The sequence below is a fragment of the Rhinatrema bivittatum genome, chromosome 4 (genome assembly GCF_901001135.1).
Source record: "Rhinatrema bivittatum chromosome 4, aRhiBiv1.1, whole genome shotgun sequence".
NCBI lineage: Eukaryota > Metazoa > Chordata > Amphibia > Gymnophiona > Rhinatrematidae > Rhinatrema > Rhinatrema bivittatum.
The window spans coordinates 333,870,081-334,158,438 of NC_042618.1; the positions used below are offsets into that span (position 1 = coordinate 333,870,081).

Genomic DNA, 288,358 nt, shown 5'->3' on the forward strand with positions numbered 1-288,358 from the left:
TATCTTGTGCATGTCTATGCAGGTAGCAGGAGAAAGCAGATGCTCATAGATTGAGCATCCGTTTTGCCAACCCCGCCTGACAGCCACCTCTCCTGTGCACCCGATGCCAAGGAGGAGCTATGGGTACATTTTTGCCTAGTGTCTCCTTTTTAGCGCGACCCCTCATTTAAATATTGAATTGCACACCCAGGAGAGGTGGCTGGGTGCGCGTTAGGAAAATAGGTGCTCAACACTGAGCGCATGTTTTCTGTGCATCTGTGCATCAGCCTCACACTTTGTTCGGTATATCTTTCCCCCGTCCCCCTTGTCCTATTTCCATATATATTTTACTTACCTCCTGTATATACACTTCATGCATATGACAAAGTGGACTCTGTCCTTGAAAGCTCATGCCTTAATAAATTGGTTAGTCCTTAAGGTGTCAGCCGCCTCTTGTAATTTTTGCTACACCAGTCACAATAGTAAACCATATTAATAAAAACATTTCAAAACAAATGAATAGCACAATATCTAATAATTAGGAATAAGAAAAAAAACAAAACTTTAAACATTTCCCCAAAATCAATTAAATATTTCAAAACAGCAGACAAACGACCACCCAATAATTAAAACCAATAAAGATATTATTCACCCCGCCCCCACCCCCCCATATCTGGAAACCTTGGATTTCCACTTGAGATTGTAGTGGATTAATGGGGGGAGGTCAGGGAGGGAACACACAAACTCATACACCCTTCTACTCTCTTCTTCTCATGCCCCTCTTCCACTTCTTCCCTCCCCCTCCCCTGATCTTCTTCCCTTCCATCACTGCCCATTCTACTCAATCCCCTTACCTTCCCTCTATCACTCACCCCCTCCCTCAGTCACTCACTGCCTCCCTCCTAGACTCCTTTCCCTCCCCCCTCTTATTCATTCACCCTCTTCCTTCCCTCCACTCATTTCCTTACTTTCCCACCCAATTAGTCACTCACCACCTCACACCCTTTCCTTTTCTTCCCATTTTCATTTCCTTACTCATACCTTTTCCTTTTCAATTACAAGCCATATGACTCATCCTTCCTCCTCGGGATGTCATCTACCTGCTGGCTGGGTGCAGGAAGCCTATCAGCAGGACACCATCACATTCACTGCCGAGTGGGGCCTCTCTTTGCTGGTGGGGGAGGGTGAGAACCTTACCAGCGCACCACTATATGCAGGGCCTCTTCTCGCTGGTAGGGAGTGGGAATTCTGGTAGCACGTCATTAAACAGCAGTTGTATGATGGGAACAGGTTGCCAAAAGGTGTAAGGCTGACACTCTGACCTGCCTGTCATTGTGTCTGATAGCACATCATCAAGGGCACCAACTTGGTCCTTTGACAATGACAGACACTCGGGCAGGCAGGCCAGAGCCTCAGTGGGCCACACACATAATATAGTATTTTCAAGAGAAAGACATGCCAGAAGAAAGGGATTGGCGACACAGATTTGGGTCACAGGCTCTAGTTTGCCCACCCCCTACTTGAGTACTCAGGAATAGGGGCTCTCCCTAGAAATTACTGCCTCTCATTGTACATCGAAAAGCAACAAGATCTTGGTCATGCCCCAAAATTAAGGGTCACCAGCTTCCCTCTCCTGAACAGACTCCCTACTGAGGCATTATCCCCCTATTGAAGCAATCACTGCATGTCAACTGAATCAGCTATCTCCTCAGCCTCTTGTCCAGCCAATTGCCTAGGATTATAACCGCCAGTAGAGTACTCTAGCATCCCAACTGATCAGTTCTATAAAAACTAATCAGTTGATGTTTCATTAGTGTCTCTAACATTTTAGGATACCCATGATATGACACTTCAAACGTCATGGTTTTAAATTAAGCCTGTATACAAGCATCCATTCATAGAATCCCTTTTGGAAAGAGCAGTAAGGTGGCATGGAGTACAAGAGAGAACATTGATTAAAGAAAAATTGGCCTCTGCATTGTCCCCTAATGAAGTTTCATTACGAAACATTGGTCAATGTTGGGTTTTGGGATAAAAAGTTTACATTTTAAAAGGTGGTGATTATCAACAGACCACCCATTGTGATCAAAGAACACACAGACTCTGGCTTGCCGACACCTTCTATACTTGAGTGTGTCTTTGTTAATACAGAGTATATTCGTTTTCATGTGGAGTGGGTTGGAATATTTGTATGCTCATTTTTTCTGTTCAAGGAACATCTTGCCATAATGATTTTCAGGACAACAAACATACAAGTGATTTGTATGCATGCCCTCTACTGTATGTACATAGAAACATAGAAATGACGGCAGAAGAAGACCAAACGGCCCATCCAGTCTGCCCAGCAAGCTTCACACATTTTTTCTCTCATACTTATCTGTTTCTCTTAGCTCTTGGTTCTATTTCCCTTCCACCCCCACCATTAATGTAGAGAGCAGTGATGGAGCTGCATCCAGTGAACTATCTAGCTTGATTAGTTAGGAGGTAGTAGGGGTAGTAACCGCCGCAATAAGCAAGCTACACCCATGCTTATTTGTTTTACCCAGACTTTGTTATACAGCCCTTATTGGTTGTTTTTTCTTCTCCCCTGCCGTTGAAGCAGGGAGCTATGCTGGATATACGTGAAGTATCAGTTTTTTTTTTTCTCCCCTGCCGTAGAAGCAGAGAGCTATGCTGGATATGCGTGAAGTATCAGTTTTTCTTCTCCCCTGCCGTTGAAGCAGAGAGTTATGCTGGATATGCGTGAAGTATCAGTCTTTCTCCCCTGCCGTAGAAGCAGAGAGCCATGCTGGATATGCATTGAAAGTGAAGTATCAGGCACATTTGGTTTGGGGTAGTAACCACCGTAACAAGCCAGCTACTCCCCACTTTGTGATTGCGAATCCTTTTTCTTCTCCGCTGCCGTTGAAGCTATGGTGGATATGCATGAAGCATCAGTTTTTCTTTTCCCCTGCTGTTGAAGCAGAGAGCTATGCTGGAAATGCGTGATGTATCAGTCTTTCTGATGTCATACATATGTCATACATGACTATAAAAGGAAAATTAGTTCTTACCTGTTAATTTTCGTTCCTGTAGTACCACAGATCAGTCCAGACCATGGGTTGAGCCTCCTGTCCAGATGGAGAAAGACCAAAACTGTAAGGGTATCCTATAACAGGACAGAGCCTACCCTGCAACACTTCAGTATTCGTCTGTCTCCAGCAGATGTGACAGCTCACTCTTCAGGTCCCTGTGTTCATTCCTTAGCCCTTACTTGTGGGTTCTCTCTTTTCTTATAGAGGATCAAGCAAGTATTGTTGTTCTTCACTGTTTAAAAAAAAAAAAGGACAGAAATTGGACTCTGTTTTCCTCTTAGGAGACAGTTCCTGTCGCCTCACTCTTGGGGGGGCCTAGCCCCTTGTTTGTATAATAGCCTAGGTCTCCTTTTCCCGGTGGTCCTCGGCTGTGGGGTGATACTGGTGGTCCAGTCACTCCCCCTAGACAGCCTTCTCTCCCGGGACGTCTTTCCCCCGGTGCTGCCAGAAAGGAGGCTTTCATTCCCCTGCTTGCCTGATTGAATAATTTAAAAAAAAAAAAAAAAGTTTTTTTTTTTGAATCGGACTCTTTCTGTTGCAGGCAGCTGGGATTGAGTGACAGGAGGGGCAGGGTTCTCTCTCCTGCCTCCACTCCCAAGCACTGCAGCTCAGCTGTGTTTCTTTTGTCATGCCGCGTTCGGCCGTCTGCCTGGCTTATGGAGAGCCTGTGATCAGGCTCTCCAGAGAAAATTTGGGCTCCGGTTATCTTCCGGGGGGTGAAGGCCCCTCCTCGGCAGCTCGTAAGTCTGGGACCCGGGGCAGATCCTCCAGAAGCATGGCCGTGCCGTTCCGGGTCGTCAAACCGCGGGAATGGTGGCTATTTTGGGTTTTTCTGCAGCTATTATTTCAGAGCTCCACAAGTCACAGGAGCCCGATTTGATTCTCTCCCCCCGATCTGAGCCCCGAGCACTCTCCGGAGGTTCAACCCAAAGGAGAAGTCTGGCCGACATTGCTGAGACCATTGCTCTGGCCTGCATGTGGAGTAAGTCGTAGAGGGCATCCGCCCCAGCATCCTCCAGTGTTTCTGCCTGCTCCGCCTCTGCAGACAGGAGGTCCTGAGTGCTGAGCAATTGTTGGACCCACCTAAGGCTTGCCCGCTGCATGAGACTGCTGCAGATTGTCGCCCGGACTCCTAAGGCCAAGACTTCGAAGATGCGCTTGAGATAACGTTCGAGTTTGCAGTCTTGGACATCTTTCAAAGCAGTGGCTCCCACCACTGGTATAGTGGTGTGCTTGGTGACAGCGGATACGGAAGAATCCACCTTGGGAATTTTAAGCATCTCTAGGCACTCCTCAGGGAGAGGATAGAGCTTGTCCATTGCTCTACCCATTCGTAGCCCTGCCTCGGGAGCTTCCCATTCCCGAAGGAGCAGCAGCTTGCGCATGGGATGGAACGGGAAAGTGCATGGAGGAGCCCTGAGTCCCGCGTCCACTTTAGCTGGCATCACGGCCATAACCGTATCCTCCAGTGGTACCGCAATCCCCAACTCCTGCAAAATGAATGGAATGAGCAGCTCCAACTCTTCCCTTTGAAACAAATTGAGCACTCGGGGGGGGGGGGGGGGGTCATCCCTCTCAAGTGGGGGACCTGGCATCAACAAATCCGAATCTTGGTCCGGGTCAGGCACCGTGGGTGGCTGAGGCAGATCCGGGGGGGGAGGGGGGAATGACCCCCAACACTACCCTAAACCCTGATGGAGTCTTGCCCATCCAGCACCACAGGAGACTGAGGGGTGGGCAATCTGAGGAGTTTTAGCAGGGGGAGGGACCTGGGGTGGGGGGGGGGGGGTTTCCTCCTCCTTTTGTAGGCTTGCCAGATCAGATTTGTGCAATAAGAGCACAAAGGCTGCTGAAAAACGTGGCCTGGACTTCCCGGAGGGTGGGGGAGGGAAGGAGGGTCAGGGATCTCCTCTGGAGGATATACAGGGCTTAAATCGGGGGGAGAAATATGAAAATCTGGCTCCTCTCCCTCCTGCAGCCCCGATTCCGAAGTTTCACAGATTCCCAAAATGGCCACCGCTCCCACGGTTTGCTGAGCAGGGAACAACCTGGCCATGAGGCGAGAAGTCCGCCCCCAGGTCGCTGGCTTAAATGCTGCCATGGAAGGGGCCCTGCCCACCCGGCAGGCACATGGAGCAAAGCCCATCGTGGGAGAGCCATGTGGCAGAGAACGCAGCATAATCAAAGGAGGAGCTGCCACGAAGCAGAGAAACAGCTGAGCTGTGCTGCCCCAGTGAGCAAGTGCAGGCGATCGAACCTGACTCAAACAGAGGTAAAAACAATACTGCCTTGTTTCAAATATTCAATGTGTTTACAAAAAATTTTTTTTTTAATATATTTAAAGGATTGCAGGGGAATGAACTTCCCTGTCAGCACACCCGGGGAATTAAATGTCCCAGGGACAAGTCAGCTAGTTAGGGGGAGTGACTGGACCACAGAAAATCACCCCAACACACACAGGTCACCGGGAAGGGAGCCTAGGCTGAGTAAATCAAGGGGCAAGCCCCCCTAGGCCCCCCAAAGAGCAAGGAGACAGAGCTGTCTCCTGAAAATAAAACAGATTTCTGAAAACGTTTCTTTTTTTTTTTTTTTTTTTTTAATTTGCAAAGAAAAATAATACTTGCTTGATCTTGCCAAAGAAGGAAAAGCCCCACAGGGCAATGGCAAACTAACAGGCCAATACAGTAAAAATTGCAGGAGAGCAGGTGCTCTCCCGGCGCACGCACAGGCCACTCTCCTGTGCGTGCGATTCAGTAAATAAATTCAGTAAATAAATTAGGCGCATCCCTAGTGCCTCTTTTCGGACAGGAGCGGCAGCTGTCAGCGGGTTTGACAGCCGCTGCTCAATTTTGCCGGCGTCTGTTCTCGAGCCCGCTGACAGCCACGGGTTCGGAAACTGGACGCTGGCAAAATTGAGCGTCCGGTTTTCAACCCGCGGGCCTATTTCAATTTTTTTTTTTTTTACTTTTTTAAACTTTCGGGACCTACGACTTAATATCGCCATGATAGTAAGTCGGAGGGTGCACAGAAAAGCAATTTTTACTGCTTTTCTGTGCACTTTCCCGGTGCCTGGAGAAATTAGCGCCTACCTTTGGATAGGCGCTAATTTCTGAAAGTAAAATGTGCAGCTTGGCTGCACATTTTACTTACTGAATCGCACGGGAATACCTAATAGGGCCATCAACATGCATTTGCATGTTGTGGGCGCTATTAGGTTTTTGGGGGGGGGAGGGTTTGGATGCGCGTTTTGGACGCGCTATTAGCCCTTACTGAATAAGGGGTAAAGCTAGCGCGTCGAAAACGCGCGTCCAAATGCCGGCTAACAGTGCGCTCCGTCAGAGCTCACTGTACTGTTATCGGACCATAAGAAGGAAAGGGAACCGCAGGGTGAGCTGCCTGCATCTGCTGGAGACAGACAAATACTGAAGGGATGCAGGGTAGGCTCTGTCCTGATATAGGATACCCTTTCAGTTTTGGTCTGTCTCCATCTGCTGGACAGGAGGCTCAATCCACGGTCTGGACTGATCCAGGTACATTCAGGGAAAGGATGCGCAGCCACAAAATTTTCAATTTTGGTTCATTTTTTTCATTTCAGGAAGGGGTGTGTATGTGTGTGTGTGTGTGGGGGGGGGGGGGAATCTTTTATTCAGTTCCTTTAATGTTGTTTAAGTTGTTTGTTTGCCAAACCAAAATCAAATAAAAAAAGCTAAAAAAAAACAAAACAAAACCCAAAACATTTTAAAAACAGCCTCCAGCTGTGCTGGCTAGGCCTTCCTAGGCCAGAAAATGTTACTACCTGGGTACCTCTCCTCACCTCTTTAAAAGTGCTTGGGTACTCCATCCCAGCCCCCACTTATCCCCTTCCCAAATCCTGGTTTCAAAAGGGCCGGAGTGATGTGCCATCACTCCCATCCAGGTGCCAGTGCTTTAAAAATGGCATCCTCTGCCTGGTTAATGGGATCAAAGTGATGTTTCTTCAGCACCTTCTTTCTAATGCAGTCAGTACCATCTTGATGTCTTTTTCCCACAGGTCCCCCAAAGCAGTTTAAGATGAAATAGCAGTATGGGGATATGCCTGGGAATGCAGGGTCTTACTATCTTTGAACCTGAATGTTTAGATTACTCCAGCTAAGTATTTTTTGATCTTAAAACTTTGTGTTATCTAGGCCTGACCAGTGGTATCACAGTTTAAAGCATCAAAGTTAAGTTTGCTCACTGACATTTTTGAACTGGCATATGGACAAGGGGTGGTTTTGCTTCATTGCAAAGTTTGCAAATTGAAGCTCAACATTTCATGCCACAAATTTATGAAATAGTGTTTAAGATTCTGAGTTGTACTTTACCCACTTATTTTGGTATTTGCATTGTGAGGATATTACACTCATTGTTTGGCCATAGAAACAGACAGCAATTTTAAAGTGGGCCGTGGTGGGGCATAGCTCCAGGGTTAGGTATCGGCACCAGAGCCATTAGCAGCTCAAATTTTTTTTTTTTTTTTTTTAAATGCCACAAATACAAAAATAACCTCAAATTTTGGGGTATTTCAGAGGTGGCTATTTTCTGCTCCATTCAAAACAAACAGAAAATGGCCTTATTTGTTGCTACTTTGCATTCATTAGAAACAAATGCACATCCCTACTGAACAATCTAGTCAAGGACAGAGTCGAAGAACTCTGAGCCATCTAAAAACTATATCTAGCAAATAGTTCCAATCTCCTTATCAAAAATCAGAACAGTGAGTATTCTTTTTTCCTGATCTGGCCAGTATCTTTTTTTTTCTTATCAATTCAGCTCTTTTAGAGATCAGGCCTGGTAACAACATACTGGCGATTCCTTGTTTTCTGATACCTAAATGCAATAAACCTCCTCAAATAAGTAGCATTAATTTGGCTCTCACATAAGAACCTCCCCCCCCCCCATAAAAAAAAAAAACCACACAGACCACAGTTAACCGGTTTCACGTTTATTAGTAACAATTAAAAAAATCTTTTAAAGACTATCTTTTTGTTTTATTACTATTACCAGAGTGAGGTAATGTTTATAAAACATTTACAGAATTCCATATGCAACCAATGAATAGTGGAAAAAGTGGGAAAATAAAATTGGACTGGTTAAGATAAAGAAATCAAGACGTAAACAGTGCTGTCAGAGATAGGGATGCAACAAAAAGATCAATAGTAGTGCACTGGAAGCAAAAACAAGATAAGAATGCCAATAGTTAGTTATGCAGTGACATATTTACTAGATTAAGGGCCATATGGACTACGCATTTGTTCCCAGAGACACGAATGGGAGAAATCCCTACACGTATCCAACCTTAAATCAGTGTTTCCCAACCCTCTCCTGGAGGCACACCTAGCAGGTCAGGTTTTCAGGATTGCCGCAATAAATATGCATGAGATTGATTTGCATACCCTGGGTCTCCAATGTATGCAAATCTCTCTCATGCATATTCATTATGGATATTCTGAAAACCTGACTGGTTAGGTGTGCCTCCAGGAGAGGGTTGGGAAACACTGCCTTAAATTATATTACTTTCTCAAAGTCAAAATGGCATTTCCTCAAGTCAAAGTTCATGTACAGTTTACAAGTAGTCAACTAGGAATACCCTTTTCCTTATTTCCTTAATTTTGTATTTTAATATCCACTCTGACAAAGTGATCATAAATAGCATCCATTAAATCTAACTAGTAAAAGCCATAGATGTAACCCAACATTTCTTTCTTGTCCATGTCTTGATTACTTAGCCTGACTTTGGCAGATCCATTTATTAAGAAATAAGGAGTAAAAAGCAATAATGTTACCAAATCACCCTCATACAAAAAGTAAACTCTGTAGATGCAATCTGTGACACTTCTGTTCAACCCAATGCTCCTTTTCATGTGAGCTACATTGGATAATGGTAAATTTTACTGTTATACTACCACCAATGCCTTACATTTCACAGGCAATAGGATGAACAGTTATTTATGGGAGGATTGAATTCTGAATGATTTCACTCAAATATCTCTTGCTATGTGTGTCACAATGTGCTTTAAAAACTAATCTGTATATTTTTTGCAAAGGAACAGATTAATGTACTTGCACATCACATGCCCTTTTCAAGCAAACTGCCACATCTATATATATTTTTTTTTTTAGTTTCCCTGAACACTTCTGTACAGATACAGCTGCTAGTTAACACCTGCATGAGTTGGCACCAGTGGTTGAGAGTTTATCCCAATGGTATTACCTGGATGCGTCAAGAGAAAAATACAAAAATGTATTCCTAGCAAAAAAAAAAACAACAAAACAAAACACGATAGATTTGTCCATGTTCAATAAAGACTACCCTATTACAAAAAAAAAAAAGCCCTTAGACCCAGAACATGGCAAATATTTATTTTTGGTGGAAGAAGCACAAATTCAGTCAATTTAGCAGTGTTGATTATGATCTGGTACTTAGAAAATGGAGTTTGACTACTGTAAGGATAGCCTCTGTGAGCAGGGACCTGGCTAAGTAAGAGTCTTAGCAGTCACATGCTTATAAGATGATTCCCAATTTTGAAACATCTGTATAATGTACTTTGTACAGACATATATATATATAAAAAAGTCTTTGCAGCACTCCCCCATTCAACTGCAATCCCTTACATAAGGGTCAGACTTACAACAGAACATTTAAGTTGATATCCTCTACTTTCTTTTGCCATTATAACTTCCCAGTTGCTTTAAGGGCCTCTGTGAAGAAAGCATGCAGGTGCATAATGGCAGTAGCATGCTAGTCTCCAGTCCAAGGACAAAAAGCATTCTGCCCAAGGCAGAAAATTAATACAAGGATCAGGCTACTATGATTCTTTTACCAACCCCATTATTCCATGCTTAAATATTTTGAGTATGTGCATACCAGCAATATTGCATGTGTGAACATTACTATCTTTAGATAACTGACATCTAAAGGTTAAAGTGCTGGCATTGACGTCAAATAAGTTGTACTCTGTGTTTTGGGGGTAAAATCCATCATCACACCAACAGTGGTGCATGCTTCAGTGTTTATTCAAGTCTGGGCCTGCTGTGTGAAATAGCAAGATCAAACCTGGGAGGAAACAGGATGTGCAGGTGAAGCTAACCAAAGAGGTTACATTAATAGCAGCTTTACATCTTAGATTTAGGAGTCAAGATTTCAATCAGGAATTAGAAGAGTTGCCATTTTATAGCCATTTTTCTTCTTGTATCCCCTTTTCCCCTCATTGTGTGTGTATAATCTGCCACCCCCAACAATGGTAGATCAGAAATCCTTGCCAGCCCAAATGTAGGGAATTCTCCACAGATTCACTCTGGGGTCAGGGGTCATCACTGTCCATTTCTCTCTTTCTGGGCCTAGCGCACACCCATACCTCCACAGCGTTCCAAGGCCTTGCCTAACTCGAAAGACAATGGACCAACATTAATCTGGTGTGGGATGGTCAGAGCCAAGAGAGCTAGCCATACTGGCCATAATTTTATTCCAAAAATTAATGTATATTTTAAAAGACTAAAAGATGGATTGAAATGAGTGCATTTATCAAAAGTGACACATCTAGTTTATACCGTCTAGCAATGGAACAAGCCTCTTACTTGTATCAGGGGTGGCCAACTCTGGTCCTCGAGAGCCATAAACAGGCCAGGTTTTCAGGATATCCACAATGAATATGCATAAGATAGATTTGCATACAATGGAGGTAGTGCATGCAAATCTCACATGCATATTTATTGCGGATATCCTGAAAACTAGACCTGTTTGTGGCTCTCGAGGACTGAAGTTGGCCACCCCTGACTTAAATGATCTGGATTTGTGCTTTTGCCATATTTCTTAGCTAAGCCCTCATGCTGGTGGTTTTTAATTCAAGGCTGCAGTGTCAAGTTTTGTGCTTCAAGAACAAAAATAGTTACACAGTGATCTCCTAAAAGAGGCTGTTTCCAGAACAGACTTTTTGTTAATACAGTGCAAGAAACATTTACATTGTGTCCTTTTCAAAAGTTCAATCTGATTTCAAACTGAGCCTATCACCTTAGAAAAACAAGTCGTCTCGGACAAGATAGTTTAGCAAGTTTGCTAGAATCTCGGTACAGGGTTATGCATTGCTGAATGCCAAAAAAATAAATAAATAGAATTGTTAAAGAATACCAGAGCAATGCTTTTCAGACTCTCTCTCTATACTGCCCGTTATCAGCAAAATCTAACAGCAGAGTCTAATTTCTTCAATGGGAAGCTTCTGCAACTAGATCTCATCACTGCTTACAGACCCAGCTCCGAAAGCAGCCACAGGATTTTACAGCAAGTTTTCTTTCACATGTACTTTTTTTTTTTAATGCATTAAGTGCACAGCCCTACAAACGAGATGTTTAAAAAGAAGCAACTTCCTATTTTTATCTTTAAACCAAAATTCATTTACCTTCCACACACTTTCCATCACTTGTGTCCACAAATGATCAAAAATACTTTAGTACATAAACGAGCACTTTATCCTTGAGCCTGCAGCAAAAGTTAAAATCTTGAGTGTATGGCTTCCATAGCAACAGATGGTGGATGTGTACTGTCTGTTTACACCATCACTGCAGCATCCAGTGAGAAGAGAGGCTGAATTCTGAGATTGAGTGCTTTTATACACAAGTATCTTCAACGTTGCAGCCATAATTGCAAACAAAACTCATAAAATTCTAACTGAGGAAAATCTGTTTAAAATGTTTTTCAGTGAATATTTGCTCCAGCGCAAAAGCCCTTTTTTTTCTGATACCATTAGAATACATTATACCAGTTAAGTCTCACAAGCACATTTATTGCAGTCCTTGAAAAAGCCTACAAAAGCCTTCAAGTTAGTGTTTTTGTTTTTGGAGAGGGATGAGGGAGCAGCATTTTTCCTTCCAATTGGTAAAGTAGTTTAGCAATGCTCCCCTGTTGGGACTTCTGGCCACTGATAAAAGAAATTGACCGTTGTGCTCAGGTTTCAAGCTTCAGTCTCTTGTAGCTCGCTGCTGGTTGGTTATAAACAGTAATGTTCCTGAATGTGTACTTCAGCACAGCGTCATTGAGTATACTATGCCTTTTCTCCCCTAAGAGCAATCCGGTCCAGCCTGGTTGTGTGGAGGTAGCCAGCATACTGTCACTCAAAAGTTTTTCATCAGTGACCTTGAGAGTCCTGCTCCCCAGGGGTCACTGGAATTCGGGCACCGTTGCAGAGATGTGGTACACGCGGGCATTCCAAAGGGAGACAACAGAGTCATGGTGTGGCAGAAGCATCATTCTCAGATGACAGTACTCCCCCGCCCTCCCGGACAGAAGAGAGGCGCCAAGATGGTGGCCATTTAAGGAAGGGAAGAGGGCGTAAGGTGTACAGAGTGGAAAAATGATGACCCCAGAAGGAAGGGGCTTGGGAGAACCTGAGGACCCCGTCTGGACCAGCCTTCGAGTCAGGGCTAGGTGTGGCAAGGGCGAGCCCATGCTCGGCTAGTTGTAAGGGCTCACTGTAAAAACAAAACAAAAAAAAACAAAACACACAACAAAAAGTGTTTATATATTCGTCATGGCTCAAGGGCTAAAAATGTTTTTAACCCCCTTCATGCCAAAAATCATTGTTTTATCATTTTGCTGGCAAAGGTAAAGGTCCTGATCACTGGGTAGCAGAATGTTTGCAAAGTGCTACTGTTTTCGAAAAGACTTACTGGAAAGCTACAGGCAGTAAAAATTATATATACTCTTCATAAAGTTTCACTAGAACAGGGAAAACCCTTACTCATGCCAGGGACAGAGAGATGCCAGCTTGTGGTGACATTCGGTCACCCATTTCCACTCTTCTTTGTTTAGACTTGCTAGTGGTTAAGTGTGGGGAAGCCAAAATTGGTAATTTTGTTGTACATAAAAAGAGTCAGCACAAAAAAAAACCAGGAACCTTTTCATGCAAGTTATAAAGCAATGGCATAAAAAAATACCACAAACACTTAGTAACACACGTGGGGTTATTTGGGGTCATACATGCTTAGCTTTTTATCTCTGATACATCTTTTTTCCTTTAATTTTGTAGATGGCATATTTAGAAAAAGAAAGTAAATAGCCCTTTTTATATGGCACTTAAGTTGTACACAAGCATGCTTTATAGAAATCTCTGGCTAGTGAGTTAAGGAACTGGCGGTTAGACTAAAGTTTAAAAACCCTATATACAATGTCAAGAGCATCAAAAGCTACAGTTCTGACTGAAGCAGCCTTGTTGGCGCCTTGCTTTGTGGCTGTTGGTGCTGCAATGGATTCAGCCAACACTAAGAGATCCTGTTATCTCATCCACTGCTTTTCTGAATCTGGTTATTTATGCTGCTCTTTCACTACCTGGAGACCATGGAGCTGGAATGCGATTGGCCTGAAGAGGTGGTGGCAGCGCTGAGCTGAGAGAATCCACTGTGGCTTGATTCCAAGCTGGACATGGATCCCCTGTGATAGGAGGGAGAGAAAGGAGGTTAAAGTGAAACTAGTTTGCTTTCCTAATCCATTACTTTTACATTGAATGAGTTTCCTGGAGGGGGCTGTCCACCAGGTATTGTTACTATTGGAGAGCTATTGATCCAAATAAAGTGAGATTCTACAATATTTTTTTTAAACATGAAAAGCCTACTGAATTGTAACCCCTTTACAAATACCATGTTTACTTAGACATATTATGCTGAATATTAATACATAAATAAGACCAACAAACAAGGTGCAGGATATACCATTTTACTGAACTATAAAATATAGAGCTAGGCCAAAAAGGTTAAACAAGATGCAGGGTAAATATATTTTTCCCAATTAACTAAATTATTTTAGACTAATTTAAATATTTCTACCCTATTTTATAATCAAAAAGCCTGCTCCTAAATTACTTCTGCTGTTAGATGCCAACATCTACTGTGTTGGCCAAAGAAATTCTAATGAGCAATACTGCCTTAGTGGCCAGTGTTCCAACCCATCTGATTGCATGAAATTAAAGTAAAGGTTATAATGTGCTTATAATTTATTTTCTTCCATTCAAACAAAATAAGAGATCATGAATGACAGCAAACAAAGGCATATAAGGAGAAATTAATTCTTTTCCTTGAGTCGAGCCAAACCAGTACATACACATGGGTTTGCGCCTCCCAACCAGAAGATGGAAACAAAAAGTAACAGGCTTGCTGATGTCACCCTAACTGTATTTATATATGCCTCCATATTCTCTCTCCTGCAGTGTCAGAACAGGGAAGGTTTGGATATTGAAGTTGCTTTGACATTCATTCTACTGACAGCCATGCAGAGGTAGTTTAATCCTTTTAATGATTGACATTCGTTGCTGTTCAATCTTTTGAATATTGTGATGTCCATTGTCATTCTCTCAATGAGGAAGCCATTTACCGGCGATACATCAAGGCATTTTTGTTGTGGATAGAAGAAATGGTTCATGTTAAATACAGCTATTTGTTCACATCTGCTGTGTCCTGTGCACAGATTCAACACAACTGATTATTGTGGATAGAAGAAATGGTGCTATACGCATGCATCTGCTGTACTCTGCATGGATTCAACATAATTCATTATAACTTGTCTGAAAGTGGACTGTGGCATTACATCATAGATCAGGAAAAAAGATTGTTAATTTTGTGACTGTTATATTTGACTATTTTTAAAAAATGATTTGTTATATTATTTTTTGTAATAAAACATTAGTAAAGTTGATTACATTATATTGTTCCTTCATTTTTTTGTACTTTTTCATATATGTATAATATTTAACAGGCTAAGAAACTTAATACATTAAACCTTTTCTTCATCCCCTATGCAAAAACCAGAGGGCTTCCAAGGGAGAAAGAGAAAACAAGAAACAGAACAGATATAGCTTACATTTCTTGATAAGGTTTATTACCTCAATATTCATTGTGTAACTAGCACACACAAGAAGTTATTCTGAAAATGATTCAGGGGACTAATACACTTGGCAGAACAGCAAGGGTCCTGAACTGGTCTGGCTGGACTCAAAGAGAGGAAGTGATCAGGTAAGAATTAATTTCTCCTTCCACTTCCTCTTCATCCAGACCAGTCCAGATGCATAGGATGTAACCAAGCTTATACCTGCACTGGGTGGGATGGCTGCCAAATCTGCTCTCAAGACTTTCAACAAAAAGTGATCCTCTTCCCTGATCAAAGGCTGAGATGATAATGCTTCAAAGAAATATGCAAGGAAGACCAAGCTGATGTTCTGCAAATCTCCAAAGGTGACACCAGGCTAAGTTCTGCCCATGAAGCTGCCTGCAGCCTTGGTAGCGTACACCCTCAATTTCCTGGGAAGAAGCAATCTCTTGGATATAGTATGTAAGCCTCCCCTCCACTTCCTCAATCCAATGAGCTATCTAAGCCTTCAAGTTGCTCCACTCTTTCTAGGACTACTAAACGGAACAAAGTGATGGTCCATGGTTCAGAAACTATTAGTGACATTTAAATACTGCAGAAGAACTCGTAACATCCAAATAAAGTTGCACATATTCTTCTCCACTCAAGTCCCTTTAAAAGGAAGGTAGATATACAATCCAGTTAAGATGAAAAGGGTGAAATCAAATTAGGAAGGAATGAAGGAACCATGCGAATCTTCACCACCTCATTTGAAACACAAGAAAGAGTTCCCTACACCAGAGCCTGCAGCTCTCAAATTCATCTGGCAGAACAGACTGCTACCAAAAAACATCTTATGAGTAAGCAGCTTAAGTGGCATCTTTCTCGGCAGCTCAAATGGATGACCAACAAGGCATGTCCATGCCAAATTCATAATCCAGGCACTAGTGACTCAGAGACTAAATATGCTTTACTACCTGAAGAAAACAGGACAATTGGATGAAATAAGGATCTATCCATCAACTGGTCTTTGTAACAGCCAAAAGCCACAACATGCACCTATAGGAAATTAGGGTCCAACCCTTATCCAATCCTCCTACAGGAATTCTAAAATAGTCAGCACCAAAGCTCCTCTCACCAAGATCTTCCTAACCGAGCACCAACCCTCAAACAATTTCCAGACTCTCACATATGCCAAGGATGTGGAAATTTTGTTCCACAAGAGGATATTTACAATCTTTGGAGAATATCCCTTCTCTAACAGATCAGTCCTCTAAGGGCCACGCTGAAAGACAAAACCAGAGACAGATCCTAATGAACCACCAGCCCCAGAACAATATGTCCCTATCTGAGTCAGCATCAATAGCTGATCCAGAACACGTTTGCCAATCAGAAGCTACTAATAATACTAGCCTCTGATGCCTGGGAATCTTCCTCAAGACTGCATACCAAAGATCACAGAGGGAACACTTAACACTGGACCAGCCAGTCTTGAATCAGGTTATTCAAACTGGATAATCCTCTTACCTTTCTTTGGCTGAAAAATCTTTGCACCTATTTGTGGCTGCTGACTGCCATCAAGTCCATCACTGATTTTCCCCATTTGAACATAACCTGGGAGAACGCCTCCTGAGACAGACTATTCTCTGGGGGTCTAGCCTGTTGCAACTATGGAAGTCCGCTTGTACATTCTCTACTTACTATATGAGTGGTGGAGAGCCCTTTTATGTGCTTCTCCACCCAGTCTAACAGCAGTTCTACCTCGTCCACCACATGCTGACACCTGGTTCCCCCTTGGGAAAAACACAGGCCACTGCAGTAGCATTGGCCAACAAAATCCTGACTGTCTGACCCTGAAGAATGGGAGCAAACTGAAGGTGTGTCTTCCTTAACATTCTGGTTTCCAACCAATTGATGAACCACTTAGTTTGTTTTGGATTCCAAGTGCCTTGAGCCACTAGGTCTTAATAGTGAATGCCCTAAACCCAGAAACTAGCATCCAAAGTCACCTTTATGCAAAATGGGAGACTTGAGATTTAAGATCCACTCCCACTTCCAGGTTCTTGTATACCAGCTATCAAAGCAAAAAACCCTCTCTGACTTATATTGTCATAGGAACCTCTTGAAATACTCCTGACACCACTTTGTGACTAAAACTCTACAAAGATTTCATGTGCACCCTTGCCCAAGGAACTAAAACCATGGTAGCTGCCTTGGAACCCAATACTTGAAGATAAATCGACACCGTAGATCTCTGAATCTTCCATAAATCCATGTACCTGGTTCTGCAACTTCTAGATCCTTAAGTCTGTCAACCAGATCCGGCCTTTCCCGGTGTCTAACCAAACCCCTACATATTCCAAGGATAGAGAGGATAGTAAGCTGCTCTTGTCGAAATTGAAAATCCAGCCCACATGATGCAGTAACTGCATCACTCTGGCTATTACTGAATCGCTTTCCTGGACTGACTTCGCTCAGATCAACCAATCATCCAGGCACAAATGCATCAAAATACCTTCTCTACACCACAACCATCACACTGGAAAAAGATCTTGAAGCCATGACCAACCCAAAAGGGAGAGTGATACTGAAAGTGCCTCCTGCCCCTGCAATCTCAGCAAAGCAAAGATTATTCTGAAGCCCTTCTTTTATTGGGAAATGTCAAGATATACCTCTGTCACATCTGACAGCATTAAAGATTCTCCTCATCGCACTGCTACTATAACAGACTTCAGAGTCTCCATCCAGAAGTGGAACACCTTCAGACCCTTGCTGACCATAGTCAGGTCCAGAATAGGGTGAAAGGTATCCTGAAGTAAACTGAGTATTGGCCCCGATTCCCTTGAGAACCACGGCCCCTCTATGCAGCAATCACAAAAGCGTTGTCTGTTCAAGAAAAGGATGCAATACCTTTGGTTAAAAAAAACAAAACAAAAACCACCATATAAAAAGACCCAAAAAGGATCTCTCCACAATGTCTGCAACTGAAAAATATGACTTGATGAACAGATAGCCTCAAAAACAGCTTTTAGAATAAGATCCTTCAGATGTCACCTTCAAAGGCTCAAAGGAAGGTCTGAATAAGGCTTTCAAATTGAGATTCAATGGTGAAACCAAACACTGACGTGGAGGATGCAAACACTATACCACTCTTAAAAACTGGATCCCAACCAGATGCGAGGTTTTAGAGGACCTATGTACCTTCCCCACAAAGCAAGACAATTCCACCACTTGTACCTTAAAGTTCAAACTAAGTCCTGCAAAAAGGCAAAAATCGTAGGAAAGAAATTGTGAAATGGGGAGAACAACTGTGGACTCCAGGACTCTAATATCTTCCAGACTCATACATAAGCCAAAGTCGTCACCGTCTTCCTGGCTTGTAACAATGTGAACATGATTAATTAATATTTGTTTTTGATTTATATTCTGCTTTTCAAGTACATCAAGTACCCCTTTAACTCTCAGCCATCTTTTCAAGAATTGAGCAGCAAGACAAAGGCAGTTTGCCTGATCCACACAAACTGGATGTTATAGTTAGTGAGGTTTGGGTGGACCCTTGGACACTGTGGCAGCTGACCACGCCCATGGGGGGAAGTCCCGTGAGGGGCCACAGGTCAGGCTCAGCTCTGGACGCACAAACACAGATAGTTCTTTATTTAGACAGTTTGAGAAGCCACCAGAGGTGGCAGTAGTGAGTAGAAGATGTAGCCCAGATGGGCTAGTATTCCCCAGGGCACTGGAAGTGGTTCCTCCGGTAGCAGTGCTGTAGTGGAGAGAACTGAGAAAGTGAGTACAATAGAACATTCACAGAGTCCCAAATATGGAGAAGCCCCGAGATGGGGAGAGCTGGCCCTCGAGGAGCGAGTATCAGATTCCTGGAGGTAAAGAGACTTGTTGGCAAAGTACTCACACAGCGGTTCCACGTAAGAGATGGCACTGGCGCTGGAACGGAGGCAGGCCCTCGAGGAGCAAGTACCTGGTTCCAGAGAGACAGCTCTGAGGAGTGGATGACAGTAGTACTCACTGATGATGTCTGTAGTGAATTCTTCCAAGTAGAAGAGGAGATAGATGCAGGCAACGGGTCAGGGAACATGGGCTCTCGAGGAGCGAGTACCGGTTACCTGATAGTGACCTGAAAGAAGCAGAGGCCCCAGAGGAGCGGGTACCCCGTTAGCAGAAAGAGTCCAATGGAAGTTGGAAGGCAGAGTAGCTGGGAACGGAGAGCGAATCCCATCCGTAAGAACACCCTTGCGAACTCAATGGCTAGCAATAAACAATAGGTTTAAATATCCGGTCAGCGTGACGTCATCACAGGGGGGACGCCCCTGAGGAACGCGCCAATGAGGAAATAAGAATGAGGTGCGCATGCCCTAAGGTACCTGAAGAACATGGCGGGAGGCAGCGCCCAAGCCGGTCTGGGGACGCCAGAGAGGACGGCAGGTGGACACTGCGGCAGCCAGGCGTCCATGAGGAGCAGGAGTCGCCGCCAAAAAGGAAAGGTAGGCGGAGTGAAGCCGTCAGGAAGTGACGGTCGCAACACTGGATCCTGCCTCAGAAGACCAGGAACATGAATGAGCTGCAAGGAACCCTCTACCTTGAGAATTACTATAACCACAAACAAAGACACCTGGGCCACCCTGGAGTCTCACTACCCACTCACTCACTACCCACTCACTCACCTCACTACCCTGCCTATCAGAGGAAAAAGGGGGAAAAACACAGAGTTCTCAAGTCCAAGGTTGAGACTGGGTGTTCAGGCCTTCCAAGCCCAACTCATCTGACTGAAAAATCTTGGTGCCTTGGCAATCAATCTCATCATCAAACCCAGAGGATTTCCCCATCTCGACCTGATAAGCAAGAATGTTTTTCTTGCCAGCTCTCATTCCACAGGATTCAGTCTGTGCCCACTCAAAAAAACCCAGTTGCACTCTCTACCCCAGCAACATGAGATGCTGACAGACCCCTCAAATGCCGCTCCACCCACTGGATCAACATCCCCATCTCCAAGGAAACCGCTGGGCTCTTGGTTCCTCTCTTCCTGCTTATATATGCTACTGCCATTGAATTGTCCAACCACATTCTTAGTGCCTTATCATTGACCACAGGCTGGAACAAAAAAAAAGGCCTTCCTGATTGCCCTCATCTCCAACTTGATTCCTTGACATATGGCTTCCCATCCACTCAGACTAGCATCTGTGGTCACTGTCACCCAATCCGGGATTTCCAACTCTTTCCCTTGGACAAAATGTCCTAACAAGGCTCACTCTGGTTTCTTCCCAAAGGGAGTAACATATAGAAATTCTGTGACAAAGAATTCGAGCGTGCAAGAAGAACCCTCTGCAGTGGCCTCATATAAGTTGCCCACCAAGGGATTAAGTCCAATGTGGAAGCTATGGCCCCTTGCACCTGAACTTAAATCTCATACCCCGGATGTCATTTATTTATTTAAAATGTTTTATATACCGCAGTCTACAAGGAGACTTGATCAAGGTGGTTACATGCATAAAACAGACAACATGAAGCATCGAACAAAAAAAAATTAAGTTCATAAGACAAAATCATTACATCATCAAAAAGTAAAAACAATTACATCATACATCACATATACGTAGCAGATGACCATAAACCAAATACTATACTATACTGTCAAAAGCTACATCCTCAACAAGTAAGGAACTAAAGCCTCAAACATTTTATTGCTGTAAGAAAACCTTGCCTATCTGTGTTTCAAATCAAGCACCAAGGCATTCCAGTTTCTGGAAAGGAACCTGCTTGCTCTTGGCAAAATTGGCCACCCAGCTGTTCTTCTGCAACAAGAGCATTAGCTGCTGAACAAAGACAACAAACTTCTTCCAATTTTGCCCAAATTAGCTAACTGTCCAGGTATGGATGAACCATGAATCCTTCCCGGTAAAGAGATGCCGCCACCATCACCATTACCTTGGAAAATGTGTGAGGAGTGTCACCAAGCAGTACCTAAAACTGAAAATGCCCCCACCCCTCCACAGCAAACCTGAGAAACTTGATAGTCTCTCTTTATGGAAATATGCAGATAAACTCCAAAGACACCAGGAATTCCCCCTTCCTGACTGCAGTAATTACTGACCAGAGTCTCTAAAACTCCCTTGATCAAGTCTCCTTGCAGAATCCGGTATATAAAACCTTTTAAATAAATAGATAAATATATGAAAATGGAATACCCACAAGAATGTTTTCACTTTCTTCAGATCCAGAATGGACCAAAACATGCCCTCCCCCTTCTTTGGTACCACTAAATAAATGTGACAATGAACCAGACCTCTTTCCTCCTCCAGAGCTGGTACTACTGCAGGCAACAAAAGGAGGTAATTTAGCAAAGGCCATATGACTCCTTTTTAAGCAGGAAACACCAGGAGAAAGCTATGAAGGCCTCCTACCACTAAGCAAGCAAAATCTAAAGTGGAGCCATCTTTAAAGCTATGAAGGCCTCCTACCACTAAGCAAGCAAAATCTAAAGTGGAGCCATCTTTAACAATGGAAAGGACCCACTAGTTCGATGTTATCTTGATCCACTCATCGTAAAACTAGGACAACCGACCCCCTATATGTTGGTAACCAAATAGTGGACTGGACAATGATCCTCACTGGGAGCTTTTAAGCACCCCTGAGCTTAAATCTGCAATCTTCTGAGTGTCCTAACAGGCTCCCCAAAAGGACTGAGATTTTAGTGGATGCTGCAAAGAGGAACTCTTCCCTGAATCATAATAATGGCTGGCTTCCTGGAACTTCTGCCTGCTGGGGAAGTTGTTGCAGATGGACTTCCCTACCATCTGCTGGAGACAGCGTGTACTGAGGGACTGCAGGTGGCACACTAAGTACTAAGAGACCAGTTAAGCTTTTGCTCTGTCTCCATATTCTGGTAGGGGAGAAAACCATCTATCTGAATTGGTCTGGGGGAGATGATAAAGCCTTGTTTAGTTTAGATTTTTATTTTTTTTTTTGGAGGAAGAGGATATACTGTACCACGGAAGAGGAGAGAAAAAATGGGGGAGGGAGGGAAGAGGGATAATTTTAGCAACTGTAGCAGGAAAAAACCCTGTTTCAATAATTGGAAGTCTACTAGCTGTGCTCAACTGAGGGAGTACAAGACTCATCTTAAGAGAGGTGCATCTAAATTTCTATCTTCTTCACCCGGCCTAACCAGGCTTCAACTCACATTATGGAATGCTTACCTACCATCTGCTAGAGATAGAGAATACTTGCCTACCATCTGCTGGAAATAAAAGAATATTGTCATGGAAGCTTATAGAGGGTGACATCAGCAAGCCTGTTAGTGTGAATCCATCTGCTAAATGGGAAGCATAAACCCACGCACCTGGACTGTCTGTAGAGGAATGACTTTGCAATATATTAAATTCATAAAAGATGAAAAAAATTAATTTACACTTCCTATATTACATTGGTAACGTGAACAACTGCTACGAGTATACTTAGGGAGGGTAATTTTCTAAGACAGGAAAGCCTGCAGGAATTTTTTTACCAACAGGTTTCTGACAAATTTTGAAAATGAAAAGTACATGCATACTTTCATTTTGAAAATTCTCAGAAGGTACGCACATAAACTCTCCCACAAAGTTCCCAGCATGGCTTAAGTTGTGCATGTGGATTTACGCACACACTTTAAAATAAAGTGTGTACAAACTCCATTCATATTCCACCCCATACCATTTTGCTAAATGGAGTTATGTGCATGCAAAGACTAGCAAATTTTCTAACAAAATAACAAATAGTGACCTTATATTTATAGCATCCAAACAAATATTAAAAAGATTAAAGGGGACAAACTCTTATAAAGCCGTCTGTATCAAAAGTGATACCATCAACTTTATATGAGTGCCCCTTTCATTTTTTTTTTTTATATTCTTTGTTCGGATACTATAAACATAGGATCACTATTTAAGGGATTATTTTAATTACTGTCCTTCATTTAGTTAGGTGGTTTCTTCTTTTTTTTTTTTTTTAAACTTAGGTATAGATTTTTAATTTAAGAAAATAAAAATACTTTGTCAAGAAAATAGAGGACAAGAAACAAAACATACTATCCAATGCAATGATATTCATAAATGTCCTTACACTAAATAAAGAAACCAAAGAAAGAAAGGGAAAGAAAATATTAGGAGATTAGGAAAAATTGCTTAAAGAATCACATTAACAAGAAGCACTAACGAAGCCTTTACATTAGTATAAATCAGAAGGAGGAATAGCCTAGTGGTTAGAGCAGTGGACTATGAACCAGAAGACCAGGGTTTGAGTCCAGCTGTCACTCCTTGTGACCTTGGGCAAGTCACTTTACCTGAATGTAAACCAGTGTGATCTCTCAATTGAGATCGAATGTCGGTATATAATTAAAATATAATAAAATGTGAATAGGAGAAGATATTAACACTCTCATAGCGTTCAAAAAAGATGTAAGCTGCTCAAAGCATTTACATGGGTAGTGTGACCTAGGAGGTCCATCCGGGCACTCAGGTCACGGTGTGCGCTCATGCGCCTTCGCTGCTTGAGCGCCCAAATTGGACGTGCGTTCATGCACCTTCGCCGGCAATTGGGCGCTCAAGGGTCAGGGGTGACATCACAAGCTGCAAGATGGCGCTGGGGAGGCAGGCAAGCCGGAGCTGCCCCGCATGCAGGAAAGGTAGGGGAGCCGCCGCCCCGCTCCTTCCCGCGCACACCCCCCCCCCCCCCCCGGCTCCGCACCGCTTGTACATCCCATTTGGGCGCTCAAGCCAGCGAAGGTGCCTTGAGCGCCCAAATTGGAAGTACAAACGTGCGTTCATGCATCTTTGCCGGCGGGGGCTGCTGGAAGCCGCCTCGCGGAGAGCGCCTGATCCGCCCCGGGCTGCTGAAGCGGGAGAAGGAATGCTGAAAGAGAAAGTGAAGGGACATTTGTGAGTCATTGCCCCTGTCAGCGCGGGCCCGTACGGGAGACCGGCACCCATGGATGCGGCCAGGGCAGGTGAGCGGGGGCTGGGGGAAAGTTTGCCCGTGAAATTTCAGGGGCAAACTTTACCGCCTACCCTCTAACGCAGGGATAAGGGTAGGCAGTAATTTAGCAGGTTAAAGACGCGGCTAAACTGCAGGTTAAAAAGGCAATAGTTGGGGGCACATGTTACTGTATGGGAGGGAATAGCTAATCGGAGCGTTTACATATCATATACATGCCCCGGGCGGAAAGGGTTACCCGTTGATTTAAAGAAGCGGTAAGGATGGGTTAAAAGGGATAGTGAATCGCGGGTTGGACTTACGCAGCCAAATTGCGGGTACAAAGCGGGTTAGAAACGGGGTAATCGCGGCCGCGCTTTACTGTATCGGCCTGTAGGTAAGTGAGCAGGCTTTCCTTTTAGGACACATAACCAGGTAAAAAGTCTGAAGAAACAAGGTACAGGGACCCTGTCTTTTCATCTAACCTCTTGCAGCCATCTTGCTTCAATTGTTACATTTTTTAACAAGCCATTTATGAGCATAAAACTGTTTTATGCACGTAAACAACTTTTAAGAATTCAGCCCTAAATGGAACGCAGGCTAAAGTCACCTCAAAGAGAAATACCGAAAAAAATAAATAAATAAGGATTGCGATTGTGTTTTCTCAGTGCTATTATACAACAGGACCTTCAAGATGAATTCTGAAACCAGTTTTTACCAAAATTACTTTGCATTTTGGGAGAATTTTATCCTCTGAAAATACCAAACATAAAAGAAAAACATCTAGAAAATAATCCTTAGCAAACTGAGCTCTACCCAAGATCTTGACTGAGTTATCAGCAGATTACTGCGTACCTTTTGAAAATGCATTTGCATATATTTATAATATGCTCCCAAAACACTATATGGCCAAATTTATGCATGTTATACAAACTTACAGTTTTAGGACAGTTGAAAATACATTCAATCACAGCCAACCTACATGCATAATTCTTTATTTTATGCATAAAGGTCTCAGGCAAGCTTTTAAAACTTTACCCCAATACATAGATGATGGATCTGTGTTCCAGTACAGCAAACAATATGAATGCAAACTGCCTATGGCAGTGTTCCTTTTTTCTGATGTCCATAAAGTTGTGGGGGTTTTTTTTTGTTTTGTTTTTTTAGTAAGTAGATTAAAATCCAGGTTCCACAAAGCACACAACTCAAGGGTGGTTAGCCTTGAGAAACAATTGCATCCGTGTAGAGTTGATATTATAAAATATCTAATGGTGTCCATAACAAATTAAAAACAAACTTGACCTACTTAGAACATGTAGTTATGCCTCTTGCCACAAGAGGTCTACCTTTTCCACCAAAAAAAGGGGCGAGGTGGTGGCCAAGTTAATCCACAGATGCATTTATTTTTCTAGGCCCCAAAGAAGCGGGAGGGAGTGAACGGGACGGTATTATAGCTCTGCTGCTACAGCATAAAATGAGGATACCCAGCAGCAGCTGTAGCTTCTCTTCCCTGGAAGCCTAACTGCCATTTGGGTTTAAATCCTATGACTCAGCTAGGCAGGCATTTTCCTTGGGCTGGATAACTGTTTTTATCTTACAGTGAGAATTCTCTTTTAACTAAGGACCTTCGTTTTCAGTTATTTTATTTAGCTTGGGAACTTCAATATTAGAATAAAAAAGAAATCAGTGGAAAGATAACTTTTCCACTGATTTTGCTCCTGTGTTACATCAGTAATTTTCCATGGTCTTTTTTTGTTGTAACATTGAAAATCCCAGGCAAGATAAAATAAAAACTGAAAACAAAGGTCCCTATATATAAAACATAGAAAATATAAAACTCAAACCACTAGAAAGGAAAAAAATGGCAAGAACAGGAACCCCTTTCTTACCTGAAATCCTCAGACCCAATTACTTCTGTATAGTACATCACTTTGCACTTGTGAGAAGAAACTTGCAGAGATGCCAAGACATCGTCCACCCGAGGCAGGCTGGTAGTAGCGCAGGCAGGCATACTATGAAATTTCCACTGCAGGATATAAAACCCAGGCCATCGCGTGACATGCGATCCCTGCAAGCAGCAGAGGCAAATCAGTATCTCCAACATTCCCACAGAGTTCTGTGAAATTATCTTGCAAACTTGGCAACTGAGTACATGAACATATAAAAATGTCATGAAATGAAGCCACCATGCACAGCGAAGCACTCAGAAGACAATACTACTTTTCTTGATATGGCAGTAAAGATGTCAAGCAGGTAACACGCATCTAAGTGTCTTCAATTCACTCTTTTGCGGGGTAAGAGGCACATGCAGGCTAGCTGTACAGGTTTCATATATTTTTCCAAGTACAGCAGCGGTTGAAACATTGCTAAATAATTACTGTTCTCATCTAAGCTTATTGGTTTAGAGTTGAGTGAATTTAATCCAGCAGTGCTATTTATTTTATCCATATTTGATTACTTATGTCAAGAGTATCCATCATAATAAGATACATTAATAGAAATTAAAGTATACATGAAACATATTGAGACTATCACAACCTTTGCTTTGACAGTAAACAACTTTAAAATAAGCACTGATCATAGACAATTACTTGGTAAGTGTTCAAGATTTGTTTTGCCTTCATATATATCAGGATCCAAATGTGTGCGTCTTTAATAATGGGACCATGGCACTCATTTTAATGTTCATGTCTCTTGTTATTTATAATAGAAGCCGCACAATTCTTTCATAACATACATGGTTACAGTATGTTTATAAAATTTGCCACAATTGCAAGCTTGCTGGACCCCGGAAGATACTCCGAAACACTGCAGCATCAGGCGTTTTGACAGCGAGCGGTAAAGAATACCAGAAAGGAACCTAGTGACAGGACGTCCATTTAATAGCCCTATATGGGAGATACAAGAACTTACCTGAAAGGAACCCTCTCTCTCGGCTGCGGCATTCAGCGGCATTAAGTTAAGTACTTCACTAACTTATAAGCTAAGTAAGTTTCTAGCTTTATAAGAGACAATGAACTGCAAAGCAACCGATGATTAAGCTCTTTGCATGTAGAAGCATTTAAGCTCTCAAGGGTTACCTGGAACATATCCAGGAACCTCATGCAGTATGATGGTTGCTGGATTAATACAGTAAATTTGTTCCATAAGTCCATCATCCAGTGAGAAATAAGTATATATTTGTTTATAATTGTTTTTTCTCACACTAAGAGGTTTATTCAAATAACATATTGAGAGGTTGCAGATTAATTTACTTCTATATATAAAGTAACACTTTCAGAAAAGGGCAACATTTGCCAGACCTCAAAACACTTAACTAGGTCATCCATTTGGTAGGTGACTGCACAAGTGTTTGTGTATGTTTCCCAGCCTATTCAGTAAATCCCAGTGAATCCAATTTATGATCCATAAATAGCATGACAAATTATGGCAAATGAGTTAGGCATGGTGAACTTCAAGAGATGATGGAAAACCATGAGGAGACAAGCAGACTATTTGTGATGGGGATACTAATAGTAAGGTGGACACTTGTACACTGGGAGAGAGATGTAGGCCACAAATGCACTTCACATAGCCTATCAATCTGAGTCAGACCTGAACCAATGAACTATGTAAAAGGGTAGTTACCCTTGTGCCAAACTACCACGCCATCCAATTAGCTAAAATGTTCTGTATGAACTATTTACTATGACAAATTACAGTTCAATTAAGTATACTTTGCAAAGACACAATGCTTTGATCCCAGCAACATTACCTGTACGCTCTCTCCTTCTTTGCAGGTTAACGGTGACTCTACCCTGCTGTAGTCTCGCCCTAGCTGCCATGCTTTGTCTATGAGCTGCACATTATTCCCACCAAGAGATGTGATGCTGTGAGCAGCTAGGGTATCTTTCTTAGGAGCCTGCGGAGCTCGCTTGGAGTGATAAATGTTAAAAACAATGTCACCTTTGCACACATCAAAATCCCATGTGATTACAGAGGAAGCTTCCAAAATCTGGATCAAAATCTGCAGGAGTAAAAAAAAAAAAAAAAAAAAGTTTTAAATTTAAAAGAAAGCATTGCATTATGCACAATGTTGTTAAAATAGCACCAGAAATGAAGTACTGGCTTAAACCAGTGAACCTATACTCGATTTCTGATTAAATGTTTTTACTGTAAAACAAAACCTGATGTAGAAGTCATGAGCTTTCCCCCAAGACTCCAATATCAACAATTCCATAAGCATTACCAGTTTACAAACATGGAACACTAAGCAACTAACAAATATTCACAATAAGCTATGCTTAACAAAAACAAAACAAAAAAAAATCCTATTAATTTTATTTACAAGAATAGGAAAGAAAAGGCTTGTCTTCTATCTCTCATTCTTGCACTAAAATTCACTCATGAGAAGGCATCAGTAATCAAGTCCCTGGAAGTCTGTGTGAACAAAATACCTCTTCAGCCTTCCACACCCTTACTATTTCTACATGTACTTAGAAAGTACTATTACATTACATAACATAGAAATAAAACCAAACGAGGTACAGATGACGACATTTTACTGAACTTCACATCTATAAAATGTATTGCTAGGCCAATTAAAAAAAAAAAATAAGGTTCACAAACAAGGTGCAGGTGAACTTATTTCCAGTTAGGTAAGTGTGCCAACAAACAACCACATTGCTAAAATTGACTGCCTGCCTCCTTCTCTAAGCCAGAAATTAAATATAACCCAGAAAAGGAATGTGACGTTTCTTTGGTGCTTAGTGGCCATACAGCTATATAATCCAGGGTTTCCCAATCAGTGCCTTCAGGCCCGATACGGAGTGCCATGGAAAAATCACCACTACCTGGGCTCTGCTCTCAGCACCTCACAGCAACAAGACTCCAACAGTGACTGTCATCATTTCATTTGTGACATGCTTTTCCACAAAGAGAGTTCAAAGCAAGTTACAAGATACAATGGTTCAGTCACAGGGAGGGTATCAATACAGTTCAGTCAGTTCAAACAGAGTCAAGTCCATTTAGATCACATACTTCAGGTAGCAGTGAAGTTTATTCACATTTAAACACAAAGTTTAGGAGGTCCATAATGCTACAAATGACTAGGTGGCTGCGTATAGAGCTTAGAGGTTCCGGAGTTGGGCATGACCAAGAACTGCCTCCACCAATCAGATTTTTACCAATTTTCTGAAAGTCAGGAGGGTCCAGGGTAAGCCAGATGTGAGTGGGGAGGGCTGGGGCACAGCCTGCAAAAGTTCACTTTCTGGGGTTCATGAGGCAGACAGACAGTTGTTGGTGATGGGATCTTGAGGCGGGCCAGATACAGTAACCAGAGTCAGTGTGGAGGGAATTAGCAGGTGAGGAAACTGCTGAGGTAGGTTGGAGTTAGGTATATGAGAGATTTATAGATCAGTCAGGATCTTGAATTTACTGCGGAATAGTGTTGGTAGCCAATGCAGATTTTTTAACACTGGGGTTTTATCTGGTCAAACATGTTTTTCCTCATTATCATGCGAGCAGTGGCATTCTGTAGGAGTTGCAAGCAGCAATCTAGGGTATTGAGGATTCCTGCATAGCTGAGAAAGAAAAATGGCCCAAATAGCTGTAGTGAAAGCAGAGTCATCAAGCAGTGGGCGGAGGTGCCAGAGTTAGAAAAAAAAAAAAAAAGGACTATTTTGGCCATGGTATGGATTTAGGATTTGATGGTAAGCCGAGAGTGTAGCTCTCCCAAGGATCATTTTTGGAAGCGGACTGGTGGGACCTTTTTTTTCCAAGCTACATCATCTGTCTTTTGGGGATAGGGCTTAACTTCTTTTGGTGATGCTAGTTAGCAATTTTCTCTTAAAGATCTGGTGAGGTGAGACAGCTTGAGCCCAATTTGAGCTTGCAGGAACTTTTTCCTGAGAACATAAGGTCATACATGCCTCCTCTTCCTAGCTATTGCATGAGCTCTGGAGTGTGGTAGGTAATGGGTAGCAGACATTACATGGACAGCTTGGCTCTGCTTTGTGCAGTACACATTATGCACACAGCACCTTCTCATCTCGCCCCAAAACTCCAGGGAGGACGGCTCAGAACCAATGTTAGGAAATATTTCTTCATGGAGAGGGTGGGGGATGCCTGGAATGCCCTTCTGGAGGAGGTGGTGAAGACAAAAACGGTGAAAGATTTCAAAGGGGCATGGGATAAACAGTGGATCCCTAAAGGACAGAGGATTGAAATGAGGAAGAGAGCGCATGGGGATAAATTTGCTGGGGCGGAGGTTATTACCCTTAACCATCAAGCCTTCATACTGTTCATGCAACTCATTACTGTTCTCCGTTTTAATGGCAGGGGGAAAAGAGGAAAAGGGGAATTAGTTTTGGACAGCAACCAACAAGGACATGAATTTTACAGTCTGGGGAAACAAATAAGCATGGGGGTAACTTGCTGATGCTGCTGTTACTACCCTTAACCAATAAGCCTTTTACTTGTGATGCAACTCCAACATTGCTCTCTGCTTCAATGGCAAGAGATAACAGGGTATTGGACTCAGACTTCAACCAACAAGGGCCCTGACTTTAACGGTTTGTGAAACTAAGTAAAGGGGTAACTTGTACGGCACGGCAGTTGCCACCCACTGATGATACCATTATGACAGAGACCTGTATGGTGTGGGTGGTGCTACCATACGTTTGTGGGCAGAGTGGCTGAACCATTTGGTCCTTTTCTGCTGTCATTTCTATGTTGCTTTGAATCCTTCAGCCTGTCTCTTATCCCTTGGCTGAGTGAGACAGGGAAAGTGTATATTGAGCACTGAACGTGATTCACTCAGTGTTGGGAGCAGCAGGGTGAAGGAGCGCTAGCCACATGTGCCAACCACATATGTGGCTGGCACAGAGGGAGGTAAGCCCATCTCTTCTCACCCTTTAAGCTTTAGGAGAGAGCCCGGTAGGGCGTTTGGAGCTTCTAACTTCTTCTTTAGGCCATGAGTCCCTTCCATGTTTGAACTGCCTGCTCGGTAGAGTCTGGTATGCCATACATTTTTATTAATGTAGGAGTGTTTTGGGCGTGAAAAGGTTGGGAAACCCTGATATAATCAATGAAAAGTGGCAGCCAAAACACTTTATAATCCCTGTTAGCCATCTGAATACCGCCTTTCTGCTTCTATAAACCCAGATTATGCCCAAACAGCAGGATTACATTTAAAACAGTTCTCTTACTGTCAAGTGATGCCATGAAGACCACCAGTAGCAGATTCTTAAGTCTGACTATCACAAACTTCCAAGGATGGCATGAAGACAGTTTTCACAGTCCTCAAGGGAGGGGAGATCTAGCCACTGCTCAAGAATGGCACCTATCAGCTAACCTCCAACAAATCATCGGTCCACAACTCTATTCACAAGCGTGCTCTTTCAACAGCAGGTCCACTACATTGGAATTCACTTCCCCAAGACTTACGCCAAGAACAATGCCATTCAACATTCAGAAAGAAATTGAAAACCTGGCTGTTCGCAGAAGCCTACCGCTGAAGGATCTCCTCAACCATCACTGACTCTCATTCTCCCACCCCTACCCCCCCTCTTTTCCCTCTCCCCTTCCCCCCCACCCAACCTCACCCTTTCCTTCTCCCACTGGACATACCATGCTAATAACTGCCTAGGATAAATCTATGTTTATGTATCTTATAGTTTTTGTTGTTTATATATTTATCTCTCTCTCTAATTGTTTCTTAGTTTAAATTCTGTACTGTCTTCCATTGCCCAGGTTTTACACTCCCTGTTTAATGTAACTTTACTTTCTACCTTGATGTTAATTCTCAGTTACATTGTAAACCGGTACGATAAGACCTAGTCTTGAGCATCGGTATAGTAAAAGAAATTAAATAAAATAAATAAATAAAATAAATAAAATAACCTCTGGGTCCCTCTAGAATCAAGCCCTGAGGGGAGCCACAGTTTGTGGTCCCTAGCTGAGGATTATTGCTAAATTACCTGGGCTAATAAGAGGCAGGAATAAATCCACTCTCCCCAGGTAGATCAAATGAAGATTCACAGCACAAAAGAAGCTGGTTCCAATGGCACTAGAAGCCCAAAGAGCAAGGCAGGTGCCATAAAAAAACCCAAACAAACTGTGTTCTCAAAAAATGCTATCCTGGTATTCATGGCATGCATGAGGTGCATAGATGTTTTGATCCTGGTATTCATGGCATGCACTGCTAGTGTAGATTCTGACAGTAGGTTTAAACCAATGAATGTTATTTCTAAGCAGTGCTTGGCAAAAATAAATGTTGGCAACTTCTAAATTTCTCTTTTCAGAGGAAAGAATGTTCTTGAACAAGATGTTATGGTATGAGACTCCAGGGCTTAGACTCAGGAGCATCCAAAAAACATTTCTTCAGGGAAAAGGTGATGGATGGATGCATTGAATGGACTCCCGTAGGAGATGGAGACAAAAATATTAAAAAAAAAAAAAAAGCCTGGGATAAGCAGAGGATGGTAATGAAATACTGAGGTAACATAAGAACTTGCCATGCTAGGTCAGACCAAGGGTCCATCAAGCCCTGCATCCTGTTTCCAACAGAGGCCAAACCAGGCCACAAGAACCTGGCAAGTACCCAAACACTAAGAAGATCCCATGCTACTGATGCAATTAATAGCAGTGGCTATTCCCTAAGTAAACTTGATTAATAGCAGTTAATGGACTTCTCCTCCAAGAACTTATCCAAACCTTTTTTGAACCCAGCTACACTAACTGCACTAACCACATCCTCTGGCAACAAATTCCAGAGCTTTACTGTGCGTTGAGTGAAAAAGAACTGTCTCCGATTAATCTTAAATGTGCCAAGTAACTTCATGGAATGCCCCCTAGTCCTATTATTCGAAAGTTAAACAACTGATTCACATCTACTTGTTCGAGACCTCTCATGATCTTAAAGACCTCTATCATATCCCCCCTCAGCCGTCTCTTCTCCAAGCTGAACAGACCTAACACCTCTTCAGCCTTTCCTCACAGGGGAGCTGTTCCATCCCCTTTATCATTTTGGTCGCCCTTCTCTGTACCTTCTCCATCGCAATTATATCTTTTTGAGATGTGGTGACCAGAATTGTACACAATAATCCAGGTGCAGTCTCACCATGGAGCGATATAGAGGCATTATGACATTTTCTGTTTTATTAACCATTCCCTTCCTAATAATTCCTAACATTGTTTGCTTTTTTGACTGCTGCAGCACAATGAGCCAAAGATTTTAAAGTATTATCCACTATGACGCCCAGATCTTTTTCCTGGGTGGTAGCTCCTAATATGGAACCTAACATCGTGTAACTACAGCAATGGTTATTTTTCCCTATATGCAACACTTAGCACTTGTCCACATTAAATTTCATCTGTCATTTGGATGCCCAATCTTCCAGTCTTGCAAGGTCCTCCTGTAATGTATCACAATCTGCTTGTGATTTAACTACTCTGAATAATTTTGTATCTGCAAATTTGATAACCTCACTCGTATTCCTTTCCAGATCATTTATATATATATATATATATATATATATATATATATATATATATATTGAAAAGCACTGGTCCAAGTACAGATCCGTGAGGCACTCCACTGTTTACCCTTTTCCACTGAGAAAATTGATCATTTAATCCTACTCTGTTTCCTGTCTTTTAACCAGTTTGTAATCTATGAAAGGACATTGCCTCCTATCCCATGACTTTTTAGTTTTCTTAGAAGCCTCTCAGGAGGGACTTTGTCAAACGCCTTCTGAAAATCCAAATATACTACGTCTACCGGTTCACCTTTATCCACATGTTTATTAACCCCTTCAAAAAAATGAAGCAGATTTGTTAGGCAAGACTTCCCTTGGGTAAATCCATGTTGACTGTGTTCCATTAAACCATGTCTTTCTATATGCTCTACGATTTTGATCTTGGGAATAGTTTCCACTATTTTTCCCGGCACTGAAGTCAAGCTCACTGGTCTATAGTTACCCAGATCGCCCCTGGAGCCTTTTTTAAATATTGGGGTTACATTGGCCACCCTCCAGTCTTCAGGTACAATGAATGATTTTAATGATAGGTTACAAGTTTTAACTAATAGATCAGAAATTTCATTTAGTTTCTTCAGTACCCTAGGATGCATACCATCTGGTCCAGGTGATTTGCTACTCTAATTTGTCAATCTGGCCTACTACATCTTCCAGGTTCACAGTTATTTTGTTCAGTTAGTCTAACTCATCACCCCTGAAAACCATCTCCAGAACTGGTATCTCCCCAACATCCTCATTAGTAAACACGGAAGCAAAGAATTAATTTAGTCTTTCTGCAATGGCCCTATCTTCCCTAAGAGCCCCTTTAGCCCCTCGGGGCTCTTAGGGAAGTGGTACAACAGCATTGGTTTCCAAGAAGGCTTGGGTGGTCTGCATAGATGGACCATGTTTAAAAAAATAAACTTCAGTGAGCATGTGGAAGCTGGATATTTTTTTCACAATGGCCTCACTATCCTTAGTAGCTGTGGACATTATCATGTAACTTGATAATAAGATAGAAGATCTGGGTGTTAGCTTAAGCAATCTTGTAAGAATCAAAACTGAAGATGTAAAGGTCTACCAGCAGAGACAGTCACTGTAATAAATTTTGGGCATGCTTGGGATAGATATGGAAGGCAGTAATAGGACAAGAGTTAAGAGGTCAGGTGAAAGACATGGAGGTGGTGGTGGAGTTAGTTACATAAAGGAATTTATCTCAACTGGACAGACTAGATAGGACTTTGTGGTCTTTTATCAACTGTCATTTACTATTCTCTTTTGTGGTTTCAACTATTCATTTGTAAAAAAAAAAAAAAAAAAAAAAAAAGGCAGACTTGTGTAAGTGCTATAATTTTAGTCTCTCTAAGCAAGAAAAACATCTATACCTCATGAGGAGATCCCTTAAAGATGCTTGCTGACTGGTAAATAGTCTCTGTCCATAGTTTGATGTCATCATTCTCCAGCTCCTCTGGTGTCCTGTAGAGAGACTTAGGAACCAGCCCACCCTCTGGGACATCACACTGAAACCAAAACAAACATGAGTCATAGTTCTTCACTTTTGGCCTTCTGGTAGGATGCTACTTTTACAGATTAAATGTAGCCACAATTTAACAAATTAAGTAGGTTTGTAAAATTTAAATACTAAGAGAAAGCACTTGGCTTAGGAATAAAATATATTCACACTGACTGTTAAGCTGTTTTCCTTCAAGAAGAAAGCACAATATGATACGAATAACTGACAGTTTCATATAAATCAATGCCAACTGATAAAAATTGCAATTTAGTTATTTCTTGATTCTATTCATCATTTATTTTGGATTCTATTTTCTTTTTCAGATTTTTTTTTATGGTTGAAGACTAATAAAAAAAGAAAAAACAGGAGCTTGGCACAATGGCTGTCCTCCCAGTTCTTAATCTTCTCCTGTTAATCTTAGCACATATTGGGATAACGTGGATACATATCCAATGATAAACAGTGCAACTGTACCTTTTTACCCATAAAGATGGAAGTTACTATGTAAGAGATGAATTTGTCAAATTAACATCTATTTTTACTGTCTGATTTCTATGTCTACAGGATTTTAAAAAATTGCTACTTTAAATTTACATTTTATGACCTTTTAAAGAGTAGAATGTTATCTAATGTGCAACATAAGATCAAACATGCAACAGATGAAGTCTCAAACTACAAGTAGCATTAACAGATGCAAATTCGTAGGGCTGGCAGAAACAAAACTTGCTTCATGTTCTAGAAGATGGATACTACTCTTTGCAAACACATTGTATCAAGCTCTTACCATGCACTCTCCGCTAAGAAAATCAGGAATAATTTCTTTATCGATATAATCCACTAGTCCTCCAGGTCCTTGATAGTCATTTCCTGCATAAATTAAGAATTTCTTCCTGGTGTTATCGTCGATGAAAGGACTAACCTGAAAGCAAAGGAAGGAAAAAAATTAAACCAATCATGCTGCTGTATTCTAAACTCTGCAATTTCAAAGCCAAATTTCCACTCCATTTTATAGAAAGTAGTTATAGGGATTTCGCACTAATTAAAGGTACAGAGGTACTTACTTTTAAGTGGAAATATGGCTAGGATTCTATTGACTGTTTAATCAAATCGTGGATTAGAAATTTAAAAAAATAAATAAAAACAAATGTATTCCCTTTTGCTCATGTGTGTATCTAGATTATCAAAGAAAGAGCTTCTCAATTGGGTGCTCAAGCAATTAAGCAGTAAATTAATTTTTGCTCGTCTTAACCTGAATTAAACCCAGTTTCAATTTTACTGTGAACACTTTTTTTTTGGTCTAATCTCGTATTCCTCAACCCATGGAACAAACTCACCCTTGACACAGCAAACGAACTATGTCCCCTCACTAGCCGAGACCTACACACCACACCACACCAAAAAAACAAAACAAAACCATGGTACACCTCAGAATTAAAGACAATGAAAAACAACCTAAGACAAAGAGAATCTGGCACAAGAACCCCTCCCCACAACTAGCCAACATGTACAAATCCAGCCTGCACACATACAGACTCGCCACACTTAAAACGAAACGAGACTTCTATGCATCCAAAATTCAACCCCAAAGCACTTTTCTCTTATGTTTCTGACCTCACTAAGTCCTCACCGCCCGCCATCTCCAACAACGAAGCCACCAGTAAATATGAAGAACTTGCCCTTTTCTTTCACAACAAAATAGCAAATATCCTCCTAAGATTCCCCGTCACCTCACTTCCCATGCCCATCACCCCTACTATTGCTAATGCTAATCTAAACTCCCTCGACCTTACCTCTTCTAAAGAAATTGAGTCTATCCTGAAAAAAATTAAACCAGCATCCCACCCCACTGACACCATCCCCACAAAAGCGCTCCTAACCATTCCCAACACCATCGCTAAACCCCTCGCCGACATCACCAACTGCTCCCTCTCCCTTGGCATAATTCCTGACATCCTTAAGCATGCGGTTGTCAAACCTCTTATCAAAAAACCCTCCATGGACCCAAATGACCCCGCAAATTACCATCCCATTTCCAACCTTCCATGTATCGCAAAAATCATGGAAAAGGTTGTCAATTCACAACTTATGGATTACCTAGACAACAACATACTCCACCCCGCTCAATTTGGTTTTCACAAACACCTAAACACAGAAACCCTCTTACTCACTCTGACGTACTCCTCATAGGCCTTGATCAAGGTCACAGCTACACCCTCGCCTTCCTCGACATCTCCTCAGCATTTGACACAATAAGCCACACCCTCCTATCTCGCCTCGCCAACATTGGCATTTCTGGTACAGCCCTCCTTTGGTTTACATCATATCTTCTAAGGTATGGACCATGGTAAATCATATCTACTTGCCCTCTTAGACATCTCAGCAGCCTTCGACACAGTCAACCACCAATTTCTGATGTCACGCCTAGCAGAGATAAGCATCTCTGACACACCCCTGCTATGGTTTACCTCCTACCTCAACCACAGAAAATACGTAGTAAAAATTGAAAACGAATCCTCACATATCCCCCTCACTCAAGGTGTCCCCCAAAGATCCTCATTATCCTCCACCCTCTTCAACCTTATCTCCTGCCTCTCTGCCACCTCCTGCAGTTCTTATATGCAGACGATGTCCAAATTCTCATCCCCCATACCAAATTCCCTCAACGAATCCCTGCTATTCTGGGACTCCTGCCTTGTGACCATCAATGCCCTACTATCCAACCTTCAGCTCGCACTAAACACCTCAAAAACAGAAATCTTCTTAATCTCTAATCAACGTGACCTTATCTCCCAAGCCACCTCTCTCAACTCCTCCCTTAGTACACCACCCTGCACTCCGTCAAGAGACCTAGGTGTCACCCTAGACCAACATCTAAATTTCAAACCCCACATCAACACTCTCCTAAAAGGGGGTTTCTTTAAACTCATTCTTAAAAAGCTTAAACCCCTCCTGCATGCTCAAGACTTTTGCCTAGTACTCCAGACCACTCTCCTATCTAAACTGGATTACTGTAACTCCCTTCTCCTGGGCCTTCCCGCATCCACCATAAAACCCCTACAAATCCTGCAGAACGCCATGACCAGAATTTTAACTAACATACGTAAAAGGGACCACATCACCCTTGTGCTAAAGGATCTGCACTGGCTGCCCATACACTTCCGCATTCAATACAAAACCCTCATCATTCTACACAACACGCTGTACAAACACAACCACACCTGGCTTGAGGAAATGCCACGTTTCCGCACTTCCAACCACCCATCCAGAACCTCCCTAGCAGGTACCCTTCATTGCCCTACACTCAAAACCGCACACCATACCACTACAAGGTTAAGGGCATTCTCCATCGCCGGCCCTACCCTCTGGAATTCACTACCCACCAATCTACATCTAGAGCCTTCCCTCCGCAATTTCAAAAAAAGGAATCAAAACATGGATGTTCAAACAGGCCTATCCCAATTCGAACCAAACCACCAAACCTAGCCTAACCCTCACCTTCCTCACACCCTCTGTCAGTCTTCCACCCCTCCTTACCTGCTATCCCTCCTCAGCCCCCTGCCTCCCTTCCCGCCTAGTATTCGAACACCGCGTCCACATAAGTCAGTATACAGTAAGATTGCTTTTACTTATCCATGGCTATTTTGCAACCATAAGATTGTATATATTGTAATTTTTGCATATACTCATTTCTGGTTTTTTGTAAATCACTTATAACAGCTTTGTTCCCCACTTATATAATTGTTCCTCTAATTTTCCATCTCCAGCTCCTTTTCCCTCTTTCTCTCCCTCTCTTTCTAGCCTTCTCCCTCTCCCACCTCCCTGTGCATTGTAATTTCTCCAACTTTATTGTTAATTGTAAACCGGCATGATGTTCCACACGAATGTCTGTGTATAAAACCTTATAAATAAATAAAATATCTTGCCAATAGACAATTCTCTGTCAAAACAGGCAATTCAGAATCCACTCGCCACTTCCTCACCCAAGGAGTTCCCCAAGGCTCATCCCTCTCCTCTACCCTATTCAATATATACCTCCTGCCACTTTGCCACCTCCTAACCAACCTTGGCCTCAAATTTTACATCTACACCAATGATGTACAAATCATACTGATCCATGATTCTATCTCAGAAACTAAAATTCTGGGAGAAATGTCTCATTTTCATAAACTCCCTACTCACAAACCTCCACCTTGCCCTAAACTCCTCCAAGACTGAACTGCTTCTTATATCCAACCAACAAAGCCCTAAGCCATCCCTCTCAAGTGACCCAGCCTTCAACTCTATCGCCTCTTAGCCCTACGTACAAGACCTAGGCATCCTGATAGACCAGTCTCTAAACATGAAAAAACACAACAAAGTCCTTAAGGAAGGCTTCTTTAAGCTCAATGTCATGAAAAAACTCAAACCACTTCTCCATACTCATGCCCTCCGCACAGTCATTCAGGCAACCCTCTCATCCAAATTGGACTACTGCAATTCCCTTTTTCTCGGCCTCCCCTATTCCACCATAAAACCGCTCCAAATGCTGCAGAATGCTGTAGCTAGAACCATCACATCTGCCCGTAAATCCGACCATATCACCCCCATCCTCAAAGACCTTCATTGGCTCCCTATCTCCTCACGCATACTCTTCAAAACCCTCACCATTAATTCATAAATCCATCTACCTTCACAACTAATTGGCTTGATGAGCCATTCCACTTCATACAATCCAGCCATCCCACTCGAACTAGCCGTAATGGCACGCTTCATATCCCTTCCCTCAAAAAGGCACACTGGTCATCCACAAGGGATCGAGCTCTGTCCATTGCAGGACCCACCCGCTGGAACACACTACCTGTGAACCTCCGCCTCGAGCCCTGCACCATCAAATTCAAGAAAAAATTAAAGATCTGGCTCTTCAAACAGGCATACCCAGATTAGGACTCTACTCCATAAATTCACCCCCGCAGTTTTTGCCTCTAAACTACTTACACTCATGCCATGTTATGATGTTACTATGTGTTATGTTACTTCTCTACTTATCTGCAGCCTTATATCCCCTCTCCTTCGTTAGCTTCTCCTCTAGTTTTCCTATTTATCCCAACCCCTTTCCCTGTTTAATGTAATTTCTACCTGCAGTTTTGGATGTAAACCGATATGATGTTCCTACTAATATCGGTATAGAAAAGCCTCTAAATAAATAAATTCCCCCTCAGCAATCTCTGCCCTACCCTTCTCCCCAGACAGTATGCTTTGGCGGTTCAGAAGGACCCTGGCCAGATCAAAGGTGGCCTCCTCCAAGGTGCATCTTTAGCACTGCTCATTAGCTGCCTTCCTCCCTGTATCTCAGTTTCCACTTCTATTGCATTTTCAGTACCGATGAACAGGGGATATGAATACAAATTCTGTCACAATGCTGTGACCTGTCTACTGTGAATATGGATAGTATATAGTGCATCCGTGTTCTGTGAAACATCAATGACAAACAATCTTCAGGCTGGTCCAGTGGCAAATGCTGTGTGCTGCCACATGGAGGATGCTGAATTTAATTCTTGTCAAGTCTTTCATTCCCTGGGCCAGCCAGGACCAGAGATTCTGTGGAGGCAGTGCTCAGAACCCTTGGGAGAACAGAAGTTTCAGTCATTATGCAGCAGTGACACCTAGTAGCTGGACTTAGTGCCCACAATTGCAGGACTGTAGTTGTAATATATGGGCTAGGAGTGGAGAGTGATATAAACTTGGGGGGGGGGGGGGGGGGGGGGGGGCAGACCTCTGGGCAGATGTGTATGAAGATTTATGGCACACCAAAGCCCAAAGAAAACTAGCTTTGACTAAGCTGGAAGCCCACAGGAGCAGCAAGAAACTGCTGGGTCAAAGAAATGTCATATTCCTAGACATAAGCCACAGGCAGAAAAAAAGAAAAAAGCCTGCCTTTGAACCAGATTTTTTTTTTTTTTTTTTATCCTAAATATATATATTTACTGCTTACCAATCTAAGATTAACACATTATCTCTACGCAGAGAATGTTCAGATCTTAATCCCCATAAAAGAGTCACTCTCAAAGACTCTCCTATACTGGGAAAATTGCCTTCAATCCATTAACCAATTACTCAACAATCTGAATCTAGTCCTTAATACATCTAAGACCGAACTACTCATTTCAACCGACCATTCCGACTCCTCGCTTCAGCATCCTCTTACAACCCAAATCTCTCATGCTAGAGACCTCTGAGTAATCCTTGACAATCGCTTAAATTTAAAGAAATCCATTAACACAACAAAGGACGGCTTCTACAAACTGCAAGTCCTAAAAAGGCTCAAACCCCTCCTGTTTTTCCATGACTTCAGGACAGTCCTCCAAGCCACACTCTTTGCCAAGATTGACTACTGCAACACACTCCTTCTGGGGCTTCCACTCTCCGCCACAAAACCATTACAGATGCTCCAGAATGCAGCAGCTAGAGTCTTGTCTAATACAAACCGCAGAGATCACATCTCCCCCATCTTAAAGAACCTACATTGGCTGCCAATAAACTATAGAATCTTACACAAATCCCTCACCATAATCCACAAAACGATCCACAAACAACCACCGTTGGACCTCCAGTTCCCCCTCAAACTTCATTCCTCATCCAGACCCATCAGAGAATCATACAAAGGATCTCTCCATGTGCCTCCTAACAAAACTTCACGCCACACCGCAACCAAAGAACGTGCATTCTCGATAGCAGGACCCACTATCTGGAACAATCTACCGCCGGACCTCAGACAGGAACCCTGCCTACAATCATTTCGTAAAAAACTTAAAACCTGGCTATTTAGCCAAGCTTTCCCTTAATTTTTTCACTTTGGAACTCTACATCTCAAGCCTACCTGACTTACATAGCGAAACCATTTAATCACAATTGGTTATCCTTCTGTCCTTCTCTTTCTTATATTCCCAAGTTTGATCTCCTTGTTATATGTAACTTTACCTCCTCTGATTATTTTACTGTTAAAGGGTTGATAAGAATGTTTACCCCTTGTTCCATGTAAACCGATTTGATATGACACCCGTCATGAAGGTCGGTATATAAAAGAATTAAATAAATAAATAAATGTTCTAGAGCAGTGTCTTGATCTAGTGTGCATCATGTATTTTTTCTGTGCTGTACCAAGATATATTACTTTGCAAGGGAATTTTCCCTTAAAGGTCAGAGTCCAGGAATATTTTAACACTCCCACTATATAACAGATTGAGACATTTCAGTGTTTACTTTGATCTTTGTAAATTGCGCCCCTTTTTTTAACCTGCTCAGATATGGTTAAAGTAAGCTCATGGTAAAAATTGATCTAGCTTAACTCTGTACACAATGGGGCCAATGCAATACAGTGCGCTCACAGAGCGCATTGTTTAACCCGCTGTCAGATGCGAGTTAAATAGGAGCTAATCCACTCCCTAATGCAACAGGGGGATTAGTGCCTATTTAACCCTCCTCCAACGCGGAGTGAATGAGATAGCGCTCATCACATGCAAATACTTGTGAATAAGGCTATTATTCATTCACGCCGCATTCAAAAGTTGTTATAAATGTAGACCGGAGTGAAGGCAACTCTGCTATACCTCGGTATATAAAAAAATGCTAAAAAAAATAAATAAAATATTGCTCAGATATTAATGCCTGCCTGGAGCAGGCATTAATAGCTGAGAGCATTTAAAAGTACAGAAAAGCAGAAAAAACTGCTTTTCTGTACTTCAGTAAAAAACAAAAAAACCTCAGCAGACCGCCGAGTTATTGAAGACAGACACCGATAAACTTGGCGTCAGTTTTCATAATCGGCCATCTGCCAGAAATAAAAACGGATGCTGAGTAATGAAAACAGATGCAGAGTTTATCAGCGTCAGTCTTCATAACCAGCAACCCCCTAATTTGCCTATTGCATGGTGCCCCCCTTGCGGGCGCCATGCGTGCATTAAGAAAGTGGACGCTGAAAAGCCAGCGCCTGCTTTCCTCGAAAGTTATTGCATCCAAAGGGAACCTTGTCAATTCTTTTGGCATGGGATAGGTTAGTGATTTTTTATTTTTTTTTAAGTTTCTCTCCTTTCAAATTCCCCTGTCTAATTAGTTCTCAGTTCTGGCCATGTGATCATCTCCCTTATCCTGCAGGCACAGGAAATATCCTCAATAAAACAGGGATTTTGTACTAGCTTTTCATCAAGTGCCAGTTTTAAACCTTTTCTGTATCTAGCATAGTACTAAAACTGAACTCTATGATGTTCTAGAATAAGCTGACAACATTCAAACATGCCAATTAAACTCTTACAAGTATAAGATTAAATACCTTACTAAAGTTTTTAAACTGGAAAAAAAAATATTGAACTGAAATTACAATAAGCTTTGCTAGACTTGCATTACCTATGAGAAACCAACTGGCAATAATGAGAGCTGAATGTTCTTGTAAACTACTTCCTTATGAATAATCCCCTTAGTTGAACCAGTTTCTAATTTTTACACAATTTTATTATTAAACTTGTACAAACTACACACAGTTATCAAGATACTCACAAGTGTCCAAAGGACTGGGAATACTCTGGGAGCTCTGAGGATAAGAAGGCGGCCCAGCGTCTCTGGGTAATTAGCCTCAACCACTTCAATGATCCTAAGCAAGGCTTTAACCCCAGGTCTCCATAAATGTCTCATGTTCAAACCTTCAAGGTCCACTAGGCAAGTCCAAGAGCTATGTGAATGATATAAAGACATGGATTTTATATTCCCATAGAAAGATACCATACCCTGAATTTTTAAATCCTAAAGTGATGTTCTGCTTACCATAACCAAGGGTTCTCCATAGACAGCAGGATGAATTAGCCAGGACACCTGGGTAATGTCATCCAATGGGGACATACAGACCCTTTCTTTCCTAGCTCACAGAGCGTGTGTTCTACTGAGCATGCACAGGAGCTACTGTGTGGGTGCAGCCTTGTGAGCCTCTTAATTGATTATAGAGCTTAATTTCAGCTCAGTAGTCAACTCTTCAGGAGGTGAGCAGGTATTAGGCATGACCAATTCATCCTGCTATCTATGGAGAACTTTTTATGGTAAGCAAACTTGCTTTCTCCATTGAAAAGCAAGGCTACCTTAGCCAGGATACATGGAGTCCCAAGCTGAGGGCTGCATGGTGGAGCACTAATTGAAAAAACAACAGGGATCCCACCGTGGAAAGTTGTCTACTGGGTGAACAGGCTTTGCTTGTCCAAAATTGTCACTTGACAAATTGCCCAGACTGCAATTCTTATGTTCTTAATGGGACATGAATATGTGAGCAAATGACCGAGTTGCAGCTTTGTAAGAAGGCTTCATGAGTTGCGACAATATTATATTGAGATCCTATGGCACTGGTGGCCTGGCTACCGTGGGCCTCGTATACCATAAGTCCTTCATGAACTTTGACCTTAAAGGGTATATGGATATTTGTTTGCTATTCACTTGAACCTGGAAAGCTGCTATGGCACCAAGATACACTTTGACCGATGATGTTCTGAGAGCCAAGAAAGAGGGAAAATAAGTACTGAAGTAACTCCCTTGGCTCACAAGGAACAAATCCAGGGAGTTTGCTCAACACCAAGATGAAAATCTTTTCCATTTAAAACTGGAAGCTTTTTTGGTTGAAGGCTTCCAGATGGAAACCACAATGCCCCCAATTTCCTTGTGTAATGACAGTGAAGTGATTGAGTGCTTAACATCCACGCTGTCAAGATGAGGGAGGAAAGGTTTGGATGATATAGATGACCCTCTTCTTGAGTTCAAGTCGGAGAGCTTGAACTCAAGCTCTCTTGAGTTCAAGAGAGCTAATTGACAAGTGGATGAGGTACAAGAACTATACTTGTCTGGGCCATGCTGGAGCAGTGAGAATCTTGCATGTCCAGTCCTTGAGCACTTTCTGCACTGCTTTTGCTTCTTCTGGAAGTCGTGGAGAAGTGTTTAGCGGATCTGTGTCCCATCTGAGTAAAAAAGCGTCTGGGGCGGACCTGAACTTGCTTTGAAGAATAGAGCAGAACCTTTCTACCTTCCTGTTGGTCTCAGATGCAACAAATAGATTGATGAGCAACCCCCAAAGATTAGAAATCTTTCCCTGAAGGAGATGTGAAAAGCTCTTGATGCATGACTGATTGCTCGGAACTCCAATTGAATGAACTGAAACTTTCTGTTGATTACCAGGTTCCTTTGATTCAGAAAGGGCTCTATCCCCTGGTGAATGCATCTATAGCCAGTGTTACTTGATGGGGAAGCAGCAGAAGGTGGCACCCAGACTTTAGCCACCACTGGAGTTATCCCTTCATTTCCTCCATGACCTCCAATTAGGATGACAAGGGCTGAAGTAGCTGATCTCACTGAGGGCCAGGTTCCACTAAAGAAGCTGTATGTTGAGGCAGATGAAGAGAACCACATGTACCGCTACCAGCATGTGGCTCAGATAACCAACATTTCCCTGGCTGGGACCTCACCCTTCTGTAGAAATTTCTGGATCGAGGTCTGAAGGCAACATGCTCACTCTGCTGAAAGGGATGCTCCCCTCTTCCAGAGAGTCTATCCCTGCCCCTATGAATTTGATTCTTTGGGTTGGGACTAGGTTCAATTTAGCAAAGTTCACAATGAATCCCAGTGACTGAAGGAGCTGAAGAGTCTTCTTGGGAAGACCCCATCACTAATCAATCATCCTGGTAGGGGAAAATACATTAAGATGAAGCTGTGCTGGTACCACTGCTATCTATTTGGTGAAGAACCTTGAGGCCACTGACAGCATGAAATTATATTGGAAATGAGAAGAATCCACAATGAAATAAAGCTATTGCCAATGGGAATGATGGATAGGTATGTGGGCAGACATCTTTCAGGTCCAGGGCACACATTTAATCTCCCGCTTGAATGAAGGACAGGATGGTATGCAATGAAGTTCACTTTGAATTTCTCCTTCAACAAGCTCTTGTTCAAAGTTTTTAAATCCAGGATAGGCCTCAAACTCTGATCCCCTCCCTCCCCGATTTCTTGGGGATAAGGAATTAACAAGAGTAGAATCCCTTGTCATTGTGACTGGGAGAACCGGTTCTATCGCTTGCTGACTGAGCAGTGACTTCATCTTAAGATGGAGCTGGGTTGAGTGAGACAGATCTGGATTGAAGGCTGAACAATGGGGTAAGTGCTGGATGGAGGGAGAAGCACAAATGGTAAACAGACTCTACAATCTTGAGGACCCAGCATTCCTTGATAATCTTCTGTGACTCTTCCAGGAAGAGACGAATCTTCCCCCCTTAGGAGAGGCTTGAGGCTCAAGGCTGGTCAAAAACTAGGCTCAGGCTTGTGTTGGGCTTGTTATGGAGTCTTTGGCTGACGTGTCTCACGTGGATGTCTACAAGCCGGAAGCTGTTGCTGTAGAAGCACAGGTAGTGCAACATACTGTTGAAATTGGCAGAAAGGGTATCTTTAAGTAGGAATTTTTTAAAAGTGAAGTAAGGACATCTCAAAGGACAGCTGATAAGCACCTATGTAAGACTGAAAGGTAACATGCTATTCCTTAATTTGGGTGATCATTTCTCTGAGCTGGTCTACAAAGAGATTTTCCCCAGAAAAGAGCATATCTGCCAACTTCTCATACATGTCCTCTCACAGACTGCTGGTTCTTAAACAGGTCAGTGTGCTCCAATGGCCACTGCAAACAATTTGGCTGTGGTTTCAAATGATTCATACATCAAGCAAAGATGACATTCATACTCGTATGCATCTCAAAGAGCCTGCAGACATTCCAACTGGTCTCCTTTCCTCAACTCTTACATTAAGCTTCAGCTTCTCAATGCAATCATGTAAGTATTGTAGCATGTAAAATTGGTGGGCTGCAATGCAGACATTGAGCATCAAGCTCTGAATACCTTTTTCCTGAAGTTGCCAACAGTCTAGAGTCTTTGCCCAGTGGGTTGTTTGAGAAAATTCTGGTCTTCTTTGCCCATGTCAGGGTGGATTTCACTACAACCAATTAGTGTAGTAGCTGGACTATCCCAAACCCCAGGCTCTGCTAAAGTTTATACATGTACAGCTTCCACGGTGGGGTGGGGAGGGGTGGGGGGGAAAAGAGGGTGTAGGATGCTGGTTTCTCCCACATTGTTTGTAAATCCCACAAAATCAAGTGTACCAGAATCACTATTGACTCAGCTGGAGTTTCCAGGAGAAAAAGAAACCCAAAGACTTTGGTGTGGGAGTTTTTGTCCTTATGAATGCTGACTCCCAGTGCCTTCCCCAATTTGTCCAAGAATCTGAATTCAATAGATCATCAGGTAGCAAAGAGTACTCTCCAGCAGATTAGGGAGTCAAAGGGAATCTCCATCAACCCTTCCTCAGATCCAAGAAGTATGGGCACACTTTATGCAGGAACCCAATGATACAGGCAATCAGGAAGGGAATCCATTGTCTGAGAGGCATATTCCTGGGGCTTGTCCTCAAATTAACAGGATTATACAGCAAGTGAATGGCAGGAACTAGTCTCCACCCCTGGGATCTCTGATGGGATCTCCATCAGTATGAAGATGAGAGGGGCTCCTCCTTGATGGAATAAATCCAATATTATGAACAGGAGAGACTGAAAAGGCCTTCCTTGTCCTCAACTGCCAGTGAGACAAAAAGTCCACTACTTTGTTTATAGGCTGTTGTGTTCTTTGACCAAGAGTCGAGAACTTCTTCCAAAACCAGTAAAGGTTCAACTTGCTGAGAAATTCCCTCTGGTCTCCAAAAGGAGGCCCCTTCCTGGAGCAACTGGACCAGTGGATACATAGAAATCAGTGGCACCATGAAACATATTGGGTCTGGCATAGCCAGGCAACATCCTTGCTCCAGAAGCCTCGATGGAAATACTGCTCTGGAGATGATGGGAGATTAAGTGAAGCCATTCCCCTTCAGGGTCTCCTGCTCTTCTTGAATGCACTGAGTGAATCAATAGGGCCAGGCATCAATGTGTCAATGTAGTTGTGTCAAGGGTCAGTGTGTCGACACAGTATATTATCAACACCATGCATTGATGGGGCCAGGGCTCAATGCACCAGTGGACCTGCATGCAACAGGATGGAGCCAGACCTCAGCCTTGAAGGTACCACCAGCCCCAACATATGGCAATTCTTATGTGCCCTCAAGCCCCATGGGGCCTGAAAAGAGTTTAAAGACTGCTGTGCCTAGCGCTTCTGTACCTTACTTGACCCCAACAGGGCGGCAGGCTCAAAGGCTTCTGCCTCAAAGGGGAGCCCTGCTTGAGTAGCACCAGCTCAAAGATGCTCCTTTCCATGAGGAGGACTGAGTCTGGTTCTTCACAAACCTGTCCATTTTTTAGGCTCTGGATTTCTGAGTCCTCAAAGACATCACAAATAGCCGCAGACACCAATAGCAAATGTCGCGGCTATTTGTGATGGACAATTTCTTGCCACACATGCAGTCTGAAGCAGCTGAATACAATCTTCCTAGAGCTGGACATGATCTAAACTTTCTTCAGTTTTCTTTTTCTTTAAAGACTGGTAGCATTGAAAAATGCTGCTGAGGGGCTGCCAAGGACATGAGGCAACTTCAACAAGTGAGCTGAGAAGTAAAAATAGAAAAACTAGACAAGTACACAACCAACAGAAGATCAGATGAAAAAAAGAATGAGAAGCTCACAAGGCAGTACCTTTATGGGAACTCCCTCACATGCTTAGTATAGCAAAAGCTCTATCAGCAAAGACAGAAAGGTCCTTTCGGGGCCATCTGATGACATCACACATGCGTCATGGATAATTTAACCTTGCCTCTCGACAAAGACATTTTATAATTGGAAACCTTTTTATTTACCACAGATTTCCCCTCTAAAGCTAGGTCTTAAAACTCCAGTTAGAATGAGACCTGGGTTGCTTTGGTATATACTCAGTAAGATAAATGACCACAAGACGAGCCATTTGAAAAATTAAAGAAACCTGTATATCTTATTCTGGTACAGATTAAGTGAAGGAAATGCCCCCCCCCCCCCCCCCCACCTCTCAGTAGAGGTGCCAGTAATATTGGGAATATTACCATGGTTTTCCTGAAAAATTTTCATGTTTTGGAGTTTTGTAATCAGCATTCATTAGCAGTACAGACAGATAAACCCCTCACAAAAGAGATGGGGTTTGAATCGGTGCAGGATTGTGATAGTTTTGCCTTTCCCTTAGAATTTTTAACAAGTTATAATGTTCCAATCTGCCTTGCTGTCAAGTTTTTCAGGATCGGTCTAACAGTACAAATACTGAGGATTTACCTAATTGGCCGACCAAACACTTTGGTATTTTCTTCACAGCGTCTCAGTCCTTCCTCATTTATGGATAGCACCTGTCAAACAGATTTCTGTTAGCAAAAAGTTTGGACTTTCCCACCAAAGAGTATTTCACTTGTAAATATTTTTATGCTCAACTTTCAGATGTAGCTTTCCTGTAGGATGGGCTGTGCTCAGATTTATGAAAGAGGGGCATGTGGAAGGGGGGAATTTTAGACAGCCCGCGTAGAGCTAAAATCTGCATGCACTTTTTACCTGCAGACTTGATCCTAGATTTTCAAGACAGATTTATGTACATATCCATTTTGAAAATTCAAGGGTGTGCATGGGACCTGGCTCAGCATACATGCAGTTACACTGCTCTTGAGAACAGGCATAACTTTGTGCATGTGGATTTATACGCATACTTCTGAAATAGACAGCGGCACGTAAATCCTTTCCTCACCCTCAGCTTACCTGCTTACTATGTAAGAAGTTGTGTTCTGTACATACTTTTACTTGCATAGCCCCATATTTATTTTCAAACAGCAATTTATGCATAGAAACAGGTTTTTTTTTCACATACAATTGGAAACATCAGGCCCTAAATATTTTTCTGCCCATCTTTAAGAGGAAGAGACCCCATCTGAAAATGGCAACCTGTATAGTCTCCAAAGCTCCTGTGCTACATCTATTAATTATGTTGGTCCAACAAAAGGTATCAGAACTCATTAAGATTTCAGTTTTCTCCAAAACCAATGCAGCTACTAGAATTCAGTTCTGTCTAGATAGGAACTCTTTCTTTCCATACTGCCTTACTCCTTATTCCTCTTTTTTTTTTTTATATATATGCCACTGGAACCATGCTGCCTGACTATAATCAGAATGGATCTTGCCATTAGTCACTGCTCTAATTTCTAGCGCATAAACACATGCCCATCCAGCATCACTTATAATGCTGATACACAATCAATTCTAGATAAACTGCATTGTATAAACTCTCTAGAGCTGTCCATCACGTCAGAAAATTCTGGACAGAACTGGGAGAAGCGCCTATATCTTCGTATTTGGAATGCTAGATTCTAACCTTTTAAGAAGTTGTAGAGCACACAAAATTTTGCATACAGATTAAAGTGAAAAAGAAGATCCCATCACATCTGCAAATACAGTGTTACTTTAGAATTAAAGTTATGGGTTCTGATTCAATTTATCACTTTCACTTCTCTTTTCTGACAAATTTGTTTTTTTCATTTCTTGAATACAGCAGAGTTGCTTACCTGTAACAGGTGTTCTTAGGACAGCAGGATGTTAGCCTCACAGATGGGTGACATCATCAGATGGAGAGTATCCAAAGCCAATAAAGGTAACTCAGTGAAGTAATTGAAAAATCAACAATCAGAACTTCACAACTCCATGTTAAACCACAACTTTTCTTGCAGTTACTCCCGGATGTTAAAAATCAGAGGAAAAAAAGACCTCATGACCTCATGTTTGTTCTAGATAGAACATTCAACATGTAAGAGGTGATTTATAATCATCTGTCTTTAAAAAATCTCCAACCTCCAAAACTTTTATTTAATCATATTTTTTTGTTTTATCATTTTTCATTTTCTTAAAACTTATGCATAGTATTGCAATTGTAACAAATTGAATGTTCAGAATTTATGATAGTATCCTTCGGATGCGATAATTTTAATTTATCTGAATCAAGCATTAAATAATGCTGTGGTCATGCCAGATGTGTACTGGGTTCATTCATTATTCTTTGAGCTGACATCAGCTGATGTTTTGCCGTGAGGCTGCTTCAAGGCAGTTACTTCTAAATCATGACGTCCAACATCCGATCCTTTCTCTGTTGAAAGACAGATTATAAATCACCTCTTACATGTTGAATGTTCTATCTAGAACAAACATGAGGTCCTGAGGTCTTTTTTCCTCTGATTTTTAACATCCGGGAGTAACTGCAAGAAAAGTTGTGGTTTAACATGTAATTGTGAAGTTCTGATTGTTTTGTTGATCATCAGATGGAGCCCAGCACAAAAAACTTGTCAAAGTTTCTAGAACTTTGACTGACACACTAAGCATGCCCTTACCTGACATCCAAGCAGGGTCCCTCTTCAGTCGCGCAACACAAAGTTTATGAGTGAAAAAATAAAACTCATGAGAACAACTCCGCAGAGTGGCAAACGGGTTTCCTGAGGACTAACATCCTGCTGTCCTAGGAGAGCACCTGTTACAGATAAGCAATTCTGCTTTCTCCTAGGACAAGCAGGATGGTAGCCCTCACAGATGGGTGAATACAAAGCTAAGGCTGCTCCTGGTAAGGCTTATAACCAACAGGCACCAAAACCAGGTGCCAAAGGGCAGAAAAATAACTGCAGTGCTGTTGGTAACACAGGGAGTCAGCATGAACCCAAACAATGGACCCTAGGCAGGGAGAGTTGGGTTTTTAAGCCTGGAAGAGGTTACGAAGGACAGATTGGCCGAAGTTACTGTCATGTCAAGTATCCTTGTCCATGCAGTAGTGAGCAGCAAAAGTGTGTAGGGAACTCCACGCTGTGGCTCTGCAGATTTCGGCAATGGGAACCGCTCGTAAGTGGGCTACCGATGCCGCCATGGCTCTCACCGAGTGAGCCTTTACACAGCCTCTAAGCTGAAGGTCTGCCTGCGCATAGCAGAAGGATGTGCAATCCGCCAGCCAGATGGACAGAGTTTGTTGGCCCACTTCAATGCCCATTCTGTTCTTGTCAAAGGAAATGAAGAGTTGCGTGGACTGCCTTTGGCCTGCAGTGCGTTCGAGATAGAAGGCCAAAGCCCTCTTACAGTCCAAACTGTGTAGAGCCTGCTCACCTTGGTGAGAATGAGGTCTTGGGGAAAAAGGTGAGTGGCATAATAGCTTGATTAAGATGAAAATCAGTCATCACCTTAGGCAGAAACTTAGGGTGAGAACGCAGGATCAGCCTATCATAAAAACTTCGTGTAGGGCGGATATGTCACCAACGCCTGAAGCTCACTAACTCTGTGAACCGATGTGACCTCCATGAGGAAGAGAACCTTCCAGGTTAAGTACCTCAGATCGCAGGAGTGCATAGGCTCGAACGGGTCCATGCATACCTCACTAGCACCACATTGAGGTCCCAGGGCACAACAGGAGTATGCATAAGGGGGCTTCACCTGAAGCAAGCCCAGCATAAATTGCTCTATTATGGGCTGCACAGAGATGGACATACCACCAATATCTTGATGGTAAGTGCTGATGGCACTCAGGTGGATCCTGACCAAGTTGGTCTTCAGGCCAGCCTCCGAGAAGTGCCACAGGTAGTCTAGCAACTGCGGCAAGGGGTAGGCAAATGGATCCATGCCATGACCTCCACACCGGATGGAGAACCTCCTCCACTTGAGCCTGTAAGACTTCCTGATGGAAGGCTTTCTTGAAGCTATCAGTACCTGAGACATGTCTTCAGAGAGATCAAAGGACTGCAGGACTAGCCTCTCAACATCCATGACATCAGATGGTGCAGCATGCCTCGATCCTGTATGATCAGATCTGGGGAGGTTCCCAGATGGATGGGCTTTCAGACAGGTCCTGCAGGATTTGAAATCAGACCTGCCTCAGCCAATAAGGGGCCACCAGTATTATGGTCCCCTTGTCATTCTGGAACTTCATGAGAGTCTTTATTGCCATCGGAAACAGAAGATATGCATATAAAAGACCCTTGCCCCAGAGCAGGCAAAGTTGTCCAAGGCTAGCTTCCCGTTGCTCCTGTACAGGGAGCAGAAGTGGCTGACTTTGCTGTTGCAAGGGAAGGCAAAGAAATCCACAGTTTGAGTTCCCCACGGGCAGAAGATTCAGTCTGCTACAGAGGTGGGTTCAGCGACCACTTGTGTGGTTGGAACGCCCGATTCTCCCCTGTGGACCGTTGGTTGAATGTCTGAGGCACGAAACCAGGCCATTCTGCAGGCACCAATGCCCACTGCAGCCACCCTTGCCGCTGTTTCAAAAGCATCATAAGTGGACTGCACCTCATATTTGCCTGCCTCCAGGCCTTGCTGCACTACTGCCGTGAAAGTGCCCTGCTGCTGCTGGGGTAGGCATTCCGACAATTCCTGGACCTGGTTCCTGTGATATTGGGTCAGATACAGTTGGCAGGACACAATACGGATGATGAGCATAGCACCCTGAAAGACCTTCCTGCCTAGGGCATCTAAAGTCCTGTGTTCCTGACCTGGTGGAGCAGAGGTGTGGGTGCAAGAGTGCTTGCCTTCTTGAGGGCAGACTCCACCACCACTGACTGGTGAGGGAGATGGCTCCTCTCAAAGCCCAAGGCTTGTTGCACCAGGTAAATGGCATCAGTCTTCTGATTGACTGGAAGAATGGACACAGGGTGCTCCCAGATCCTAAGGAGAAGTTCCTTGAAGATCTCCCTTTGGGGCATCAACAAACTAGAGGACCTCCTGTATTTTGTGCTGTGTCCTCTTTCGTGAGGAGCTAGAATGATATGGCCTTGGCCATAGCCTGGACGAAGCCCGCAAAGGAAAGATCCTCTGGGGGAGAGAGATGCCTCTCATCCGGTGGAGATGGCTCAGAAAAAAGGTCATCTGAGTGCTCCGAGGAAGATGCGGATGTGTCACCTTCCCAGGGAACATAAAGGGGGCTCCTCCTCACTCAGAATTCTCAGGGACCGGCATGAAGAGTCCCTGCCCAAGCCTCTGTTTTGGCATAGAGGGCACTGTGGGCATTGATGGCACAGAGATCCCTGATGGTCTGGGAAAGGGATTGGGGAAGCCCGGCTGCGGTACTAAGGGCCCCGAGGGCACCGTCGGCCACACAGAATCTTTCTCCTCAGAGGGCCTGATAATGGGAATTGCTCCAGAGGACGGCATAGGTGGCCACTGGGAAACCAATGGTTCCCCAGGTACTGGCTGCATCGGAAGTACACCCAGAAGGACGTCTAGATACTAGCAGGAGCGCCAAGAGAAACTGCGCAGGCTCGGGGACCAGCATGGGGACTGGTACCGACAGTGGCTCAATACCCCTCAGGGCTCGGAGCACCACCTGCTGAACCCTGTGGTCCAATTCCTCCTGAAAGTCTGCTGTGGTTAAGACGGATGGAGGAGGAGGCATCACCAGAGCCTCCTCTGAGCCCTGAGGAGGCTCGGTGCCCAGCACCGCAAACAGTGTGGAACATCTTGTACTCCTGGGTCTGATAGAGGTCGGTGCCTCTTCTCCATGGGGTCGCTTTGGTGGCGGCACAGCAGCTGCTGCTGTCGCACTGGTCCCGGAGCCGTGCACCAATGGTGACTGGTGATGATGCTTGCTAGACTTCCCTTGGTGTTCGCTCTGGTCTTTCGCCGGAGCCGAGGAAGGTGAAGATCCTGACGTCCTTGAATGTGACACCGGAGACAGATTATCACTGGCTCCTTGAGAGAGAGACCCGCATCTAATGGCTCCCCTCGGCCTCTAGATGTTTATGCCCCCGATGCCGAAGTAGATGGATCAGATTTTCCGGCAAAAAGCTATTCCATCTTATCCCGCCAGGCACGACGACCTTTGGGGGTCATCTGGTCACACAGATGGCACCCTTGGACATCATGCAATGCCCCCAGGCAGAAGATACAGATCTCATGCGGATCAGTAATAGACATGGTCTGCAGGCATGAAGGGCATCAGCGAAAACTGGATGCCACGAAAAATAGCCAGCAAGTGGTTGATGGCCCTCAGTCTCCGAGAGGCGACTTACCGGGAATCGACCACAAGAAGGGAAAATTTAAACACCTACCGCATGCTGGATGGCACCGATTGAAGAAAAGGGACCCAGTGCTGAGAACGTCAAAAACGAGCGATGAAATACTTTGAAAAGGATGAGTTAAGAGCAGAGCCCCACTACCGCGAGGCAACTACTTCAAAGAAAAAAAAAAGAGACTGAAGAGGGACCCCACGTGGATGCACGGCAAGGATAGTGGCATGCTGGGCATGCTCAGTGAGCCAGTCAAAGTTCTAGCAACTTTGACAAAAGTTTTCCATTCCGGGTAACATCAGATGGAGCCCATCTGTGAGGACTACCATCCTGCTTGTCCTAGGAGAAAAAAAAAAATCTCCCCTCAAAAAAAAAAAAACCAAAACCAAAAAAACCCCAACATTTCACAGCTTGAACAGAGGTTTTTCTCCAGATTAATGAATCATCCATTAAATGATATAACTTAAAATATCATCCTGTGCAGGGCTAAATTTTCCAGTAACTAATAATTTCTATAGTCCTACCCAACATATGCAGTGCTTTAGATATACACATAAGAATTAGTCCATCCTTGCGCAGATCTTACAATCTAGTAAAAACACATATGCAAATGGAAGGTCAAATTAAATGTTTGAACTGAGGAATTATAAGGATGGTTGGTACAAATCTCTGCATGAAACCTTTCTGCTCAATGGAGACAACTTTGGCTTATTTTAAGCTAAAGAAAATTACTTGCTTTTTGATTGCTGGTAGAATATATATCATCTGTATCTAAATCTTCAATCAACATGACAAGCAAAATCAAATGAAAACCTGTATCAAAATACAGATTAATTTAAAGCCGAAAGTATTTTGTACAACTTTGCTTCATAAAGTAGAGTCATATTCAAAATCAACTTTGAGCCCTTGATAGCCAAGTCAAATTGAATTTGCTAATCAAAACAGATCCATGATACTGGTGAAGCAGAGGAAAGATCTGACTCTCCAGAGCAAATCTGGGAATGAGTACAATACAGTCAAACTAGTGAAGCAAATGCTTAGAGAAATAGCTTTAGAGTATCCATGAACAAGTTATATTGGCTCAATTGTCCAAAAGCTAAAGGAAGGGTTTTGGTACTTACATGTCGAAGAAGAGATTCTTCTCCCAGGGCCCTCACTAACCCTTTTGTGTCCATCTGTCCCAATCTCAGCATATAGAGCGGGCGACCGTCTAAAAACAAAATTCAGAGTTATAACTTTCCTCTAAGTTAATAAAATATACAAACATTTTTTCAATTATGAACATAAAATATTCCACTGAGGTTCTGCATCTGTTAGGATTTAATTTTTCTCTGTTTGTGATAGAATAACACCATAAAGAGAACCTAAGGTAAAAATAAATTCCAAATATGAAGCAGGATACTTGGAATGCAAGCAGGATGAAGAATTTATTTAGAAACTTTTATATAACGGTATTAGTGGGGACATCATACCGGTTCACATATTAACAGAAGGCTTGGAAAATACATATCAACAGGGAAAATACATATCAACAGGGAATTATTAGAAGAGGACCCCAATGTGCTTAATTTTAAAGGAATTTTATGGCTTTTGTTTTTTCGCTACATTTTAGTGTTTTCTTCATTTAGTCTATTTCATAGTGAGGAACAATCCAAGTTCTACCTCCTGATATGCCAAAAGACCTCACTCAACCTGAAGCCTTACCTAAACGTTCAAACACATGCTACTGACCATCTCCTCTCAATCAATCACTACCACCCGACACTGGATTATAAACCCAAATTTAGAGTCTCCAATGAGCAGGATCAGAACTCATTCTGTAATGCAACAGTGGCTTAAACAAATCAGTGTGTGATCCAAGACAGATCTGCACCTAGGCTAAGAAGACTACATAAGGCAATTTCTTTAAGCCCCTGCACTATTGCCAATATTTCTCAAAACCCATGACTATTTTTAGATCCGGCAACCTAAGTTTTCTTGAAAAATATCACTTTAACACTCAAATTCTGCTTTCACATGTTAAAACAAAAGTCAACAGCAGAGATGATAATTTCTTAAAAATGATCAAATGCAGGGTTCCAAAAATGCATGCCTTGATTTCTCAGCTGTTGAGAGTTTTTTGGCCATGATTAGGGGCTGGGAGGAAGCAGCAGAGCAATGGGGGGAGAGGGAGAAGAGAGAGAAGGTGGGATAAGAAGAAATGCACACATTTGAAAGTGGATGTACATTTCATCCTTGGCGAGTAATAGATGAATTTTCAAATCCCTGATCATATTTTGATATTGGCAAAATCCTACCAATGTGTCAGAGCCTGATTTATCCAAATTTTTCCCTCTATTGTAGGTCTGTGGGAAAAAATCCTTGAAAAATCTGATTTTTATGCTTTTAAGAGCCGTTTTTTTAATGAATTACAATGCAATTTGATTATGTAACTCAATAACCACAGTGTGGTATTAAGTAAAGAACATTTCTATCAATTCTGCTTTTTACAAATTATGATGAATATGTGAATTAGTGTTAGGGATATGTTATTCATAGAATCTCATGAGACAAGTGGACTTTAAATTTTTTCACTTCGTGTTAGTAATATAGGCCTTTTATAAAAATTAGTGTTACCCAGGTACTGTTCATTGTGAAAGGTGTGGTTCCTATGATACATAGAATCATTAACACTAATGAGATAAAGAAATGCCCACTATAGTGTTTCTGTAGTATGTTTCAATTATCAAGATATGTAGAAATAAAAGTTTAGCGGTAAAGCTGCTGGCGACACCTCTCCATACCTTTTTTTCATAGACTAACTTATCACATTTCTATCTAGCTTTTGAGAGTTATACCACTGATTAGGTCAAAGCATCAGGACAAAGTACAAACCTCCCCATTAGGTTTTAACAGAACAGAGGCATAGCTGCTCCATATATTTCCTCTCTTTAAAGAAAATCCTTTTATGTTCAGGCAGCTCCATTGTCATGCTAATTTAAGCTCTGCTATCTTTAATTATGCAGCTCTCCCTGCAGAACAATGTGAGGGAAAAACCTCTGGCAAGGCTTGCTTTTAAGTCAATCTTATACAATTGAGTCTTCATTTTCAATTCACAGCTGAACCAAGACTAAGGCACCTCTGTTATACTACTGAAGCAGAATGCAATTAGTGAAAGGTTACACAATTAAAACTATTTCAGAACTATTTTGGAACACAGGCAGGAATATCCTTAATATGGATAAATGGTAGATTCAAAATTCTTCTCTGGCCATTAAACATGTTTGGGCATCGCTGTTCTGTGGGACAGTCTTTGGAAACAAGTACTGTACATTCCTGTAAGCACGGGATCATGTTACAAGAACTTTAAGCTGCACATATATTGGTTATGCTAAGAAAGTAATGATCAAGAGATGTTCTTTTGAAAAATAAAGTTTGCTTTTCTGCTTTAGTGCATAAACAACTGCAGGCCGATGCAATATCTGTGAGGGAAAAATGGGCGCTCAGTCAGTCAGTTTCCCTAACTTCACCGCCGTCAAGACTTTAAAAAAATGTTTTCTTCATGTTGCTTTCTGTGGTTCCTCCAACTTAATACCTCCACAATAATTAAGTCTGAGGAACCACAGAAAAGCAGTATTTTCTGCTATTCTGTTCAACCTTTAGGGTTCCTGAAGACAATGCCAGCTCCGGGGCTGGCATTAAATTGAGGGTTAAAATGTGCGCATTGGGCGCACGGTTATTTATTTTACATCAGGGGTACTAGCTAATAGCCTCATCGACATGGCATTTACACACGATCAGCGCTATTAGCTATGCCCACATATGGATGCGCATTTTGGTTGCGTCGATCCCCTTATTGCATCAGGGGTTATGTACACGTGTCCAAAATTTGAATCCAACCGCGGGTTAACCTGTGTGCTAGCTTGAGCGCACTGTATTGCATCGACTTGAGTATGAATAAAAACAGATTAATCCTCCACCTCGGGTGACATGACCTACAAAAGTGGTTTCCATCAGAAATCTTCAAAATCTCAGTGGTTTTCAAGTTCCTTCAGAAAAAATGTAATACTCTGCCACTGCAATTCATACCAGACACAGATTTGAAATTCTTCACAAAGGAAATAAATTCCAGTTTTATTTATTTGGGGGGGGGGGGGGGGGGGGGGGGGGGTGTTCCAATACAGTTCACATTGTAAACTCACAAATAATGTCAAACCTTGAATTATGCACTGGGATCTCAATTAAAACTTCATTATATGGCTCCAGAGAATAATTGTGAAAGAATATCATCCAGTTAACTTGTCCTTTAGTCTCAAAATAATGTAACTGGATCCGAGGATAATTCATACCTCTCCAGCAATTCAAAAACCGTACTCCTCCATTTAATAGCATCTGTCTTCTTAAATCCTAATCTATATTTAATTTTGCTTTTTTTGCTGGAGTATGTTAGCCTTTTGTACACTTCTGATCTTGTATTTATTTTATTATGTTCTTCACTGAGAATAAACTCTTTGGATTCAAGGAATACATGTCCTTTAATTCAAAATGATTTTTTTTTCTGAATAAAACCTATCAGGGTACAATGTGACAAGAAACAGACCCAATCTCAACATGAGGCAAGTCTACACCACCATATATAAAAAAATGCATAAACAAGTCTGCCATTCACATTTCACGTACAACAAAGGTACTGACCCAGTATGCATGTTCTTCTGTACCATACCTTAACAATACAAACAATTTCCATTTTCACCTCGTCTCAGTATGCTGAAACATGACTCTTCGAATGCCTTGTTCAGGTGCATCCAAAAGGTCAAGCCAGTAAACAGAGTAGAAACCAGCAATATAAAATAAACCCCAATCACTATTCTAGTCTCCCCCATAACTACTTCAATTCCAATATATTACAAACTGTTCAATATCTGACTCCTGGCCCAATGGGATAAACTATTCTCATAAAGAGTAGTATAGCGCTATATGAGTTCATGGAACCTTGTCTTAGATTTTTCAATGATTGAGGCTTCAGAATTAATCAGATCATCATATCATAAGAACATAAGAAAATGCCATACTGGGTCAGACCAAGGGTCCATCAAGCCCAGCATCCTGTTTCCAACAGAGGCCAAACCAGGCCATAAGAACCTGGCAAGTACCCAAAAACTAAGTCTATTCCATGTAACCATTGCTAATGGCAGTGGCTATTCTCTAAGTGAACTTAATAGCAGGTAATGGACTTCTCCTCCAAGAACTTATCCAATCCTTTTTTAAACACAGCTATACTAACTGCATGAACCATCCTTCTTTATTAAACAATTGCTTGCAGATAAATAGTTTAGCCCCCTGACACAGATCGTGTTTCGCCACAAGGGCTGCGTCGGGAGGGACAAAGCCCAAAAGCCCAGTGTCGGGGGACCAAAAGATTTATCTGCAAGCAATTGTTTAATAAAGAAGGATATGTTGATCTAATTAATTCTTAAGCCTCAATCATTGAAAAATCTAAAGACAAGGGTCCATGAACTCATATAGCGCTATACTACTCTTTATGGTTTAAACCTAATCGTATACCGCTCATCGTCTCCACTTCTCATTAGCTGTATACTATTCTCGTACCATTAAAAATTCTTTCGTACAACATGAAAATCATTAGCCAAACCCAGGGATTCCATGTACATCATATCATGTAAGGAATTTCTCCATTGCCAATAAGATGGTGATGTTTCATTTTGCCACACTAGTAAGATCAATTTCTTCCCTAAAAGGAAAGCTTTCCGTGCAAAAAGAATATCCCCCTTCTTCAAAAAATATTTGGAGAGATCCTTTTCAAATAAAATCAATCCAGGTGAAAATGGAATACTATAGCCCAGCAGGTTATACAAAAAGTGTAAAACCTTTCATAACTTCATGCTGTGATCACAACTCCAAAAAGCATGGGACAGTGACCCTTTAGGCTGTTTACATTTTACACACCATAGAAATGGTCAGTTTAGCATGAAAAGCCAGCGATTGGGAAATATAAGCCCCATGGAAGAACTTAAATTGCAATTCTCTCAGATACATATTGGAAAAAAAATAGCCTTTAAGCCAATAAAACCTGACAATCTCTTTTACTGAAATTAAAAGAAATTCCCATCATTGACTCACTGGTATTATCTTTGGCTACCTTCTGGAGATCTTTATAAAGAAGTGATATAGATAAAAGTCTCCTCTCAATATGAAAAAGATCTTCTATTTTCAGGACAGTTTCTTGTGTTAAGTTCCCTTTTGGTATGGAACAAATGTTTCAATTCTAAATATGGAAATAGAGCAGTACCCAGTAACCCAAATTTGATTTTGCAACTCCTGAAATGAAAGGCACGAGCCATCCACAGCCAAAACATTTTGCAGTGTAATAATGAACATAAGAACATGCCATACTGGGTCAGACCAAGGGTCCATCAAGCCCAGCATCCTGTTTCCAACAGTGGCCAATTCAGGCCATAAGAACCTGGCAAGTACCCAAAAACTAAGTCTATTCCATGTTACCATTGCTAATGGCAGTGGCTATTCTCTAAGTGAACTTAATAGCAGGTAATGGACTTCTCCTCCAAGAACTTATCCAATCCTTTTTTAAACACAGCTATACTAACTGCACTAACCACATCCTCTGGCAACAAATTCCAGAGTTTAATTGTGTGTTGAGTAAAAAAGAACTTTCTCCGATTAGTTTTAAATGTGCCCCATGCTAACTTCATGGAGTGCCTCCTAGTCTACTATCCGAAAGAGTAAATAACAGATTCGCATCTACCCGTTCTAGACCTCTCATGATTTTAAACACCTCTATCATATCCCCCCCGTCAGTCGTCTCTTCTCCAAGCTGAAAAGTCCTAACCTCTAGTCTTTCCTCATAGGGGAGTTGTTCCATTCCCCTTATTTTGGTAGCCCTTCTCTGTACCTTCTCCATCGCAATTATATCTTTTTTGAGATGCGGCGACCAGAATTGTACACAGTACTCAAGGTGCGGTCTCACCATGGAGCGATACAGAGGCATTATGACATTTTCCGTTTTATTCACCATTCCCTTTCTAATAATTTCCAACATTGTTTGCTTTTTTGACTGCCGCAGCACACTGTACCGATTTCAATGTGTTATCCACTATGACACCTAGATCTCTTTCTTGGGTTGTAGCACCTAATATGGAACCCAACATTGTGTAATTATAGCATGGGTTATTTTTCCCTATATGCATCACCTTGCACTTATCCACATTAAATTTCATCTGCCATTTGGATGCCCAATTTTCCAGTCTTACAAGGTCTTCCTGCAATTTATCACAATCTGCTTGTGATTTAACTACTCTGAACAATTTTGTGTCATCTGCAAATTTGATTATCTCACTCGTCGTATTTCTTTCCAGATCATTTATAAATATATTGAAAAGTAAGGGTCCCAATACAGATCCCTGAGGCACTCCACTATCCACTCCCTTCCACTGAGAAAACTGCCCATTTAATCCTACTCTGTTTCCTTTTAGCCAGTTTGCAATCCACGAAAGGACATCGCCACCTATCCCATGACTTTTTACTTTTCCTAGAAGCCTTTCATGAGGAACTTTGTCAAACGCCTTCTGAAAATCCAAATATACATATCTACCGGTTCACCTTTATCCACATGTTTATTAACTCCTTCAAAAAAGTGAAGCAGATTTGTGAGGCAAGACTTGCCCTGGGTAAAGCCATGCTGACTTTGTTCCATTAAACCATGTCTTTCTATATGTTCTGTGATTTTGATGTTTAGAACACTTTCCACTATTTTTTCCTGGCACTGAAGTCAGGCTAACCGGTCTGTAGTTTCCCGGATCGCCCCTGGAGTCCTTTTTAAATATTGGGGTTACATTTGCTATCCTCCAGTCTTCAGGTACAATGGATGATTTTAATGATAAGTTACAAATTTTTACTAATAGGTCTGAAATTTCATTTTTTAGTTCCTTCAGAACTCTGGGGTGTATACCATCCGGTCCAGGAGATTTACTACTCTTCAGTTTGTCAATCAGGCCTACCACATCTTCTAGGTTCACCGTGATTTGATTCAGTCCATCTGAATCATTACCCATGAAAACCTTCTCCATTATGGGTACCTCCCCAACATCCTCTTCAGTAAACACCGAAGCAAAGAAATCATTTAATCTTTCCACGATGGCCTTATCTTCTCTAAGTGCCCCTTTAACCCCTCGATCATCTAACGGTCCAGCTGACTCCCTCACAGGCTTTTTGGTTCAGATATATTTTAAAAAGTTTTTACTGTGAGTTTTTGCCTCTACAGCCAACTTCTTTTCAAATTCTCTCTTAGCCTGTCTTATCAATGTCTTACATTTAACTTGCCAATGTTTATGCTTTATATTATTTTCTTCTGTTGGATCCTTCTTCCAATTTTTGAATGAAGATCTTTTGGCTAAAATAGCTTCTTTCACCTCCCCTTTTAACCATGCCAGTCAGTAAAAAATTGTGACTGAGAACCAGGTAAAAAAGCCAGAGATGGAGCCTGGCATGGAAAACTGTCAAAGTTTCCAGAACTTTACTTGGCATACTGAGCATGCCCTATACCATGCGGGGTCCCTCTTCAGTCTTATAGAATTAGATTGGAAATAAAGGAGAAACCCAACTCTACAGGTTGGCAGGCGGGTTTCGTGAGGACTTTCATCCTGATGTCCTTGGAGAACACCCTTTACAGGTAAGCAACTCTGCTTTCTCCAAGGACAAGCAGGACTGTATTCCTCACACATTGGTGAATTCCTAGCTACAGACTGCTGCCCAACACAAAAGGGGACCAGATGACACCTAATCAGGTGCCAACGAGTATAACAGTGCTGTTGATAACAGAGGGGGAGACAGTCTGAACCAAAACAATGGGCCCTAAGCAAGGAGAGTTGGGTTTTACACCTCAAAGAGATTCCGAAGGACAGACTTGCCGAACCTACTGTCACATCAACCATCCCCTATCCAGACAATAGTGAGATGCGAATGTGTGGAGAGAACTCCACGTCACAACCTTCCAGATCTCCTTCACAGGAACTGCTTGCAAGTGGGCCACCAATATTGCCACGGTTCTGACAGAATGAGCCTTGACATGACCCTCGAGATGCAGTCCCGCCTGGGCATAACAAAGGAGATGCAATCTGCTAGCCAATTTGATAGTGTTTGGCAATGGCAACTCCCAACCTATTCTTATCAAAAGCAATAAAAAGTTGGGTGGACTGCAAGGGCTTCTGCTGCTCTAGATAGAAGGCTAATGCTCGCTTGCAGACCAAACTGTGCAGTGCTCGTTTGCCTTGGTGCGAATGGAGCCTAGGAAAGAAAGTTGTCAGAATGAAGCACTGGTTAAGATGGAAGTCCATCATTACCTTAGGGTGCGTGCACAAGACCAACCTGTCATGATAAAATTTAGTATAAGGTAGATAAGTCACTAAGGCCTGGAGCTTGCTGACCCTGCATGCTGAAGTGACTGCCACCAAAATTATGAACTTCCAGATCAGGTATTTCAGGTCATAGGTGCGCAGCAGCTCAAAAGGAGCCAGCCGTTTGAATCCATTTCACTCCAGTTGGAAGAATAATTTTTAGTCTTGCTGGAAATAGGAATGCGAACATCACTCTCAAAATTATATAGTTTTGAACCGACTGAAGCAAATTCCTTTCTTTGTGCAGCCTGTCAGATGAAATAGTCATGAAAAACCAGCATTTTACGATTATGATGTAGTAATGTTTTCTAGGACCGTAATGCCTGAAGAATCTGTTTTATGGCAAATTCCAAAATTCTGGCAATATCCACTCGTGGACAGCCTGCCCCCCCTCCTTCCTCACGCCCAGATGATGAGCCCTTTTCAATGCACAGCAGCCCTCGAGTCAGAGAGGCCTAACTTCTTGTTCAGCCAGTTCAAGGAAATGCGACAAATCAGACTCACCAACTGCTTCAGAGATTCCAATAAAATATAAGTTAAGGCAAGATCTGTTTTCAAGATCTAGCCATTCGCCTTGTTTGTGAATCAGAGTTAAGGCAGCAACTTCCTCCATAGCAGCATTTAATGCGTCATGATTGTCAGATGCATTGTTCCACATCAGCGAATCAGATCATAAGCAGTCATCCTCCTATTTACTTCATTTATTTTGTCCATGATTTTATTAAATTTTGAAGTAAATGCCTCCACTACAGCTGCCTTTAGGTCAACAATCACCGGCATATGGTGTTCTTCCTGTTCGCCATTTTCCCCTTCATCGACTTGTCTTTTTTAGTAACTCTTGAGCATTACTGTGCCACTTGTCTTATTAAGGCTCTTAGATGTCCCCATCGTTTAAATGAGATGACAACGATTTAAGCAGCGATGGAGGCCAATTTGGGAGGACCAGGATCAGAGCGAAGCAATTTACATCCTGCTTTGCCTACTGCACCACTTGATCCCAGCAGGGATAGATGTCGGAGCATAACAATCATTTTGTTACAGTGCATAGTCAGATACACCATCCCCAGTCGGGTACTGAAGTGAGCTTCCAGATATTCCAGGGATTGGCTTGGCTCCAGATGACTCTTTGCAAGGTTTGTTACCCAGCCCAGCGATTCCAGATGCTGCAGAACCCGCTGGACTAAGCGAACACACTCCACCTCCAACTTTGCTCGTATCAGCCAATCATCCAGGTACGAGTGCAACAGGATACCTTCCTTCCTGAGAGCCGCCGCCACTACCACCTTCACTTTTGTGAAAGTGCATGGCGCTGTCACCAACCCAAAGGGAAATATTCGAAAACAGAAGTGTTCCCCTAGTACCATGAACCTCAGAAACGTCTGGTGGTCAGTCCAAATGGGGATATGCAGATAGGCTTCTGACAAGTTCAACACCACCAGAAACTCCCCTTTTGTGAACCGCAGCTATCACCATATGCAACTCCATCTGAAAGTGCAGCACTTGTAGGGAAGCACTGACCTTCTTCAGGTTGAGAATGGGCCAAAAAGTGCCTTCCTTTTTGGGCACCACGAAGCACATGGAGTAACGACCTTGTCCCCTCTCCAGGGGAGGCACTGGAACAATGGCTCGCAGAAGCTGCAGATGCTGCAACGTCTCCTGCTTGCTTTGGGAGATGCAGCGGGAGATTACAAACACGTCCCTGAGCAGCCAAAAAAAATTTTTTTTTTTTTTTTTTAATTTTGGCCGAAAAAAATTCTAAACCATGGCCTTCTCTCACCACCTGCAGGACCCACTGATCGGATGCTAGTTTGGGTCCACTCTTCATAAAAGAGGACCAGCCTCTCTCCAATAGCCTCTGGAGAAGAGTGGACCCGCACGCCTTCATTACCCGATCTTGTTTCTGCGCCCAGCTTGGGTCCCACTGTCCCTCAGGGGCCTGAAAGGACTGCTGTCGACCAGAACTCTGCTTTGGGGCAGCTGGCGCCCGACTCCTGCCAGCACGAAACCTCCTTGCCTACCAAAATCAACAACATAGAGGAAAAAAAGCTTCTTGGGGTTCTTCTTGTCCTCAGGCAACTTGTTACCCTTCGACTCCCCCAATTGCTTCATGAGCTGCTTCAGATTCTCTCCAAACAGCAGCTTCCCCCTTAAAGGTCAGGTTAGACAGATGGGCCTTAGACCACACATCCACCGACCAATTTCATAACCACAGTAGCCTCCTCGTAGCTACCACTGAGACCATGCTTCTGGGCATTCGCCACACAGGCTGCTCCCCCTTCCAAGTGGGCCACTTGTGCCATTTCATGGTCATTCCCGACTTACTGTGCTCCTGCATCAGACTGCCGAAAACTGCCACACACAGGCTTAGAGCCGAAACTGCAAACTGCCTTTTAAGGAGGATTTCCAGTTTCTGATCCTGAATATCCTTCAAAGCCGCTGCCCCTGCCACCGGAATGGTAGTCTTCTTGGTAACCGCGGATAACACTGCACTCACCTTGGGAATTTTCCACGACACCACGGTGTGCTCCGGCAAGGGATATAATTTGGCCATAGCCCCGACTACCTTCAAGCCTGCTTTGGGAGATTCCCACTCATGATCCACTAACTTCACCATCAGAGGTAACAGGAAAGCCTTAGGGGGTCCCCATAATCCCTCCAGGATAGGGTTCACCCCCCTCATTGTCAGACTCCTCCTGAACGACCTTAATCCCCAGCTCTTCTAGAACCTGTGGGATCAACTGGCCCAGCTCCACCCTGTGGAACAAACAGACCACCTGAGGATCATCCCCATCTACAGCCAGAATCTCATCCGGATCCTGCATAGGATCCCCTACAGCACTGATAGGATCCTGTCCCAGATCCAGTGGATCCAGCAATGTACCAACAGGGTCCCTACCTGGATCCACTGGACCTCTCTGTACCTGATCCAGATCATCCGTCTCAGATGTGTCTTCCTCCACCATGGACCTCTTGAGACCCAAAAGCCTCATGAAACCTCCTGACTCCGTCGGCTTAGACTTCCTAGGCAAAAACCTCTTGGTCCCAGCTCTCTTCCTAGCCAAACAGGCCTTATGTATCAAAAGGACAAAATCCGGAAAGAAAGTTTCTGGATCTGAAGAAAAGTGTGTGTGTGTGGGGGGGGGGGGGGGGGGGGGGGGGGCCCAGGTCTACATTCCCCTGCCAACAGCAGGGTCTTGTTCTGCAGGAAAAAGCATGGGAGGGGAGTCCTGAGGCCTTGAAACAGTCTGGCTCCCAGCACATGTGTGCTTGTACCTCAGACCCTCCCCCGAGGCCTCTAAACCTTGCACTGCCAAAGTCAGGCTCCTGCCGTCCCCCGGGCGCCCCCGCCGCTACGGAGACGCATTCTCTGGCTGCATCAAGGTGAGAGTGCTTCGAGACGCAACAAGCTATCCCACACAGCTTGGGAGGTGCCATGCTGACAAGTGGGCCTAAAAATAAACCCTGCTTGCTAGCACTGCAGATGGCGCTGTCCAGGTGCTGAACCAGCCCCACCGGCGGACACACACGGCCCCACTCACCTTGAGCTGCATCCCAGCAGTAAAAACTGAACTCAGCTGCTACAGCACAAGCTAAAGCTGCTCTGTCCCTTCTCTCTTTTTTTTTTTTTAAACAACTTAAAGGGACACAGACACAGCTGGGAAAGAAAAAATACTTCCATGCTTCTGGTGAAGAAGACTGAGCCCTGGCAGGCAACAAGGACCTACAGGGGATGAGGGAACCGGAACCACGCGCTGTCACCCTGCCTGAAGATATGGGCAGAGCTGCTCCAGGGATCACCAACCCCCTGCTCTACCTGATGGATGGCCCACGAAGGATCCTAACACCTCGGGGAGCTGAAACATTCCCTGTTCTTATCCTTGAAATTTCTTGAATGCTTCAGAGTGCAGATTTGCAGCTCCACCATCTGCTGGAAACTGACTGCAGGTGGTACTCTGTTATGAAGCAGCGCCTCAAGGTTTTGTTCTCTGTCTCCATCTACTGGTAGGGATGCATAAATTCACTTGTCTGGACTGATCCGGGGTATGAACAGGAAAGCACTATTGTCTCCCTCACCTTGAAAAACATTGTGTAAGAGAACAGCACACCTCCCCACTGAAACATGCCCACTCAAACCAATAAAGAATAGTAGCAGCCATTAACACCCACAATCCCAATGCCCCCTCCCCCCCAACCCCACTCAAGATAGATCCACTTCCCTTCTTCATGGATCACCTCCTGAAGGAAAGAGGACATTGTGCCAACTAGCCACTCTGCTACTAGCCCCAACCAATAGTGAACAAACAGTATGAAATAAAGAGAGGTACCCCTCTCTCCCCCTTGCAAAAATAATCAAATCTGCTGAGAAACAACTAACACTACCACTAAGCCCTTATAGACCTCATAGTAAACAACCATTCCAGATCTCAGAGTGACCAGACACTTCAAGCTAGTGGATCCTTAAATGAATGTGAGCCAGAGTGCCTCAGAAGCCTTCTGCCTCCCTTGTCGCCACCTTGGAGTATCACTATGCAAACGTCCACTGTTCGCAGTTGGTACATTGGTATTGGAGGAAGACACACCCAGACCTGCTGCTTGTAAAATGTTCACTGCATTCGCCACTGTAGATACACGCGAGGACACTCCAGCAATACTGAAGCTCAGGCCAAATGGAAATAGCCACCTGTACTTGATATTATTGCCAAGGAGCACAGCCATATCTCAGAACTCTCTGCACTTGCGGATGATGGAAATTGCCAAGTCCAGGTAGATTTCCACTTTATGGCCCCGACTTCCGTGCTGTCATGGCGACTTCCTCTTTTTGAGAGAAGCTATGATAGCAAGCAACTATATCACACGGCAGATTATTACATGCCACCCCCAATGCTCTGTGTGCCCTCTCCAGCTTTACCACAGGGGCCTCCACAGCCTCCGATTCCAAGTTCATTATTGGTTTGCAAAAGTTTGAGTAATTTTCCAGATGGCCAACTCTGAAGCCTGGTCTTCCAGCCAAACCTCAGATTCCTTGACCCGCCTCCCCAGATCAGCAATATCACTCTTCATATCTGCCACCAGGTCACTAATCTCCTTTTTAAGACCAGCCATGTCGCTGCTCAGAGCTCCAACCCAGCTCTGAAATTCAGTTCTGCTCGGCGCACCATCTCCCGCGCCATCACCAAGATCACGGCTCACCTCCATCGGCTTATGGTCTGCCTGCATGGCGCCGTCCGGGCCTAGCTCGAGGGGATGCGGCAGAGTTCATGAATGAGAACTTTGTCAGATCCACTTCCTTTTGGTGCACTGCCATACCCCAACCGATCGAAGCAGGTCACTGAAAAAAACCCTAGTCTCTGTGCCGCAGTTGCTCGATGATAGAGGATTTAGCAAGGTCAGGTCGGGAGCTTCAGGTTTAAGCAGCCATTGCTGCCGAAGATGTCACTTCCTTCCAGGCATTCCCCCTTTTAAAAGGCACAATCTCATCTGCTGGATAATCTATGTCCCCCCTCCTCTTATCCAGCCAATTCCATATGACAGTCCCAGACAGTGGAGTGCTCTAGCACTCCAAATGCTTCCAAAGAGAACCTAAAAGTTCTTCTGTGCAAAGATATGGATAAGGGATAAAGGAGAAATCCAATAGGTGCTACCCAAGCAGGACCATTCTGGGATTGTTTCTAAACAGGCTACATTAATCTACAGCCTCACTTGCCTAATTTAGCCTTAAAAGACCCTATGGGAAGCTTCATTTGTGTAAAGAGGAAAACCACAACTTCTGCTGGTTGTTCCCTCAATTGCTCAGCTATTGGAGAGGGCAGAAGAGTTGAGTTCCAACATATATACAAGGTCACCTGCTGAAATAACTCTATAGAGAACTGGAGCTATGCAGGCTCTGCTCTGCCTGAGGGAAAATAAATAGTTCCCATGGAACTTCCCTGTTTGACTATCAAAGGGAAGTAAGAGGTAAAGAGATTGGCATACTAGATTTATTTATTCTTGGCACAAATCAGCAATAAAATGTCTGCTGATCCAGCCAAAAAAATGTGAATGCCAACCAGTCCCTGTTCCAGATGTACTACAATGCTGCATTCCACTGTAGGGGCCAGGATTCTATCTGTGGAACCCATAGTTTTGCTCTTGACAGGGTGCTGACTTGCTATAGATCGCACTTGCCCACCTGGTGCCTGCCTACTCACAAGCTAGGCAGAATGCACCCACTTACATTCTGTGCCTCCCTCTTTTTACAGCCTTAAAGAAGCAGGGGAGAGAGAGCGCTCCCCTCAGACCTTGACAGAGTCCAAATCCAGCATAGCACTAAAGAAGAATGGGAGGCATCCAGGGAAAGAGGCTATGAGGTAAGTTTTTTTTTTGGTTTTTTTTTTTTTTTAAACTTCACTGCCTCTCTGTTGCTCTTCCAGAACAGAGTGTACTGTCAAGTAGCTCCTGCAGCCGGACCCAATAAGGGAACAGAGTCACTTGGGACCGCCCAGTGCCTGACCCTTTAGTGCTGGAATTCAGATCAACTGAGCCAGTTCCCAAAGGTGAAGGAAGAATCAATCCTACGTGGACCATCACCCAGAGTGCCCCCAAGACTGCCTATGCTCCCTAGAAACCTGGGCCTAAAGTCTTCCCAGGTGTAGCCTGTGCTCCACTGGGCATCTAAGTCTAAAGTCTTCTTGGGAGCAGCCTAATCTGAGCTGCAGCCCATGTCTGCACCATCTGCTGGAGACAGAAATACCAAAATACTGAAGGCAGCACCATACACCTATTGGGAGAGTGAAATCGGCTTTCAGCTTTTTTTTTTTCTTTGTCCATCTGCTGGCAGGGGGAACATTACCAACTTGTCTGGACTGGTCTGGTATGGATAAGGAAACATTTCATTCCACCCATTTAAACATCTTGCTCGATTGTGCCCATGTTGACACCACAAATTATAAAGACAACAAAGCATACAAAAATTATCTGTAACACATTTACCAATATCAATTTAAAAGTAAATTAATGTATACTGGAATTCTAAAGTTCTCCCATGGGGGCAAAACATGTGGACTTGTGTCAAACCTTTGTCATGGTGATGCCAGCCTCCTGCGTAATAATCCTGCAGTACTTGGGGAGCGTTCCATGTCTCCAGGAGGTAGTCCACTTGGTGCTGTTTACGCCATGTTAAAGATTGGCATAGGATCTCCCGAGCCTTGTCAATATTAAAGTCTCGAGCACGCAAAAATCGTAGAATATGTTCATCCTTGGGGATCTACAAATATTTGTATAAAAAATTAAAGACACCTGGTGACTTTCTGATGCCAGAAAACCCAACCTCTTCACATACTGACTTTCCTGGACTGATGTAGTCTGTTAACTAAACTAGATGCATAAATATTCTCTGCAAAAAGCAAGCAGCTTATGAAGTTTCTACTTAAACTTTCCTTTGCTTCCAGAACATTCAACTTTGCACCCTTTTCTTTTATATATTAAAAAGAATCAAGAGGTCTGAATTATCTTCACCTCAAATATTTCATCCACTAACATTAATCCTATGCTATTAATGAAAGATAATCATCAGAAGACTTTTTCAATAACTGGATAAGAGAGACCCGGAAGGGGAAGTGCACAGGTGATAAATGGCAAGTGTTTTCCTAGTTTACCCTTTATAATATTTAGGTTTAAATCTTTGTAGGCACACTTGATTCAAGCTGTGTATCAAACAAATGTCCAGAAATTTAAATAAAAAAGGAATAGTTAAAAAAAAAAGTGCAATGTGGCTCAGTAGCTGAGTTGCATGGAGAACCTTGGGTCAGATCTTCTCTGCTCTGGGTGAGCCAAGACCAGGAATACTGTGGCAACAGTGTTTATAGTTCCTGAATGGGGGAGCTGGGGAGCATCCCAGTCATTGCTCAATGGCATCACCAAGTACCTGGATTTAGGGTCCAATGTTTGCAAATGGTTTTCTGCTGAGAACTCTTTACAATGACTAGGCCAAGTAAGTTGGGAGGAGACATAAAAAGGGAAAAGCATCCGGTGGTTGCAAATGAAGGCTCATGGTGTTGTAGTTCAGAGACCAGTGCTGACTGAGCAGCAAGTACAGGAGGAAGAAACTGCTGGTTCAAAAAAAAAAAAAAAAATCCTAACCCCCTGAAATTGTGTACTGTTATAGTTTTCCACTGGATAGGCAAGCTAGCATATACTTTGCAGATCATTTGTTAAAAAAAAAAAAAATGCAAATAAAAAATAAACCCCACACACAGACTTGAGAAAATATTCACACACTTTAAAATTATACAAGTTTCACAAAGTCCATTTTTTTCTTTAATGGATTAGATAATTGTCTTTCCTAAACAGACCTTTCCAATGAAAGAGACCGGTCACAAATATAACTGTTATTTAAATACTTAAGATGTTTGACAAAAGTATGCTATTTAAAAGTCTGAAATAGCTGGATTTAGTAATACATGCAAGAGTTCAGACTGCTGACTCTGCAGGAAGCGATTGCCAACAAATGAGCACTAAAGTAAGGAGGGCAGATTAGTACACCACTGACCAGTGACATAGATTTGTTAATAAAGTCTCCTCTAGATTAGTATCAATTTCTGGTCAGCTGAGAAGCTATAGCCTATTTAATATACTGTGCATTTGATGAATACTCAGTAAAATAGATGAGATATTAACTTGGCCGCTTACTTTGCCCTTGTGCATCTCCTGGAGCCATTGTCGTAATCTGATGAGACAGCTTTCCTGTAGTGGTGTCAAATCACCCAGATACCGTTTGATGTAGTCTGCATCTAGCTTATCTATAAAAGATACAGTTACACAACATTACTACAGCTATTGATTGCCATCTCATCTGCTTTCAGTATACAAAGGGTAAAAAACAGAGCTCAATAAAGTTACAGCAATTTCTACTCGTTAATTTTTTTCGGCATGGCATTTGCCTGTAATGGCTGCTCTTTGAAGATAGTATTTTGATGGATTTGATGGATTGTGAGAACTTGTCACATGCTGCCTAACTGGGAATTCTAACACTTTGGAATCTAGTTGCCAGGAAAGCATCACTGCCAGCACTTTGTTTGCTACAACTGTCAGTTTCACATCTATGAAAGCTTGAATTAAAGAGAAAAGAATGTGCAGTGCCTCAAAGGGAAGTGGGTGGATTCTGTGAATCGCTGAAAAAGAATACCTTTATGCAGTGACAAAATGCAAATGAACTCACTCAAGGCATTAGAATATTCTCTTAGAAAACAGCTGTAAACTCCAAGAGCTCATACCCAAATACAAAAAAAAAAATCAAGATACAAATCATGGTTTAAAAATCCTGCTGTCTGGACTGTTCAGAGACCACTACAGCAAAAAGCTAAGAACACTAAACAAAATAAGATTCAAGAAAATTATGAGCCTTCAAAAAAAAAAAAAAAAAAATGCTCCCAACCTGCACATATGTAGAAAGGTAAACACTCTAATCCTGAAACAAACATAAGCCACCTTCAAGACATTGAATCTGATACTTCCTGGCTGTGTTGAGGCATAGATGGCCTTTGTACTACTGAATCACAGGATCTGAAGGAGAGTTCAATAAGAACATAAATTGCCTTACTGGGCAAAACCAAGGTTCCATCAAGCCCAGAATCCTGTTTCCAGAAGTGGCCAATCCAGGTTACAAATACCTAGCAAGTATCCAAACATTAAATACATCCCATGCTACTAATGCCAGTAATAGCAGTGGCTATTCTTCTCTAAGTCAACTTCTTTAATAGCAGTTTATGGACATCTCCAAGCCTTTTTTAAACCCAGTTACACTAACCACATCATCCAGCAACAAATACCAGAGCTTAATTGTGCATTGAATGAATTTTCTCCAATTTGTTTTAAATATGCTACTTGCTAAGTTCATGGACTACCCATTAGTCCTATTATATGAAAGAGTAAATTAACTGATTCACATTTACCTGTTCTAGACCTCATTTTATAGACCTCTATCATATCCCCCCCCAGTAGTCTCTTCTCCATGCTGAATAGCTCCATGGTGAATAGCTCTAACCTCTTTAGCCTTTCCATCACTTTTATCATTTTGGTCACTCTTCTCTGTACCTTCTCCATTCCAACTATTTTTTTTTTTCGAGTTGCGGCAACCAGAATTGCATTTAGTACTCTAGATGCGGTCTTCTTGATGGAGTGATATAGAGGCATTATGACATTCTCCGTTTTATTCACCATTTCCTTCCTAATAATTCCTAACATTTTGTTTGCTTTTTTGATAGCCACAGCACACTGAGCCGATTTCAATGTATTATCCATTATGACACCTAAATCTTTTTCCAAGTCCTAATATGGAACCTAACATGTAGCTAAAGCATGGGTTATTTTTCCCTATATGCATAATCTTGCACTTGTCCACATTAAATTTCATCTGCAATTTGGACACCCAATCTTCCAGTCTTGCAAGGTCCTCCTGCAATTTATCATAGAAACATATAGAAACATAGAAATGACGGCAGAAGAAGACCGAATGGCCCATCCAGTCTGCCCAGCAAGCCTCACACATTTTTTCTCTCATTCTTATCTGTTTCTCTTAGCTCCTTGTTCTATTCCCCTTCCACCCCCACCATTAATGTAGATAGCAGTGATGGAGCTGCATGCAAGTGAAATATCTAGCTTGATTAGTTAGGGGTAGTAGGGGCAGTAACCGCCGCGATAAGCAAGCTACACCCATGCTTATTTGTTTTACCTAGACTATGTTGTACAGCCCTTGTTGGTTTTTTTTCTTCTCCCCTGCCGTTGAAGCAGAGAGCCATGCTGGATTTGCATTGAAATTGAAGTATCAGGCACATTTGGTTTGGGGTAGTAACCGCCGTAACAAGCCAGCTACTCCTCGCTTTGTGATTGCGAATCCTTTTTTTCTTCACCCCTGTCGTTGAAGCTATGCAGGATATGCGTGAAGCATCAGTTTTTTGTTTTTGGGTTTGTTTTTTTTTCCCCTGCCGTTGAAGCAGAGAGCTATGCTGGAAATGCGTGATGTATCAGTCTTTCTCCCATGCCGATGAAGCAGAGAACCATGCTGGATATGCATGGAAAGTGAAGTATCAGGCACATTTGGTTTGGGGTAGTAACCGCTGTAACAAGCCAGCTACTCCCCGCTTTTTGAGTGCGAACCCTTTTTCTTCTCCCTTGCCGTTGTAGCAGAGAGCTCTGCTGGATGTGTGAAGTATCAGTTATTCTTCTCCCCTGTCATTGAAGCAGAGAGCTATGCTGTATATGCATTGAAAGTGAAGTATCAGGCATATTTGGTTTGGGGTAGTAACCGCCGTAACAAGCCAGCTACTCCCCTCTTTGTGAGTGCAAATCCTTTTTTCCATTATCTCTTGCTGTTGAAGCTTAGAGCGATGTAGGAGTCACAGTAAGCATGTGTATGTTTATTTAATAAGGGTATTGTGTCAATAGCCATCATTCTGGCGAGTCACCCACTCTTCATTGGCGGCCTCTTGACTTTATGGATCCGCAGTGTTTATCCCACGCCCCTTTGAAGTCTTTCACAGTTCTGATCTTCACCACTTCCTCCGGAAGGGCATTCCAGGCATCCACCACCCTCTCCGTGAAGAAATACTTCCTGACATTGGTTCTGAATCTTCCTCCCTGGAGCCTCAAATCGTGACCCCTGGTTCTGCTGATTATTTTCCTACGGAAGAGGTTTGTCGTTGTTTTTGGATCATTAAAACCTTTCAAGTATCTGAAAGTCTGTATCATATCACCTCTGCTCCTCCTTTCCTCCAGGGTGTACATATTTAGATTCTTCAATCTCTCCTCGTACGTCATCACCATGCTGAATAATTGTGTCATCTGCAAATTTGATCACTACACTCGTTATACCCCTTTCCAGATAATTTATAAATATATTGAAATGAACAGGTACAAGTACAGAGGCACTCCATTGTTTACCTTTTTCCACTGAGAAAACTGACCATTTAATCCTACTCTATTTCCTGTTTTGTAACCAGTTTGCAAGCCACAAAAGAACATCGCCTCCTATCCTATGACTTTTTAGTTTTCTTAGAAGCCTCTCATGAGGGAATTTGTCATAAGTTTTCTAAAAATCCAAATCAACTACATCTACTGGTTCACCTTTATCCACATGTTTATTAACCCCTTCAAAAAAATGTAGCAGGTTTGAAAGGCAAGACTTCCCTTGCGTAAATCCATACTGGCTGTGTTCTATATGTTCTGTAGTTTTGTTCTTTAGAATAGTTTCTACTATTTTTCCTGTCACTGAAGTCAGGCTCACCAGTCTATAGTTTCCCAGATCAGCCCTGGAGGCCTTTTTAAATATCGGAGGTTACACTGGCCACCCTCTAGTCTTCAGGTACAATGGACAATTTTAATGATAGGTTACAAATGTTTACTAATAAATATGAAAATTTTATTTTTGAGTTTTCAGAACTCTGAGGTATATACCATCTGGTCCAGGTGATTTGCTACTCTTTACTTTGTCAATCTGGCCTACTACATCTTCCAGGTTTACTGGGATGCGGTTCAGTTCATCTGAATCACCTTGAAAACTGTCTCCAGAACTGGTATCTCCCCAACAGCCTCATCAGTAATCACAGAAACAAAGAATTCACTTCCAGGCCGATGCAATATCAGTGCACGTAAACAGGCGCTCATGACTGAGCACCCGCTCTAACGTGCACTGATCTACCTCTCCCAGGCACCCAATTTAATATTAAAATTTGCTGCTGCAGTAAAAAGGAGGTACTAGGGGAAACTGTGCGTCTAGTGCCTCCTTGGCATCAGGCGCCCAGGAAAGGTGGCTGTCAGTGTGGTTAGGAAATGGACGCTCAATACGAGTGTCCACTTTCTCATGCTACTGGCATAATATACACTCACAATATACAAAGCCTAGACCATGTATATTGTGGGTGTATATTGGGCACCCACAAATTTTTAGCAAATTTTTTTTTTTTTTTTTATGTGATTCCGCTTTCTGTGGTCCCTCCTACTTAGCATCATGACAATACTAGTAGGAGGGATCATAGAAAGGAGAATTTTTGGTTTTAAACAATGAGCCCTTGAGCTCAACAGACTTTTATACCAACCCTGGGTTGGCATAAAATTTGCCATGTTGCCAGGGCGCATTAGCCACGTGGGAAATTTTTTGCATTGCAGGGATAAGCTAATAGCTTCATCTACATGTACTTTACATGTGATGAGTGCTATTAGCTACGCACTCGATTGGACGCGAGGTTTGGACGTGCTAATCCCTGTTTGCGTCAGGGGTTATGGTTGCGAGACCAAAACATGCATCCAATTGCATTTTGAACTGCGCACTGGCCGCAACGCATAGTATTGCATCGGCCTGTTAGTCTTTCCGCTATCAAAAATACAGCACTAAAAGATTCCAAAAAGATGGGAAATACCACAAAATGGCATATATAAATTCCTTATTTTGGCTAATCAAACCAATGAAGACCCAGATGGAATTGGACAGACAATTCTGACATGCAAAGTGGCTGAAGTCAGAGATCTGAGGATCCATTATGCAACCTAGAGAAGAAATCAAAGATCATAGATGTGCATAGCATCAATAAAACTAATTTCAGTGTTCAATATCAGATAATGCTAATGTCGATTATAGCCTGAAGCACAGCATCCAGTGGTTCTGAGTGAAGGTTAGCCTTTTGTTGGCGAGACTGAAAGAAAAAGTCAATTTCAACTCTGCAGAAGTATAACCTTAGCTGATACTGATGAGGAAGATAACCAACTAAGGAGTCAGAGTCTACTCCAAATGACTTCGGTCATAGGTCTAATGACAATACTGGGAAAAAGTTTTCTTCCAGGCAACCCACCAAGTGCAGGGAAAGATTGGGTAGAGTTTGTTTTCTTAAGAAGTTTACATTTGCTAGGCTGAACACAACTCAAGAATGACTACATTCCCTGATTCTTCCAAGGAGAAGCACCCTCCCACTGCAAGATATAGACGCAATGGAGAAGGTACAGAGAAGGGCAACCAAAATGATAAAGGGGATGGAACAGCTCCCCTATGAGGAAAGCTGAAGAGGTTAGGGATGTCAGCTTGGAGAAGAGATGGCTGAAGGGGGATATGGTAGATTTAAGATCATGAGAGGTCTTGAACGAGTAGATGTGAAGCGGTTATTCACACTTTCAGATAATAGGACTAGGGGCATTCCACGAAGTTAGCAAGTAGCACATTTAAGACTAATCGGAGAAAATTCTCTCACTCAATGCACAATTAAGCTCTGGAATTTGTTGCTAGAGGATGTGGTTAGTGCAGTTAGTGTAATTGGGTTCAAAAAAGGTTTGGATAAGTTCTTGGAAGAGAAGTCCATTAACTGCTATTAATCAAGTTTACTTAGGGAATAGCCACTGCTAATAATTGCATCAGTAGCATGGGATCTTCTTGGTGTTTGGGTACTTGCCAGGTTCTTGTGGCCTGGTTTGGCCTCTGTTGGAAGCAGGATGCTGGGCTTGATGGACCCTTGGTCTGACCCAGCAAGGCAAGTTCTTATGTTCTTATGAAAGCAGTCTGATCTGAAAAAAATGGACTCCCTGAGAGGCAAAATATTCATAGTCTGTTGGATAACTCCTAGGAAGATAGCATCCCCAAAAGCAGAGTACCATTATTATACCAGGGGCAAGCAAACCTTTTGAGTCATGGCTCCCTCCCAATCATGCAATTGATTGGGGTCCCCCCCATAATAGGGGGTAACACACACATGTATGTGAAATGTATTCAACAGGCAGCCATACAACCAAGCACTGGCTCAAAGTCCCATTTTGTTCCTCTTCAAGTTTCTGAAAGAAGTAAGCTCACACAAACATGGGCATAAGGAGGCAGAGACCCTGCATTCAGAGAGAAAACCAGATTCCTCATACTCAGAAATCCCCATACTTGGCACCAACAGAGTGAAACAGATACCCAGACAGAGCAGAGTAGCTTACTCGTAACAGGTGTTTTCAGAGGACAGTAGGATGTTGGTCCTCACACATGGGCATCAGATGGAGCCCGATATATAAGATTTATGTCAAAGTTCCTAGAACTGACTAGGTAAACTGAGCATGCCCAGCATGCCTTATACCATGCATCCACACAGGGTTCCTTTTCAGTCTCGTAAAATAGAATTACGACTAAAATAAAAAATAGAAGAACCCCAACTCCATAGGGTGACGGGCAGGTTTTGTGTGGATCATCCTGCTGTTCTCAGAGAACACCTGTTAAAGGTAAGCAATTCTGCTTTCTCAGAGGACAAGCAGGATGGTAGTCCTCTGACATGGGTGAATCCCTAGCTACAGGCTGCTCCTCAACTCAAAAAGGGGACCAGACACCTAATCAAATGCCAATGGGCACAACACCACCGGTGCTGTTGGTAACAGTGAGAAACAGCCTGAACCCAAACAGGTCCTAGGTTGAGAGAGTTGGGTTCCACATCTCAAATAGGTTCCAGAGGACAGACTGGCCGAACCTACTGTCATTAAAGCCATCTCTATCCAGACATTAATGTGATGTGACTGTGTGGAGAGAACTCCACATTGTAGCCTTGCAGATCTCCACGGGAACTGCTCACAAGTGGGTCACCAATGCTGCCATGACTGACAGAATGAGCTTTGACATGACCCCCAAGATGCAGTCTAGTCTGGGATTAACAGAAGGAGATGCAGTCTGGTAGCCAACTGGACAGTGTGTTTGGCAACGGCAATGCCCAACCTATTCTTATCAAAAGAAACAAAAAGTTGGGTGGACTGACTATGGGCTTCTGTCCGTTCCAGATAGAGGGCTAAGGCTCACTTGTAGTCCAAACTCTGCAATGTTCATTTGCCTTGGTGCGAATGAAACCTGGGAAAGAAAATTGGCAGGATGGAAAATTGGTTAAGATGGAAATCCGTCACCACCTTAGGCATATGCAAGACCTCTCTGTCATGATAAAACTTAGTATAAGGTGAATAAGTCACTAAGGCCTGGAGCTTGCTGAAGTGACCACCACCAAAAACATGACCTTCCAAGTCAGGTATTTCATGTACACAGTTGCACAATGGCTCAAAAGGAGCTGTCATCAGCTGAGCTAACACCACGATGAGGTCCCAAAACAGAGCAGGAGGCCTTAGGGGAAGCTTCAATTGAAGCAGGCCCCACATAAAACATACAACTATAGGCTTTACAGAGATGGGTGTACCATCTACACTGTGGTGGGATGTGCAAATTGCAACTCTTAACGGAGTTGGTTTTTAAGCCAGCCTCTGATAGGTGAAGAAGGTAATCAAGCAGTTCTTGTGCAGGGCAGGAAAACAGATCTAGGGCCTTCTGCTCACACCACATGGAAAACCTCTTCCACTTTAATCCATAGGAAGTGGAAGGCTTTCTGAAAGATCAAGTGGCTGCAGGGTTTACCTCTCAACATCCAGGCTGTGAGCAACAGGGCCTGGAGATTGGGATGCCACAGCCTGCCCTGATCTTGAGTGAGGAGATCTGGGGAAGTCCCCAGACTGATCAGTTTCTGGATGAACAGCTCCCACAGGAGTGGAAACAAGACCTGTCTCAGCCAATGAGCTGCTATGAGGATCACAGTCCCTCTGCCCTCATGAAGCTTCAAGAGAGTCTTCGCCACTAAGGGAATCAGAGGATATGCGTACAGAAGAACCTTGCCCCAGTGACGGGCAAGGGCATCTGAGGCTGGTTTGCCGTCTGATCTGTACAGGGAGCAGAACCGAAATACCTTACTGTTGCAGAGGGACACGAACAGATCTACATCTGGGCTCCTCCAGGGTGGAATATCCAATTTGCTACCTCCTGGTCCAGGGACCACTTGTGGGGTCTGAAGACTCGACACAGCCTGTCCGCTATCACGTTCTCCGTCCCGACCAGGTACATGGCCCTGAGCACCTCCCCTTGGGACAGGGCCCACGACAAGATCTGGACCACTTCCTGACACAGAAGGTACAATCCCGTGCCTTCCTACTTGTTGACATATCACATGGCTACTTGGTTGTAGGTCTGGATCAGGACAACTTTGTTGGACAGCTGATCTCTGAAAGCTCATAACATGTACCTGGTTGCCCTGAGTTCCAGGAAGTTGATTTGACAAGAAGATTCCTGAGTGAACCACAGACCCTGGGTGCAGAGTCCATCCACATGAGCTCCCCACCCCAAGCTAGATGGTTAGCACAATTTGAGTAGGGAGACTCCAAAAGGAGATCCCCTGTTCCAGATTGGAAAGTACCCGCCATAAAGATAAGGAGTCCCTGAGAGACGAGGTGACTGATGCAATCCTGGAGGCTGAGAGGCTTTGCACTATTGTGACCTCAGGGTCCATTCAGCTCTCTGCATGTGTAAGAGTGCCAAGGGAGTGACATGGATGGTTGTGGCCAAGTGGCCCAAAAGCCTCAACAAGTGCCAGGTTGACACCTGCTGGCTCTGCTGAATCTCTGCCGCAATGGTCACCAAGGCGACGGCCCTCTTCCGAGGCAGAAATGCCTTGGCCTGAGCCGTGTCTAGCAGGGCTCCTATGAAGTCCAACTGAGGTAATTAGCTGAGATGGGACTTTGGTTAGTCAAGGACTAACCCTAGTGACTCCAACACCCAAATGGTCAAGCGCAGGGACATGACGGCCCCTGCCTGAGACCTGCTTTTGACCAGCTAATTGTCCAGATACAGGAAGACATGCACTCTCGGTCTGCGGAGGTGCACCGCCACCACAGCTAGATATTTTGTGAAGACCTGTGGGGTGGACACGAGATCAAACAGCAACACACTGTACTGGTAGTGCTGTTTTGCCACCACAAATCAGAGATACGTCCAAATTGTCCTCCATGCCCCCAAAATGGGCATGGAGGACAATTTGGCAGGATACCTAATAGGTTCAATTGGTACCCCTGACGGCCGATGGACCAAACCCACTGATCCGTAGTTACACTGGGCCACTGGTTTGCAAAGAATCGTAGCCTGCCCACGACTGGAGTGTCAATCAACCCAGGCATGGATGACTGGCTTATGCTCCCTGTGGCCCAGTCAAATCCCCATCCCCAGGTTTGACTGAGCAGCCGGCTGGGGCTTGGGAGCTTCTCTGCTGCCTGGGACAGCCACGGAAGCTCTGATGTTTTGACAGGAGTGAGGAAGCAGAGGAAAGTACTTCCTTTGGCAAAGACGTCTTTGGCCCCAATCTAGACGGCCTCCTGGAAGAGGAGGATGGGTCTGGAGTACTGGCGGAGATTTGCTGGAGGGTTTTGTGATGCTCCCCAGTTGGGCCACAGCATCCCTCACCTTATCTTCAAAGAGATTCACTCCCATACACAGCATGTCAGCAAGTCATTCCTGTACCTCCGGTCAGAGATCTGAGGCCCGCAGCCATGCCATTCTGCAGATGTCAATTCCCACTGCAGAGACACTATGCAGTCTCAAAAACATCATAGGTCACCCAGACTATGTTTCCCACACTCTAAACCCTTGTGCACCAGTGACATGACAGTGTCTTGTTGCTGTTGAAGCAGCTGCTCAGCCACCTCCTATACCTGCTTCTGCTTCCAGATATCACGCGAGTATTGGCTCATGTAAAGCTGGTAGGCAGCAATGCGGGCAATAAGCATAGCGCCCTGGAACACCTTCCTCCCAAGAGCGTCCACCACTCTATGGTCCTTCCCTGAGGGCATCAAAGAATGGGTCCGAGAGCACTTGGCCCTCTTGAGGGCGGATTCGACCACCACTAACTGGTGAGGCAGCTGACACTTATTGAATACAGCAGCCTTCTGGACGAGGTAAACACCGTCCGCATTCTTCTTAATGAGAGGCATTGTGACCAGGTGTTCCGAAATCCACAGGAACAACTCCCTAAAGACCTCATGTACTGGGGACTGCCACGATCTCCTCAGGAGGCTCCATGAACTGGAGGATCTCAAGCATTTTGTGCCTGGCATCTTCCTCTGTCAAAAGCTAGAACAGGATGGCCTCTGCCATCACCCTCACAAACCCAGCGAAGGTTAAGTCCTCAGGTGGAGGCTTACTTTGCTCCTCTGGAGAAGAGTCTGATGGGAGTCCATCCAAGTCCTCAGAGGATGAAGCTGTCTGATCATCCCCCCAGGGGTCATAGGGACCCTCATCCTCACTGTATGCCACAGCAAATGGGGCCCTAGGTGCTCAGTCTATGTCCAGAGGTGCAAGCATCAGTGGAACTGGATGGGGGGACTACAGGCCTCAGCACCTCCACTGGCCCTGGTGGAGCTTCCTTCCTGGAGGAACCGGTGACAGCTACAATATCAGTAGGGGGGGGAGGCCTAGGTGCCCCTCTGAGCACTGTTGATGTCCCGGGAACAGACGCCAGCTGGGTAAGTAATGTACCGATGAGCACACTGAGCTTCTTCAGAAGCGGCATGAGGACGGGCAACACCAGAGCTAGCGTCATCTGTGCCACTGGACTGAAGCCCTGCAGCGCCCATTCCACTGTCAGCTGGATTCTGCGCTCCAGCTCCTCCTCGAAAGCTGCCAAGGCCAACACTGACTGGGAGGAAGGACGGGTGGCAAGATCTTCCTTGGACCCTTGAGGGGGATCCGCGACTGGCACCAGGACCATGGAGGCCATCGCGGACCCCAGGCAGCAATGGAGGATGAGCACTCCTTGCCACAGTGCCACTTTGTGAGCATCGTGGCAAAAGCCAGTGCATCCCCGTGCCCAGCACACTGCATCGATGGGGACCAGTGCTGATGCTTCTTAGGCTTCCCTTTATGCTCGGCCCGGTCCTTCCCCGGTGCAGAGGTTGAAGATGACGAAACCCGGCATCCTCGACCCGGAGGAGGTAGACAAAGGTCAGTCTCAGGCACTCCTATCCACCGGTGACAGACTGAACCAATGGTCCCGCTGATATCGATGGTGTGGTGTCTATCGGCGTGGCTCCGAAGTCCTTTGATGCCAATGCCAATGGCTCAGACTTCCTCGACCTCAAAAGCTGATCTTGTTGAGTCAAAGCCGATGTCCCTTCAGGGTCATCTGGGCATACAAGCAGCAACCCCGGACATCATGCGAGGCCACCAGGCAGAAGATGCCAACATCAAGAGGATCAGTGATAGACATGGTCCTTGGGCACTGGAGGCATCAGCAAAAATTGAACAAAAACAATTGAAAGTTTTCTACAATGCAAAAAGCCAAGTTTTGAGCTCAATCTAACCACGAGGCTCACAGCTCTACAGAAAAAAGGCTGAAGAGGGACCCCATGTGGTCATGCTCAGTGTGCCTAGTCAAAGTTCTAGAAACTTTAACATAAGTTTTCCGTATTGGGCTCTATCTGTGGTCACCCATGTGTGAGGACTAACATCCTGCTTGTCCTCAGAGAAACAGAGACCCACGCAGACAGCCACTGTTACCCCATATCCAGACAAAGGCACCCCGCATGCAGACACCCAACACTCAGGCACAGAGACTCGGACATACTACACCTAGACTGAGAAACACAGGCACACCACCCCCAGACAGAGAGACAGGCACTTAGAGCACATCACAAACAGACAAAAGACCACACACTCCATACCTCACTGATAAGGACTGGAAAATTAAAACAAAACAAAAAAACTGAGATGGCATCCAAAATTTTTTAGGAACTGAGAAACACTCCATCCCATCCTGACCAACTTTTTTCACATTAATGTTTCCTATTTTTTCTCTATTTTTTGTATTTTTCTTAGTTTGCTCATTTTTTAAGTGTTCTCATGTTTTGATTTGCTTATTTAATTTTTACATTTTTTTTGCTTTTATTCTCTCTTCCCACTCCCCAAATCTCTCCCCTCCACTTCCTTATTCTCTCTGGCCTCTTTACCTATTTCCTTCTCCTACCTCACCACTTCTTTTCCCCTGATGAGCAACAGCTGTGATCTCTCTCCCTGGCTAGGGATCAGCAGCAGCAGAATTTTCTCCCAGGCTTAGGCCTGAGGGTGGTATGTTTTTTCTAAATTATGGAACACTGCACTGGTTGTTCAAGTCCAGTTCTGCCACAGAATAAGCAGCTCTCCCCCATCCACAGCAAAACAGCTCCTCTCCCGAGCCCACCAAGAGACACATGGCTAAGCCACGGCATGCTTACGATGATGTCACTATGTTCTAGCATCTCCCTCCCTTCTAAGCTTCGCAGTACCTCCATGGCACCGAAATAACAGCACAGCCATTTTTTTTGGGCAGCCAGTGTGCTCCCCTTCAGGATTGTTCAAGTGCCCCCCCCCCCCCATTTGCTCACCACTGCCTTTTATAATTAGGAAGAATGTGCTCCATAAAGAAAGGTAACAAAAGAGAAAATGTAATAAAATTCTATTTGGCTGCAAGAAGAAAACTGAGATCCTCACTGCAGCTTGAAAGACAAATGGCTGACAGTTTAAACTAACTGCTGACAGTTGGTGGTTGCTTGGCAACCAGATTCGAAGTTTTAGAACTTACAGCTTGGGAGGCTCTTTAGAGGCAGCATGAGACCAGATCACATGAATCATACAGAGTGTGAATCCAGGCAGAGTACTTACACATGGAGAAACTTTATTCCAACATGTGTGGATGACTAAAGCACTGAAAATTTTAGGAATGTATTTGTGGTTTCAGAACACATAAGCGTAGCAAGCAATAAACCAACTACCATTTCCAGAGAGGATTTTCAGGAATTTTGAAGCTAGAGAGCTGCATGTCATGACTGATCTTTTCATTGATACTACATAAGGCATGAAAGTCATGAAAGTAAGACTGTTACAGTCTTTTGAATCATTACCTCCAGATCTTTGTGCCCCTCCAGTAATACAAAATGCTTCGTAAAAACAAAACTTTTTGGATATTTATATGCAGCTGCTCTATGATTTCCCGAGTTATATGTTTAATTTGCTCTTAGAAGTAATTTCCTTCATCCTTTAAGCATTATGTCATTGCATTGTAAAAAAATTATGAAGTTCAGTGTTTTGTCTCCTGAGAGTATGTCAGACAAGCAACCTTCAGATGAATGACATCTGTATCTGAAGGAATGATTTTAAACTTTGTATTTCTATTTCAGGGAAGTTTTATTGTTCATTTTGCTCTAGGTACCAAAAAGAGAAATACTCTTGCTGTCTTCCTGGCATCAGATATGGATTCATCTTACTTCCTGTAAAATGGAAAAGTATTTTTACCCTGTACATCTTTTTCATGACCTGATCTACCACCATACTGACTGGACAGTTTTTAACATTCTGATCTCTGTTGAAGCCTGGGTTTGTTTTATTTTACAAGAGGAACAAAGTAGAAAGAAAGAAATCTTAGTTTTAGCAGTGTTCACCTAATATTCTAAAAGTGAAAGGCAAACGGGTGCAAGCTACAAGATGGGAACATTGGAGTTCTTTAAACAGAAAAATAGTAACAGAAAGTAATTCTGCATAAACTTTAAATTGTAACAACTGGGTGTTTCAGCAGTCCACTTATTTGATCTGAATCACAAACAAAAATACTGCGTCAAACAAAATCTCATTATGAAATGTTACCTGCCAATTGATGAAAGGAGTACAAAAGTTTTAAATGGTTCCATTTTTCTTTCCATCTAATACAAAATTATACTTTAAAATTTTTCGTATTTAATTGGTTTCACCATTGGGTGCCTAACAAGAAAAGCTTTTGAAAACAAAGCCTTAACGTTTTCATTGACCAGTCAAAACTAGAATCAAATTTATCTTAGCTTATCCCCATATGAACAATTAATTTTATTTAGATCTCAGCTTTTCAGAAATCATACCATCTGGTGTTCCAGTCATGGCATCAGTCGGGCTGCCAGAAGTACTCAGAACCTCCTTACACATCATGCTCTCCTTGCTGGTAACAATGGGTATATTCAAAGCTGGGGACACAGGCCTTCCTGAGCTTGAAATGTTTATCTCGGATGTGATTGTAATGGAAGGCGTCCAGCGCGGCACAGAAGTTATACCTTCTTCTTCCATCTGCTTCAAGTAATATTCAATTATTTCTTTCCCCTTTGAGAAACAGATATTTTAGATTGAGCTTGTACTTAGTCCAACAGGGAGGGAAAAACAAAAACAAAGCTTGGTACCAAAATTTGTAAGTATTCCCATCTTTCTCTGTTACAGAAAAGGCTGGATTGTATTTCAAAATCTGCTTTAGTAGATATACAGGTTTATGTATGCATGCATGCAGAGATTTTATAACAGTGGTAATGCAGCCTATGAAGAAAAATTCATTTTTCTGGTAAACAGGAAGACAGCCTTTACTGCAGTAAGAGTGAAGAGCCATAATCTTGCTTTAGGAAAGGCCCGCAGTTCATCTTATGTTAATTCAGAAATGCATCTGGCTACCAATTGGATGCTTTCACAGTGGAAATCTGTTACTGGTCAGGCCATGATAAAATGAAGGCAAAGACCAGGGGCCACTGCCAGCCTCTCTCTTAGCTCTCAGTTAAAAGTATGGTGAATCACATTTTTTTCAAACTTATTGTGATAATGGTCCTCTATGCTCAGGGAAAATTTACCTTTGCTGTTTCCCATATGCATTTTGGAAGTAAAAACCTTCACACTGCACAAAACCTATCACTGTATTCCCAACACCAGCCCTCACCGGGTAATTTATAATAAATTAATCTTTGCTCAAGAGATCTCTCCAACAAGCATTCCAATTGTCAAATGGGGCCTGACAGAACTGCAAAGTTTCATAATTCATTCACAAACTGCAATAGTAAACTTGTTTTCAAAACACTTACAAAATATGACTCCCACAAACTAGCTCCCTCCTAAAATCTACATGATCTCATCTAACCTTTTTAATGTTGCTGGTGTATTGTTTCATTGCAATCTTCTCCACTGTGCTTTCAAAGCCAAAGAAAGATTTGATATCCAGACTTGCAGACTGTTCAAAGCAAGTCCAGTCTTCATTGTCAGGGTGAACCTGTCAAAAGGAGAGAAGCAGCAACATGACTCGTTTCCCTGACAAAAAGGTGCAGGCCACTTTTTTGCTATTATACACAAATTTCCATTCTTCCCTTGAGTTAAAGAGACAGCATTTTATTCCATATTAATTGTAACAATTTACATAATTAGGGATGCTCTGCCAAGCAAGTCACTATGACAACTGAACATTCTAAATCTGTTTTAACTGAATATTTTGATGGTGGCATCCACCAAATTAGATCTTCAACATCTTGCAGGTGACTCTCTAAGAATCTTGAGCAAACACCTGATGCCAGGTGGATGTTTTCAGAGTAAAAATCAATTACATTAAAGCAGCAAAAATATGGATGCTCATGCCACTTTAGCCCCTCTACTTTTGATTTACAGTATAATGGAGTGTTACCTCTATAGCAAGCAGAATAATCTCAAAAATATACATAATCTGACCGCCTGTGTCACTCTTTGCTGGAGGACACTAACGTGTTTTAAACTTAGCATGCTTTACAGTAATTTCATAGGACTATGAAAGTTTGTATATCTATAACATTGATTATGTTATTTCAAGCTGATGATATACATAGTACCATTCATTCAGTTTCATGGTCCAATATCCTAAAACCCTCATCTGCCAATAGATAACCCACAATTGCTCTTTGGAATAAATCTGCAAACCTGTATTCTAACTAAAAAAAATGATACAAAATAATTCTCATTACAAAGTTCTGAGGCACTCTAAATGCAAGTTGTCCATAAAAGCAGTCATAACATTTCCCTTTCAAGAGAAATCAAGAAGGGAACAATCTTCTGTTCTTCAAAATGACCCCTAGGTAAAAGAGCTGCAAACTCAATAAGAGAGCCAGTGTTTAATTTTCCCAAAGGTGTTAACCACATTCAGGCTGCAATCAATTTGAACGCAGCACTTGCTACTTTGCCACATTAAAACCATGTTAAGTTGGTTCTGCATAAGAAGCATGTATGGTAGACAGCAAGAATTTATTTTTTCCATGTCAGTTTCTACTTCATTAGTATATTTCTTCTTCTTCCTCTGTCCCAGTTTTTTTTTTTTTTTTGCTGCTCTTCTCTCTCCAGAGGGCATACTGAAAAGGCACACAATGGCTTTGCCAATACATGGGCTGAGATGCACTTTCAAAGCTCCACATTGTTTGGCTGGGGCCACTATGGTACCAGCAGCTATCCTCCCTTGCTCCCTGGGCCCAACCTGCCCTGAAAATGGAGAATTTGAACCGGTATGCCCTGCACCATAGCAACAGGGCCTGAGCCACAGGGCTGGCCCTTTATTTTGCATTTTAAGTCGTTATAACATTTAATAAACTTAAATGCTTTCCTGGTCTTTGCTTAAAAAAAAAAATCCAAAGCTGTGTACAAAATCATAGGAAACAGTTACAGTACATCAAAAGACAAGAGCAACTTGTGAGCAGCAATTTGATGGGAGTCACGTCTCGGCTAGGAGCAGGTTGTTCAGGTGCCCACACAAATTAGAACATACTTTAGACCTCATTTTTGTAAATACATCTATTGTAAACACCAGACAATTGTCAATCACCTCTAGAGTAGTTTCCCTGGTCTGATCATTATCTAATTATTTTATACTATCAATGTATATTTTGTTAGCTCTACTTCTGAATTCCCAGAGCAACCTTAAGAGGGTTAATATTGATATTTATTCTTTTGGAAGCTTGACGACTTCAGACTTTGCTGAGTTTAACCCATCTAACTGATTCTGCTGTCCAGGCATGGAACTTATCGCTCGCTCCGCTGAATTCTTTTATAGCAAACCCTAAGAAATAAGGTTGTTGGTTCACAGATGATTTTTGTGTGATTAGGCACAAATTGCACAGACTAGAACATTATTGGCACCACTCCCAGACAACAGAGTTGATGCTAATCTATCTGCCAACAGATTAAGATGGTGGTCCAGGCTAGTTTCTTTAAACTGTAGCTGCTTAGGGGTCTGAAGCCACTGTTGAATATACCTTTTTTTATCTAGCTTTGATATTGCCTCTCAGATTACTGTAATTCAATTTATTTAGGGCTACATGCTTATGCCTTGATTCTCCAAAATGCTGCAGCTCAAGTAATACCAGGTTAATCTGTAAGGGACCACATTATGCCTGTGCTTTTATGATCTGCACTGGTTGCCAGTCCACTGGCGAGTAAAATATAAAACAGCATTGCTAGTACATATATTTCTTGGACTAAATTTTCTCCCTTGGACTAATAAGATGCTCAGCATTCATAATCCAACTGGTTGCTTTGTTTGACTCAGCATGGGCTGCTTGATGTCCCTCGAGCATGGATGACTTGATTGACAAACCAGGAAGAGATTTTTCAGTAGCTGCCCCCATTGCTTGGAACTCTACTTGGAAGTCTTCAATTGACTACCAATTTGAAGACATGTTAAAGGCATTTCTGTTTCAGCAGGCCTTTGCCTGATTTTGATTTCAGTTTTTGAGCTGAACTAATTTATATGTTGCATTGAGTTTTTATTATGTGAATTATATGTATTTTAGTCGGTATGCCGCTTATGTAATAAGTGGCCTATAAATGATCAAACCAGATACAATTTCCAAGAGTTTGTGTGGTAATGGGAGAGGTAGTAAGGGGCAAGCCATGTTAAAAAACAGCATACCATTCAACTTGTTCTCTTGGGAGACTCTACCAAAGAAAAACATATGCTTGTGCTTTGTGTTGTGATTTTGATGTGTTTATTATTGGTGTATTTGCTAGTTTTCACCTTTGCATTAAAAGTATTTTATTATTTTTCTAGTTAAACTTTGTAAACCTTTGATGTTCGATGAACAGCAAATAATCAAATACTTAAACTAAATAAAATACGGAACTATATTACTATAACCATATAAAAACAGATCACCCCAAGCAGTTCAATTTGGATGCAACTCTTGTTTCTAAACATGCTGTACAGCTTATAATCTCTCCTTATCTCACTTAGTCCTTTCAGCACGACCCTTAAAGGCAAGAAACAGCTTATGAAACAATCAAATGTTTCAAACTTAAGAAGTAACTTATATTTTACAGTGGTCAGAATATAGAATTAGAAGATGCAATTTGTGTGAATTTTTAAGTTTTCATGTTGCTGTGTCGTATCCAGTGTGTGATCAATTAACTATATATTCCTGTGATGCCATTTACCCAACTCTACAGGAATATAAGCAAACAGTATTTAATTTCTTCTCTCCTGCCACTTGAAAGCCAAGGCTGTATGCACAGCTATTGAGGAGGCGTGTTGTACGAACCCCTTCAGAGATAGCTGTATTCACATTTCTGAAATACCTAGATTTCAGATTGTGTTTACATGTAATTTTATATAAAAGTTTTTATTATGAAAAATCAGAAGTGTTCACAGGATGAAAAAAACAAACAGTGGACACAGAAGACAATAGCACAGTATTGATTATTAAATAAAAGAAACAAAAGGCCACATTTCCCTAAAAAAGTTATAAATCAAATTATTTTTGGCATTACACAGTTATTTAATCCTATAGTAGTGTTTAATTTGCAATTCACTTTCCAAACAGATTACTCCCTGCACAGCAGGTTAAAAAAAAAAACTTTTAAAAATTAGGACAACTTTTAAACTGTTCACAGAACTGTAAAGTTTGTGGGTACATTTTACACACATTTTATGCCAAATTTTCAAGAGAAAAAGTTCCCTTTGAAAACTGAATCAGAAATATTACCTGCACCCGCTAATTGTGCGGATATTTTTTCCAGCAAAATTATATATCCATATGCACATAAATGCTAACTTTGCTCAGGATTCACCCACAGGAACACCTCCACGCTGCAGATAAAAGTACACGAGCTTGCACTATGCTCATACTTATGTGCAAATAAGGTTTTTGAAAATTACCTACACTATTTCTGTGCAGAAAACATTTCTGTAATGGAACTAGCTTTGAAAATTTCCCTCTATTATTAGGTCAGCCTGGTGGCTCAGTGACAATTTTGTGTCACTGCCATGAGGACCCGGATTTGAATCAGGAGTCAGGTCTTCCATTCCCTGGGCTGGACGGGGATGCTATGGTGTGCTCACAGTCCCTGAGGAATTCCAAGTCATCGCACAATGGTGACACCTAATGGTTGCCCAATAATAGTTGCCCATGGCAACTGCCTAAGGATTGTCGCTGCAATGATAGGGCTAAGCGAGTTGGGGAAAGGAGATAAAATAAGGGGGGAAAATCCCTAGGTGTTGCAAACAAAGGCTCATGATGCAAGATCTCTACCCTAGTTTCCTGCTGGTTCAAACATCTTATTTTTAAAAAAATCTAGTTATAACTAAAGGAAGATGCCGTAAAAAGTAAAAATCTTGTACACCACCTATATACACATACTAAAATCGAATGAAAAGATTGTTAAAATATGACAAGGTTAACAGCAACTCACCGAGTAACAGCAGTGCTCACTAATGACAACCCTGTTGGAGAAGGTTTCATTGTGGGCATCGATATGTAAAGTCCGCTCTTGTCTGTTCAAAGAATTCTTCTGGACAAAGTAAACATAATCTACTCCTGCAATCTGAAAAATAAATTCATCATTGTGGACTACGCAGCAGCAGTTTCCAATGCAGGAGGCTAAGGATTAATTTATTAAGACAGTAACTTTCAAATGGGTGCATATATACACGTGTCAGTGATTGTTCTAGACAAGGCCGCTTTATAACATGCGTGCACATATGCGCGCATGTTATAAAATAGCCTAGGCACACATATTTGTGCACCTAATTTTAAGCTTGTGCGTGCCCAGCAATGTAAGTCGGTACAACTGCCTGTATTTTAAAATAGATTTGTGTCCAGCCAAGAACCAGTTTCACCAATTTATCCACCAGTTCGCCCAGTGTTCTACTAGGTCCTCCCAAACTTCCTGGTTATGCAGCCTGCATTCCCCATCTCTTGGCCTTCCCTCAGAATGCCCACACCATGCCCACAATACGCCACTTTTTCTTCATCAGCACTTGTGGAGAAGAAAAAAAAACGGTGCAAAATTTCAAAAGGGCATGGGATAAACACGGAGGATCCCTAAAGACAAGGAGGAGGGGGAATGAAGTAAAGCATGGGGGAATCTTGCTAGTATGGCGGATACTACCCTTAACAAATAAGCCTTCGCATGGGGGTAACTTGCTGGTGTGGCAGATACTACCCTTGGCAAATAGACTTCAAAACGTGATGCAAATCCATCATTGCTCACTGCTTCAACGGCAAGGGGAAGACAGGAAAGGAGGAATTGGGATTCAGACAACAAACAAAGACACTGAACTGAACGGTCTGGGAAAACACACGAGCATGGGGTAACTTGCTTGATGCGGCAGTTACTACCCTTAACCAAAAGCCTGATACTGCACTTCTGATGCAACTCCAACATTGCACACTGCTCTCTGATTCAACAGGGGGGGGAGGACTGGTCTCAAACAGAACAAGAGCCCTGACCTTGGTGGTCTGAGTAACTGATAGGTATGGGAAACTGGTAACTATGGGAGCTTGCTGGGCAGACTGGATGGGCCATAGGGCCCTTTTCTGCTGTCACTTTCTATGTTTCTATCTGCCTGCTTTATAAAATAAGGTGGACATTCACTAGTGCTATATGCGCGCCCATTTCCTGATTTCGGAGTGCGTCCAGCTTTTAAAATTCACCTCTAAGGTTCTTCTCCCATTTTGTATCTATGGGACAAAACCTTGATGAATGAAGGCCTAAACACACCATGAGGATACTTTTCAAACAAATGCGCGCAGCAGCATATACATGTGTATATTGCCATGAGTATTTTATAAACTGCACATATGATATACGTGTGTTTTATAAATTTGCATATCTCTATGCTGTAACTTATGCATGTACGTAGGCTTACACTTGAATACATGCAATGCACTGAATATTAGAGACGTGAATCGTGTCCTCGATCGTCTTAACGATCGATTTCGGCTGGGAGGGGGAGGGAATCGTATTGTTGCCGTTTGGGTGTGTAAAGTATCGTGAAAATCGTTAAAATCGTGAGCCGGCACACTAAAACCCCCTAAAACCCACCCCCGACCCTTTAAATTAAATCCCCCACCCTCCCGAACCCCCCCCCCAAATGCCTTAAATTACCTGGGGGTCCAGCGGCACACTAAAACACGGCACACTAAAACCCCCTAAAACCCCCCCCGACCCTTTAAATTAAATCCCCCCCCCCCCCGAACCCCCCCCCCCCCCAAATGCCTTAAATTACCTGGGGGTCCGTAGCCTTAAATTACCTCCGTAGCGGCGGTCCGTAGCTAAATCGGGGGAAGGGGGAGAGCAGGAAAAGCGGCACACTAAATCGTGTAGTCTTCAGCCGGCGCCATTTTGCAAAATGGCCGCCGCAAAATGGCGGCGGCCATAGACCAAAACGATTCGACGCAGGAGGTCGTTCCGGACCCCCGCTGGACTTTTGGCAAGTCTTGTGGGGGTCAGGAGGCCCCCCCAAGCTGGCCAAAAGTTCCTGGGGGTCCAGCGGGGGTCCGGGAGCGATTTCCTGCCGCAAATCGTTTTCCGTACGGAAAATGGCGCCGGCAGGAGATCGACTGCAGGAGGTCGTTCAGCGAGGGTTCCGGACCCCCGCTGAACGACCTCCTGCAGTCGATCTCCTGCCGGCGCCATTTTCCGTACGGAAAACGATTCGCGGCAGGAAATCGCTCCCGGACCCCCGCTGGACCCCCAGGAACTTTTGGCCAGCTTGGGGGGGCCTCCTGACCCCCACAAGACTTGCCAAAAGTCCAGCGGGGGTCCGGAACGACCTCCTGCGTCGAATCATTTTGGTCTATGGCCGCCGCCATTTTGCGGCGGCCATTTTGCAAAATGGCGCCGGCTGAAGACTACACGATTTAGTGTGCCGCTTTTCCTGCTCTCCCCCTTCCCCCGATTTAGCTAGGGACCGCCGCTACGGAGGTAATTTAAGGCTACGGACCCCCAGGTAATTTAAGGCATTTGGGGGGGGGGGTTCGGGAGGGTGGGGGATTTAATTTAAAGGGTCGGGGTGGGTTTTAGGGGGTTTTAGTGTGCCGTGTTTTAGTGTGCCGCTGGACCCCCAGGTAATTTAAGGCATTTGGGGGGGGGTTCGGGAGGGTGGGGGATTTAATTTAAAGGGTCGGAGGTGGGTTTTAGGGTGTTTTAGTGTGCCGGTTTTCCTGCCCTCCCCCTTCCCCCGATTTACGATTTTTTGATGATAAATCGGGGGAATTGGTATTGTATCGTGGCCCTAATGATTTTTGACGATTTAAAATATATCGGACGATATTTTAAATCGTCAAAAAACGATTCACATCCCTACTGAATATGCATATTTTCCCTACCATTTTAAATCTATACACAAGAGTGCGAAAGTAAAGTAGGACTTACGCAAGTCCTGATTTACATACACAAGTCAGCCAATTTTAAAACATGCACATAAATGAAATAACCAGTTTATTTATAAATATTTATATACCATCCTTCCTCAGGAGATCAGGGCAGTTTACATAGCTAAAACATACATAATATATAAAATCTAAGCAGCAATACGTAAAGCAAGGAATCAAATATAAATAAAGGGTCAGAAAAAGACTCCATTTGCCCAGTCCCTTTATGTTTTTTGTTTTGTTTTTTTACACACATAGGAGCTCATGAAAGTGAAACTATGCACATATTTTCAATTTTTATAAAGTATGGACTACGCAAGTAGATGGTACTTGTGCGTGTATATGCTAATTTTTTACAAAGTTTACTAATCATATTAATCCATTAAATCTCATCATGCATCAATAGCTGCACAAAAAGAATCTGACAGGTAATTTTAAAGTAAAAATTTTTAAATCCAAGCTTTTATGCCATATGACTGCTTCTTAATGCTCAGTTTTACCAATTTTGTGATGCAAGTGTCTTCCTTGTATAATTTTTAGGATGCCATATATATACACACATATATCACTGACTTATGAAGAATGCGTAAGGACATCATAACTTAATTGTAAAACAGAAGCCAACGGGGAAACAGGAAGGAACTTTCAATAAGATCCAGTTATTTAATTGGTCACCAAGGCTTCATCGCTTGAGTGTCTTTCAGAGCCAAAAGATCAAACACTTGTTCTGCTGAGTGCACTGAAAATTTTTTTTAAACTCTTGCAAAGAGTAGGAAGGAGCCAGGACATGGCTTCTTCTGAAAGCTTTTTTTTTTTTCTTAAACTAAAATCACCAATGAAACTGCTTTATAAAATGACCATACATGGTTTTGTAGATACTGCAGGAGATCCTTAAATGATTTTGGAACCCTAAAAAAAAACAAACCCACTATATAATTTTCACAAACACTGGCTACACCTGCTATCCCAAGGTTTTCCTACACATCCCCAGGCATACCTCGGATGTTAGAATCTGCTTCTATTGGTTTACCTTTTTCAATAATCTTGGTGCATCGACATCCAGTTTACAGCGTCTTTCAACAATGTGAATAGCCTCATCCTCGCTCTTGAATTCATTCACAATGTCACTGGCCACAAACATGGGAATTAGAGGACAGGTGGGAAATCGTCTTTCATAGGCCTGTGAAGATGAGAAAAAGATTTTAAAATGACTGAATCCAAGACAAAACATGCTACATACTGTATGACTAAACAAAAATCTGTTTACTGTAACCAAACACCATGGGTACAACTTTCAAAGACATTTCCATGGGTAAAAATGTTTTACATGTGGAAATGGGCTCTCTGAAAATGGCTTACCTTCTCTACATGTAAAAATAAGCATATAGTGCTTGGTCATGCATACTTTTACGCACAGAAGAGGCATCCCTGGAGGCAGAGTCAGAAAGGGATTAGCCCTTATGCATGTAATTTTGCTGGAAAAAGCACCCACACAAACAGGCTCAGGTCGGAGTGAGTACTTTTTCCTATGCATAAGAAGATAAGAAACTGCCATGCTGGGTCAGACCAAGGGTCCATCAAACCCAGCATCCTGTTTCCAACAGAGGCCAAATCAGGTCACAAGAGCCTGGCAATTACCCAAACACTAAGAAGATCCCATGCTACTGATGCAATTAATAGCAGTGGCTATTCCCTAAGTAAAATTGATAAATAGCCATTAATGGACTTCTCCTCCAAGAACTTATCCAAACCTTTTTTGAACCCAGCTACACTAACTGCACTAACCACATCCTCTGGCAACAAATTCCAGAGTTTAATTGTGTGTTGAGTAAAAAAAGAATTTTCTCTGATTAGTCTTAAATGTGCTACTTGCAATTTTCAAAGGAAAGGTTTCCCTTTGAAAACAGGTCTGCAGGTAGAAAGCACCTACAGACTTTACCCTTCTGCGCAGTTTGTGAAGTTACTTACCTGTAAAGGTGGTTTCTCTTATGCACAGCAGGATGTCAGTTCTCATATGGGTTACATCATCAGATGGAGTCCAGCAAGAAACTTCAATTTTAAAGCTTCTAGAAGCTTTCAGCATGTGTGCAGCCCAAGTCATCTCCCTGCCTCCCAGGTAGGGCCCCCCCTCAGTCCACAATACAGACTTGGAGAAGCCAACTTCAAGGGGAGGCAGGAGGGTTTTATGAGGAAGATCTTGTTGGTGCCCTGCACCTATGCCCATTCCAGTGCCACAGCACCTATCCCACTGGCACCACAGCACCCCAGCACTTGGATATGCATGGGCATTAGATGTTTTCGAGGCATGCCACTGATTTGTGCATCGTCACCAATTGCTCCCATGCTCAGGTTCTCTAGCTCCTCCTTCAAGGCTGCCCTGCTGTGAGAAGCTGGTAAGCAGAAGGGGAAGCCTCATCCATCCTGGGCACCAGAGGTGATAATTAACTTGTACCCATGGAGTCTAGTACAATTTCCAGGGTTGTGGGGAGAATTAGCTCTTCTCCACAGGAATCCAGGTGTCCTGGGATCCCTAGATGTCAGGGCCTCCGTCAATGCTTATCATTCGGACTTAATCTCCCAAAGCTACCTCCTCACATATAGGGGCCACCAGAAACACCATGTTCTGTATCCAGGCATGTCCCCAAACCTAGGTAAGAGGCCTTCCCTCCCATGCAGGGGCCCTGAAAACTACAGGCTTCATGAGCTATTAAACTAAGGCAAAAACATGACAACGGCTGAGAAAAGACCAGGCTGTTCTGGGCATTAGGCCAGCAGAACATGCAGGTGAAGGAAATAAAGGGGGAAAAAAAACAAGAAAAAAAAACACCTCCAAAATAGACAAACCCTATCTAATGGTATTCAAGAGAGAAAAAAACCCACCCCACAAGGTTCTGCAAGAAAGAAAAAAAAAAGCAGCTCCAGAAATTTTCAATGCAGTAGTTGAGAGAGATAGCAAAAAAGCAATGACTTGGAGGCTCTGGACAAAAAATGAGAGGGGCAGGGAGGTGGCTAGGGCTGCTTATGCCCAGTAGAGCATGCTCAAAGCTTCTAGAAGCTTTGAAATCACAGTTCCACGCTGGCAATTATGTGATGGTGTTACCCACATGAGAGGACTGCCATCCTGCTTGCCCTTGGAGAATGAAAGTTGCAAACAAATTTGAAAAACTGCCCCTTCCCCCCCCCCCCCCCCCATGTACTTCTAAAAGTGAAAGGTTACATACCCTTAATGACACCAACTAATGAACAAAATGTGACATGCTAACACACCAAACAAAATTTGTTGAAAGAAAATCTATATAAACTAGATTGGTAGAGGGTAAATCCTTATTAGGTTAATAGATGTGTGTAAGACCACTACAAGTACTTAAAGTGCTGACCTTTCACCACAAATCAGAAGGATTTCTCGTGACACTGAGCAATGAAGCACAGAAAATTTCTTCAACCAGATTGACTGAATAATAGAAGCCAAGGATTACACCACATGGAAAAAGTCTTCTATAATCACACATTTTTTCAGTGTTATTCTTCACGGTATAACACTGGGCAAACCCCCACTGATTTCTATAGCCTATACAATTATATTAACACCTGAAAATATCTTTGGTACAGAAATCATTTCTCTAATGTTTAACAGATTATCTTATTGCCTGCCTCCAGATCTCTTATCCTTCTGTCTTGAGATCTGAAGCTACAACCCTCTCCACTTGCCCTCTGGCATCTAGCCTATTTCAGACCTGGAGCCTGAGTCCACAGCCCTCTCTAGTGTTCTCACCCAGTCCCACAACCATGAAAGGTCCAAGGATGAAAGTGTCTACAAGACCACCTCAGGTCTGAGACCTGGGACCCATGTTCCTTTTCAAAGGGTCTTATGTAGTCCCCTCTTGTCAGGCAGAGTTGCTGCACCATTACTGTGGCTCCTGCTACACCAAAGAAACCACTAGCTCCTCCACATGCACAATAGAGGTCTAGAGCATGAAAATTCTGCCTCTGCATGCCAGCAGACCAAACAGATTGGGGAGGAGCAGTAGCAATAGGGTCCTAGGAAAAAGAAAAAATGGAAACTTCACAAAAAGAATGGCTACTGTCTTCTGATCCAACAAGTGGACCTGTACCAATGTGGTATAGGCCGATAAACAAATGCTTATTAACTTGGATTAGAGGTAGTAATTACAACAAATCCAATGACTATTGAATACAAAAAAAACAAGCATGTAGCATGATACAAAAGAGCCCCTAAATACTAGGGCACCAGAGATGCTAGAGCTGCAGTTATAAATTATTAAGCACAGTACCAACACCGTAGAGTACACAGAGATATGTACAGAGCTTGAATTATTTTCTCTAAAGCCTAATGGAAAAATAGTAATGTTTACTCATCTTTTGTACTAACAACTTTCCACCCTAAGCTCAAACAGAGGCAGGCCCAGTTAAGTCATAAATGTCTGTAAAACTACTCTATCTGAATGAAAAAAACATTCTGATAAAGTAGTCAGTGTTACATATATTGGTCAGCTGCTGGGCAATACATCCACACTCATGGATAGTTATTTATGGACTGGGCCAGCCCAATGGCTCAGTGCCAGCACTGCATCCTATGAGAGAGATATGGTTTAGTTCCAAGCTCCAACTTGTTTCTTGGGCCAGCTGGTTGATGCTGTTAAAGGCAAGTGCTCACAGCCCACTGGAGGCAAAGGGCAGGAGTGCCAATCATTGCACAATGGTGATACTTCGTGTCCATATTCAAGGTTCGAGGGAGCTGCAGACTGTGGTCCCTGCCTATCTTTACAAGAATGGTAAAGTTAAAGGGAAAAATCCCTGTATACTAAGTTTGTGTACTGTAAACGTTTTTTTCCATAGATAGCAGGATGAATTAGCCATAACATGTGCGTGACATCATCCAGCGCCACTGAACGGATTTCTCTCTCATAGCTAGCAGAACTTTTGCGCTATTGAGCATGTGCAGGAATTCTCAAATTCCTGATTGGGCACTGCCCCATGACCACCTCAGTCGATTTTAGAACTAAATCTAACTAGGTAGTCGACTCTAGGGAGGCAGATGGGTATTTAGAATAGTTAATTCATCCTACTATCTATAAAACACACTGTTTACAGTAAGAAAACTTGCTTTTTCCATCAATAGGCAGGGCTGAATTAGCCATAACATGTGGGGAGTCCCTAACTGAGAATTGCCGCAGAACATTTACTGAATAAGCAATTTTAGGCCCCACCATGGAACTTAAGACTACTGGGTGAACAGGCTATGCAAAGCTGTTTGTCCAAATTTACTGTCACTCTTCGATAAATTGTTCAAACAGTTATGGGATGTAAAAGGTGTATAGCGAAGACCACATTGCAACTTTGCAGATGTGTGAAATGTATGGTTTGCAAATGAGCCAGCGATGCAGCCATGGCTCTAACTTGTTGAGCTTTGATGAAGTCTAATTTGTAAGCCTGCCAATCTATAGCAGTGTGCAAAGCAGTTTGCTAGCCAGTATGTTTGACCACTGCTATGCCTTATCTGTTGGGATCATAAGAGACGAATAGTTGAGAAGACTGATGAGGCAAGAGTTCTTCTCTTGTAGTAAGCCAAGGCCTGTTTATAGTCCAAGGTATGACGGGCTCTCTCACCTTTATGTGAGTGAGGTTTCAGGAAGTATGTAGGTAGCAATATGGCTTGATTAATAGGGAAAGCTGACAATCTTTGATAGAAGCTTCAGATGAGTGCAGAGCATCCCCTATTATGAAAGAACTACATTTAAAGACAATAATGAACTAAAGCCTGAAGGTTCACTGACCCTTCTGACAGGTTACTGCCATCAAGAATATTATTTTCCATGTTAGATACTTGAGTGAGGCAGTCTCTAAAGTTTCAAAGGGTGGCTTCATCAATTGTACCATGATCACGTTTAGATCACAAGAACGGGAGGCTTTACAACTAGTGGTTTCGTATGCCACAAGCCTTTCATAAAGTTTTGACACTAATGGATGAATGGAGAGGCTTATCCTCTGTTTGAACATGGTAAGCTGCTATGATACTAACATGTTCTCTTACTGATGAAGTAGCAAGGCCAGATAATTTAGTAACCTTTTTAGTTCACATGTAAACAGATCCAAATTGCTGTGTTGACACCAAATGTAAAACCTTTTCTACTTGAAACCATAAGATCTTCTAGTTGAAGGTTTTCTTGTGGACACTAATGTGTCCTCTACTGTTTTAGGAAAGAACAAGTCTTATCATTGAGCATTCAAAATCCACCTGTCAAATTGAGGGAGAAAAGATTCAGATGAAATAGAAATCCCTCTTCTTGAGTTAACAAGTATGGATCTGATCAGAGAGGTACTGAAGGATGACTAGAGAGCTATACTAGATAAGCGAACCAGACTTGTCTGGGCCACGATGGAGCTATGAGAATCAGACAGGCCCGGCCTTTAAGAACATTTTGCACAACCTGGCTTTTAGTGGAATAGCGTACATGAGATCTGCATTCCAGCCTAACAGAAAAAGTGTCGAGCAGATCTGAATTCGCTGGGAAGAATAGAGCAAAACTTTTATAGGTTTTTTTTTCTGGCACAAAACAGGTTGATTGCTGGAAATCCCCAGTGATTAAAAATCTGTTGGCTGGGGAATCCTGAAGGGACCATTTATGTGGACAAAAGATTCTGCTGGGGTGATCTGCCAGTGTGTTAGAGATTCCAGGAATGTAGGTCACTTGCAGTACAGCTTGATGTCTGCATACCCACTTCCATGAACTTGGATACCAACGGATGTATTGAATTTGGCCTACCCTCAATTTGAAAGTGGTAGGCCAATGTAGCACTGTGATGAACTCACTGATGAAGTACTGAGACCTGAGGAAGACAGAAAATAAGTACTTATGTAGGGTTTTTAGTTCGCTTGCTAATGGGTCCAAGAAAGTCCACAGGCACCAAGATAAGAACCTTTTCCATTTGAAATCATACACTTCTAGAAAATTGCTTCCAGGGAGACACTACTATATCCTCAATCTCTTTGGATAAGAAAAGTGTGCAACCAGGGATTATTCAACATCCATGCTGTCAGGTTGAGGGATGGAATGTTTGCATGATACAGCTGTCCTTCCTCTTGAGTTAGTAAGGATGGATCTGCTCTGAGAAAGATCAGAGGGGCACTGGACAGCTGTAGCAGGTACGCAAATAAACTTGACTGGGCCACGCCAGAGCAATAAGAATCAGTTGGGCACAGTCCTCAAGAATTATTTGCACCTTCCTGGCTATTAATGGAATCAGCAGAAAACTAAATGAGATCTGCACTCCAGCTAAGCAGAAAAAAGTGTCCTGAGTGGATTTGAGTTTGCTGGGCAGAATGGAGCAAAACCTTTCCACTTTTGTTTCCTCTAATGCAAAGACGTCAATTGAACAATCTGTTGGCAATTGTTGCAGGGACCACTCGTATAGGCAAAATACTCTGCTGAGGCGATCAGCCAATGTGGTGTTAGGTGAGAACATAACATAAGATATGCCATACTGGGTCAGACCAAGGGTCCATCACAAGCCCAGTATCCTGTATCCAACAGTGGCCAATCCAAGTCACAGGTACCTGGCAAGTACCCAAATATTAAACAAATCTCAAGCCACTATTGCTTATTAATAGCAGTTTATAGATTTTTTCCTCTAGGAACTTATCCAAACCTTTTTAAAGCCCAGTTACACCAGCTGCCATAACCACATCCTCTGGCAATGAATTCCAGAGCTTAACTATCTGCTGAGTGAAAAAATTCTCTTCGATTTGTTTTAAATGAGGTACTTGCTAACTTCATGTAGTGCCTCCTAGTCCTGTTATCTAAAAGTAAATAACCGATTTACATTATTCAAGTCCTTTCATGATTTTGTAGACCTCTATCATATTCCCCCCTCAGTCATCTCTTCTCCAAACTGAACAGCCCTAACTTCCTTAGCCTTTCCTCATAGGGGAGCTGCTCCATGCCCCTTATTTTAGTTACCCTTCTCTGCACTTTCTCCAGTGTAACTATATCTTTTTTGAGATGCAATGACCAGAATTGCACACAGTTTTCAAGATGCGGTCTCACCATGAAGCAATACAGAGGCATTATGACATTCTGTTTTATTTGCCTTTCCCTTCTTAATAATTCCTAATATTGTTTACTTTTTTGATCGCCACAGCACATTGAGCCGACAATTTCTTTGTATTATCCACTATGATGCCTAGATCTCTTTCCTGGGTGATAACTCCTAAGATAGAAACTAACATTGTGTAACTACAGCAAGAGTTATTTTTCCCTATATGCATCACTTTGCACTTGTCCACGTTAAATTTCATCTGCCATTTGGAAGCCCAATCTTCCAGTCTCGCAAGGTCCTCCTGCAATTTATCCCAATCTGCTTCAGATTTAACTATTCTGCATAATTTTGTGTCATCCACAAATATGATCACCTCACTCGTCATACCCCTTTCCAGATCATTGCATGACCATTCCCACATCTTTATTGCCTCTTGCCAGAGGGTCCATGACTCTATATCACCTTGTTTGTTCACACAGAACAGTGCTTCTCAGCCCAGTCCTTCAGGCATACCTAACCAATCAGATTTTTCAGGATATTCACAATGATTATGCATGAGAGATTGGCATACAATGGAAGCAGTGCATGCAAATCTCTCTCATACATATTAATTGTGGATATCCTGAAAACACGACTGGCTAGATTTGCCCCAATAACTAGGTTGAGCAGCAGTGACATAGAATATGGCTACCTGGTTGCCGGTTTAAATGAGAACACTCATCTCCTGGAGGAGATGTGTGAAAGTTAACAGAGCATATCTGACTACTTTCAGTTCTAGGAGGTTGATGTAAAATTGTCCAAGTCTCTTGAGTTTAGTGAGGGAACAAAATGGTGCCCTGTCTTGAAGGATGAAGGGTTATAGCTACCTGCTAAACACTTGTTTTATTTCCTGCAAGACATTCACCAAGATTGTTAAGGGCTGAGTTAATTGGTCCCATTGAGAGTGGAGGCCCCACTGTAGGACTCGCATGTGGAGGTGGGTTAGCAGAACTACATGAACTGCTGCCATGTGTCCCAGAATGACTAGAATACATCTCTGGCTGTTTAATAGGGGTCTTAAATGTGTTTGCTCAGTTTGACAGAAGGAAGGCTTTTCTCTATCCATGCAACTAGGAATTTAATTCTCTGGGTCAGAACTAGAATCATTTTTTGAAGTTTACCAGGAAGCCTAATGACAATAGGATTTTAAGGTGTTCTCACCTTCCCAAGAATTTGCTATCACTAGCCAGTCATCTAGGTAAGGGAAGATCTGGATGCCTTGAAGACAAAGGTGGGCTAATACAGCTAGGCATTTAGTGAAGACCCTCGGTACCACCGATAAACTGAAAGTAAGTTCAGTACTGGTAGTCAGAGCCTACCACAAATTGTAGATAAAGCCAGTGGGAGGAATGAATGGTAATATGAGCATAAGCATCTTTCAAATCTAAGGCACACATCATTCCTGGATGAAGGGGAGAATTGTGTGAAAGGCGTTCATTTTGAATTTCTCCCGGAATAGATTCTTGTTCATGCTTCTTAAATCCAGGATGGGTTTCAATCCCCCAGTTTTCTTGGGGATAAAGAAGTAGCAGGAATAGAATCCCTTGCCATGCTGCTGCAAGGAGACTCCATTTCCAAGCAGAGTTGCACTTAAGACGGATCTGGACTGAAGGCTGAACAATGAGGAAGCGTGGGGTTGGGAGAAACATAAGCGGTATCCAGACTCCACAATTTTGAGTACCCAGTGGCCTTTGGTAATCTTGTGCCATTCCTTCACATAGGAGTGAATCCTCTATCCTAACAGGGGGATAGCTGTTATGTTTGTAAGATAGTAAAAAACTAGGCACAGGCTTTGGCTGGATTTGTTATGCTGCTTTAGTTGATATTATCGCTGTTGACTTTAGGCCAGAAGCTGTCGCTTCTGTACCTTTGAAACTGTTGGAAGGGGCATCTCTGGAAGTATGGCCTTTTAAAAGCATAGCACAGCCGGTGAAAGTAGACTGTTGCTGTGAGCTGGTTGAGAAGGACTAGAATGCTCTTTGATTTGAACAACAGTTTCCCTGAACTTGTATCTGAAGAGGTAGTCTCCCAGGTAGGGGACATCTGCTAGATCATCATGCACGTTGTCTTGCAAGCTGCTGGCTCATAACCAAGCCATGCAACAAGGTTCTATGGAGGCTAAGCATAGGCGGTCATGTCAAATGATTTATAAATCAATCAAATAAGATGGCATATATATATATATATATATATATATATATATACTCTTCTGTGTCTAGCAATAGCTGTGAATAGGCCAAGGTGGTATTGCCCAACAGAAGAAATGGCTTCAGCTTTTGCATGCAGTCAGGTTAAGTACCGAACTATGTAAATTTGGCGAGCAGAAATTCGTGCATTGAACAGGAAGCTCTGAAATACTTACCAAAATTGCCCAGTAACCTGAGATCTAGATTCCTTGCTACTGAGGTGCAGGAAGTTTGGTTCTCCCACATTCTTGTTTGCAATGCCTGTAAAATATCATGGTTTGGAATGGCTTCAGATAGGGTCTTTAGAATTTGAAGAAGACCAAAGACTTTCGCTCAAGGATCATTGTTTTTATGAACTTTGACTTTGAGCACTGTTCCCAGTTTGTTCAGAAATCTGGAATAAGAGGTCCTCCAGCAGAGACTAGTGTTTTGGAGGCTCAGGTAAGGGAACAGTGGGTATCCCTGTCGAACTCTTCAGATTAGAGGGGAGAGAACACTAATTCAGGACCCCAATGATGAATTTTGTGACTGAGGAGATTACTTTGGTCGCCTCAAGAGGAGTATACTTCTGGTGAATCTCCTCAGAATGGTTGGACTCTGCTGCGGAGTGTCTGGCACTAGAACCACCTCATGAGGGGATATGATGGAACGTCCACTCCAATTCAGGAAGCAGGGATACCTTGCGGGAGTAAATCTGATATCTTGAAAAAGAGAGTTAGAGTATCCTTCTCATCCTTTGATGCTAGAGAGGGGGATTCCTCATGGGAGTAAACCTGATATTTTGGAAAGGAGAGGCTGGAGGGTATCTTCCTTATCCTTGGATTCCAGAGAGGTAAAGAAAGTTCACTAAATTTCACCATTTGGTCCAAAGGCTGATGTGTTCTTTGCCTGGGTATTGAAGGTGGGACATCATCTTCTGATATCAAGTTGTAATCCCCTTGCACTTCCTCTGGACTTTGAAAGATCTGCACCAGAGGCTGGTAGGAAATTATGGGGACCTCTCAAAGAATAGGATCCAGCATCTCTAGCTGAAGGCCTTGTTCTAATAATCTGGATGGTGACATTGCCCTGGTGATTTGCGGGGATAATTGCATTCTATTACCCTCTGACCCCAGAGATCCAACACTATATGGGTAAAGTAGAAAACAATTGAGTAGGTAGTACTGCTGCCTGTTCCACCTCTCGGAGCATTACTGACTTCAAGGCTCAACACATAGTATGCTCCAGGGCTCAGTGAATCAAGGACTTATGCATTGGAGCTTTGTGTGCCAATTATGTCAATGCTTTGTGCTTCAAAGCCCTATGCATCAATGGCACCAGTGATCAATGCACCAACAATGCCATGGTGGAAGAAGGTGCCAGATATGCCACCAGCTCTAGAGAGCATTTTATTTGTAGATTTTGGTTAGCTCAACTTCAAACAACTGGCCTATTCTGGGAGGAGGACTGCCTGCGGCTTCTCAGAGTCTTAGGTAGTTACTTCATTTTCCAGACCCTGCACTTCTGCGATTAGGAAGACATGTAGACAATGATAGTTCTGGTCATGGTCCAGTCCAAGGCAGCAGTAACAGATCATGTCAGAATGGACATCTTCCTACCACATATACTTTCTTTGAAACTATTCACTGTGGGCTTTTTGGAACCAGTCTGTGGAGATTTTTATTTTTTTTTTTGTAGCACTGAAAAGTGTTGTTTGTGTGGGGGGGGGGGGGGAGCTGCTGAGGCAGCAAAATAAATGAAAAAATGAATAAGAATTTGGATTAGTAGAAAATAATTCCTGGAGATAGGGTACACATCTGTTGTGAGGCTTAGACAAAAAAAAAAAAAAAGGGACTAGGGGATCTCACAAGCAAACACCCACAAGGGAATTCCCACATATGCCCAGTAGAACAAATCTGATCTTAGAGAGAAGGGTCCATTTGGTGATGGATGATACTACGATTCATGGCTAATTAAGCCCTGCTTGTCGATGGAAAATTTTCTGCTCTGCTTGGCCAGTCAATCACCAGAATATGGCTCTAGCTGCCATGTCAGTCTGTAAACTTTTGTATTTAAAGACCAATCTCTCATCCGTATGAGCTCCACAAGCTATTCTGTCGTGAGCCAACTTTAGTCAACCATACAATTAAAGTAATGGCATTGTTCCTTCTTCCCTCACCTTCAAAGGCTACCATGCAGATCAGGTATAAAAATTGAGAGCAACACTTTCTGTCCAGATACTTCTGTTCTGAAGTACTAATTTAGGAAATACAGAGAAAGGGCAATATAAAAACTAAACTAGACAAAAATCAGCCTATTTTCTCCATGGTTAAACTATATAAACTGTTTCAGTTAGTTAGTAATAAGTTTGGAAAGTTTGATAGAAGCTTACAGAGAGCAAAAGGGGTATCTATTCTCCCTCAGACTTGCCCATTTCCTTTACTTCTATTGCTCCTTTTCACATGGCACATGAACTTACTACAGTTTATTAAAAGGGAAGGTCTCAAAAGACAACAAAAAATTACCTTAAGCTTATATCTTAAGAGTCTATGGTATCTTGACTAATATTTTGAGAAAAAACCAAAAACACAAAAATGAAATGGGTGCAAAGAGCTGATCATTTTAGTTTCCAAGATCCTCTCCTAAATAATATCACATGTAATGTCACTATAGTCACAGGTGGCACATGCGAATGGCAGACATAAGAAGAATAAGGGTAGCTCTGGAATTAACATAGTAAATGCTGATAGAAAAAGACCCATATCGTTCATCCAGTCTTCCCAGCAAGCCTGGTTTTATTTTATTTTGTTTTTATTTTTAAGGTAATTGTTTCTCTGTGCAGGTTTCCCTAGTCACAATGGGTTATCATTTAATCATCTGTGCTTATCCCATGCCCTTTTGAATTCCATTACTGTCCTTGTCCTCACTACCTCTTCTGGGAGGGCATTCCATGCATCCACAACTCCTTTCGTGAAGGAATACTTCCCGACACTGGTTGGGACCAGACCCCCTTGGAGCTTCATATTATGACCCGTGGGGCTTGCAATAGCATGAGTATGACCTCATTTCTTTGAAAAAACAGATAGCACACACAATGCAGGTTCCAATCTGCATATGTTGGTTCCACAGAGAGATTTCAAAGCTGAGAAATTCTACAATACTGTAAAATATTCTCCTTTGTTTGCAGATGGGAATGACTGTGTGCTCAAACAATACAGCCCACATACAATAAATTTCAGAGGTAGTCCATTACCAATAACCTGGAGGCAAATGTAAATCTGAAATGAAAATGGAAGCAAAAATGGTTTCAGAATCAAAACAGGTCAGTAAAATTCAGGAACTACTAAGAAAAATGAAATGCATGTCAGATGCTAGGAAATGTGAAATATTCCCTTCTCAAAATCCAAGAGACATCTTCTAACAGAATTGCACAAGCCCCACAGTGATACTAATATCCTTGCCATTTGCTTTGGGAGTGGTTAAAGCAGTAGGCTGAGAGCCAGGGAAGCCACAGTTCAAATCATAGGAACATAAGTGCTATGCTGGGTCAGACCTAGGGCGCATCTCCTATAAAATTACTGGTAGGAAGTTATTTATTCACTCAGGGTGTACTGAGACAATGACAGAACCAAATGTGCTTAAACCTTCATTCTCAGAAGTATTTCGAGTCTAGCAATCCATAAACAAAAACTTTAATATTCTGTTTTCTTTTGCATCATTTCTTCAAGTCTTTGCCCTCTGAGGTCAGGCACTATTCACCATCCCGGCACGTTCCCTTTCCTCCCCCTCCCTGGGTCCACATTTGCACAGACACGATCATCGAAATTTGTGCAAGCTAAAGCCAAAACAGCAGCTTAAACAGATGCCAGTATCCACAGCTACAAAGTCCAGCTCCAACATACGGTATAACTGAGTTTTTGTTGCTCACAAATTTCTAATTTCAACCCTTAAGTGTAAGTGATTTCTTCTTTGACAGAACACTAACATGAACAGTAGAACTCTTTATTCTTGGATTTATAAAATCACCTCTTTCCCATTGGGTTACAAGGTAATATACAATAAAACAAAATACAATGTAATTATTTAACAAAGACAGAACAAACATGCTATATATAACAGCATTAAGCAAAGGCCTTAAGAAAAAATGTTTTGTCTTTGAAATGTGGTATAATCTACGTCCAATCTGAGATAAAATTAGTAATACATTCCACAAAGTGCATGAAAGGCTCTGTGCTTAGTTTCCATTAAACTTGTCCCTGGAGTAGCCAGTAATGCTTGTTGAGAGGAACGAAGAACCCAACTGGGCTGATACTGAGAAATAACTTTTGATAAATGCAAGAACTATACATTTGCATCTCTTCTGCACAAACAACAAATACAAATAACCTGCAAACCCATATATTTTGGCTAGGTTCCAGACTATATAGGCATGGGATGGTTTTACTAGAATTCATAACAAACAGTGATTTTATCACGTTTATCCCACCTTTATCCCCATCCTGAATGCACTCCAGAGGAGCTCAATCATTCGAGGGCTTCAAAACAGATTAACAGCAACAAAAACCACTTTCTTCAATACAGAATGCCCTTTCCAGCAGGCCATTTTCATGGCCTGCTGTACATAAATATGACCTTGCATTCCAAAAACGCATAGCAGTTGATGTGTGGGAAGGTAATGAAGCCTGTTCTTGGGAAACAATAGAAGCATTTACAGCACATTTTAAATATATATTCCATTTCAAACAAAACCCTTAATGGTCCACCCACAAGCAGATTCACTTTTGTTCACAAGCTTAACACACAGCAGCTTTCTCCTTATTCCCCCACTGATTCCTCACCCCCCCCCCCCATCTCATCCAAATTACTTAAATCTGTTTCTGCTTCATCCTGAATACCTGCTTTGACACAACCCACTTTAATGTTCCATTTGCTCACAATTTGCTGTGAAACAGCATTCTATGTAAAGGTTTTAATATCATGAACATTACATTATGACTTTCTCTCAAGAGAGGGACAAGGATATAAGAGTAGAATTTGGAGAGAAATTTGAACCACTGCTCCTGATATGGAAGAGAACTGGTGATGAAATTTGACTGGAAAAAAAAAATGTCTTTAGTGTTCTCTGATAAAAGTTCTGTCTCTAATTTAAAGTAAATACCCCCTCACAAATTTTACAACAGCCTTTTAGCCCTCTTAGATGCTTCAATAATGCCCAGTATTACTAGAAGACACTTCTATTTCCCTTTTCCCCCCCATTTACTTTATGTTGACTAGGCAAAATGTTACCCTGGCAGTGGACAGACCCTGCCTAAAAGTGGCCCCAAGCATGCAACACCACTGATAGGGCAGCAAACGTTGACAGTTTTCACACCTCTATCATAGTGCAAATGGATTCAAGGTCAAGCCTTCTAGCAAACAGTGGAGAAGCCACAATCCACTTTCAATGTAAATCAAAGGTGCCTTATATAATGGTAGGCACTGCTGTAGAGGAGTGGCCTAGGGGTTAAAACAGCAAGCTGAGAAGCAAGGAAGCCATGACTCAAATCTTACTTCTCCCACAGATGCCTCTTGTGACCTTTGGCACATCACATTGCCCTCTTTTGCCCAGGTACTATGGGGCCAATGCAATACAGTGCGCTCAGCCGGGTTGAATAGGTGCTAATGATTCCCCTAATACATTAAGGGGATTAGCGCCCATTCAACGCACGTCCCAGGCAGGCGTTAATTGCTGAGCGCTCCTTAAACCAGTACAGAAAAGCAGAAAGAACTGCTTTTCTGTACTGCCTCCTACTTAATATCGTTGCGATATTAAGTAGGAGGAAAAGCAAAATTAAATAAAGTTAAAAAATAGAAACCCCCCCCCCCCAAAAACACTGGCAGTCAGTCAGGTGTAGGAAATAGACGCTCGAATGACAAGCATCCATTTCCTGAACCCCCTGGCTGTGCAGCATTTTAGGAAAACCAACAGATAAATTCGGCATCTGTATTCGTAACTGGCGGACTGCCGACGCCGATCGGGTTCTCATTAGCAAGGAGGTGCTAGGGGCACACAAGCGACCCTAGCGCCTCCTTGCTAACGCGACCCCCTAATTTAAATATTGCATGGTGCCCCCCCCTTTGGGGGGGCGCATTAAAGCAGGCGCTGACTGTTCAGCGCCCGCTTTCTATGCAAATTTATTGCATCGGCCCCTAAGATTGTAAGCCCTCTCTCTTAGGCAAGGACCTAGTAATTGTACCTGAATTAGAAACGGGTTTGGAAAATCAAATTAAGATTCAGTAAGAAAGGAGATATGTAAAAGATTTGGAATGAAGGTATTGTCTCAATGCTGTCCTCCCAGGCCTTTCATTTTCCCCCTACTTCTGTTGCGGTGCTAGACAGTCTCAATTGTACCTTCAAAAGTAACCAAAAACATTTTTGTGCCTCAAAACCAGTTTATGATTGAATTCTTTGGGCTTTTTTTAAGCTTGCTCGCCCCAAAGGGAAAAAAGTAGGCTCAGATGAGTGTGGGTGTCCCTAATGCTATGATTGTCACAGCAAGTTTTCAGACATGTCAGGATCCAAGAGGATACCCTCAAGGGTATTTTTTGGAGGGGGGGGGGGGGGGTGAAGAGATCCACTTGCACACATCCTGGAAAATAGGCTCCATTAAAAAAAAAAAATTTGGACACGTTAATCTTATTTAACCTTAGCCCAGCACCAGGTCTGCAAGGTGCTGACATTGCTCCTAATATGGTTTCTTACGTCATGTGATTTACAAGAATCTTGCAGTCTTAAACCTGTACCAATGTGAACATATTACTGAATACGTAGCTTTCTGCAGACAATCATTCTTCCTGGAGTCTTCTCTTCCAACAGAAACAATCTTAGCTGGTTAAACGTATTTGTACAGCTCCTAGCCCACAGTCTCTGCCTCTTTGTGCCTGCCTCCCTGAGTGTAGAGCGTGCATGTAAAGTCAGACTTTCTATGCTATATTTTCTTTGGCATACATCCTGAATAGTTAATCATACAGGGTGGGGTACAAGGCAATGCATCATTCTGAAAGTTGTTTTTCCTGATCTAATTTGAAGTATATGGTGCACTTTCTTTGGAGAGGGAAAAAAACTAAAAAAACCCAACCAAAAAACTTTTCAAATTCAGCAATAACTTTACTATTTGCTGGTGTTCTGTATCTACCATACAACAAAACCTCACTAATAGCAGAAATAAACAGGGCCCTTGGGTGTGAAAATCCACCTTGATGGTAAGCAGTAGCACTTTTTCTAAGAAGTACCACTTCAGGGCTAGCAGTGGCCTCCAAATTCCACTCCAGCTGCAATGAGAAAAAATAAAGAAAGTTCTAAAAGGTCCCAGGGTTGTTGACCTGTCATGACCTAGCCAAAAATCACCACTGAGGTAAGAGTCTTTGCCAAAGCACCAAAGACATTTTGTTTTTACACTGTGCCTATGGCAATAAGTCACTTTGTAAAATAAACCTCTATGTTGTCTATATGAGCCTATTTGATTTATATGCCTGATTTTCAAAATGATTTACATGCTTAAAACCAGATTTTACATGTGGAAATGTATTTTACCCATGTAAGAAGGCTTTTGAAAATTGCTACAATGGTATGTTTAATTTACATGTGTAACTCCTTTGAAAATTTATTCATCTGCTTAGTTTAAATGAACGAGGGGGGGGGGGGGGTTTGTGGTTTTTATCCAGATGCTCAGTTACTGCAGAGAGAAGTACACCTGATCAGTTCTCTTAAGAGCTGATTTCTACATACAATAACCACTGAATATCAGTGTTATAAAGCTTGCAAGAGTCATCCAAACTTCTGTATACCATGGCCAATTACTTATTAGTTTTAAATTTCTTTTGTGCAAATAATGGGTCCAAGGAAACATTCTGCTTGTCCAGTGATACCATGACCTCCATAATACAGCATGCATTTATTGCCCCTTTATCAAAATCCTTGTTTGTTTAAAAAAAACTACAAAATGTTAATATAATTTTATTTTAAATTAACTACTTTTAAATTGTGAGGAGAACAAATATGAAGGGATGAGCTCCACTTAACCAGGGTAGACCCAGGTTGCTAGTGCTATCTTTAAAAAAAAAAAAAAAAAAAGGAGATAGAGCAGCTTTTAAATTAGAACAAAGGGGAAAGCCGACAGTCGCTCAGCAGTGCTTGGTTTGGAAGGAGGTAGCTTCAAAGGATACTAATGAAGCATTAGCGTTAGGGCATCCCAACAGATGTTCTAATATGAAAAGTAGTCCACATGCCTATATTTAAAAACTCACCTGAGCTAAAAGATTCAAATTTATCCCTCTCAACTAAAAAGCAGAATGTAAATACAAACAAAAAACACACTTTTAAATGTTTGTATGTTAATGCCAGAAGTCTAAAGTAAGATGGGAGAATTAAAGGGCTAGACTTTAAAAGCCCTGCGCGCCGGCACGCCTATTTTGCATAGGCCACCAGCGCGTGCAAAGCCCCGGGATGCACGTAAGTCCTGGGGCTTCGTAAAAGGGGTGGGGGGGCGTGACCAGGATCAGGGGGCGGACCGGGAGGGCGGTCCCGAGTCCCCCGCACTGTGGCCTGTGCCGGGGGATGCCGAGGCGGCAGGCGTAACTTGCCCAACAAAGGTGGGGGGACGCGGAAGGAAAGTTACCTCCGAGGCTGCTCTGATTTCGGAGTGGCCTCGGAGGGAACGGAGGCAGGCTGCGCGGCTCGGCGCGCACAGGCTGCCGATTTTGCGCAACCTTCCACGCGCCGACCTCTGATTTTATAAAATACGCGCAGCTACGCGAGTATCTTATAAAATCTGATGTACTTTTGTTCGTGCGCGCGTATGTTTTTAAGATGTACCTCTAGGTGTATAGCAGTGAATGATGACAGATTTAACTGGCATCTCAGAGAAAGAGGACAACCAATGGGACAGTGCTATACCGGGGTACAAATTATATCGCAATAACAGAGGAGCATCTTGGTGGCAGGGTGGCGTTTTATGTCCGGGATGGCATAGAATCCAACAGGATAAAGATCCTGCATGAGACTAAATGCACAATTGAATCTTTATGGGTAGAAATCCCTTGTGTGTTGGAGAAGAGTATAGTGATAGGAGTATACTACCATCCACCTGACCAAAATGATGAGACGGACAATGAAATGCTAAGAGAAATTAGGGAAGCTAACCACACTGGTAGTGCAGTAATGGGAGATTTAAGTTACCCCAATATTGCCTGGGTAAATGAAACATCAGGGCATGCTAGACAGATAAAGTTCCGGGATGGAATAAATAAGTTTTATGGAGTAATTTATTTAGGAGCCAATGAGAGAGGGAGCAATTTTAGATCCAATTCTCAGTGGAGCACAGGATCTTGAGAGGTAATGGTGGCAGGGCCGCATGGCAATTGTGATCATATGATCAAATTTGAATTAATGACTGGAAAGGGGAAGAGTAAGTAAATCCACAGCTCTAGCGCTAAACTTCCAAAAGGGAAACTTTGATAAAATGAAAAATAAAATAGAAAAAACTGAAAGGTGCATCTATAAAGATGAACAGTGTGCAACAGGTATGGACATTGTTAAAAAATACCATCCTAAAAGAACAGTCCAGATGTATTACATGCCTTAAGAAAGGTGGAAGGAAGGCAAAACGATTACCGGCATGGTTAAAAGGTGAGGCGAAAGGCTATTTTAGTCAAAAGACCTAATTTTTGAATGAAGGAGGAGGATCCATCAGAAGAAACTAGGATAAACCAATAGTATTGGCAAGTTAAATGTAAGACATTGGTAAGACAGGCTAAAGAGAATTTGAAAGAAGTTGGCCATAGAGGCAAAAAAAACAAAAAAAAAACCTTTAAAAAATATATCCAAAGCAGAAAGCCTGTGAGGGAGGGAGTCTGATAGGCCAGACTGACAAAGTGAAGAGTAGTAAATCACCTGGACCTGATGGTATACATCCCAGAGTTCTGAAAGAACTAAAAAAAAAACAAAATCAAATTTCAGACCTATTCAATTAATTTGTAACCTATCATTAAAATCATCCTTTGAACCTGAAGACTGGAAGATGGTCCATGTAACCCCTATATTTAAAAAGGGATCTAGGGGTGATCCAGGAAACTACAGACTGGTGAGCCTGACTTCAGTGCTGGGAAAAATTGTGGAAATTGTTATAAAAAATAAAATCACAAAACATTTAGATAGACATGGTATGATGGGACACATCATGGATTTACCCAAGGGAGGTCTTGCCTCACAAACCTCCTACATTTGTTTTTTGAAGGGGTGAATAAACATGTGAACAAAGGTGAACCAGTAGATGTGGTGTATTTAGATTTTCAGAAGATTTTCGACAAAGTCCCACATGAGAGACTTCTAAGAAAACTAAAAAGTAATGGGATAGGAGACAATGTCCTTCTGTGGATTGCAAGCAGGTTAAGACAGGAAACAGTAGAATTAAATGGTCAATTTTCATAGTGGAAAAAGGTAAACAGTGGAGTGCCTCAGGGATGTGTACTTGGACCTGTGCTTAATATAATATATTTATAAACAATCTGGAAAGGGGTACGATGAGAAAGGTGATCAAATTTGCAGATGACAAAATTACGCAGAGTAGTTAATCTCAAACGGATTGTGATGAATTGCAGGAAGATCTTGTGAGACCAACTTTTTCCAAAAAGCCATTTTACGAGCAATTATCAGCTGGGATGTGTATTTATTAGAAGACAAAACAGGACATTTTTAACAAAAACTTCGTTGTTTCATTTGTTTTTTTAAAATAAACGTAAAAAAAAGCATAATATATTTAATGGCCAGAAAGTGCCCATTACCATAGATTTTTGATAATTCCAAATGCAGAATATTGGATTTTTTTTTTTAAAGTTGTGATAATTATAATCTCCCGTTAAATTACATGGATGGGTTTGGGTCACAGTCTTTGCTGTGAATATACCATATGCAATAAATGGTGCTATAAACATTTTTTTTTATAAGATAGTAATCTTAATTTATTACTTCTAAAAAGGCACTAGAGAAATCTGTTTGCTTGATGGGTTAGGAGCTTTTCACTGTTTTATGAGATTTTCCTGTTTTGGTTTATGTCTTTACTCTATACAGCTTCAAATGAATCAGACCTCAGACTTGCTGGACACCTTTTTGACCTTATTAAAAAAAAACAAAAAACTGCTGAGTCCACCAGTTCTGTGTAGGTTTTGTCTTAGTGTTTTTAAGGTAATTCAAATCACTTCTCCCCCACTAATACTCCTTGTGACCTTGGACAAGTCATTTTACCTTCCATTGCCTCCAGTATAAAAACTGAAAGTCTTCTGGGGCAGGGAAATAACATCCTGTACCTATAATGTAAAGCGCCTTGAGCTCAAGTTTGGAAAGACCGTAATTAAATAAATCCAAATCTTTATGACTAAAACGTTTGATGGCTTCAAACCTTAATTTTGTCTGTTCTTTGCTTGCAAAAATAAAACAAAATATCCCTCAGACAATCCAAAATACAATGTAGCATTGTTAAACAAACATACATCTGCACAATAGGTACATTAGAAAGGTATATGTATTAACAATGGTGCATTCTATTTTGGAGTGCCAGGTTTATATGTTGCTAGAAACTAATTTCCCTTTTTATTAAGAACTTTAAAGGAATGCTTTTCTCCTTGAGATTTTTCTTTACAAGTCAATAACATCTTTTCATTCAAAAGATAGCACTGAATGAATCTGCAGTATAAATTTGAGTAACAGTTTATGAGTGAGATGAGGAATGAGCGATAGTGTCTGGAGCCTTTTACTCTCTAGAGCTGTAACCCACAGTAAATTTAGCTCTGTCTCCTTGAGCTGTTCTTTGACTATTTGGGCTGGAACGTCAGATAATAGTGAATTTATTTCCTTGAGCTCTCATTGACAGGGAAGGTGATTGTTTCCCCACCAGTAGCAATTAACCCAGTAGAAGAGGAAAACCTGACTCTGGTGGTCTGTAAATGTGCCAGGACACGTAGTATGCCGTGTGTGTTGGCTACAGTCTGACTGAAGTGACATCAATTTGCAAGAGACCACCACTGGAAATTGGGATATTTAAGTTTTGTTCAGTTTACTAATTAAAAGAAAAAAAAATGGTGGGACCTCCCTCCACCCCGGCTCTCCTCCAGCCCTTCACCCTGATCCTTTTGTGAAAATGTCTTCATGGGCAGGACAGAGGTGCCTTTTTTCAGCATAGAGAAATGCTGCTAGGCTGGCACCACTGTGTTCAGTTCAGCTTGCTGGCTCCATTTCCAACAGTGGCAGCTACAACTAGGGCTTGGCTCCTGCCCTACGAGGTGATTTTAAACAAGAGGGTCCAGAGGAGGAGTGCAAGGGGCAGCAGTGATGCTATATGTTGTTCTATTTTCTGTCAGTCAAGTCACATGAAAAATTTCTGACTCTACATGCTACTTGACTGTCAGAAAACAGAGCAATATATTTCTAAAACTTGCTTAGAAAAAAAAGGGGGGCTGTAAGAGTAGTGATGTCATCCAAGTTCAATTGGAGGTAAGCAATTTGTTACTGAAAGCACTTAAAATATTCTCATTTTAAGGTACTCAGACAAGTGTGATCATTTGGGAAGCAAATTCATAGCAGATGAGAGATATTCAGTGATCATGGCCCACAATTTGTGGAATCTACATTCATTCCCGAGCCTTTTCCAACCTTTCAGCAATATACCCTGCAAAGAGGAAAATCTGCCATTTTAAACCATTCAAAACTGGAATCAGCTAGGTTATTTATATCGCTATCAGGAAGGGTGGAAGCACTAGGCGGAATAGGCGATTACCTAGAACAGCGGTTCTCAACCGGTGCGTCGCGTGTCTCCCGGTCCCTCCCGCTGCTCGTTCTTCCCTGCTGCCGTTGCCGCTGGGCTATCAGCACGTTCAAGCCCAGCAGGAACGGCAGCGGTGCAAAAAAAAAAAAAAGCTGTGGCATCCGCGGCTGCCCTTTTCTTCTTCCCGTGCCTGCATTCCCCCCCCCCCCCCCCCCGACCCGGAACAGGAAGTGGTGCGCGGGAAGAAAGGCCGTGCCGCAAGAGAACCCACGCCTCGCGCGCCATCACGGCACACATGGGGAAGCGCTGCTGCGGCCATTTGGCCAACCGGTCTTCCTGTTCGGGGGGGGGGAGCGGAAGCTTCCGCTTCCTCCCCCCAATGCAGGAAGATCAGCTGCCTCTCCTGCTGCCACCCGTTCTCCTGCTATCTTCGGGCGTCGGGCCGTATGGTCCGATCTTCCTGCTTGGGGTGGGGGAGCGGAAGCGTCGCGCACAGCTTCCGCTTTCTCCCCCAAAGCAGGAAGATCAGCTGCCTCTCCTGCTGCCACCGGCCTCCTGCTATCTTCGGGCGTCGGGCCGTATGGTCTGCCGATCTTCCTGCTGGGGGGGGGGGGGAGGAAGCGGACGTTGTGCGCTGCGCTTCCGCTACCCCCCCCCCCCCCGACAGGAAGTTCGGACGCCCGAAGATAGCAGGAGTCCGGTGGCAGCAGGAGAGGCCAGCTGATCTTCCTGCTCTGGGGGAGAAAGCGGAAGGGAAAGGAGAGAGCAGCATGAGCCTCCCGCGATCGATGGAATTCTTCCTTCTTGGCCTGCGGGGGCTGGAGGAGCAGCCACCGTTTGTGCTGGGGGGGGGGGGAGAGGAAGTGAGTGACAGAAAGAGAGAGAAGCAGCCAGCCAGCCTGTGTGTAAGTGAGAGAATGTGTGTGATTGAGAGCCTGTGTGTAAGTGAGAGAATGTATTTGATCGAGAGTATGTGTGTGATTGAGAGAAACTGGTCAGAGAGCTGATGTATGTGTATATGTGAGAGACAATGAAAGTGACTGCTCAAGGAGATGACTGATGTGTATGTGAGAGTGTGAGACAGTCAGGGATGTGTGTGTGTGAGAGAGAGAAAAAAAGCATGGAAGTGAGAAATCTGGGTATGTGAGAAAGCATGGGAGTAAGAAGCCTGGTGTTGTGGGGGTGTATGTGAAAGAAAGCATGGGAGTGAGAAGCCTGATTATGTGAGAGAGAGCATGGGAGTGGGAAGCCTGTGTGTGTGCATGTATATGAGAGAGACTGGTTGGTAAGGTGATGGTGTGACTGGTGTGTATGTGAATGTGAGAGAGAGAATGTGATTCAGGGAATGAGAAGCCTGTGCACGTGAAGAGCGAGCATGGAAATGAGAGAGAGAGACTGTGTGTGTGTGTGTGTAACAGAGAAAGTGATTATGGGAATGAGAAGCCTGTGCATGTGAAGAGAGTCAGCATGGGAGTGAGAACCTGGGTGTGTGTGAGACACAGCATGGGAGGGAGAAGCCTGTGTATGTAAGACAGAACATGGAAGTGGGAAGCCTGTGTGTGTGTGTATGCATGAGAGAGATCAGGTGACGGGTGTGTGTGAGAGAGAGAGAGAGAAAGTGATTATGGGAATGAGAAGCCTGTGCAGGTGAAGAGTGGGCATGGGAGTGAGAAACCTGTGTGTGTGAGACACAGCATGGGAGTGAGAAGCCTGTATATCTGAAAGAGAACATGAGAGTGGGAAGCCTATGTGTGTGTGTATATGCATGACAGAGATCAGGTGACTGGTGTGTGTTTGCGTGTATGTGAGAGAGAGAAAGAAAGTGATTATGGGAATAAGAAGCCTGTACATGTGAAGAGTGAGCATGGGAGTGAGAAAGCTGGGAGTGTGTGAGAAGCCTGTATATCTGAAAGAGAACATGGGAGTGGGAAGCCTGTGTGTGTATGCATGAGAGAGATCAGGTGACTGGTGTGTGTGTATGTGGGAGAGAAAGAAAGTGATTATGGGAATGAGAAGCCTGTGCATGTGGAGAGAACAAGCATGGGAGTGAGAGACTGGTGAGTGTATGTGAGAAAGAGAAAGTGATTATGAGAGTGAGAAGCCCATATATGTAAGTGGAACACGGGAGTGGGAAGCCTGTGTGTGTGTATGGCATGAGAGAAACTGTTCAGGAAGGTGACTGGTGTGTTTGTCAAAGACTGGGAGATGATTGGTGTGTGAGAGACAGAAACTGGTCATGGGGGCATGACTGGTATGGTGTGTGTGTGTGTGTGAGAGACATGGGCCCTAAGGAAGAGGACCATGAGTATAGAGCTTAGCCACTACTGCTGCTTCTGGTGTGTGCTACAGCCTGCATGGAAGAGGAGTAGGAAAGCTGCTGGAGGGGGTAAGTAAAGGTGGCTTTTTAAGTTTATTTTTCTTGATTGATTGCTATTTTAATTATTTAATATTATGTGATGTGTCTGCTTTTTTTGAAATATTTTATTGGTGTTTGGAGAATTTTTAATAGTTTTTATGAGTTTTTAATTGTTGGATGTTATTCTGTTCATAGTTGTTGTGAAACATTTATTCTGCTTATTAGTATAGTTTTACAATTATTTCTGTGTGGGGATCTATAGCTGCTTGCTAGTTCTGTTTTCCTAATAAGAGGTGTATTGGTTTTTAGGGCCTGATTTAATATTTGTAGTGTTGCCTTTTCATAGATAGGGTTGCTCCTGTTTGAGTGTATTCCATAATACAGGTGTAACTGTGTGTGTGGATTAGTTTATGTGCATTACTACAGATCCTGGGAGTATGTTAGGTCGGTTCTGTGTCTGTTACAGAGATATTTTACTAGCATGTAAGTGTTTTATCAGTCTTATTTGTTGTGTTTTCTCAAGAGGACATGCATTGGTGTTTCTATCATCGGCCCAAAACTATGGAACTCCTTACCTCAGTTCCTCACCTCCCAAGAAAACCCAAAATCTTTTAAGAAAGAACTAAAAGCCTGGCTCCTCTGCCAATCTCATACTGACAGCCTGCACAACAATCTCAAAACAATCCCACAGCTTCCCATATTTTGTCATTTATTCCCCCCTCTGTCTAATCTTCCTGTTTCCTACAGATATCTAAGTCTATTTTTTCATTATACTTGATCTCAGACTATTTAATGTACCTATCCTTTGGTACATCTTATCTGCTATGCTCAATGTGTTTATCCTTTGGGATATCTTGCCCTGCTCTTATGTTTGACATGACAGTTCTCAGATTGTTAATTGTTGTTTTCTCTTCAATGTCCTCAATTAGTTTTATGTAACATGTTGTTATAATCTGTAAACCGGAGTGAAGGCTACTCTGCTCTACCTCGGTATATAAAAAATGCTAAATAAATAAATAAATTGGTGGTAAACTGCTGTCTTTTCATAAGTAGGGCTATTGAGCCTGAAAGTAGAAGGAGTTTGAGTTGCTGTTACTGAGATGACACCAGAACCAGAATATTTTTTTTGTAGAGTGAGTTGAACGGGGAATGTCATAATTCTGCTTTACATCCATTATTGTGGATCAGGGGGGTTCCCGTGGATGCAAACTGTACATTTACATCTAGCCCTGTGACGATCATGGGTCAGTGTGTCACGCATGTGAGAACCATCTGTCAGGTGTGTCCCGACAGAAAAAAGGTTGAGAACCACTGACCTAGAATGTCACAGGTTTGGGGGCGGCCGCCTAGTACCTTAACCGGCCCTACGCCTATGTTACCTTTATGCGGCAGCGCAACCTCGAGACCCTTGGCTGGTGGTAGGATGGCTTGTAATCAAACTCAAGAGAAACTTGATGCTTGGGATAGGAAGGTGGTCTAATTGCAGTGGCACTACAGAACAAGAATGGCCAGAGCCCCGCAGCAGCGGCAGGAAGAGAGGAGCACTGAGCAGGAGTTATTCAGCTGGGCTGGCATAGCTGCACACAGGAAAAAAAAGGAGAGGTCAGGACTGTGAGGCTACTGCTGCTGTTCCTTTTGCATTCCACAATGGGTGGGGGGGGGAGAGAGAGTAGAGCATGAGTGTGTGTGAGAGAAAAGTTTGTACCAACCCCATCCTTCACCGATGAACAACAAACTCAAGGTGACTGGAAATCCAAATGTTCCCAGGTATGGAGAGCAGGGGATTTTTCCTAACCCTTAATTATCGGTGGCTGTTTTGAAATATTTTATTTATCCTACCTCTCCTCTTATTCTGTTAGGTGTTTTGTATTTTTTTTTTTTTTTACTGGTATGGTTTTACCATTATGATTGTTTTGTGTTTCTTCATGTTTGATGTTTTATGAGGCACAGTGGCGATTCCGTTTTTCCAATATCACACAGCATTCAGAGTCAGGTTTGTTGCTGTTTCCAGTTCCGTTTTTGCCTGCACGTTTATATTTATTTTTTATTTTGTTTCTGGTGAGGGTCTGTGTTCTGCATGTGTGGTGAGATATTCTGCTAGTATGTAGTTTCTCTGTAGGGATCTATAGCAGCCTGGGTTTTTCCATTTTCCTAATAGGAGGTACATGGATGATTAGGGCCTGGTGTAATTTTTGCAGTGTTGCCTTTCAATAAGTAGGGTTGTTACTGTTTGAGTGCTAGCAGTTAATGCTCTTTTTACTCATGGCTTTCTGAGGACCTAGTTCATACCAAACATGTTATAATAGGCTAATATCATATGAGTTCCAAGCATTTCTTTTCCAGGGTTTTCTGGTTGGCACCACAGTAGTGAATAAACAAATTGTGATTTTTACCTGGGTGTCCTTTTTCATGTAAAATCACAATAAATACATTTGTTTGTGGGGAGGGGAGCAGGTACAAGGGTTTGCCTAGGGTGCATAATACTTGTATAGCACTTAGGGCTAGTGCAAAGGTAACGCAAAGTCTCAACATTGTACCAAACTACTCAGAGCACACATTTAATGAAGTTACTCATGGCATCATGGGGGTGATGCATTTGTAAAAGTCTCCTAGAGCCTAGTTTCTCAACTACCAGCCTGCAGCATTTCTGCCAGACCGTGGGGCTATGGTGATTGCAGGAAGTCAAAGACCCACGCTGCAGCTGTCCCTACTGCACTGCATCCCGTACGCAGCCAGCAAACCTCTAACCTCCTCCCATCTTGTAGACCTGTTTCCAATTAGAGCCATTCCCAAGGCCCAATTGTTGGTAGGGCACCAACGTCAGGGTAAATGTTAATGAGCCAACTGCAGAGTAACAGCCTCCCATACAATAAAGGCTCCCTCGGTTGCATGAACATGTTAACGCATGGTTGGATGCGCATTTGTGCATGTACAACTTTATTTCCAGGAGTTTAGTATACAAAAATGTATGCACACGAAATGTGAGTAAACCTGCAGGCACAATTTAGTGCTCCTTCATGCAAGTTCCATGTTAAAGGTATTAGCTATTATGCCCCCAATGCAGAGATGGGTGTAGGCTTAACTCATTTTCTTAACGCTGAAAATGTAACGCCTGGTAGGAAGTGGAGTCAAGTTTTTGGGGCTATTGTTAGTCTATGAGGCTGAACATGGAATTCATGGTGCAAGGGTTCCTCACTTGGTATTTATGAGCATAAAACATGGTGTGCAAATCATGATTTATACACAGAACATGCTTTGCACACAAATCATGTTTTATGCACCACACACACACAATGTGTGCACATAAATCATCTTTTACACATGCTAGGCAAGTCTATCTGTGCACATTTTCATGTTAGTGTGCTTTTTTTTTTTTTTTTTTTTTAATGCCGAATGCATCATCATACTATTAGCTTACTGTGTCAAGAGTTAACTTTTTTTAGTGTGTGGATAAAAAAAAAAAAAAGCATGCTGAACTTAACATTTTTTACTCACATCTTATTACATCAGGATCTTAAGGGCTGATGCAATATCATGCGAATAAAAACATGCATCCAAACTGACTATTCAACAATTTCAAGATTACTCCACAAACATAGCTTGTATGGGAGAGTGACAAGAAGGAAGCCATGTGTGCTGTCATTTAACATTTGCAAAGAAACACTTAAGGAACAATGTACAAATGTGGGAGGCACGGCCAGTGCAAGGGTCTATAGTGCCCTAAGCAGACCATGTAACACCGACCCCCCCCCCCCCACAACTCACCCCAAGTTGAATGTGTCCTTCGACAGTGCTAGATATATAGCGTCATGGTCATCCTCTTACAGTGCGCTCTCTTCTCATGCTCCATGGCTGTTGCCCCTTTTTTCACATTTTGGAAAAATGGTGCCCTTCCTGTTGATGCCGCACTAGGCGGCCGCCTAGTCCCACCTAATGGTCGCGCCGGCCCTAGTGGCAGGGAGTTTTGTGGTCTGATGAGACCAAAGTGGAACCTTTTGGTCTCAATGCTAAACAATGTGTGCGGCATAAAAAAACAAAACAAAACAAACACAGCATATCACCCTAACACCATCATCACAGGAGGGAAAACTGGATGGTGCAAAGTTAGTTTACAGATAGAACCTGGAAGAAAACCTGTTCCAGTCTGTGATAGGCTGGGGACTGGGGAGAAGAGTCAACTTTCAGCAGGACAACTATCCTAAGCACAAAGCAAAGGCAACAATGGGGTGGCTCAGCAAAAAGTAAAATGTCACGTGGTCCAGTCAAAGCCTAGACATGAATCCAATAAGTTTATAACGATACTTGAAAACTACGGTCTACAGACAATTCCCAGCCAACTTGAAAGAGTTTGAGCTATTCAGCCAAGAAGAATGGACAAAAGCTGCAGAAGTTGGGACCCTCCTGATTATTGTCTGAATCCAATTCCCCCTTTCCCCCCCCTGCTGTAGAAGCAGGGAACAAAGTTGCAATTGCATTAAAAGATCAGAGCTTATTGGTTATGGGTAGCAATTTCTATGTCTTCTGCAAAGGGTACTAACTGCCACACCAGCAAGTTACCCTCCTGCACACTTTTCTTCATTTCTAGCCTCTAGCCTTTACAGATCCACGTGTTTATCCCATGCCTCTTTGAATTCTGACTGTTTTTGTCTTTACCATTCCAGGCATTCACCACCTTCTTCTCCATGAAGAAATATTTCCTGACTTGGTTCTGGGGTTATCCCCCGTGGAGTTTCATTTTGTGACCCCCTAGTTTTATTATTTTCTTTTCAATGGAAAAGGTTTGAATTTTGTGCATCATTAAAACCTTTCAGGTATCTGAAAGTCTGTATCATATCTCCCCTGCACCTCCTCTCTTTCCAGGGTATATTCAGATCCTTCAGCCTCTCAAATGTTTTCCAATACAGACCCCACGCTATCTTGGTCGCCCTTCTGTCAACCACCTCCATTCGGTCTCTATCCTTTTTGAGATATGGGCTCTAGAACTGAATACAGTACTCCAGGTACGGCCTTCACCAAGGACCTGTACAAGGGCACTATCACCTTTTTCTTACTGGTTATTCCTCACTCTCTATGCAGCCCAACATAGAGACAATGGAATTCTCTGGACATTATTATATGGTGGATGTTTTCCCTGATCAAGTTACTGACCAGGGCACGCTATAACACATTCATGCAGATGGATGGATTTTGGTAAAACTCTAAGCACCCTGGGACTAGATCCCTAAAAATCCCCCTGTTAATACTGTAGATTTTCTGAGCATAAAGTGTTACCATTCTTGGTAAAGCAGGCACAACTTACTTTGTGAAGTTTGGAGAGAGAAGTGAGTTTTGGAGGATGAGCAGCAGGCAAACAAGCAGCACGCAGGACAGGCATCTCACAGATTTCTACCGAGCAGCAGGGGAGAATGATGGCCCAGATGTAGGCAGGAAGGAGAGGGTGAGCAGCAGCAAATAAGCAACAGCTGAGCCAGGCCAAGAAATGATTATTCAAATTCTGGGAGAGATCCAGAGCCTAAGGCCAATGGGAAGAAGGAAATAGACTCAGTAAAAGCTTCAAAAGCAGAGCTTAAAAGAGCAAATAAATGCGGTAGGCCAGAGGATAGACAAATTGGAAAATCGGATCTCAGGACTGGAGGATTGGATATCCTCAGTGAGAAACTCACTGATGGCGCTGAAGAAGCAAATGAAGAGCTTAGAAGAAAAAGGTAATCGATTTAGATCAGTCATGCCAAGCTAATGTGAGGATTGTGGGAAATACCAGAAAAAAAATGGAGGGTCAGAGGGCAAGAGAATTTATAGAGCAGCTCCTGTGTGAAGTGCTGCAACCGGAATAGGGGCACCCTCAAATTGATATTGACAGGAGGCATCGGGTAGCAGAATTTCAAAGGCCCGGCAACAGTTACCCTCTGGTGTTCATAGCAAAATTTCATTGGTACCTGACTGAGGAGTGGGCGCTGAGGAGAGCGCAAGAACTCTGTTCATTGTCCTTCTAGGGCAGCTGCGTAGCGCTCTATCCTGATTACAGCGCTAACACAGAAGAGAGCAGAATATACATGAATCAAAAAAAAAAACTCCTGCATGAGAAAAAAAATGAAATTCAGGCTGTCAGTAATGGTGGATGGGGCTTGGTAAGGGTCCAACTCACCACATGAAGCAATATTTGTAACGGCCGAACAACAAAGATGGAGCTCAGTCCCCGCAATCAAACATGCAGCAGGGCGAGTTGGAGACATAGCCAGAAGAAAGAAGGTGGCGTGTGCCAAGTAGGGGAGACTCTAAGCCCTCAGGTCAGCAGCTAAGTCAATCCGGGCAGGCAAATCCCTCACCTGCAAGTCATTAACGAGTGGCCTAGCCTGGCCCTGTGTGCAGGCTCTTTAACTGCAAAGAGGAGTGCAGTGCATGCATCTGGGTGAAAGACAACAACTTCTCTGCGGATCCAGTGGTCTAATTTCTACTCCTTGACCTGGTCCTGTCGTTTAATGGCTTTGCTTCTTCGCCAGACACTACTCGGCGGGAGCCCTGCCACTACTGCTGCATGGCCTTGTTTCAGCTGCATATCTGTGCGAATCCATCTCCTCAGAGACTGCCCATTATTTTCCTGTTTTTTTCTGTTGCTTCTAAGGAATATTTTTACTGACTGATCATTTCTGCTTGTTATCCTGCATTATTCCTGCCCTCATCCTACTTGGGGTTCTTGTGCTGCAATATATCCTAAGTTTTGGCCCCTTTTTTCCCCTTAGAAGTTTTCTTTCTTTTTAGATCCTGGGCATCTCATGGGGAGTATTGCTGGTAGTTGAAGTACCGATCCCTGGGTCCCTTAAGGACAGTGGGCCCAACTGCGGGTGGGGGGGGGTAGTTATCCCTCCGGTCTCGATTAGGTTCCCACCGGAGGGAAATCTGCTCCTTTTTTCTGAGTTTTGGGTTCTGGTTGGGGGTTGTGTTTATGACTCATGAATTTGGTTGGGCCAAGACTCCTTCACGATGGACAACTGGATTTGGCAAATAGGCATGCAAGATGGGGTGGGGATTGTAGATTTTGGGGAAATTGGGGTGTTTAAGGCACATGTCTCTATTATGCGATATTTCTGTTATTATATGGTATAAGGATCAGATTGCTTTAATGGTGTTTTATTTCTCCTCTTTGCATATTCCATTGTTTCCTTGTATGGCCTTTATCGTTACCCATGTATTTGGTGGACTCCTGCAGACACCGTTCACCTCTTGGAATTATTTTGCCTATCATGTGTATATAGTAGGGTCATGACAACCAGATGTTTATCTTTGAAAGGTCGGGGGATTTCCTCCCTGATCAAAAGAACAGCATTTTACAGTCTGCCCAACGGCACAATGCTCAGATCCTGTTTTTACAAGAAACTCACCGATGCAGAGCACGAAAAACTAAAAGTGGGTTGGGTGGCTCAGATCTACTACTCCTCTTATAATTCCAAGAGTAGAGGTAATTGTATCCTAATTCATAAAAATTTACCCTTCGTCATTTGTCACTCTCTTGTTGATGTTGAGGGGTGGTATGTTATGATCGAAGGGCTGCTTCATTCTGTCTTGCTCACTCTCGTTAATATTTATGCACCCAACATGGACCAGTCAGTATTTTTTCATGCATTAAACAGATCAAATAGCCCAGTTTGGGTTTGAATATTTGTGCCTGGGAAGTGATTGGAACTTATGTCCAGTCCTGCTGTTGGAGAGATCTTCTCATTCTAGACAATGTACCCTTCACAACTTGGGTTTTCAGGACCTTATCCACACCTTTAATTTGCAGGATGTTTTGGCACCAACTTCACCCTGGAGATCACAACTATTTTCTATTTACCACGTCAAAAATCGTAAGTCAGATCGATTATTTCCTTTGTTCTGCCAACTTACTTAGCAAGGTGGCTGCTAGTGACATCCCATTCTGCATGCTTTCTGACCACCACCCTGTTGATCTTTACTTATTATCCCTTGTCCCTCCATCACCTAGACCCTTTACTTGGACCTCAACACTTCCCTTCTTGGGGACAAACAGTTCGCCGACCTGTTGAAAGACGCAATCACTGAATTAGACCACTCATAATCCCACAGGAGATTATGCCCTGATTTTATGGTGGGAGGCCTTTAAAGCCTTCCTTCGGGGTAAAATTATTAGTTTTGCTTGCCATCTTCACAAGGAGTGGAAACAAAAAATTCAGCTAGTGACTCAGATTAAGGAATTGGAGTGTCTCCATAAAACGCTCTGGATCCGCTAAGATCCTTCAAGCATTAGAAAAATGTAGGATACCTGCAGTCTTTGGAGGTCTATAAAATTGGGAAAGCCCTGAAACATGCCAGGCTTCGCTATTATGAGCATAGCGACAAGCTGGGGGCTTTTCTGGCCAGGGTGACTAAGAAGAGAGCGTGCAGGTCTCGTATTGCTCAGATACATAATGGAGTGCAGGGTGTCACTACTAGCCCTCATGACATAGAAGTATGGGATTCTACTTTCACTTGTAACATGCGATTAGAGAGAAATGAAGAAAAACAATTGAGAACTTTACCTGTTAAACCTATTGGTTTTAGACGATTTCTTAAGATGTTATGATCGACCGTGTCGAAGGCTGCCAAAATGTCTAATACCACCATAATAAAGCCTGTACCTTGTTCAAATACGCGTCTTGAGTTGAAAGAAACAGTAAAAGTTCTGTTATGTAACTTTCGAAAACCAAATTGGTATTGATAAAGTACATTATTTCGATAAATGAAGAAAGTTGTTTTAATACAAGTTTAAGATTTTTGCTATGTAAGTGTTACGCTCTCCTTCTCCAGAGGGGATGAGCTAGCAATCTGTTATGCTCGCCTCCTCCAGAGGGGAGGAGTTAGCAATCTGCTGTCGCTCACTCCGCCAGGAGGGCGGAGTTGGCAAGCTGTTCTGCTGTTCTCCTGAAAAGGGAAGGAGTAGCGATATGACCTGCTCCTCCAGAGGGGAGGAGTTAGCTATCTGTAGATCTATTAGCGAACTGTTATAAGATACTCCTGTAAGGAAAGGAAGTAGCAAGCTGTTACCAATCTGCTAAGGAGTAGCAATATGTTATGAATCAACTCTCCAAGGAAGAGGAGTTGGCAATAGGTATATAAGATTGCTATCTCAGTAGCAAAGTACAGCATGCCCCCCGCTACGGAGTAGCAATCTGTAAATATATATATAAGCTGCTGGCAAGTCTCAGAGAAAGAGGAGTAGCTGTCTATATAATACTTCCGTGAGTGGAGTTAGTGGTTGGCTCCCACAAGGTGACAATAGTGAAAGGAATGACCACTTGGAGGAAATGTTAAATCCTTGGGCCGATGGCAGATGACAGTGCCCCCAGGAGGAGATCCTGAGAGAAACCACCGACTAGGCTAGAATAGGAGATAAACAATAGTTCTTTATTAGACTGGAAGCTGGACCACCAGGGGTGGCAGTAGTGAGTCGTGTCCGGCAAGGCTGAAGTCCTTCTGATACTGGAATATAATCTCTGGGTCGCTGAGCTGTAGAGAGAGACTAGAACTAGTGAGTAGACAGGGTATACTGGATACAAGATGGTACACTCACAATAGTAGATGTCTGCAATGGTCTCTATGCCACAGAGAGTCTTCACTACATTCAGGAACAGGAGCCGTAGGCGAGCACTGGTTCCCACAACAGTCTGTAATAAGAACTCACAACTGCTGTATAAGATTCGAGGAACATGGGTCCTCGTGGAGAGAGTACGGTTCCTATCTGTAATCTTGCCAATGTAACTCTTGATCTCTGTACCTGCGATAACGTCTTGGATGGAAGGGAGTCTTCAGAGCAAATGGGAATGTAGGCTCTCGTGGAGCGAGTACAGATTGCTATGTAATAGAACTCAGTGTTCACATCCGTGATCGCTTCCAGGAAACGAGGAGTCTTCCGAGTGTATTGGCAATCTGAAATCAAGAAGAGAAAGCGGAGCCCCCGTGGAGCGGGTACTCCTGGTAAGTTTGAAAAGGACGAGCAGTGGGGACAGGTTCCCCGGCTGACTGATCATTGGTGCAAGTATCGTGGACTGCCGAAGCAAGTCCCATTGGAGTTCCTTGCTAACACATTAGAGGTTAGAAAACAAAGACCTTTTAAAGTGCAAATGGATGATGTCACTATGGGGGGATGCCCCCGAGGTTCACGCCCTTGCTGGTACAAAGTCTGGTTCGCACACGCGCCCTTGTGTCATTGGGAACATGGCGGATCCGTAGCGTCAGGCCAGCCTGGGGGAACCGGGACCAAGAGGCGAAGAGAAGCCGTGGCTGCACTGTCCGTCAGAGCCGAAAGGGAGTCGCATCCCAGGTAGAGAGGGTGGAGCGAGAAGAGGCACGAACGCAACAGTAAGACAAAGATGAGACTGGACGATAATTCGCAAAAACGGAAGAGTCAGCATTATGTTTCTTTAAAATTGGGCAAACAATAGTGCACTTAAGTGAGTCTGGAACATAGCCGTCCAATAGAGATGCGTTAATTTTGTAATGAAGTCAACAGTGCCATATTTGATAGACGTTAGTAAAATTGCTGAGCATGGATTCAACAGACCAGATGAAGTGTTCATTGTAGAAATGGAGTCGAGGATGACTTCCTCTGTGACTCTCTCAAACTCTGACCAAGGAGGATTATCTGGACAAAAGTTATCGTCTGTTATTGTTAAAGGGGCTATTATAGAGTTTGATAGTGTTAATTTTCTCAATGAAAAAGTTTGCAAATTGATCTGCTAAATTTGCAATCAGAGGGAATGATGCAGAATTTGAGGATGGTTTTATTACTTGATTTATCGAGTGATAAAGTTGTTAAACTTACTGATAAAACAAAAAATTAACAGTTAAAAAAAAGTTACTGACCAGGGAATTTGTAATAATGAACATTAAACCTTTACTTGGAGGGAGGACTGGAGGAGGAGTACATTTAGATATAACACTGTGTATCCATTTGTTCTACATTTTCCTGTGAGATTTTGAAATATTTCTTTATTGGGTTGGGTCTATTTAGTGCTGTATATTATATGTATTTTATTTATGGTGTTTGTAAAGAATTGTATTTGTGGTTTGTTTTGATATGGTTTTTGATTTGCTGTATTGATGAAGTTTTGCTATATAAGTTAAAATGGATTGATTTTGTATTTTCATAAACGTTTTCGTAATTTTTGATTATATACACTTATCTTTTGTACTTGTATATATAAATTACTCCCGAAAAGCTAAATTAAATTTTCAAAAAATGCTCAGCATGAGCATTAGAGAGAAAACCAAGTGAAAAATGGGTGTTAATAAACTGATGTCAAGATAGGTTAATTCTGCAAACAATATGAATAAGTTTGCATGTTTAAGGATCTACTGGATTCCTTACTATGCAACATGTCTCTTGTAGAAAGGACAAATTGTCAGCAAGTGTAAGATGTTTGGTATGACCTATTTACTAAAACATCTCCATGGGAGGTGCCATAATGATCATTCCATCGGTCAACTTGAGTTTGGAGTTGAATGTCAGAGGAATAAGTCCTCTTCCTCCTCCCTGCACAGGTTTGTAAAAGGGATGCCCACTAGGTAAGATCTGTGGTTTGCACTTGAAAAAAGCAATTGGTCCAGAAGGTAGGGGCTAGAGAGTAGTTTCTTCCTGTTTTTCCCCATATCACCACTCAAAGGAGAAATGACTGCAGCCTTCCATCCCCTAATTTGTGGTTCATGTCCTAAACTCTAGGACTAGTCAAGGAGCATAGGTTTTCCATCTCTGCATTTATCCTTGGCATTAGGATTTATTATCTCTTGTAGGATAGTGTTGTGTTTTGGGATCAGATGTGTGTGAGAGTCTTAGTCATTACAGAGACTGGGACCCTGAGTTGCACCCTGAGTTACTTACGGGCCGATACAGTAAAATCGCGGGAGAGCGGGTGAGCACCCGCTCTCCTGTGCGTGCGATTCAGTATTTTAATTTATTTTAATTAGGGCCGGCGGTAAAAAGAGGCGCTAGGGACACTAGCACGTCCCTAGTGCCTCTTTTTTGAAGGAAGCGGCAGCTGTCAGCAGGTTTGACAGCTGATGCTCAATTTTGCTGGCGTCTGTTCTCGAGCCTGCTGACAGCCACGGGTTCAGAAAACGGACGCCGGCAAAATTGAGCGTCCGGTTTTCGACCCGCCAGCCACGGGCCCATTTTAAATTTTTCATTTTTTACTTTTTTAAACTTTCGGGACCTCAGACTTAATATCGCCATGATATTAAGTCAGAGGGTGCACAGAAAAGCAGTTTTTACTGCTTTTCTGTGCACTTTCCTGGTGCCGGCAAAAACTAGCGCCTACCTTTGGGTAGGCGCTAATTTCTGAAAGCAAAATGTGCGGCTTGGCTGCACATTTTGCTTTCTGAATCGCGCAGGAATACCTAATAGGGCCATCAACATGCATTTGCATGTTGCGGGTGCTATTAGGTTCAGGGGGGGGGGGGTGTTGGACGCGCGTTTTGGGCGCGCTAGCTTTACCCCTTACTGAATAAGGGGTAAAGCTAGTGCGTCCAAATGTCGGCCAGTGCGCTCCGGAGCGCACTGTACTGTATCGGCCTGTTAAAGAGCAAGACCAGGTAGTGTTGCAGAGAAGTATGTGGCAATCTGGTAAGAACCAAAAGCAGGGGGGGGGGGGGGAAGAAGGTGCCTATCCGGTATAGCAAAGAGATATAATGAGGTCAGAACACTATCTCAAGTACAAGCAGTATTCCAGATAGTAATTTCCATGTATTTGTTCAACTGCCTTCCTTATTGTACATCAAAGTGGAACCCTTAGGGCCATTCAGTAGACTAAACCAAAGGAACCTGAAGGAATTGTGCACATAATGGTACAGACTAAAAGTGTGGATTCATCTACTAAAAAAAAAAAAAAAAAAAAAAAGTCATGACAAATCATTTCTGTGACAGGGACACAAAATATTTGCCTTTGGGGGATTTCCAAGGGATGTCGCTTAAATTCTACTTGTTGGGTCAGTAATGATGCATCATTATTGCAGAGGTTATTAAAGGGATTTTGTATATTTAAGAGAATGTTTTGACTAAGAACTTCTAGTGGGCATGTACTGGTATAAGGGGATGCTTAGAACAGGAGCGTGTGTCACGTGGGAGCAGTTGTAGAAGATGGAATGAAGGCAGAGTAGGAAATCTTTCCTTCCCTGTAGCCAGTGGCCTGAGTTCAGCAAGACCATGGCTCCAGGATTTCAAAAGAAACTCCTACGCAGTGCCACTGTGTGACTTAGGATGACTCAGGTACAACAAAGTTGGTTGGAACTCTTTTTTAACTAGAGAAAATGTATAAGTAGACCTATACAAAGACTTGCACTGGCTCCCGATCCCCTCTCGCATCCTCTATAAAACCCTCACCATGATCCACAAAGCCATATACAGTCACAACTCTAACTGGCTTGATGAGCCATTCCGACCCATATGCTCCAACCGCCCCACCAGAACCTCCAATAACAGGACCCTTCATGTGCCCTCCCTAAAAAAAGCACACCTCACCTCCACGAGGGAACGAGCCATGTCCACTGCTGGACCTACACACTGGAACTCTTTACCTACTAACCTCTGGCTCAAGACATGCACCTCTAAATTCAGAGCTAACTTAAAGACGTGGCTCTTCAAACAAGCTTACCCTCAAATGCCCCCTATCCCCCTTTCTCTTTTCTCCTCTTCCTTTCCTGCTATGCCAGCATTTAGCTGAATTCATGTATATAGTTCTGTCACAATTGTTATACAATTAGTTGATGTTTACTGGTTATCTTTTGCATTTCAAGTAGCCCAACGCATTTGTACCCTTACATTTCTTTGCTATTTCTCTGTTCTTATGTAATCCCTCCCCTGATACCTGTGCATTGTAATTTCCACCCTGCTATTCTGCTGTAAACCGAGAAGATGTCGCCACTAATATCAGTATAGTCTATAAATAAAATAAATATAAGTAATGAGAGTACTGAAGACTATTTTCAAAAGGAAATAGGGACTAATTTTTCTGGTTTTTTTTGCTAGAGGGAAGAAAGAAGAAACAGTGGTGCTATTTGTTAAGAGAGATCATTAGAAGGGGAGTGTTTTGTTGTTGCTAAATCAATGAACTTTAAGATTGGTTTCTCTTACTGCTGGAAACCCTCGAGTGAGTCCCTGCTTTATCCCAAGATGTGGGTTTGTGATAGGCATCAGCGTCAGAAGAGTGGGGCTGGACTTAAAAAAAAGGGTGAGAGAGGGGAAAGTAATATTTTTGTTTACCTCCCTATTCAGCTTGAGAAAAACTCTTGCCTCTAGGCCAACCACAGTTTTGTTTTCTAACCCCACATAGACTGCTACTTAGCTCAAACAGGCATTAGACCCTCAATTTTGTGTGCCACAACAGGGGGTTAAATTTCAACTTCTTCAAAAGAAATGCAAGTTATTTTGTTGGAATGCCAATCCCTGGAGTGGAGTGAGCCTCACTGGAATTCAAGTGTGACCGACTGTTTTATCCTTAAAGTCCTTGAAGCTTTCGTACAGACTCCAGGGCAACGAGGACATGGGACAAGGGCTACATGTTTTCTGGACTGAAGAATGAAGCAGCAGGTTGTACACAATAACGTGACAAAGCCAATAATCCACATCATTTTTGATTTCCCCTTCAAACAACTTGTTCTCATTAGAAACCTCAAACAAGTCTGGGCTTTTTTTTGTGTGTGTATGTATTCTCCATTTTGTTCTAGATCAAAATTGTTTTCTTCACTGGGATAAGGATTATAGTATGTTTCTATGATGCAGAACCTATCATAATTTCCTGTTTATGAACATTTGATATTCTGCCTTTTCCCCAAAGTTGGTCTCAAGGTGGATTACAGAGAGGAACAGGTTTTTTCCCAGTAAGAGAAACACTAGTTTGGTCTTAACACCTTTTCAGTATACTTTGAATACAGAAGTTTTGATTAAAGAAGTTAATGGTTGAAGAGTTCTCTCTGGGATTTTTGTCCATTCACAAATAGAGTTTCTGGTCACCCTCTTTCGCTATTCTGCATTCATATGGCAGTTGGCCAGATGTACTCAGCATTTCCTCATAGAAACAAAAAGGGACAAACCCTTTATCACATGGCAACACTTAATATACAAATGCAATCATTTTTTTCTGTACATTTTATTCTTTATGGCCTTTAAAATTTTAAACATACTGTCTCTTGTTTAACATGCATTTACCAACTGCAACAGTCCCAGCAAGGTATGCAGAAGTGTTTGCGCTCACATAAAAGCTCCATGTCATTTTGGGGCCTTTTTTAAAATTGTAAAAACAAACTCCAAGTGCCTAATTTTAAAGGCCATTAAAAACCCCAGAGATTGCCTATTCCACCAGTCATGCTTTGGATTTAATTGGTAATCCATGTGCAAGTGAGAATTTTGTTCAACTTTTACAGCTGAAAAGCAAAATGGAAAGCAGAATGATCGGATAAAAAATGTTTAGAAAAGCTATACAATCTGGACAACTCATACACCGCTTCTTTGAAAATGATGCATCACCTTTCAGCAAACTCATGTATTCCACTCACTTCCACTCATGCAGCTAATTATAAGTGTCATGAACATATCCTGGTTTATATCCTTTCAAAACTACACCACCACTAGATCTTCTTCCAAATTAAGGGAGGAGGGGAGGCCACACGATTTGCACTCATTTAAAAAGGACCATACTTTTAATACATACTCATGTAAATGGCACCTCACTGCCCTCCTCATGCCCACAATTCAGATCTTCTGAAGACAATTTTTAGCTGTAAAGTAATCAGCATTTAAACAGATAATTGATCCTTGTTTCACTGGGTTTCTGCAGCCATCTTAAAAACAGCACTGAGTTTGGCAGAGTGCCTTCTGCTTGTATTGTGTGAAAAAAAAAAAATAAATGAACAAAAAAAAAAAAGGGAAAGAAAGCAAGTAGAAATAGTTGTAACATGAGAATGAACATCTTTAGTGCGCTGTAAGGATCAACCACAAAAACAGGAAACGTCAAGACACACAGAAATATCTTACCATGACATGAACATGCAAATTCTACAAAGTAAAGTGGCACCGCTAAGTCAATATTTATTCTGCAGTTCAACTTGGACTCAGATCTCAACATCAGGAGAACACGTCAAACATGATTTAGATTAAAAATGTTTCAGGATTTTTACTCACTTGGAAAGTCATCTTTAGCAAAGTCAATAATGTAGACTCAAAGAAAATGTCATCCCCTGTGGTAGACTACAGTAACCTAACCGAATACACAAAACTGAAATGCTCTAACTTGGAAAACTTTGGTCATCACTGTTGACAAATTTCTGTCCCTCCAGCCCCCCTCTCTTACCTCCCATGCTCTCTCACACCCTCCCCTCCCTCTCCCCTCATATAGGCTCCCTCTTTGAAACCCACATTCAAGCAACCCCCACTCCCCCCTTATACCAACCAAGCTGTCTCACCCTTCCCCACACCCCCTCTCTGAAACTCACATTCAAGCATCCCCCCACTCCCCCTCTTACCAACCAAGCTGTCTCACCCTCCCCCACACCCTCTCCTCTCACATACACACTCACTGGCATCCCCTTCCCCTCATATAGGCTCCCTCTCTGAAACCCAAACTCAAGCATCCCCCACGCCCCCTTCTTACCAACCAAGCTGTCTCACCCTCCCCCCACACCCTCTCCTCTCACATACACACTCACTGGCATCCCCTTCCCCTCATATAGGCTCCCTCTCTGAAACCCACTCTTACCTCCCATGCTCTCCCTCACACTCTCCTGCTCTCCCTCCCCACCCCCCTCTTACCAACCATGCTGTTACCCTCCCTGCTCTCACACACATTCTCTCTCACCAGCATCCTCCCCCCCCCCCATATGTTCTCACACCCTCCCTGACACATTCTCTCTCACCGGCATGCCCTGGGACATGCTCCGTTCATGGCGAAGATGAAGTCCTGGCGCGCCGTTTGCAGTGAAAAGGGAAGGCCCCCGTGTGCCGCGGGATGCGCTCCGTTCGTGGCATGCCGGGTCCTCCTCTATTTTCTGTACAGAATTTGGCAATTCTGCATGGGGGGGGGAATTCTGCACTCCGCAGTAGCGCAGAATTCCCCCAGGAGTAGGCGGCCGTGCCTCTCCTTTGGGTCGATGCTGCATGCACTAGCATGGTCTCTTCTTGCTATGGGCATGGCCGCTGCACACCACTTCCTCTTCTTGGCCACGGGAGGTGGGAAGAGACTACCCTGCTCGTACTGCTGACTCCAGCTCTCCTGCAGTGTTCCCCCAGGCTATCAGCATTTTAAGCCTGGGCGGAGGTAGAGCTCCATTTCGCTGGGGCGGGGGGGGGGGGGGGGGGGAGAACAGCTGGTTCAGCAAAGGATCGGGAAGTGTGGTGCGACACAGCAGTTGCGAACCATTGATCTAGAGTTTGGAAGTTCTCTCTTTTGACATTGAAGCATCCTTATAATAATTACAGTTTTCTTGTGAATTATTATAATTTTAGGCGACCTGGGGTTATCTGTTTGTCCAGAGCAAGTGACACCATCTTTTGCCAAGCATCCTCCACAGACCTATCTCTAACTCATATTGCTTTATTCAGTACTAAAGTCACACCCTCTCCAGGTCAGTGAATTATGAAACATTTTGCAGAGATGTACACAAGGAGCTGGTGCATTAAAGAGGTCTGCATTTTTGCATCTACAAAATGGCGATCTCTAATTAGCAATACAGGAAAAGGAAAGGCAAGTTTTGGTTGCATTTTAGGCACTGCTAGGAGGTACACAGTACAGGTATTCAGACATGAAGGAACTGATGAGTTCAGTCTTGAAAGAAGGATTCCACTGGAAAAACAATGAAATTTCACTAAACAATGAAACATTAGCATGTACAAGGAGGTACTACGTGAGCGAAGTCTTCAATAATTTTGAAAAATAAGCTCAGGGAATCAAGCTAAAAGCTCAGAAGACACTACTCATGATTTGCCATGAAGTTTCAACCTCAGAGGTTAAAATTACTGTATTAGTCTAATTGGGTCATGTTTGTATGTCATGTGTTATGTCAATCCTCAAGTCCTAGAAGCCATGACATTACACAACGACTTTTGAGTAAGGACCAAGGCCTTTGAAAATCCTACTGCAAACAAAACAGGCAGCAGAATGCATTTCCATAGCAAATCTCATAAGGATTTAAAAGGTCAACTAAAAAATGCAAAACAGACATGACACGCAATCCATTTGAAAACCACTTTTTCTGGTTTCCGCTTGAATTTACTTAGCCTGAGTAACATGACACACAGAAGGCTGGATAAGCTGATCTGCTGTTGCTATAATGTAGTTCTTCTGCACCGAGATCAAATTTAGAGGGAGGAAAAATAAATAAACCAAACACAGGCATCCCTCCTCCAGCATAGATTGTCTTGAAATATCTGACTCATTCAGATAAATACAAGTGCATTTAATTAGCTATTGAATTTCCTACTCCAGGAGTAGGAAGGATACAGTTATGGAAACAAATAGCTTATTTTATACTTCAAAAAAGGTTCTTCAACATAAAACTGCTCCAAGTCTGACAATGTGTGTCAAATACCGGCTTACTACTTGTTCAGTTCTGCCCAGATGTGAGTGAGATGTGTTCTTCTGCCTTACCAACCCCAATCAACCTCCCAGGCTAAATACAGCCAGTTCTCATTTTTCTCTCTCATTTTCCCCAAAATAGTGTAAACACAGAGTTTGAGTATCCATCAAGTTTAAATATATTTGCCAATACAATTCTCAAGATTTTCAAGTTCATAGGCAAGCTTCTCCCCTCTGCCTTAAAGAATGCAAATTTCTCATGGCTAAATAATAAGACTTGGAAGAGAAGTTGAGGGATACTGCAGAGAAAGAGCACTGCAGCTGAAACATTAGTAGCAAGGACCTGGAAAATAAAAATACTCTATAACAAACTCAAGACCATCACTGGAAGAAAAAAAAAAAAAAAAAGAAAAAATGCTTTCCTCTGTCCCAAAAGTTAAATTTTTTAAATGAAAAGAAATACAAATAAGAAGGCATGCCACAAAAGCTTTTCCACAAATCCAAGGAAAAGGTGTTTTGTTTTTTTTTGGCAGAAACTATGAGGTCCACACTGAGCTACCATGCAAGCTCTGCTAGTTAGCCAGTCATATACCCCCGGCTACCTAGTGCTGTATATTCAGCAGTGCAGCCAGGCTGCTGAATATACCTGCCTATCTGAAAGTTAGCTGATTAAGTTTAACCATGAGCTAGCAGCAAAAATGAGCAAAATCTCACATTCTCTGCCTTGGCAATACAAAACTTGTCTGGAAAATGGTGGTTCGCACAAATCATGAGGATTTAAAAAGGACCTTGCAGCCTCTGCAAAGTTCCCTCTAACCCCTTTTCTAAGGCTCAAACAACTTGGATGGCCTTCGTGGCTCCCCACTCACCCCGACCCTCATAGAGTAAACCTAGAATTCATAACTGTTAAGCTCAGGGCTGATACAAAAGGTATTAGGCACCCTAAGTGAAACACAGCTTGCCCCCCTCCCCACACACTATTTAAATAAACAATTAAGCATTTATGATAATAGATTTCACATGAACATTTAAAGTATAGTTACTTACAACATGATTATTTACCTGCAGTGCTGTAAAACCCTAAGTGTAAAAAAAATACTCTTGGGATTGATATTAGATCTATTGTAATGTGTGTTGGGTATCGGTTTGGTTCTCAAAAAGACAACTAAAATAAATAATTTTAATATAGTAAATCTCCCATATCAAAACTGCAATAACTGCCAGCACTCAAACAGTAGCAACCTCACTTATGAAAAGGCAACACTGCAAATATTACACCAGGCCCTAAAAACTCCAAGCTGCTATAGATCCCTACACAGAACATGTCAACTCAGTCATACATACAAGATACAGACCCTCATCAAATGCAAAATAGTACTACTTTATGGTCATTTTAACATGCAGACAAAAACAAATTTAAACTACAACAAGCCAGACTATGTTCAACAATGAAAAACAGAAGCAATACAATTCCTTATAAACATCAAACAATGACATCAGGAAATATATAAAATCAATAGAAGTAAAACCATAGTAATAAAAAGAATATTTCAAAACAGTTAACAAAAAGAACATACAATAATTTCCAAAGTCCAATAAAATATTTCAAAACAAACACCACTCAATTAGAACTTTAAAAAAAGCCCCACTGCTGTCCATACCTGGGATCTTTTAATTTCCAGATGCCCAGAGATTGTCGTGAATTAGCAGGGGAGAGGAGAAGGGTTGTTGCTCACAATCTCTCTCTCATACATACACATGCTCGCACACTATGTTCTCACAGACACAAACATGCTCTCACATGCACACACAGACTGGCTTTAACACAAATGCTCTCATGTGTCTCAGAAACGTGCATACAGAGGGTCTCAGACAAGACAGACATGATCTATCACACACAGGCTCAAACATGCACACAAATATAGACAGGCTCTAACACACAGACATGCTTTCACAGACACAGAAATGTTCTCAGATACACACACACACACACAGGCTCTCTCACTTTCTCCCCCCTCCCCATGAGAAACACAATGGCAGCCTCCTTCAGCCCCATGGCAGACGGGATTTATCTTTCTTGAGGCCACAGGGGCTGATGCTGGTCTGCTTCCTGTGCTTGTAGAGGGGGCACTGTTACTGCTCCTCGGGCTGGGGCTAATGCTGCTGCTTCCTACGACAGCCTCTGATACGTGTAAGTTTTCTTCTGCTTCAGGCGATGATGGCATGGCCTCCTCTTCCCGCCCACACAGAACCACCACTTCCTCTTCCGGCCAACGCAGGTAGAAAGAAACCATTCTGTTGCTGCCCCCAGACTGGTGGCAATCTAGGCAGCTGCCTAGTCCTTCCACCAGCTCTGGTTAAGCTCCATCCCCTTGCCCCCTAAAATCAGACCACAACACCTACCCTCACCTCCTACACTCCCATGCTCTCAAACGTTTTCTCCAATGATAATTAGTCCATGGGTATTTTTTGTTCCTAAAGAATGTTGGATTACCAAGCATGAACCATAATTAGTTTTTTATATTAATATAGATTCACAAATAGAATAGAACATTTTGACATTTAGCACTCACAAGATCACAACAAATATGCATGAGATAGATTTGCATGCACTGCCTCCATTGTATGTAATCTCTCGTGCATATTCATTGTAGATATTCTGAAAACTTGGCATCTTTGTGGCTCCGATGGACTAAAGTTCGCCAACATTGGTCTAAATCAGTTTCTTAAAAATAAAATTATTCATTTGATTGGATAATATGAAATACATGCTGACATTCAACATGATTTAACAATGTTCATTACAAAAATATATTTTAATGTATGAAATGCACAAACAATATAATATATAAGATAAGACAGCAAGTTTGCTTACTGTAAAAGATGTTCTCCCATAGACAGTATGATGAATTAGACATGACACGTGGTGATGTCATCCAACAGTGTTGGATCAACCTGCTCTCAGCTTGTACAGCTTTTGCTCTACTGAGTATGTGTGGGAGTTCACACATGGGCGCTGCCTTGTGAGCACCATCAGTTGATTTTTACTACTAAGCTTTAACCAGATAGTTGACTCTCCAGGGAGAAGGGCAGATATAATGCATGGCCAATTCACCCTACTGTCTACAGATAGCACAGTTTACAGTATACAAACTTGCTTTCTCAGACAACAAGCAGGGTTGAATTAGCCAAGACACATGGGGATTCCCAAGCTGAGGGCTGCAGCAGATCACTTATTGAAAATGCAACCTGGACCCCACCATGGAGAGTAGACTACTGGGTGAACAGGCTACATAAAACTGCTCGTCTAAATTTACGATTGCTTCTTGATAGATATCCAGACAGTAGTGGGATGTGAAGGTATGCACAGACAACCAAGTTGCAGCTTTGCAGATGTCCTCAATAGTAACAACTCACAGATGAGCCACTGATTTGCCATGGCTCTCATGGCAAATCAGCCCTAAAGGGAGTCTAATCTGGAGTGCATAACGATGTGCAATACAGTCCACTAGCCAAGTGGAGAAAATGTGCTTGGCAACTGCTATACCCAGATTGTAAGAGAAATCATTGCGAAGCGTGATAAGCAAAGGCTCTCATAAGTCCAAGGAATGAAGGTTTATCTCGCCTTCATGTGCATGTGAGTTTGGAAAGAATGTGGGTAACATGATGGCTTGATTTATATGAAAAACTACCACCACTTTTTGTATAAACTTTGGCTAAAGTGCAGAGCACCACACTATTGAGGAAGAATTGCATATAAGGAGAGTAATGAACTAATGCCTGAAGCTCACAGACTCTTCTGGCTGATGAAATCATGACAAGGAGTAACACTTTCCATGTGAGAAACTACAAAGAAGCAGACTCCACTGGCTCAAAGGGTGGCTTCACAAGCTGTGCCAGAATAATATTAAGGTCCCATGAAACAGGTGGTTTGGCCACCATAGGCCTTTCATAAACTTTAACACTAAAAGGATGAGTGGATATCTGTTTACCCTCTACCGGAACATGATAAGCCACTATGGCTCAGAGATGCACCTTGACTGAGGAGGTACTGAGTCCTGATGAGGAAGACAAGAACTGAAGCAGTTCCCATAGTCTACATGTGAATGGGAACTGGGAGCTCCACTGACACCAAGATGAAAACAGTTTCCATTTAAAGCTGTAAACCCTTCTAGTGGAGGGCTTCCTGGTGGATGCTATTAAGTCCTCAACTTTCTTGGTTAAGGAAAGGGATGCGATCAGTCTCAGAGGGGTCAGGAGGCCGATGGACAGTTTTTACTAGATATGAGAACTGCACTTGTCTGGGCCATGCTGGTGCAATGAGTATTAGGTGGTCCGGTCCTTGAGCACTTTTTTCAGTGTCCTGGCTTTTAGTGGGATTGGTGGAAAAGTGAACATGAGATCTGCACAGTAGACAAGCATCAGGCATGGGCCAGAATTTCCTTCGAAGAACGGAACAAAATCTTTCTACTTTTATGTTTCACTCCAAGATGAAGAGGTTGATTAAAAGGGTGACCCCGAAGGTTGATATAGGGACCATTCATGCGGACAAAAATATCCTGCTGAAGCAATCTGCAAGATGTTGGAAATCCTTGGAAGACAGGTCACTTGCAGAACAGCTCGATGGTTACACATCCATTCCTATATCCTTAGCACCTCTTGGTAGGAATTCCATGATGGACTCCTTGCTTGTTGACATAAAACATGGTTACTAGGTTGTTGGTTTGGATAAGGATTCTTTTTCCTTTGATAAGATGAGAAAGCATTCAAAGCATGCCCGATTACATGAAGCTCCAACAGACCAATTTTAAACTGTCATTCTACTGAAAACCAAGCTCCGTGGATTCGGAAGGGAGCCCCATATGCACTTCCTATCCCCGTTGATGGACATATCTGTTGCTAATGTGACCTGATAAGGAAGTAGACAAAGGTGGGCTATCTCCTGTAAAATGCATGGCTTTAACCACCAGTGGAACTCTCTTTTCATTCCCTGTGAGACATTTACCAGGGATGAGTTAACTGGTTCCACTGGGCGGCAAGTTAGAGACCACATGAACCACCATTCACCATGTGGCCCAGCATAACTAGCAATTCCCTGATCTGCTGCACCAGCCAATGAGCTAGGGCCCCAAGGACTTTCACGCAATTTACTGGAAGAAATGCTTTTTTCTGTAGAGAGTCTATCCATGCCCAAATGAATTTGATTTTCAGATACAAAATCAAGATTGAGTTTTTGAAAATTTACTAGGAACCCTATTGACTGATGTTGACTTCTGCAGGGAATTTAACACTCCATTCTGGGATGCTGCCATAATCTGCCAGTCGTCTAGACAAGTAGAGACAAAGATGCCCCGATGACAAAGATATGCTGCTACTACAGCTAGGCATTTGGTAAAGACTCTTGGTGCTTCAAGGAGCACCTGGTTCTGGTAGTGAGAGCATTCTCTATCACAATCACAAAATAGAACAGCATAAAATAAAATTCAAACCCAACATGTACAGCCCATCTCTGGGTTCCCTACGAGGTTTTCTCCATCTGCAGATCTTTAAAACATTAAAAGTTGTTACCAACCAAGTTTAAGTTTCTTCTGTAATTTTAACTCCTCCTCCTCCAAAGGGAGCATATTCCATCACACTGATATAGTTGCAGAAAAAGATATTTTGTATGCGTATGTGATAAAACACCCTAGTTGATAAGTGAAGTGTTTACTATTAGAGCTTAAATTCCTCCCAGAGTGAAGCCAATACACTATCTCATGGAGGAGGGCCAATACCTCTCAACATTTTAAAAGCAAACATTTAAACTTGCAACATGCCACAACTGGAAGCCAGTGTAGCTTTAAGGGCAAAGGCATTACGGATGTCTGCATAGAACTCCCTGTGAAAATGAGTGTCACTATATTCTGAATATGTTGCAATTTCTGCATCAACCTCCCAAGTAATCAGCATTACAATAGTCTTATCAGGGTAAGCACAATGAATGTGTCACTATCTTCAATGCCTTATACTCCAAAAACGGGTTCAATTGCCTAAAGCATTAAGTAGATATTTATGTTTTGATAAATGCTGGAGTCCATCATCTTTCCTGGTACACTATTTCAGGCCTAGTCTTTCTTTTTGGTTCTTACAAGTATCACTTAATCTAACACACAGGCCCCATCTCCCATGTTTCACCACCAAGCTTATATTAAATCCATGCAGACACTAAAATTATTGATGCTGTTGTCCAAAACATCCACTCACCCCATGTTCATTAACACAGTTATATAACCACTGTTGAGGCTCCAGTTCAGGAGAAGCGTAGTGGACACCACCTCCAGAGTGGCACAGAATGGCATGACGACTGGAGCTAGGTTTGGGCAATCCAATGAGGCTGAAGCAAGTGCAGGCAAGGCTGGAACTCAGGGACAGACTGGATAGGACAAGGACAACAAGCAACAATTCAGGAAGGCCCCGAGGGACAAGACAGGGAAAAGCCTACAGAAGCCACAGGCTAGCCAAGGTCTGGGTAGGCCAGAGGATAGAGATGGCCTAGGTAAGACCACAAACAGGGAAGGGCTTGAAGGCCCAAAGGCCACAAGGCAAAGCTAAAAGCTGAAGGCCAGATGGCCACAAGGCAAGATAAGGAAGGGCTGAGGTCAGAAGACCCTAAGGCTACAAGGCAAAACAGGGAACAGGCTGAGAAGGCTATAAGGCAGAAGTGGCTAGAGCAAGGAGCCAATGGGAACTTGATGCTGTAGCAGTGAGGCAAGGGACAGACAAGGTTAAATAGTGCTGGAATATGGGTGTGGTACAGGCAGGAGCTTGACCAGCCAGGAGAATATGCTCGTGGAAGTCCCCTGGTGGTACAGAGGCTGTAAGATCAGCTGAGGCATGAAACCAGGGATGGGCTGAAAAACAGTTCAGAGCAGGGCTCACCAGTGTCGTCCTCTGGTGGAGGGGAGGCTGCACAGCAGCCGGAACCATAACAACCATGACTGCTCGGTACAGGTTATCCCAACCTTCTTGGAAGGCTGTTGCAGCAGTAATGCCGTTCTGCCCATTGGCTTGTGCTCCCCCCTTCCATTTGTCTGAGAAAACATTCTACTCCTCCTCCTTTTCTTCTACCAGTTACCCCTGACTTAACCTGCCCTTATCACTGCTCCATGTCTGTCACGATTCTGGTTACCACTATCTCTGCTAGTAGGCTGTTCCAGGCATTGCCATCCTTTTAAGAAGTATTTTGTTTGCTATGAACATCCAACATATCCCCTCGTCCCTGAATTTCCTTTTCTATGGAAAATTTCACTTTAGATTACCCTATTGAATCCTTTCAGATATGTGAATGTCTATCATATCTTGCTTTTCTCTGGCAAGTACAGTTTGAGCATCTTACATTTCTTTGTAGGATTCATGTTGCAGGCCTTGTATCAAGAGTATCCCCTTTTTTTTGGATCATTTCACAAGTCCTTTTGAAAAAAGTACTCCAGAACTGAACACAATTTAAAATAGGGTCTCATTTGTGACATTTACAAAGGCTATATTACCTTCATCTTAATTATACTTCTACTTATGTAACCAAGCATATTATTACATTTCCCAGTTTTATTACATTGACTGGTTAACCTGAGATAATGTAAGATGATTACTCTTCAATTTCTCTCCTTATAATTTATATGTGGCTAATGGATTTTTGTATCCCAAAATGCATGATTTTACACTTTTTAGCAATGAATGCCATTTTCCAAAATCTTGACCATTTTCCAGTTTTTACAAGTCCCCTTTCATTTTTCCACCTCTTCTAGCACATTTACTCTGTTATAGATTTTTGGATCATCTGCAAACAAGCATGTGTTTCCTCAATTTCCTCACTATAAGATATTGTAGAACTGTTCCTTGCATCAAGCTCTGGGGTACCCACTTTACCTTCAGCAGAGTGGAATCCATTAATAGTCATGTTCTGCACTGTGCCATTCAACTGGCAACTTTCTGGCTTACTTTCATTCTGTCAACTTGCTTCCCCAGTCGTCCATGCAAAACAGAGTCAAAAGCCTCACTGAAGCCAGATAAGCAAGGTCTACTGTATTTCTCTGATCCGCCTCTAAAATACTTAATTTTCAAGGAAAGATTAAGAAAATAACTATTTTCCCCAATTCTTTTAGATCTAATAGAGTCACCAGAGAGGTTAATAACTAAAAGAAATAAAGTCAAACATTTTGAAGCAAATTAATATGTATCACCATCAAGTTGAATAGCACAAAAGCAAAGCCTGGAATCAGTCATCCTGATTGTGCATTGCTAGATTTAAGCCTAAAGCTCAAATTAATATAGCAGAAGGCACGTACCAATGACAAAGCTTTATTAAACAGTTTGAATGGGGGCCACTCTCTTGTCCATTGGGTCCCTGAATTAATCAGATTTCCGCACCACCTCTCTTCCTCACAAAAGGAATCATGTGCAAAGAGCACACCAAGAAGCATGCATTAAAAGCTTAGCACACATTTATCACATATGTTACAAAACAACAAAAAAACAAAAACAGCCAAAGCCTGCAGAGAGCAGATAGCCTTACCTTCAATATTTAAACTATTAATAGTCAAAATGAATTATCACACTACATTACTAGGATTCTTACAAGCTATCTTGGCTCAAATCCAGTTCCTGCGGTATTATGCTACAATCATGTACAGCTACTATAAACATGATTAACAGCAGTTTTAATAGGATTAAGAGGAAATAAAAGGGAGAAGGATATATTTCTGAAATTCCAGAGTGAAAAAAAAAAAAATTTCCCGGCTTCAGTTGGCTTTAAAAAAAACCCCACACAGAACAATGGGAATATTCACTAATTACAAAACCAACATGTACAGGAAGGTAAAGTACTTAAAAAAAAAAACTTACTAGCAAAAAATAGCAGGCGCTATTAAAGTACAAAAATACATTCAAAACATGACTGTAGTGTCACATAATGAACAAAACTTTCACAAACAGCCTGAAATAGGTAACCAAGCTGTAGCATTCATTCGGCTTATGTTTCCTATTACATACTGTGCCCAAAGAAAACCTTTCGCAAGCAAAGAACTTCTGACATCAAAAGCCTGGAAGCAAGACTTCTGTAAATAAGTAGCTGCTACAAATTTCTATTTCATGTGTACACCAAAACAATTGGTTTAAAGAACCTGTGGTAATTATCGCATTTTTAAAAACTTTTATAAACATAAGTTTTTTTTCTCCTTCTATCTTGGCACCATCATACCTGGTAACAAAAGCCCCTCTCTCAATTCACTACAGCCTGGTAACAGACAGAACAAACAGGTGTGAGGTGCTTCTCATAGTGGTTAGAGCAGCAGACTGAGAACCAAGGAAGCCAGGGTTCCAATCCTGCCGATGCTCCTTGTGACCTCGGGCAAGTCACGTCCCCCTCCACTGCCTCAGGTACAAATTTAGGGCCTGGTTTACTAAGCTCTCTCCACAGAATGAGAGAAAAGCTTTAGTAAATAAGGCCCTTAGATTGGGCAGGAAGCTACTTACTGTACCTGACTATAACTCAGCTTGAGCTCAAACTTAGAAAGGTGAGCAAGTAAATGTAAAATATAAATCTGCTACATGCAAAGCTCTAGAAAACAGCCTTATATGTAATTGTTACCATATTTCCATTTTGAAAATGCAAAGCTGTGCAGTCTCTCATCATGACTGCTCAGACATTTTCTTTTGCCTTGCTACTTGTAACATGATGCATGTCATTTTGATTGGATAAAATTACTTTCATAACCTTAAATATTTTTTAAAGGTAAAAAGGTATTAAAATCCGATTTTAAAGCACAGGCAGCAACAGAGTTCATGGAGTTATTGGGATCCAAAGGTGCCTGCAGGCAAACTGCTCTCTGGGCTTCTATCTCAATTGCAAGTGGCCTCTACAGGGCTATAGTGCACGGTGCCTTCATTCATAGCTACCTGGAGTTTTTACCATATTTTTTAAAATGTTAACCCTCCCCCCATTTAGCTCAGCCATCATACAGACAGTCCTCACACCCAGGGTCACAGATTGTGGCTTCCTCAGGGAAGCAGTACAGATGGCTCAAAGTCTAACCACTATGTGTCACCATTGTGTGACAGCAGATACTTCCTCTTCCCGAGGGGCTGGCTGATCCAAGAAGCAGAAGCAGGGTTTATAACTAATCCAGATCTTGTACATGGCAGGGTGCAACGTTCACCACTGAGCTATTAGGCTGGCCCCCTGGAACCTATTTTTGCTTAATAGAGGTAGCCTAAGCACAGCTATGAAAATTGACACGAAGAATTTTTCCAGCCAAGATAAAGAATAAAGCTTGTACATATTAAATTTATGGCACCAGTTTCTGATGTTCAAAAAAGCAGATGTAAATGGGTTATTTTGAATAACAAAGCTACATTTTTCACATTTCCTTAAATTAAAAAAAGAAAATGGGCTCAGGGATTAGTTTGGTGTTTTGCATGTCAAAGTTGCTTAATCCTAAGCAGTCTGCAGGATACCTTACAAAAACCTGAAATAGTTAAATATATTTGTGATTTGCCTTCTGAGTTAATCAAAAAATGTGGTCCTCCAGTTAATTACAAATTTCCATATCATTCAGCCCTCTGCCACAGAGATTCTGTTTAAGGAGGAGATTAAGCTGGGTGTCCATTTGGAAAGGGTTAGAGGGAGGAGATAGAAATTACAGCATACATAACAGGAGAATCAAAGAGCTAGTACTCACAGTCATAATTAGCTCAAATGGGTGTTTGTACACCCTCACGGGTGACTGGTATTTCTGCACCATGATGGTCTAGTGATAATCTTCAAACCTGTAACACAAAAACTGTAGATCAGAAAACAAAAAAAAAAAAAAAGACAGGTCTCAGTCTGACTCAGTGCAAGCTTGTGCCCTTCAATATTTTTAAATATGCCAGTTGTGATAACTTCTCAGCCTTCTACCTAAGACTCAAGTAGAGGATCCGAGCAGTGAGCAGAGGACAGTTTCTTGTTGTTGGTCTTTTTGTAAAGGCTGAATTCCTGTACAATATGGAAGGTTAGCACCTTGCACAAGTAGGTAATAACCATTGCCAAACCAGGAGAATTAATCCTCTAAAAAAAAAAAAGTAATGTGTTTTTGAGTGCCAAAATAAAGTGCTTACCCTCTCTGTGGTACTGAATTTCTTTAACACACAAAACTTTCCTCCTGAGACTGAGCTCGGTTTTCCAAGGGGTTTCTCATATTTTGCATGCAGGCACTGGAGAAATACTGCTAGAAAGTGAGCAAATAGACTATCTGCAACCCATCAATTATGTAACTAATCTTAGTGGTTTCTAAAATTCTCTTCAATTTCACAATACTTTAGGAAGAAATTCTGAAGTTATAGCACCCAATACTGGCAATATTTAGAAACAAACTTTGCAAATTCAGTGCAATACTTTATAGAAAATTCTTTACCAATAACTTGCCATGGCAAGATCAGAACACACAAAGCTAGATAATGGAAAGTCCAAAATGTCCTTGATAATAATTGAAGTCCAAGAGAACTTTTGGGATCCACTTCAGACCTGTATTGACACATTCAGCACCGTCCAACTCCCATCCTTCCAATCCCACCCCTTCACACCCCCCTAAGACAACAGTTCTAAATCCAATCAAATTGCCCCACTACCTCTTAAACCCTGTTACATTGGTGAAACATTACCTTGCATTTGCTATAACACTAAGCCAACAAGATATAAACTTGTGTCAATTGTATCGTTAAATATCCAAAGAAACACATATCTGCAACCTTATTGATGTTACTGTGTATGTTATACTATGTCACAATGTTGAGACATTAATAATAATTACAAAGTAAAGTTAATATTACCTTGTTTATAATGTTACAATATAGAGATAGCACTGTTAAAAATAATGTTTCAATGTAAAGATAATATGACCTGTTGTCATACTATCACACAAGTTCCCATGTACACTGATGTGATACCCATGGCTGAATGTCGGTATAGAAAAGCAAATAAAGAACCAGCCTGTCCAGATTGCTGATTCATCTTTTTTGAACATGTAAATCCCTTCTATTTAGGAGATATGGCACAATTCAAACTGGCTAATGGTGCATATGATATATCTGAGTTGCATAATTAAAGATTCTGGCGCAAAGCACAAAATCTTGTTAAAATTGCAAGTTTTGCTTTGCATGCAAGTTATTTTCCTTCATTTCAGAAATAGACTAATAGCTGAACAGCAATAATTTGCACTACATGCAAGAGATCCAGTTGTAAACCTTTAACCCAATTCCCGCTCCTTGGACTAGCATGTGTTGGATGAATTGCACAGGCAGCAAGCACAGTCATTATAAAAACAGTGACACTTGCTGGCTGGATCCAGCATGCTAATATAATGGGGGAGCTGCAATCTCCAGACAAGTAATGTAATTGAACAGCTGGGAGAGAAGAGATCCTAAATGGGGAACACACACTAATAGCCATGAAGAAAGGCCCCGGGCACCATTCTTCCATACACCCTGGTTTTACCAAAATTGATCAAATAAAATGTCTTGATAAGGCACTTACACTGGTCCATAAAACTAAAAGAAAGACATTACAACCTACAAAGAATTCAGTTTTCTCCTGAACCAAATACAGCTAGTATAAAGCAAGTTCTTACTATAAACTGTGTACTCCGTAGACAGCAGGATGAATTAGCCATGACATGCAGGGTGATGTCAACCGGTGGCACCAAATGGACCCCTCTCCCTAGCTGGCAGAGCTTTTGCTCTACTGAATATGTGCTGAAATTTCCACACAGGCGTTGCTTCGAGACACCTCAGTCGATTTTAGAGCTCATTCTAGCTAGGTGGTCGACTCTCCAGTGAGGTGGGTGGGTATTCTGCATGCCAATTTATAATGCTGTCTACAGAAAAACACCATTTACAGGAAGTAAACTTGCCTTCTCTGTCGACCAGCAGGGCTGAATTAGCCATGACATGTGGGGAGCCCCAAACTGAGAATTGCAACCCGGACCGCATCATGAAGAGTAGACGATTGAGTGAACAGGCTACGTAAAAACTGCTTGACCAAATGTATTGTCACTCAGATTGTCCAGACAGAAATGGGAAGCAAAAAGGTGTGTATTGACAACCATGTTTCAGCTCTGCAGATGTCTTCAAGAGGTACGGCTCCACTGATGAGCCACTGATGGAGCCATAACTAACTTGTTGAGCCTCAATGGTGTCTAATTTATAGTCTTGCTACCATATAACAGTGTGTGGTGCAGTCTGCTAACCAGCTGGACAATGTACATTTGGCCACTGATATGCCCAGTTTGTTAGGATTGTAAGAGATGAACAGTTATAAAGCCTGATGATGTGGCTGACTCCTCCCTTTGTAGTAAGCCAAGGCTTTTTTCCAATTTAAGGTATGAAGGATTTTCTCACCTTCATGTGCGTGTGGCATGAACATGTATAACACAATGGCTTGATTAATACAGAATGCCGATACCACTGACAGAAATTTCAGGTGCGTGCGGAGTATCACCCTATTGTGGACGAATTGTATATATGGCAGATAATGAATTAAATCCTGAAGCTCACTGACTTCTACAAGAAATATTACTTTTCATGTTAGAAAAGTGAGAGAAGTCAACTGCATTGGTTCAAATGGTGACTTCATCAGTTGTGCCAGAACCACGTTTAGGTCCCAAGGAACAGGTGGTTTCACAACGGGAGGTTTAGTATGCCATAATCCTTTATTTGAATACCAATAGATGAGTGAACATTGGCTTACCCTCAGTTTGAACATGGTAAGCTGCTATAGCACCGAGATGTACTCTTACTGATTATGTGCTAAGCAGAAAGAGAAAATAACTCAGTAACTCTTTGGGTTCACATGCAAATGGATCTAAAGCATTATGTTGATACCCTGTGGAGAACCTTTTTCCATTTAAACCCATAAGCTCTTCTAGTTTATGGGTTTCTGGCAGACACCATGGTCCTCAATCTCCTTGGGTAAGGACAATTCACTGATCAGCGAACATAAGAACATAAGAAAATGCCATACTGGGTCAGACCAAGGGTCCATCAAGCCCAGCATCCTGTTTCCAACAGTGGTCAATCCAGGCCATAAGAACCTGGCAAGTACCCAAAAACTAAGTCTATTTCATGTTACCATTGCTAATGGCAGTGGCTATTCTCTAAGTGAATTTAATCGCAGGTAATGGACTTCTCCTCCAAGAACTTATTCAATCCTTTTTTTTTTTAAACACAACTATACTAACTGCACTAACCACATCCTCTGGCAACAAATTCCAGAGTTTAAATTGTGCGTTGAGTAAAAAAGAACTTTCTCCGATTAGCTTTAAATGTGCCCCATGCTAACTTCATGGATTGCCCCCTAGCGAGTTGCACCATTCTATCAGTGGAATAGCATATATATCATATCTGCATTACAATCTAGCAGAAAAGCATCCTGTTTGGACCAGAGGTCCCTGGGAAGAATGGAAGAAAATGTTTCCAGTTTTCTGTTTTGCTTTGACGCAAATAGGTTGATTGCTGGAAGTCTCATAGAATGAATAGTCTGTCAGCTGTTGACTGCTACAGAGATCATTTGTGTGGTCAAAAAATTCTACTGAGGCAATCTACTAAAAAGTGTTGGAGATCCTGGGAAGGTAGATCACTTGCAGGACAGGTTCATGTCTGAATGCCTATTCCCATATTTTTATCTCTTCTTAGCAAAGAGTCCATGAACCTGTGCCCCCTTGCTTGTTCGCACAGAACATGGCTACATGTCGGTTTGAATGAGATACTCTCCACCTCAAGGAAAATGAATGAAAATTGTTAGATCAGGTGTACTCTGATTTCTAGAAAGTTGATATGAAATTGTCTGTGAATGTGGGCCTCTAACCTTTATGGAGGTGTTTGTTGTTAATTGATGAGGAAGTAAATGGAGTGGTGCTTCTTCCTGAAGAATGAAGGGGTGTAGTCACCAACTTAGCTCCTGCTTCATGTCTTTTGAAATTTACACTTTGGTTGTCAGGGGTTCAATTAGCTAGTCCCATTGGAAATGAAGGCCCCCCTGCAGGTTAGTGAAACTACAAGAATTGCCACCATGTGGCCCAGAACTAGCACCTCCCTGGCTGGTGACTGTCTGTATACAACGAATCAGTGTGTTTGCCCAATCTGTTGGAAGGAAAGCTCTATCCAAGCTCCTATCAATTTGATTTTCTGGGAGGGAAGTAAGGTTCCTGGTGAATTTAGAGAAATCTACTCTAACAACTATAGTATTTATATTGAATTTTACAGGGAGGTTAGTATACCTTCCTGAGAGTTTGCTGTTATAAGCCAGATATCCAAGTAAAGGAAGACTCGAACGCCCTGTCACTACAGATGCGTTGCTACTAAAGCCAAGCAGCTGGTGAAGACAGTCGGTGCTGCTGACAGTCCAAAGGAGAGCACTTGGTACTGATAGCGGAAGGAGTCTACCATAAAAAGCAGGTAATGCAGAAACATCCTTTAGATCCAGAGCACACATTTACGCCCCCTTCTGGATGAAGAGAATAATTGCATGGAGGGAATTCATTTTAAATTTCTCCCAAAGCATATGCTTATTCAAGCTTCTTAAATCCAGGATGGGTCTCCGTCCCCCAGATTTATTGGGGACAAGTGTAGAACTCCTGGTTATGGTGATGCAGAAGAACCGGTTCTATTGCCCACTGTTTGAAGAGCAACTCCATACTCAGAGTTGTGTTGAGAGACTGATCTGGATCGAAAGCTAAGTGATGGGGAGGTACGGGAAGCCAGAATAAAACTCAAGTGGTATCCAGACTCTACAATCTTGAGAACCCATTGATTTTTCGTGACTTTGCATCACTCCTCCATGTAGCACTGGACACCCAGGCTTGGGCTGGACTTGGTGTGTTGCATTTGGCTGATGGCATTAATGCTGTCAAGTACGAGCCAGAAGTTGTTACTGTTGCAGAAATAGAAATGGCATACAGTATCAGTGGAATTGCCAGAAGGGGTGTGTCTGGAAATACAGTCTTTTAGAAGTAAAGTAGGCATGCCTTGCAGAAGATTCTGTTCCAGTCCTTTGTAAAGAGACTGGGCTGCAACATGCTGTTCCTTTTACTTGAGCTGTTTCTCTGAACTTTTTCCCAAAATTGTGATCACCCAAGCAAGAAATGTCTGCGCACTTGCCATGGAAATCATCACTTAGGTGTTCAATACCATGGCGTGTTCCAAAGAAGGCTGATGAGGAGCCTGTCGAAGTATCAAACGCCTCATAGATGGGTCGAATAAGATAGTGTATAAACTTTCATCCAAGAGGGGCCAAGGGTATACAATTCTGTCTTCACCAGCAGGAAGAAAAGGTTTCAGTTCTTGGACATAATTATTGTGCCATGTAGAACTGGTGAGAAGAAATCCATGCATTAGGCATGGAGCTTTGGAACGGCTTTTTACCCAAGTTCTCCAGTAGTAGGGATCCTTCCCTGGCAAAGAATTCAAGAGTATAATTTTCTTTACTCTAATGAGTCAATTCTACCACAATTGATTGAGTAATTGCACTATTCTAAACCCCAGATTGTTGCAAGGAAACTAGAGTAGATGTGACTCGGTTATTTTCACTTTCGAAGAATAGAAGGACTAGGGGGCATTCCATGAAGTTAGCAAGTAGCACATTTAAGACTAATCAGAGAAAATTCTTTCACTCAAAGCACAATAAAGCTCTGGAATTTGTTGCCAGAGGATGTGGTTAGTGCAGTTAGTGTAGCTGGGTTCAAAAAAGATTTGGATAAGTTCTTGGAGGAGAAGTCCATTAATGGCTATTAATCAATTTTACTTAGGGAATAGCCACTACTATTAATTGCAACAGTAGCATGGGATCTTCTTAGTGTTTGGGTAATTGCCTGGTTCTTGTGGCCTGGTTTTGGCCTCTGTTAGAAACAAGATGCTGGGCTTGATGGACCTTTGGTCTGACCCAGCTTGGCAATTTATGTTCTTATGTAGAAAACATGGGAAACAAGATTTCCCCACATTCTCATTTGCAATTCTTGCAGGATATTGTGGATTGGAATGGCTGCAGGCTCTGTGTTTCCATTAATTGGAGGCGGCCAACAACATTTGCACAAGGATCTTTGTCCATAATGCACATTAACTCCAAGTGCTATTCCCAACTCGTCCAAAAATCTGGAATAGGAAAGGTCCTCCGGTGGAAACAAGTGTTCTGGAGGCTCCAGGAGGGGCAGGGGCAGAAGGAAGCTCTAATCTCTCTTCAGAGACTATAGGTGAGGGGAACACTAACCCAGGACTCCAATGATGAAGGTGGTGATTAAGGAAGGGTCATTAGTAGCCTAAGAGTATACTTCTGGTGCACCTTTTCTGATTGGCTGGACTCCGCTGCACGTGAATGCCACTGACAAAAATCACTTCGGAAGTTCTGATCGAGTATCCATATGAACAGGGGATTAGGGGATGACTTCTAAAGGGAGTAAATCATATCCTGGAAAGGAGAGATTGAAAGATACCATTCTTATTCTTTAACACTAAAAACAAAATTTCTTCACCAACTCCACTACTTGATCGAATGGCTGATGAACACTCTCTTAGCATAGGTGATGGAGCATCCTCTTCTGATACTAGAATGAATCCTGCACCTCTTCCAGGCTCTACAAAATCTGAATCAGAGACCAAATTAACAGAGGTACCAGAGAGCAAATGGGATCTGGTGTCTTCTTCAAACATAGCCTTGTTCCATTAATTTTGCCAGTGTAAGGGCTCTGGTAATTAGCAGGGGTAGGGGTATCATATTGCCTGCTGCACCAGTTAAAATTCTCAGCTGGCCAGCATACAGCTGCAATGGAAGCACTGCAGTATGTGTTGATAGAGCAGCCTTCTCCAATGGCAAAAAGTGTTGAGGATCAATGAATTTCACTTTCTGGGGCTCAATGCATCAAGTGCATCAATGGTGCTGAAACTCCATGCATCGTGTTGATACATCAATGAGACTACTTTTTCGATGCTGGCTGATCCACGGAGTGGCACCTATTTTACTTTAACACATTAAATTTATGTTTACTAAACCCAGAGGATTCAGCCTGTTCTGCCAAAGGAGGAAACATTTTTGAGGAGCACTTGCTCAACTTCATTCCTTGAGAGGCAGATAAGATCACACGTCAGGAAAACCACAGAATGAGGCTTCTCAGAGATGTATACACTTCCTCTATTTTACAGGCCCCTGACTTTTAGAAACATGGGGGTATTGTCACAATTCTAATAGTTGGCCTGATCATGGCTCAAGTCCCAGTCCTCAAAGTCACTCACAGTGGCTTTTTTCTTGCAGAAAAAAATCTAACACTGAAAAGTACTGTTTGGAAGCTGCTCAAGCAGCGAGACAACTTTGAAAAAAAAAAGTTATCAAAGAATGTTTTTATAAAAATCAGAGAGAAAAAAGGTGTATGTCCATGCTGGTGCTCAAATGAAAAACTGAGGGGGCTCAATAGATCAAAAATTCTACTAGCTTAAGACAGAGGACCTGTTTGGTGTTGCCAGATGACATCACCCCACGTCATGACTAATTCAGCCCTGCTTGTCAGAGATGTACTTTACATGAATAAAAAATATCCCTCCCAAAAAAAAAAAAATCAGAAGATATTGCTATTTCAGTAGATAATTTTCAAGCAGGCAAAAGTCTGCAGGTATTTTTTACCCACAAATGTTATCTCAAATTTTCATTGAAAATTCAGGGGTGTGTATGAAACCAGTACTAACAAATACTTTTGATTTTTTTTTTTTTGTATATGCACATAAATCATATCCTCAGACCAACTGCACTCTACCTCCTCCCCCCCCCCCCATGCCTGTCTAATGTGTGTAAAAGTACACACATTTAATTGCTTTTTGTGTCCTTTCATGTGCACACCCTTCCTGCCTAGTAATTTTTTAGTCTATTTATGCACAAATTCTTTTGAAAATTGCCTCTTTAAAGTATATACTGGGTCATATTAATATCTGCAGAACTTCAAACCAGAGAATCAATTCACGATTTCTCAAAAACTGTTTTTTCACCCAGCAGTTTCTTCTGCTCCTTTGGGCTAGGGTTTGGTACCATGATCTTTCATTATCAAATCCCTGGACAGTTTTCCCCTATTTCATACCCCCTCCCAACTCAGTCTTATTACAGCAGCAAGAGTCTACAGCTGGGGACTATACATCAAGGCTCCTCTTTGAACCCTGCAATCATGGGCTGTAAGTCTGGCCAGCGAGTGTCATCACTGCGCAATGTCTATGATACCCTTTTTCTCAGGGCTGTGAATGCTGTCTTTGCAGCATCCCTAGCCCCAGTTGATCCAGGAAACAGAAAACTGGAATGGGAACACAGATCCCTCTGCATGGCAGTACACAGCACTGCCACTGAGCCAGCCCTTATGTCAAAGTTTTTGATATCGATGTCTCTTATTCTAAATGCTACCATTCTTGGCTACTGCTGTTAAAAACCAACAGTGCTGCTGTTTACCAGCATAGCTATACCTATCAAAAAAGTATTTACATTTTTGAAAAGCCCTTCTACCTCTTTCAGAAAATAAAGAATTATAGAAAAGCAAAGCTGAAAATGTACTGGATACACAATAGGAATAAAATACCTACCTTACTTAAAAGTTGTACATTGAACTTTCCCAACCCCACCATGCATAAATTACTTAATAGAACAAAATTAACTTATTTCATTTGACTGTTTTACTGTACTGTATACAGATATGTTTAGGTGTTCATTGCTGTTTGATTATATTGTGTGTTTTCTGTTACCTCCTAAGATTTGTGGATCAGCAGAATATAAATTTTATAAAGAAAGAAAGAAAAGAAAACTGTGCTCATTTAAGAGAGATCATTCAAGTTGTTACAAAACATATTCAAAACATTTTAAGATACATAAGACTGCTCACATAACACTGAAAGGTACTGACATAAAACCTGTCTCACAGAAAACACTAGTTATGTTTATTTCTGCTTCAGAATAGTAGAAAGAATACATTATATAAATGGTTATGAGAGACTCAAGATGTATTTTAAAATCACTTAAAGATGGTTTGTCACAATGGATTTCAATATGTATTCATTATAAATACATATTTAGCAATTATTTACACTTGAACTCAATATAAAATATATAATATAAATATTAACAAGATTGTTCATGCTAATACTAGAGAGAAAAAACATCCTTACACAGATTTCCAACAATCAGGCAAATTAAATTAGCTGATGCTCAACAAAAACAAATCCATAAGTGGCTATTTTAATGGTTAACTCAAGTTGGAAAGTAAGAGCTTACGTAAATAATTCAATGGATATGTACCCAATTAATAAAAATAGTCAGTCAGATTTTTTATTTTCTTGAAAATGAGCAAACTGCCCATATGGATGAATGGTTTGGACTTTTTATTCATGCAAAATCCCTTTCCACGCTCAAAGGCAGCTACACTACAAACTGAAGTCTACCGGCTTAGATTAGCAGTAAATGAAGAGACAGAGATGCCTCCTGGGTCAAAAGAAAATCACATACTACACGGCACTTTACCTATATAAGGTGCATATTATAATTTGTCACTGAAAATAATAAGCAATGCTGGTGTATTAATTTCCCTTTAATTGAAAGCTTTTGACCCCAAAATTGCATCAGAGTGGGGAGCAATTGGGTATGTGCTTGGGATGGAGAAGAGAAAGCAGGAGAATGGAGCCTGAAATACATCTGATAGGGAATGGGGGAAAGAGACCAGGAGAGTCTAAAGCACACCCAAATGGGAGTGGGGGAACAGAACAGGTCAGACGGAAGGCAACTACAGGAGGCTGTGGGGAAAGCATAATACAAAAGCTACCTATTTAACTTACCCCGTTGGGACCCCAGGTCGGACTTTGCCGTGAGGCAGGCGGGCGCGCTCCTCCTCCAATGGACAGCTCCAACTCCCCCATCTAAATCCGGGAAAACAAGAGCAGTGTTAAGAGGCGCCTGAAGGAGACTGAAACCTTCACCGGCTGACTGAGCAGAGCTGGATGAGGGGTGGGGGGATGGGATGGGAGAAGGGGGCGAGAAACTACGGCACTTCCCGGAGCCGGCGCGTCTAAAGACTACAGCGCTCGGGAAAGAAAGACACCCACCTTCCGTCATAGAGACATCCTGGCTGGCTCCTTACCGGCAGCCGGCTTTCCGCGGTGGGGGCGGACTCAAGGAAGTGGCCGCCCCCGTAGGCGCTGCTCTCACAGCGCCTGACGGAGGACAAATGACCGCTAAAGGGGGAAAGGGAGGAGCCGCTAGCCAAGAGGCTAGAACGTGCTTGGCGAACGGTGACGTAAGACGCATGACGCTCGACGCCTTGCGTCACAGTTTAAATGACTTCTTCTTCCGCCTTCTCGACCCGCCCATTCTCTGTGACTGTTTTCCGCCTCCTGCTTAGTTTCTTGGCAACGGTCTGACTGGTCCCAGCCTAGGATGCTGCTCGTGCAGACGAGGCCAAGATCTATATAGACATAAGGAAGGACTACGTGAAGAGTGTATAATAATTATTTTTTATAGGTCAGATATTTATTTTTAAATATTTGTATTTAGATTTCTATACCTTACGCCTTTTCATTAGTAATTCAGGGACAGTTCGTACATATAAATACTGTACATCTCGAACCATTTAAAACTCTAGACTAGACTGATAACACATTCATATTTAAACAAAGATTAACAAAATGTAAAGGAGAGCATGTATGCTTATCTTTAAACAAAAATCCTCCTTGGCCGACAACAACACTTAGCCTGATATGCCATGACGCTTAAATATGTTTCAATGAAATTCTTATCCTGGCCAAGAGACTGCTTTGAAAACAGATCAATCCCTGTCAGTTAAACCGAATGCTTGTTTAAAAAAAAAATGTCTTTAATTGTTTCTAGAATGTCTGTGTGCAAATTTCTGCTCTCATAACATCAAGAAACAAATTACAAAGGATGGGGCTGGTGACTGCAAACCTTTTGGCCCACCTTTCGGATAATGCACCAAGGGCCCAGTGCAATAATTGTACACAGAAAATAGGCAGACAGTGTTGAGTGCCCATTTTCTTAATGCACATCCAGCCACTTCTCCTGGGTGCGCTATTCAACATTTAAATAATGGGTCACACTAAAAAGACACAAGGGACAAATGTGCATCCCTAGCACCTCCTTGGCATCGGCCCCCAGGAGAGGTGGCTGTCAAATGGGTTGTCAAATAGGTTGGGAAAATGGATGCTCAATCTACGAGTGTCTGTTTTCTCCAGCGACCGGCATAGATGCACAAGATACAGAGCCTGGACTGTATATCTTGTGTGTGTATTGGGTGTCCAAAATTTTGTTTTCCAAAAACTTTTTTTTTACCTAAATACTGCTTTATTTGGTTCCTCCTATTTAGTATCGTGACGATACTATTAGAAGAATCACAGAAAGCAGGATTTTTCTTTTTTTTCAATGTGCCCTTGAGCGTGGCATACCTTTACACCAGCCCCTGGTTAGCATAGAATTTGCCACATTGCCATGGCGCATTGGCCACATGGAACATTTTTTGGATGGCAGGGATTAACTAATAGCCTCATCTACATGACTTTACAGGTGATGAGTGCTATTAGCTATGCAGTGATTTGAATGCGCTAATCCCCATCCTGGATCGGGGTTATGGACAAGTCTAATCGCGTGTTAAGCCGTGCACAGCAGCTAGCGCACGGTATTGGATCAGCCCCAAGGTGTACAGATTTTAATCTAAGGATTACCAAGTACACATAGGTTTATAGACCAAGTACACATAGGTTTATAGACTTTCAAAATCATATTGTGAGTGGGGGAAATCACTGCTCTGAGCCTTATAGATATAAAATTGCAATTGCACATTGCCATGGCGCATTGGCCACACGGAACATTTTTTGGATGGCAGGGATTAACTAATAGCCTCATCTACATGACTTTACAGGTGATGGGTGCTATTAGCTATGCAGTGATTTGAATGCGCTAATCCCCATCCTGGATCGGGGTTATGGACAAGTCTAATCGCATGTTAAGCCGTGCACAGCAGCTAGCGCACGGTATTGGATCAGCCCCAAGGTGTACAGATTTTGATCTAAGGATCACCAAGTACACATAGGTTTATAAACTTTCAAAATCATATTGTGAGTGGGGGAAATCACTGCTCTGAGCCTTATAGATATAAAATTGCAATGCTTATCTTATTCGCCAATTGACAGGTAGCCAATGTAAAGCGCTCAGGACTGGCGAAATATGATCTCTGTGCTCGGCATCCATTAAGACCCTAGCAGCCACATACAGAACTGCTTGTAATGCTTTCAAAGTTGTCATTAGCAACCCAAGATAAAGCGATTTACAATAAATAAGGCCTATAAGTATAAAAGCCTGCAGTTCTACTATAACTACTTAACATTTCTATAGTGCTCCATTCTAAAATCAGCCAGGCACAACACCAGTGTGACTTTGTGCAACATTTACAACTTTAAAAATCATTCTTAAGAACATAAAAAATTGTCATACTGGGTCAGACCAAGGGTTCATCAAGCCCAGCATCCTGTTTCCAACAGTGGCCAATCCAGGCTACAAGTACCCAAACATTAAGTAGATCCCATGCTACAGCTGCCAGCAATAGCAGTGGCTATTCCCTAAGTCAACTTGATTAATAGCAGTTAATGGACTTCTACTCCAAGAACGTATCCAAAACTTTTTTAAACCCAGCTATACTAACTGCACTAACCACATCCTCTGGCAACAAATTCCAGAGCTTAATTGTGCATTGATTGAAAAAGAATATTCTCCAATTAGTTTTAAATGTGCTACTTCCTAACATCATGGAGTGCCCCCTAGTCCTTCTATTATCCAAAAGAGTAAATAACCGATTCAGATCTACCCTTTCTAGACCTCATGATTTTAAAGACCTCTATCATATCCCCCCTCAGCCGTCTCTTCTCCAAGCTGAACAGCCGTAACCTCTTTAGCCTTTCCTCATAGGGGAGCTGTTCCATCCCTTTTATCATTTTGATCGCCCTTCTCTGTACCTTCTCCAGTGCGACTATATCTTTTTTGAGATGTGGTGATCAGAACTGTACACAGTACTCAAGGTGTGGTCTCACCATGGTGCGATACAGATGCATTATGACATTTTCTGTTTTATTCACCATTCCCTTCCTAATAATTCCTAACATTCTGTTTGCTTTTTTGACTGCTGCAGCACACTGAGCCGACGATTTCAATGTATTATCCACTGTGATGCCTAGATCTTTTTCCTGGCTGGTAACTCCTAATATGGAACCTAACGCAACACTTTACACTTTACACTTGTCCACATTAAATTTCATCTGCCATTTGGATGCCCAATCTTCCAGTCTCGCAAGGTCCTCCTGCAATTTATCACAATCCGCTTGTGATTTAACTATTCTGAATAATTTTCTATCATCTGCAAATTTGATTACCTCACTCATATTCCTTTCCACATCATTTATAAATATATTGAAAAACACCAGTCCCTGAGACACTCCACTGTTTACCCTTTTCCACTGAGAAAATTGACCATTTAATACTTCTCTCTGTTTCCTGTCTTTTAACCAGTTTGTAATCCTATCCCATGAATTTTTAGTTTTCTTAGAAGCTCTCACGAGGGACTTTGTCAGACGCCTTCTGAAAATCCAAATACACTACATTTACTGGTTCACCTTTATCCATATGTTTATTAACCCATTCAAAAAAATGAAGCAGATTTGTGAGGTAAGACTTGCCTTGGGTAAATCCATGCTGACTGTGTTCCATTAAACCATGTCTTTCTATATGCTCTGTGATTTGGATCTTAATAATAGTTTCCACTATTTTTTCTGGCACAGAAGTCAGGATCACTGTTCTATAGTTTCCAAGATCGCCCCTGTAATTCTTTTTAAATATTGGGGTTACATTGGCCACCCTCCAGGCTTCAGGTACAATGGATGATTTTAATGATAGGTTACAAATTTTAACTAATAGATCTAAAATTTCATTTTTTAGTTCCTTCAGAACCCTGGGGTGTATACCATCCGGTCCAAGTGATTTGCTACTCTTTAATTTGTCAATCTGGCCTACTACAGCTTCCAGGTTCACAGTGATTTGATTCAGTTCATCTGACTCATCACCCTTGAAAACCATCTCTGGAACCGGTATCTCCCCTAGCCTAGGTCTGCCAGCTGTCAGGGAGGACCTTCAGGGCCTTCCCTGTAGGTTGAGTCAACCTCATCACATCATAAATATTTCATTTCTCAATTGGGGCCAAAGTCTCATATACACTTTTCCACTGATACTACTCATTGCCAAGACAATACAGAAAGTTCTTCAAGATTGAGCTTGTCTTGTCCTCATAGTGCCATTGTGGCCCAGACAAATTTTGTATGTATTTCTTGGCAAGCTTTCCATGGGAGGACTGGATCCTGGCATGGATGCTGAATGCTTAGTGATTGCTAATCTTCACTACCATCAACAATTGAAGATATATTAATTTCCTCTAGGAAGCCTTCAACCATGAAAGACTATACCTTCAAATAGAAAAGATTTTCCATCTGGTGCCAACAACATGATTCTGATCCCTTCTAATGTGAACCCCCACAACTTTTGCAATACTTTGTTTACCTATCTAATTTTTGGCCTTTCCACTACCTCAGAAAGAGTATATCTGAGTGCCATTGTTGCTTACCACACTTTGATGGACCACAAATCAACCTCCATGCGTCTGCTTGTATCTCGTTTTATGAAAGGATTCTGGAACGTCAAACTCCTGATACAGAAACCATCTGTTCTATGGGATCTCAGTGTCATTCTCTCCCAATAATGAAGCCTCCTTAAGAGCCATTGGAGTCAACTCCTTTAAAGTTCCTAACTTGGAAAGGACTTTTCCTCGATGCTATCACCTCGGTGAAAAGAGTTAGTGACTCATCCACTGTTCTCCACACCTGCAGTTCTATCACAACAGAGTGGTTCTTCATACTCAGCCAAAGTTTCTACCAAAAGTAGTCTCAGCCTTCTATATTAATCAATCTGTGGAAGGCCACATGCACATCAGAGAGAAAAAAGTTCTCCATTCTCTGGATTGTAAACAGGCATACTCAACCTCATCATCAATATAATTCCCTTTTTGTCTTATACGACCCTAACCACCTTGAAGTAGCAGCTGCCAAGCACAATACATAAGATTTGCCATACTGGGTCAGACCAAAGGTCCATCAAGCCAAGTATCCTATTTCTAACAGTGGCTAATCCAGGTCACAAGTACCTGGCAGGATCCCAGATGATCGATAGATTCCATGCTGATTATCCCAGGGATAAGCAGTGGATTTCCCCAAGTCCATCTTAATAATGGTTTTTGGACTTTTCTTCCAGGAACTTGTGTAAACCGTTTTTAAACGGATACACTAAGGGCTGGATACACTAAGGGCCGGTTTTCAAAAGGTTACGCACGTAACCTGTCATATGCGCATTGAGCCTATTTTCAAAAGCCCCGGCAGCCCCGGGATGTGTGTAAGTCCCGGGGCTTGCAAAAAGGGGCGAGGAGGAGGTGGGGTCAGAGGCTCCCGGCACAGCGGCCATTTTCTTTGAGATGTGGTGACCAGAATTGCACACAGTATTCAAGGTGCAGTCTCACCATGGAGCTATAACAGAGGCTTTATGACATCTATCGTTTATTTGCCATTTCATGTGTTGAATGTCGGTATATAAAAACAAATAAATAAATAAATATAATTTCCTTCCTAAAAATTCCTAACATTCTGCTTGCTTTTTTTGACACCACAGCACACTGAGCCGATGATTTCAATGTCTCTCATGAGGTACAATATTTTTGTCAAATTGTTAGGCGTCCTGGCCGCGGAAGACTGCGGCCAGCTCCTCCTACCTTTCCCTCCAGCACCGGGAGTTCCAACGGGTCCCACGCGGCCGCGGGGAGGCTCCCTTGATGCTCGCACCAAGCCCCGTCTATCTTCATGGCTGCCACCGTCGGGCCTGTGCCACCCCCCGCGGCAGGGGGGACAACCTCAGACAGCCTCTTTGTGGCACAGGGCCGCAGGTCGACGCCTCCTGCAAACCTCTCTGGGCCAGGCCCTCCCTAGGTGCGCGGCCACGCCTCCTGCAATCTTTTAAAGAGCCAGCCACACAAAGTGTAGTCCAGCTTCCCGGATGACGTTTGAAACCTTGGACTACTTCAGGGAGCTTCCTCTTCCTGTTCCTTGACTTGGCAATGAGTCTGCTTCGCTTTGGTGGAGTCTTCTGAGCTGCATTGAGTCCTGTTCCTGCCTTCCAAGTCCTGTTCCTGCCTTCTGAGCCCTGTCCCTGCTCCAGCTCGCATCGTTTGGTTCCTGCGGACAGATCTTCTGGCTTCTGACCTCGGACTGGCTTTCGGCGATTCTCTGGCTTCTGACTCTGGACGGCTTTCGGCGATCCTCTGGCTTCTGATCTTGGACTGACCTTTGGACGACACTTCCGGCTGCTACCCAACCATCTTCACAGGGGCCCACCTAAGATCAGTCGGTCGCCACATCCAAGGGCTCAACCCGCAGAGAACGGGGTTGGTATTGGTGAAGCTCCAGCTGGCCCCTGCAACAGCCCAGCCTCGCCTCCCGACGGTAGGGACTTGCGAGGGTTCGCCCTCTCAGGTTGCGCAAACTCCACCTCGAGCAAGGGGTCCACATTCTCGTCCGTCTCCGCAACACAAATGCTTTCTGAAAATCCAGATACACTATATCAACTGGCTCACTTTTATCCACATGTTTTATTCACACCTTCAAAAAAATGTATCAAATTGGTGAGGCAAGACTTCCCTTGGCTAAATACATGTTGAGTTTATCCTATTAAATAAACTATGTCTATCTATATATTCAATAATTTTGTCTTTAGAATAGTTTCAATCATTTTTCCCAGTACTGACGTCAGGCACACCAGTCTGTAGTTTCCCGGATCACCCCTGAAACCCTCCAGTCTTCAGGTACCATAGATGATTTTAATGATAGTTTACAGATTGCTAACAATATGTTTGCAATTTAATTTTTCAGGTCATTCAGTACTTTGGGATGTATACCATCTGATTTGCTATTCTTTAGTTTGGCAATTGCCAAGGTGCATCTTCCAAGTTCACTAAGGTTTCTTTAATTTCCTATGAATCATTACTTTAAGATATCACTTCTGGCATGGGTATCTGATTCAGTAAAGGCCGAAGCAAAGAATTCATTTAATCTTTCCACTGTGGTCTTGCCCTCCCTTAGCATCCCTTTTACCCCTCAATCATCTAATGATCCATTTGACTCCTTCACAGGCTTTTTGCTTTGAATTTACCTGAGAAAGTTTTTATTATTAGTTTTTTCTTTACAGCAAACTTCTTTCAAGATTCTGTCTTTGCCTTCCTTATCATTGCTTTGCATCTAACTTACCAGTACTTATTCTGTTTCCTGTTTTCTTCATTCAGATCCCTTCTCCATTTTTTGAAAGATGTTCTTTTAGCTAGAATAGCCTCTCTCACCTTATCTTTTAACCATGCTGGCAGGCCTTCCATGCCACCTTTTTTAATGTGTTGAATACATCTAGTCCATGTCTGATGTAAACTCTTGACCTTTGCAGTTGCTCCTTTCATTTTTTTTCCAAACAATTTATCTCATTTTATCATAATCTCCATTTTGAAACAAACTTTATCCAAGTGGATATCCAAATGTATCCATCACAGCTATATCCTAGCGGGACTTCAACTTACAGACTCAGACAAGGCTCATCAAGTACGAGCTATGGTATCCTCTGTTACTCATCTCCAACAAGTACCCATCAACGATATTTGCAAAGCTGCAACATGGTCATCAGTCAGCACATTCACATCCCATTACTGTCTTGATACTATCTCAAAGACTAACAGTAGTTTTGGACAAGCAGTTTTGTGAAATCTGCTCGCTCTATAGTCCACTTTCCATGGTGGAGTCCAGTTTGCTTACTAAGAAATGATCTGCTGCAGGCCTTAGCTTGGGTCTTTCCCATATATAATGGCTATTCAGCCTGCTTATCGACAGATAAAGGATATTTGCTTACCATAAACAGTGTTTTTCTGTAGGTAGCAGGATGAATTAGCCATGGAATATTCCACCCACCCTCCCTGGATAGTCAACTGCACAGCTAAATTTAGCTCTGTAACTGCCTAGAAGGCTCCGAGGCAACTCCTGCATATGTTCAGAGGACCTAAAACACTATAGCTTGAAGAGACAAGCCAATTTGGTGCTGACACATGATGTCACCTGTATATAAATGGCTAATCCATCCTGCGATCTATGAGAAACACTATTTACAGTAAACAAATATACTTTTTGATCGCTACAGCACACTGAGCCAAAGGTGTCAAGGTACTGTCTACAAGGTCTCAGAGGACCTTTTCCAGGTGGTGACTCCTAACACAGAACTTAGCTTTGTGTACCTGTAGTTGAGATTATTTTTCGCTATGTGCATTTGCATGTCCACATTAAATTGCATCTGCCATTTAGATGCCCAGTCTCCTAGTCTCACAAGGTCGTTCTGGAGTTCCTCACAATCTGGTGCTGTTAGGTGTCATCTACAAATTATGTCACCTCATTCACTATTCCCTTGTTTCCAGATCATTTATGAATATGCTAAATAACACAGGTCCCAGTAGAGACTCCTGGGGCACACCACTAAAAAGCTTTCTCCATTTGGAAATCTGACAGGTTTCCTGTCTTTTATTCCAGTTCTAATCTGCAAACGGACATTGCCCCGCTGTCCCATGAACCTTCCCAATATCCTGAGGAGTCTCTCATAGGAACTTTGTTAAATGTCTTCTGAAAATCCAAATACATTATATCAATCGGTTCATCTTTATCCACATGTTTATTTACACCTTCAGAAAAATCTAATAGATTAGTAAGAGAAAGACTCCTTTTGTAAAAACCATGTCTAAGTGGTCAATTTTGTTTTAAGAATAGCTTTCTACCATTTGCTTGGTACAGATATCAGTCTCACCCATCTATAGTTTCCCAGATCACCACTGGAGTTCTTTTAAAAAAAGTGCATCACATTGGCCACTCTCCAGTCTTCAGGTACTATGGCTGTTTTAAATGACAGGTTGCAGATCACCAGAAAAAGATCTGTAATTTCATGTTTGAGTTCCTTCAGAACTCTGGAGTGAATACCATTTGGTTTCAAGTGACTTGTTATTTTTAAGTCTGTCAGTCTGATTTATTACATTCTCTGGTTAGTCATTCAGAGTCATTACCATCAAAAATGTTTCTGTTGTGGGTATGATCCGGACATTCTTCTCATTAAAGACAGAAGCAAAGAATTAATTTAATTTTTCTGCTATTTTCTTGTCCTCCTTGAGCACCCCTTTTAACCCTTGGTCTTCTAGTATCCCTACTGACTCTCTCACAGGCTTTGTGCTTCAAATGTACTTGAAAAAGTTGTATTTCCATCGATAGCAGGGCTGAATTAGCCATGCTGTATGGGAACTGCCAATCAGGGCCCGGGAGGCGGAGCTCATAGCAGAGTGTAGATCTTTTTGATCCTCTGCGGCTGCGCGTGGGTTCCCGCGCAGGAGTCAACGGTTCTCCTCAGTCTGTTTTTTTCCATGCTCGGGAGCGCACGCGGAGCTTTTTTCTCCTCAAAAAAAAAATATATATATTTGCGAAATGTCGAAGAAGCAGTCGGGATTTAAGTCGTGTCCTTGCGGTAAGATCATGCCTGTCACAGACGGACATGATCGTTGCTACCGCTGCCTGGGACGCAACCATATTCAATCTGACTGCGAACATTGTGACAGTATGTCCCCGAGAGCTCGTCGACACAGAAGTTATCGTTGGCTGGAGCTTTCGTTGGAAGAAAAGGCATCCACGACCCATTCTTCCCCAGGACCGGAATCAAAGTCATTAGTCTCAAAGAAGAGAGCGGCTTCTTGGGACCCACATTCCCCTAGGGCAGGGATAAGAAAAGAAGGCCCAAAGACAGCGGAGACCAGGGACCTGGTTCTCATATCAAAGGAGTCGATGCCGGGAAACAGCGGCCTCTCAAATTGTTTGAGCCCCGTTCCCAAACGAAGCACAAAGAAAATCCAGTGCGGGCCATGCTGCTCTCTCAGCAGTCGATACCAAAAACGTTGCCCTCGGGAGCCGAAATCCATGGACCCGAGACCTCAGTCGGAGCCGAAAGAATCGGAGCCGGTAGGGCAATCAAGGAAAACGGCGCCAAGGGCATCGGAATCAGCACCGAAGAGATCGGAATCGGCACCGAAGAAGTTACAGTCGGTACCGAAGAAGTCTCAGCCGACGCCGAAAACACAGTCGGCGCCGAAGAAGTCACAGTCGGCGCCGAAGACATCGGAATCGGCGCCGAAAAGCTCGGAGTCGGCGCAGGGAGCAACAAATACGGCTTCACGACACAAGTCTGATCCGAAGCCGAAGTCCTTGGGGTCGAGACCCGGGAAAGTTGAAAGCCAGCGGAGAGATGCTCAGTCACGACGCTACGGTCTAGCTCTCCATCAAAAACCCCGGTTCCAGCGCCAAAGAAGCCCGACTCTATGAGACCGCCGAGAACTGAACCGCATGAACTTGCACAGACATCTCATACTCCCCTCCAGATAAGGGATAGAGATCAGACCATATCAAGCAAACCAGAGTGAGACAAGCATCTGTCCCCTAAAAGGTGGCAGGAACCACAGGACAGGTCTTTACAACAGCATCACAGACCTCCCTCTTCAACATCGTCGCATCCTTCACCACGAGCGGATAGTCCCTCTTCTAGAAGGGCACGCTCGGACAGAGACTCTCGCGACAGCAGATCCTCCACTAGGAGGAAGAGATGTCATCACTATTCTGACTCATCTTCCTCTCCTAAACGGGGCCATGGTTACTCACACAAGCGTCACCACGTCTCCCGTCATGGGAAGGACAGATCTTCATATTCATCCTCCTCCCATCTCCGGAGTCGATCTGGGAGCTCTCACTCCTCTTCGCATGGGGTGATACAGATTTCGTCATCCCCGTCTCCTTCCAGATCACGGACTATACAGTCCACACTTCACCACGGAGAAGGGTGGGGTGATCGATCGGACGAAGTGAAGGATACTAGTCCTCTTAGTTCAGAATCAAGACATGATTCCGATCACTTGGTGAAACGCCCCCCAATGCCACCACATACTTCTAAAGTCTTTTGGGATCTGACAAAGTCTTTAGCGGGCTTCTTTGAAACGCTCCAATCCTTCTATACCTTACCACTGGAGTCTTCGTTCCCGGGAGATGAATTGAAGGCTTCTCCTTCAAAATCTCAACGGGAGATGACAACTACATTAACCCGCTCTCCACTGCTTTTGCCAGTCTGTTCTCTGTCTCCTCACAGAGACTCCATATCTATTCACTCCTCACCTCTATCTTCTACAGGTTACCCATCTGATCCGCCGGAGCAGCGCGCGGAACCGTATTCCCCCCCGGAGAATCTCACGTATCCCAAATTTATTGATAAAATGGGAACCATATTGAAACTGGAGGTACAGAAGTTGCCAGAACCTAGAGCGGAGACATTAGGGTTGCTGAAGATTTTCGATACCCCGGGGGAACCGTCAGCTCTTCCACCACACGCGGTACTGCACGGAGTCCTGCAAAAAGCATGGGAAACCCCCTTTGCTTTGCCAGTGGTGTCTAGGAAGACCGATTTAAAATTCAAGCTACAGAAGCCATCTACGTATGCCATTCCTCAATTACCACACAAATCCATTGTAGTGGAGTCCGCACTGCAAAGATCAAGAAAATCAAAATCGCATGCATCTGCACCCCCGGGAAAGGATAATAAATGTCTGGACGACTTTGCGAGACGCGTCTATCAAAACGCGATGCTGACTGCACGGATACATCACCATCACTTCTACATGGTGCAGTATATGTACGAATGCCTACAAGCCACCAAAGGCATGTTCACGGCAATGGGGGAAAGCATCCCTTCCCCAATCTCAGACATGGAAGAGTGCACTCGTCACATGCTGAGGGCAGTTTACAAGGGCTTCGAGAACTCCTCGAGAGCTTCAGCTATGGCTATAGCAGCCAGACGACTGGCCTGGCTTAAGGCTAGCGCCATTCGGGAAGACCTCCATGAAAAGCTGGCTAATTTACCATGCACAGGCAACAATCTCTTCGGTGACCGGTTGCATGATACTGTTAGTAAGTTGAAAGACCAAGCGCTAGCAGTCCGGTCACTAACAACCCCAGCGTCTTCTAAACGATATTTCACTACTTCTCGTAGACAATCTTTCTCCAGGAGACCCTACAGAAACTATCACACCTTTAGACCGCAACTCTATCAACCTTTCCACAGACAACCCACTAGTAATCCTCAGCAACAACAGCAGAGTAGAGGAAAACCGCGGTCACAGCGGCAACAACAATCGCAACAAACTGCAGTTCCGGCAAAGACTGCACAGCCTTTTTAACTTCACTGCCACCACTACCACCTTCTTTGCCAGAAGCCCCCCCGGGCAGGATAACCGCTTGTTTTGCTTCATGGCAAACCATCACGACCGATCAGTGGGTGCTCGATATCGTAAAGGAAGGATATCAGCTTCACTTCCTATCCAAACCCCACATTCCACATCTCTCCCTGCAAAGGATAAACCCGTCACAACCCCAACTGGCCCAGGAGTTAGCCCTCCTCCTTCATCAAGGGGCTATTCGTCCAATTCCTTGGGCGCTAAGTGGCCAGGGGTTCTACACCCCATATTTCCTCATTCCAAAGAAATCAGGGGGCAGTCGGCCCATTCTGGACCTCAGAGAGCTCAACAGGTACCTAATTCGGGAAAAGTTCAAGATGGTATCCCTGAAGTCCATCCTGCCCTTACTACAACCCAAGGATTGGATGTGTTCTATAGACCTCAAGGATGCTTATACACACATTCCAATCCACAAATCATGTTGGCAGTACCTATGTTTTCAGTACCGCAATCAACATTACCAATACAAGGTCCTGCCCTTTGGTCTCTAGGCAGCACCCAGGGTATTTACCAAATGCATGGTGGTTGGTGGTGGCCCATCTTCGTTTACAGGGTCTAACGATATTTCCTTACCTCGACGACTGCTACTAGTAGCATCGGACGCAATTCTTCTGAAATCCTTCATCTCAACACAGCAATAACTGCTTGCAACAGTTAGGGTTGATCATCAACTATCCAAAATCCAAGCTACAACCCCTCGCAGATTCTGCAATTCATAGGAAGCCCGTCTCGGACACAGTTCAGGCCAGGGCTTTCCTACTGAAAGACAGGAAGATAACAATTTGCTCGTTGCTCCAGTCCCTACAGAGGACATGTTCGACCACAGCCAGAGCCATACTGAGGGCTCTGGGCCATATGGCGGCGGCAAACTTCACAGTTCCAAACACAAAACTTCACATGCGACTCCTACAGTGGGGTCTAAAAAGACAATGGTCACAACACTCACAATCATTACACAAACGGATACACTTAACCAGCCAGATGCAACGGGATTGTCGCCTGGTGGCTTTCGGGTGCAAACTTTGAACAAAGGTAGCACCATTCAACCCTCCTCTGCACAATGCAGTCCTCACAACAGATGCCTCTTGAACGGGAGGGGGCTCATCTGGACCTCCTAGAGACGCAAGGCCTTTGGTCGATCGCCGAACAAGCGTTACAGATAAATCTATTGGAGCTCAGGGCAATTCGCAATGCCTTGCTCACTTTTCAGGACTATCTATGAGGTCAGAGGGTGATGATTTACATGGACAACCAAGTCGCCATGTTCTACATAAACAAACAAGGCGGGTCCGATTCATGGCCCCTCTGCAGGGAGACCCTTCAGATCTTCTCCCATGCTCACAGACAGTCCATTCACCTTCAAGCCACTTACCTGCCGGGTATAGCAAACATCAGAGCAGACAGGTTAAGCCGCATTTTTCACCCACACAAGTGGAGGATCAATCCCGAAATACTGCAGACGATCTTCAACAGTTGGGGCACGCCAACCATAGACCTCTTTGCCACGGAGGCCAACACCCAACTTCCACAGTTCTGTTCCATCCGACCCAGTCCATCCCGAGTAGCTCAGGAAGCATTCCTAATTCCTTGGACGTCGACTCTCCTATATGCATTTCCTCCAATTCCGTTAATAACAAGGACACTGCAAAACTGCATCGCCGACAACAGCCAGCTCATACTCATTGCACCGGCTTGGCCTCGGCAACCGTGGTACAGCTATCTCTTGCATCTGTCAATTGCATCCCCAATTCGCTTACCAGACCGCTCAGACCTTCTTTTCCATGAAGACAGCCTGCTCATTCACCCGCTCCTCTCCTCCCTCCATCTGACACCGTTTACGGTAAGCAAACTTGCTTTTACCTCTATGGCAAGCTTCTTTTAAAATTTTCGCTTAGCCTGCATAATTACTTTTTTACATCTAACATGCCAGTGCTTATGCTTTTTCATATTTATCTCTTTTGGATCTGCTTTCCATTTTCTTTCACCTCACTATTAAACCACATTGGCAGTTGTTTAGTTTTCCTTCTTCCTTTTTTAATGAATGGAATACTTTTTTGTCTGAGCCTCGTGGATGGTAGTTTTAAACAATGCCACACTTCCTGCAGGTTTTTAAACTTTGAATTGCTCCTTTTAGTTTTTTCCTAACAAATTTCCTCATTTTATCATAGTCTCCCTTTTTATAGTTAAATGCTACTGCAATATTTATCCTTAGTATTTGCCCTCCAGTGATTGTGTCAAATTTAATTACATTATCACTGTTGCCAAGTGGAACCACCATTTTTTTTCTCTTACACTAGATCCTGCATTCCACTGAGAATTAGATCTAATGTAGTTCTGCCTCTTGCTGGTTCCATGACCAACTGCTCCATGAAGTAATCATTGATGGCATCTAGGAACTTTTCCCATTGACAGCAGGGCTGAATTAGCCATGCTGTCATGGGAACTGCCAATCAGGGCCTGGGAGGCGGAGCTTTATTAAGTAGAGTGTAGAGTTTTGAGGACTCTGCGGCTGCGCGTGAGTTCCCATGCAGGAAAGTAAACAGATTCTCCTCAGTCTGTTTTTTGATCCTCCTCTCAAATGTTTCTTCTTTTTTTGAGCGAAGATGTCAAAGAAACCCTCGGGGTTTTAAAACTGTGTCCCTGCGGTAAGGTCATGTCGGTCACCGACCTGGGACCGGACCACAGTCAGAAAAACTGTAAATACTGTCGACAGACGTCCCCGCGGGCCCAATGACATAGGGCCTATAAAATGAGAGACTTAAGAATGGGAAACCCTCCTTCAAAGGCACATTCCTCTCCGGACCCAACTAAGCAGTTGGGCCCGTCCAAGAAAAGAGCCTCGTGGGATCCTCAGGCCTCCAGGACTGGAGGTAAGGACGACTGTCGATGGGAAGATCCGCGTGCAGCCCAGGGCTCTGGGCTGCAGAACGCTGGTCAGTCGGCCCCCACTGCTTCACAGTACAGGGAGGTGAGACACTCGTTAGCCCCCAGTATGAAACGGAGGGCGCCAAGGGTGCAATCAGTGATGCTGGTGTCGGAAAAGAGACAGCAGGAGGGGGACATGGTGCAGAAGATGGCGCATTCGGAGTCTCCGGCGCTGACGACGCAGCGCCGGGAACCAAAATGGGACCCAACTTCAGTCCAAAGTTGGCGCATCCGGAGCCGAGTTCGGCTCATTCGGAGCCGAAAACCGAAGCAGTTGAAGCCGAAAACATAGAAATCCGGAGCCGAGATCGACACATCCAGTGCCGGGATTGACGCATCCGGCGCCGGTGACGGAGCACCCAGCCCCAACTCCAACGCAGGGGAACGGCGCATGCGGCACGTGATACAGTGTCCATGGGCTCCAAATGACATACAGACCCCAAACAAGCAAGGGCAGTCAGCCACGAGCCAGAACCCTTCATTGAAGAGGAACATTCTTCTTCAAGACGATCGACCTCCATGGATTCCTCGCTAAGGCGACCACCTTCTGTGGGTCACTCATGGATGATACTAAATGTTCCAGACGTCACCATAGAAGTTCTTCATCATCCGGACGTCATCAAAGACGTTCCCATCGACATAAACACAAGCCATCACTCTAAACATTCAGCAGTTTGAGGTCTGCCATAAGCCCGTCGGCATCGGGTTCATCCTGTCAGACTGAGCTGTTGGGAGTTGCAAGCCCTTCTAGATGGGAGATAATACACGTTGCCTTCATCTACCTCCTCACATTCTCTCACCAATTGGACAAGAGAATCCTCCTTACGCCCGTCGGAACACAATACTGATCTCTCTCTGACGTCGACAGGAATTCCAGGGTCGAGACCTCTGATCCTTTAAAAGTGGAACCGCAAAAGGCGTTACCATTTGATTCACACCACAAATGGCCTCACATGACGCCACAAACCCAACAAGCTTTTTGGGATTTGTCATAGTCTTTAGCAGGTTTCTTTGAGACTTTACAGTCATCTTTCACCTTACCCCCGGAACCATCTAGTCCTACAAGGGCAGATAAGCCGCTGGACATGCTTCCAGAAAACCCTACTCCATCACTGGAAGCTCTGGCACCTACATCCCCAACTCACACAAATTCTTCACTCGGGGTTTCTGTGTCCTCTCCAACTTCATCTACTTCCTCTACGGGCTACCCTTTGGATCCACCGGAACAACCACCTGAACCCTATTCTCCTCCGGAGGATCTTTCTTATCCTAAGTTTTTGGATAAGATAGGGGCCATTTTACGTTTCGAAGTGCAGAAGCTGCCGGAACCCAGAGCTGAGACACTGGGCCTAGTAAAGATTTTTTATACCCCAGGGGAGCCTACATTTCTCCCTCCCCAAGGGGTTTTGCATAGTGTACTTCAAAAATCGTGGGAAACTCCCTTCACGATTCCAGCAGTTTCCCGGAAGACAGATTTAAAGTTTAAAATGCAGAAACCTTCTGCTTACTCTACTCCACAATTACCACATGAATCTATTGTGGTCGAGTCGGCACTCCAACGATCCAAGAAATCGAAAACACACGCCTCCAATCCCCCAGGGAGAGATTACAAATGTGTGGATGATTTTGCAAAACACATTTATCAGAGTGCGATGTTGACTGCCCGCATCCATCATCACCAGTTTTATATGGTACAATATATGTACGAATGTATCCAGGCAACTAAGGGTATGTTTACATCAACTGGGGCAACTATTCCTTCTCCACTGGTAGATATGGAAGAGTGCTCTCATTATCTATTAAGAGCAGTATACGAAGACTTCGAAACTTCATCACAGGCGTCGGCTACAGCGATTACGGCACGTAGATTGGCTTGGCTAAGGGCTAGTGCCATACGAGAAGAATTACATGACAGATTGGCCAATTTGCCATGCACGGGAGACAATCTGTTCGGAGAACGTTTTCATGACACAGTCAGCAAGCTTAAAGACCAAGCTCTGGAGGTTCAATCGTTAACAGTTCCAACTACGTTTCCCACTTCCAAACGATATTTTCAGTCTTCTCGTAGATAACAATTCTCACGCAGACCATACCGTTCTTATCAACAATACAGAACACTTTCATATTCTGTGTATCAGAGACCACAAACTCATCAACCTCAATAGCAGCAACAAAGAAGAGGTAAACCTAGGTCTCAACGGCAACAACCAGCAGCCCCACTAAAGACCACACAGTCTTTTTAAGTGCCCGGCCACCACCACTCCCTACAGAAGCACCTCCGGGAAGGATCAGAGTTCGTTTGTCCGCCTGGGAAGCCATAACATCGGACCAGTGGGTTCTGGAGATAGTAAGGAATGGCTATCAACTTCAATTCATAGCCAAACCCACACTTCCTCATCTGGCTATTCGGGGCTCAACAACACTTCATCCCCAACTAGCCCAGGAAATAACTATACTTCAGCGTCAACGTGCAATCAGACACATCCCTCCGGCGGCCTGTTGCAAGGGCTTCTACTCCCCATATTTCATAATTCCCAAGAAATCAGGAGGCTATTGCCCAATACTGGATCTGCGGGAATTGAACAAATCAATTGTCAAAGAGAAATTCAATATGGTGTTATTGAAGTCCATTCTTCCCCTATTGCAACCCAACGATTGGATGTGCTCCATAGACCTGAAGGATGCGTATACCATTATCCCAATCCATCCGTCCTCCTGGCAATATCTGTGTTTTCAATACCAGCTTCAGCATTACCAGTACAAAGTTCTTCCCTTTGGCCTCTTGGCAGCACCCAGGGTATTCACCAAATGCATGGTGGTGGTGGTGGCCCACCTTCGTCAGCAGGGTATGACTATCTTTCCATACCTGGATGATTGGTTAATAGCTTCGAATCCGACCCAACTGCGGGATCATCTCCATCAAGTAATCAGTTGTTTACAAGACCTAGGGTTGGTAATCAACTTTCCAAAATCGACTTTGCAACCTATGCAGATTCTACAATTTATCGGAGCTCTTCTGGACACCATATGCAGCAGAGCGTTTCTCCCAGATGACAGAAAGCAGGAAATGCGTTGTCTGCTTCACTCCTTATGGGCAATGCAATATCCTACAGCTCGCAACATCTTAACAGTCTTGGGTCACATGGCAGCAGCAAATTTCACTGTTCCAAACACAAGGCTACACATGAGACTTTTACAGTGGGGTCTGAAATGCCAATGGAAGCAACATTCCCATCCATTGGAGAACTGTCTAACACTAATGTCTCAAATGAAAAAGGATATCTCTTGGTGGCTCCTCAAATCCAGATTAGACAAGGGAGCCTTGTTCAACCCTCTGACACACAATGCAGTCCTCACTACCGACGCATCGCGGAAGGGTTGGGGAGCACATCTCGACCGGTTAGAAACGCAAGGCCTTTGGGTCAGTATCAGAACAGTCCTTTCAAATCAATCTACCAGAACTGAGAGCGATACGCAATGCCCTACGAACCTTTCAGAATTATCTACAAGGTCGCAGAGTCATGGTCTACACGGACAACCAAGTAACGATGTTCTACATAAACAAACAAGGAGGGTCCGGTTCATGGCCCCCTGCAGGGAAGCCCTCCAGATCTTCCACCATGCACAACGACATTCCATATACTTACAAGTGACTAACCTGCCGGGAGTGGCCAACACCAGAGTGGACAGGTTGTCACATATTCCACCCACACGAATGGTCGTTAAACCCAGAAGTAGTACAGACGATCTTCGCTCGTTGGGATGTTCCATCAATAGACCTGTGGTCTTCCAGAACATGGTTAAAAAATATTCCTCATCCTCCTGTATACAGATGTAGTCATGTATCTAGAGGACATCCTGATCTTCTGCCAAACATTGACTTCCCATTGCAAATATCTCAAGATTGTCTTACAGTACCTCCAGGAGAATAACCTTTACACTAAACTCGAGCAAGAGGAACTCCCCTTTTGGGGTATATAGTTTCTTGGGAAGGATTTTGCATGGATCCATCCAAGGTGAATGTGGTTCTGGAATGGCTTCCCCCAACTGGAATCTGGGCCTTACAAAGGTTTCTGGGTTTCGCCAATTATTATGGCCAGTTTATTCCTGGATACTCCACCTTGGCAGCCTCCCTTACCGCACTCACTCATGTAGGCGTCGACACCAAGAACTGGCCACCAGAGGCTCATGAGGCTTTTCACAGACTAAAAGACACTTTTTCTTGGAGACCTCTGTCTACATCACTCGGATCATTCATGGCCCTTCTTCCTAGAGGTAGATGCATCTGCCCTTGGGGTAAGGGCTACTTCAGCCAGCACAGCTTTGAAGGTGCCCTCTCCCCTGTTCCTTTTTCTCTAAGAAATTTTCCTCTGCCGAACACAATTACAATATCAGAGACCAGGAACTCCTGGTGGTCAGGTTAGTCTTAGAAGAGTAGCGCTACCTTCTCAAAGGGGCTCAGCATAAACTTATATATACAGACCACAAGCATCTCAAATAAATACATCAAGTGCAACAGCTGAACTCTCGGCAAGTTCGCTGGTGCCTCTTCTTCGCCCATTTTGATTTTGAGCTGCAATACCGTCCCGTGCTCAAGAACCAATGAGCAGACTCCCTGTCTCATTCTTTCCAGATTGAGGATTTGCCGGAAGCTCCTAAACATATCATTGACCCAGCCAAGATCCTCCTGACCAAGGCGGTACCTGTCCCTGCTAGAAGACTGTGGTACCCTCCAGACTGCATAAAAAAGGTATTAAGATGGGCTCATGACTGCCACGATGCAGGTCACTTAGAAGTAGTGACATGAACCCTCATCTTGCTCCAATGACATTACTGGTGGCCCCAAGTGAAGCAGGATGTTAAGGCCTATGTCCCACTTGTCCCACATCAAAAATCCTACAAGTTATATCCCACCAGTGCACAGAAAAAATCCTTGCATGGCTGACCTTGGGGGCTGGCTGAGGGCTGTTACAGCTGTTGCCAACCCCCAGGGAACCCTGAATCCACCTGTCTAAGGACTTTTTTGTGGACCTTCCCCTCTCTCACAGCCCCACCATAATAAGAGTGGTAATAGATTGCTTTTCCAAAATGGTGCACTTCGTCCCTTTACCAGGCCTTCCTTCTGCACTGGAGTTGGTATGTCTTTTCACCCAGCAAAAAAGGAAGTAGAGACGGTGAGCGGCATACACACTGGTGGCAAACCATATGTGAGCAGTATAGTGCTAAAAGTTCTAGGATCCTTGTAGAAGTGATGAGAATCAAGACTCAATCAGTGAGGAGTATTTCCAAATCATTTATTCAAGGAACAGTTGGTCTTAGTCTCCCGACACGGACTATGTTTTGCCACAAGGGCTGAGTCAGGAGGGACTGAAGCATGAAGCTAATATCATGGCATCAATGGACTACTCAAATGAGACAGCTGCAAACTCACTCAGAAGAAATGCGAATGGAGTTAAGATGCATGAAACAGCAGATGCAATAATAACTCAAATTCCAGAGGCAAATACCGTTAAGCTGCAAATGGAATTTATTGTGATGCCACCTGTGTTAAAATGGATATATTTTACATATTGTTTGTAGGTTTAGTGGGGGACCAAGTTGCTTCCTGTAATTAAAGATGATGCCATTAATGTGTAAAGAAACTGTTAACTAAGTTCATACCATCCTTTGGAATCGCTGAGACAATTCAAAGTGATAGGTGTACACATTTTACAGGAAAGGTGATGCAAGAACTGTGAAAGGTGTTGGGGTAAAACTTCATTGAACATTTAAATTAAGTCCTAAAGAATAAATTGGTCAAAAACACATATGAGACTTTTGAATTGATTGTCTACTCTCCCACTTGTATTCATGAGAATGTCCATGCCTTCTATGGCCAGTCTCCCAGTTGACATGGACTTTGTTCAAGATGAACTAATTTTGTGTTTCATAGTTACTACATCAGCAGGACAAGAAGATACATCAGAAAGGAGCTCCAGTGCTTCAGAGTTCTTCTAACCAAGTTCTTCCAGGTGTCTAACCTGGTGACTTTGTCTATTATCAAGTGTAGGATTAAATGGACAATTTTCTCAGTGGAAGGGAGTGGGCAGTGAAGTGCCTCAGGGATCTGTATTGGGACCCATACTTTTCAATATATTTATAAATGATCTGGAAAGAAATACAACGATTGAGGTAATCAAATTTGCAGATGATACAAAATTGTTCAGAGTAGTTAAATCACAAGCAGATTGTGATTAATATGGGCACCCGTGACTACCCACTCGCCCCCATCCCATTACCTCTCAATAAATACCAGTAGACGTTAATTGGATGAAAATAGGCCGCAGCTTTATTAACATACAGGCCCGAGCCATCATTTGATACTATACAATGTAACACGGTTTCAGCATCCAGCCCCCCCTTGACCATCTGCTGCCGTCCGGCAGGATAGTCCATACCAGCCGCCCGGCTCGAAGATCCGGCCTCACACACCAGTTTCTGACTCCCGCCACCTGCCTGCAAGGAGCCGAACCCGGGTGGGCTCCCGCCGCCAACCTGCAAGGAGCCGGGCCCCAGAGTCTCCCGCCACCTTGCCAGCAAGGACCCCCCATTGCTGACAGCAGCCCCCAGCTGTCAACCTCCGTCCACTACCAGCTGAAACCCCCATTGGTCTAACGATAACAAAACATTATGGCTTGGGCCAACCGCCCTCACCCGCTGCGACAACCAATAACTTACACAAACATGTTAACCTGTGGGGAGGGTGGGAGGGAACGAAAAACCCTGCCTCCCTTTGCTCCGCCGACGCGCGAATCCCCCCGCGAGCGCGCGTGACCCGGCTCCCTCGTCCCCGCTCCCCACGTGACCCCCCTTTGAGCCGCCCAGGGCCTATCGTTGCTATCGCAACGAGCCCTGGCAGCCAATCCCTCGGCCCCCTCTGGCGTCTCTTACTCCCCCCCCCCGCTCCTTGACCGTGCGCCGACCTCCCCACGCCTGCACGCCCCTACTCCCCCCCCTTTTCCCTAGCTCGAGGTGGGCCCGGGGCCCACATTACCTTGCTCGGCCGGACACTAGGTCCGGCCAAGCTTCCAAAATTGCAGGAAGACCTTGTGAGACAGGAAAATTGGGCATTGAAATGGCAGATGAAATTTAATGTGGATAAGTGCAAGGTGATGCATATAGGGAAAAATAACCCATGCTATAGTTACACAATGTTGGGTTCCATATTAGGAGCTACCACCCAAGAAAGAGATCTAGGCGTCATAGTGGATAAAACATTGAAATCATCAGTTCAGTGTGCTGCGGCAGTCAAAAAAGCAAACAGAATGTTGGGAATTATTAGAAAGGGAATGGTGAATAAAACGGAAAATGTCATAATGCCTCTGTATCGCTCCATGGTAAGACCACACCTTGAATACTGTGCACAATTCTGGTCGCTGCATCTCAAAAAAGATATAGTTGCGATGGAGAAGGTACAGAGAAGGGCGACCAAAATGATAAGGGGCATGGAACAGCTCCACTATCAGGAAAGACTAAAGAGGTTAGGACTTTTCAGCTTGGAGAAGAGACGGCTGAGGGGGATATGATAGAGGTGTTTGAAATCATGAGAGGTTAGAACAGGTAGATGTGAATCGGTTATTTACTCTTTTGGATAATAGAAAGACTAGGGGGCACTCCATGAAGTTAGCATGTGGCACATTTAAAACTAATCGGAGATAGTTCTTTTTACTCAGCGCACAATTAAACTCTGGAATTTATTGCCAGAGGATGTGGTTAGTGCAGTTAGTGTAGCAGTGTTTAAAAAAGGATTGGATAAGTTCTTGGAGGAGAAGTCCATTACCTGCTATTAATTAAGTTGACTTAGAAAATAGCCACTGCTATTACTAGCAACAGTAACATGGAATAGACTTAGTTTTTGGGTACTTGCCAGGTTCTTATGTCCTGGATTGGCCACTGTTGGAAACAGGATGCTGGGCTTGATGGACCCCTAGTCTGACCCAGTATGGCATGTTCTTATGTTTCAGAAAAGAAAATATGTTTACAGCCTAAGTAGAAAGGCTCTTATTCACTCAACCTTAAAGTTGCAGGGAATTGATCATGGTGTGCATGACAGCCACTGCAAAAAGTCTTACGAGCCAAAGCCACAGATCTTAGTGGACCAAGTAGAGATTGTTTCCTGTAATCCTACTGGAGTGGTGGTGCCACTGCAGCCTTCTGTGAAGCATGCCCAGTCCTGCAAGAATATCACCAAGCTGGTGTGTCTTCTAGCCTTCACGTGAGCCCTGACACAGCCAGGTATCCCCTGGAGTCAGGTCCTTCTACATCATCTGATCCTCAGGGAGCTGAGGCATCATCAGGATCTAAATCATCATTTGAGTACCGTTTTGAAGTGTCTCCCAACTCATCTTCTAACCATGTGGATTTCCCTGGTAGTGACTAGGTCCTCCCATCTGGTCCATGGAGGGATCCATGCCCAGCGCGACCAGGTGTACATACTGGCATTTGCACAGGGCGGTACACCCGGGGGGGGGGGGGGGGATGGCGGGCCGGCAGCTGCAGTAGATGCCACAGGACCACCGGTGGCTGAGGGAGGAGAGACCTGTGTGTGTGAGAGCCTATGTGTATATTTGTGTGTGTCTGTGTGAGCCTGTGAGCTTGTGTATGTTTGTGTGCCTGTGAGAGCTGTCACATATAGGCTCTCACAGGCACACATACACACACACACACACATATATATCTGTGAGGGAGAAAGAGCCTGTGTATGTGAGAGAGAGAGTGTGTGAGAGAATGAATGTGTTATCGTGTGTGTATGAGAGAGAGAAGATAAAATTTGTAAGGCCCTACCTCCCCTAAACCAATGTGATGATATCAGGGTGACTGGAAATCAAAAGATCCCAGGTATGGAGAGCAGGAGATTTTTAAATCCTTATTAGTTTTAATTATTGAGTGTAATTTGATGTTTCTGCTCTTTTGAAATATTTAATTTTGGGAGAGAAATAGAACATTTTTTAATTATTGGATTTTTTATTCAGATGTTTTGAAATATTTTATTGGTGGCTAGGAAATTTTGGATATTCTATTCATTAACTAGTTTGAAATATTTATTCTTTTTATGAATATGATTTTACTATTATGATGTTTTATATTTCTTGATTTTATTATTTAATGTTTTATGATGAATGATAAAGTTCCTGTTTTTCCATTTTTGCTCTGTGGGTTCCAGCTCAGTTCTTCTCAGCACGTTTCTGTTTATACTTTCTGATCTCTTCATTCTGTATTTGGTCAGGGTCTGTGTTGCGATTCCGTCCGTGGCTAAGGCCACGGGCAGCCTCTCACCTTCCTGCCGGCCAGCGCCCCGATGCCGTTGTTCTTAGTGTTTGGGTAATTGCCAGGTTCTTGTGGCCTGGTTTGGCCTCTGTTGGAAACAGGATGCTGGGTTTGATGGACCCTTGCCTTGCTTGACTATGCCTGCCTTCTCCGTGCCCTGACCATTGCCTTGAATGACTACGCCTGCCTTCTCCGCACCTTGACCATTGCCTTGATTGACTGTGCTACAGACCTCTCCATGTCCAGAGTTCTACATTGCTTGCCACGACCTCTGCTTACCGCCGGCTCTGATCCTAGCCTATCAGTGACGCCTCCTCTCGCCTATCCCCTGGACGTGGACTTACAAGGCTCCGGCCTTTCTTTTCTTGAGCGCCTCCAGTTACCTTCCATTCCTTTGGCGCCTGAGTTCCTGTACCGAATCCAGTCCAGGATAGGACTATGCCACCTATCGCCTGCTGAATCTGGGCTGAACCACTTCTCTTTACTAACTAACCTCGAGGCCCGCCTAAGACCTGCTGGCCCCAGCACCCAAGGCTCAACCTGAGGAGAACAAGGGCTGGTAGAGGTGAAACTCCAGCAGCCTCTAACTTCAGGCCACTCCACCTGCCTACGGGTTGCGTCATCCCCACCTGGGCCCAAGGGTAAACCTCCGTCACAACAGGGAGATATGATACAGATCTTTAGATACCTGAAAAGTTTTAGTGATGCACATTTGCCAAACCTTTCCTGTTGGAAAGAAATCAGTAGAGCTAGGGGTCACAAAATGAAACTCCAGGGAGGACAACTCAGAACCAATGTCAGGAAATATTTCTTCACGGAGAGGGTGGTGGATGCGTGGACTGTCCTTCTGGAGGAGGTGGTGAAGACAAAAACTGTGAAAGAATTCAAAGGAGTATGGGATAAACACTGTGGATCCCTAAAGGCTAGAAAATGGAAATGAAGAAAAGAATGCATGGGGGTAATTTGCAGATACAGCAGTTATTGCCCTTAACCAATAAGCCTGATACTTTGATGCAACTCTAACATTGCTCTCTGTCTCAATGGCATGGCATAACAGGGAACTGGATTCAAACAGCAACCAATGAGGGCCCTGACTTTTAAGGTCTGGGAAACTGATAAGCATTGGGGAAACCTCGACAGCACAGCAGATACTACCATAAGCTTGCGGGGCAGACTGGATGGACCATTTGGTCCTTTCTGCTGTCATTTCTATGTTTCTATGTAATCTATGAATCCTTGCTGCACCACTCAGACCTCTCACATTTTGGATTACAGCTGGTGACCTGTTTATCTGTGTGTGCATGATCAGATAAAATAAGGAAGTAAGCTCATTGAATTTTGTTTCTTTATTGATTACAATTACAAATTCTTCTTTCAAGCTTTTCAATATGTATAAACAGAAGTGTACAAAGCCAGGCCAAGGGGCCTCCCAGGTAAATCTTACCTAAAGGATTTTCCACAGCAGGGGCCACAGATTATAGCTTGCTCCAGAAGCCAGTACACATGTACCCTAAGACCAGTGGGTGTCATTGTTGAGCAATGGCTGAGATGCCCTCATTCTCAAAGGCTACAAATTCTGCCTCCTCAGTACTAGCTGAACCAGAGAATGAACATAAGAACATAAGAAATTGCCATGCTGGGTCAGACCAAGGGTCCATCAAGCCCAGCATCCTGTTTCCAACAGAGGCCAAACCAGGCCACAAGAACATGCCTCCTCCAGACCCATAAGAGAGTACTATAAAGAATCTCTACAGGTACCTCACTCCAAAACCTCCCATCATATAACCTTCAGAGACAGGGATTTCTCCACAGCAGGACCAATTCTATGGAATTCCATCCCACCGGATCTGCGGCAGGAACCCTGCCTCCCAACATTCAGGAAAAGACTCAAAACGTGGTTATTTAAAAAAACCTTTCCAGACACCAAATAAACCCCAATTCACCACTAACCAACTTTCAGTCATTACCCTAACGCAGTAAACTATAACATTGCAAATGGCATAACCTAGTAGGGATGTGAATCGTTTTTTGACGATTTAAAATATAATCTGATATATTTTAAATCGTCAAAAATCATTAGAGCCGCGATACAATAACAATTCCCCCGATTTATCGTCAAAAAATCATAAATCGGGGGAAGGGGGAGGGGAAGGGGGAGGGGAAGGGGGAGGGCGGGAAAACCGGCACACTAAAACAACCCTAAAACCCACCCCGACCCTTTAAAATAAATCCCCCACCCTCCCGAACCCCCCCAAAATGCCTTAAATTACCTGGGGTCCAGAGGAAGGGTCCTGGTGTGATCTTTCACTCTCGGACCTCCATGCGTTGTAGAAATGGCGCCGGCGCTACCTTTGACCTGTCATATGACAGGGCAAAGGTAGCGCCGGCGCCATTTTGTTTTTTTGTCCCCCGACGGCAGGAGCGTAGGAGATCGCTCCCGGACCCCCGCTGGACCCCCAGGGACTTTTGGCCAGCTTGGGGGGGCCTCCTGACCCCCACAAGACTTGCCAAAAGTCCAGCGGGGGTCCGGAACGATCTTCTACCGCGAATCGTTTTTCCATACGGAAAAACAATTCGACTGCAGGAGGTCGTTCCGGATCCCCGCTGGACCCCCAGGGACTTTTGGCCAGCTTGGGGGGGCCTCCTGACCCCCACAAGACTTGCCAAAAGTCCAGCGGGGGTCCGGAACGACCTCCTGCAGTTGAATCGTGTTGCTGTACGGCCGGCGTATGGCCGGCGCCATTTTGGACAATACACTGAAATCCTCAGCTCAGGGTGTGATAGCAGTCAAAAACACAAATAGAACAGGGATAGCCAACTCTGGTCTTTGAGCCACAAACAGGCCAGACATTCAGGATATCCATAATGAATATGTATGAGATAGATTTGTATGCACTGCCTCCATTGTATGCAAATCTATCTCATGCATATTTATTTTGGATATCCTGGAAACCTGGTCTGTTTGTGGCTCTCAAGGATCGGAGTTGGCCACCCCTGAAAAAGAATGTTAGTGTGAGAACTCGGGCAATTCTTTCCTTCCACCATCAGAGGGCCTTGATGGTCCTCTTGGACTATTTGTTTAGTTCTCCTAATTTTATGGCCTCCTGTCTAGACACTCTGGTTAGTCCTTCCAGTTCTATGGTCTGTACTTCCTACTAGTGGTCATCTTGTTCTTTATTGGACTCAATTATATTCTAGTTTAAGGTTTAAGGTTTATTATCATTTATATACCGTTGTCTCAGCAAGCCTTCACAGCGGTTTACAATACAAATAAATAAACAGTAAGGAAATTACAATTCAATCATAAAAGATAAAACAGCTAAATTCTAAAAGAAGGAAATTACAATCTCATAGCTGTTAAAATATAAAATGTGAATAAAAACTATAAGACCAATAAGAACTATATAGTAAAAGTAATAAAACTATATACATTGTAGCCTTGCTTGCAAATTAATAAAAAGCGGCCTGCACTTAATTTTCACTGTATGCTGCATTGAATAACCATGTTTTCAGTTCTGTTTTAAATTTGCTTTTTTCTCGCTCTGTCCTTAATTGAGTTGGTAAAGAGTTCTACATCTTTGAGCCTGCGATGGATAGTGCTCTTTCTTGGATCTGGCTGAGATGTGCTGATTTTATTGTGGGAATTGATAAAAGACCTTTGTCCGCCGATCTCAAATGACGCTGTGGAACATGCAGTCTCAGAGCTGCATTCAACCACTCTGTTCTTTCTCCATAAATTATATTATGGATTATACATGCAGCCTTATACAAGATTCTATAATGAACAGGTAGCCAATGTAAGGTTATCAATGTCGGAGTAATATGGTCAAACTTTTTTTTCCCTGTTAAAATTCGAGCAGCTGTATTCTGAAATACCTGAAGTGGTCTGATGGTAGATTGAAGTAAGCCTAAAAGGAGAGCATTGCAATAATCCAAATTTGCGAACAGTAGAGCTTGTAATACAGATCTGAAGTCAGGAGGTTCCAGTAGTGGTTTCAACTTTCTTAAGGTTAAAAGTTTAAAATATCCATCTTTTAACTTGGTTGCGATATGTTTTTTCATGTTAAATTCTGAGTCTATTATTACTCCCAGATCTCTGGCGGAAGATGAGGGCATCAAATCAATATTATCAAATATGAAGGCAGGGATCTTGATTTGCGAACATTTTCTTTCTAATAGTATTATTTCAGTTTTTTCAGTATTTAAAATTTCTTGGTTTGAGTTTGTTATAATTTTTGTATTTAATAAATCAATTTTCTTTTTGAAGAAAAAGGCCACTTCATTAGTTCTATCCTCTGACAAATTAACATCTCTTTCCATAGGATTTTTTGTTAATTTTTTTACAATTGAGAATAGTATCCTAGGATTATGAAGAAACTTTTCGATTTTATTTTTAAAGAAATCTTTTTTGGCTTTATCAATTGCTTTCTTGTAAAAATGTAATGCTGTTCGATATTTGGCTAAAGAGTTACTATTTTTATTTTTTCTCCATTCAATTTCTAGTTTTTTTAATTGAGATTTTTTCTTTTTTAATTCCGTGTTATACCATGGATTTTGAGCATTTTTAGCATTAATAGTTTTACTTTTAAAAGGACAAAGTTTATTCACAATGTCTTGAATTTGTGTATTCCATGATAGAATGGTTTTAGTAGTGTTATTAATCTCAGTGTCCACTTCTAAGTTTAGAAATTCTTTTTGCAGGTCTTCTATCTTAGGTTGCGGTTGAAAAGTTATTACTTTTGGTTCATTGCACATGTGATTTACAGGAATACAGAAGTTTGCTTTAGTTGTTATTAAAAAGTGATCAGACCATGGTACTTGACAGTCTCACAGTCTGCACTTTGCCAGAGCTTGGTCCAAGTTTTCTACATACTTTTTGGTTTTTGGTCCTGTTTGGCCTTAGGTTTGGTCCTACTCTTGGGCCTAAGTTTCTTGTTCCCATTTTGTCTTAGATTGCTTCATGTGTCCTGTGTTCCTGTTTGGTCCTAGTTTTCTTTGTGCATCCTATGTTCCTGCAGTGGTCCTACTGCAGGAACAAAGGAGAAGATGGCCACTGCTTCTGTGGCCATCTTCCTGCCTCCTGTGCTCCTGCAGCGGTCCTGCTCTGCTGTTGTAGGTGCTTTCAAATCTCCAGGATTGAGTCTGTTCTTGTCTCCATGTGTGCCTTGTGTTTCCTATTGTCCAAGTCTTGCCGGCTACCAGCACCTAAGGGCTCAACCTGAGGAGAAGGTGGCTATTGCAGGCAGAAAGTATTGCATTTCTGCTCCAATTACAACCTGTCAGTTTCATCTGCACACAGTCTGCTCCTGACTTAGGGAGTTATACACTTGGCAGACTACGCCATCACATCAAGTGATAATCCAAAAAGGAATAAAGAATAAGATGGAAAATATCATATTATCTCTGCATTGAGCCATGATGCAAATGCACCTTAAGTACTGTGTGCAGTTTTAGTTGTCGCATCTCAAAAAAGACATGGCGGAACTAGAAAAGGTTCAGAATAGGACAACAAAAATGATAAAGAAGATGGAATGGTTCTCTTATGATGAAAGTTTACACAAGTTAGGGCTCTTCAGTTTGGAAAAGAGATGGCAAAGAAGAAACATGAAAGAAGTTTATAAAACCATGAGTGGAAGGAACTGTTAAATAAAGGATGACTATTTACCCGTTCAAATAATAATAAAACAAGAGTTTATACCATGAAACTAACAACTAATAGATTTAAAACAAATTGTAGAAAGTACTTAATCACTCAGTGCACAATCAAGCTATGGAATCTGTTGCCAGAGGATGTGGTCAAGGCGACTATCATAGAAGGGTTTAAAGGAGGTTTGAATAAGTTCCTGGAGGAAAAGTCCATAAAATATTATTAGCCAGGTAGAATGTTGCTATCCCTGGGAGTGAATAGCAAGAAATAAATGTACTTTGAGATCTGCCAGGGTACTTGGGACTTGGGCTGGTTACTGTTTGAGACAGGATGTTGGGCTCAATGGACCTTGGTTTGACACAGCATAACACTTCTTATGTTCATATTCAAAAGTTAATGTGTGGGTGTTATTACACAATCTTAACTACTCCTTTCTAAGCGTAGTTAATTTTTTTGTGTTAATGGATTTTAATACATATTTTCTGTAAACTATGAGCTAATAGATAATGAGCTGCTTTGCGTCTCATTAACTCATTAGCATTGTTTTTATGCTAAAACTCTCACAAGCTAAAATAGACCATCTGAACCATACTCAGGATTCCCTTACAACTTTCAATGGGCATCCATCAGCCAAATCCAGTGGTTGCACAGCTGAAACATGCAGATGGATGGACAGACAGATTATTGATAATAAGTACTCTTGCAGTGACAAATGTATCTGAAAAGGCAATTCTGCAATACAGATTCTTTTTGATGGCTACATTCACGAGGTACACTGCTTGCCTTCCACTGTTTCATGAATTTTACCTACTTATGGATGCTTTGACACAGATATCACAGCTGAGAAATCAAGCCTATATATGATTTTTTTTTTTTTGCAGTTTATTAATCGAATAAATGCATAAACTTGGGAGCTTGACATCATCAAGCTTGCCTTGTGATTAAAATAAAACTGTGTTACAATACACAGAGCAGGACTATATGCCTTAAATCTGATTAGTTAGGGACATTTTTCTAAGGCAAAATATAGCGCAACTCTTCACCTAGGCATTCTTCTGCTGGTAGCAATGAAGCAACACAAAGCTGCAATAAAACAATCAGACTGGTGCCCTCTCAGGATGGAAAAAGGTTATCAAAGAGGTTGTGCTTTAGGCCTGTTGCTTTATCATTCCTGTTTATTGTAAATGAGCAGTGTATCATTATTTTATGTCTTGTGTTCAGAGCAAGTGCAATAAATAACTTGAAGCTTGATTGGTACCTGAAATTCATTTCAATCTTCTGAAGTCTGAGCTGTCTGCCCTTACTGATAGCTTAGCTACTGTAAATAGATTGTATGGGGAATAGTACTAAAGAGTATCAGGAGATGCACCTTATTTACATGCCTATGAAAGCAGGCCTGAGGAGAGAGGGAGATAAAGCTCAGAATTAGTCTGCCAACAAGTCACCAATGATATCTTATTAGCTCTGCCTCACTCAGAGAGACACAAAAATTCTTTAGTGCTTTTGGTCCATATGGACTACAATATAAAATAATTTAACAAGGGACTTCCAGGAGTCTTTCCACCACATCACTGCTGCAGACAGGAATAAAGTAACAAAATCTAGGCTATCCAGGAGAATCACAATTCCTGGACCTATAGATTATAACAGTGTTTCCATCTCCTGATACTCTTTAGTACTATTCCCCATACAATCTATTTACAGTAGCTATCAGTAAGGGCATAAGTAAAAACATGTTTTTTGGTTTTTTTAATTTATTCAGAGGCTGCAGGGGAGAAGAGCGAGTAAGTGAATATAAGAGAGAGCATGTGTGTGAGCAAATGTGTGAGAGAAAGCATGTGTCTGAATGTGTGAGAGCATATGTACGAGCCTGAGACAAAGTGAATATGTATAATGCCAGAGTATGTGTGTGAGTCAGTGAGCAGGTGTAAGTGTGCGAGTGAGCATTCACAAGTGAATGTAAGAATGAACATTTGTGTTAGAATAGTGTGTGTGTATGTGTATGTGTGAGAGAGGGGAGAAGGTTTGTTTACTCCTTCCCCCATTAATATACAACAATCTCAGGATGACTGAAAACTAAAAGTTTCCAAATATGAAGAATAGGGGATTTTTTAAAAGCCTTATTGGTTTTAATTATTGCATGTTGATATGTCTGCTATTTTAAAATATTTTATTGGTATTTGGGAAATTTTAAAAAATGTTATTTAACTTTAACTATTGATGTTCTATTCACCTATTTTAAAATACTTATTCTTTTTATTAGTATGGTTTTACTATTGTTTATTTTTTTATATTTCTTGATTTTATTGCTTGCTGTTTTGTGAGGAATGGTGATGTTTCTGTTTTTCTCTTCTTGCCCTGCCTACAGAATCTGGCTTCTTACGATTTCTAGTTCAGTTTTTATCTGCACATTTCAATTTATACTTTCTGATATCTTTATTCTATATTGGTAAGGGTCTGTCTATGTTCCGTAGGTGTGACCGAGCTGAGTTATTCTGTTATGAGTCGATTTAAAAAAAGGTGTATCATAAGGATATTGGTTGAATCTATTAATCTACTGTAAGGTTATCCACACCAGAAATACCTACAGGGATGCTTCCTGCTCTGGCTTCTATTGTGAATTCTAGTTTTAGCACATGGAATGACCCATCTTGTATAGAAACATATAGAAACATAGAAAAGGACGGCAGAAAAGGACCAAACGGTCCATCCAGTCTGCCCAGCAAGTTTATAGTAGCATCTGGAGATGGCTAAGCTGATGGAGCTGACATTTCATTTGATCAGAATGATGAAAATTGTACACAGTTGGTATGTCTTAAGTCAAGGGGGCTTAGTGTGCAGGGGGCTCCAACTTTAAGTCTGTTTGCCCAAGGTTTATTGGGGGTTTTGTTAAGGTGGACATCTTGTTTTGGGTGCAGGTCAATATTGAGGGACTGCAGGTGGCACTCTCGGTTATGTAGCAGTGCCTCAGTTTTGTTCTCTGCCTCCATCTGCTGATAGGGATTTGTAAACCCACTCATCTGAACTGATCAGTGGTACTTCAGGAACAAAAATTAGGTAAGAACGCTATTAGCTTCATGGGGGGAGGGGTTGGATGCACATTTTGGACACGCTAATCCCCTTATAGCATAAGGAGTTGTGGACGCATGTCCAACCACGGATTAAGCAGTGCGCTTGGCTGAGCACACTGTATTGCATCGGCCTGAATTGCATCATGTAGACAAGAGCAAAGTGATGCACATAGGGAAGAGTAACCTAAATTATAGCTACACATTACAAGGTTCCACAATAGGAGTCACTTATATTAGATATTTGTCGACTTGCTACCTATTACCACTGTTTGCTGTTCTATTTATACTTGTTATCTATATTTGTTATTTGACGACTTGTTTTAATGTAACGCCATAACCGCGATTGTTCTGTTTCAATGGAAACCGATATGATTTGATATTTTTTTCAAGAATGTCGGTATATAAAAACTCTAAATAAATAAATAAATAAATAGTCAGGAAAAGGATCTAGGTGTCTTCATTGAAAATACACTGAAATCTTCTGCTCAGTATGCAGGAGCAGCCAAGAAAGCAGATAGAATACCAGGGATTATTAGGAAAGGAATGGAGAATAAAACCAGAATATCATAATGCCTCTATCGCTCCATGGTGCAACCTCATCTTGAGTATTGCGTGCAGTTTTGGTCTCAAAGATAATAGCAGAATTAGAAAAGGTACAGAGAAGGGCAACCAAGATGATAAAGGGGGTAGAACAATTTCCCTATGAAGAAAGGCCAAAGAGGTTAGGACTCTTCGGTTTGGAGAAGAGACAGCTGAGGGGAGATGAGTGACATGGAACGAGTAAATGTTAATCAGTTTATTCTTTCAAAAAGTACAAAGATCAGGGTACACAGAATGAAGTTACTGGGTAATACATTTAAAACTAAACAGAAAATATTTTTTTACTCAATGCATAAATTAAGCTCTGGCATTCATTGCCAGAGGATGTGGTGAAAGCTACCGGTATTAGTATAGCTGCGTTTATAAAAAAAAAAAAAGTTTGGACAAGTTCTTGAATGAACAGTTCATTAACCATTGTTAAAGTGAAGTTGCAGAAATCCACTGCTTATTCCTTGGGATCAGCAGCTTGGGATCTGTCTACCCCTTGGGATCCTGCCATGTACTTGTGACCTGGATTGGCCACTGTTGGAAACAGGATACTGGGCTTGATGGACCTTTGGTCTGACCCAGTAATGGCAAGTCTTATGTTCTTATGTTCATCTGCTGCACCATACAAGTCACCCCCTTAGTTTCCCAAACCATCAAAGTCAGGGCCCTTGTTGGTTACTGTCTGAGTCCAGATCCCTGTTACCTCTTGCTGTTGAAGCAGAGAGCAATGTTGGAGTTGCATCCAAAGTATCAGGCATGTTGGTTAAGGGTAGTAATCGCCACACCAGCAAGTGACCACCATGCTTATTTATTTTCCAAGACCATAAAATCCAATGGCCTTGTTGGTTGCTGTCTGAATCTAATTCCCTTTTTCCTCTTTTCCTCCTGCCATAAAAGCAGAGAGCAACAATGGAGTTGCTTCAACAGTATGAAGGCTTATTGGTTAAGGGTAGTAACCACCACACCAGCAAGTTACCCCCATGCACTCTTTTATTCATTTCCATCCTATAACCTTTAGGGATCCACAGTGTTTATCCCATGCCCCTTTGAAATCTTTCACCATTGTTTGTCGATTGTGCATCATTAAAACCTTTCAGGTATCTGAAGGTCTGTATCATATCTTCCCTGCACCTTCTCTCCTCCAGAATGTACATATTTAGATCCTTCAACCTCTCCTCATAAGTCAGTTGGTGGAGACCTTGCCACCATTTATGTCACCCTTTTTTGGACTGCCTCCATCCTGTCTCTGTCCCTTTTGAGATAAGGTCTCCAGAATTGAACACAATACTCCAGGTGAGGCTTTACCAAGGACCTGTACAAGGGGACTATCACTTCCTTTGTCTTACTGGTTATTCCTCTCTCTATGCAGCCCAGCATTCTTCTGGCTTTATCATCAGTGGGACTCAGATCTGCCTGGTAATTATTGGCCTATTCTAATTTGGCTTCACTATCTGATATCATTAAGAAAAAACAGTGCAAATTCAACTTTCTCTATTTTTGGAGCAAACCTTAGTATTTTAACCAAAGCAATCTGGATACTGAAAAGAGTATAGCTTGGAAACAACCTTGGCATCCCTTGTTAATGAAGTGAGCTTGAATCTGGATAATGGTAGATATGTTCTTGTGTGCCTGGATATGTCTGCTGCATTTCGTACAATTGACCATCAATTGCTATTGAATCAAGAAATTGGGATATATTATTGTTATGGTTATGAGGTGTTGGAGTGGATTCTTGGGTACTGCGATGATGGCCACTCCCATGGGGAGGAGCCCCGTGAGAAACCGCAGTACTAGGCTAGACTCTATACACGCAGACACAGAAGTTGTATTTATTGTACAGCTCGATAGTACTGCCCAGGGAGCAGACAGCAGTGTAGGTAACCCAGTGAAGTAGTCCAGGGGTCCTCAGCAGAGGAGACCAGTCTCACACTCAAGTAGGTGAAGGGCAGCACGGCATGTAGACACAGAGCGCTGAAGCTGAAGGTGAGACAGAATGAAAGGGTTAGTACTCACTGAAGCAGACAGCTGTATAGTTGAAAGTCTTAGCAGGCAGAAGTTGTTCAGTGGCAGGCACCAGATTAGGGAGAGCAGGCCCTCAAGGAGCAAATACCCGGTATCCCAAGATAGGTACCTGAAATAGAGCAGAAGGGCCCCCGAGGACCGGGTACCCAAGTTAGTGAAGAATTACCCTGAAAGGCAGAGAGAGCTTCCTGCAGCAGCTGGGAAGCGGCAGAGCAGCTTAGACTGGATACAATCCAATCCTTGTTAACTCAGTTTGTTAGCAAACGAAGGGCAGGCTAAATACCAGGATGTGATGACGTCACTCGGAGGGGACACCCCCGAGGTTCCCACCATGACGTGGATAAATACATGGGTGGCATGCACGCACGTGCCCTTGGAGGCCCTCAGGAAAATCATAGCAAACACTGTCACCGTTGCCAATTCAGGGACACCGGAGAGAGCAGTATGAAGACGCGGCAGCAGCCATCTTCCCAAGGCTTGAGGAGAGAGAACATAAGAACATGCCATACTGGGTCAGACCAAGGGTCCATCAAGCCCAGTATCCTGTTTCCAACAGTGGCCAATCCAGGCCATAAGAACCTGGCAAGTACCCCAAAAACTAAGAAAGGTCAGGCACAGAGGTCAAAGCCATCTGAGACTGACGGACGCAACAGTGATCAGGCCTTAGAATGGTTAAGTCCTTCTTAACAGACAGATTTTATCAGCTTATGCGGAATTCTGTCACCTAAAGCTGTGGACAGCGTTAGATTGTGGGATTCCACAAGGCTCTTATTTTCACCTATTTTTGTTTAGTCTATATCTATCTTCCCTGGCTACATAGATTCAGAATCTAGGTTTCACCAATTATTTTTATGCTGACAATGTTCAGATCCTTGAGGGCTGTGACCTTAGTTCTGTGATGTTTTTGGCTGCTTTTAACCTCTCTCTTATAAAAGTAGCTAACTGGTTTAAATCATTTAAACTTAAAATTCTAAGTCAGAAGCCATGTAGTTTATTAGGCCTATTTCTCTTTTTGTTCCACATATGGTGGGAATCCCTATTCCATTGAGGGGAAACTATTACCACTTTATGTGTGACTCTTGATCCTGTGCTCGATTTCTCCACTCATATTTCTACCTATTACAGAAATTCTATTTCTTCTTGTGATTCATTAGATGACTCCAACCATTTTTAGATGCTTCAGACTTGAAACTTCCTACTCACACCTTGATACGTAGCCAAATTGATTATTGTAATTCCCTATTTCATAGACTAACCTCTAACCAGATCAGGTGATTACAAACTGTTCAAAACACTGCTGCTAAAATAATCTTCATAAGTAAGAGAAAATGTGATCATGTCACTTCTCTTCTGTACAACCTTCATTGCCTTCCAGTTTCTTTCCTTAGTTTAAAATAGGATGTTTGACGTAAGGACTTTTGTTTTGGAGCTAGTACCTATTTAGCGCATCTTATAGTACCCCATTGTCCATCATGTACACTTCAATCTTCAAAGCAAGAACTTTTGGGTCTCCCATCCCCTAGACAAATCAGGCTTCACTGTACACGAGAGATTTGTTTTTCCTGGCTGGCGCCTAGTTTTTGGAACACTCTGCCACTACAACTATGTTGTAAAAAAGACTATTTGAAATTAAGGAAGGCCCTAAAACCTTTTCTCTTTTCCAGGACTTTTTCTGACTTTTCTTAATTTGTTTCATCTCAATGACCATTTTTACTGTTTTATTCTGAATTTGTCTGTATAAGGAATCAATTTTGTTGATTTAATGAAGTATTTGTTTATATTAATTATATGTTTATCTCATCCAGTCTATCCTTCCATGTTTCCTGGCTATTTGAAACAAATTAACAAAAAAACAACCCAGTACCAAGGATCAAACAGCACACAAAATTATTAAAGTATCATCATAAGTCTCTGCTTAGATTTCTCGTTGTGCAGATAAAATACATTTATCAAAGTTGAAATAGCTTTTGCTTGCTTTTCAAATAGAAACAAATGTAAAAAACGTATCTTTTAGTCAAGGAAGCAAGACCAAAACATATTCTGGACTGGTTACCAGACTTTGCACAGCATTTCAAGAGTTATGGCATTAGACTTTCTGCATCAGGGTACTTGCCATCTTGAAACAGATCCTTCCTTCTGCAAAGGAAACAAAACACATATTTAAAAAAAACCAAAAAAAACCCCAATACAACAAAGGAACCAATCAAGGATGAAAACGTTGTGTGACGTATTATTCTATATCTTGCCACTCTACAGCCTCATTTAAACTTGTTAGGTGATAGCGAATGAAATTTAAAGATCCACATTTGTTCTTTAAAAGAAAGTTTCTTCAGTAGGTCACCACCACGATCATTAGGAGGCACATAATTGATGACAGTCTACTTAATATGTTGAAACACATGTTGTGCTGAAATAAAATGAGATACCATTGGGGCACACATTTTACCCATATTACACAACTTCTGTGTTCAATCAGTCCAGTCTTTACTTTATGGGTTGTATGACCAATGTAAGACAATCTACAAGGGCTCAAAATCAAATACACAACAAAAGAAGAATGACAATCCATATTGTGTATTCTTTTAAAATTGATGTCAAATAATGAGAATTGTAAACCAGTCACTGAGGAAGAGTAAATGTCACAAGAGCCACAAGCACTATGTCCAGATATTTATTCATTCAATTTCTCAGATCTTAATGTATTTATTTATTATTTATTTATTTAAGGGTTTTTATATACCGCGGCACGTAAGGAAACATCACCTCGGTTTACAATGAACATTAACTTAGCAAAAGCTTTACAATCCAAAACAAATAAATAAGGATACATAGATCATAAACATTAAAACTATAAATTAAAATAGGAGAGCATAAAATGAACTAAAGGGTAAATAGCTGATAGTATTAAACTTGAAAATAAATAATATCAAATAAATTCAAAAGAAGTGCATTTGGCCAGAGGATCAAAATTAAGAGTATAGATAATTACATACTGGGCAATATAAAACATGATATGTAGATTATTTATGGTTCAGAAGAATAAACTAAGGGGCGGATTTTAAAAGCCCTGCTCGCGTAAATCCGGGTGGAAATCCGCGCCGGTGCGCAAGGCGAGCAGGGCCTTGCGCGCCGGCGCGCCTATTTTCCATAGGCCTGCCGGCGCGCGCAGAGCCCCGGGACTCACGTAAGTCCCAGGGTTTTTAGTCGGGGGCGTGGCCGATCGACGTGGCGTTTTGGGGGCGGGACGCGGCGTTTCGGGGGCGTGGTTTCGGCCCGGGGGCGTGGTCGCGCCCTCCGGAACTGCCCCTGGGTTGTGTCTCGGCGCGCCAGTGGCCTGCTGGCGCGCGGGGATTTACTTCTCCCTCCGGGAGGCGTAAATCCGTGGACAAAGGTAGGGGGGGTTTAGATAGGGCCGGGGGGGTGGGTTAGGTAGAGGAAGGGAGGGGAAGGTGAGGGGAGGGTGAAAGAGAGTTCCCTCCGAGGCCGCTCCAATTTCGGAGCGGCCTCGGAGGGAACGGAGGCAGGCTGCGCGGCTCGGTGCGCGCCGGCTGCCCAAAATCGGCAGCCTTGCGCGCGCCGATCCTGGATTTTAGCAGATACGCGCGGCTACGTGCGTATCTACTAAAATCCAGCATACTTTTGTTGGCAACTGGTGCGCCAACAAAAGTACGCGAACGCACAATTTTTTAAAATCTACCCCTAAATGTAGAATAAACTAAAGAATCCCTCAAATTTCTTCCTTGGAAAAAAGCAAATAATGAACGCTCTTGCAAAATATTGTGGATCAACAAAACTTTCCAGTGATTTTGAATGAAAACCACAACATCCCTAGTACAGTCAGTGTAAGGCAATACACATATAAATCAAGATTTTATGTCTTTTGTCTGTACTCCAATAAGGACTCCAGATCAGAAAACTGAGCTCTTAAATAGGTTTGTTTAATTTTGATGGGTATCCACACTCCAATAACTGATCTCCCAGTATCACAGATTGTTGCTTAAAATCATTAATATCAGAACAAATTCTTTTCAACCTAAAAACTGGCAGCCCTCTTTTTAATGCATTGGGATGGTGACTTTGATAACGCAATAGATTATTGTGGTCAATGGGCTTCCTAAACAGGGTGGTGCTTATCTGACCATTTTTTAATATAACAAAAACATCCAAAAAGTAGAATTTTTCTTTGTCAGCCATCATATTGAACGTAAAACTGGTATTTCTATAATTAATCCAGTGATGAAACTAATTTAATTGTGCAAAATTTGACATCAAATAAAAATATATTGTTGATGAAACAAACCTAAAATAAAATGTTTTAAACCAATCAGATCTATTGCCACCATCATCTCTATTTTGAACAAGTGTTCATTAGATTTAATGGTGTTAATAGTTGAGAAGATCAAGACATCTGTTGGTGAGATTAACCCACAAAGAGATTTCCACAAAGTTACAAACAGAGGTATCCATGGATGATTATGAAAGAATGTTAAAGGAGTTCAATCACAAACTTGATTCATTTCTTGATAGTATCAGACAAGGCAAAATTAATAAATATAAAAGAGATGAACAAGATTATCATTCTAAAAAGATGTATATTTGGATGGTTAAAGATCAAGCTCCCACTCTTAAAACAAAGGAGAAAGATAAAAATAAGATGGTAACCTTTGATAAAAATTCATCTTCCGACAAATTTTCTACTGTGAATGAAGACAGAAATGATGGTGGCAATAGATCTTTTTTTAGAAAGTTCTCAGAGAGGAAGAGGGGTAAAGAGATTTCACAATAGCCGTGCGAGATACGATATGGAAGGAGAGGAGAGAGCGCGCCCAGAGACTTGGGCTTTTCTGAGGAAGTGAATCAGTTATAAATTTGTAAAAAATGTATTTATCCAATATTCAAAAATGGGCTTTACAACAGGGATTATCTTTTGTCCCGACTCATATCCATAATGGCTTTGAATGTAGAATTGCATTTTTTCAATTCATTAGACAGTTACAATTAAAGGTTTTTTTTCAAGATCAGGACACGAGATCATTATTAAAGGTTCATCTAAGTGGTGTCCTCCTGGCCCTATGGATTGTTACATTCAACATTCACAATCTAGTATTGCCTGATTTGACCCAAATGGAACGGAACCATGATAAGGTGTTTTTTAATTTTTTGAGGGCAGCTCGTAAACTGTCAGAGAATTAACTGACAATTCTAATGTGATTATACATATGGTAGATAAAGGGGGCACTATTAACCTTCAAAATAGATCACAGTACATCAGCAGTATCCAATCACAATTACAAGATTGCAAATATAAGCAATTGACATCTGATCCAACTAGGGAAATACAAACAAAGACTGAATCTGTGGTAAGCTTTGTAGATGGTTTTGGTTTTCTCACAAAAAAAAAGAAAAAGCTTTTTTAGAAGAGAAGTCACCAATTATTTCTGTCATGTATGGTATACCCAAAATTCATAAATCATTTCTTTGATTTATTTATAAGAAATGTGATTAATCAATAAATAAATTGGAATTGGTAGTGGTGGCATGAGTGAGAGAGCATGGAAAAGTGGAGGCAAGCTGCAGTTACAGAAATGGAGGGGGTGAGCCAAGAAGAAGTGTCTGTGCAATGGTGGGGAGGTGGCTGGGCTGAGCTGAAGTCTGAGGGGAGCAACCAGTGAATCTTCTAGACTGTGGGGAAGCCAAGAAGAGGTGGTAATTGGAATAGGAAAGGGGCTGCTGCAGACTAGGGAAATGCTGGGAATTGGGGTACTCACTCTGTGAGCACATGAGCAGCAGTACAGCAGCCAGTATGTGTGCCTGAGTGTGTGTGTGTGTGTTCTTTGTGGAACGTCTTTCCCTCTAATAAAAAGAGTATGTGTGGATGTCTCTCTCTATGACACAGAATCCCACACACTGAGAACAAGAATGTGTGTGTGTCTGTGTCAGAGTGAAACATACACACTCATACTCTCTCAAACACAAAGTGGTTGTCTGTATCTGAGAGACTGTGAATGCATATGTGACTGACACTGGCTGGTAGTATGATTGTTTCATTATTTGGCAATTGGTTCAAGAGCTGATTAATTGGCAAGAGACTTTAACACCAGAACAGAAATCCACTATAAATATTTACAATGGATACAGACACCTAGACAGATAGGTAGACAGATAAGTAGATAGATAGATATGTCCATATTCGGTCACTATCCAGATAGCAAAGCTAGTAGATAAACTTATCCAGCTAACTTTGGAGATATATTCAATAGTGCAGGTGCACTATTGAATATAGCCAGCTATCTTAAAACTAGCCAGCTAGACTTAGCCAGCTAACTTTAGGACAGCTCTTTGACCCAACCAGACTTAGCTAGCCAAAGGAGCTAGCTAACTCTGAATATCAGAGTTAGCCAGCTCTGAATATCAGAGTTAGCTGGTTAACTTAGCCAGCTAACTCAGCTCCTCCCACTTACACCCCCAGAATGCCCCTAACTTAGCCAACTAACTTCTAAGTTAGCCATATAAATGTTTCTTAATATGGACTTAATATATATGGGGCCGGTGCAAGGGGATTAAGTGCCCTAGGCACCTTCTGCCTTGCGCCCCCACCGGTCGCGCTGCCACCCCCATTAGGGGGCACGAGTGGCAGCAAGGAGTGCCACCGCCTCGGTCATGCTGCCACCCCCATTAGGGGGCGCGAGCCATGTGGAGCCGAGAGCAGAGGTGCCGCGGCGGCAAAGAGGAGTGGAGATTGACGAATCTCCACTGCTCTTTGGCACCACTGCTCACGGCTCGCGCCCCCAATGGATGGCGCCCTAGGTCCAGGCCTAGTTTGCTTAGTGATTCCACTGTCCCTGCATATATATATACACACATATATATAAATAAGAGGTGTAGCTAAACCTGTGGGAGACCCAACTGATTGCATGGATGGAAGAAGGACTGCAGCTCTGTTTGCTCACTGCTGCTTTAGAATATGCTCTACTACTTAGTTACTTAAGAAAAATGTCCTTAATAAAGCAACATTGTTGGTTTATTAAAATATTATAGGAATCTAGTTAAACAGGAATGTTAAATCCTGTAACTCCCTGTGAAGGCAAGCTAATTTCTAATGATGGCTTTATTACTGATGTAGAACATGCTACACAATGCAAAGTTGAGTACATTGGTTTAATTTGTGTTCTGTATTTTAGAGCCAGGGGCAGACTGCAGGGAATTATCAGCCTGGGGGATCTGTCTGACTCCCTTGTGCACTTTCCTTGCAGTTCTGTTTCAACAGCTCCCAAAAGCAAGCCAAGCCGAGCCTTGAGAAGTACATTGCGTGACCAGGAGCCTAGCAGAACTAAGCCAAAAAATCTCCAACATAAATTTTGCATATTTGCAAGCCCTGGCAAATATGCCAGGGCTTGCAATGAAGAGTGGGTGACTCACCAGAATGACAGCTACTGCCTGGAGACAATACCCTTATTCAATAAACATACACATGCTTACTGTGACTCCAACATCGCTCTAAACTTCAACAGCAAGAGGAAATGTGGAAAAATGGATTTACACTCACAAAGAGGGGAGTAGCTGGCTTGTTACGGCGGTTACTACCCCAAACCAAATGTGTCTGATACTTCACATTCGATGCATATCCAGCATGGCTCTCTGCTTCAACGGCATGGGAGAAGACTGATACATCACGCATTTCCAGCATAGCTCCCTGCTTCAACAGCAGGGGAGAAGAAAAACAACCAATAAGGACTGTATAACATAGTCTGGGTAAAACAAATAAGCATGGGTGTAGCTTGCTTATTGCGGCGGTTACTACCCCTACTACCCCTAACTAATCAAGCTAGATATTTCAATGGTGGGGGTGGAAGGTAAATAGAACCAACAGCTAAGAGAAACAGATAAGTATGAGAGAAAAAATGTGTGAAGCTTGCTGGGCAGACTGGATGGGCCGTTTGGTCTTCTTCTGCCGTCATTTCTATGTTTCTATGTTTCTATGTTTCTAAATGCTTCCTTTCATTGTACAGATAGTCACATCTATTTCACAAGCTGCCTGCTCCATTGCTCAGAAGAGAGAGACCAATGTTTGTATTGCAAAATTAACTGTCTGTTACAGAAAACTGAATAATATACAAAATCTGATTTTTCTGATGATTTCAGAGTACCTGATGCTTCATTCAATAATTTACAAAAGTGTTTTTTTAAGTTCCCTAATTATGTGAGTTTTTAGAAGACCTTCTACTGGCAGCTGATGAAGAGATCCAAATATTTACAATACTGACATCAGATCCAGAAATCATCAATTAAGTATAGCTTTTAATAACAAAACATCTGTCCCTTTACTATCCATAGCAGGCAAGTTGTACTGTACCTCTTCAAGGAAAAAAAAGCATCAAACAGAAGACTATCGTAAATATGACTTTAAACTGGATGTTTATACATTTAACAAAATCTCTGCTACTTGCTATTAGTATTAGTATTTTGATATAGAATATATACTAGTGCAGTGGACAGGGTTTATGTTAAAATACCTTTCTTAGGGAACCAGGCAGATACAGTACATGTTTAGCACTACATCTACGTGGCTACAAGTGTCTAATCATGTCAACAGGGGAAGCGCGTAGGGTTGGGAGGAAGCAGAAAGTGAAGTTGTGGCACATGGCAGCCGCAGCGCAGAATTAAGTCCCTAGTGGGGCCAGCAGTGGTAGTGCTGACACAGTGGCCCCCTTTAATTCTGGTCCCTATAGCCATGGCCATATTAGTCATTGGTTAGCTACGTCACTGCAGAGTTGAACTGGATGGAGCAAGGTTGGACAAGCTGAATAGGGTGAAGCAGGACACTGAGCTGAGACTGGGACTGAATATAAGCATGAACACGGACAAGGCAAGGTACTGGGCACAGACTAGGAGAGACACAAGCAAGGCTGGATACTGGACAGGAACTAGATACAGGCTGGGGGAAGACAAAGTACTGGTAAGACAAAGAGTGAATACTAGGACTGGGCTGGGCACTGCAACACCAAACAAACAGAGGCAGGACTGGACAAGACAGACTTGGACAGGACTGGACAAGGACTAGGCAAGACAACAAAGAACATAGAAGCCCAAAGGCAGCAAGGCTGGAGGCCTAAAGGCCGCTAGACAGCGGCCCGCATGCCACTAAACAAGGAAAGGCCTGGTTAGGCTGTAAGACAAGGAGCAAGAAAGCATAAGGCTTGAAGGCCACAAGGCAAGGTAAGGCCAGGCCAGGCCTAGATAAGCTACAAGACGAGCAAAGCATAAGAAGATCCAGAGGTCATAAGGTAAGGTAAAGCCTAGGTGGGCCACAAGACAAGGAGCATGACCGCAGAAGGCCCATAGGCCACAAGGCAAGGTACAAGACTAGAGGGACCTGATCAGAGAGCCAAGGGTGACTCCATGAGGAGGCAAGGTGGTTCTGGCATGGCTGGGCATGACAAGAGCAGTGAGGAGGAGCTTAGCAAGGCTGGTGATGAGGCTTGCTAAGGGTCTCTGCAGCCGAGGATGAGTCATTTATTTATTTTATTTATTATTTTTTATATACCGACATTCGATCTGAGATATCACATCGGTTTTACATTCAGGTACTGTAGGTCTCGGAGACACTGCATGTCAGGTTACACCATGACAAGTTTAGACTACAAATTAAGGGGTAGATTTTCAAACTATGCGAATAGGCCTACTTTTGCTGGCGCATCAGGCGCCAGCAAAAGTAAGCTGGATTTTAGTAGATACGCGCGGAGCCGCGCGTATCCACTAAAATCCTGGATCGGCGCGCGCAAGGCTATCAATTCTGTGTAGCCGGCGCGCGCCGAGCCGCACAGCCTACCCCCGTTCCCTCCAAGGCCGCTCCGAAATCGGAGCGGCCTCGGAGGGAACTTCCTTTTGCCGTCCCCTCACCTTCCCCTCCCTTCCCCTACCTAACTCACCCACCCGGCCCTGTCTAAGCCCCCCCTTACCTTTGTCGGGGGATTTACGCCTCCCTCCGGGAGGCGTAAATCCCCGCGCGTCAGCGGGCCTCCTGCGCGCCGGGACGCGACCTGGGGGCGGGTCCGGAGGGCACGGCCACGCCCCCGGGCCGCCCCGGGCCGTAACCACACCTCCGGGTCCGCCCCCGAAACGCTCCCGGCACGCCCCCTAAACGCCGCGCGGTTCGGGCCCACCCCCCGACACGCCCCCCTCGGAGAACCCCGGGACTTACGCGAGTCCCGGGGTCTGCGCACGCCGGTGAGCCTATGTAAAATAGGCTCACCGGCGCGCAGGGCCCTGCTCGCCTAAATCCGCCCGGATTTGGGCGGATTTAGGCGAGCAGGGCTCTTAAAATCCACCCCTAAGATTTTAATACTGGCTTTCAAGTGTCCACATGGAAATGGACTGCCATATTTGGCTGACACCTTGGCATGGCATAAGCTTATTCAGATTTTATGTTCAGTTTCACAGGTGCTGCTGTCGATACTTCTGTTGAGACTGCTCAGCTCTCTATTACATGGAGATTTGCATTTAGTTGTGTCACACCCAGTCTTTGGAATGTTCTTCCATCAAGAGATCTGAGGCAGGAATAATTATTTCAGATTTAGGAAGTTAGTAAACATGTGGCTTTATAAGGTGGCATTTTAAGATGCTTTATAAGGAACTCTTTTAGTTTGTAGGGTTTTAGGGATGGTCAGGTGGTTGGGATTGAGGTTTGGAGAAATAAGTGTTTTATAGTTATTTAATATACCTAGGCTAGGTGTACTTTAGAATTGCAGCCTACTTTGATGCCTAGAGGGGTATGTGGGCTATCAAGAAGAAAGTAATTAGACAAACAATCTAATAATTACATTTCTGTAAAGAAACAGAAAAAATTGGAGGCAGAAGATGAATTTCACTGAACTGTCTCCAGATCTGCCATTATTCTGTTGTCCTCATTATATTCAGGCATGGATTTGCACATAGGCGAGGAAGGCAGTTTCCTCTGGGACCAAAATTGCAAAAGTGCTCTGCCGGCAGCCTAGATGACATCACCCGTTTCGGTCCCCTCCTGCTCTTGTACCTGCAACCCATGCTGAATAGCCATGCCAGCAGCCTGAATGACTCACTCATTCGGCCCCTTCCTGCTCCCCGCACTGAATAGCAATGCCGGCAGCCTAAATGATATTTCCTATTCAGCATCTTCCTGCTCCCCATGCAGAATAGCTAGAGAGATGGGATCCCACCAGCGCGGCGTGGTGCAGGCCCGTGAAAATGAGGAGGACTGTAGAGTTCGACTGTAGCACCAATGTTGAGCTGATAAGGAAGGAGGCTGAGCTAGGCGAGAGGGGGAAAAGAGAGGGAATGAGCGAGAATGGAATGGGATGAGAAGGATATGATGCTGGGCATAAAAGAGAGAAAATAGATGCTGGACATGGCATGGAGTGTTAATGGGAGGGGAGGTAGGGGGAAAGGGGTTCTAGGCATGGTATGGTGTATTAATGCGGGGGCAAAAAGGAGAAAGGGGTGCTGGGGCATGAGTACTTTTATATATTTAATGTAGGCTTTCAATTTTTGCATCCCCTTTAAATCCTTAATTGCCCTGCCCATGTCCTACCCACTCAGCACCATGCTTCTCCCCCCCCCCCCCCCCCCAAACAGTGCGCTTCTAAAATGTAATGCCTATGAACTCATCTGGGCCTGATTAGGTTCATACTTAGCAATGCATATTTTTCAAACCCTGTAAATAAATCATGTAGACATTTTGTTTTGAAAATAATATGATACAAACTAACTTTACGGTCATCCCAATAAAGGCTGCTTCCAAGATGGGCAAAATTGTCTCAATAAACTGCTATGAAATAAGGCTTAACTTGGAGTCTAATCTACATAGTTCCCTGCTAGAACAGTTTCAGATGAAAGCAGTCTCTGAATAGGAAGACCAGCACGTACCAAAGAATTTTAAGTATGTACAGCACAGAACTGTACGAGCAGCTTGTTGCACATTTTCAGAATATTTTGCAAATGCTGATGTGTCAGACTCCCTAACAATTATGCCAAATAAAATTCTATCTTGCCTTCTATAATGATTATAAATAAACAGATGAGCAGTTAATGAAACTACCAAACAGAACTAGACATAAGCCAGCAGTCCATTTCATTAGACTGACGTAACATTTTTAATGTAATAATGACCTTATAATTACACACAGCAGTTTTGTAATCAATGAATTATATTTGATTTAATTTATCATAGTAATTTCAATGAGCTCGAAGAATGCCATCACCCTCATCACCCTCATGAGTTATGTCTGACTCCCTCAGCCACATGAAGTTGCTGTAGCAATCTGGCAATTGGAGATGAGGGACTACTGGGAGAAAATATCCTGTCTGTTATATTAATTTTGTTATAATCTGCTTCAAGGCCATTTGTGGTAAAAAGCGGTATATCAAATGTCAATAAATAATAAATTAAAAAAACAAAAGCGTTGGCTCTTGGATAAACATTAGTTTAGCTCTACCACATGTCTACTGCAAATTGTTGTGTGTGCCGGCCGCAGCAGGCCCGCAGCCAGGCCCTCTTACCCTATTTTGCCTGCTCTACCATCTGGCTCCAATTCTCTAATGGCCATGGCCCGCCGCCTACAACCTCTGGCCACCCCAGGTGCTCCTGTCTCCGCTACGGACGTCCATGCTCCGCGGGAAACACCACTATGCCACGCCACGCCCCTCCCTAGGCGAGTGTGCACATCTCCTCTTCCTTTAAAGGGGCCTCGGCAGGAAACTAAACTTAGGCCCCGGATGATGACGTCACTGGGTCCTGGTATATAAGGCCAGGCCCAGCCTCAGTTGCCTTTGCAACAGGTCTCCATGGTCTCTTTGCAACAGTGGTCCATGGTCACTTTGCAACAGTGGTCCATGGTCACTTTGCAACAGTGTACTTCGTTGCTTCCTCTGGTGATTCCTTTGTGTTCCTGGTTCCTGTCTTGTTCGTGTTCCTGATCCTAGTTTCGGTATTCTTCCTTGTTCCTGTGTTCCTCTAATTGTTCTATGGACTGACTCCTTGACCCAACCTCTGCTTTGCCTGACCACGCTACTGATCATCTCCTGGACCCGACCTCTGCTTTGCCTGACCATGCTACTGATCATCCCCTGGACCTGACCATTGCCTTGCCTTACCATTCTACCTTGCCTGCCGTCTGCCCTGACTTCAGTCTGTTCAATGACGCCTCTACTGTACTCTTTCTGGACTTGGCTTTTCAGGCTTCAGCCTGTTCTTACTCGGGCATCCCCTGTTTGCCTCTCGTTCCAATTGGCATCCGCGTCTTTGGGACTCCGCCTCATCCAGATCAGACTCACTACCCTCACCGCTGCTGGCCCCTGGCTGATGTCCTCCTCATCCATCAGAAGACCTCGGACAGAGGCCCACTTAACTCCAGCCAGCCCTGGTACCCAAGGGCTCAACCTATGGGGAATGAGGGCTGGTATTGGCGAAGCTCCAGCCGGTCTCTGTCAGTCAGCCAGCTCCACCTACTTACGGTGGGGACCCGTAGGGCTTGCCCTGCAGGTAGCGTCAACCCCACCTCGGCTCAAGGATCTACCTCCTGCGCAACAGGTTGCAAAGGCCATGGACTCGGCAGAGCCATGTGCCCTCCAGGCCATCCCTGACCTGGCCTCTAAAGTGAAAGAACAGCAGCGGTTCCTTGAGGCATTGGCCTCTTCCATTGAGCGTCTTCATGCCCGACTTGATGCCCAGCCTGATCACTCAGTTCCTGTACCAGCTTCAGCCAACTAACAGCTGTCTCCCTCTTCTTCCAGGGCTTTGCTGGCCCTACCAGCTCCGCCTCATTTCAACGGTGATTCCAAGCTCTGCAGAGGATTTATTAATCAATGCTTCATGCAATTTGCTCTGCAGCCGTCCATCTTCCAGGACGAACTCACAAAGGTTACCTTCATTCTGTCTCGACTGGAAGATAAGGTGTTGGCATGGGCTTCGCCCCTGTGGGAGCAGTCGGACTCGCTCCTACAAGAACTTTCTCGCTTTCTGTCCATCTTTCATTGGACCTTTGAAGACCCTGGATGGCAAGCTATGGCAAGCATCAATCTGCTTCATTTGCGGCAAGGTCAATGAACCCTTTTTGACTATACCATAGAATTTCGGACTTTGGCTACAGAGCTTTCCTGGCAAGAAGATTGCCTTCAAGCCATTTACCTGGACGGACTATCTCCTCAGCTCAAAGATGAACTGGCAGCCCATGAGCTCCCGTCTTCCCTTGAAGACCTCATCAACCTAATAGGCTGCATCGACCATCACCTCCAAGAGCGCCATCGAGAGGCTCAAACCCCCCGGAGGTTCATCTTGGAGCGCTTCCACTCACCACCTACCACAAGTCCCGCCTCTGGCAGGACTCCCTTGCTAGTGAAAGCAGAAGAGCCCATGCAGTTGGGCGTTTGTCCCCAGAAGAGCGCCTCCAGCAGAGGCAGTCAGGCCTATGTCTATATTGTGGAGCTTTAGGCCACCGTCTCCAGACCTGTCCAGTCCATCCAGGAAACTACCAGGCCTAAGTTCAGTGGGGGTCCTGAGCTTGGGTGCTACTTCACCAACCCCTCAGTTATCTCTCCCAGTAACATTAACCTGGGTCTCCTGGTCCTTCCCAGTCCTTGCTCTGATTGATTCCGGAGCAGGGGGGAATTTAATTCTCTAGGATTTAGTTCAGCTCTTGGGTATTGCTACCCGCTCCTTAGAAACCTCTCTGAATATTGCATCTATTTATGGTGAGCCTTTACCCGGCTGGATTTCCTTGATAACCAAGCCAGTTCGCCTTCTCACTTGCACTCTCCATGTTGAAGAGGTGGAATTCCTCGTCTTAGAAAAATCAATTCACCCTGTGGTCTTGGGCTTACCCTGGCTCCAGCGTCACTCCCCTGAATTTGATTGGGTAGCTCTCCAGCTCATCGAATGGAGTCCAGCCTGTCATCAGACCTGCTTGTAAAAGGTGGTACCACCTCCTGCAGTTTCTCTAGCGACCACGTCCTCCGGCATTCCAGCTCCATACGCGGACTTTGAGGATGTTTTCTCAAAACAATCCCACTTGAACCCCATACTTCCAACAGGCCAATTAGATACACACACAAAGGAACTCTCCAGGCGCCCCCTTATAAATCCTTCATTCACAAGTCCATCCAAAAACGAGCACTGTCCACCTCGGGACCGCAGCTATGGAACACACTTCCCGCAGATCTTCGCCAGGAACAATGTCTGCTCTCCTTTAGAAAGAAACTGAAAACCTGGCTGTTCTCTCAAGCCTTCCCATGACAAATTCTTCCCCCAACTATTATTGAAAGGAACTGTTATGCTTGAACCACTCAGTTAATTGTCCATGCTAATCAGTGGTGTACTATTTCGTTTTACTCTTAGGAGAACTTTGTTAAACTAATTCTTCCTCTTTCAATTGTCCTGTATTGTAATCCCTGTTCATTGTAACTTTCTTCTTCTGGTTATTAGTTTCCCCTGGTTATACTGTAAACCGGTACGATAAGACTTTGTTTTGAGCCTCAGTATATTAAAAGAATTTAAATAAAATAATAAATAAAAACAGAAGGCTGATATCCTACCGCCTCTCCGTAGGTTTGATTGTCCAATTGAACTTCTACCTGGTACCATGCCTCCTCGAGGCCGGAATTACCCTCTGTCGCAGCCTGAGACTCGTGCTAAGATGGAGTATATCCGAGAGAACCTGGCTAAAGGGTTCATTCGACCTTCAACTTCTCCCGCCAGAGCGGGATTTTTTTCGTCACAAAGAAGTACGGATCCTTAAGGCCGTGTATTGACTATCACGGCTTAAATGCCATAACTCGTCTCCGAGCCCTACAACAATTCCTAGGGTTCACTAATTACTATCACCACTTCAATGCCAACTACTCCACTCTGGCGGCTCCCCTCACGGCCATGACCCGTAAGGGCCATAATACTCGGAACTGGTCTCCTGAGGCCCTTACAGCTTTTCAACGCCTTAAAAAGGCTTTTCTTGCTGGACCCTGTCTACGCCACCCACACCCAAACTGCCCCTTTCTAGTTGAGGTGGATGACTCTGCTATTGGGGCTGGGGTGGTCCTGAGCCAGCATTCGATATCTGGGACCCTGACTCCATTTTCCTTTTTCTCCCCCGCCGAACAGAATTACAGTATCGGAGATCGGGAGCTGCTTGCAATTAAGCTTGCGTTAGAGGAATGGCGTTCTTGGTTAGAGGGCGTTCACCATAAATTTACTCTTTTCACTGATCACAAAAACCTCGAACACCTGAGTCATGCCCAGCATCTCAACACTCACCAGGCCCGTTGGGTCTTGTTCTTCTCCAGGTTTAATTTTAAGCTTCGGTATCGGCCAGCAGAAAAGAACCTCTGGGCTGATGCCCTGTCTCGTTCCTTTGAACCCAAAGATGTTCCCAAAGAGCCTAGTCACATCATCGATCCCACATGTATCTGCTTATCCGCTACTTTCACAGTCCCTGCCAGGAAAACAGTTGTGTCTTGTCACCTTCATGAGAGAGTCCTCCGATAGGCACATGATTCTAAATTTGCTGGTCATCCAGGATGGGCTCGAACGCTTGCACTACTCCAGCGATTCTTCTGATGGCCTACCATGGCCACGGATGCCAGGGCGTATGTTGATTTCTGCAATATCCATGCACAGCAAAAACACCCGGTCGGCTGGCCCGAGGCCTTTTCCAGCCACTTCCTGCTCCGGAGGAGCCATGGACACACCTTTCCAAGGATTTTATTGTGGATCTGTCGCCATCTAAAGGAAACACTGTTATATGGGTCATCATCGATAGGTTTTCTAAAATGGCCCATTTTGTTTCACTGCCTGGCCTAACTTCTGCTCCAGAATTGGCACGCCTTTTCTTTCTCCATGTATTCCGCTTACACGGCTTACCTAAGGACAGTCTCGGACAGAGGACCCCAGTTTGTAGCCCGCTACTGGCGCGCTCTATGCTGAAAGTTCGGTATCAACATCAGCCTTACCACAGCTTATCATCCACAGGTCAATGGTCAAGCAGAACATATGAACTGTTCCCTGAAAGCCTTTCTATGTACCTATATAAATGATTGGCAGGACAACTGAGCAGAGCTTCTCCCTTGGGCGGAGTTTTCCCATATCTCCCACATCGCTGCTGCTACAGGAGTATCGCCGTTCAACATCGTCTTTGGTAAGCAGCCAAGGCCTCTACTGCCTATCCCACTGGCAGTGCCCTTGCCAGCAGCACAAACCACTGCTGATGCTCCTAAGGCCCTGTGGAATCAAACCAATCTTCAGTTGCATCAAGCAGCGGCTTGGACTAAGAAATCCATAGATACCCGTCGAGGCTCCACTCCTGAATTCCTTCCTGGTCAAAAAGTCTGGTTAAGTACACGATACATCTATCTCAAGATACCATCTCAGAAATTTGCACCTAGATACATTGGACCTTTTCCAGTCATCCAACGTATCAGACCTGTCACATACCAGCTCCAGTTACCATCAACTCTGGGTATCCACAACACATTCCATGTGTCACTACTGAAGCCGGTGTTTCTTTCTTGGCCATCTTGTAAAGTACCAGAACCATCTCATCTGGTTGCTGAGTCTGATACTACTTACAAGGTCCACAAAGTCTTGGATGTCCGCCATAGGGGCCATCAGTGGGAATACCTCCTCACCTGGGAGGGTTACAGACAGAGGAAAATTCTTGGGAGCCAGCTCATAACATCTTGGACAAAGGCCTCCTCCTGCAGTATCATCGTGCCCATCCGGGCAAACCCAGACTTCCAAGAGGGGGGTGAAAGGGGGGGTAATGTTGCGTGTGCCGGCCGCGGCAGGCCCATGTCCAGGCCCTCTTACCCTCTTTTGTCTTCTCCTCCGTCTGGCTCCACTTCTTTCGCAGCCATGGGCCACCGCCTACGACCTCGGGCCACCCCCAGTGCTCCTGTCTCTGCTACAGACGTCCGTGTTGCGCGGGGAGATGCCGCCGTCCCGTGCCGCGCTGCGCCCCTTCCTAGGCACACGCGCATCTCCTCTTCCTTTAAAGGGGCCACAGCGGGAAACTAACCTGTGGCCCCGGATGATGACATCACTGGGTCCCGGTATATAAGGCCGGGCCCAGCCTCAGTTAGTTGCCTTTGCAACAGGTCTTCACGCTGGTCGTGTACTTCATTACTTCCTCTGGTGATTGCTTCGTGTTCCTGGTTCCTGTCTTGTTCGTGTTCCTGTTCCTAGTTCCCGTATTCTCCCTTGTTCCTGTGATCCTGTGTTACTCTACTTGTTCTACGGACTGTCTCCTGGACCTGAACTCTGCTTTGCCTGACCACGCTACTGATCATCTCCTGGACCTGACCTCTGCTTTGCCTTACCATTCTACCTTGCCTGCTGCATGCCCTGACTTCAGCCTGTTCAATGACGCGTCTACTGTACTCTTTCTGGACTTGGCTTTTTAGGCTTCGGCCTGCCTCTCATTCCAATTGGCATCCGAGTCTTTGGGACTCCACCTCATCCAGACCAGACTCGCTAGCTTCACTGCTGCTGGCCCCTGGCTGACCTCCTCCTCGTCCATTAGAAGACCTCGGACGGAGGCCCACTTAACTCTAGCTGGCCCTGGTACCCAAGGGCTGAAACTGCGGGGAACGAGGGCTGGTATTGGTGAAGCTCCAGCCGGCCTTCATCAGTCAGCCAGCTCCACCTACTGACAGTGGGGACCCGAAGGGCTTGCCCTGCGGATGGCATCAACCCCACCTCGGCTCAATGGTCTACCTCCTGCGCAACACAAACAAGCCATGTGCTGAGGAGTGACATGCATTGAAAATGCTAAGTAACCACACCAGCTGCACCACTGAAATTGAATCACCAATTGGTTAGGGGGAAAAAAGGTGTCACCATTTCAACACCCACTGAGTACATTAGAGTCAATATATAAAATCTTATTGGTAAAAATGAAACCTGACAATTTTTTTTTTACCAGGTTAGACAGAGCTTCAGGAAAAGTATCCTAGAGTTCTGCAAATGGGCTGGACTGCAAACTCCAGGGCAATTTCCAAATTAGGCATACAAGGATAACACAAATAGAGGCTGCTTTGAATAGAAAAAGAAACAATCTCTTCTCCCTTCACCCCTCTTTTAAAAATGTTAGGCACCAGCTTTTAAATGAGTTTGAATTAAAAAATAAAAAATACAAAGAGCTGTTTACATTTCCACTTCGTAATGGAGGGTCGAAAGTATAACAGCTATCAGATGGACAGTAATTATTATATAGAACACATTAGACAGTGTCACCCAAGCTCTCAGAGTCAGAGGACACATGGGCAAATATCTTTGAAAGAGATAGCAAAAAAAAAAAAAAGTTAAATTTCATGGTGGGGTCAAAATGGCAGAGACCATCAAACACTAGCAGCCACACTGATCAGCCCTGCTTTAGAGGGGGTTTGTATTTTTTCTTTCAAAATGGTAAAAAGCAAGAAAGACAGGGTGAGAAACTACCCTGCTGAAAACACCTTACCTGTTTGTTGGATCCATGGATTCCTTTGTGGTTGCGCCTGCTAGCATATCTGTCCCCATATAGACTGTGGTGGAACCAGTGCTCATGTGGAGCCCCAGTGAAATGTCTGTATCTGGGGAATCAGACTACGATGACCAGAGATGCATCTGCTAATAGTCAGTCTTTCTTTGATTACACCACTGTTGTGGTTAATGCTGGGGGAACACGAGGGGAAGGAACTACCGTCAGTACATGAGGAGAGCCCCAGATCACAGAACCAGGAGAGGAATTTCAGAAGGGATGCTGCCGCCTGCTACTGGTTCTCTCTAAGTCTGTCAAGCTTAGAGAGAACCAGTAGTAGTTCTTTCTAAGTCTGAGGCAGCTACCCTTGATTTGGCCTAGGTAGAAGAGTATCCTTACTGCCCCTTCAGTTATAACTGCTTAACCGGTTTGGCTAGCTGTAGAGTGAAATTGGAAGCATCTATCTCCTGTCATGTATCGGAATGATCTGAAACCGTTAATGCAACTGTCCAAAGTTTCTACCTTGGAAAGAAATCTGAACGATAGTGATGAGAATGCCATTTGTTTGTTTTTTTTTTTTTTTGCAAGGTCAGGTATCTCTGCTTCAAGTACAGAATATTTCTGTAAACCACTCTAAGCAGGAACTGGTTAATGTCACAGTGTTAACTAGAGTTTCCTGAAAGATAATCAGATCCTCAGATGTTAACCCAGGTATATTTACAATTGAGAATAAAATTTGAAAAAGAGACACTTTTCAAACAGTTTAAAATCTGTTTATTTTTAGAAAAATTCTTCTCAAGAGAATTAAGCTGGTATTAAGCAAATATTAAATAAATACAGTTAATTTTCTTCTTCAAGGAGTTTTTTGATAACAGGAGATTGTTTATATGTGTTACATACTATTTATTCCTCAGCAATTTTCTTACTTGTCTTTACCAATGCAGTAACAATAACAAACAGTTGTAAATAAAAAGAAAACAATGAAGCAAGAACTAAGATTTGGTTCTTTTACAGATAGTGAATCAGATAATTATAATATTCAGTTTCTTTCAATCGGTTTGGTTTTTTTTTTTTGTTTTTTTTTTTAACAAATGCTTAATTCTAATTCCTAAGAAATCTTTTTTGTGACTTATTTTTGTTTTCCAGGAATATTTATTTATTTATTTATTGTTTTTGTTATACCGAGTTTCATGATAGGCATCACATCAACCCGGTTTACAAATAATAAGGAGTGTAAAGCATAACGTAACGTAAAAAACAATATTTTCAATAAGAACCTTGAACTTTAAATACAGTGAATCAGAAAAAGGAAGAGGGAAAGTTACAAAAAAACAAGGAAAATAAACTTGGGATGGAAGGGGAGAAATATGGAATATCTCTACCAAGACAAAGAAAAATCAAATTCTCAGGTATTTCTTCTAAGTGTGTGTCTCCCCTTCTTTGTGTATGGTATGTGTTTTTTCTAATTTCTTTTAGATAAAAGTCTCTGCTAGCAATTGTGCATTCAGTTTTAGCACTTATCTCAAACTCCCTCGATGTTGTTAGCGATCGGAGCCTTGCCTTTACCCAGGGAATGATGAGAAGCTTTAGAAGACAGAGTTTGAGGCTTGATAGCATGGACTGGATCACCACTCTTGAACTTGTAGTCTGTAACAGCTCCTACTATCCAATCTTTACAAACTCAATAAGGAAACTGACTTCCTTCTCACAATTATCTTCCACAGACTAAATAAGAACCTTTAGTGTTGTCCTGAAGTCTTAATTGGACTTTAATACTCAAGACAATAAAATAAATGATAATCAATTTTCCCTATCTAATGAGAGAGATATGAATGTTTGGGAGCAAATGAGATGAGAGAGTGTGAATGAAACTTAGTACATGAGAATGGGATGCACGAGATCAGCCTTACCATTAAAGAAAGAAAATGGTATTCTTCAGGGAAAACTTCTCTCAATACCTTATGTTTGAGAAAAGAAAGGAAACTGGGTGCTTCTATCACATAACATTCAAATCCAGTCATACAAGTTAATGCTTTCCATTTTTATTCCTGTCTCTTGCTTTCCATTATTTCAAGTAGTAATGAGAAAATTATGAACAGTTACATACCACGCTTATTTATTGTATCAGATTGTGAAATTAACCATACAAAAATATGAGAAAACTCTGGTCAAACAACTCAGGAGTTCACTAACTTCACTTACGGGTCAATTTAAAAAAAAAAAAAACCCTGTGCGTAAAATCTGGGGGTTATGCACGCGGCCGAGCCTTGTGTGTGCCGCGCCCATTACACACACAAGAGCCAGGCCTCTTCCAAGGGGCGGGCTGGGGGGCAGAGTGGGCCAGTGCCATTGTTCGCTGTCCTGGAGCCTCACGCACTAGCTGGCTGCCGGCGCTCGCAACTTACTTCAGCTCAGAAGCTGAAGTAAGTTGCTCAACAAAGGTAAATTTTATTTAAAAAATTGGATTTAGGGGTTGGGGAGAAGGGGAAGGGAGATTAGGGTAGGGAAATTCCCTCCCAGTCTGCTCCTTAATTGGAACGGACTGGGAGGGAACTAGGGAAGGCCGGGATGCATCACTGTGCAAATTTTGCAAAACTGTCTCCCCCCCCACTGCGCGTGGGATTACAAAATCTGGCATGCAAGTGTGTGCGGCCAGCTGATTTTATAACATGCGTACGCCGGCGCATGTGTGTTATAAAATTGGTGTGTCTATGTGTGCGTACGCACCTATTAAAATCTACCCCTTAACATCTCCTTCACTATCTTCGGCACCAATACTGTATCCCAGTGCTTCAGAGGATCTTCACTCACAAGCAGGGAATTTAACCAGCCAATCAGAGCTTATTTTCTCAGTGTGTTCTTTTTTTTACAGAACATAATACATTATCCTTCTCAAATAAGTGGATGTTAATTGTGAAGGAAATATATCAAAAGGAATGATCCTTTTTATAATTTAAAAATCAAAAGGCTATTTTCTATAGTGATCACCTTTCTTGACTTATTAAGGTTGAATCATTCAACTTTCTCTGTCATAGCACTTACTATGCTGGTAAAAAATCCAGAAACCAGCATTTCAATTATTTTTAAAACCGCCACTCTTCATTTCTTACCTTTTTCAGATTTATACTGAATTTGACTCTCACACTCACACACAAGCATTCACTAAGGAATTCCTAATCAGTATGTTGCACAGTAGATAGGCCTGTCTATGTAGCCACCAGAGTCACAGCCTGTCTGCAGATCTCTCTCTTTCAATAAACCGAGAAACAGGCTGATGCAGTACCGTGTGCTCAGGCTAGCACACAGGTTAATCTGCGGTTGGACGTGCATCCATAATCCTGCAATAAGGGGATCCGCGCATCTATAACCCTGCAATAAAGGGATCAGTGCATCCAAAATGTGCATCCAAAACAGCATGTAGCTAATAGCGCTCATCACATGTAAATGCCATGTTGATGAGGCTATTAGCTAGTACCCCCTTATGTAAAAAATAAGAGGTAGATTTTAAAAGAAGCTAGTACGTGATTCATGGTGTATGCACATGGATGTGCCGATTTTTTAGCATGCGCATGCCAATGCTCACATGTTATAAAATTCAATACCCCAAAAGTTTAACAGAAAAGTGAAAATAAAAATATCTGTAAAAAAATGTTTTGCCAGCATCAAGTTAGGAAAAACGGATGCTCAATTTACGAGCATCCATTTTCCTAACCAGTGCACAGTCACTTTTCCTGGATGCTCGCTGCCGAGGAGGATCTAGGGATGCACAATTTCCCCTAGTGCTTCCTTTTTAACACAGCAGCTCTTTTGCCTACTGCATCACGTGCCTGAGAGAAGTGGATTGGCGCGAATTAGGAAAGTGGGTGCTCAATCATGAGTGCCCGTTTTTTCCGCGTGGATATTGCATCAGCCTGATTGTTTTTTCACAGAGAATATTTCTACTTCATTGTCATCATGTGAGACTAGTTCCATCCCCATCTGGTTTATAGCTCTAATTATCAAGAATCTAAAGCGAAATCTATTGAGAGATTAAGATTTTTTTTTTTTTTAAGAACACAAACATTTACTTATAAATGAGATTAATCCATAAAATTCACTGTAATGTGACTGATTGATGTATTCCTACAATAGCCTGTTCACTTGCAGGCTCATTGTAAATTCGTGGTAACCATGACATTGCTATGATGACATTCCTCTAGCTCTGGATTTTTTTTCTCTCTCTCAGGGGAAACAGAACTTGTTTTTAACAATTTCACTGAAAAGTTTCAATGTGAACGCAAAGAAATAAAATAAAATAAAAAAATTTACCCAAATCTCACTCAAAAAAATCTCAAAACCCACCAAAAATCACCATAGACCACAGAAAATATTCTTTGAGAAATCCCTATTTTTTTCAAATCCTGTGAAAATATCCTTGAAAACACTCCCACAGCACTTATTTCCATATGAAGAGAACGATAAATTTTGATTTCAAAATAAGGATTCAGTTGTCACCTTAAGCATTTCCTCACATGTGCACAACTACAATCTGTACTCCTGGGGGAATTCTGCGCAAACAAATTTAAAATTCTTCGCACAAAAACTGAAAATTCTGCAAAATTCTGCAAACTTTATATTGGTCAAAATAACAGAATTTACATGACTGTCTTTAAGTAATTATATTTTAAATTATTACAAAAAAAGTTATTACTTAAAGTTGCAGAATTTTAAATATTTTGAGCAGAATTTCCCTAGAAATTTACTGTAAGAGTGTCCCTTTCCCATACACACACACCCTCATACAGGCTCCCTCACTCTCTCGCACACACACATCCCCTCATACAGGGCCCTCTCTCTTGCTTACACACCCACACAAGCTCCCTTTCTCTTTCACACATACATCCTCACACAGGCTACCTATGTCTCTCTCTCACGCAGCCCTTCACACAGGCTCTGTCTCACATATACACAATCCCTTCACACAGGCTAGTACCCTCACATACACACAATCCCTTTTTCATACACACGAGCTCCCAATCTCTCACACACATACACACTCCTTCACAATCTCCTCATATAGGCTCCCTCTCTCTGAAACCCACACTCAAGCATCCCCCCAGTCCCCTTCTTTTACCTCCCATGCTCTCTCTCACACCCTCCTGCTCTCTGTCACCCTCCCCTCATATAGGCTCCTTCTCTGAAACCCACACTCAAGCATCCCCCCAATCCCCCTCTTACCAACCAAGCTGTCTCTCACCCTCCCCCACACCCCCTCTCCTCTCTCACCACATATTCTCTCTCACCAGCATCCCCCTCCCCTCATATAGGCTCCCTCTCTCTCAAACCCACACTCAAGCATCCCTCCACCCACCCTCTCTTACTTCCCATGCTCTCTCTCACACCCTCCTGCTCTCTCTCACCCTCTCCACCCCTCCTCTTACCAATCATGCTCTCTGTCACCCTCCCCTCTCTCACACACACATTCTCTCTCACCGGCATCCCCCTCCCCCCATGCTCTCTCTCACACCCTCCTGCTCGCTTTCACCCTCCCCTCCCCTCTCTGACACATATTCTCTCTCACCGGCATGCCATGGGATGTGCTCTGTTCGTGGCAAAGATGAAGGCCCAGCGCCATTTGCGGCAAAAAGGGAAGGCCCCCATGTGCCACGAACGGCGCGCCAGGCCTTCATCTTTGCTGCGAACGGAGCGCGTCCCGCGGCACATGGGGGCCTTCCCTTTTTGCCATGAATGGAGCGTGGGCCGCAGAACGCGCTCCGTTCGCAGCATGCCAGGGTCTCCTCTGCTATTTTCTGTGCAGAATTTGGCAATTCTGCGCAAATTCTGCATTCCGCAGTAGCGTAGAATTCCCCCAGGAGTAAATCTGGCTTGTTTTTTTTTAAAGTATTCAGCTGTTCTGAGCCTCTGAAACCCCCCTCTCCCAAATGGGAGAAATAACTACTTGCTAAGTGAATTTTAAGTTCAAACTCTCACTGTAGTCAGGTTACCAGACCCCCCTCTTTTATGGCCACAACCTGCAAATCAGTGATTTTTATTTTTAAAAGAGATATTTAATGCTTTTGGGATGGCTTTTGCCAAGGTTCACCCAGGGCTACCAAAATTTGTAGAGAGCTTCTTTGACCTCCCCCCCCCCACCTAAATCGCTTAGGTTGGAATTTTTAAAGTGTTTACTTTACATTTTATTACATTTTTATGTTTAGTCATGTGATCAGGCTGACTCGGACCTGCTGATGTTAGTGATGATGTCAGCAGCCCAGCCTGCGTCTCTCCACAGCACAAAAGGGCTCCCTTAGCCCATTGATGCTCTCCAGAGCTTCACAGCAGAAGCAATCCTGAGGAGGGAGACTCAAGAGTGTCTGTGACAGCCGAATCAGCTGATTGCTGGAGTCCCTTTTTTTTTTTTTTTTTTAAAGAAAGAAACATGGCCATGCCTCCAGACTCCCCAGGATCACAGAGAAAAGGAAAAAAAAAACCCAAAACAAAAACAAAAACAGAACTTGACCCCCAGGCGTTTTGCAGTATGTAGCTCAATTCACATTCCCCTGCTCTCCAGCCCCAGAGCACAGGAACTCCTCCCAGACATGTAAACAAACCACTTTCTTTATTCAGGCTAATTCTCTCAGGACTTCAATCCCCAGCATAACTTCAGGATTTACCTACAGCACCAGGGTCAAGCAAACAACTTATTTTCTACCCTATTTACATTTCATTCCTGAAAGAGAATTTATCCTTTAGGGAAAACTTGAGGTTATTGAAAATTTCAGTAGAAAAAAAAAATGTGATTTGCACTTCATTAACTTTTCTAAACTCCCACTAAAATCAGCCCTACCACTGGGAGGATTTGCTGTTTTAACAACTTTGAATAATTTTGTGTCATCTGCAAATTTCATCACCTCTCTTATCATTCCTTTTTCCAGATCATTTATGAATGTGTTAAACAGCTCAGATCCAGTACTGATCCCTGTGGTACTTTACTAACAACCTTTCTCCATGTGGAAAACTAACCATTTCGTCCTACCCTTTGTTTCATGACTTGTTACCAGTCATCAATACACAATAGAAGACTAACTCCTATCCCATGACCAATTTCCTGAGGAGTCTCCCATGGAGGACTTTGTCACATGACTTCTGAAAATCCAAATACACAGTATCAACTGGCTCACCTTTATCTACACGTTTAATTACACCTTCAAAAAATTTTAGCTATTCTAAAAGATAGCTAAGTCAAAACTTCACCTTGCTAAAACCATGTTAACTCTTTTTCATTAAGCCATGACTCTCTATATGGCCAGTGATTTTGTTTTTAAGAATGGTTTTTACCATTTTGCCTGCCACCAATGTCAGATTCACTGGACTATAGTTTCCCGCATCACTGCAGAGCCCTGGTGCGCGAACAAAAGTACGCGCTCGCGCAAAATTATAAAATCCACCCCTCTGGGTTTAGCTTTTTTCTAATTTTCTCATTCTACCAAAGTCTCCCATTTTGAAGCTGTATATTACTATAGTAGTTTTACTTAATGTCCTCCTCCTAGTGATTATATCAAATTTGATTGCATTATGAGCACTGTTGCTTAGGGAAACAATTCATCTTTTTGATGCAATGAAATGTGAGGGATTTATTTTTTAGAAATAAGGGTAGACCAAATATATACTGTTCCTGTTGGAGCTGGGTTAAGCCTTGGCTCCATGGGGTATGGTGGTTATTAACACCTAGCTAATTGGGTTTTTGTTGATAATAATAATAAGTTCCATCCAGGGCTGATGCAAGAAAATTTGGCACCCTAGGGAAACCTTCTGTCATGCAGCCCCTCTCCCAACTTATGTATTAGTGGCAGCTCTAGCACAGACTGCAGTGGCTCCAACTCTGGTGAAAATTGCTCTACCAAAGCACTCCTCTGTGCCTTATGCTGACAGGATTTTGCCAACCCCAGAATTTTGGCATTCTAGGCCACCATCTAGTTTGCCTAAGAAGCATCTACCTTTGTGCTGGCCGGTCCAATTATCTGGAATAATTTACCTGCCAATGTGAGGTTAGTGATTTATACAAAAAGTTCTTTAAAGTTTTAATGACCTTCTTGTTTCGGGAGGCCTTTGTTCTAGATGAAAATTTTTGGAAAAAGCAGGTTATAATATGCTGTCAAGCAGGATTTTACTGTGGGTTTTTTTGGTGATTTTATGAGATTTTATGTCGTGCTGTGTATCATTTTTGTTGTTTTACGATTGTGAATTTTATAAACTGGTTTGAACTGGGCCTAAGCAATCTATACATTTTTTTTTTTTAATAAAATAAGTAAATAGAATCTGCCCGATTGTGTGTATTTGTTCTTTTTCTTTCTTTCTATTGTTTGCAAGCATTTATGGCTGCCTTTGTGATCTGCTCCCTCTTCCCTCCTTTTTTGTGATCTAGATCTTTTCCACACACAAACTTTTGTTTTCTTTTTATCTCATGGAGTGGATTTTGTAACCGGGTCTAGGTTATTGGCAAATTTTATGTTTCAAGATATGTGCTTAAAAACTGTAAAACTAAAAACAAAAGTAAAATATTTGTCTCAGTCCAAAAAAAATAAAAATTTGAAGGATGAAGGAAGAGCCACCATAGTCATTCCAATAATACCCTCTACTCTACCCACATATGTGCCTACAAACACTTATTCACTCGCATACATATGTGCCTTTTTGTCACCTTTGGCAGCCCTCAGACACATATTACTTTTGCTCAAGGCTGGTGTAAATCTGAACAAGAGTGCCGCCACAGTTGTGCAATTACACATTTAAACTTTGTTATGCTTGGAAGGAAAAATAGAAAAGCTAGCTGCAGTATATACACTTTTTACTCTACCATACAACACCAGAAAAAAAATTTGTCTAATAAAAAAAAAAAAAGTATTTTTTTTTAAATGCTGGCTAAGCATATCCAGGAAGAAAAAAAAAAAAAAAAGCTACTTTTAAAAGGCTACTGCCATTTTTCTGCTAGGGATCATGATAGTGCTTGCCTTATTAAAACAACTTTGCCCTCCCTAACACCTATATAACATGCATATTTGTCTTATCCTATTCTGAGCCTAGTTATATTCGCATTCCCAGCTTTTCTCCTCATCCCACATTCATTCAGTTGCATCACACATACACTCAGCATACTTTCTTCATGCATACAAACCATTTTATACATAAATACCTCATCTAATGATACATGGCACTGTATTGTTTTAATATCCTTATCCTTCCAATAATTTTAATTTAGGGTCTCTCCCAGTGGTTCACTGGTAAGTGCCAAGCACTGCAATGTGGAAGGCCTGGGTTTGAGTTTCAGACCAGGTTTCTCCTCCACAGGCCACCAGGGGTGCTGTGAAGGCAGCATTCATAGCCACTGTACATGAGCTGGGGGGGAGGAGAGGGTGGAGGGAGGTAGTGAGGAAGAGTCTGCAATATTGTTAAACAGTGGCACCTATTGGTCAGACCTACAGTTCATACTTGGCAGGTTCCAGAGGTTGCTGCCATTTGGGACTGGGCTGATTTGAGTGAGATATGTAAAAATAAGGGAGAAAACCTCTTTAATGTTGATTTACATACAGTAGTATCTGTCGACTAACCATCTCTCATGTTTACAATAACAAGATGTTAGAAATGCGCATCTCTGGGACAGGCGCAGGGAACCAGTACCCCAATTGTCTGAATTATATGCACAGAATTAGCATCAGAGATATTATTTTGGTGATGTTAGGTGAAGAGTTGATCACTTGCAAAACAAATACTTTGGCATAGCATTTTGCCTTTTTAATTGGAAATTGTAAACAATGCTGGTGGAGTCTCTTGCTTTTTGGCAACAGAGCTTGTATTTACTTTTCATGTCTGCCAATGGAAACATCTGTAAAAAGAAACTCTTAGGATTAATAGAAATATAAAGTGTCTATTCCTGCCAGGGCTACATAAATCTACCTTCTAATGAAATTAGCAGCCCACAGAATTTAGGTCACTACTTAGAACAATTCAGCTTATTCCAAGAAGTTCATTAAATATTTAAGACGCCCCTGTCAAGTTAAAGCTGACGAAGCTTTGCAGAAATACCCAAACTGATTTAGCAGATTCTATGACATGTAGAAAATGTAACTAACTCATTATCAGGCCGATACAGTAAAAAATGCGGGAGAGCCAGTGCTCCGTGTTGAGCACCCACTCTCCCGCCAAGCACCCAGGCACCTCTCCTGGGCATGTGATTCTCTATTTAAATGAGATGTAACACTAATAAGAAGGTGCTAGGGACAATAGCGCCTCCCTAGCGTCTCCTTATTAGCGAAGAGGTGGCTGTCAGCGGGTCCCGACAACCAACACTCTATTTTACCGGTGTCTGTTTCCAAACCCACTGACAGCCACGGGTTAGGAAAACGGACACTGGTAAAATTCAGCATCCAGTTTTCTAACCTGCTGATCGACGGGCAGATTTTTTATTTATTTTTTACATTTTTGGTTCCTCCAATTTAATATCGCTAGGATATTAAGTCGGATGGTGTACAGAAAAACAGTATTTTCTGCTTTTTTGTACACTTTTTCAGGTTGCTCAGAATTTAACGCCTGCCCTTGGCTGCACATTTTACTTTCAGTATCCCAGGCGATTAACTAATAGGCAGTATAAAGGGTAATAGATGCGCATCGGAAACGGCTGAGCGCACCATTCTGTATCGGTCTGTATATGTACATATAAAAAGTGGCAATCTATAAGCATCTTCAGGATACTCCTAGAGGAGTAGCCTGGTGGTTTGAACAGTGGGGCTATGAATTGTACATTTTATGCATAGAGAACATGCTTTGTGATCATAAGATTTTCTGTGCAGAAAACATGGTTTATGCATAGTAAGCATGTCTTCTTGCACATGTTTGGGTTAATACAATTTAAGCTCACACTGCATTAAGCAAGCATATCATTAACTTACTGCAATGAGAATCAACTAACACGAGTATCATATTATTGTGTAATCTGCACTATCATTATACAGCATTAGACCCCTTGGGCAGGGTAGTTCTGGATAGAGAGCCAAAGGCCCATCCCAACACAGTCATTGATAGTACACTTCCCTTTATGGTCCATTATTTTCTTACAAAATAAAACAAAAAACAAGGACTAAAATGAATCTTCTGGGAATTAGTAACAGATACAAACATGTACCCACTGCTGGGGACAAAACAGGAATATAGTGTTGCCAGTTTGTATGTAGGAGCCTTTGAAGACAAATGGCTTACACAGTGTCCATTCCGACAGTTTATTCATTGTTGAAGATTTATAGATGACATAATTTTGTGTTCAGGGGGCTGAGATCTGTTTGATTAATTCATGTGATGGCTGAATGATTGTGATCCAAATTTGCGGTTCACTTTTTGTTCCGGGGACTCTGTAGTGCCTTTCCTAGATATTATCATCTCAAAAAACAGACACTTTCTTTTTCTCTATTTTTCAAAAACCATCAAATCATAATATGCTTTTAGGGTATACAAGCTGCCATCCAAAACAATTGAAGGATAGTATTCCTTTTGGCCAATTTTTGTGACTTAGACAGTTGTGCAGGAATGTAAAAGGAAGGCTAATGCAATGAAAATTAAGTTTATGGATAGAGGCTACCCTTTGCAAGTTGGGAATAGGGCCATGAAAAGAACACAGTGGAATGATAGAGAAATACTGTTGAATACTCAGCAAAAAAAAATCCTCTTATAAATTAACATATGTACTACCTTTCTATCTATTTACCGAGTGGCGAGAAGCATTAATAAGCACAGGCATGTTTTATAGTTGCATCCATTGTTCCAGGATAGACCTTTAATAGCCTATTAGAGAGGACACAATTTGAAGGATCAGGTTGTAAGGTCACGTTTTATGTATAAAATTAAAAGAGAGGGGAAACAGTCACATAAATATTTTAAAGTAAAGGCAGCCATTTTGAAAAAATAATCATACAAATTCTAAGAGAAAGGTGTCAGCAAGCTTGATGGTGTATCTGTTAAAAAGAAGCACATCACCCGGACATCTCACTCATTCACCTTATGTAAGACTTTTTTTTAAAGAGTTTTTAGTTGCAAATAAAATATCTAATGATAAACAGTCAGTCAATTTGTAAATAAGCCCTGCATGGCTTGTGGAAGTTGTGGTAGGCCTGTTTGACAAACTAAAGAGTAGTAAATCACCTGGACCGGATGGTATACACCCCAGAGTTCTGAAGGAACTAAAAAATGAAATTTCAGACCGCACCTTGAATACAGTGTACAATTCTGGTCGCCGCATCTCAAAAAAGATATAATTGCGATGGAGAAGGTACAGAGAAGGGCTACCAAAATGATAAAGGGAATGGAACAGCTCCCCTATGAGGAAAGACTAAAGAGTTTAGGACTTTTCAGCTTGGAGAAGAGACGGCTGAGCGGGGATAGGATAGAGATGTTTAAAATTATGAGAGGTCTAGAACGGGTAGATGTGAATCGGTTATTTACTCTTTCAGATAGTAGAAAGACTAGGGGGCACTCCATGAAGTTAGCATGGGGCACATTTAAAACTAATCGGAGAAAGTTCTTTTTTTCTCAACGCACAATTAAACTCTGGAATTTGTTGCCAGAGGATGTGGTTAGTGCAGTTAGTATAGTGGTGTTTAAAAAAGGATTGGATAATTTCTTGGAGGAGAAGTCCATTACCTGCTATTAAGTTCACTTAGAGAATAGCCACTGCCATTAGCAATGGTAACATGGAATAGACTTAGTTTTTGGGTACTTGCCAGGTTCTTATGGCCTGGATTGGCCGCTGTTGGAAACAGGATGCTGAGCTTGATGGACCCATGGTCTGACCCAGTATGGCATTTTCTTATGTTCTTATGTTTTTATAGCCGATGTTTTGCAAACAATTGCTTCATCAGGGGCATACTAATCATTCATAGAACAAAGGACTGTTACCATTCAGAGAGTACGGCTCAGTGTCTGAAGGTTGTCGAAATATGGAGGCCTCCATATTTCCTTACAGACAGTCAACCTCTTGGGGTTAAACAGAGTTTAGTTGGTCAGTTTATATGTGAAATTTTTCTGATTGGTTAACTGTGAGGGCTACATGGAGGTTTATAAATCGAGGTGTTTTGAACATTGTCAAAGCATGTCCGCCATTTTTTCAAGAAGATATGTGAGCTGTGCGGGTTTAGTATAAGAGTATATTTCCACTGGGTCGCTAGTTTTTACTTTTATTTTTATGTTTTTTTCACATCTTGTGCTTTTTGAAAACTTTTTTTTGTGCTCTTTTTTCAGATTGTTACATAAACAGTAGTTGATAGGAGCTGATATTTAGAAATGGGAAAAAGTATGAGGTAAATGAGGTGCTCAATTGTATGATACTGGTTGAAGCCCTAAGGGCAACAGCCTGTAGATTATGCTTGAGAGAGCACGATCAAATCTGCTACTAAATCCTAGAAGATTAGTTTGTTAGTCCTTGTAAGTTGATATGCAGGACTTGTTTTCTCATTAATTTTTTGGATTGCTCCATTATTTTCTTAATCAGGATTTCCTGAGCAGGGGGTGTGTGTGTGTTGGGGGGGGGGGGGGGCACAGGGAGACTGTTCTTCTAGGCCATGTGCATTGCAAGTAATCATTTTCCAAAACAGATGGTTGGTATACAGCAATGATGAGTCTTGACAAAGCTATGTATTAAACACACTGGAAGCTGATTTGGTTTCCAACATTACTTTTACTGAATGATGTGCAATGATGAAATGATCTTTACAGCTACACTTTTCACGTCTGGAAGTTAAAATCAAGTTTCTTAATAAATTAATAGTTGTGAAAAGCCAATTATTGAAATTCTTAAAATGTATCGCCTCTCTCATTTCCATGGTAAGGGGTAGTTGTAAATTTCTCTCCCATAAAGTTGATAAGTTAAGCGTCCAAACAGTCATAGATAACATTTACTTCTCCAGTAGTTTTCTGTCACATCTTCATTTATCCTTATAGTATCAAATAGATACTTGCTGTATTCCTCTTCGCCCAAAATCTTCAACAGATGCACATGCGCCCTTGTAAGGGACAACTAGAATTCCTTTCTCCACTTTCCTCTTCTCTCCTCTGGATGGTTGTAAATCATCTCTCCTTTGGATGCAGATGATGCCAAGTTCCTTCACAGCAACGGGAACCTCTCCCTTTTGGAAGTCAAAACAAAAAAGAACGAGTCACTAATTGATAGGAACCCAACAAAAATAAAACAAAAGTCCTTTTATAGAAAAGAGGGAAAAACATGAGTCCAGGACAGTGGAAAATCTCCCAGCTCAATAAAGAAAAGGTGTCTTTAAAAATGGTCTTTAAACTAAAAGGAAGGCTCTCTGACTCCATAATCATCCCAGGTCTTACTTCCGAGGTCTTACCCCTTCAATATCATCAAAACAGGAGACAAACATACTACCCCTGCAAAGGAAACTAAAATCATCCGCACAGCAATATGGTGGTCAGAGGGTTAAATATTAGAGGAGCTCCCCATTTATCTTCTCCCACATGGGCGAGCTAGCCACCCACACTATTATGATTCCTCGCCACTCAAGAATAGTTCCACCTTAACCTGGTAGAGAACAAAAGGGGTTCTGCACATGTACCAAATGTTCCACTTCGTTTTTATTGAAAACCTAAAGCAAAACTTAACTGTATCACTTCCCTTTAAAAGACTGGATAACCTTCTGGCAACAGTTTGCTGCCAAACTGACAGCAAATGACGTTCAGCAAATAGCCTGCTTCAGGGCTATTTTCAAATCTTTATGTAGACAGACTCAATGGCTGATATTTCCTTATCTCAATATAACATCACACCATTTGCTGTCAGGTTGGTTGCAAACTGTTGCTGGATGGACTGGAGTTACATACTATGAATTATCCAATCTCAAAAAAAAAAAAGAAGCAATGCAGTTTAATATTTTAAAGTTTTGATTTATATTTTCAATAAAAATGATCTTGGACATTTGGCAATTGATTACTCTGTATTGTGCTGTATAATGAGGCTGCAGATTGCACAATGTTCAGTAATGTCAGCTCAAACACTGAACTCATTGTGACTTAGTTTGCATGTCAAATTACAGTATAAACTTCATTGTTCTGAGTACATGGCAATGAAATGCAATCACAATCCATGGATTATGTACACAGCTAGCCAATAGATAGCAGAAGTCGCACATTATTACAATCGGATTGAGTGTGAGAATCCTAAACTGTGACAATATTGAATACTGAGCTCCTGCTTAATGGGAAATATTGTATGGGTGCTATAAGAGGGTTCTCTGTGAAGGCAGACTAGTTGGTGATAATAAAAAAACAGAAAGATAACAGCATAATAAGCTTGAGCTGATCAGACTTTTGGAAACAGCTAAAGTATGCTAAGAGCTAGCCAGAATGCTAGAGTATGTCAAAGGTCAGCATTTCGTTTCTCTTCTGCCTTCTAGGCTCAACTTACAAGAAATGTATTTATTTATAACTTTTTCTATACCTAAGTTCAAAAAACAGAGTTAATTATCACTCCAGTTTACATATCAACCTTGAACAAACAGTGACAAAAATTGTCTTACATAGAACAGGAGGAGAAACTTGGATACAACATAAGCAAAGGGAAAATATAACAAATAGAACTGTTAAGAGCTAAATGAATTGTCTAGTTGGGGTGAAAAGGAGAAATCTAAGGGAGGGGGTGACGAGATGGGGGATGGGAAGGAATGTGGGTTAACATAGCTTTAATGAGACAGAAATCAGAACTGGATAGCTTCGGCAGAGTAAAAGGGTGAGCTTAGGATTCTCCTCTTGGGAGGTGAGTCCGTGAAGGAGGTGGCCTTGACGAGTGGTTATGGGAAGGCTTGTCTGAACAGTAGCATCTTAAGTCTCTTCTTGACAGTCGTAGGGCATTTTTCTTGTCTAAGGTCGGGAGGAAGCAAATTCCACTGTTTGGGACCTGCGGCAGAAAGCGCTCTTCTGCCTAGGGAGGTTTTGATTGTAGGTGCTCTGAGAGTGCCTCTTTGCGCTAATCTAAGAGGACGGGTAGAAGTATGAAATTGCAGGGGGGTTGAGAGGTCCAGTGGGGCAATGTTGAGAATGGCTTTGTGAGTAATTGATAGAAGCTTGTAGAGGATTCTGAATTTGACTGGGAGCCAATGAAGCTTTGTAAGGATTGGTGTTATGTGGTCCCTTTTGTTTGACTTTGTAAGAATCCTTGCAGTTGCATTCTGCAGCAACTGGAGGGGTTTGATGGAGTTGTCGGGGAGGCCGTGAAGAAGAGAATTGCAATAGTCGAGTTTTGAAAATATAATCGCTTGTAGGACAGTTCTGAAGTCTTGAAAATGAAGGAGGGGTCTTAGTCTTTTTAAAACTTGAAGTTTGAAGTAGCATTCCTTTATTGTGTTATTTATGAAGCCTGTGTAGCTGAATTGATTGTCCATGACTACCCCTAGGTTTCTAACTTTGGGAGAGATGGGAGGAAGCACAGTAGAGAGACAGTTGTTTAGTGATAGATTACCATCTTGAGTGATTAGAAGGAATTCGGTTTTGTTGTTGTTGAGAATCAGGTTGAGATTTGAAAGGAGGCTGTTAATGGCGCAGAGGTAGGTGTTCCAACGGTGTATAGTGCTGTCCAGAGAATCGGTTATTGGTAGGAGGATTTGGACGTCGTCTGCATACACATAGTGTGTTAACTTGAGCTCAGAGAGGAGTTTACAGAGCGAGAGTAGATAGATGTTAAATAAAGTTGGTGATAACGACGATCCTTGAGGAACTCCGAGGGTGGAGCTAAAAGGAGAAGATTCTTTACTGTTGATCTTGACTCTATAATATCTGTTCTGGAGGAAGGATTTAAACCAATTTAAGGCAGTGTTTTTGATGCCGATTTCAGTTAGTCTGTCAATGAGACAATCGTGATTAACTGTGTCGAATGCAGCGGTTAAATCCAGAAGGATGAGCAGGCAGGACTGTTTATTTCCAAGGTTCATGAGAATCTTGTCTGACAGTGATAATAGGAGAGATTATGTGCTTCGAGATTTGTGGAAACCAAGTTGAGCTGGGGAGAGGATGTTGTTGTTTTCTAAGAATTCAGAGAGCTGTTTATTGACTATTCTTCCGAGTATCTTCGCAATGATAGGGAGATTTGCAATGGGCCGAAAATTTGCAGGGTTATCTGTGGAGAGGTTGGGCTTTTTTAGTAAAGGTTTCAAGATGGCAAGTTTAAGAGGGTCCGGGACGTGACCTTGAGATAAGGAGGCATTGATGATCTGAGCGAAAGGTTTAGCGAAGTTTTTGGCAGAAGCTATCAACAGGTTTACTGGGATTGCATCAAGAGGGTGAGCAGAGGGCTTTAGTTTTTTTAGTATAATTTCGATTTCCAAGGCTGATGAGGATTCGAAAACCTTTAGTGTGTGTGCCTGTGTGGATGGGTCACCGGGTGGTTGGTTGTGTTTGGGGGTGAGAGGCTGAGAGGTGGAGTCCAGATGTGGTTGACTAGAGGAGTTGTTAACTAAGTGGGAGGCCAGTAAGTTGGGTATTTTGTTCTTCAAATAAGTGGCCAGCTCGGTGGCTTTGTTCGATGCTTTGTCATCTGGAATTTCTGAAGTCGGAGCTTTGGTAAGCGATGATACCAAGGAGAAAAGGGCTTTGGGATCAAAGGTAAAATGGTGAATTTTCTGAGAGTAAAAGTTTCTTTTGGCTTGCACGATGACAATTCTGTATTGGTGCATGAGAGATTTAAAGATTTGTAGGTTTGTCAGCGAAGGATTTTTGCGCCAGTTCTGTTCCGTTTTTCTGAGAAATGCAGTATTATTAGCATAACAGACATAAGTATAAACCAGTTAGAAAAATGTTAAACTTACAAAGAAACAAACTTATTGGTGCGCAGGTTTAGGGGAGGTCACATATCTAACCTTTTACAGCCAAGTTCCTCTTAGCTTTGCATTTGTCTTATACTATTATGGAAAATCTGCATTGCTTCTAAAATATCTTATTTTTCTCTGCTGGCTGTCGGTATTCAGTGTTTATTCTTGCTCACCACACTATCTATATAGCTAGCAGATAGGAGAGGTCACACAATTATTATAATTGGATTGTCTGTGAGAATCCTAAACTATGATAGTATTGAATACTTAGCTCTTATTGATGAGAAATATTCTGGGCAACAGGTCTGTTCCACTTATAAAGGAGAAGTTTTTTAAAAATTGGTATTTACAATCTATCAATCTTTAGCAATGCATTGTTTACCTGCCTTAAAATAAGCCATGTGTATCAATTTCTTCACATGGTAAATGAATGATGTGTAGCGGACCTTACAGTCACACTACCAGTAAGCCCTCATAAGTCCTATTTTCCAGGTCAATAAATGGGAGGATACCATTCAAATGCAATCCCTCCCTATGAGAGGTCTAGAATGGCCATCCCCCAAGATGTTTTTTAATCAACTCCAAGGAGGAGTCTGTGGGCAGTCCTTTATGGTTTTTGGAGGGTAGTGAGTTATTTGATTTGCATTTTTCAGGCCCAGTCATGGGAATCAGGCTAACTAGCCTGTGGAATATGACCAGGGTTGGGAAGTTTTCCTTCCAGTCTACTCTCTAGCTGGTTGGGCTATCCCTCTGGGTTTGTTTTCATGTTCTGAGATGTTAACCAGTAGGAGGCCTGGTGAAATCTTGTACACTGTCTGGACTCAGGGATTGGTGAACTCTGTTTTTGGGGCTGCACAGGTTAGGGAAGACCTGCTCCTCTACACCTCAATAAGGATGGAGGCGGTGGTGATTCGGTGCCAGGACCATCCAGTGGTAATTTGATTTACAAGGGAAGAGACTGTTTTGAGGCTCAGGAGGAAATGTTTGGCTTCCCTTCCTACCTGACTGGAATACCAGGAGTTGTGATTTCAGGAGGATCCCCCCCATCTGGGGTCCAGGTAACTAGGAAAAGAACAAGGACACTGATCTAGCTACGAATAAGAATTGTTTTGACATCACTGAGGACGCTCGCCTGGAGTCTTCACCCCTGGGGGGAGAGAGAAAGAGAGACTTGTAAATTCTCTGTACCAAGACTGTTTTGATCATTTATATCCAGGGGCTGAGAAGAATACCTTCCATACAACAAAAGCGGGTACATTTCCCACCTCCATTCCCTGGGGATACCCCGGGTCCCTGAGAGGGATACTTCTGCACAGAGTGAGAGAAAAAAATGTAAATTAAATGGCTTAACTGAGGCTGAAAACTGAATCATTTGTGCCCATATGCAACTTCTTTTCTGCCAGTAAACTTCATTTGGACACCACAGTGGAACTCTACTATTGTTTACTCTTCACCCAGCGATATACCAATCTGAAAAAACACTCTTAGCACTCGGGGCCCTGAAAGGACACTTCCCCCCACCCAATAAAAAGCTCATACTTTGGGTTAAAAAACAAACAAAATGTGTAAGAACATAAAGAACATAAAACATAAAAACATGCCATACTGGGTCAGACCAAGGGTCCATCAAGCCCAGCATCCTGTTTCCAACAGTGGCCAATCCAGGCCATAAGAACCTGGCAAGTACCCAAAAATTAAGTCTATTCTATGTTACTGTTGCTAGTAATAGCAGTGGCTATTTTCTGACAGGCCGATACAGTAAAGCGCGGCCGCAGTTACCCCGTTTCTAACCCGCTGTGTACTCACAATTTTGCCGCTTAAGTCTAACCCGCGATTCACTGTTTTTACCGATCCTTACCGCTTCTTTAACTCGACGTGTATCCCTTTCCGCCCGCGGCATGTATATGTATGTAAACGATCCGATTAGCTATTCCCTCCCATACAGTAAAGTGTGCCCCGACTATCGACTTTTTAACCTGCTATCTTATTTATTTATTTATTTATTTAGAGAATTTTATATACCGACAACCGTTTGCACATCGTATCGGTTTACATAGAACTTATAACTAGTTGGGAATGCCCTTACATAGAACAGGAACAAAATGTACAGTAACTTACAATAACAAGATAAACTGTGTAACAGAGAAACTATTTACAGAATTCGATGGTATATAGACCATAATTTGGTTAGAGAAACAGCCATAGTCCATAGTGTGACTGAGTAGCAGGGAAGGCTAGAGCGTATTACAGGCGTAATGGTGTTACAGGGAAAGCAGACCATAGCGTGATTGGGTAGTTAGGGGTCGAGCAAACTCTTAAATGGGTAGGGTTTCAGGGAGAGTTATAGCAGGGGGAGAGGGGGGGACAACATAAGAAGTCTAAATGATTGTTGACACAAGGTGAGGAGGTAGGGAGTTGTAAAAGGAAGTTCAGAGCGGTGGTATTAGCTGCAGGTGTCAGCTAGCTGCAGGTGCAGCTAGCTGACAACTGCAGCTAGCTGCTAGCTGCAGGTGTCAGCTAGCCAGAGTTCTTGCCCCAAGGAGACAAAATTATTTTATGGCCCCACCGGTGCATAGTCCACTCCTGGAGGTGGGGTTACAGATGTCACACTTGATAATCTCAGGCTGATGCTGTTGCTTGGTGTCTCACACCTTTCAGATAGAGGCTCAGATTTTGGTTTTTATCATCTCCCTGATAAAGCTGTTGGGTTTGCTGGCATCCCATGAAGGTCTGGAGCTTTGGGAGCTGTGTGCAGAAGAGCCAACCCAATTGGTAATACAGATCTGAAAAGCTTAGCCTTGGAGGAGACTTCCAGTGTCTTGCTTCCTATGACAGGTGGAAAGTCAATTTCTGCACGAGAAGAATTTGAAAAGATTATTTCAGTAGAAATTGTGACAAAACTGCTTAAGTGGTTTTCTGTGCTTGGCTATCTTAAAACTTAGCCATACTCTAAGAGGTCAATTTTCAAAAAGACAAATTAAAATTTACTCCCACAGAGTAGTTAACCATAGCTTCCTATTTTCAAAAGGCAGCTACATTTGCTGCTTTTAAAGTAGATATTCCAGAGGGGTGTAACTAGAGTGGGGAGAAAAATAAAGTTCGCTAGTGAATTTTCAATGCCAGCCAGCTGAATGGCTTTCTGAAAATCTACCTGTAAATAAATGGGCTTTTTGATGACCTTATACCCTAGCACTATGACAAGCATTTTATATATCACCAGTGATCATCATATCACACCATATGCTGATCTTGCTCTTGGCTGATATACTCCAATTGATTAGAGATGTCTGCATTCCAACTATACTTACATTCAGGGGCAGCTCAAGGCAATCTGTTGCCTAACATAGTAATGACACCTGAAAAAGACCAGTAAGCTTATTATGATAATCTGTCATGCCGTGCAGGTTACCCTCAGGTTTCTCTTAAGGGGAGTATGTGCAGTTACCCCCAAGCCTTATGATAAGGGTACTAATATTTACAAAGGCCAAGCAACTGTCAAACCCATAAAAAATAATTACTACTAGCAACATTTTACTGGGTGAGGAGCCTTCTTGAAAATTCAGACAGTGCTGCTTGCCTTGCTTTGTTTTAGAACTTAGCCCTAGCAGCAGTCCTGTGCTTTTACCCTTATGTCTTCATTCCAGACTGTTAAAGTCAGGGCCTGTGTTGGTTGCCATCTGAACCCAATTCTCCTCCCCACTGTCAAAGCAGAGAGTGATGTTGCAGTTGTGTCAAAAGTATTAAGGCTTATTGGTTGAGTGTAGTAATCCTCCCCTTGCTTCTGCTAAAGGTAGTAATCATTACACCAAATGTATTACCCTCATGCACATGCACCTTTTTCTTCAATTCCATCCTCTAGCCTTTAGGGAACCACAGTACTTACCACATGACCCTTTGATTTCTTTGACTGCTTTTGTCTTTACCACCTGTTATTGATCCGCCAGGGAGTTAGCAATCTGTTATAGATCTGCTCCTCCAAAGGGGAGGAGTTAGCAATCTGTTATTGGTGATGCCGCCAGGAAGGCAGAGTCAGCAATCTCTGTTATTAGCCTCTTGCATGGAGTTAGTAATCTGTTCAATGCTGCTCCCCCAAGGGGAGGAGCTAGCAAGTTGTAATACCCTGAAGGCAGAGTTAATGATCTCTTGTGGGTTGGCTCCCACAGAGTAGCAATGTAAGGAATAAACACTTAATGGAAATGGGTGAATCCCTGGGCCGATGGCAGATGACAGCGCCCCCAGGAGGATATCCTGAGAGGGACCACCGGCTAGGCTGGAGTATTGAGACAAACACAGATAGTTTTTTATTAGACAGGCAGTAGAACCACCAGAGGTGGCAGCAGTGAGCTGATGTGGCCGGCAGGGCTGAAGTCCTTCTGATACTGGAATTGTGGTCTTGGGTTGCTGAGCTGTAGGGAGAGACTATAGGTAAGTGAGTAGACAAGGGTACGCTGGATACATAACCAGTAAATGATGTTACACTCACAATTGTAGATATCTGTAATGGCTTCTATGCAACAGAGTCTTCAGTATATTCAGGAACAGGAGCCGTAGGCGAGTACTGGTTCTTGTATATAGCCTGGAATGAGAACTCACAATATCTGTGTAGAAGATGGCTTATGGAAAGGAAGAGAGTCTTTGGAGGATTTTAGGAACATAGGAACCGGTACTCGCTCCACGAGGGCCTATCTGCAAACTATAATTGAATTCGCAGGAAATAGATATATGATAGCTTCTGATATAGATGAGAGTAGAGAAGGGATATAGGAACATGGGCAGTCGTGGAGTGAGTACAGGTTCCTATCTTTATTCTGAAATAGTAGTCCTTCAGATATATGTATGCAATAGCTTCTTGAGATAGAGTGTTGAGAAGGGATTTAGGAACAGAGGCCCTCGTGGAGTGAGTACCGGTTCCTATCTGTATTCTGCAATAATGACTCATGATCTCCGTACCTGAGATAACGTCTTAGACTGAAGGGAGTCTTCGGAAGTTAGGAACATAGGCCCTCGTGGAGCGAGTACCGGTTCCTATCTGTATTAGAACTCACTGTATTCACGTCTGCGATCACTTCCAGGAGTCTTCTGAGCATTCAGGGATGTAGCCCTCGTGGAGCGAGTCCCAGATCCCGTCTTCGTATCTGAAATCAAGAAGAGAGAGAGCGGAGCCCCTGAGGAGCGGGTACCCCTAGGTAATCTGGTGGAGGCAGTCGCAGAGAATGAATTCCCCGAGTGCAAGTATTCTTGGACAGCCAAAGCTAGTCCAACAGAGTCCCTTGCTGACTCGTTTAAGAGTAGCAAACAAAGACCTTTTAAAGTGGAAGCGGATGACATCACTATGGGGGATGCCCCCGAGGTTCACGCCCTTGCCGGTATATCTCTGGAACGCACGCGTGCGTGCCCTTAAGTCATCAGGAACATGGCGGATCCGCAGCATCAGGCCAGCCCGGGGATGCCAGGAAGTACGGCGAGGAGAAGCCGCAGGAGCATCTGTCCGTCAGACCCGAAGAAGGAGTTGCCTCTAAGGTAAGAGGGTGGAGCGAGGGCGAGAACAGGCACGAATGCAACACTACCTCCTCTGGAACAGCATTCCAGGCAGCCATTACTTTCTGCGTGAAGAAATATTTTCTGATATTGGCTCCAAGTCGCCCCCTGGAGATTAATTTTGTGACCCATAGTTCTACTGTTTCCTTTCCAATGGAAAAGGTTTGAAATTGTGCATCATTAAAACCTTTCAGGTATCTGAAGGTCTGTATCATATCCCCTGCATCTCCTCTCTTCCAGGGTATACATATTTAGCTCTTTCAGCCTTTCCTTATAAGTCATTTGATGGAGAACCCATACCATGTGGTTGCCTCTCTCTGAATTGCCTTCAACCTATCTTTGAGATACAGTCTCCAGTACTCCAGGTGAGGCCTTACCCAGGACCTGTACAAGGGCATTATCACCTCCTTTTTCTTACTGGTTATTCCTCTATGCAGCCCAGCATACTTCCGATTTTAGTTATCGCCTTATCACATTTCTTTGTCATCTTTATATTATCAGACACTATCACCCCAAGGTCCCTCTCTTGGTCTGAGCACATCAGTCTTTCATTCCCCATCACATACAGCTCTTTTGGATTACCACACCCCAGATGCACGAGTCTGCATTTCTTGGCATTGAATCTCAGCTGCCAAATCTTCGACCACACTTCATGCTTTCTTAAATCATGTTTCATTCTTTCTACTCCTTCAGGCATGTCCATTCTATTACAGATCTTAGTATCATCCACAATTAGACAAATTTGTGTTCTGTCCCTTCCACAATGTCACTCACAAAGATATTGAACAGAACCAATTCCAACACCAATCCCTGTAGCACTTCACTTAACATCGTTCTCTCTTCAGAGTAGGTTTCATTTATCATTAAATGCTGTCTTCTGTCAGTCAGCCAGTAATCCATGCCACCATCTTGGCGCTTACTCATAATGGGCCGGATTTTAAAAGGGTTATGCGTGCTGGGCCTATTTTAAAAAGGCCCGGTAGCGCGCATGTAAGTCTCGAGGCTTGCAAAAAGGGGCAGGGAGTGGGCCAGAGCCCTCTGACACAGCAGCAATTTGCTGCTGTGTCAGAGATCACATGCCGGCAGTTGGCTGGTGCACGCAACTTACTTGGAGCCAATATCAGAAGTAAGTTTTGAAATAAAAGAGCAAAGAAGGAAAAGGCAGGGGGGAAAGGGTGGGGGAGGTAGGGGAAGGGAAGGTGGGGTGGGGGGGGGGTAGGGAACGGGAGAAGGCAGCGCGGCTCGGAGCGGGCTCGGCGTGCACAATTGTGCACCCCCTTGCGTGCGCCAACCCAGGATTTTATAACATGCGCGTGCATGTTATAAAATCGGGTGTACATGTGCATGCGCCGGGTAGCACGCGCACATGTACGCCCGCACGCTCCTTTTTAAAATCTACCCCTTTATTCATAAGCCTCCTATGCGGGACTATATCAAAAGCTTTGCTGAAATCCAAGTAGATCACATTAAGCGCTCTTCCTTGATCCAATTCTCTAGTCACTATCAAAAAAATCTATTAGATTTATCTGACAGGACTTTCTCCTGGTGAATCCATGCTGCCTCGGGTCCAGCAACCCACCCGATTTAGATAGTTCACTATCCCTTCCTTCAGCAGAGTCTTCATTAATTATCATATCACTGAGGTGAGGCTAACCAGCCTCTTCTCTGCTACCACCATTGCTCTCCTCCAAATCTGTGGCATCACTCCCATTTCCAGGAATTAATTGAACAGGTCATTCAGTGGACCCGCCAGCACATCTGTGGTCCCTCAGTATCCTATGAGGGAATTTTATCTGCCACCATGGCCTTGGTTCAGTTTACCTAGCTCTTCCTATACAATCTCGTTTGCAAATGGACTTTAGTCTACCCCATCTACGGTCTTGTCAACCAGCAATGGTCCTTTCTCCAGGGTTTTCTTTAGTGAATACCGAACTGAAATATTTGTTTAACATTGCCGCTATTTCTTCATCTCTCTCTACACAAGTGCTCCTCGTCATCTTTCAATTTCTTTATATCACGTTGGGCCTCCCTTCTTTCTCTGATATATCTGAAAAATGTTTTGTAACCTCTCTTTGGCCATCCTTTCTTCTGCTCATCCTTTTGCTTTCCTGATTTTTTTCTTTGTCTCTCTTTTTTTTAACAGATATTCTTCTTTGTGTTCATTTTTTTGGGATCCTATATACGTCAATGATGTTCTTTTTGGCTATATTTTTTCAGTCACCTCCTTAGAGAATCAGATCGGTTTCTTTTTCCTCTTACTAATTTTTCTAACATAAATTTGTCGTCTTTGTAATAGCTCCTTTTATTTTGGTCCACTGTTCTACCTCACCCATTTACTTCCAGTTTCTACTTCTTCCTCCAGGCAAGTCCCCATTTTGACAAAAGTTTGTATTTGTGAAATTCAGAATTTGAGTCTTTGAGCGACTTCTCTGTATCATATTTCTGATATCGAACCAAACTGTCTGATTATCCTGGTGCTCAGATGAGCCCCTACCCAAACATCAGGAAAATATTACATCCATTAGTGAGCACTAGATCAAATATCACATCTTCCCTCATGGGTTCCATTACCATTTCTTTGAGCAGAGCACCTTGAAGATCATTCACTATCTCTCTACTTTTTGTAGATTCTGCAGAAGGGTTGCTCCAATCCACATCTGGCAGATTAAAGTCGCCAATGAGTAACACTTCTCCCTTCTTTCCCACCTTTTGGATGTCCTCAATCAGATCTCTGTCTAGTTCTTCTGTTTGAGTTGGAGGCCTGTAGATCACACCAGTAAAAGTGGAAGCACCATTTTTTTTTAGGGTGGTCCATAATGCTTCTTCTCTACCCCAAGTCCCTTGCATTTCAGTTGCTTGGATATTGTTTTTGACATAAGCTACTCCTCCCCCTATTCTGTTGTCTCAGTCCTTCTTTAACAAGTTATAGCCTAGGATGTCCATATCCCAATCATGAGACTCAGTGAACTATGTCTTTAACAGCAACAATATCCAGGTTCACCTCCACCATTAGGGCCTGCAGGTCTGGGATTTTATTGGTCAGACTATGAGCATTTGTGGGCATAGCTTTCCAGCTGCTCTTCCTAGTTACATTTTCTGTTTTTTTTTTTAACTGATTGTTACTTTATCTTCCCACTTCCTGCATTGTTTGGGGGTGTCATACCAATTTCACTGGCCACCTCCTGCCACCCTTAGTTTAAATGTTTGATAATGTATGATCTGAATTTTTCACTTAGCATCCTCTTTCCTGCCACAGACCTATGCAAGCCATCTTTACTATATAACCTTTCATTGCTCCATACATGGCCCCAGCCTCCAATATATCCAAAACCACTTTCCTAACACCAGGTTTTAAGCCAGGAATTGAAATCTTCTATATGGCATAGCTTTTCCTTTCCCTTTGCATGAATAGGTAGTACTTCTGAAAAGGCAACAGTCTTTACCATTTGACTAATCCTCTTCCCTAGATTTTGTAAGCCTTCCTGTTCTTCAAGCATACCATTTCTAACAAGGTCATTAGCCTCCAGATGGATGATGACATTGATATCAGTCTCTACTTTCTTCTGTGATTGCATTGACTATTTGGTTGGTAGTTCTCCTGAGGATCCTGGAAAGCATTTAACTGTTGCATCCCCATCAAGTGGTTTCCCAAATTGGTTCTTCTGATGACAGAGTCTTGCAGGAGAAGAAGCTTCTTCTTATGTCATTTAATTATGTTTAAGGGTTTCTTGGTGAATCCATCCCTTTCAGAAATTGCTTCATTTTCTATTGCTGAAGCTTCTTTGTTATCCAATGCAGAAAAAGATATTATGTAAGGGTAATGTTGGGGAACGTGAGTGTGTCTTCATCACAGGATTTATTCTGGCAGAGCCCACAATAATCCATTTATTTCCAGGTTTTTGAGTTCTTGATGTCTGACTTCTCTGTTGGAATGGGGATGTAAGTTTAGGATGCTGCCCAGTTGCGAAAATTGGGTGTTGTATAGTCATATGTCTTTTTCTACCAGAGCACATTGTAAGCCATTTACTCTTGGGTTTCTGAATCCTCTCTGGAAACTAGGGAAGATATTCTGGATGCCTGAGGCAAGAGATGAGATGGCGCTCCCCCTTCTCAAGGCACAGTACAGGTCAAATCATCAAAAGGGGCAAGAGGGGGGTCTCTTTGTAATCTGGCCTTTTCAGCGATTTCAAATACTGCGGAAGAGGGAAAGCAGGGTCAGAGTTCCCAGAGGAGTTGCAGATAGTGTCAGTGCTAATGTTTCTAGAAAGCTGGTGACCTTGCCATACTCCCAGAAACCCTAAGACCTTCCTCCTACCTTTTCTCCAGTAGTTTTCCCTGGTAAAAGTAGATAGGTGACTGGTGGGGATCTTTGTGTGGCACACTCTCTGGGCTAATGTAAGGGCATTAGATACCTTAGGGAAACTTTACAGCATTGTGCCCATGCCCCCCCCCCCCCCCTGCCTTCATCACACACAAAAATTGTGTATATTTAACATGAACAACATTTAACAATTTTATATGAAAAGGACATTGAGTGTATAGTAGTCTAAGGCAAAAATATCACAAACCTGCAAAAACCAAAAAAATCCACTTGGAATGCATATGGTATTAAGCCTATATGAATTGCATGTTGGATGTGGGCTTTACCTTCAGAAAGCCCAGAGTAAACTGAATTACAATATTTGCAAACCTACCATACTAAAAGAGCACTAACTGCCAGCCCTCAAACAGTAAAAACCCTAACTATAAAAAGGCAACACTGCAAATATTAAACCAGGCCCTAAACATCAATACACCTCCTATTAGGAAAACAGAACAAGGCAGCCTGCTATAGATCCCTACATAGAAACTACATAGCAGAACACCTTACCTCACAGGCACACATGCAGAACACAGACAGACCCTCACTAAATACAGAATAAGGAGACCAAAAAGAATAAACAGAAATGAACTGGAAACTTCAACAAGTGAAAGACTGTATGCAGAATGTAAAATTCCGGCTGGCCGCAGGAAAGCCCTTTGACCAGCTGCATGTACCCCGAACACTGCAGGCAGACTCCTCTCGTGGCGAGGACACTGCCAGCACACTCCTGGCACATCACGCCATGACTTCCCCTTGGTGTGTGCACAATTACTGCAGCTTTGAAAGCTCTGCACTGGGAAAGGAACTCCTGGAGCTTTTTGATGACATTAGCATGGCTGGGTAATTAAACTCCCAGCAGACACCTCAGCAACAAGTCCTCCTGCCTTGTAATGCATGTTGCTACTCCCTTTGCCTTGTCTCACTGTTCCTGTGCCTTGTCTTGCTCTCCCTGAGCCTGTCTCATTATCTTGCTGTCTTGCCTTGCCTTGTCTGTTCCCTAGCCCCGCCTCTGTTGTCTTGCCTCATCTGCCTTGCCTTGTCTGTCTTGGCTCGATTCTCAAGTTCCAACATTTTCCTTGGATTCTGACTTTGTCTGCTCACTGCCTGCCCTGACCACTGCCCATATCTGGACTGACTACTCTTTAAGGGACACTCGCCTAAGCCCTGCCATCCCCTGGACCCAAAGGATCAGTCCATGGGGAACGGGGCTGGTACAGGTGAAGCTTCAGCTGCAGTCCCAGTAAGGGCTTGTCCACTAGCTGTCGACATGTCCCTTGAAGGTTTGTATACTTGTTACAACTGTTGCTGCCTGACGTCTCCACTCTGCCCTCCTTACCTCTCTGGTGACTCCTCCCACGGTTGACGGATGTTTGGCTGCCGCAGCGTCTGACTACCGTCCTCTCCGGCGTCCCCGGTCCAGCTTGGGCGCTGCCTCCCGCCATGCTGTCCAGCTGCCTTAGGGCACGCACGCTACACGGCCCTGCTTCAAATACTTTCTTTGATGTGAACCTCAGGGGCATCCCCCTGTGATGACGTCACGCATCCCGGATACAAAAAGCCTAAGCTACTGGTAGCTAATCGAGTTAGCAAGGTGAACTACTGGTGAACTCCTTAGGGATGGGATTCGCTCTCCGTACCTAGCTACTCTGCCTCTCCATTATTGGACTTACGCTATTTGGGGTACCCGCTCCTCGGGGGCCTCTCTCTTCACTTTCAGGTCGATGTCTGGAACCGGTACTCGCTCCTTGAGGGCCCATGTTCCCTGACTCGCTGCCTGGACTTCACTTCTGCCTGGAAGATACCGCTGCCTACACCATCAGTGAGTTACCATCTACTTCTCTCAGAGCTGTTCCCTGGAACCAGGTACTCGCTCCTCGAGGGCCTGCCTTTACCTCAGCTACTGTGTTCCCTACCGAGAGAAACCGCTGTGTGAGTACTCAACCAACGAGGTTCTATTCCAGAACCCTGCATATACTTCATTGTACTCACTATCTCAGTTTCTCTTCACTACAGCACAGCCATTGTGGGATCGCTGTTCCAGAGGCCTGAGGGACTACAAGCCCAGCTGGGCTTCATCCCTGCTCACTACTGCCACCTTTGGTGGCTCCTCAATACTGTTAATAAAAGATCTATCTGTGTTGTGTGTCCTAAGTTGAGCCTGACCTGTGGCCCCCTCACGGGACTTCCCCCATGGGCGTGGTCAGCAGCCACAGTGACCAAGGGTCCACCCAAAACCTTACAAACAATAACAATACTAGGCTGCATCAACCGCACAATGGCCCAAAGACTCACAACTATGACACAGAGCAACAATGGAAAAATAGAAATGTCATTTCTCAAAACAATAAAAAGTAGTAATATAATACATCAATTACAACAAAAACATACTAAGAAAAATATTTCAAAATAGCTGATGAATAGATCAGCCAATAATTAAACACTCAAAAATAATTAAAGATAACAAAATTTCCCACTCCCCCCCATATCTGAGAACTTTTGATTTCCAATCACCTGGAGATTGTGGATTTGTGGGAGAGGGAGGTGGATGAATACACCTCTTCCCTCTCTTATTCACATACTCTTTCACTCACACATATGCTCTGTTCCTCTCACATGCTCACTCCCTCTCTTAGACAAACACTCTCTCCCATTCTCTTACATGATCCCTCGCTTTCTCACACACCCCCTTCCTCTCTCTCATTCTCACAAATGTGCTGTCTCACATTTTTTTCAAATATGTTTAATGAGTGAGTTAAACATGACATCACGAGAAAAATATATAAACAAAATCTTTTCCAACCAACAAAATTTTAACAATGCTTTGTAGACAAACTAAATACCCTCTCATCTTTTTGGTGATTACTTCAGCATTTAACATTCATACATCTTATCCATACCATACACTAATATCCTTCCATCACTCATCCACAAGGAATGACTATGCTAAACCTTTTTTAGCTATAATTACATCAAATTATATAGTTTTTTCCATAACAGAAAATAATTTTTTTGCTTTAATAAAGACTTTTCCTATAACTTTGTCTTATTTGTTCCATTGTCGAAAATGTTCACATTTTTTACTTCCATACATGAAAAGCAGGCAATACATCATTATGCCAATGGATAAGCATATTTTTTCTTTGTCAGTTTTAGTGCAATACAAACCAGCCTCACACTACTTGGGCAAAATCTCTTCCCAAGAGGCAATTCAAAAAACCATGGACCTGCCTCCAGAACGCTTGTAATTTGTGTCATTCTGTAAGCATATGAAAGTCCCTCTATGATTGTTACATTTTAGGCATAAATCGGAGTCCCATAGCTGCATTTTAACTCCCAAAATCCTCGTGAGGTATATTCTATAAAGTATCTTCAATTGGGTCTCTCTCATATTTGCTGGTTTAACTTATCTGTGTAAGGCAGTGATTTTCAACCTTTTTTGAGCCGCGGCACACTTTTTACACTTAAAAAATCCCGGGGCACACCACCAACCAAAATGGCACAAAATGACACTAAAACAGTACATATTATACATATGTTTAAAAATATAGATTCTAAATGTATCTATACTCATTCAGTGTGAAACCTGGGCCTGTTTCGATGAACACAAAAGGGATATCCTGGCAGGAATGGTGGAAAGACACACACGAAGCTCTTCCTCAACAGTTCTCAGTCTCTCCCTGTTTTTAGTTTTTATGGCAGTCAAGCTTGAGAAGCCCAGCTCACATAGATATGTGGTTGAAAATGGGAGCAATGTCAAAATAGCTTTGTTGGCCAGAATGGGGAACTCCTTGGCAACAGATAACCAAAAACTGTCTAAAGGAAGATCAGCAAACTTTAGCTTTAAACTGCGATCTTGCTTCAGTTCAATGAGTTCCTCTTGCTCCTTTAAAGTCATGTCCTTTCCAGCAACGGATAATGAACTGTATGGGTGCCTAACCCAGTCAAGGCATTCTGTGAAGGCTGAAGAGAAATAAAACGACAATTTCTCCTCAAGAGTTTTCAAATGTCTGCCAATCACCTCGCACATTGCAGCAGTGTTGCCATCATGCAGTTTCTCGGTGAGCGGGAACATCTGAAGGTTGCCACCCTGAACATGTTATTGCCAGAGCTGCACCTTTAAACGGAATCCGTTCATTTTATCAGTGCTTGTAAGCAGGTTTTCATTTCGGCCTTGCATCCGTGTGTTCAGTTCATTCAGATATTGAAATATATCAGCCAGGTATGCCAGCTTTGTACACCACTCATCACTTGCAAGCAGCTTTGAAAAATCGGACCTCTCGTTTGTCAGAAATATTTTAAGTTCCTCTCGCAACTCATACACACGGGCCAGCACTTTGCCGCGTGACAGCCACCGGACCTCCGTGTGGAGCAATAAGATTTTATGTTCCGCTTCCATTTCTGTACACAAAGACGCAAATAAGCGACATCGCAAAGGTCGCATCTTCACAAAGTTCACTATGCGCACAACATCATCCAACACAGGAACTAGATCTGCTGGTAAGGTCTTTGCAACGAGGGCCTCACGGTGCAAGAAACAGTGGGTAACAAGAACATCTGGGTTTCTTTCTTTAACCCTACTTACAAAGCCTTTGATGCGCCCGACCATGGCTGCGGCTCCATCAGTGCAGACACCTGTGCAGTTTTCCCATGTAAGCCCACTTTTATCAAGATATTCCGATGTGACCTGGAATATTACCTCTCCTGTTGATTTTTCTGGCAGTGCCTTGCAAAATAGGAAGTTTTCTCTAATGGCTTCTCCATCCACAAAACGCACATTGGCCAACAGCTGACAATGTCCACTGATATCCGTCGACTCATCAAGTTGCAAGGCAAATTTCTTACTGATGCGCACCTTTTCCAAAACAACTGTTTCAATGTCAGCAGACATGTCATCAATCCGTCTGGAAATTGTGTTATCAGAGAGAGGCACTTTAGCTATCTCTTTGGCTGCGTCAGGGCCAAGCATCTCATTTACAATAGCTTTACAAGCTGGTAGTATTAATGTTTCTGCCACAGTGTGAGACTTTTTTGATTTAGCTATGAGTTCAGCAACAAGGTAGCTAGCTTTGAGGGCTCTCTCATTTACCTGTGTGCTTTTTCTCAAAAAAGTTGCTTCTTTCTCATTGTTTGTACGTAAGCGTACAAAATACTCCATCGGCTTGTTTTGAACGGAAGAGTGTTTCGTTTGGAGATGGCATTTAAGCTTGCTTGGCACCATGGCGCTATTGAATAGCTTCTCACCACACACCAAGCACAGTGGTGTTGGTGCTGTCGCATCCCCAGTGAAAGTAAATCCAAATGAAAGATAGCTTTCACTGTATTGCCTTGAGCTCACCGTCTTGTCTTTTTTCTTTTGTCGACCTCTCATACTAGGGCCTTCATCTAGGTCAGAATTGTGTCCAGGGTCCTGTTCGGCATTTGCCTTTTCCATTCTCAAATACTTCTCCATCACTGCTGAGATAGTGTGCGCAGCCACACACTAAAATAGAAGAGTATTACATTATCTGCCACACTTAAAGGACCTCTGCCAAGCATATACTGCAATATAAAGGGGTACAATGAGAAATACTATGGTCATGAGGCCAGAGTACAAGTACCAGCTCGGTGATGTCATTAAGTCGCGCAAGCGTTCAAAGCTCGCGCATGTGTTATTATACACGGCTCCTACACTGTAGGAAGCGTGACTGCGCATCGTAGGGGAACAAAACACAGGGGGCACTATAGTTTGGGGAACTTTCCCCGCGGCACACCCGACCATGTGTCGCGGCACACTAGTGTACCGCGGCACACTGGTTGAAAATCACTGGTGTAAGGCATCAAAGGCAGCTTCCATGGGGAACGAACTTTATTGGCACCTGTTAGAATGTACGATATCCTAGATTTACTAACCTTAGTCTATGTGCCTATTTGTAAACCGTTGCAATGGTATATAACTTAGCGACGGTATAGAAAAGTTTTTAAATAAACAAATAAATAAATATCCACAATTTCCAACTGAAAGTCAAGATCTTCCCCCCACTGTTGACCAAATTGACCAAAATGCTTATTTAAATACCCCTTTTTAATGTGTTGTACCAGATCCCTATTTTGCTAAACTTGAGTACAGTTTCTTCGAAAGATTCTTCACCCTCTGTAAATTTGATTTTTTTCCATAACTCCATTATTATAATCATGCAATAATGCCTAACTTGTAAGCAAGCAAAGATACTTCTTTTGGAAATATCCCATTCTTCTTGTAATTGCTGAAGTGAGTATAAATATGACTGTTCAGGGTGTACTAGTTGACCTAAACAGTATAAACCTCTTTCCAAGTCTGGAAAGTAGCACTCCCCATTCCCACAGAAAAATCTGGGTTGCCCATCATACACAGAAAGGGGGAAATCTGACGTGACCTATAAAATAAGTCCCTCCACCACCTCCATGCTTTCTTCAGAGTTATAAACCAGTAACCCCAACTTTTTCTGTGCCACACCATGCAATAAATTTATGGGTTGAAAAGATTTGACCAAAGCTAACAATCTTTCAGCGTCAAATTTATTTTGAAAGGACATCCAATCCTGTATACAGCATAACAATGCTGCAACATTATATGTTCTCAGATCTGGTAGTGCTAAACCATCCTGGATCTTCTCTGCACTCAGCACATTAAAGCTTAATCTAGTCCTTTTTTCCTCCATACAAATGTAGCCACTGCCACCTTGAAGGCTTGCACCTCAGAATTTCTAACCTATATTGGAAGCATTTGGATGGGATAGAGAATTTTGGGTAACATTGTCATTTTTTTTATCACCGCATAACATCCCATCGAAGACAATGGAAATTTCATTCATCTATAAAGGGGAATTTTTATCTTTTCTATTGTTTTTAGAATGTTAAGCTGGTATAAGACTTTTTGGTTGCGTGACAGCCAGATTCCCAAGTATTTTAAGTGGGTTAAATTCCTTTTAAGCAGAAATGCGGTCTCCCATGTATCTTTCAAAGTAATGGAAAAAGGAAAGGCTTCAGATTTACTCTTATTTTTAATCCCAAAAATGTTCCAAATTGAACAATTTCTGTGAGTATACTGTCTAACACATGGTAGGATTACATATAAAATGCAACATGTCATCCACGAATATACTGATTTTAATACTCTTTTCCCCTATGTTTATTCCTTGGAAAACATTCATGCTGCACAGTTTTATTACCAAAGGCTCTAAAATAAATACATATAACAAGGGGGATAGAAGGCATCCTTGTTTATTGCCTCTGGTGAGATGAAATTGGCATGACAGGACCCCACTGACCAATACTTGCACCATAGGATTGGCATAGAGAAGCTATAACCAATTCCGAAAATTATACCCAAATCCATATTTCTATAACACGCACCACATAGAAGCCCATTCTACCCTATCAAAAGCCTTTTCTGAATCCAAACTGACCAACATTCTATCAGGCTGTTTTGTATTTTGTGAGTGCAGAGCTAATATTGCTTTAAGAATATTTGTGGAGGAGTGTCTGCTTTTAATAAATCCAGTTTGGGCAGAGGAAACAATAGTATGAATTACACCATTCAATCTGTGTGCCAGAACTGCCACTAGAAGCTTAATATCCTGGTTCAACAGGGAAATTGGAAGATAAGATTCTGGCAAAACTGGATCCTTATTAGGTTTGCGTAATAAAATCAAAGGTGCCAAATTGTGACCTGTTTCAAAAGAGCCTTTTTCTTTAGCCAAAGAAAACATGTCTTTTAGAGGTTTTATAAACAAATCCTCAAGTATCTTGTACATTTCAGGCCCATACCAGTACAGCCTTGGAGTTTTTCCCAATTTAAGCTCTCAAATCATCCCTATGATTTAATTTTCTTGTATAGGGGCTTCTAATGTCACAGCAACTTCTTCTGAAAGCTTTGAGGGGTAGCACAGCCAAAAAATTCCCCCATTTGTACACTCTGTCATGTCAAGGTTGATAGATATGATAAAGGTGTTTAAAACCATGAGAGGTCTAGAATGGGTAGAGGTGAATCAGTTATTTACTCTTTCGGATAATAGAAAGACTAGGGGGCACTCCATGAAGTTAGCATGGGGCACATTTAAAACTAATCGGAGAAAGTTCTTTTTCACTCAATGCACAATTAAACTCTGGAATTTGTTGTCAGAGGATGTGGTTAGTGCAGTTAGTATAGCTGTGTTTAAAAAAGGATTGGATAAGTTCTTGGAGGAGAAGTCCATTACCTACTATTAATTAAGTTGACTTAGATAATAACCACTGCTATTACTAGCAACGGTAACATGGAATAGACTTAGTTTTTGGGTACTTGCCAGGTTCTTACGGCCTGGATTGGCCTCTGTTGGAAACAAGATACTGGGCTTGATGGACCCTTGGTCTGACCCAGTATGGCATGTTCTTATGTTCTTAAGGTTTTTGTAAAAAGATTCAAATACCTTTAATATATACTGTGTTGAAGAAACTGTCTTCTCTGATTTAAGCTTTAACACCAAAGATTTGGGTTTGGTTACTCTCAAATTTGCTACAAGTTTTCCAGTCTTATTACCCCATTGGAACAACTTGTATTTATAATATAAAATATTTTTGGCTTTGGTTTCCACTAGGGTATGAAGTTTCTTACGAATAAAACATTCCTCTTACTCTCCTCACCGAGATCTTTAATGTGTTGATGCTGCATTGCAGCTAATTTTTTAGTGAGTTTTAAAATTTCCTGGGCTTGTTTTTCATCTCTTTCCAGCCTGATAGGATATCATGTGTCCTCTAAGTACTGCTTTAGCCGCATTCCAAGAAGTGAAAGCATTAATGTCTGCAATATTATTGTCTTGTTTATATTCTTGCCATTATGGAATACTTTGCCAGTCGATCTCAGACTTGAACCGAATAAGATGATCTTTTAAAAAGGACTAAAAACAAGACTGTTTGGCATAGCATTTCCTCAGTCAGAAAAAGAGTAGTAGGCAGTAGTTAATGAGAACAGTCAAGACTGATTTAACTATTACAATTAGCATAGAGCAGCAGGAAAACTATGCCACTTGGGTGGGCGCAATGTTGTATTAAGAGTATTAATATTTTTGTATTTTTATTTGATGTTTTATGGTTTGTATACTTGTATTTTAATTTCTGTAAACCACCAAGATTGTCTAACAGATTGACAGTATGCAAATAAATAAATAATAAAAATCATTTGGTTTTCAAGTACTGAGGAAATTCTTTGTCATAATATAAAAGAGAGGTGAGAGTCTCCACACCACTCTCCCAGACCCAGCTTCAGAGAATTGTAATGTAAGAGATGATTGAATGATCTGAATAAGGAACGTCTACCTTAGCACATGATATTAATTTGTGAAACCATAGTTCAGGTACCAAAATGTAATCTAAACAAGAGAACACATTGGGGTAGATTTTTTAAAAAAGCACGATCGCGTACTTTTGTTCGCGCAGCAGGCACAAACAAAAGTACGCAGGATTTTATAAGATACACGCATAGCTGCGCGTATCTTATAAAATCCTGGATCGGCGCGCGCAAAGCTGCCGATTTTGGGCAGCCTGCGCGCGCTGAGCCACACAGCCTGCCTCCGTTCCCTCCGGAGGGAACTTTCTTTCGCCCTCACCTTCCCCTCCCTTCCCTACGTAAATCTACGCGCGCCAGCGGACTGCTGGAGCGCCGTCATCTGACCCAGGGGCTGGTCCGGAGGCCTGGACCCGCCCCCGAAATGCCACATCCCGCCCCCGAAATGCCGCATCATCCGGCCCCGCCCCCCGACATGCCCCCTTCAAAAAACCCCGGGACCTACGCACGTCCCGGGGCTCTGCGCGCGCCGGCGGCCTATGCAAAATAGGCGCGCGAGGGCCCTGCTCGCGTAAATCCGGGCGGATTTACGCGAGCAGGGCTTTTAAAATCCGCCCGATTGTGTACATTAGAATAATATGAGAATTCTTGATCTTTATGTAGAAATCTCCAAGCATCTATCAGACATAATTCTTAAAAACCCAACATCCATATCTTTCTTTTTGGTCTTTGGCTGCTTAGCCAGTCTGCAATCAACAAGCGGGTTATCTGTAATGTTAAAATCTCGTGCAATTAAACATTTGTAAATCAGACTATGGTGTTAACTTAGCTACTAAGTCTGAAAAAAATCCATGAGAATATTTGTTGGGGGGCATATAAATTTACTAGCATCAGTTTAACTCCATATAACTCCACAAAAACAATAAGATAATGTCCAGCAACATCTGTTACTTGACGTTCAAAATGAAAGGCCAGCATTTTATGAATCAAAACTGCCACTCCACACTGTTTTGTGGAAAAGGAGGAATAGGTCTGACCAACTCACTCTCTTCATAATTTGGAGTATTTGCCATTATCTAAATGCGTCTCCTGCAAAAAACTGCTATATCCGATTTTAACTTTTTTAAACCCATTAAAACCTGTTCTTCTGGATAGTGAAATTTAACCCATCACCATTAAATGAGCATATGTTAACTACCATCATATTTGCGCATCTTTACTATTAAATGGTTTGCACAATAAGGGGTAGATTTTAAAAGGTGCACAAGGGCGTAGATTTGTTCATGCAACCCGGCGCGAACAAATCTACGTCAGATTTTATAACATGCACACGCTGCCGTGCATATTATAAAATCAGTGCGTCCCTGTAAAAATCTACCCCTTGCTCTAATGCAGGATCATTATCCTGTTGAACTCTAAGACATATCAGGCATAAAGCACCACCCTGCCACCAAGATGCTCCTCTCTGTCATTACAATATAATTTGTACCCCGATAAAGCACTATTCCATTGCTTATCCTCTTTCCTCCATGTCTCTGAGATGCCAATTAAGGCTGTGTCATCATTCACTGCTATACACTCTAATTCTCCCATCTTACTTCTTATACTACTGGCATTAGCATACAAACATTTCAAAGTGTGTTTTTTGTTTGTATTTACATTCTGCTTTTCAGTTTACAGGGATAAATTGGAATCTTTTAGCTCAGGGGAGTTTTTAATTATTGGCACTTGGACTACTTTTATTATTGGAACCTTTCTGTCGGGATGCCCTAACTCTAATGCTTCATTAGTATCCTTTGAAGATTCCACCCTCCAAACTATGTGCTGCTGAGTGACTGCCGGCTTTCTTTTTTGTTCTAGTTTAAAAGCTGCTCTCTCCTTTTTAAAAGGTTAGAGCCAGCAGATTGATTCAACCCTGGTTAAAGGTGGAGCCCATCCCTTTGCAAAAGGAACCCCCCTTCCCCAAAAGGTTCCCCAGTTCCTTACAAAACTGAATCCCTCTTTCTTGCGTCTCATCCACGCATTGAGACTCCAGAACTCTGCCTGTCTTTGGGGACCTGCATGTGGAACAGGGAGCATTTCAGAGAACGCTATCCTGGAGGTTCTGGATTTCAGCTTCTACCCAAAAGCCTAAATTTGACTTCCAGAACCTCCCTCTCACATTTTCTTATGTCATTGGTGCCCACATGTACTACAGGATTTTAGACAGTGCTGTGGAGGAGCTGGCTATCTAAGTCTGCCACTTTCGCAGCAGGTAGCCATGTTACTTGGTGATCCTCACCACCAGCCACCCAGCTATCTACATTTCTAATAATCAAATCACCAACTAACTAGCTGAACTAACCCTTCGCTCCTGGGCAGTAGCCCTGGGAGACATGTCCTCTGTATGAGAAGACATTGCGCCACCTGGAGAGCAGGTCCCTGCTAGAGGATTATGTCCTGCTGCACCAAGTTGATGCTCTCCTATCATGAGACCTTCCTCTTCCAAGGCAGCATGAAGGCTGCCAGACTAAAGTTAGGCCTTGGCTACTATCTCTGAAGGTCTCATCTATATACCTCTGTCTGCCTCAGCTCCTCCAGGACTTCCACAGATGAGACTCGTTCTTTGAAAGACAGGAGCTCTTTGCATTGGATACACACATACAACTTCTCACCCTTGGGTAAAAAATCCTACATGTGACACTCTATGCAAGAGAGTGGGAGGCCCCCCTCTTCCTGCTGGACTGCTGCCTTCATCTTAATTTTGTTCAGTTCCTAGTTCAGTTTAGGTTGCTATGGGAGTAGGAATGCATACAATTAGAGTCCTTAAAATGTATTAGGGTTTTCACTATATATCTAGTAGTGACATACAAGGGAATGATCAAACTCAATAAGGTGTGGGGAGTCTCGGAATTTAAGCTAAAAAAGCAGTTGGTTTTTTTTTGTATATAGTGTTAAAGTGACACCTGCTTAGAAATTAAAGGATGAGCTAGAGGTGTGTGGGAAATACAAACACAAACTTCTGTTTATTGTCTGTTTTCCTGACTATCTATTCAATACAGACACACAAACACACTAAATAATATACACAAATAGTTGACTTCTCCCCAATACTTTTAAGTTTTAAAAATTTCCCCAAGCAGTACTTACTGATTATTTTCAGCCACCAGCAAGGTGATCCTCTCCTCTCAGTGCTCCCACAAATTTTATTTTTTTATTTATAAAATTTTATATACCATCATTTAGAAGGTTCCATCACAACAGTTTACAAATATCCATGGTAATAAACATAAGATCAGTAAAACAAAAGGGACAAATATGAGTTACTATATTATACATAAAATCAATGTATAACATTAAACAGGCTAATACTGTATCAGTAAAATGATGAATAGCAGGCTTGATTTTAGTAATAATTTGACTAATTTCAAGCTTGGTTACTCTGTCAAATGTAGAACATTTAACCATGCAATAGGAGTCTTCAGAGGATCTTGTAGGCAGGCAGACAGGAAAATGCTTTAACTTATTAATTTTATCTAATAAAGATATAGCATATTCATTACAAGAGGCCTCTGAAAAGTTTAGTTTCCTCGAAAAGATGGATGATGGATCCTTGATTAGATGTTTAATTACATCATAGAGTAATTTTGCATTGAATATTGCTCCGTGTATCTGCTTAGCATAGTAATATTTTTTAGCTTTATTAATGTATGGTATTTATTCAGTAGATATCTATATTTTCCTAGAGATGCTGAGGAAGGACATTTCCACCAGTGTTTTTAGAGTTTCCTAAGAGTCTGTTTGCTGCATCTTAAATTATCATTGATCCAAGGGTTCTTATGATTAGAATTAATCTTTTTGTTACTAATTATCTAGTTTGGACAGGGCTGAGGTTCTCACCTATGTCATTGACAATCTGTGACCAAAAATCAAAAGGCAGACGTGGCATTTATTAGATTTAATTCAGGGAGCTTAATTTTCTAATAATTCTGAAAGAGTATACTTACCATAATCTTTTTCCTGAAAGCAAAAGTGTGATTTTTATATGAACTTTTAGGAGAATAGTTAAGAAATGTTATTTCAGCCTTTATTAATTGGTGGTCAGACCAGGTCAGTATAGTGTGAGAATTATTAGACAATTACTGATATTGGCAAATTTTAGGTCTAAGATATGTCTCACTTTATGAGTAGCTTTAGTAACAAATTGGGACCAGCCCAAAGCATCCATTGCCTGTAAGAATATTTCATAGGCTGCCGTTCTAGATGATTTATCTATACGAATAGTAAAGTCTCATATAATTAAGGTAGAGTCTGGTGATGGAAAACAGTTAGCAAAAAGTTCAATCAATGGCAAACAATCCTGTTATAAGGTACCAGGACAGCATATTAGTCCTAAGTTTAGTTGAGGTGATTTCAAAATTGCCACCTCATAAAGAAGGATTAATATCTATTTTATGTAGTACTAGCTTAAGTTTTTGGGGTTTTTTTTAAACTAATTACTAAGCCCCCACCTTTCCACATGGGGTCTAGGAAAATGAAAAACATAATTAGAATGAGAAATTTAGTTTAAGGACATCATCATCATTGGCATTAAGCCAGGTTTTAGTGATACAAAGAAAAATAGGATTTAAGTACTTTAGCAAGTCACTCAGAGGGATTTTTTGTCAGACTGAGCATTTAGTAAGAGCAGAGTGAACATTAAGCAAAAAGGAATAGCAGAGATATTGTTGCTTATAACTGGAAAAAACAGATTCGAAGGATGAATACAAATGTTTCTAAATGTCCCCTTTAGGTGTCTATACAAGCCCCAGCCTAATATCAGCTCAATGAAATAGTTCTGATCCATGAGTCAGTGTTAGAGTAAAAAGTCATTTCAGGCTGCACGAAGGGGCGCACAAAAAGGCCTGCTCCTTCTGTGCGCATCTACGTCATTGGTGCATGGCTCTTGAGCCCTGCACTCAGAAGTATTATTATCCTTCCTGGTTTTTTTTTTCCCCAAGTCTCAACAATATGAAAATATGCAACTGGGGTGCTGGGCAGCGTTGGTATGGGGGTCCATTCTATCTAAACTGCTGCCATTTCCTCAGTGCTGCTTCCACTCCATTGAAAGGTCTCTGCCAACGCTGGGGTCCATACCCTCCTGGGGGACTGGACTCTGCCTCCTAGAATGCTGCTGGAGTCCATGCCCTCCTGGGGGACCACTCAATCTACTACTGTGGTCCACATGCTCCTGTGGGGGGCATTTGCTGCCAATCCACAATTTTGCCACTTGAGGTAACCATCTCACCTTGCATAGTGATAAAACCACTCCTGCTTACAATATAACCTTCAGTTGGAGGATGCTTTTATTTCTTAGTAGGCAAGAAGTTTTATCAAACAATTGCTGTGACAGAATAACTCCTTTAATTCTCAAAAAGGGATCATTGCACCATAAAAATTTTTACCTGGCAGAATTCAGACCACAATCTTTCAAATTGCTGTAAAGTTACAACAGAGAGATGTCACTGCATGTTGCTCCAAATCTCAGAATACTGCATTTCTTCTTTGGTAGAAGGTTTCCTCAAGCTCTATTTCACCATCCACTGCTCCCCAATTTATTTGATGCATAAAAGCAGGATCAGCTATACAGTCCTAACCAGTCATTTTTCCTGCTGATTACAATACCAAATACCCTATTTGATCTCAGACTTACTTTTCTTTCCAACCCCTAAGGATCCTCTTTCTGCCTCTCCATATCTTTTTGAATTCCAACAACAACATTTTTGCCTGTTCCATACATCCACCATCTTCTCTGTAAAGAGAATTCCTTTTGTTATTTTTGCTTCCACTTCCTTTTAGTCTCATGCCATGAATCTCTTTTTCACTCAAAAGCACTGGACTGTTGTATATTATTTATACCTTTGAGGTATTTGAATGTCTTTATCATATCTTCTCCTTATGCCAGGATATAAATATATATCATTTATTTGTTGCATACCTTTCCAGCCAGGAAATTCAAGGCATGTTACAGATAACCCAGTGGATTAAATCAGAGGTTTTCAACCCTGTCTTTGTGATACACTAGCCAGTCAGGTTTTCAGGATATCCACAATAAATATGCATGAGAGATTTGCCTGCACTGCTTCCATTGTTTGCAAATCTTTCATGCATATTGATTGCAGGTATCCTGAAAACCTGACTGGCTAGTGTGCCCAGAGGACTGTGTTGAGAAGCACTGTGTTAAGTAATAGAGATGTGAATCGTGTCCTCGATCGTCTTAACGATCGATTTCGGCTGGGAGGGGGAGGGAATCGTATCGTTGCCGTTTGGGTGTTTAGAATATCGTGAAAATCGTTAAAATCGTGAACCGGCACACTAAAACCCCCTAAAACCCACCCCCGACCCTTTAAATTAAATCCCCCACCCCCAAATGCCTTAAATTACCCTGGGATCCAGCGGCGGTCCATAGCTAAATCGGGGGAAGGGGGAGGGCAGGAAAACCGGCACACTAAATCCCCCTAAAACCCACCCCCGACCCTTTAAATTAAATCCCCCCCTCCTGAACCCCCCCAAATGCCTTAAAGTACCCTGGGGTCCAGCGGCGGTCCGAAACGGGCTCCTGCTGTTGAAGCGTGTTGTCTTCAGCCGGTGCCATTTTGCAAAATGGCCGCCGCAAAATGGCGGCGGCCATAGACCAACACGATTCGACCGCAGGAGGTCGCTTCCGGACCCCCGCTGGACTTTTGGCAAGTCTTGTGGGGGTCAGGAGGCCCCCCCAAGCTGGCCAAAAGTCTCTGGGGGTCCAGCGGGCGTCCGGGAGCGATCTCCTGCCGCGAATCGTTTTCCATACGGATAATGGCGCCGGCCATACGGGTATGGCCGGCGCCATTTTCCGTATGGAAAATGGCGCCGGCAGGAGATCGACTGCAGGAGGTCGTTCAGCGAGGGTTCCGGACCTCCGCTGAACGACCTCCTGCAGTCGATCTCCTGCCGGCGCCATTTTCCGTACGGAAAACGATTCACGGCAGGAGATCGCTCCCGGACGCCCGCTGGACCCCCAGAGACTTTTGGCCAGCTTGGGGGGGCCTCCTGACCCCCACAAGACTTGCCAAAAGTCCAGCGGGGGTCCGGAAGCGACCTCCTGCGGTCGAATCGTGTTGGTCTATGGCCGCCGCCATTTTGCGGCGGCCATTTTGCAAAATGGCGCCGGCTGAAGACAACACGCTTCAACAGCAGGAGCCCGTTTCGGACCGCCGCTGGACCCCAGGGTACTTTAAGGCATTTGGGGGGATTTAATTTAAAGGGTCGGGGGTGGGTTTTAGGGGGATTTAGTGTGCCGGTTTTCCTGCCCTCCCCCTTCCCCCGATTTCATTTAAAGGGTCGGGGGTGGGTTTTAGGGGGATTTAGTGTGCCGGTTTTCCTGCCCTCCCCCTTCCCCCGATTTAGCTATGGACCGCCGCTGGACCCCAGGGTAATTTAAGGCATTTGGGGGTGGGGGGATTTAATTTAAAGGGTCGGGGGTGGGTTTTAGGGGGTTTTAGTGTGCCGGTTTTCCTGCCCTCCCCCTTCCCCCGATTTACAATTTTTGACGATAAATCGGGGGAATTGGTATTGTATCGTGGCCCTAACGATTTTTGACGATTTAAAATATATCGGACGATATTTTAAATCGTCAAAAAACGATTCACATCCCTATTAAGTAATAGTAACAAAGAATCTTAAAATGGGATTTGCTAGGTGGAATACCTGTTGGATATAGATGAATATAACTATTATATTGTATTGTCCAGTTGTATTGTGCCAGAATTATAGAGTATTGTAGCCTAGGAATTGATAAAAAGATCAGATGCTGCCAGCATAGGAAATATGTACAGAGTTATTAGGAGAAGTGAGCAAAGATTTGACATTGTAATGGTCTATGTACAAAGATCTTAGAGCTATATACTTCTAGTCATTTTTAAACTCTATTGAAAGTCCTGGCAGGATAGCTTAAAGATTATGTGAAGAGTCTTAGTGGTGATGACTATCAAAAGCTATTTCAAAGAGCCAGGTTCTCACTATTTTCCTGAAAGATATGAGATTTAGAGCAAGGCTGATATAGAGAATTCCATAGCATCAGGACAATTTCTGTGATTATTTCCTAGTTTTGGAGAGGCTCATTGTTTTAGCTGGCAGCACCACTAGATATGCCTGGATTATTGAACAGTGGCCAGGTGGGTGTGTAGAGGGTCAGAGAACATTTGAGGTAGTTCAAAATTTAAGCCAAAGTCACATTGAGTGAGTATATATTGTGCACAACCTGCACCATTGTTGTGGCTCTCCTTTGGATTATCTCCACTATGTGCCTGCAGGGAACTGGCCTCTAAAACTGAGCATAATGCTCTAGACAAGGTTTTACTAAACCTTGTTTGCACAGTAGTAGTGCTGCCTTCTTTTCTCTGATAGTTGTACTTTGTCCAATGCACTCCAGCATACGAACATCTCTCTCCCCCCACCAACCCCCATTGGCTGTGTCTACGGTAATGTCTAACTGGGTTTGCCAGTACCTTTTTCTATAGTGCTTTAAATGCCCTTGCTCCTTCCTTTGGTTCCAATTCTGCTTGGTTTCTCTAGGAAGATGAGAGTCTGGAATACTGGTTAGGTTGCTGGAGAAGGTACAGAGAAGGGTGACCAAAATGATAAAGGGGATGGATCTGCTCCCCCTATGAGGAAAGGCTAAAGAGGTTAGGGCTGTTCAGCTTGGAGAAGAGATGGCTGAGGGGGGATATGATAGGTGTCTTTAAAATCATGAGAGGTCTAGAATGGGTAGATGTGAATCTGTTATTTACCCTTTTGGATAATAGGACCAGGGGGCACTCCATGAAGTTAGCAAGTAGCACATTTAAAACTAATTGAAGAAAATCTTTCACTCAATGCACAATTAAGCTCTGGAATTTGTTGCCAAAGGATATGTCAGTGCAGTTAGTGTAGCTGGATTTAAAAAGGTTTGGATAAGTTCTTGGAGAAGTCCATTAACTGCTATTAATCAAGTTGACATAGGGAATAGCCACTGCTATTAATGGCATCAGTTGCATGGGATCTATTGAGTGTTTGGGTACTTGCAGCCTGTATTAGACACTGTTGGAAACAGGATGCTGGGATTAATGGACCCTTGGTCTGATCAAGTATGGCCATTTCTTATGTTCTTATGACTCTGGAAACCACATCTTTATCTTCACTTTAACCCTGTTCCTTCTCCAGGGTGTCACTGCTGGGCATTAAGGCAGAGCCGTAGCATGCCTATGGCCAATATAGCCATGGCCATAAGCACTGCTACCAAAAGGCGCAAAGGCAAGCTGTGCGGCTGGCAGGTCCTTAGCAGAAAAAAAAAAAAAGCAGCAGCGCAGCCCCGTCGAAATAGACTACGTGGCAGCGCAGCCTTAGTAAATTGAAAAGCAGCACTTATGATGCCATTGATTTCAGCAGGGCCACGCTGCATCGTTGGAGGAGGAGCGCACCCTGCCGGAAGTAGTCCAATGCCTCACGGCCAGAAGTCATTCCCTTGGCCATGGGGGCTGAAAGAGGAGACTGTTGCTGCCTGCTAAGTCAAGGAGAATGAGAGAGGGCATGTGTGTGGGAAAGTGAGGGAACATGTGTGTACACACCTACTAATCCAAGACAATTTCAGGGCATCTGGAAATCAAAAGTTCCAAGGTATGGTGAAGAGGGAATTTTTTTTTAATCCTTATTTTAATTATTGGGAGTTATTTGGTGTGTCTGTTTTGAAATATTTTGATGTTTGGAAGATTTTTATATGAGTTTTTAAATTATTGAATGTTATTCATTGTTTTGAATTATTCTTTTTATTTGTATGGTTTTACTAATTTTGTTTTATGTGGAATGGTAATGTTTCCATTTTTTTACATTGTTGCAGTGCATAAAGAATTTGGCTTGTTGCAGTTTCCATTTGTTTTATCTGTTTATTTCTATTTATACTGTATGGTCTTTTTATTCTGTATTTGAGGGTCTGTGTTTTTCATGTGTGACTGAAGTGAGTTATTCCATTAGTGTGTAGTTTCTATGCAGGGATCTATAGCAGCTTGGATTGTTCTGTTTTTCTATTAGGGGGTTTATTACTATTTTAAGCCTGCTGTAATATTTATAGTATTAACTTTCATAGGTAGGGTTGTTGCTGTTTGAGTAGCTCTCTGAGGGTCATGTCCATGCTGAAGATGCATTATAGTAGACCTAATATCATACAGGTTCCAACTATCTTGCATTTTTGCAGGGTTTTCTGGTTGGCACCTCAGCAGTGCATGTAAATATAATATAGATATGGTGAAGTGATATTTTTACCTCAGAATACTGTGCTTTGAATGTTTTTTTCATTTAAAATCTATTATAAATGCATAATTGTTAATTGTGTGTGAGGAGGATGCGATGGGAGTGGGAGGGATGCAAGGCTGTACAATTTTCCTAGGGCACCTAATACCCTTGCACTGGCCCTGGGCATTGCTGTACAAACATTGAACAGTCTCCAAACTCGTGGTGTCACGTGTTGTGTAATGGGTAAAGGCGCAGTTTTTCACTTGGCCATAGACGCCAAAATTTCCCGGCTACAGATCTGCATTAAAGTAATCTCACCCCAGCTTGAAAAGATAAAAGTCCCAGAATGCCCAGGTAGCTTAAAGTCTTTACTGAAATTTAGGATCCCTGTGACTACATAGACCAGGGGTCGGGAACCCATGGCTCGCGAGCCAGATATGGCTCTTTTGATGGCTGCATCTGGCTCGCAGACAAATCTCCTAAATCACTGTGTCGCCACACTTTCCAGTCCCCCGCTGACCCAGCTGCTTCCCGGTCCTCCTCCGCCCGGGCTTAAAATGCTGTTGGCCCGGGCAGAACGCGGCAGAATAGCTGGAGTCGGCGGCACCAGCATACTCTCTTCTTCCCGCCCCCAGCCGCGGCCCGGAAGAGGAAGTGGGGAGCATCGGGTTCGTGCACGGGAAGAAGAGACCACGCTAGTGTGGTCAGCGTCGGTCCGACGAAAAGAAGACTGTGCAGCGTGGCTCGGAAGAAAATAAAGAAGAGCGTCAACCCCCGCCGCCGATGGGACTCCTCCTCCGCGAGGGCTGAAAATGAAGGAGGTTAGCATTGGGAGGAGGCTGCTGCTGCCGTGAGTTCCCGGGGTGGGGGAGAGAGAGAGTGAATGAGAGAGCAAGCATGTGTGTTTGAGATCCTGTGTGTGTGAGTGAGAAATTGCATGTATGTGAATGATTGAGAGCCTGTATATGTGAAAGAGTATGTCTGTGATTGAGAGCCTGCCTGTGAGAGAGAGAGCATGAATGTAAGTTTACGATTGGGAACCTGTATGTGTAAGTTTGTGATTGAAAACCTGTTTGTGTGAAAGAGTATGTGTGTATGATTGAGACCCTTTGTGTGTGAGAGAAATCATGTGTATGTATGATTAAGAGCCTGTGTGTATAAGTAAGAGAGAGCATGTGTGTCTGTGTGTGATTGAGAGCTGGTTTAGGTGATGGAGCATGTGAGTATGTGATTGAGAGCCTGTGTTTAAATGAGAGAGAGAGACCATGTGTGTCTGTGTGTGATTGAGAGCTGATTTAGGTGAGGGAGCATGTGAGTATGTGATTGAGAGCCTGTGTGTAAATGAGAGAAAGAGAGGACATATTTATAAGCATGTGAATGAGAGTCTGTGTGTGAGAGGAAAAGACAGCATGTATTTATTAGAGATGTGAATCGTGTCCTCGATCGTCTTAACGATCGATTTCGGCTGGGAGGGGGAGGGAATCGTATTGTTGCCGTTTGGGTGTGTAAACTATCGTTAAAATCGTGAGCCGACACACTAAAACCCCCTAAAACCCACCCTCGACCCTTTAAATTAAATCCCCCACCCTCCCGAACCCCCCCCCCAAATGCTTTAAATAACCTGGGGATCCAGCGGTGGTCCAGAACGGCAGCGGTCCGGAACGGCCCCCTCAATTGAATCCTGTTGTCTTCAACCGGCGCCATTTTGCAAAATGGCCGCCGCAAAATGGCGCGGCCATAGACAAAAATGATTCGACGCAGGAGGTCGTTCCGGACCCCCGCTGGACTTTTGGCAAGTCTTGTGGGGGTCAGGAGGCCCCCCCAAGCTGGCCAAAAGTTCCTGGGAGTCCAGCGGGGTTCAGGAAGCGATTTCTTGCCGCGAATCGTTTTCCGTACGGAAAATGGCGCCGGCAGATCGACTGCAGGAGGTCGTTCAGCGGGGGTTCCGGACCGCCGCTGAACGACCTCCTGCAGTCGATCTCCTGCCGGCGCCATTTTCCGTACGGAAAACGATTTGTGGCAAGAAATCGCTTCCTGAACCCCGCTGGACTCCCAGAAACTTTTGACCAGCTTGGGGGGGCCTCCTGACCCCCACAAGACTTGCCAAAAGTCCAGCGGGGATCCGGAACGACCTCCTGCGTCGAATCGTTTTTGTCTATGGCCGCGCCATTTTGCGGCGGCCATTTTGCAAAATGGCGCCGGCTGAAGACAACAGGATTCAATTGAGGGGGCCATTCCGGACCGCCGCCGTTCTGGACCACCGCTGGATCCCCAGGTTATTTAAAGCATTTGGGGGGGGGGGGGGTTCGGGAGGGTGGGGGATTTAATTTAAAGGGTCGGGGGTGGGTTTTAGGGGGTTTTAGTGTGCCGGTTTTCCTGCCCTCCCCCTTCCCCCGATTTACAATTTTTTAACGATAAATCGGGGGAATTGGTATTGTATCGTTGCCCTAATGATTTTTGACGATTTAAAATATATCGGACGATATTTTAAATCGTCAAAAAACGATTCACATCCCTAGTATTTATGTGATTGAAAGCCTGTGTGTGAGTAAGCATGAAAAAATAGACAGCATGTGTGTAAATGTGTAATTAAGAGCCTATGTAAGTGAAAGAGAAAAAGCATGTGTATATGTGAGTGACTGAGAGCACGTGTGTATAGGTGTGTAATTGAGAGCCAGTGTGAGAGAGAGCGCTGGTATGTGACAGAGAGGAGAAAGTTCCAAGCAAACCACCCCTCCTCCTGCTAATTCAGAACAATCTCAGGACACCTGGATATCAAACGTTCCCAGGTATGCAGAGCAAAAAATTTGTTGTATCCTTATTATTTTTCATTACTGGGTCTTTGTGTCTGCTATTTTGAAATATTTTGTTGGTATCTGGAAATTTTTTATATGAGTTTTTAATTATTGGATATTCCACTCATCAGCTGTTTCGAAATATGTTCTTTTTGTTAGCACAGTTTTACTGCTGATGATTTTATATTTCTTTATTTGTTTTATAAGGATGGGTGATGTTTCTTTTTTCCTTTGTTACACTGCATACAGAGACTCTGGCTTGTTGCAGTTTCCAATTCAGTTTTGTCTGCATGCTTCTAGTTATGCGTTTTGGTCTCTTTATTCTATGTTAGGTGAGGGACAGCGCGTGATTCAGGTGAGGTTTTCTGCTGGCGTGTAGTTTCTGTGTAGGACTCTATAGCAGCCTGACTTGGTCCGTTTTCCTAATAGGAGATGTATTGGTGTCTTAAGGCCTGGTGTAATATTTTCAGAGACTTATTGTACTTTAAAAGTGTGATCTTACATAAAATGCACACATTTACTTGTATTTAGTTTTAAACATATTGTATGGCTCTCATGGAATTACATTTTAAAATATGTGGCGTTTATGGCTCTCTCAGCCAAAAAGGTTCCTGACCCCTGAGATAGACTCTCTTTCTCTTGCCAAAACAACAAATTCTTCGGGTAGTAGAACAGTTCCTTCCTAAATCACAACAGTCTCTTTCTTGCTGAGAAAGGAAGCTCCTTCAGCACCCTTCCTATGACTATGCCTTGTGAGCCTTCTTTTGGGGAACTAGTCCCCACTGCCACCTCTGTTTACTTTAGAAGAAATATAACTTCCTCTCTTCTTTTTAGCCACAGCTACATGCACCCAACACCAGTGTCCCTTCAGAAGCTCTCGCCTGCAAACTTCCATAGGTCATCTCCCACTGCAGCCTGGGTCTTCCTCAGGTGTTTGCAACTACAACACCTCCAGCTCCTGTACATTTTGCACCGGCTCTATTAAAGCCCCTTCCTACTCATGGCCTACTCCTTCTAGCAAACTCTCCCCCTCATCTCAACACATATGGGGTCCCTCTCTAGCTGGGTGACATAAGATATGTACTGTCTGCCACCCCCGCACACACACTTCCTGCTCTCAAAGCCTCCCCCTCCAGAGCTCCTGTGTCTTCTGGAAATTGAAGTCCTTCTCCTGTTCCATTTTCTGTTTTGCTCTGGAGGTTTCTGCCAGGTTTTCCCTCTAATTGTTCCTTTACCTAGTCTGTCTGAGGGTATGAAGTAACCATCACACTACTGTGATAACATCAGAACACCCAGGTCTATTTCCCAAAGAGTAGTTGCTAGTACTCCACTGCCACCCCCATTACGCACGGCTGATGTAGATTTCTGTGTTTCAAATACATAACTTAATTTATTAGGTGCATTGCATATTAGTTTTGGTAGATTGGCCATCAGTCTCTCTGTAGCTATCTGTGTGCCTCTTTGCTTAAACAGATTACCCTACAAAAACTGGTGCCAAACTAGAAGGGAAGTGTGAAACCAAAATTAGATCCTCCATGTCCAGAAAATCTAAAATGATTATTTGCCTATTTATATTTTGCATAATTAGTGCATATACCGACTCCAGTTTCATGGCTGCTCAAGGCAGTTTACACCCTGCTTATGTCATGTTTCTAGCATTGCTTAATCCACATCACATCATATATTGCACTGTTTGAGCTGTCACCCTGCTGTCAATACTAGCCCCACACCATATCTTCCTCAAGAACATTGTGGCACCTAAGGAGCTAGAACACGTCTGCTCCAGCTTTTTTTCTCTCAACTCAACCACATTGTCTTTCAGGAGCTTGCCCAGACCAGACCAAAAATGCTCAACTTAGGAGGGGGTCACTGTGTCTCCATGCCTGTCTTACCCAGTTACCTTGTGTCCTGTTTATCTTATATGGATTGGTTTGTGGGGCACTAGTCCAAGTTCTTGCAGCTTTTCCTAATTAAATAGCATGGTCCCTGCTCACAACGGAACACAACCTCTTAAATCAGCTTTGAAACTTTAAACCTTCACTCTTGCTTCTGGTGGATTATTGACTAAGTAGTTACCTGGCTAGATTGTCCCGGTTAAAAACTGTCACTGTCAGAGCAGCTAAAAAGTACACACCCTTTTAGCCAGGTTCAAAAAACGTCAATCCCAGGGATGTGTTTAGGTTGAGGGAACAAATAGCATGCATAGATTATATTAGAAAATGTAAAACACCCTGTTTTACGCTTGGTCAGTCACCCTTAGAAAATGCAGACACTTTGTACCCTCACATCCTATAAGGCAGTGTTTCCCAACTCTCTTCTGGATACACACCTAGCCACCAGTCTAGCTTTCATGACTGCCACAATAAAAATGCATGAGAGAGATTTAAATACATTGGAGACACAGTAGATTCAAATCTACCTCATGCCTATTCATTACAGATATCCTGAAAACTAGATTGGTTAGGTGTGTCTCCAGGAGTGTGTTGGGAAATACTGTTGCTGGGAAACTGTCCATATTACTTTACACTTTGAAAATTAAGTATAAGGGCAGCAAGTAAGTACCAAAGAACTTGTACACTCTGCAGCAATGCAGGCTATTAAAAATTGCTCTCTGTTTTGCTTATTCTATCCTGCTTCCCCTCTTCTGTAAGCAGACTGCCATCCACCTTCCATTTGTGGTCCCTCACTAAGCACTTCTATAAATACTGCACAAAATGATTTGTTCAGTAACTTGTCTTCTCTCAGTTCCCCCTTCACAATACTTCCCCCTTCCTCTTTCACTATCATAGTCCTACCCCTGCACCTTTTCCTCTTTCACTATCATAGTCCTACCCCTGCACCTTTTCCTCTTTCACTATCATAGTCCTACCCCTGCACCTTTTCCTCTTTCACTATCATAGTCCTACCCCTGCACCTTCTCCTCTCTAGACTCTTGCCTCCTTTGATACCTTAGGTACTTTCTTCCCTGTTTATACTTTCACTGTTCTGTCTTACTATTTCCTCCATCAGCTTTGCCTCTCCTTTTCCTTCTGTGAATACTCCTATTACTTTTAGCTCTGCCATTAGTATTTGGCACTGCTCCAGGAGTCCTGTGATAGCAGATTAATTAAATTGCAATGTTAACAGATTGTTACATTTGTTCTGTAAAAACGAGTTCATTTCTACCAAGAGTTTTCTCCTGTTTTGTCTATACAAAAAAAAAAAAAAAAGTTTGATAGGGTGCCAAATGTCTTAAGAAATCCACGTGCACAGAACAATAAAAAAATCTTACTCCAATCCAATCGACCCTGGTCTTTGGAGTCTAAAAGGTCAGTTACCAAACACACATTTGGTTAGGAGTTGAAAACTTACAGTAAGTCTGACCAAAAATATGTTCATGATTAAACAATAAAAAGCTTTAATGAAGATGTGTCAGGGCTAAAATAGTTAATGAGCCAATACCTTCTTTGTGCACATATGGAGAGAGTACTTTAGCCTTACTACAGAAATTTGAGATGCCAATGAGAAACAGCCATCTGCTCACAGAAAATGTTACCAGAACTTAAATACAAATGTATTTTCTTTACATCAGAGATGCACTTACATAGAATTCAAAGCAAAAATTTGCTCTACCATTGCACTGCTACATTAAATATTAAAACAAACAACAAAAACTATAAGTTTCAAAATTCTGAAGTTAAAGTAGGATAGCTAGAATCTAAAGAGGCCCTAAGACAGTATTTCCCCAAACATCTCTTGCAGGCAACACCTAAGCATGCTGGATATCCACATTGTACATGCATGAGAGATTTACCTACATTAGGAGGCCCAATGCATGCAACTCACTCATGCATATGCATTTTGGAAGTTCTAAAAAAACCCAGCTCGACAGGTGTGCCTCCAGGAAAGTGTTAGGAAACACCACCCTAAGAAACTACAGAATACTAAAAGATGCCATTCCTAACTAGAGTGACGATGTAGCTCTGATACCAGGAAACCAGCTCAGTCAGTCCTTGTTTTACCCCATTGCAGGCAGGCAGATGAGTTCCTTAAGAAGAGTGACAGCATTGCAGCCTACCCACAACATAATGCAGCAGACCTGTCTGACAAGCCTATGGGCCCAGTGATTTTCTGGAGAATGTTGTACTATTGTTGTACATGTAATATTTATTTATGTTCTTATGTTCAGAAACTCTGTTTATTTTAACGCCTTTAACCGCGACAGTTTTGTTCTATGGAAACCGACCTGATTTGATACTTGTATTGAGAAGGTCGGTATATAAAAATCCTAAATAAATAAATAAATAAATACATACTATTGCTGACTTCTTACTTATCAGACTCTAGTCATCAGCTAAGACTTACTAAAACTTCAGAGGAATACATCCATTCTGGAAGCTGCACTTAGGTGTGGGGACCAAAAGGATTTTCACTTCAAAGTGTCAGGCAATGGGGAGGAGGTAAAGATGACAGCCGTAAAACTTAATTGTATAAAAATGAGACTATTGATGACTAGCAGTGACATAGTCTGGAGAAATGTATCATCCAGACATACACCCACTCACTCTCTCTGCCTTATTTATTTATTTAGAATTTTTAAATACCAACATTCTCGATACAAAATATCAAATCAAATCGGTTTCCATTATAACAAAACAGTCGCGGTTGAGGCGTTACATTAAACAGGGTGTCTGAACAATAGAACAAAAGTATTACATGGAATAAATGAATCCTTGAACAACGTTAAAAGATGAACCAAAATGAGTAGAATAAATAAGTAGAATAAAATAGGGTAAAAGTAAAATTAGTTAAAATTAAAATTAAGTAAAATTAAAATTAGTACATGGAACAGCGACCAATGTTGATGGGTGTGACATAAGCTAGTGCATCTGCTAGCGTATCTTTCGTGGCGTATGTACTGTCTTGTTATAGTTTCTTTATCACATACACAAACTTGTAAGAAAATTATCTTATAAAACAGGGTGCTCAAACCCATCCTCAGGCCCCCTCCAGCCAGTCAGGTTATCCCTAATGAATATGCATGAGAAACATTTGCATACTTAGAAGATAATGTATGCAAACATCTCATGCATATTCATTAGGGATAGCCTGAAAACCTGACTGGCTGGGGAGGCCCCAAGGACCAGTTTGAGCACCCTGATATAAAATATTCTTAGTGTGTGCCTTAATTTATTATACTCACTGCCTCTGGGAAGTGGAACTGGATCATTATTCATTATTACAAAGAGTGGGTGGGACTACTACTGGGAATTTAGAATTACAGCCTCATGCCTACAAGGGGGGGGGGGGAGGTGTGAAAGGGAGGAAACCAGAACTGGCTCAACTTGTCCTCTGATGATGAAGCAATATGGTCATCCAATTTATAACAAGATATAAATCCCAGGCTGGTAGTCCCAGAGGCCATAACACACACACAGTCTACAGCTATAATGGGGTAGGGCAGGGCTTCCCAAACCTGTCCTGGTGACCCCACAGTCAGTCATGTTTTCAGGATAGCCACAATGAATATGCATGAGATAAATTTACATATACAGAGTCTCCATAATATGTAAATTGATCTCATGCATATTCATTGTGGCTATCCTGAAAACCCGATTGGCTATGGGGTCGCCAGGACAGATTTGGGAAGCCCTGGTATAGGATCTGAATGGTTAGGATTCCCTGAGAAAGGAGAGGGGTTGGGAAGTCAAGTCTTTTAGCCCCTGTGCATTGCATGTTCTTATTGCCCAGAATACAGTTCTTGCATACTGCAGAGATGAGTGCAGACTTATCTAGGCATAAGGAAACATTGAAAGTTGATTTGGTCTCCAGTACTTTAACTGAATTGACGTGCAATGATGAAATGATCTTTACAGCTGTACTTTCATGTCTAGATGTTACAATTAAAATTCTTAAATCCAATTTGTGACTTCAATCCTTTAATTTATTAATGGATGTAAAAGCCAATTATCCAAATTCTTGAACTGTATCTTTTCTCATAAGGGGTATAAAATAGATAAGTTAGATGTCTACCTGTCCAATAGTTTTCTTTTACCTCTTTCTTCATCATTTATTTATTTTTATTTATTTAAAATTTTTATATACCGGCATTCATGTTGCAAACACATCATGCCGGTTTACATATAACAGGGGTGTACAGTAAACAATTCAATAACCTATTTGTGTAGAAGGAAGCAGTTACAAATAACAAGGTAATAGAACTGGGAGGAGAGAAGAAAAGAAAGAGAATAACATTAGGTATAGGTATTTACATTAGTAATAACATTTTTACATGTGGAAGTGGTAGAATCTGGCTGAATAGAATTAATCGGTGTCCGGGAAAGCTTTTTTAAACAGCCAGGTCTTAAGTCTCTTCCTGAAGGTTGGGAGGCTGGGCTCCTGTCTAAGGTCCGGTGGGATGGAGTTCCATAGAAGGGGGCCGGCTAGTATCAGATAGTTGTTATACTTCTCCCAACAGATGTATGTGAGCCCTTGGAGGGGTCTAATAGAAAGGAAAATTAGTTCTTACCTGTTAATTTTCGTTCCTGTAGTACCACGGATCAGCCCCAAAATCACAGTCCTGTCTAGATAAACCAAAAAACAAAGGACACTGTGTAATATTTTTTCTCTCAGTGCTGCGACTAACAACCAACATTCATATATTGATGAAAGTGAAACCGCATCAGCAAGCCTGACAATGGCAGTATATCAACTTGCCATCCGGACTATTCGTCATTTGCGGTATGGTCTTTAAGTCAAATGACTTTGTTTTAAATACTTCAGAATGACCATTCAAAAAAAAGATGAGGAAGCGAAAGCCACGACTGCAAGGCGGCTATGGTAGAGTCCAAAAGCGGAAGGACTATGTGAAACTGTTCCGACACCAGCTGCCAACGGGATAGCAAAGCTTTCTGTAACGGTCGCATATGAGCAAAAGCCCAGGGAACTAGGTCGATGGTGGAAGCCATGGACCCTAAGACCTGCAGGTGGTCCCATGCTGTTGGAAGAGGCAGCGAGAGCAGATTTCGAATCTGACCGATCAACTTGAGGGCCCACGCACAAGGCAAGAAGACCTTGCCCACTCGAGTGTCGAAGTGGGCTCCCAGGAACTCTAACTCCTGGGAGGGCTGAAGGTTGCTCTTGGAAAAATTCACTATCCACCCGAGAGACGTGAGGAGAGCTAATTCCCGATCCACCGCCTGTCTGCAAAGAGCCTCCGACTTGGCCCATACAAGCCAGTCATCCAGATGGGGTGGACTAGGATTCCTTCCCGGCGAAGGGCCGCCGCCACCACCACCACCATGACCTTGGTGAAGGTGCGAGGTGCGGTTGCAAGGCCGAAAGGCAGCGCCCGAAACTGGAAATCCCAGTTGAGGATGTGGAAGTGAAGATACTTCTGGTAATCACGGTGAATCAGAATATGGAAGTATGCCTCTGTCAAATCGAGCGAAGCGAGGAACTCTCTGGGGCGAACCGCTGCGATGATCGCTCGCAAGGTTTCCATGCGAAAATGTGGGATCTTGAGGGCCCGGTTGACCCTCTTGAGATCTAAGATCGGCTGAAAAGCCCCATCCTTCTTGGGAACCACAAAGTAAATAGAATACTGGCCTGCGCCAAGCTCCGCTTTCGGAACCGGGACAACTGCACCCAGACTCAATAGTCTGACGAGGGTTTGCTCTACCACTTCCCGCTTGAGCTGACCGCAGGGGGAGAATACAAAGAGATCCGGTAGGTCGCGAACAAGTTCGAAGGCATAACCGTCTAGGACAATGTCGAGGACCCACTGGTCCGATGTGATTTTGACCCATTCCTCGAAGAACAGGGAGAGGCGACCGCCCAGAAAAGGGACCGAGAAATGGGTCCACTGAACTTCATTGTGTGGCAGGCTTAGGGGTGGGGTGCTGGGACTAGCCCTCACGAAAGGAGTGACGCCCACGAAAGGGCTGCGACCAAGATTGAGACCGAGAAGAATAACCTCTGGAGGAGCCACCTCGTCCGCAGGGCGTATACCTCCTCTGACCCCGGAAACGAGGACGGAAGGGTGTAAAGGTGCGTGATTGTTTCAGACGGTTCTCTGGAAGCTTATGAACCTTATTTTCCCCCAAGGAATCAATAAGCTTCTCAAGGTCCTCTCCAAAAAGCAACTTACCTTTGAAGGGCAATGTGCCTAGCCGTGCCTTGGAGGACGGGTCGGCCGACCAATTGTGCAGCCAGAGGAGTCGTCTAGCAGACACCACCGAGGCCATCACCTTCACGCGGAGGAGGTCGTAGAGCGCATCAGCCCCATATGCGATGACAGATTCCAGACGTTCAGCCTGCTCCGCCTCTGCAGACGGGAGGTCTTGGATGCCGAGTAATTGTTGAACCCACCTGAGGCCTGCCCGCTGCATGAGACTGCTGCAGATAGTCATTCGGACCCCCAGAGCCAGGACTTAAAAAATATGTTTCACATAGAAACATAGAAATGACGGCAGAAGAAGACCAAATGGCCCATCCAGTCTGCCCAGCAAGCCACGCACCCATCCATTTTTTTTTTTCCTTTTTCTCTCCCCCACCTGTTACTATTGGCTTCCAGTACCCTCCGGCCCCAATTCCCCTCCACCCCACCACCAATGCAGAGAGCAGCGCCGTATCTGCATCCAAGTGAACATCCAGCTCAATTAGGGGTAGCAACCGCCGTAACAAGCAGGCCACACCCCTGCCCCATACTCTTACCCACCCCTGCTTTTTTTTTTTGTTTGTTTGTTTGTTTTTTTTTTTTTTGGAGATGGCAGCCCTCCATCCTTCCGCTCCGTGAAGGTGGAACACCAACCACTGGCATCCCGCTCCGTGAATGCCTCTGTGGCTACTGCCGCTCCGTGCAGTGTTTTGCTGCCTCCTCTTTATTTACGCCCTCTAGACTTGATGGATCCACAGTGTTTATCCCACGCCCCTTTGAAGTCCTTCACAGTTTTAGACTTCACCACTTCCTCCGGAAGGGCATTCCAGGCATCCACCACCCTTTCCGTGAAGAAATACTTCCTGACATTGGTTCTTAGTCTTCCTCCCTGGAGCCTCAGCTCGTGACCTCTGGTTCTGCTGATTTTTTTCTGACGGAAAAGGCTTGACGTTGTCTTTGGATCATTAAAGTTTTTCAAGTATCTGAAAGTCTGAATCATATCACCCCTGCTCCTCCTTTCCTCCAGGGAGTACATATTTAGATTCTTCAATCTCTCCTCGTATGTCATCCGATGAAGACCCTCCACCTTCCTGGTCGCCCTTCTCTGTACCGCTTCCATCTTGTCTTTGTCTCTTTGTAGATACGGTCTCCAGAACTGAACACAGTACTCCAGGTGAGGCCTCACCAAGGACCTGTACAAGGGGATAATCAGTCACTTCCCTTTTCTTACTCGATATTCCTCTCTCTATGCAGCCCAGCATTCTTCTGGCTTTTGCTATCGCCTTGTCGCATTGTTTCGCAGACTTCATATCATTAGACACTATCACCCCAAGGTCCCTCTCCTGCTCCGTGCACATCAGCCTTCCCTTCCCCTCCCCTCCCCCCCATCGAATACAGTTCATTCGGATTTCCACTCCCCATATGCATGACTTTGCACTTTTTGGCTTGAATCTCAGCTGCCATATCTTCGACCACTCTTCCAGTTTCCTTAAATCCCATCTCATTCTCTCCACTCCTTCCGGCGTGTCCACTCTGTTGCAGATCTTAGTGTCATCCGCAAAAAGACAAACCCTTGCCTTCTATCCCGTCCGCAATGTCGCTCACAAAGATATTGAACAGGACCGGTCCCAACACCGATCCTTGCGGTACACCACTTAAAACCACTCTCTCTTCAGAGAAAGTTCCATTTACCATCACACATTGTCTTCTGTCCGTCAACCAGTTTGCAATCCAGGTCACCTGGATTTGGCCTCGAGCTTGCGGTCCTGTCCGTCCTTCAGAGCCGTCGATTCCACCACAGGGATAGTGGTGTGCTTAGTGACCGCCGAAACCAAGGAGTCCACGGTGGGGATTTTCAACATGTCTAAGCATTCCTCCGGGAGGGGGAAGAGCTTATCCATAGCCCGCCCCACTCTGAGTCCCACTTCGGGAGCCCTCCATTCACACAAGAGCAGTAACTTGTGCATAGGATGAAAAGGAAAACGCTTGCTGGGGCCCTGAGTCCCACCAGGACCGGGTCCATATTTGTGGGCAAGGAGGCTGTAAGGGTATCCGCAGGGGGCCCCCTCCAGCCCCAGCTCCTGGAGGACAAAAAGGGATGAGGGGCTCCAACTCCTCATGCTGAAACATGTGGAGAACCCTAGGATTGTCCCCCTCCAAGGGTGGGAGTGCGCTCGCTAAATCTGAAGTGGGATCGGGATCTGGTGTTCAGGGGCCACCAGGGGGTCAGGGATGGGGGCCACCCCCGGGACCACCCGAATGGACCCCAGAGGTTCCACTGCAGGACAAATAGGTTGCGGCGCAGGGGCCGGGGTGAGTCCTCCTCCTCCTGCAAGCTAGCCAAATAGGATTTATGCAGGAGTTCAAATTCTGAGAAAAAACGAGTTTTAGATTTCCCCGGGGGGGGGGGTAAATTGCTAAAATCTGGCTCCCCAGCCCCAGGCAGCTCCGAATCGGGAGCTGTAGAAAAACCCAAGATGGCCACTGTTCCTGGGCTTTGCCGACCCGGGAACGGCCTGGCCATGCGCTGGGGAATCCGTCCCGGGGCTGGATTTGCCTGCCTTGCCGAGGAGGGGCCTTCCTCACCCAGCAGGCAGGCTGAACAAAGCCCCTCGCGCGATAGGCACAACAAAGGCTGCCCACAGGCAAGGCAGGCTGCTGGCCGCGGCATCCTCAGTGAAGAGGAGCCGGGCGCTGAATAAAAAAGTTAAAAATAGCTACGATTGGCAGCCCACTGGCAGGAGTGGAGGCAGGGGAGTGAAGCCTGCCCGCTCCTGTCTGTCTGGCTGCCAGTTCAAAACCCAGGTAAGGACAAAAAGAAAATCTGCTTATAATTTTAGTATTATTATTATTATTATTTTTTTTTTTTTTAACTCAGACAGCACAAAAATGGAGCAGTATGCTTCCCTAGGCAGCCGGGGGGACGGACGGGGGGACGAAGACTGGACCACTAGCCTCGGTCCCCATACCTGGAAGCAATCACAGACTCAGGCTATGCTCCGCACAAGGGGCAAAGCCCCCCGGAGTCCAGCAAGAGCCAGGAGACGGGACGGTCTCCTGCACAGACTAAAAAGTAAACTTTTTTTTTTTTTTTTATTGGAAAGAAATCCAATTAACATCCCTAAGGAAGAAATACTTGCTTGATCCACAAAGAAAGGAAGAAAAAGAAGGCCAACTAGCCTAAATCAGGAGACCGACAAATACTGAAGGGCTGCAGGGTAGGCTCTGTTCTCATATAGGATACCCTTTCAGTTTTGGTCTTTCTCCACCTGCTGGAAAGGAGGCTCAACCAATGGTCTGGACTGATCCGGGTACGTACAGGGAACTCCTTTTTTCCCTTCTCTCTCCCCCCTCTGGATGACTAAGTCATCCTTCCTCAAGATCCAGATGATTCCAGGTTCCTTCACAGTGAAGAGAACCTCTCCCTTTTTGGAAGTTCAAACAAAAGAAACTGAGCCCTAGTGGATGGGAACCCAGAAAAATGTAACAAGTTCTTTTAACGAAAGGAAAAAAATACATGGTTCCAGGAGGGTGGAAAAATCTCATCAGCATGCTTTAAATGTGGATTTAAAAAAATATTGTGGAAGAATACAAATGAAATTGCTAAATAAAAAAAAAAAGTCTTGTTTTTCATAAGGAGAAATATCCACCTCACCCCAAGGAATATTTAGTGTGTCAATCCTTTTTTGATAAGGCTGACATCCTCCTGTCTAGATGCTGGAAGACATAGCAAAAATGCAGAAGCTCAAGATATCTGTTTTCAAAAGACTTGCCCTCATAGTTCCAACTTTATTAATAAAAATCCTTTTACTGTGATCCTTTGGAAGTAGACTTTACTGTACCAGTTGCCTGTTTACCACTGCAAAATCTAGTGAACATTTTCATGCTAAAATTTAATATTGGAGTGAAAAGAAAGAATACAAAGAAAAATTGTTTATGGAGTCCCAAGATAATGTCTTAGAAGCTAAGCTGATTTCAAGTGCTGATAATTATTGCTGACGTCTTGTTTCTTTACTTAAATGCAAAGGGAACGGATAAGGATGTGCTCCCAAAACCCCAGGTGCATCTTGGAAATTAACCACTCTCCATTACCACCTTTTAACATCATGTGCCCCTGAGGTCTGCAAGTTCTACTGTGCAGGAGGAGGAGGGTTTGTCCCCCTGCCAGTGAACTGAGATTTCTTTCAGCCCTACTGACTGTGCTTACTCCCCCCCCCCCCCCCCCACCCCGAAAAAAAAAAATGAGAGACTGAGTTGGAGTCGGGACTGGAAGTGTCTAAAAGCGGACATCAGGGGACCAAGGATTCCATTTCTTGCAAGAGCAAATCACCTGGATTGTTCAAGCTGGGAAATGCCATAGGATGAGTAGGGAGGTAGAGAAAAAACAGGGGTAGGTCTGACCATTGCATCTGCTGATCTGGGAAAAGCAATTATGTTGTGCCCTGCCTATCCCACATCATCAATACCAGTCCTATCTTCATTTTACTACCAGCTAGAGTCAAAGTGATGATGGCAGGTTTATTGGGACTGATTTGGTAGTCCTACAGCATGCTATTGCTTTGTTAGCAACTTTGACCTCTCAGTCTTGCACTCAGGAGTCCACTTTGTCTAGTGGAAGAACTATCAGCTTAGACTGAGCAAACAGCTACTCAAGTTTCTCTAGTTCAAGATAAAATTTTAGTTTATAGGAAATTTGAAAATCTAGAGAACCGACTACTTGAAGGCATGTATTAGTATCATCCTATATAATAGCTTAAAAAAGGGCTAGTGCTAGTGTTACTTTTCCATTGCTTCAAATATACCAGAGAGGCATGGTACAACTCACTTAGCACTCCTTCCAATGTGGGTTAACATGAAGGTATGCTAATTATTTGATGGCATTTACAATAATTTTGAATTTTTCTCTCTCATAAGCACTTTCTATATCATGTCACATATATTTCTTGCTGTATAATTTGTCAAATGAATATAAAATTTAAAATAAAATGGCTACTTTCCCTTGACCACTCAATGAAAACTGGGTTGTCAACTCAGTAGCAGCTGTCATTGTTGACTGCATTTCTAGCAAACAGGGATTTTATAGAGCACATTGGCCCCTCTATATAGCTTTAAACACCATTCAATCTGGTGGCTCAGTGGGAGTGCTGCCATGTAAAGCATCATAAGAACATGCCATACTGGGTCAGACCAAAGGTCCATCAAGCCCAGCATCCTGTTTCCAACAGTGGCCAATCCAGGACATAAGAACCTGGCAAGTACCCAAAAACTAAGTCTATTCCGTGTTACCGTTGCTAGTAATAGCGGTGGTTATTAACTAAGTCAACTTAATTAACAGCAGGTAATGGACTTCTCGTCCAAGAACTTATCCAATCCTTTTTTAAACACAGTTATACTAACTGCACTAACCACATCCTCTGGCAACAAATTCCAGAGTTTAATTGTGCGTTGAGTGAAAAAGAACTTTCTCAGATTAGTTTTAAATGTGCCACATGCTAACTTCATGGAGTGCCCCCTAGTCTTTCTATTATCTGAAAGAGTAAATAACCGATTCACATCTACCCGTTCTAGACCTCTTATGATTTTAAACACCTCTATCATATCCCCCATCAGCCGTCTCTTCTCCAAGCTGAAAAGTCCTAATCTCTTTAGTCTTTCCTCATAGGGCAGCTGTTCCATTTCCTTTATCATTTTGGTAGCCCTTCTCTGTACCTTCTCCATTGCAATTATATCTTTTTTGAGATGCGGCGACCAGAATTGTACACAATATTCAAGGTGCGGTCTCACCATGGAGCGATACAGAGGCATTATGACATTTTCCATTTTATTCACCATTCCCTTTCTAATAATTCCCAACATTCTGTTTACTTTTTTGACTGCCACAGCACACTAAACCGATGATTTCAATGAATTATCCACTATGACACCTAGATCTTTCTTGGGTAGTAGCACCTAATATGGAACCTAACATTGTGTAACTATAGCATGGGTTATTTTTCCCTATATGCATCACCTTGCACTTGTCCACATTAAATTTCATCTGCCATTTAAAAGCCCAATTTTCCAGCCTCACAAGGTCTTCCTGCAATTTATCACAATCTGCTTGTGATTTAACTACTCTGAACAATTTTGTATCATCTGCAAATTTGATTACCTCACTCGTCATATTTCTTTCCAGATCATTTATAAATATATTGAAAAGTAAGGGTCCCAGTACAGATCCCCGAGGCACTCCACTGCCCACTCCCTTCCACTGAGAAAATTGTCTATTTAATCCTACTCTCTGTCTTTTAGCCAGTTTGCAATCCACGAAAGGACATCGCCACCTATCCCATGACTTTTTACTTTTCCTAGAAGCCTCTCATAAAGAACTTTGTCAAATGCCTTCTGAAAATCCAAGAACACTATATCTACCGGTTCACCTTTATCCACATGTTTATTAACTCCTTCAAAAAAGTGAAGCAGATTTGTGAGGCAAGACTTGCCTTGGGTAAAGCCATGCTGACTTTGTTCCATTAAACCATGTCTTTCTATATGTTATGTGATTTTGATGATTAGAACACTTTCCACTATTTTTCCTGGCACTGAAGTCAGGCTAACCGGTCTGTAATTTCCCGGATCTCCCCTGGAGCCCTTTTTAAATATTGGGGTTACATTTGCTATCCTCCAGTCTTAAGGTACAATGGATGATTTTAATGATAGGTTACAAATTTTTACTAATAGGTCTGAAATTTCATTTTTTAGTTCCTTTAGAACTCTGGGGTGTATACCATCCGGTCCAGGTGATTTACTACTCTTCAGTTTGTCAATCAGGCCTACCACATCTTCTAGGTTCACCGGATTTGGTTCAGTCCATCTGAATCATTACCCATGAAAACCTTCTCCAGTACGGGTACCTCCCCAACATCCTCTTCAGTAAACACCGAAGCAAAGAAATCATTTAATCTTTCCGCAATGGCCTTATCTTCTCTAAGTGCCCCTTCAACCCCTCGATCATCTAACGGCCCAACTGACTCCCTCACAGGCTTTCTACTTCGGATATATTTTAATGTTTTTACTGTGAGTTTTTGCCGCTATGGCCAACTTCTTTTCAAATTCTCTCTTAGCCTGTCTTATCAATATCTTATATTAAACTTGCCAATGTTTATGCATTTTCCTATTTTCCTCTGTTGGATCCTTCTTCCAATTTTTGAATGAAGATCTTTTGGCTGAAATAGCTTCTTTCACCTCCCCTTTTAACCATGGCGGTAATCGTTTTGCCTGCTTTCCACATTTCTTAATGTGTGGAATACATCCCCAGAGCAGTTTTGCAGGGTTGGGGGATACTGCAAAAGGCAGCATCCAATCAATAGGCTTTAGAAGGGGAAAAAGTCATGCTCATCAGCATAAGCGTCAGCTCACAGCTAGATTTAGAGCCTACAATGCAGGAGCTTTAGCAAGAACCCTAGTACATAGCACCCAGCCTCAGGACTGGTACCATTAAAAGAAAATAAAAATTAGGGATAAATGCTCAGGTGGTTGGTACTACAGGGCTCACTTAAACTAGGATCCCAGCACTGGTTCTAACTGAGCTGGAAGAAATAGAAGAAAGGCAAAATTGAGACAAAAAAAAAAGCCAAAATATTGTCATCTAGCAGGGTTGTAAAGAAGCTGATTGTAACCTCTCTTCAGGAGCATTATGAAGAGTTATGCTAAAACTTTTTTTTTTCTATGAAGCAGCTCAAAATTTGTGGATTTGTTTCACAATGCATGTGGGAGAGATCTGATAGCAATGAATTAGCAAAGCAAAAGTTGGCAATTTGAACAAGCATGGACTATTTTGTCTGTCAAAACAGTATGATATCATTAAGCTGGAGACAGAAGTTAGCAAGATAAAATGCAGATCAGCAACAAGAAGTCACCAATAGAAATTACATTTACATGTAATTTCTCCTAATTAATGTCAAATTTAAGCACTTATAAATCTATATAGCACTTTTCATACTTTTTTTTGCATTTTAAAACATCTAACAAAAAGTAGTTAATTTGCATTTTCTTTTTTTTATGAGATGCTGGAAAATTGGCTCTTACCTGCTAATTTTCATTCCTGGAATACCACAGATCAGTCCAAACACATGGGTTTTGTTCTTCTACCAGCAGATGGAGACAGAAGGAAAGCTTTACAGACACTGCACTACTTGTGTTAGCATGCCACTTTCAGTCCCTCTGATTGACCTGTACCCAAGCCAAGTTAAGATCAAGTAACTAATAACCACACTACACAAAATGAGCAGGGGGAACAACGTGACCTCTAACTTGAGAACTCCCAACAGTACAACCACTGCTACTTATTTGCCCTCAGACTAGAGCAGTCTTTCCTGACACCAAAGGGCAGGGCTCTAGACTGATCTGTGGTATTCCAGGAACAAAAATTAGCAGGTAAGAACCAAAATTTCCCTTTCATCTTAATACCTCAGATCAGTCCAGATGCATGGGATGTACACAAGCTCCCCTACACTGAGCAGGAACCCAAAAGTCCGCACGCAGCACACACTCTCCACTAGGGGTGTGCATTCGTATTGACCGCATATGTAAAACGCTACGCATATTTTTTTTTTAACTTAAAAAAGTGATGAGACATAAACGATCGGATTTCCCACATATCCAACATAGCTATGTTGGATATGTTGGAAATCACGATTGTTGATCCAAAATAAAAATTTAAACCCCTCACCTTCCTTAATCCCCCCCCCAAAGACTTACCACAACTCCCTGGTGAACTAGCGAGGAGTGAGGACGCCATTTCTGCAATCCTTTGCGAGGAGCACGTGACGTCGGCGCCACGTCGAGTGACGCGGCGTCACGTGATTCCCGCGGGGTCACGCCGGAACGCTCGTTCGGCCCAAAAGGAACTTTTGGCCAGCTTGGGGGGGTCAGGAGGCCCCCAAGGAACTCCTGACCCCCCCAAGCTGGCCAAAAGTTCCTTTTGGGCCGAACGAGCGTTCCGGCGCGACCCCGCGGGGAATCACGTGACGCTGCGTCACTCGACGTGGCGCCGACGTCACGTGCTCCTCGCAAAGGATTGCAGAAATGGCGTCCTCACTCCTCGCTGGATCACCAGGGAGTTGTGGTAAGTCTTGGGGGGGGGGGGATTAAGGAGGGTGAGGGGTTTAAATTTTTATTTGCACATATGGACATATACTCAACTCATTGAATTCTGTTTATGTCCATATTGACCGCAAATGGGACCCCCTTTGGACATATGGACATATGGACATAAACTTTTGCTCTGCACATCCCTACTCTCCACAGCCAGCTGTTTCCAGTGTCTGAACATCCAAGCAGTAATACTTTGTAAAAGCATGAAGAGAAGACCACGTTGCAGCTCTGCAGATCTTCTGTGGAAAAGCCAACACTCTATGTGTCTATGCCCTAACAAAATGGGCTTTCAGTTCCACAGGAATGGGGTGCCCCTTACAAGTAAAGGCGTAAGACAATTGTTTCCTTGAACCAGTGTGCTATGGATGCCTTAGAAAGTCTTGTTCCCTTTGGACATAGCACCAAACAAGTGGTCAGGCCGTCAGAAACCATTGGAGACCTCCAAATATCGAAACAGCACCTGACGCACATCCAACAAATGAAGCCCCTTTGCATGTAGCAGTGAAACATCCAAATTTTGAAAAAAAAAACAAAAACAAAACAGGAAACTCCACCCTTTGACTTAAGTGGAAAGTAGTTACCAACTTTGGCAAAAAACAATGGCCCTGTCCATAAGATCACCCCATCTTCAAAAAACTTGTAGGAAAAGGTCCATACAAGCCAACACCTGAATCTCTGAAGTCCTTCTAGCATATCACCCTGAGAGAGAACACCTTCAGTGTGAGATAATTTGAACAGCTAAGGCAGGCCTTGTTAAAGTGAGTACTACAGAGCACTTTCAATACTAAGTTAAAAGTTCTACAAAAGAAACACCTGCTGCACCAGCAGATACAAAATATTTCACTCCTTTTATAAAATGAATTATATCCGAATTTGAAGCCAGGTGGAGTCCTCTGAACCTTTCCTCAGAAACAACCCAGGGCTGCCACCTGGACCTACAGCGAATTGAAGGCTAGACTTTTTGCTAAATAACTAGCTATATGTTTGCTGCTGAAAATCAACTTGAATCTCAAATATAATTATCACTGTCTAAAATAATTGAACTTTATTTCTCTCAATATAACTCAACTACTTTTATTTCAGAGAAAAGACCTCAGTATTGGCAAGAGATCTGAAAATTCAGAAACTGCTTTAAAGCCAATTGTTTCAATCACCGGTCTTATATTCTCTTATTTTTAATAAAATTGCTTGAAAAGTCTTTTCAAGCAATTTTATTAAAAATAAAAAATAAGAGAAATAAAGTTCAATTATATTGGAGATTCAAGTTGGTTTTCAGCAGCAAACATATAGCTAGTTATTTTCCATATTTGATTGTATACTAGTTATTCCCTAATTTTTTTGTTAGATAGCCTTTTTGCTAACCCAGCTTGAAGAAAAAAAGACAACATACTAGACACTGAAGCCCAAAAAGGAGGAATCCCCCCCACCCCCTGACATCAAGCCTCAAACATCCTCCACATCCAGGCCTAAGCCAAAGTTGTGGAAGGCTTTTTAGCCTATAACAAGGTCATAATGACCTCCTCAGAATAGCCCTTCAATTGCAAGCAGTACCTCTCAAAATCCATACTGCGAGACAAAGGTGAGCCACTTGATCAAAAAAGATTGGACCCTGATGGAGCAGATGCAGTAGATGTTTGAGACAGAGTCCTTCCACCGTCAAAATTATCTCCATGAACCATGGACGGTGTGGCCATTCTGGGGTAAGTCTCAATACGCTTTAGAATAGTTTCCACCAGGGTCCTTGGAGGAAATACATACAGGAGAATCCCAGGAGACCAAAGAAGAACCAGAACGTTGAACCCTTCAATGCCTCATTCCTTCCTGCGACTGAAGAATTGGCGTGCCTTGACACTGTCTCAAGGCCATCATTTACATTCAGACAACATCAAACAAGGCATTGATCTGTGCAGTCTGGGTAAACAAGTATTGGGGTGACTTGCTTGATGCAGCGGTTACTGCCCTTAAGCCTTATGCTCACCTTTTGATGCAACTCCAACATTATTCTCTGCATCAATGGCAGAGGGTGGCAGGAAATTTAAATCAAACAGTTACCAACAAGGGCCCTGAACTTGGCAGTCAGTGAAACAGTTAAGTATGGGAAAATGTGTGGGAGCCAGCTGGGCAAACTGGATGGGTAGATTGGTATTTTTCTGCCGTCATTTCTATGTTTCTATGTAAGTCCAGCACTGAACAAACTATTGTCTTGTCTGCCAGCACCCATTCTCCTGGGTCTAGAACACTACGTCTAAGAAAGTCTCTCAGAACATCTGCTACTCTGGCTTCAAGAGATGCTGCTCAAGTTACCAAGTGTTGTGCTGCCCAGCAAAACAGCTCCTGGGTCCCTTGAGATACCATTTAGCTCTGGGTTCCTCCCTGACCATTGATTTAAACTATTGTTGCCTGACTGCTCAAAAAGTAAAAGAAAGAAGAGCAACACATTGCGAGCTGCACTCATTTCCAACCGAACGATAGATCATGATGCTTCTTCCACAAACCACTGACCCTGTGCTGTTTTTGCCCCTGATGGATGGCCCACTCCAGTCTTTTTAAGACATAGGTGACTGCCAGTATCCAATCCAGGATTTCCAAATCCACTCCCATCTCCAGATGTGCTTGGGAAAGCCACCAAGAGAGGCTGGGCCTAGATTCCCCTTGTAACAATAGTGAAAGCTGAAACCGCCTTTGACTGAGGATTCCAGTGGGCCAGAAGCATCCTCTACAAAATAGTTGCAGGCGAACTAGATCTAGTGAAGACGCCTTAGAACCCAGGACCTGGCAATGACAGATAACCTATGGACCTATGTCTGCAGCTTGACCACTCTTGCCTCTGGAAGAAATATCTTACCAAGGGTGGTATTGAAGCAGGCTCTCCAGATACTCCAATGACTGGGCCAGCACTGCTAGATAGAGCACAGAGTAATGGGTAGGTGATCAGAGTGTTGCTTGAGCTCCCTTGCTTTCGTCCAGATGAGCCAGTTATCCAGATAGGGATGCACCAAAAAGCCTTCCTTCTGCAGCACTGCAGCTGCTACCACCATCACCCTGGTGAATGTTCGCAGCATTGTTGGGAGCCCAAACGGGAGTGCTTGAAAACTGAAAATCATCTCCTCGGATAGTGAACCACAGCTGTTCCTGCCTGACAGGAATATGAAGGTATGCTTCCTAAGATTAGGGGAGACCAAGAAGTCTTACGTATGGCTACAATCATGGACCGAAAAACTTCCATCCGAAAATGAGGTACTCTTAGAGCCACTGCCCTCTTCTGAGGGTCTAGAATGGGCAGATAGTCCCCATCATTCTTCGGAACCACGAAGTAGATGGAGAATCGCCCACGTTCCCGTTTCCCAGGGGAAATGGGCACAATTACCTCCAAGTATTTTAAATTGGTTGAGGGTGGCCTGCAGCACACCTCACTTCTCGCTGGATGCGCAGGGAGAAATCATGAAGGTTTCCTGGTTTGGGTATGCCCATCTAATCCGTAACCTTCTCTTATGAATGTTAGGATCCGTTGATCTGTTAGTTTCATCTACTCCACCATAAGAGCCAATCGTCCTGCTCTGACTCCCCCAGAGAGTGGGACAGTCGCATCTCATTGAGTAGCCTTTGCTCCCCCTGACCCTGTTCAGAAGAGTCACAGATGGTCTTGTGTGACCTTCTAAAGGACTGTGACCTGTTAGGCCACTGCCTCGGAGTTTTGGAGCTCTTGCCTGGGTGACATCTTCTCACCTCTCTCCATCATTGCTGGCCCTGAAAATTTTTCCTATTCTATTTGGCTTGTCCTCAGGCAATTTATGACCCTTGGTCTCGCACAGGGTCTTCACTAGCTGGTCAAAATCTTCCTCAAACAAAACAGTAGCCTGCTTTTGAATGGAAGATTGCGCCGCTGAGGAACCAGATATCACAGATCAATTTTGCAGTCAAAGGAGGCACCAGGATGAAACTGCTGACCTCATGTTCCTAGCAGACGTATGCTGCAGGCCGTACAAGGCATTGCAATGTATGCCAGCTCCAGCCTTCAACTTCTCAATCCACTCTGTGGCCACAGACTGCCGCCCCAACCCCCTGGAGTGGTTGCCCCCTGCACAAACAGGTACATGCACTACGAAACTGCTGCAAACTTCAGTCCGGACAACCAGAGCAGAGACTTCTAACATCTTTTCAAGATGGGATTTCAACTTCTGGTCATGGTTCTCCTTCGGTGCCACTTGACCCTGCCCCCAGAATGGTTGCCGCCTTGGTTATCACTGAAGCAGACATCTCCACCTGAGAATGTTTCAGCAGTCCTGAGTATCCTCCAATAGCTGATAGACCATTGCCCTGCCAACTGCTTGACTGAGCAATGGAATGGGTACGTTTTAATACAAAACAAGCCCCAATACCACAGTAGTCTGGGGAAAAATCCAAATCCAAAACACACCACAGTATTCCCCAGTATGATTTTTTAATACTTGCAAGCAAGAACTATTTTACATTTGTTGGACCTTCATGGATACAACTTGATAAAGTGAACAAGCTGTGTTAGTCCCTTTGGTCTAACACAGCTTGGGTATGTTTTAACCAGGCCTCAGACCCCACCCCTCCTTTGATGGGATCCAACCATTTGTGATTGGACTTCTCTGGCACCAGCCTAATTCTCCACTCCTTCAATGTGGGGCATTACAGAAAGGAGTTCCTCCTTCCAGAAGGATTGAACCATCCTGTGGTCATCACCTTCCACTACCAGGGCCTCCCCAGATTCTGAAGGATCCTTATCATAATTGTCTTCTAGTGAATCAGACTGTGGACTCTCGACTGCATCAGAACCAGTGCAGTATTTCATCATGCCTAAGAGATGCAGTCCCCATATTTGACTATGACCCTGCTGCCTAGGCCCTTTCCGGGAATCCAACATCTTGGATTTAGCCTGCTTTGGAGGACTGGGAGACCAGATCAGCTTACCAGCAAGACCCTTTTTGCACCTA

The 288,358-nt window shown here is 42.9% G+C and overlaps 1 protein-coding gene across 2 annotated transcripts; it reads right to left on the reverse strand.

Annotated features, from left to right (window-relative positions):
• Positions 1 to 7,995: 7,995 nt before the first annotated feature.
• On the reverse strand, positions 7,996 to 160,786 carry SEC14L1 (SEC14 like lipid binding 1). 2 transcript variants are annotated; one of them, XM_029600393.1, is made up of 18 exons: positions 160,630 to 160,786; positions 160,363 to 160,443; positions 150,222 to 150,309; positions 96,568 to 96,717; positions 92,572 to 92,703; positions 88,016 to 88,144; positions 86,985 to 87,219; positions 72,948 to 73,057; positions 71,334 to 71,523; positions 55,992 to 56,080; positions 49,139 to 49,209; positions 43,402 to 43,573; positions 35,657 to 35,791; positions 34,745 to 34,879; positions 27,617 to 27,868; positions 25,752 to 25,930; positions 13,393 to 13,494; positions 7,996 to 12,536 (listed from the first exon to the last, which is right to left on the reverse strand). In XM_029600393.1, exons 3-18 carry the CDS (start codon positions 150,282 to 150,284, stop codon positions 12,293 to 12,295), a joined length of 2,388 nt encoding a protein of 795 aa, XP_029456253.1. In that variant the 5' UTR covers positions 150,285 to 150,309; positions 160,363 to 160,443; positions 160,630 to 160,786; the 3' UTR covers positions 7,996 to 12,292. The 2 variants fall into 2 exon arrangements, with proteins under 2 accessions (XP_029456253.1, XP_029456254.1); XM_029600394.1 differs by lacking the exon at positions 7,996 to 12,536 and having other exon boundaries at positions 12,545 to 13,494.
• Positions 160,787 to 288,358: the final 127,572 nt, after the last annotated feature.

What these genes read in the sequence shown, in the direction of transcription:
- SEC14L1 (XM_029600393.1), bottom strand. Translation starts at nt 150,284, where the DNA reads ATGGTGCAGAAATACCAGTCACCCGTGAGGGTGTACAAACACCCATTT. An exon ending in TTAAGGGATCTCCTCATGAG is followed by an intron (nt 27,869 to 34,744) that starts GTATAGATGTTT and finishes TTACTCCTGCAG; the next exon opens with ATTTTGATCCAGATTTTGGA. An exon ending in TCCAGCTCCATGGTCTCCAG is followed by an intron (nt 12,537 to 13,392) that starts GTAGTGAAAGAG and finishes TTGTTTTTACAG; the next exon opens with TGAGCCCTTACAACTAGCCG.